The 202,862-nt window shown below is 33.6% G+C and overlaps 9 protein-coding genes across 10 annotated transcripts; 7 read left to right on the plus strand and 2 right to left on the minus strand.

Moving 5' to 3' along the window:
- Positions 1-879: 879 nt before the first annotated feature.
- LOC129940838 (putative mediator of RNA polymerase II transcription subunit 26) lies at positions 880-96,446 on the plus strand. Of its 2 annotated transcripts, none has more exons than XM_056049337.1 (3): positions 880-944; positions 92,862-93,858; positions 94,320-96,446. In XM_056049337.1, exons 2-3 carry the CDS (start codon positions 93,006-93,008, stop codon positions 95,315-95,317), a joined length of 1,851 nt encoding a protein of 616 aa, XP_055905312.1. In that variant the 5' UTR covers positions 880-944; positions 92,862-93,005; the 3' UTR covers positions 95,318-96,446. The 2 variants fall into 2 exon arrangements, with proteins under 2 accessions (XP_055905312.1, XP_055905311.1); XM_056049336.1 differs by lacking the exon at positions 880-944 and adding an exon at positions 85,100-85,389.
- Positions 96,447-96,906: 460 nt separating this feature from the next.
- On the plus strand, positions 96,907-97,616 carry LOC129940840 (MORN repeat-containing protein 5-like). The gene has a single exon (XM_056049338.1). It carries the CDS (start codon positions 96,991-96,993, stop codon positions 97,597-97,599), a length of 609 nt encoding a protein of 202 aa, XP_055905313.1. The 5' UTR covers positions 96,907-96,990; the 3' UTR covers positions 97,600-97,616.
- An 8,805-nt stretch (positions 97,617-106,421) lies between these two features.
- Positions 106,422-167,455, minus strand: LOC129940844 (putative RNA-binding protein Luc7-like 1). Its single transcript, XM_056049348.1, has 4 exons — positions 166,973-167,455; positions 158,837-158,928; positions 107,711-107,809; positions 106,422-107,641 (listed from the first exon to the last, which is right to left on the minus strand). The coding sequence occupies exons 1-4, from the start codon at positions 167,031-167,033 to the stop codon at positions 106,931-106,933; spliced, it is 963 nt and encodes a 320-aa protein (XP_055905323.1). The 5' UTR covers positions 167,034-167,455; the 3' UTR covers positions 106,422-106,930.
- LOC129940845 (protein expanded-like) lies at positions 113,827-116,172 on the plus strand. The gene is made up of 2 exons (XM_056049349.1): positions 113,827-114,584; positions 114,744-116,172. Exons 1-2 carry the CDS (start codon positions 114,482-114,484, stop codon positions 115,445-115,447), a joined length of 807 nt encoding a protein of 268 aa, XP_055905324.1. The 5' UTR covers positions 113,827-114,481; the 3' UTR covers positions 115,448-116,172.
- Positions 125,955-133,659, plus strand: LOC129940843 (basic proline-rich protein-like). Its single transcript, XM_056049347.1, has 3 exons — positions 125,955-126,114; positions 130,902-131,992; positions 132,061-133,659. Exons 2-3 carry the CDS (start codon positions 130,951-130,953, stop codon positions 132,927-132,929), a joined length of 1,911 nt encoding a protein of 636 aa, XP_055905322.1. The 5' UTR covers positions 125,955-126,114; positions 130,902-130,950; the 3' UTR covers positions 132,930-133,659.
- A 5,360-nt stretch (positions 167,456-172,815) lies between the features above and the next one.
- Positions 172,816-173,573, plus strand: LOC129939389 (anaphase-promoting complex subunit cdh1). The gene has a single exon (XM_056047385.1). It carries the CDS (start codon positions 172,888-172,890, stop codon positions 173,473-173,475), a length of 588 nt encoding a protein of 195 aa, XP_055903360.1. The 5' UTR covers positions 172,816-172,887; the 3' UTR covers positions 173,476-173,573.
- Positions 173,497-175,500, minus strand: LOC129939388 (gustatory and pheromone receptor 33a). Its single transcript, XM_056047384.1, has 5 exons — positions 175,458-175,500; positions 174,921-175,336; positions 174,504-174,860; positions 173,972-174,437; positions 173,497-173,683 (listed from the first exon to the last, which is right to left on the minus strand). The coding sequence occupies exons 1-5, from the start codon at positions 175,485-175,487 to the stop codon at positions 173,594-173,596; spliced, it is 1,359 nt and encodes a 452-aa protein (XP_055903359.1). The 5' UTR covers positions 175,488-175,500; the 3' UTR covers positions 173,497-173,593.
- A 4,507-nt stretch (positions 175,501-180,007) lies between these two features.
- LOC129941593 (serine palmitoyltransferase 2-like) lies at positions 180,008-181,369 on the plus strand. The gene is made up of 3 exons (XM_056050264.1): positions 180,008-180,384; positions 180,458-180,888; positions 181,124-181,369. Exons 2-3 carry the CDS (start codon positions 180,619-180,621, stop codon positions 181,151-181,153), a joined length of 300 nt encoding a protein of 99 aa, XP_055906239.1. The 5' UTR covers positions 180,008-180,384; positions 180,458-180,618; the 3' UTR covers positions 181,154-181,369.
- Positions 181,370-184,659: 3,290 nt separating this feature from the next.
- On the plus strand, positions 184,660-191,745 carry LOC129940850 (CTP synthase). The gene is made up of 4 exons (XM_056049353.1): positions 184,660-185,331; positions 189,265-189,435; positions 189,504-190,005; positions 190,068-191,745. The coding sequence occupies exons 1-4, from the start codon at positions 185,127-185,129 to the stop codon at positions 191,086-191,088; spliced, it is 1,899 nt and encodes a 632-aa protein (XP_055905328.1). The 5' UTR covers positions 184,660-185,126; the 3' UTR covers positions 191,089-191,745.
- Positions 191,746-202,862: the final 11,117 nt, after the last annotated feature.

The raw sequence follows: 202,862 nt of genomic DNA on the forward strand, positions 1-202,862 counted from the left end.
TGTTATTATCCATTGATGACACTTGCATCGAGGAGAGGAGACTGAACATCTCGATATTCTCGGTATGTGTATCACCAACCATCGCTTGTGGAACGATCATATACGCGATGCCGCCAAAAATGCCGCAAAATGTTTGGGTTTTCTAAGGCGATGCAAGACGTTTTTTTCCCTCTGATCTTTCTGTTATCTAAAAGACTTATATACGTCCAAATCTTAAGTATAACTCCCATATTTGGGCTGGTGCTCCATTTAGATAAATATTACCATCATAAGATCATTTACGTCGCTTGAACATCGTCGAAATATTTCTTTTTTGACCCTTTTTACCGTTATTTTAACGGTTTATGCTCTAGAGAAATAACCAGTTGCATTCGTTCCCTTAAACACTTTAACCGTTAAACTAGCGCTTCTAGGAATACTTATCAATATACCCTCGAGCCCAACTTCAGTCGTACTGTCAAGTATAGAGATTTGTTCTGTAGCCGTACTGCGTGAATGTGGAATGCCTTGCCACACTCTGTCTTTCCCAGCCATTGCAATTTCCCGAATTCAAAACCAATGTGCACCGACACCTCCTTTCGAAACCTTCTCTCCCTTTCTTAGTGCTCACACTGTGTCTACATAATAAGGGTAGTATTATCCCCTTGAGTGTACGCTTATCATACAAGCAAAAATTTGCTCCCAAATTTTTTTTATTTATTACAATTTTAAGCAAGTTTTCAAGAAGCATAAATAAGGTTATCTACCCAAGTTAACTCTTTTTTAACAGCAAGCCGATTTTTCATCTAATTTTCCTGAACAAGAACTAACTTTTTTTTTAAACTTCAAATGGGAAAAATCAAATATACTAATCGAAATTTTCTTTTATTTTTTTTTAAGATTTCAAAATGGAGATTTTCCTAAACCATATTGGCTATTGGTGGGATACTTAAGGAAATTTATTGGTAAGTTTTTTAAATTATAAAATAAAATAAAAAAAAGAAAAGAAAAACAATTTGCTAACAACTTAAAACATTAATATTTATATTTCTTTCGGCATTTTAATTTTTTTTTAAGCAACATGCATATGAAATGTTGATCTTTTATTCTGTAAAGATCTAAAGCTCCACGCTTACTTACTTACTTAAGGTGGCGCTACAGTTCCACTTGTGCGTGCCACCTGAGTCGCGGTCTTCTTCTATTGCGCTGCCCTGCGGGTGTGCATTTGAAGACTTTCCGGGCCGGATTATTGTTTTCCATGCGCTCTACGTGACCCAGCCATATTAGTCGTTGGACTTTTTACCCCTCTGGCCAAGTCTACGTCGCTGTACAGCCCGTACAGCTCGACGTTCCATCTTCTCTTCCACTCCCTTTCGATACATACGGGACCGTAGATCACACGAAGAACTTTTCTCTCGAAACGACCCAAGGTGCTTTAATCCGCTTTTGTCATAGTCCATGCTTCTGAACGTGAATAATAAGGGTCTTATATAGCTACACTTTGGTCCCTCGAGAGAGAATTTTCCTTCGCGCAAAAACACAGCTGTTATCAAGAGTTATTCTGGCCAGGTAGACGAAGTAACGTCTGTCGATACTGACATTTTGACCAAGAGGTCGTTGTTGTACATCCTTTCTTGACGACAGCATGTACTTTATTTTGCCCTCATTAACCGTTAAACTCATTTTTTCCGCCTCTGCCTCAATACTCACAAAAGTTATATTGACAACACGCTGATTGTTCCGATTATGTCAATGTCATCAGCATATGGTAGTAATTGGACTAACTCTTGATGACGTGGGAGCTCTGTACTATTTTTTCAATGACGGTGCTTAAGAAATCGCATGGCATGGCATCACCTTGTCTAAAACCTTTTTTGACGTCGAAAGTTTCTGTTAAGTTGTTTCCAACCTGTAGATGCTGTCATATGTAGATGCTGTCATATGCGGCCTTGGATATCGATGAAAAGATGGTGGGTGTCGATTTAGTGTTATTGGGTTTTTTTTTCGAGGATCTGCCGTAATGTGAATATTTGACCGACTGTGGACTTTCCTGGTCTTAAACCACTCTGATAAGGACCTATCAGGTTGTTGACGATGGGCTTTAGACGTTCACATTACGGCAGAAAAGATTGTATAGGCGATGTTAATTAGACTGATTCCTAGTTGGTGCAGTTTAGAGGGTCTCCTTTTTTCAGAATCGGTCAAACAATACTGATCCATTCATTGGGCATGCTATCTTCCGACCATATCTTACAGATAAGTTGGTACATGCTCCTAACCAACTTATCTCCAACTGCTTTAAAGAGCTCGGCATTCAAGCCATCCGCTCCAGCGGCTTTATTAGACTTCAGCTTAGATATGGTAATCTTTTCTTCGTCTAAATCGGGAGGACGGGATTGTTGGCTTTCGTCGTCTATGTTGAATAAATTATCCTGCCTGACAGCGGAATTCGGTTAATCGTCGCCGTTGTACAGTCTGCAGAAGTGGTCCTTACATATCCACAGCATTGACTGCGGTTCCACTATAATGTTTCCACTTTCGTCTTTCGGTTCTAGGTTAATGTACCTGTGAATTTTGTTTCACCTGTTTATAAAACTTTCGAACTTCATTCCTGCTTTTGAAACTCAAGTATTTGTTACATTTTTATTTCATCTTTTTGTAAACAAATATAAATCAAAATAAATTAAACAATAATTACAGTATGATAAAAATAGAATAATCTCTACTTGGTACTTGTCAAAAAGTGTTCTTAAATTCAAATTGATTAAATAACAACAACTAAAATAATAAAACACTAAACTGCGTCGAGTTCCATTTAAACGCACTAAAAATTAAAGTATTTTCCACAGAACTAAATAAATTTAATGTTTAGTTTATCGTATACGGTGTTGTTTATTATTATTATTTGAACAACAAAAAGAAATAAATAATAAATACAAACAAACAACAAAAACACTTACACAACTTATATACGTATCTCTATCCTTAACCTTAGTGGCGCTTTTATCTATTTCGTTTTATTTTGCAATAAAAAAAATTAAATCTATTTATGTTATCTATTCGTAGAAAAAACAATTATTGAATTTTTGGCTTTTGTTTATGAAAGTGTGGTGATGTAGTGGTTACCAGTAAAGACAAATAATAATTCATTCTAAATTGTTTCTAAATAGAATTTAGTTACTTTTTTTCACCAAAAGTTTGAGCAGATGAAAAGGTTTACAATTTACAGAAAAATTCATCACTCTCTTATTATTTATTAAACATTGAATTTCTGAACCAAAATATTTATGAAATAGACTTCAAGTGCAATCAATTCAGTTTATCAATTTCTCAAAGAGGTGAAAAGAAATGACGTATTAGAAAACATCGACTTTTATCACCAACAAATCAAAATTATTAGTAAACAAAATTTTGGCTACCTAGAATTACTTTATCATTTGAGTTGATTTCATTGATAATGATTTTTCTTAGGAAGGAATGCGTTTTAGATATCTCAAGGTGCGAAGTACATATAAATATATTTGATTCTAAGAATTCTTGAAAATTGACTGATATCAAAATATCAGTTGATAGACATGAAAGATGATGTCAACATTGAACCACAATTTTTTAGTAAAGCTTTTATATAGAAAAAGTAACAATACTAAAATAATATCAAATTACTTAACAAAATAGATAATACTTTGCGTCAAAATATTAGACACGTGTTAATTTCTATCTGATAATTTCCTATCAGTGCCCGTAGAACTAAAACCTGATATTTTAAACTTGTTTTCGATCGATACGATGTAGACATTAAGGCTTCAGGGTACCCTAGAGTTTTGACGAAATCGATTTTTTTAATTAAAACGGACTACAAAAACTATTTCACAAGAAATTATTGCGGGGAAGTACCTTTAAGTATACGGTTTTAGAATTTAAGTGTTATTTATGAATTTCTACTAATCAAAATTTGGAAATCATAACGTAGACCACTTTTGACCGATGAACTTACAATTTTAAATATGCCTTGTAAGATACTTTCTATTTTAAAGGGTTTCTTCAAGTTTAAAGTAATTTATTATTATCTGGGATTTTTTAGTAATATGAGCGAAAATCAATAGTTTTTTTGAGATTTCTATTTCTAATAAACGGTGATTTTTTAAGAGCTTGAAAACTTAAAAAAAAAAAAACGCATACAATTTGCAAAATCTCATCGATTCTTTATTTGAAACGTTAGATTGGTCCATGACATTTACTTTTTGAAGATAATTTCATTTAAATGTTGACCGCGGCTGCGTCTTAGGTGGTCTATTCGGAAAGTCCAATTTTGGGTAACTTTTTCGAGCATTTCGGCAGGAATAGCCCGAATTTCTTCGGAAATGTTGTCTTCCAAAGCTGGAATAGTTGCTGGCTTATTTGTGTAGACTTTAGACTTGACGTAGCCCCACAAAAAAAAGTCTAAAGGCGTCAAATCGCATGATCTTGGTGGCCAACTTACCGGTCCATTCCTTGAGATGAATTGTTCTCCGAAGTTTTCCCTCAAAATGGCCATAGAATCGCAAGCTGTGTGGCATGTAGTGCATGGGCAGTTCTTGAACGGCTTCTGGTTGCTCTTCACTCCAAATGCGGCAATTTTGCTTATTTGCGTAGCCATTTAACCAGAAATGAGCCTCATCGCTGCACAAAATTTGTCGATAAAAAAGCGGATTTTCTGCCAACTTTTCTAGGGCCCATTCACTGAAAATTCGACGTTGTGGCAGATCGTTCGGCTTCAGTTCTTGCACGAGCTGTATTTTATACGGTTTTACACCAAGATCTTTGCGTAAAATCTTCCATGTGGTCGAATAACACAAACCCAATTGCTGCGAACGGCGACGAATCGACTTTTCACGGTCTTCAGCAACACTCTCAGAAACAGACGCAATATTCTCTTCTGTACGCACTGTACGCATTCGTGTGGTTGGTCTAATGTCCAATAAAGTAAACTGATTGCGAAACTTGGTCACAATCGCATTAATTGTTTGCTCACTTGGTTGATTATGTAGACCATAAATCGGACGTAAAGCGCGAAACACATTTCGAACTGAACACTGATTTTGGTAATAAAATTCAATGATTTGCAAGCGTTGCTCGTTAGTAAGTCTATTCATGATGAAATGTCAAAGCATACTGAGCATCTTTCTCTTTGACACCATGTCTGAAATCCCGCGTGATCTGTCAAATACTAATGCATGAAAATCCTAACCTCAAAAAAATCACCCTTTAAAAATAAGGCAGTCAATTGAATTTTTATAAAAATTTTACAGAATGTCGAAAACATCATTCTTCGTAACATAAAATTATTTAAAAAATAACTTAATTTTTATCTTCAAATAGGAAGTAAGTGGAATTGTTCTGATTTGTGGAATTTAAAAATTAGCATTGTTAGACGTTTCAAGGTCCCTAGAAACTAAAAAAAAGATTTGTAATTTCTGTGCGTGATTGTGTAAGTACGTTCGTAATTCCGAACGTTCGGAAAGTTTATTCGTCGTTAAAAGCTCAAGAACCAGAAGAGATATCGACTTCAAATATTTTTGTTATACATATAATAATGCAGAAAAAACTCTTGAGAACATTGAGAAAATTCTGCAATATTATTTGCATAACAACATTTATTTGAAGTCGGTATGTCTACTGGTTCTTGAGATATAGACGACCGACGCACAGTGGGGCAAGAATGGTGATTTTGTGCGATTAATTATTTTGAAAAGTCTAAAGTGACTTTTTCTGTTTTAAAGACTTGTATAAGAGTATTAATAGGTTCAAACTTAAGTTTTATTAAGAAAACTCAAATTTTGAGAGTTTTTTTAAGGATAAACTTACGTGTTTACAACAAAAAAAAAATATTTTTTTCAAGAATAATGTATTTTTTTCATCATTCTATTCAAAATATCTGTCAAATTGCTTTTTCTAGATGTTTTTCGGCTGAATTGGTTTCGGAAAATTTTAAAATCTTTGTTTCTTAATTTTAAAGCTTCTTCGCTTAACTGACCAATCGGTTAGAGGCAAGAAGAAGCAATTAAATGGCCATGAATTAATATTTTGTGCACTGTTGTACTCATAAAGTAACAGGGATGCAGTGTAACAAAATATCGGGTGGTATCTTCACAATAGCTTTTGAACTTTTCGTAGTTTAGCTTGAAACCACTTGAAAGGCATTGCAAAATTATGTAAAATTTAAGTTCATCAATTCCAGTGTGGTGGCGAAAAAATTACTTTTTTTTCAAAAAATCTTCTCGCAATATTACCTGTGTTGGTATTTCCGTATCCCGGTTTAGGATGATCCACAATTAAGCCAAGTTTTTCTTTAAATTCTCTTTAAATTCGCTTTTTGTTTTCATTGACGGCAACTTCTGTTGTTTTGCTTGCTCTCCACTCCTGGATTGGAAGCTTATGTGCAATATGCAGAAGGCTTTCAAAAAGTCGAATCCATGAATGTAAAACAGAAAGACCGAATGATAAATATTGTTCTGATACAAGCGATTGAACCATTTTATATACGTTGTTGGATTCTTTACATGTAGCATTGCATAAATAACATCTCATGGAAAATTAAGTATCGGATAAACTGTTGCAAAGCTTTCCATCAATCATTGAAAGTATCGTTTCATGTTTCACAACAAACTTTTTATTATCGATGGTTATATTTGACCCATGAAAATTTTGGATTTGTGTATCTCTGATATCCTTTTCGATCCTCACAAGCTCGTCACTCTCTTTTTGAAAGTCTATTTTTAATGAATGGCCATAGCGTGGAGATGAAGGAAAGGTGTTATTCCATAGAAGTTTTTGGGTTAATGAAAGTTGTAGTGGGACCAGACACTTATCATCGCTCTAGTGGCTTTCCAAATATTTCTGATGATATTGGCGATGACCCAAACTGCCATCGAAACCCCACTTCGAAACTAACTTTAATTCGTTATCTGTATCTGATTGAAAAAATTCCAGAACGTTTATTTGATTGATCAGTTTTTTTTCGGTAGTGTGATCGAGGAGATTTTCCATGGGTACTTCAGCACAAGTTTCTGTTATTTTAATTTCAGGAGGGTAACAATTTTTCTTGTCTTTTTGCACCTCTTTATAAGAAGGGAACACATTTTTGGCATAGGTTCTTATAATAGTGTACTGGTGCCTTGACAATTTTGCTTCAATCATCATAGACAAAGCTTCGTGGTTCTTCAAAACTTTTTTGCCTTTGTAAGAAACTTTGAGACGTTGCCTCTTTAACCAAATCTGCTGCTTGCTTTTGACCCGAAGCCCGTAAACTCATTTGAGCAGCATAGACTAGCTCATTTGTAGGAACGGTATTTCTCAACTCCGCAGTTCGTTTGCATTTCGATGATTCACTGCATCGAAAACGATATGGACGTCCAGCAGGTGAAGACAATTTTTTAAAAGCAATGGATCCGTTAAACCATTTTATCTCTGAAGCAAGGAAAAGTTTTTTAGTTCGTTTTGATCGTTCGCATTTAATTTTTAATTGGTGTTTGAAATTTTTCAAGTCTTGCCAAAGTTTGCGTAGATGAGTTTCATCTCGAAAAAAAATCGAACAGTTATCAATCGGGTCTCTTGAAAAATCGATAACACTATATTTCAAAAATTAAAAAAAATATTTCCACCAAAAGTTTAGCACTTCTGCTTTCACTTTTATATAAAAGAAATATGTCTAAATTATGGACAGTTATTAGATGTGCTAAACTTCTGCCGGAACAGAAGATAATATGCATAAATTAAAACAAAGTCTAAAAAAAATCGCACTTTAAACCCCTTAATTAATGATAATTTTTTTCATTTTTTAAACAAAGAAACAAAATCTACACATCTTTACCTTCACCAGACATATTTTATATTTTCAATCGCACAACAAATAAAAAAGATATGAAAAAAAGAGTAGGTTCTATATTTTTAAAATTTTTCCCAATTGCAAATTTAACAACGAACTTGTCAACTTTGATCCCTTGACTAACTTAGTGCAAAACATAAAAATATTTAAAAGTGACCTTTTGCGCACTGATCTCTATTGAGCTGCCCCAGTGTGCGACGGTAAAAGCGATCTTGAAACGTCGAGAAATGTCAATATTTTCAATTCGAGGAATCGGAACGATTATAATAACTTGCTATTTGAAGTTAACCAACTTTGATTTATTAATTTTTAAAAAATCTTTAGAACGTTTTTATTTTATTCATTTTATGAATTCTGTCTTTAAAATATGTGTATTTTTCGTAAGCGTGACTAAGTGCTTATAAATATACATTTCACATTTGAATTTCGTTAAAAATTTGTGAGATATCAAAAGTGCTCGACTAACATGAATCGGCCTTAAACCTTAATTTCCAAGTTTGAACTCAATCGTCAATACTTGTGTTTTGTTGGAAAATCTATCAATAGTATAGTAGGATCTTCCACGAAGAACAAAAACAATACCCTTAGTATGAATACTACCGATAAAAGTTAAAGTAGAATCTTACTACGGATGGGTTTTTGACATTTATACGAGTCTCGAATGGATCTTATGTGATATCGTTCTCAAATGTTGGCACGATTGATATTGCATTTGTATCTCGATGGCTGTGTTCGTTGAGTAGTTGTGCATTTGGAACCATATGTTTCCCATTGGGGAAAAAAATCAATCTGTTACTGTTGATATTATTTAGTTTTGTTAGTGAAAATAGGCTAACTGGGCTTATTTTGCAAGAGAAAACAATAGAAAAGAAATGTATGTTTTGCTATGTTTCCACCCAAGGTTTATATAGATTAAATAAATCTTTTTGGTGTTTCCAGAACACAAGAAGATTTAAAAATGATTAAGTTTGACAGCACTTTCTAAAATGCAAATGGTGTTTCGATGATTCTTATCAAGTGCAAGTGGGATAGTTTGATTCGTGTTAAACAATGAAGAACTGAATGGTTCAGCACCATTTAAGAATATGCTACCTACTCAATGTGCAATTTTTTTATTTTAATTAAAACAAAACTATATATTTTGTACACAAACATGCAAATAAACGGACCATAACCCAACTCCTCCACACAGGTTTTTCTTCACAAATTTTGATTTGCCACCGATCCCCGACCGGAATCGAGGCGAGTCAAGCTCATTTCAACTCGATTCAGGAATATACAGAATTGAGGTGAACTTCAAGCTCGTTTCAGCACCACATGTTAATGTAGTAGTTTACGAACAAACCCCCTTCTAGAAGATTTTATTTTATATCAAATTATTTGGTTAAAACTCTAACATCGATTATCACCTAACACAGACGTATTTTCTTGATTTTGATAGTCAACTATGAAAAATCAGCTTACAAGATTTCACCCATGGTTTAAAGTTCGCTGTTTTTGATTGGAATTTTTGATAAATATAAACAAATATAATAACTGGACTACTGCGGATCGTTTTTTTGGTAATATCTTACTGTACTATATATGGAATTCCAAAAAAACACAGCTAATGGCAATGTTTTGGGCTGTAGGGGTAAGGACAGACAGGCAGACGGTCGGTTATCTCGGGACTCACTTTTGTTGACTTCTCTATCGTCGTATTTTTATTTTTGATTAAAATCTTGAGTTCGTAATTGTTAACATACATTAGGTGGAGCAACAGTCTATTGAAAGCTAGGGGCTAGTGATTTAAAACTCTCAACCATTCCTGTAGGAGAGTACGGTTTTCAGGACTGGAGGGACTTATCGTTTTCAAGCCGAATCCGAACGACTAATTTGAGAAAGCAAATTTCATGACAAACTTTACTCTTGAATAATTTGTCAATTCCTCGCAAGAGGCAGTACATGTGAAAAAAACTTTAGATGGCACAGGCAGGGATTGAAACCAAGACCTCTGGCATGACAGTCCAACCCATTAACCATCATGCCACGGGTTCTAATTGCTTACGACTTTAAAAATTGCCATTCATCTCCTATGTGTATCTAGTGAAAACAGCAGAGGTTAAAATAGAGATGCCCTTCTACACAAATTGATTATGAATTCTTGAACATTGCATTGAGAGAGAGAGGCTGAGTTTGGTACAAAACGTTCAACATTCTAGTAGTATGGCTAAGGAGCAAATCACTGATCTTCCCAGTATGCCTGCTCAGAGGTTAATTGAGCGCGAATATAAGCGTTAAAAAGTTAAAAGATATTATAAAGGGTTTTTTTGCAATAAGGGCGTAGTACCCGTGGCATGATAGTTAGTGTGTTGGACTGTCATGCTAGAGGTCTTGGGTTCAATCCCTGCCTGTGCCACTTAAAGTTCTTTTCACAGGTACTGCCTCTTGCGAAGAATTGACAAATCCTCCAAGAATAAATCTCGTCATAAAAAGGGCTCTTTCAAATTAGCCGTTCGGATTCGTCATATAAACTGTAGGTCCCCTCCATTCCTGCAAATTACTAGCACACATAAATGGTTGAGAGTTGTAAGTCACAAGGCCCTGGTTCTCTACGGACTGTTGCGCCACCTTATTTATTTATTTATTATTTTCAATAAGGGCGGGTAGATGGTGAAATGGAATAAGACTAGCTGTGTGCGAGGTATTGACAAAATTATTTTTTATTTGAAAGGCGCATGTTGTTTGGAATATGACATCATTCAAAGACCCGCCTCGGTTTCTCTCGGTGGCACAAATCTGAGTTGTCCAATTTTCAATAACTCTTCTGCATCGATCTGGCTAAATTTGAGCGATGGCTTGTGTTATGTTCACCTTTTTGGGAATCGGTCGATTCCTCTATTCGTCTATATGCAATTAGACTTGCGACGTCAAGAATATCGTATTACCTTGGTGGCCAATTCGCATCAACCCTGCAAAAGATGACCTTACCCTAAAATTGTTCATTCGAAATGTAAATCGTGGAGTAAATGTGGAACCACATGTCGTCTAGGTCCATATAGTTCAATTTAGGTCATACAAAATTAGTTGTCATCGTTATGTAGCTCTCGCTTTTGACGGCTACCGCCTCACTAACGTCGTTTTGAAAAAACTATGGACCAATTACGCCACCTTTCCAAAATCCACCCCAAACGGTAACTTTTTGGCCTGGGTTAGCAGTTTTGCTTGTTTACTCACACCATTCATCCAAAAATGCGCCTTGTTACTATGAATGATTTTTCGAGAGAAATGTTTGTCCTCTTCCAAACGATTCGAAGCCCAGTCAGCGAACAAACAGCCGGCGTTGCCTATGGTCATGAACTTTGAGCTCGTAGTTCACTTGGATCTTGTAAGGGTGTAGGCCCAAGTCCAGACGCAAAATTCGTCAAGTTAAAGTCTGTGAAAGGCTGAATTCTTGTGCACGGCCAGGAATAGACTGCCTCGGGTTCTGCTGTACACTTTCACGGCGATGTTCTCAGCTGATCCTACGTTCCTTGAACGTACGGGTGTTAGATGTTTACAGAACCGGTCGCCTCAAATTTGGCAACTAAACGTTGAAGATTCGACAGTGAAGAGCCAACACGTTTACCGTAAAATGGGCGAAATATGTGCAACGTTTACTTTAACGAAAAAACGACTTCGAATTAAATATCTTACCAAAACTTTGAGATTTTGGTTTTCAACTAATTTTATCTTATAAAAATATTATTTTCAATATTTTAAAAAAATTTGAGAAAAATCGAGTTGGCAGCTTTTTATAAAAAATAAAAACCAAAGTTGGTACAAATTGAATTTGGACTCAAATATCTTTTCAAAAATTTGAGATTATGGCTTGAAACAAATTTGACCCTATAAGAAATATTGTTTTCAACATTCGGACAAATCAAATCGACAAAAAATAAAAATCTAAAAAAAGAAATTACTTAAAGTTGGTAAAAATAGATTTTCTACTGAAATATCTTTTTAAAACTTTGGGATATTGTCTTTAAACTACTTTTATCTTTTAAAAAATATTGTTTTCAACATTCAGTCAAATTTTCGAATCGACAGTTTCTTTTCAAATAAAAACTTAAAACAAATTTAACAAAAGTTCGTAAAAATTGATTTTCGAAAATTTGAGATTATGGCTTCCAACTAGTTTTAAAATTTAAAAAAACATTTTACAAAAAATAAAAACCTAACCAAAAAAATAAAACTTGGTAAAAATTTACTTACGACTCAAAAGCTTTAAAAATTAAAAATATTGCCTTCAAACTCTTTTTATTTCACAGAAAATATTGTTTTCAATATTTAGTAGCTTTTAACTTCCCATAGGAAGTTATTGTAATGAGTCCGATTTGTCAAATTGAAAATTTTGACATATCTCAACGTTTTAAGGTCCCTAGAGTCGAAATAAAAGATTTTGAGAAAAATGTCTGTGCGTGCGTGTGTACGTACGCAAGAACCAGAAGAGATATCAATTTTAAATAAATTTTGTTATACAGATAATAAGGCAGAAATATCTTACGAACCAAAAACGCTAGAGACTTGAATTAAATTTTATATAATATATTGTAACGTGATATCAAAAAAGTATATTTTTTGAAAAAAATCCATTTAACGGTTTTTTTATAAATTAAAAAAACTGAAAAAAAAAATTGTCACCCCCAAAATTTTACGACTTAAATATTTTATCTCCAAAACAATTTTGTGCAACGAAAAATAATGTTTTTGACATCTAATAAAATTTTGAGAAAAATCGAATTGACAGTTTTTTTTTACAAAAAAATTAAAAACCCAAAAAAAAAATAACAAAAGTTGGTAAAAATTTATTTTTGACTCAAATATCTTTTCAAAAATTTAAAATATTGGCTTCAAACTAATTTTATCATATAAGAAATATTGTTTTCAACATTCGATAAAATTTTGAAAAAATCGAATTGACAGTTTTTCTACAAAAAATAAAACTCTAAAAAAAAACAATGCTAAAACTTGGTAAAAATTTACTTTCGACTCAAATAGCTTTTCAAAAACTAAAAATATTGGCTTCAAACTTATTTTATTTCACAGAAAATATTGTTTTCGATATTCAGTAATTTTTATATAAAAATCCAACAGTCCGTTTTTTTCAGAAAAAATAAAATCTACAAAAAAAGTACGCAAGTTTGGTAAAAATTGATACGAGTATATATAGACAAACTTTTAAGCCAGACAAATCGACAGACGGGATGGGAAGTTGTAAGTGGGGGTCGCATCCCAGCCTCTTTTTTATTCCGTTTAGTAATCGTTTTTAACCATAATACACATGTCACTCGTGTCAAATTGTCACTTAAATAGGTACGTTCGATTATAATTCTACTATCAGCACCGTGAACAGAACATGCATCATTTGGAGATTAAATCTTTGCTTCAATGGTTTATTATTTAACTCACCGCAAATCCATAAAACATGCCCATATCCTACATAAACATTTATAATCATTTATGCGACAATACATTTCTCAGCTTTAGCATTATCAGATTAGTAATAATTATTATAAATAACATAGAAAATCAGCAGCATGCCATTGAATTGTTTGTAATTTTCAGTTAATTAGTGGATAATAATTCCACATCCATAAGCCACATTAAAAACATAATAAATTATATCTTCATTCATTGTCAATGATTCAAAAACAAAAAGACACAAAGGTATTTGCAATTTTAAATATTTAAATTTTAATAATTGCACTATTATACACAATGCACATCAAAAACACATAATCAAAAATATTTATAATATAATTAAACTCATTTTTAACAATTCTTTTTGAATGAACAAAAAAAAAAAACAAACAAATAGAATTTCATTCATTATCATTTAAAAATTCAATATCGCGCATAATGACATTTTTTAACTCAAACGAAAAATGTATACAATAAAACCAAAAAAAGTTAAAATTTATTAAAAATGCTGGTACGTAGTGAATTTTAAGCATACGAAGACCGCAACAGTGGCGGGCGTTGTCATGACGATGGCATACAAAATATCGATTTAAATATTTAAACAAAAATAAAAACAAATAAAATGAATAAAACATTACAAAAGGTATTTAAACAAACACTTTCGTTGGAATTTCGGTTTTGTTTTTTATTATTTTTTGTAAATATTATTAACTCTTTATTAGAACAGGTATACATTTTATATCATTTTTACATTCTGTTTGTGTTTTTCAATAATAAACAAAATAAATCGATGGCTAATTTTGAAACATTTAAAATCAAAATATCAAACAAAAAATGAATAAAAAGAATGCCATATAATGGGGGCAATTTGCGCCACAGGGTAGCTGCCACATATTAACCTAAGTGGAGTGCGATATTCTCTTTGTTTAGCTTTTAACATGTCAGATGTTAGAGTCAGCTTTTTTTTCAGTGGATTTTTTTTATCTTTATTAAATTTTAAACTGATTTCTTTTTTTGAAAAAAGCTGGAGGCTAATTTACACAACAATTTAATCCACGAATTCCAGCGGTTAAACTGAAGTTCGAGCCGGGTTCAAAGTTCGTGAATTATGATACAAAATAACAGGGTTGTCATATTTTTTCTATAATGTTATGTATAGGGGTTTCCAATTAATTGATAAACAAAAATCAATGGATGTTTTTTTTCATAATTTTGTTTATGACACTTTTACTGATGAATGTCATCCATAACTTCACGAATTCTGTCTTTAAGGTCTTGGAACGATTGTGGAGTATTAGCATATCCCTCGTTTATTATTAAAGAATATGTTAAAAAACAATAAAATTAAGATTTAAAAATTTACCAGCGAAATAAGTCAATACTTACTTCTAGGTTATTTTAATTTACCACACATTGACTGGATTCCATCCGAAGACGAATCCTGCCTTGAAGCCTCTCCTTCTTCTTCACAAACGGAACTATTTCTTCTCGATAAAGTCCTTCGTACTGACTTACAGCAAACTAGCTGTATTAAAAACTCAAAAAATCGAATTCTGGATTTAGTCTTTTCTTCTGACGCTATTAGTACCTACTCTTGTTCTAGAATCTTGATCAGGAATTACTAATATTGACAAATATCACCCACCTTTGGACATTTTTTTTGACTTAAGTAATCACCTTACTAATCACAGTAATTCTTTTGATTGCTTATATAATTTTGATTTCAGAAGAGCCAATTTCCAGCAGTTGTCTAAAGATTTAAACATTTCTGGAATTGCTGATACACTAGCATTTTCTAACATTGACGAAGCAGTTTAAACATTTTATAGTATCCTTAATTATTGTTTTGAAAAAAATGTATCGAGAAAGAAATCAAGAAATACAAACTTTAGCCAACCTTGGTACACGAAAGAATTGCGGAAAACGTATCTCGTAACTCTGTCTCCAGCCAACTTCTCTTTTTATGTTGAACACTTTAACCAATTTAAATCTCTTTTTAATTTTTTATATGTATGCTTGTTATGTTACTGATATGGGGACCTCTTTAAAAGAGAATCCTAAAAAATTTTGGAATTTTGTATACTCAAAGAAAAAATCAGATGGCTTTCCAGTTAACTTCACTTACAAGAACCTTTCCTAAGATAAAACTTTTGATATCTGTAACGCTTTCGCAACGAATTTCCGTGAGTCATTTGTTAATAGCCCTCAAGAAGTTGATGAAGTATATTTTCATAATCTTCACACTACCTGTGCTACAGAATACGGTCCTTGATCCTTTATCTGCGTTGAATGATTACTGCTCAGCCGGTCCTGATGGTATTCCCCCGATAGTACTAAAAAAGTGTAGTAAAGCTTTAGTTGAACCCCTTACGTTTTTATTCAAACTTTCTCCAAAAAACAGGCAAATTTCCAAGTATATGGAAGAAGTCATTTCTAACACCAATTTTCAAGATAGTTAACAAGTCGGATATAAGCAACTACAGGCCCATTGCAAAGCTTTCTTGCATTCCTAAAGTATTTGAACAAGTTGTTTCTGAAAGCGTAGCATGTTTTAGTAAAAATATCATTTGCGAAAAGCAACATGGTTTTGTGAAAAAAAGATCAACCGTTACTAATCTCCTCCCATTCTCAAACATATGTTCAAACGAAGTTTGACTGTATATACACTGACTTTCCTAAAGCTTTTGACCAACTTAGCCACGTAATTATTTTATTTAAACTCAAAGCTCTTGGTTTTCCAACATTTTTCTTGGCTTGAATCAAATCATAGCTTGAAAACAGATCCTATGAGGTGAAATTTTCTTTCTGAATCTTTTGTTGCTCAATCTGGTGTTCCCTAGGGAAACCATCTTTGCCCTCTTCTGTTCACTCTGTCTATTAACGATGTATCGTCATGTCTACGCTCAAGTCAACTTCTCATTTTTGCTGACGATATGAACATTTTTAAGATTATTAAGTCCACCCATGATCGTATCCTTTTACAAACCGACATACATTTTGGTGTGGAAAAAATAGCTTTGCCCTCAACCCATTAAAATACCAGACGATAACTTTTACTAAAAAACGAATCGTTAGTGTATTTGATTTTTGTATAAATTAGCAAAAACTCTGTCGCGTCTTCACATTTAAGGATTTAGGGTTTATACTCGTATCTGTTCCAACTTACACTTACACTTACACATCACACTAATTTTATTGTTAGTAAGGCAAGTTCTATGCTTGGTTTTATAAAACGCTGGGCAAAGGAGTTCAATGATCCTATGTTACTCTTTCTTTGTACAATTGCCATGTTCGTCCTCATATATATATGCTTCGCAGGCATGGACTTCCTTTTACGAAAGTCATAGAAAACGTGTTAAATCAATTCAACATAATTCCATTCGCTTTGCCCTAAAGGGTTTTCCTTGGGATGATCCTTATGATCTGCCTCCCTATGAACATCGTATTCTACTTCTTCAAATGCAATCTCTCCATCAAAGGCGTGTTAATAATGACTTAGTATTTTTTCATCAACTCATTAATGGTGAAATTGATGCACCTTATTTTCTATCCTGTGTACATTTGACTTAATCTGAGATAATGGCGTTCAGAAATGGTTGAAGGTTATCCGCTCAAGAAAATTGGACATTAAATGGAGAAAGAATTCGAATTGTCTCCAACTATACTTCCTTAGGAGTTTTATACCAAAGATGTCGTTTTCAAAGCACGTAGAAAAGGAAAGCACTGCAGCCAAGAACAGCGTAGATTCGACGTGGAAATGCTTTCTAGCAAAACGAAATATCAACTAAAAAGCAAATGGAAACTTTTTCAGGTGGTTTGTAGGGATATTCAAACCTACGGTGCTCAGATCTGGGGCTTTGGAATGTTCGAAGAAGTGGATAAACTTCAACGCTATTTTTACAAAGAATTTTAAAATTGCCTACATTTACTCCAAACTACTCTTTGGCAATGGAAGCTGGGGTGGAGGACGGACAATCATCTCAGATATATATCAAAAACAATATTCGAATACAGTGCAACAAGACTACCGCATCAGCTAACAAAAATACTTTTGAGGGAAAAATTGTTCTGGCTAAATTAATTGAACAATCTTCGATATTGATGTGGACTGCGTTGGGATGAAATATCTATTTTTCAAATTGATTGGATCCAAAAAGGCATTGATCTTTTGCGGCTGAGGGTCAACAAGAAAACCTACGAAGAGCATCTACAAACATCTGGATCATTTAAGAGGACAGATTTGCGTTAACGATGGTGTCAAACTAAACAAGGCAACTTGGATTTTTAAGGCAAGATGTGATTCAAGGTCAATGGAAACGGATTTGGCGAGAACGAATTATCATTATGTACTTTGTGCAACTTAAGGGAGGAAGAAAACATCCAGCACTTCTTGGGCAGATGTCCGGGTTTAAAAAAATTTAGGGTGGCCTTCCTTAGGAAAGTTTGGTTAACAGAAGCGGAAATAATCCAGGTGCTAAATGGAGAAAACAGCACCAGTTTTGAAGGACTTGTGAATTTTATCATTGTAGCCTTACCATACCGAAATGAACTAGTGAGAAAATATAACCAGTCAAAAATGTTCTAAAAATGATCAACAAATTTTGATTTGAAACTAATAATTGTAATAAAATGTATGTGAATTTAACTACTATACAGACGACGTTTGTCAATGTCGTAAGTTTTGTATTTTCAACTTCAAAAAACACTTTAAATCTTATTCGAAAATGTTAACTTTTAGATATAAAGTTGGAAATAAATACTGCATTTCATTGAGTTTAATTTTTCGAAAATTGTTAGAACAGTTCGTGTTATATTCGGTCTTAAAAAATACGAGAATCATCTCAAAACCTTAATTTCCAAGTTTGAAACCAATTTGGGACTAGTAAAGGCCGACGGACGAAATCGCCGCCAAACTTTGTTCGACTTCTCTACCACCGTAAAATCATGTTTAATAAAAAAAAACTCGCGTTCGAATTGTTTACGAATGCAATACTTATCATATAGTTCATGTAGCAACTTTAAATTGGTTCATTTATCTACTTTTCTTGAAGACCAACGTAATGTCTCTTGTATGATCTTATTTTTTTCTAGTGAAACAGGCAGTTGCATTTTTATCTTTAAGCCTTTCTTACTTACTTAAAGGTGCATAACAGTCCCGGACGGAACTAGTCCTTAATTAAAATGCTACTAAAATCAGCTCCGTCTTTAACTAGCTGTCTCCAGTTTTGTCAGGTCCTCTCCTACCTGCGTGCTCCACCTGAGTAGCGGTCTTCCTCTATTACTCCGCCGGCACATTATGTATTCAAGAATACATAATGTATTTTGGTGATATATCAAAAGTAAAACAGTATAAAAAGAAATAAAGACCAAACAAATTTATATATAAACACTAAATTTCTTGAAAACTATCATCTAAGTCTGGGGAAATGTGTAATAAACTCATCATTGCTGGAGAGTATCGTTCTTTCAGATCTTTTTCTCTTCTCACATTAAGGAAGAAATAAGTGGATCTGAAGAGGCTGCAAGCATGTTAAATAGGTTCTCATTCTGCCGAATCCTTGAAACTTTACACGTATTCTGATATCGATATTTCTTGTAGTCTTTATATTTGCATTCCTGGGCTTCTTCTGACAGTCCTCCAAGTGGTAGTGTTTGACATTGAATGATATTTTGACTATGAACCAATATTTTGTGTGAGTAGTTTTTCAGGATACTTTTGTTTTAAAAGCTCTGCCGTTTTCTTAGTATACTCCCCAAATTTAACTACATTCACAACTTCTCTGCAATTCAAAACGTTCAATATTACTTTGAGCCTCATTATAACTTCTCAATTGACTCCAGTTATTCGAACGGTTGCATCTGACCGTTCAAAAAATATTCTTGCAGTGTTTCCGTCATTAGTGTTTAAAATCTCTTGTTCTCTTCTTTTTGTTTTCTTCTTTTTTCCGCCTCCTTGGTCCCAATCGATTTATCAGTACCTTCTTCTTCTTGTCGAAGAGTATACGTAAGCTTCTAGCGTGCACTGGAGAGATTCCATATTCGTAATTATGTTCGTCCTCAATTGATTAATCTTTATTGAAGTTCTTTTGTGTTCTTTTGTATTTTAGACATGACCGCGTAGGCTTTCTTTCCGTTAATACGTTTAATACTCTTCCGTCTATCATAGTTGAAAAGAACTCGTGATTCACAGTTATAGTTGTTTCTTCATTAAGTTTATGTACTATTGGTTGAATATCGGCTATTTGAATTTCAATATTATTGACTGTGGTATTTATGATGTCACTAGTCTCTTTAACATATTGGAACATAATGGGCCGACCAAAATGAACTGATGATGAGCGAGGGTTTCTCCAATGTTGCCCATTTGTACTATTGAGTCGAAGTGGGACAACTGATGCCATGAACATATGTGCGTCTGTTTCACCATCTGTTTTTTGCTTGTAGGCACTTTGTCCAGATGATCCATCGCAGCCCCATTTACTCTGTAACGTTAGACTTCTTGGAAGTGCCATTATTTGATGCTCGGTTTTGCTTTCTATTATCCGCATTGCTGTATGATCCATCATGTTTTGAAGTTTCACTCTAGCTAATATTTCCGTGACTTCGCAGTTTTCGGGAACTGCTTCTTTTTTCGCAACCGTAATCATATTGGAGGATGGCAAGATCTCTATGTTGTGATGTCTGAACGAAGTTCTCAGGACTTATTATTTTTCTTTTGAGAGTCCCAAATCCATAAGCAAAGTTAATGCGTTCTCACTGGTGTATTTTATGGAATTGTGTTGGGGAGTGCGAATGCTTTTCTTGACTCTTTTGACACGAAGTGGACTTGCAGAAGATATTGTTCTAGTTTCTATATTCAAAATTAAGAAAAAATATAAAACCAATTATCATCATAAAAAATTTTCAACTTTGGCCTGCTCTATAAGGCACACCAATAACCTAAATTGAATAATTTTCTTGATTACTGGAGCTTCAAATATTTGTCAATCCAGTGCATTATAGACCCACTCGAAAAATTAATATTGCAAGCAGTTTTGCATAAACGCGCCACTGTGCGCCGGCCGACCCTCGGGACTGGATTGGAAGATCTTCTGAGCTGAAGCTTTGATGCCCATTCGCTCTATGCCATCTAAGTCTTTGGACTTTTATTCTTTTAACCAGGTCAGTGTCACTGTAATGCCCGTACAGATTGTCGTTGTATCTTCTTCTCCACTCTCCATCTGTGCAGGCGGAACCAGAAATCAATCACCCGACAAATTTTTTCTCTCAAAGCATACTTAGACGCTTCCATCTTTTTTCGGCAGTGTCCAAGCTTCAGTGCCATACAAAAAAACATGAAGCCTCGCCTCCAATAATAATCTTATAGGCTTTTCACACCAAACCCAAAACCGGGTTTTCGGCAAAAAGTTCCCGAAAACCCGAAAATCGTTCACAAAAAGTATTTACACGTTTTCATTTGACATTTAAATTTGATTAACACCGACTGTCAAATTTTGTTTTGATGAAAAGAACATTTCAGAATGGCCGCAGAACTTTCGATATACTCTGCAATGACCTAAACGATCTGAAAATGCAAGATACAAACTTTAGGCTTATGAGGTACTTATCAAGTTGATTTTCAGGAAGCTAAGGATCTAAACGATCCTTCACACAGTGAAGATGTTCTATATGGTATGTATTCTCTCAAGATTCAATTTTTTGAAAACTCTTGGAGTGCAAACATTCTCCTAAGGATTTTTCCTTACCGCCGACACCCTTGTGCCGATAATCCTTTCCTGTGCTGTGATAGAGCAGCATATTAGCGCAGACAAGGCCCTAACACTAGCTCGTCTCCAAGAAGAGTTTCAACTGAAGTTCTGGGGACGGGTGAAACATGACGGGTGACATGAACCAACAAGAACTAGAAGCTCGCCGATCTGCAGCTATCCTCTCTGTTCACTTCAACTGGTCAGAACAATTCACCAAAGAGAAGCTAATTGTGTAGAAAATATACGATCAAATCAATAAAAAACAAAACTGTTACAACAAAAAAGTATTTTATTTAAAACATTTTCTTTTTTCACAACAAACTCAATCCAAAATACTGCTTATGACTATTGATCCTGTTGGCCAAATGTGCCTTCAGAATCTCCTATATTGTGGCCGTCCAAGCAGCTTATAGGCGGGGTTGAGAAAATTCTGAACGATTTCATGTAGGTCCTAGCCCGCTGCGTCATACCCTCCACCAGAAATTTTCATTCATACTTATTCTCCTCCACAAATAAACTTATCGACTTTCTTATATCTCCCAAATCCTTGTGGTTGAACGGAGTTATACCGAAAAGTTTTTCTTCAGCGAAAGCGTCGAACATATTTTTGGCGACGAGTTGGAAAACGCATCCCTTCGAAACGTCATTACGAACTATGAGCAAGTCTTCCTCGTCCTTGGGGTCGACACGCCAGTAGCCATGGTGAATTTCGGTTCCTCGCTTAACAAAGAGCGTTTGAAACTCTGGAGGATCATAAAAGAACCGCCAATGCCGCAAATAGTCACCGGGGCTTTTATTCTCGACCTTGGAACAAAAACAAACAACAAAAAAATATAACTTACCACGACCAAATTGATTTCAAAATGAATATTTGTTTTGACAGCAGCCATCAGCCGTTTTGTTTTGTTTACATTAATTTGAGCGCTGAATTTTTCAAAAGGTTTGTTTGTTTAGTTCAACTTTGAATTGCAACTAGTTTTCGAGAGGTTTTATATAAAACTTGTGGTTTACGAAAACTTGTCGTTTACCAAAAATGTATGGGAAAACTTGAGTTTTCGGTGTAGGTTTTCGGCGAAAACCGATAATTTCGCGAAAACCGGGTTTTGGACTCGGTGTGAAAAGCCTGTAAGACTTTCATTTTTGCGTTCATCTTTTTTTTGACAGAGTCCAAGCTTCAGCTCCACAAAAGAAAACATTAAGCAATTCATACGCCTCCAATAATACCCTTAGGTTGGTTATACTGATCTATTTTTGTGGAAGGCTTTGATAACTTTAGATAAAATGAATCAGCCAAAAACATAGAAAACTAAGCCACAACTAAATAGCCCTTAACTACAAAATAATAAAATAAAAATAATTTATCATAAAAAAGATCAATGCAGTAAAAATATAGAAAATCTTGCATCACATTATGAGAATAAAAGAACTTCATGCAACTATTTTGAGGATTGTTTTCTTATTAAGCTCAAAAACATAGAAAACATTGGACGTCAAATTTGATGCTGTCAATTGTCACTGTAAAAAGTTCACAACTAATTCACGTCTAATATTTACGACTGTAGTATTTAAAATTCAACAGATTTAAATCCATTTTTAAGTTTGCAAAAGAACAACAAAAACATAGAAAACATAACCACGACATCAAAATGTTCACCCCTAACTGTCAAACCACTTTCCTTTCGATCTATAAATGTCTAAGTTGACACTCGTGTTAATTTGTAAAAAATTAACATCACACGAAGAACTTAATACTACAGTAATTAATTTGTTTCAAAAGTCTTTGGTTATGATATCAAATAATTATTTAATAATTATGTAAACCTCCCTATACCTTAATTTAATTATGTAGGACTCTTAATAAACCATAATTTTACATAGATATGTACTTATTGTAAAATAGAACCGAAACAACAAATCAATTAGTCTAATTAGGTACTTTATATCTAGAAATCTCCTCATTAATCTTTCTCAAATTTCATTCCTAAAATTAAATTTCATACAAACTCAAATCTTTATGTAAATGATTTAGTTCTGTATGTGTATGATTATATATTTTAATGCTTATGTAAATATTTTAAATCGATAAATATTGCAGATACAAGATATTGTCTTTATGAATAGAAATTTATTATCAACAGATAAAATACTCCGAAACCCGCATAGAAATTATAAAATACGTAACACATTTGACAGTATGTACTTTATGACCAGCATTTCATGGAATGAACGAAACAAACAAACCTTAAGGGGGGTCATTAACTTGGATTTGGTTTATGTCTGTTTATTCTGACAGAAAAGGCAGATGAACTGAACTAACAGACACAAACACACTCTGTGTTGTCTGCTTTGATTTGCTTTGCAAGAAGAGTGAGGAGAAGGAAAACGAGAAGGACTGACTTTTATTTTTTCAAATTGATTTTTATTTTTTCTCCAAAGGAACATGGTTACCTACTTAAGATCTACTATAGCACAATTGGCACTCAGCTCCGCTTTTTCTCAACTCTTTATCTTTCCTGATGCAATAACGCATTTTAAACGGAGAAAAATATATAATTTATATCAAAAATAGATTTAAAGTACGAATAAAAATGATTTAAAAATAAAGTCTCGAAAAAATAAATTAAAAGAGAAGTTGTAGTACATTAAATTATCAACAAGCTATTGTGGCGCTTAGCTCAAAAAATAGAAACAAAAATAAGACGACGACGACGCCGACCACGAGTGACGGCAAATGTTTGTTTTATTATAAGAAAGGGAACGGAAAATACTACATACAACTACACCAACAACAAAAACGGAAAAAAGGAGGCGAGGAATTTGTGTAGTTTATTTTATACAAATGACAGCGCTGCGCACAACGCAAAGCAGTATGTTTCATGTAGGTTTGTTTCGTGGAATTTCATTGAGTTATTTGATTTTTTTTTTGTAGAATTTTTCGTTATTTTCTGAAAGAGACATTCTTTGCTTGGGTGTTTTTTCAGAGACGGATTAAGTTGTGCAGTAATTTAAACAAAAAGGGATTTGGGACTTTTCAGTTGTCAAATGTCAGAATGACAGTTCTTGTTATGGTAGTGAGAACGTGGGTTAATCTAAAAAACCAGAAAAGTTTGTCTTTGAGCAGAAACGAACTGTGAAAGTAATTTGGGAAAATTTCGCATCTCACAAAATTGATGCGCAATTTGCAATTGTAAACCTGATAAATTCAGAAAAGTCATTTCTGACTTAAAAGTGACGTTTAACAGGAAGCAAATCCGCTACCTACCACTGATAACTTTGCAGTAGTGGCTTATAAAATAATTTTTTTATTTACTTTAAGTTAACAATTTTGTCTATAATATTAAATTGATTAGAAGTCAGCAATTTTATTCGTTTTTCGTTACACTAGATGTCAAAAACGTTACTTTTCTCTAATAGGTATTTTTTCTTGTAAAATATTTGAGATGATAAATATTTGTGATCCCAAATGTTACATCAGCAATTATTCTTAATATTTGACAGTTTCCATTTTGTGTCAAAAAATACAATAAAATATTATCTACTGGACTCTTTTACTTTTAAGTTTCTACACATCATGATATTATTTATTATAATAAATCGTATTTAAAGTCGATTAAATTTCGGGTTTTTGAGATACGGACCGACTCATCTCTGTATCAATAATTTTGATTCTACGGACCTTGTTAGTTCGAGAAATGTCAAAATGTTCAGTTTTACAAACAGGGCAATTATTTCTTGAAGACGCATGTGCCGTTTGGTCAATAATTATACTTATTAGCAAACCGGAAATGTATTTTGTGTCATAAGTACCCTTAGATCTCCATACGGTTTTTTTCCGAATTTACATAAATCGTGTTCCATTGGTGGATCTAGATTCTTCTAGATCAATCTTGAAGCTATTTACACTCCACTGACTTGTAACGTTGGCCTGGGTTCTATTATCGAAATTCGCTTCCGTTAGACCAAGCAACATAAAAATATGGCAGCTAAAGTTATCCCGAATGTCACTTCAGCAACCATTCTCAATTTTTGACAGTTTTAACTTTGACCACTTGCGCAGTTTTGGCTGAAACACAAACACGCTTTAGCTTCGACTTCGCCTGACGTTTACGAGTTCAGCCATAGGAATTCAATGCATACGTAATGTAACGTAATGTGACTCCAAATGTCAACAAACAAAATATTTGCTCTTTGGAGGGATGAAATAATAGAAATGTCATTCAAAGCAACCTTGAAGCAGGCCTAACGTAACGCAGACTAAGGCGAAGCTGAAGCGTGTATGTGTTTCAGCCATTAATTGTTTTCCGAACAGTACACTCAGCCTCTTTTTCCGATTTCATTGATCGTCCTCTGAAGGAAAAAATGAAAAACAGCTTTGAGGCTCTAAACACACTAAAGAGGAAAAGAAACACAGCTACCTATGTGTTTGACAGTTCAGGACCTGTTCAGATCCAAAATAGATGTTTTGCATCGAATATCTGTCAAAAGAGTAAATCAAAATGAAGACTTTTCCAAAAACCTTTCAAACTCCTTATTTTAAAATTGTATATCTGTACAAAATCCGTCCCTGTTGTTTATTTTGTCCAATCTTTCTGCTTCTGCCGAACAAACGTAATAAAAGCAAACGGAGCTGAAAATAACAAGAAAAAAAATAAAACGTAACTCGTATAAGAAGAATTTTCTTCCTCCAAGAAGTGCAATTATTCATGATGATAATACGCAACGCACACACAAAATAAAAAAAAAATATTCTTATTTTATTTTTATTTTTATTTTGTTCTCAAGAAGTGTATTATTTTTGATGTTCCAAGAAATAAGATGATTGAGAAGATATTTCATCTTAATATCGTGTTTTTTTTTTCTTTTTCGTTGTGAATTTGTATTCTTCAAATTGGTGGTTTATTTTTGACAAGGAATTTCAGGGCATTTTAAATGAAAGTCTTTAAGGTCATTGAAGGAGAAGTTTCTTCAACTTAAATATTATTTTCTGAAAGATAAAAAAAAGGAAACAGATTTTGTAGGAAGTTATGTGAGCGCGACGAAATTAAATTTCAGCAAATATTTTCTCTGCATGAAAAATACATTTTATCATAAAAAGGAATTTATATTTTATTTTATTTATTTTTTTTTCGTGCTGGTAAATATCTAAGTATTAACCTTATGGCAATGAAGGTTACCTCGACCTCAAGAAGAGTCAACACGGCAATCTTTTAGTAGTCTCGTTGTCAAAATGAGATCTTTGAGATATTTCGATGACTCTTTAAAATTTCACACTCGGTTTATTTTAAAAAGAGAAGTGAAAAGTTACCTTATAGCCTTAGAAACTTTTAGCCTAGGGATGTTATAAGAAAGTTATTATACAGGGTTATCCAATTTGCGGTAATTTTTGATCACTTTTTGACACCTATTGGGCGCTATCTCAGCCATAACTTGACGAATATTGGTTTTTAGGTGCTCAAGAGTTAAAGGTTTATCTGCATAAACATGGTCTATCGCGTAGCCCCACACAAAAATTGAAGGCGGTGTCAAATCGCAGGATCTTGGTAGCCAGTTGATAACGCAACGTCTAGAAATTAATCCGTCAGGAAATTTATCTTGCAATAAAATCATGTCTGGTATGTGGCATCTTTCTTGTTGAAACCACATATTCTCCAAGTCGTATTCTTCAATTGCAGGCAAACAGAATTTTTGTTGGCGTCTCCTGCCTTCCTGTTGTTCAAGAACTCATTCGACGTATCTACGGCGGGCGGCGTTGTGAATGGTCAGCTGGCTGCAGCTGTTTTGTTAGCTGGACTTTTAATGAATATAGGTTACCGTAAGATAGTCCTTATTCTTGAGAACAATTGTTATCGACACATTCGGGTCTTTGGCAACACTTTCACTTACAACAGCTATGCTTGAGTGGTACGGGAATAAACGATGATGCACAGGCCTTCCAATTTCTGTAACCAATCCAGTGTCTTCACAATTTAACCTATTTCTTGGGTAGTTGGACGATTATTTAAACCATAATCTCCTCTTAAAGCACGCAATGTTGCTGTGGCAGGATCACCATTTTTAACTTCCCAAAGGAAGTTATTGTAATGGGTTCGATTTGTCACACATATCTCGTAGTTTCAAGGTCCCTAGAGTCGAAATAAAAGATTTTTAGAAAGATGTCGTGCGTACGTTTGTACGTCCGTATGTAAGTTCGTACGTCCGTATGTCCGTGCGTCCGTACGTTCGCGATGTTTTTTTTCGTTGTCCATAGCTCAAGAATCAAAAAAGATATCGACTTCAAATAACTTTTGTTCTACAGATAAAAAGGCAGAAAGATGCAGAAAGAGCGCTCAAGAAAATTGCGTGGCCGATTTTTGTTACCATAGCATGTTTAAAAAAAGGTGAACATTTTGGTTAACCCTAAATATCTAACGAACCAAAAACGCTAGAGACTTGAATTAATTTTTATATTTTATATTTTTGGAAAAAAATCCAATTAAGGCTTTTTTTATAAATCAAAAAAACTGAAAAAAAATTTGTCACCTCGAAAATTTTACGAAAGCTTTTAACATCTGGTAAAATTTTGACAAAAATAAAATTGTCAGTTTTTTTTTATAAAAAATAAAAACCTAAAAAAACATTACTCAAAGTTGGTAAAAATTGTGTTTCGACTCAAATATCTTTTCAAAAATTTGAGATTATAGCTTCCACCTAATTTTATCTTATATGAAATATTGTAACATTCGGACAAATTTTTAGAAAAACGGAACTGACAATTTCTTACAAAAAATAAAAACCGAAACAAAAAAATTTATAAAAGTTGATAATAAATTTATTTTCGACTCAAATGTCTTTTCAAAAACTTTCAGATATTGGCTTTAAGCTACTTTTTTTAATTAAAAAATATTATTTTTAATATTCAGTAAAATTTTGAGCTTTTAAAAATTAAAAATATTGTCTTCACACACCGCTTTATATTGTTCGGTTCTTGATGTTTCTCAACTTAATTTCGGTTATCCAATTTGTAAAAATTTAAGAAACCCAGCCTCTTTTTGTAGTAGGTTTTAACAATTTTCATACGTTATGCGATAGTTAAGCGATCCATTTTCGTAAATGTCAGGCTTTCAACTGAAAAAAATGCTTTAACAACTTAGTTTAACAGATGTCGAATACCGTGTCCTTTACTTTTGAAACAGCAAAATGGATAACCCGTAATTGCTCAAAACAAAAAACCTAACAAAAAACCTGGAAAAAAAACTGTCAAACCATAAAGTTGAGCGAGATGATTTAAAAACTTTAACGATTCGAAAAAAATATATGTATAGAGAGTTTTTGTTCGCTATTTAGCAGCTGTCACTTCAGTAGCATTCATTGTTTGACATAAGATAAGTAACTACGCCATTACCAAAAATTGAACGATACACACTTCAATGACGCATTTTTATTGCATATCGTCATTTGACTGGACCCGCTTTATATATTTCATGTTATAATTCATTCTTTGAAATTAAATGAACATCCATTGATTTCTCTTTAAAAAAATACTAGCTCCAAGTAAGATCTGTTCTTGAAAACCTTTAACGAATTATTATCTTGTTGTAGGTAAAACAAGTATGAAGAATGTTTGCATGAAGAATGTATCTATTTGACGTTTAATACATGACAGTTTGCTTGTTTTCACTCAAACTATCAGCACTGTTTCTCATTGCAGTCAAGAGTTAAAACAAACATTACCAGAAACAGTGCTGCCAACCACACAAAACTAAATTGACATTTGTCATGTCAATTTGTTTTTCCTTTTAATACAAACAATTATTTTCTGAAAGACGTTAACCTTAAAATTATTCACAAAAGATAAAATTTCATAAATTCTTACGGTTCAATATTAAAAACCTTGTTATCTTAGCTTAAAGTTTTAATTTGACAGATTTCTCAAACCTGCAATATGGTAAAAGTTTTATATTTTTCATAGTTTGGTTTTTATTGTCTTCTGAGGTATCTTTCTCTTATTTCTTAATAAAACACAAGAAAAATAATTCTTTTCTTCTTTTTTCTTTTTTGAGTAAAATAAATTATGTCACACAAATTCAAATAAAAAAGCATTATTGTCATTTCAAGAGAATTTATTTTACTGAATCTTTGAAAATATAAAATTAGCCATTTCAAGAGAAATATTATAATGAATTTCAAATGGTATGTAATATGTATATTTTTCAACCTATATATTCATATTTAAACGATAAAAGGTTTCTTGGCAGAAGTTATAAAATGTTTATTCTGAAAAATATACATAAAGGTAGATATGAAGAAAGATGGGTCATGGGTTGGAATTGGAATATTGTCAGAAAACCCGTCTTCCTTAGAAAAGCTTGATTTCTTGAAAATTCATCATCATCTTTTCTACATCATCATCATCACGATAAAATATATATTTTCAACCTAATAATATCGTATAATGTCATTATTGTTGTGAAAATCGCAATTGAGGTCCATTGCCATATCGCCCTTCGTCATTTTATAAAGACTAGAGGGAATAAATAATTTATAGGATCCTTTTTATGGTTGTTGTATATTAATTCCTAGAGTACCTATGTTAAAAAAATAAATAAATAAATAACTCTGACATACCTAGGCAAAAATAAATACATACATACATATAATTTATGCATGTTCTTGTACATGGATAGGATATGTACCACCTTCGATATAATAATGATTGGAATTCAGGGAAAAATGTCCTCAAACTTCAATAAAATAATCTGGATGATAGATAATAGCAATAATGAGGCAAATAAAAACCAGGGATGGAATATTGAACGCTCATTACTTTTAATACGGCTGTCTATATGGCACTTGCAACGGATGTAAAGTTCATTGTACATATGTTAATAAAAAAGGACGTTTTCTAAGGTCGCAAGCGGAAGTTCCATGAACTTGCTCTAAACAGTTCAATTGACCAAATAAAAAGGTTTTAAATTATTTCCTTTGAGAGTTTTAGAACGTCAAAAATACACTATGCTTCGGCAATTATTAATTCTTATAGAAAGATTTTGAAATAAGATCGATTTGTCAATTTAATATTTTGACATCTTAAATATTTTACGCAATTAGAATGATAACATTACCAACATCAAGTAAAATTAGTTCTTAACCTTAAATCTCTTGAGAAAAAACAATTATTGACATTATTCTATATGATACAAAATATTATTGTTAGTCAAGATATTATTGTTAGTCAACATATTACTGTTAGTGTTTTTTTTTTACATATATATTGAAGTGTAAATCAATTGTAAAAAGAGGCTAGGGTGCGACCCACACTGATAACTTCCCACCCCGTCTGTCGATTTGTCTTGCTTAAAAGTTTCAATTTTTAACAAATTTGCGTACTATTTTTTGTAGATTTTATCGAAATTAATATTTTCTTTGAAGCCAATATTTTTAATTTTTGAAAAGCTATTTGAGCCGAAAGTAAATTTTTACCAAGTTTTAGCATTGTTTTTTTTTTAGAGTTTTATTTTTTGTAAAAAAAACTGTCAATTCGATGTTTTCCAAAATTTTATCAAATGTTGAAAACAATATTTCTTATAAGAAAAAATAAGTTTAAAGCCAATATTTAAAATTTTTGAAAAGATATTTGAGTCGAAAATCATTTTTTACCAACTTTTGTTAATTTTTGTTCGGTTTTTAATTTTTTGTAAAAAAACTGTCCATTCGATTTTTTTCAAACTTTAACTGAATGTTGAAAACAATATTTTTTGAAAGATAAAAGTAAGTTAAAACCAATATCTCAAAGTATTGCAAAGATATTTTAGTCGAAAATCGATTTTTACCAACTTTTATACATTTTTTTTTTAGGTTTTTATTTTTTGTAAAAAACTGTCAATTCAATTTTTTCAACATTTTCAACATTTAGAATGTTGAAAACAATATTTCTTATAAGATAAAATAAGCTTGAAGCCTAAATTTCACGTTTTTGAAAATATATTTGAATCGCTATTCAATTTTAACGAACTTTGAGTTATGTTTTTTTAGATTTTTATTTTTTATAAAAAAAACTGTCAATTAGATTTTTCTCAAAATTTTATCAGATGTCAAAAACATTATTCTTCGTTGCACAAAATTGTTTAAGATATAAAATCATATTTCAGTCGTAAAATTTTGGAGGTGACAAAATTTTTTTGTCAGTTTTATTGATTTATAAAAAAAACCGTTATGTTGATTTTTTTCAAAAAATATACTTGTTTGGTATCACGTTACAATATATTATATAAAATTTAATTCAAGTCTCTAGCGTTTTTGGTTCGTAAGATATTTAGGGTTAACCAAAATTTTCACCTTTTTTTCAAACTGCTATGGTAAAAAAACCACCCACGCAATTTTCTTGAGAGCCCTTTCTGCATCTTTCTGCCTTTTTATCTGTATAACAAAATTTATTTGAAATCGATATCTCTTCTGGTTCTTGAGCTATGGACGACGAAAAAAACGTCGCGAACGTACGGACGTACAGACGTACGGACGTACGGACGTACGAACGTACGTACACACGCACGCACAGACATCTTTCTAAAAATCTTTTATTTCGACTCTAGGGACCTTGAAACGTCGAGAAATTTCAAAATTTTCAATTTGACAAATCGGACCTATTACAATAACTTCCTATGGGAAGTTAAAAATGGATGGATAAGGAAACGGAGCTTTTTAATTTCCTTCTAGAAGAAGGCATGTAAAATTTAATGCTAATTGGTGACTGTAAGGCGAGAGTTGGAATTGCATTCTGACTTCACCCCTTTACCAATTAGTTCAACCAAGTCAGCATGTGACTCAACCCTTGACACATTTGGGAGAAAACGTAAAGAAATGTGTAAATTAATTGGACTGAATATTTTGAACGGAAGACTAAGAAGTGACAAAACTGGTAACTTTACCTCTTTCAGAGGAACTGCCAACTCCACAATAGACTACTGCTCTAGACTACTGACTAGAAAGTGGCTCGAGTACACAAGAGACTTAACCTAGAACAACTGGTATATTTAGACCATCTTCTAGTGAATATTTCTTGTGAATTCACCAAAGACTAAGAACAACCCACCTAAAGTCTAAAACTCTTACCGAAATTCCAGTAGAAGAAACGTTATTTACTATCATACCAAACAAGCCTTGACACAAGTCTGAGCCTTGTAAAAGACGATCAAATTCAATTGATAAGTGGTGAAGAGTTATTGGTTGAGTGTGTCGAACAAGCCGCCCAACCCTTAGAAGCAAACCGTAGGCAAAAGAAGTGGAGGAACCCATGGTAGAAGTAGCGACTGTCCTTCACAGATGCAATAACATCAAAGCTGCAGGAGACGATAGCGTTCCCTATGAAATTTATTAATATGTGCTTCAGAAAACTTTTTGATAAAACTAACAGATGCATACAACTACATCTTCATGAGCGATGATTTTCCGGAAAACTTTCGAAAGAATATAATTTTCCCAATTTTCAAAAAAGGCGACGTAAACAAACCGAGAAAAACTATTGTGGCATAGCTTTTATGAACTCTGTCGTGAAAATCTTTACAGGTGTAATTCTTGACAGACTTACGCTATGGGTTCAAGATAACAAACTGCAAGGCAAATATCAGGCTGGTTTCAGAAAAGAATACTCAACGGTGGACAATATATTTTCGTTGACAGGCAACGGCCTAGTCACTGATAAAGCTTAATGTCTTGTGTTGTTATCACCTTACATTGTTAGTCGCTGAAGGTGCTGTGTTCTCTAATCTGTACATTTATGTGCTGAGTAGTGTAAAATGTAATGTAATGTAATATTTTCGTTGACGTGTATCACTATATCATTCCTAATGAAAGGAAAGAAACACTTTTTTTATTGACTTCAAGTCAGCTTTCGATTCAATTGATCGGAATGCATTGCTTTACAAGCTAAGCTGCTTTGGTATATCCACAAAAATGTTGAATACTCTGAAAGGACTCTACGCGAGCAACCAAACACCGGTGTGGAATGGAACAGAAAGATCTGAGTGGTTTTACGCGACATCAGGTGTTAAACAAGGCTGTCTGCTAAGCCCAGTTCTATTTTCTCTTTTCCTAGATGATCTCACTACCACAATTAAGGCACTGTTATCTGCAGATGATGTTGTCATATTTGCAGATACTCCAAATATGTTGCAAATAATGATAAACAAACTCCAATCATATTGTTACCTATAGAATCTAACTGTTAATACCAATCAATCGAAGGTAATGATTTTTCGCAACGGAACAGGACGATATGCAAGAGAGGAAAAATGGAAGTAGGAAAATGTAGATCTTGAGGTGGTGAGGGATTAAAAATATTTGGGGGTAATCATAACGCCATCACTATCTTTACAAAAACATTCGAAGGCCAAGCTTATCGCAGCAAAAAAAAGCTATCAACTGCAACTGGAAAGAAGTCTGAAGAAAGATACATGTTGCCCCAAGCACAAAGTTTGAATGCTTGCCAGGCATGGGGATTTCAGCAGTATGAGGAAGTAGAAAAACTTTTAAGACACTTTATTTAAAAAAAATGTCTGGCTTCACATTAAAGATGCATCCTTTTGCTTTCTAGGAATTATCAATTCTTTGAAGAGTGGATCCACTAAGTCTAAAACATGACATCTAGTTGCTAGAATCAGGTATAGAGGATTGAAAAACTTTATGCCAACTAAAAAATTGAGTGGCGCAACAGTCCGTTTGAGAACTAAGGGCTAGTGACTGACACCTCTCAACCATTCCTGTTTGCGAGTACTGTTGTGAGTGATGCAAGGGACAGTTTTAAGCCGAATCTTTTCATGACAAGAATTACTCTTGGAGGATCTGTCAATTCCTCGCAAGAGGCAGTACCCGTAGAAAAAACTTTAGATGGCATAAGCAGGGATTGAACCCAAGACCTCTGGCATGACAGTCAAACGTACTAACCATAAACGCCTTTTTTATATACTTTCAACTCACCGTTTACAATAAGTTTAAAGTCGAATTGTGAACTTAAATGATTGTCCCAAATTCCATTTCCAATAATTTATTGAACTGTTTTTCTGTTGAAACCATCTTTAGTTTATTCTATATTAATTTCCTTATTCTTACCCTTGTCCTTCGGATGTAAAACTTACATTTAGATCTTGGCAGAATTAACCATGTAGAATTCGATGCTTTACAAATTGAATAATGTCTCCTGTCGGTAAAACAGACAACACCCCAAAGTTTTCACTAATCTTAACAGAATGGGGATAAGAACTTATTTAAGGTTGTTGCTGCTATAAGTGATTTCAATTGTACCCAAGACAAAGTTCAAACCGTAATACTCGAACTTCCAGAAATGGCCATCATTTTTTTCCTCAAGCTAAATTTTACTTACTTTGCTAAGAACAAAGATTAAGTTTTCAGTCGCACATCAAGAATGTGAACTACTTTATCTCATTCTTTTCTTATTAATTCAAATTATTATATTTAGAAAAAAAACTTTGATATCGGTACTTGTAAAAAAAGACTGTTGATAGTTACTGTTTTTGATTAGGTACTTCAATTCTAGATTATGTCATGTCGGCCATCTTGTTATATACAAAAAGTAAAGGGCGTTGGCAACTGCGAATTTTTTGTCGGTTACTTTAAATTTAAAATTATGTTGTTTTATACAAATACAAGAATTTATATTTTTGGAAGTACAAAATGTACAACTAGAATATCTAATTTCAATTTCTAGAAATTTTTTTTGTTTGATAAATGTTGCGTGAATATTTCGTAGAAACTAAAATCCATTCCAATTAGTTCTTTTTTCTCTAAACCAAAAATAGTCAGAATATTGGATGTTTTTTTTTCTTCTTGTTGGTAATTTTAACTAGAATTTTGATGTAATCATTTAGAAAATGGGTTAATTCTTATGAAAAAGTAGGTTGATATATTGTACCTGTATACTTTTTAGCAAAAATTATATATATTCCCAATACATTGTCATGCGTCATACAAAAAAGCCTTTATTTACATCTCTTCCCTATCCTAGATACATGCACTCTGTAATCTGAAAAAAAAAAGAAATTGAAGGCGTTTTCGAGAATCAGAATTTGATTGGATACAAAATATACATATGTAGATTCTAATATTTTATTAGAGATATTCTAAGGAAAAAAATATTAATGAAAATGTCGGCATTTTTCAATAGAAGTGAATATTTCATTTAATTTTCAATTAAATTAAAAAATACTTTATCTCAAATGCACTAAAACGATGTTAGTATATACTTTGTAGTAAATTCACTAATTTTCCTTAAAAATCCAATTAACTACATTTGATAAGTAAATAGCAAGTAAATTATTTCAAAAATTATTTTGTTCACTCATTTCACGAATTTATGTCAAATTTCACTCTCAGAACTTTTCCACAAAGAAGATTTGATATCGATTTACGTACTTACTTAAGGTGACGCTACAATCCTGTGTGAACTAGGGCCTCACCCAACAAACTTCTCCACTTGTGAGGTCACCTTCCACTTGTGCGCGCCACCTGATCCGCGGTCTTCCTCTACTGCGCTGTCCTGTGGGTACGGATTCGAAGACTTTCCGGGCCGGAGCATTGGTTTCCATGCGCTCTACGTGACCCAGCCATCTTAGTCGTTGGACTTTTACTCCTCTTGCTAAGTCTACGTCGCTGTACAGCCCGTAAAGTTCGTCGTTCCATCTTCTCCTCCACTCCCCTTCGATGCATACGGGACCTTAGATCACACGAAGAACTTTTCTCTCGAAGCGACCCAAGGTGCTTTCATCCGCTTTTGTCATGGTCCATGCTTCTGCACCGTATAGCAGGACGGGGATGATAAAGGTCTTATATAGCAACACTTTGGTCCCTCGAGAGAGGACTTTTCCACTCAATTGCTTTCTTAGTCCAAAGAAACAGCGGTTAGCAAGAGTTATTCTGCGTTTGATCTCAGCGCTGGTGTTGTTTTCTGCCTCACTACCTCAAAGTTACGTCTGTCGATTGTGACGTTTTGACCAAGATGTCGGTGTTATATGTTCTTTCTAGACGACAGCATGTACTTTGTTTTGCCCTCATTAACCGTACTCACAAAAGCCCCATTGACATCACGCTGAGTTCTTCCGATTATGTCAATGTCATCAGCATACGCCAGTAATTGGACGGACTTTTGAAAGATAGTGCCTCTAGTGTTGACGTGTGAGCTCTGCACTATTTTTTCAAGCACGATGTTAAAAAAATCACATGACAGCGCATCACCTTGTCTAAAACCTTTTTTGACATTGAAAGGATATCGATTATTGTGAATTAAATTTCACTTTGCTCTTTTTCCATCATAACTACAGTTTTTTTAAAACGCTCTTAACTATGGTTTTTAGAGGTATAGAACTTTCAGTTGGCAACACTATTTTAACTGGAAGCCATTTTTATCAGCTGTCAAGTGAAATTATGTTTGATATGGCATTTCAACATGAATGGATTTTATATGCGAATTTTCGACAACTGATTAATTTAATAAATCTTTTGATAACCGCATAATTTGACGCTACGGCCCCATGAATGAGCCTCCAAGATAGTGTGATTTAACGCCGCCGTCGCACACTGTTAAATAATCAAAATCTATCGGAACTTTATTCAAAGAAAGTTGGTCTCCCATGTAAGAAAAACAAATTGTCAAAATTGAAACTTTGCACTTTGGATAGAGTTTAAAAATTTGTAGACACGCGTAGACAACCCAATTTTTTCATTTTATGTTTGTCTAATTATTGCTTAATCAGAAACCAAGGTAATTTCGTGCACCTTTTTGCTACCCTCATATAATTTTTTTCAAATACTTCTAGATGAAGAGGTTGGATGTTTTTGAGCTATGGCGACAAACTGCGAATGAAGAAAGACTCCAAAAAACTGTGCAACTTATTGCTTCTGAAAACGGTATGGTGAGCTCTATTTGAGATTTTGAGATGTTTGTGAGTGGTCTGATCGGGAGAATAAAAGTTAAATGGGAAAAAAGTAATAGAAATTACCCAAGATTCCTGGTAGGTTAGATCAGACTATTGTTTTGCCAGCTAAGTGCATATGCCCATCTATACCAAGTATATCAGTGCGGAATTAAGAGCTGGGCCCGGGAGGCCAATAAAACCATTTAGAGACTGCAGAATTAAAGTGAAAAAAAAAAAAGAAAAATTAAGGATTTAGTTGACACCAAGTCTCCTGAAGAGTTACCACTTGCCAATGAGATAAGTTTAAGGTCTTCGAAAAAAGGGATGCAGCAATTTTTTTTAAGAGTTGACTTTTTCTTCACCATCTTGTGCAACGAATCTTAAAAAGGCCAGAAATACAATGCTAAAGCCAACTTTCTCCCGAAAAAGCATTGGGTCTTATGATAGATGCGAAATTGGGTGTTCAGCTCAATGCTGGAAGCAATTTATTCCCCCACTTTACCTCGTATTGAAAGCTAAAGAACAATGCTATCCTCCAGAACAAAGCCTACAAGTCACTGACACATCTGTTGATGTAACTTTACCAGCCCTTGTAGATTTGACAGCAAGCGCAACCTGAAGTCATTGAACAAGTAAAGTTTTCAAAATTACGCCTGATCTACAAGTTGGGATGTGACGGAAGTTCTGTTCAAAGTCGATACAAACAAAACTTGACGGAGGGTTTTAGTAATGCGAATTTATTTTCAGTGAATTAAGTGCCTATAAGGCTCGTGTGTAAGAAATCCTAAAGCTCTGTTTCGAAGAATCAAGGTTTTGTAGACCTGTTCGCTTTTCCATGACAAAAGAAACTAAGCATGTAATAAAATTAGAAACAAATAGAAAGCGAGATAACATCAAGGAACTTGTTCTCACAAACATTTAAATCAAAGATTTGCATATCGAACTCAATCATTATCTAATTATGACTATGGTAGACGGTAAAGTGTGCAGTGCCTTGTCGCAATACGATGCAACGCAAAGGTGCTATATATGTGGAGCCACTCCAAAAGATATGAATGGAGACTTATTTGCTACATCCGACATATCTCAATTAAATTCCTGCCCTACTGAACCGAAGGAGCTCTGCTCCACCTTGTGCCATGACGTCCCGATTGTACAGGAGTCGCCTATCCACTGTTCGTCGTCTGACGTGGTAGATTAACGGAACTGCCAATCTATCCTGTATCAGACCGCATCTATCTAAAAAGAGGAATGCCTCTGGGGGAATGAAGCCGCTCAAGCGTGCACTCTCAAAATACTCGTCGTTCGGATAGAACGCCCCGAAAATTAAATTGTTGGTCGAAGACATAGCTCTTGCAATGTGACCTCGAACGAGTTTTATCACGAAATTGTCAATTCTGTTGATTCGAGCCCCGTTGTATAGGACCTCGTTGGAATAGTAATGCACATAAGAAGATTCGGCTGTTCGATATAAGCCGGTACAGCCAGCGTCGTAAACACTGCCGTTCGAAAACCCGAAACTTATCCATCTGGGAAGGGGCAACGTTGAACCACACGGGACAACCATAAACGATCATTGGCCGTATGAGGGCCATGTAGCAAATTACCTTTACTCTGGGGTCAAGCCGACTGCTAAAAAACAGCAGTTTCGTCAGAGCGAAGGCTCCTCTGGCCCTGGTCAGAGCAGCATTTATATGTCTGTCGAAATATAAATACTGGTCTAACCAGATACTGAGGTACTTCACTACACTTTTGCTCGCTAATGGCTGCCCGTGAAGATCAACGATGACCATCTTGCACCAATTCTTGCACGTATCCCTCGTGGCCCTAGCCAACGGAGTCCGGAACAGAATTGTCTCCGACTTCTGGACATTTGTTTTCAGTTTCCAGTCGTCGCAATATCAATATCTTGTCGAAATCACGCTGCAAGAGAATTCTAATAACCTCAACCTTTCGGGCCGTTCTGTTCACAATTAGATCGTAATTGCCTTTGTTATGCTACCTATCAGATCGCTGGTGTCTGAAGAGAATCGGCGAATTCACCGCTCCCTGTTGAAGACCATTTTTAATTGAGAATGTTGTGGTAGAAGTTACATTACCAGTTTTGACAACAAACTTTCTACCGTTAAGCACATCAAAAAGTATATACAACAATGGCTTGCTAATGCCAAGCCTGCTTAGTTTTAGGTAAAGACCCTTTAACCATACGGTGTCGAAGGCCTTTTCCAAATCAACCAGAACAGCACCTGTGCATTGTCGTTTTGATTTATTCCATTGGATATCAGAAACGAGTTTAGACGCAGCATGAATTGTGTCATGACCCGCCTTGAACCCGAATTGTTTATCCGGAATAATTTTGTTGTCCGCAGCCCACTTAGTCAGAGCCCCATTAATGATCTTTTCGAAAACTTTGCTGATGTTCGGAAGAAGACTTATCGACCGAAGATTTGACGGGTTGGAGTTGTCCTTTCCCTTTTTCGGGAAAGGATGAACCACAGCGGTCTTTCAATGCACTGGATAATATGCATTATTCAGTGCATTGTTGAAGAGTGTGGTGTCTTAGTACAACGTTGGATATTCCATCCACACCTGCTGACTTTTTGTTTTTTATTGAGTTGACGATGAGTTGAAGCTCAACCTTCGTCGCTAACAAGGGACTTGCTCCCGTTTGCTCGGCGATTATGCCATCTGCCAATGAATCGTCATTGAACCGCATGAAACCGCAGTTCTCAGACCGCCATTGTGTCATATTATTTCGAAGGTAAAAGTGATTAGTGACTTTTTCCTTCGGATCTTCAATTGTATAAAAGTTATAGTCATGGATGGTTTCTTCTGGATCTATTTGCGCTGTCCTGATTACGTCTCTGTTCTCTTCAGTTCTTTGTAGTTTAAGACACGTTTGTTTTCTGAATATCTTATTGATTTTGGGGAACATAACAGGGTCACTCGAATTAACTGACCGGATCTTGCGGTCCCAGTACTTGTTAATTGATAACCTGTAGTTCTCCTCAATTGTCTAAACTATTTAGCCTTAGTCTGTAATCCGATTTTATCGAATATCGATTCTTATGAATGTTTTATTAAGTTTTGCGAAGAATGTTCTTTTTAACCTTTAACCTTTCGAACGGAAATCAATATCAATTGTTAAAATTTACTTATTGCTGAAGTTTTGACTAATTTTGAACCAATCTTTTCTGTTTGTCAGACAGCCGCATTTCAATTTTTAGCAGACTGATAATGTTTCACTAACTTTTCTTCGTCATCAACAAAAGAGAGACTCCTGAAATCCATTTGTTTCTACGTGTTCTACACCACTTCCAAAACCTCAAATGATCTGATTTTGATAACCGCAATAAATAGAAATAATTAATGTATGTGGCAATACAAAAATTCCAAACATAATTAAAAGGTCGAACTATAATTCTTACGAAATACGTCTAGATTATAGATTTTGGTTTCTTGTGAAATAATCAGTAGATACTTATGAACGTATTTCAGGTGTGAAGATTCCAGTCATGAATCATTTATCAAATTGATAATGATTTGTCAAAAAAAGAACCACTTCATCCAAGAGCAAACAAATAAAAAGACAATTCATTTAAAAATCCCCAATTTTTGAATATCATTTAACACCTTGCTTTTATTATTTTTAAATCTAACTACTGTAATAATGATTACACATTATACAATGTTTTTTGTTAAGATAAGATACCGAAGAAAAATGTGAAATGTACAACTTCGTACGTGACTCATCATTTGTATGCCTATGATTTATAAATCAAAATCTAATAATGAGTATTTTATGTCGATAACTTTAGATTGTTAAATTTTGTAAAGGTACTAATGGTTAAAATATTTTAGATAACACAGGTTTTTTTTTGACTTGTGACAGTGAGTAATTCTTAGTCAAGAACTTTTCAAATCAGTCATTTTTACAAGGGCGTTGCTGGGATTTCTTGTTTTTTTTAATATTGGCTAAGTATTTTTTAAAAACGTTTTATCCATCAGGTTTTTAAAATATTACTTTTGAAAATTGGGAAAACAAAAAACAGATTGATATATAAAATTCGTGATAGCTTTCAAAGTCTAATAACTCTGTCTTCAATATTCAGTTTAAATTTTTGTGAAATTGCATAACATGTTGAAAATATATTTAAAGCTTATTGGATTTCAACTTTCTCACAATCTTGAAGAAATACCGAACCTTTTTTTTAACAGAAAAAACAAAGAAATTTGAAAGTTATGTTTGTTTTCGTAGCGAATCAGTCGTGAATTTCTTGTAATATATTAAAAAAATATTTAAAAAAATGTGTAAAAACGGGTATTTTAAAAATTTAAGCAAATAGTTAAAATATAGGTTCTGATTTAAAAACCAGCATTAATCTTTTAAAGTTGGGGTTTTCAAAATTTCATATAGCCTTAAATGAAGACTAACTACACTACTAATCAGTATTTCTAGAAACTAAAAAATTAATATAATCCGAATTTTGGTTGTTTTTTAGTACATGTTTTCAAAGAGGAGTATTTTAAAAAATTGATATAATGGAAACATTTTAATACCATAAAAAAGATTGGTTGGTTTATGTGACAGACATTTTATTTTCCACAACTATGCAGAATTGATATGAAATTAAAAAAGATATTCTCAAATAATAAGAGTACAGAAAATAATTCTTTCCTAATTTGCATACTACGAAAATGAGGTTCTGTCAAAATTTTCAAAAAAATTCAATTGATAATTTTTAACTAAAAATAAAAAGCAACCAAATGTTCTAAACATTGGTTAAAATTTATTTTCGATCAGAATATCTTGAAAACAAATTAAGATATTGACTTGAAATGCATTCATTGAAAAAATTGATTTTCTTAACTTAATATAGGAACTTATTGTAATGGGTCCGGTTTGTCAAATTGAAAATTTTAACATTTCTTGAAGTTTCAAGGTCCCTAGAGTCGAAATAAAAGATTTTTACAAAGATGTCTGTGCGTGCGCGTGTCCGTACTTTCGCGAGGTTTTTTCCGTCATCCATAGTCCAAGAAACAGAAGAGATATCGACTTTAAATACATTTTGTTATACAGATAATAACGCAAAAAGATGTAGAAAGGGCTCTCAAAAAAATTGCGAGGGTGTTTTTTTTACCATAGAAGCTTTATAAAAAGGTAAAAATTTTGGTTAACTCTAAATATCTTACGAACAAAAAACGCTAGAGACTTGAATTAAATTTGTATATTTATATTATATTTTTTGAAAAAAAAAAAATCCAATTAACAGTTTTCACCTCGAAAATTTTACGAATATCTCCATCTCCAAAACAATTTTTTGCAACGAAAAATAACGATTTTAACGGAATGGGAAGTTTTCAAAGTGGGTTGCATCCCAGGAAGGTACATATGCCCTTAACACAAGAAAACGCCAAGAATTTTGTCTCTAACGTCTTGAATCAAATTGGGGCATTAATTCAGTCCTTATCTTACACGTGATCTCACTTTACTTCTGTGGCACTTAACCCTGAGTTGTTAAAAAAATAATGTCTTCTAATTCCGGTCACATTAAATCTACAGTTCTCAAAAAGTGAAAACAGGCCTCATTAACCTTAATAATTTTTTGAATAAAATCACATTGCAGCTGATCGATTGGCTTGAGTTCTTGTGTTAACTTAACATTAAAAAAGCCTTAAGATTTATGTATTTATAAAGGTTCAGAGAACAGCTTGCGTGGGCACCACAGGGGCCTTGCGTACTTGCCCAACGGACGCCTTAAACGTTATTTTGGATCTTCTACCAATTGACCTTTTTATTAAATACATAGTTTCCTGCAGCGCTATTAGGTTGAAGGAGTCAAACAGCTGGTTTTCAAAATCCTATGGTCACAGCAACACAACGAAATTGACTTCCTGAGATATTATCTCGGTAGACACTGACTACTGCACTCCTTAGCCTTAGTAAGGGTTTTAAGGTTATTTTTCCATTCAGAGAAGATTGGGAGGATGACATTGTGTCGATAAGTTTCGACACAACCATCTTTACTGACGGCTCAAAGATGGAGTGCGGAGTTGGATCTGGGATCTTTTCTGCGTCCCTAAATGTAGCTAAATCCTTTAGCCTTCCTGACCTTGCTAGCGTATTTCACGCTGAACTGCTGGCAATAAGGAAGGCATGTAAGATACTTAAAAAAGGCCAAACCAAAACCGAAATGTGGCTATCTTTACAGACAGTCAGACAGATGTCAAAGCCATTAACTCGGCCATATAAATTGGTCCAGCAATGTCGCGATGAGCTTGCGAGCCTGAATATTAACCTCAGTGTTACCCTGATCTGGGTTCCGGGCCATCGTGGGAAATGAACGGACTGACGAGCTAGCCAGGCAAGGATCGGCCCTTCATAGCTCACTTCCGGAAATGGTTAACATTCCTCTTGGCGCTATGAAGGGTAAAATCTTTTCTATCAACCAAACTGAATCAAACCAAAGGTGGAGATATGGGCCACCTACAATAAAACCCGTACAAACGATCTTCTATGCAGGCCAAGGCAAGACATAGCCAGGATTGTTGCGGTTTGTACCGGACATTGGCTTATAGGAGTTCATGCAGAGAAGTTGGGTATCTCTTACAACACCTTTTGCCGTAGCTGTAGTGACCAAAGAGAAAGTGAAACGATAATCCGTTTCCTCTGCAAATGTCCTGCTTTGGCAAACACTAGAATGGAATACTTTCACGAACTTGATGAGCTATCTGAGACAAAGATTAGAGACCTAATCTTTTTTCTCAATTCGACAAATGGCTCTAACGTAATCGCTTTGAAGCTTCTCTATAAATCTGTCCCTTTCAATCACAGGTCAAACCAGTTTTTGGTATCAAAACGGCGCACTACAGCGCTAATTGGATCTCAGGCTAGGTAGCCTTGAGATTGCCATTTCTACCTACCTACCATGTATTTATGTATGCAAAGTGCGTTGAAATGTCGTTTGTGGAATGCCTAATTCCAAACATCGAAGAAAAATCCTTAGACCTAGGTTTCCGGAAATACTACGGACTAGAGCAGTAGTAGTAGTAGAAGTAGTGGTAGTAAAATGTTTCTTATTTCCAACTTAATATCTAGAAGTTAAAATTTTCAAATAAGATTTAAAGTGTCTTTTGAAGTTAAAAATACAAAACTTACGACATTGACAAACGTCGTCTGTCGGGTAGTTGAATTTACATACATATTATTACAATTATGTATTAGTTTGTTGATCATTTTAAGAACATTTTTAAATTGTTATGTTCTCTCACTAGTTCATTTCTGTATGGTAAGACTACAGTGATAAAATTCGCAAGTCCTTCAAAACTGGTTCTGTTTTCTCCATTAAGCACCTGGATTATTTCCGCCTTTGTTAACCAAACTTTCCCAAGGAAGGCCACCCTTAATTTTTTTAAACCCATACATCTGCCCAAGAAGTGCTGGATGTTTGCTTCCTCCCTTAAGTTTCACACAGTACATATTGATGATTCGTTCTGGTCAAATCGGTTTCCATTAAACTTGATTAAATTACTGTTCAGTTCGAAACAAAATGTGTCCTCCTAAATGATCCAGATGCGCGTTCTGCTCTCAGATGCCCTTCGTAGGTTTTTCTTGTTTCCCTCAAAAGTATTTTTGTTAGCTGATGCGGTTGTCTTGTTGCATTCTATTCAAATATTGTTTTTGATTCATATCTGAGGTGAAGATCAAGGGTCTAGTAATGTCCGTCGTCCACCCCAGTTTCCATTGCCAAAGAGTGGTTTTGGGGTAAATGTAGACAATTTAAAAATTGGTTTTAAAAAATAGCGTTGAAGTTTATCCACTTCTTCGAACATTCCAAAGCCCCAGATCTGAGCTCCGTAGGTTTGAATAGAGCATCAGTATTCTTAGTTCTTCATGTGCCCTTGTGGGACACACAGGGTTACAATTCTTAACATAACTATTTTGTCTGAACAGCTTACATTTTGTCTATTTGTTTCACTATTTCCGCGCAAGAAGGTTCGATAAGGATCCAAACATTTTATTTTAGCGAACTTAATATAAGGCAAATTCATAGTAACTAATTGGCTAGCTGTAAAAAAAATTGCTTGCAATTGAAGCAACTTTACACCGAAAAGCTGGCTGGAAAATAAGTTAAAGTTTACTGATCATGTATTTACCTTCAACTGAAGGTTGAATTTTTTACTAAACAATTCTACTTAAAGTTTATTGGTTTCTTATAATATCGGGTTTTCAAAAAGAGGGCTACAAAATTTTTGACGGTTTTCAAACATCAATCGGCCGATACTACTGCAATTTCCCGGTTGATATTCGCAAGAAGTTCATCAATCGTCGCTGGCTTGTTGGCATAGACTATAGACTTGACTTAAGCTCACAGGAAATAGTGTAACGGTGCGGCGTTAAATCGCACGAACGAGGCGGCCAAGCGACTGGACTATTTCGTGAGATAACACGTTTTCCAAACTTGATTTCCAATAAATTGATTGTGACATTCGCTATGTAGCTTTTAGCGCCGAGCTGCTGTCCTGTTGAAAACCCATGTCTTCCAAGTCCATATCATCCAATTGGGGTGAAAAATATTCGGTTATCATTGAACGGTAACGATTCCTATTTACAGTAACATGCTGGTCTTAATCATCACGGAAGAAGTACGGCCCAATAACGCCGCCGACCCATAAACCAAACGAAACCGTAATTTTTTTCAAGATGCATTGATGACTCATGGAGTACGAATAAATTGCTGCCTGACAAATACCGCATGTATTGTGTATTGACAAAGCCATTCAGCCAGAAATGAGCCTCATCGCTGAAGATGATTTTCAAGTTGTTGCTCAGCCCAATTCACGAGCATAGGACACTTCTGGTGGTCAAGCGGCTTCAGTTATTGCACCAATTTATGTAGGCCAAGATCTTTTATCAAAATTCGTCACAACGAACGTCACAGAGATGCCCAACGATTGAGAACGACGTGTGAGAGACAAATTTGGAATGTTGGCAACTGAATCCTCAGCGACAGCAATATTTTCAACACTACGGGCACTTCTTTGTCTCACTGAATGTCGTAGCCAATGACTCCAAATATCGGTAATAAATTTTAATAATTTTGACTCGTTGTTGGCTCGTTTATCTTTCCACCATAAAATGGCAAACTTTACCGAAGAGAAATGTCAAGAGAGCGACAAGAAATATGGCTCCATTTGCTGTCAATGTCGCTCTATTTTTGTTGGGCTCTATTGAAAACCCCGGTATAAAAATAGAGGTTTTTTCGTTACAATAAAAAACCTTGTGTAAAGAGTTTTTGTATGTTAATAATAATGCAACCAAGAGCTCAAAGAATGCAGTTGATAGCAAACGAAGTTCAATGGCTGCGTTCAATCTTGTGTTGGATAGGGTATCTTGCATAGGTGGATTTTAAGATACCTTGTTGAACGAGTTTGATAGCTGTATTGAGATAGCTGTCAAAAAATAAAAACAATTTTCAGCTGTTCACAAAAAGCATAGAAACATTTAAGCTTCGATGTCAAAATTGTTGTAAGATAAAACATTTAATGGATAATTCAATTGATTCGTCGGACTATGATGAATTGTTAGGTGAGTAACAATTTAATAAATAAGCGATAACCTTAATATGTAATCTACATACATATGTTTAATTTCGTCTTAGCTCAATTGGAATTTTATGCGATTAATAATTTACTTCTAAAATTCGGAGGCAAATAATACCCTAGAAATTCTTGAATACCTTTGGATTCCTTTTTTGACATCTCAGCTGTTTTTGATCTGCAGTTATTTTACACGTAAAACACTAACAAAATGGTATCGGATACCCTATCTGGCTGAGATTGAACGCAGCCATTATGTTGTCTGCACCTGCCCTTTTTCTTTTTAGGAATGGCGTAGTTTTTAATTGTCAAATGTCAACAAATGACATCCTAAAAAGTGACAGCTGCTCAAAATAATGTGTTACTTAAAACTTATTTCTCTTATTGAAAATCTTCACCTTCGTTATAAAAAAAAATTTCAATAAATAATAATAAAACGTTAGGTCACAACTTAAAATTCAAACACAACAACACAAAAATATTAACGAACTAACTTCTACCAATACTTCATTCTTGTACCTTCTAGAAAATGAACACTAAATAAAATGAGAATAAAAATCACCATCATCGTCATTGGAACACACCCCCTTTATTATTAAAAAGGTAATAAATAATCAATGAACAATGTGTCATATTATAATGTTTAGCATAGGTACGAATAATAAGTAGATAACTATAATGAAATCAATGACGGAATTATCAATTTAATCATGATCTCACACAACATTCCATTAAATCTCCGTGTTTAAGCTAAATTTAAATAATTACTACTCTTAAGCTTGTGCTCTATGCAAGACTTGAATCAATGGATAACTGATACTCCTTTAGTTTGTTTACATAAAGGTAATGGTTTGAGATTGATTTTAATAGTCTTTGCAGTTTTAACTTTTTTCTAAAATTTAAAAAAATCAAAACAATTCAAATTTCATGGAAGCAGTAGATGGAGAAACATTTATGGAAAGTATGTACATTTAGTTCGGACCCATCGCCAACCCAAACTAAGCTCAAATCAAGCTTCTAAGTCATTCTAAAAAAAAGGCTTTAAAAGATATTCTTTTTACAGTAAACCCAAATTAAATTTTGTTGAATAGACAATAGAAGTTCATTTTTTTTTTAAATAAGCGAGAATGCAAAATTTTTGAACTCACATACTTAAGTCATAATGAGTTCACATTAGGGGGTTATCGTTTTATTCTTTTGACGGCATCTCTAATAAACACGAATACGTAAGTTGAATGCCTTTGACCATATTAAAAATAACACATGAGCTATTAAAATGCAAATCGTGGGAATATATTTTCTAATGAAGTAATTAAATTGTTTGTAAATATAAACAGAAAAAAACTCACGTGACACTTAACCGTGGCACAAGCTCTAGAGACATCACTTTTGCGTTGAAAATTTACACAAGCAGATACTAAATCGTTGTCATATAATTTGCCTTATCATTTAATTTGATTGAGAATTATTATTCTACGAATTGATTAGGACACATTTTTAGTTCTTACTCGATATTTCAATTGAAATTAATTTTCTAAGTAGTTTTATGGTGGTTCGGAATTTTTAACAAATTAAAACACATTAAAATGATTTTCATTTCAAAAATTTCCCCCCAGTGCAAGCAATATCCGGTTAAGTGTAAAACATGCAACCGGAAAAAGAATTAAAAGTGACATATCAATTTTATGACGCATTCACAATATTGTGAATTAATTTTATGATTGTTTAGAAATATGACGTAAAAACGGAACTTAATTGAATTAGCGAACTGTGGCGGGTTTTGAAGTAGTTTAAGATCGTAACTCATGACAAATAGGAAAACAAAAAGACGGAATTTCTATATTGAAAAAAACTGAAGGAATAAAATTTAATAGTGTAAATATGGAAACAATGTTGAATGCAGATAAGTTTGTATAAATAAATTTCTTGTTTTTTGACAATTCGATACATTTTCAAATTATACTTTGACGTTCGTAGTTCATCTCTTGATTCGGTATCAATTGGTTTGATGGTTAAAAAAAAATTCCATTTGCGTTCTAATCTTACCAATAAATGAAGAAATACGCAAAGACGAACATTGAATTATCTTTGGGAATTGTTTGATTTATGCGAACTAGTTTAAAGACCTTTTGGAATACTCCACGAAACAATTGCGATTTTTTCTTCTTTAGAAGAGAAATCCATAAAACGGGCGAATCCTTCACCCCCTCTAACTATCGTCCAATTGCACTTGAAGAACGAAAGCTTCAGAGTTCATATAGCTTTTGAGGCAATAAGTCTCAATACAGCTCAAGAAATATCTCGAAGATCGAAAGCTTTTTAATGACCTTTAGTAAGAGGCTTTCGCAGCAATAGTGATGTCATGGTTTATCTCAATGAAAAGTGGAACAAATTTGTACATCGTTTTGGGAAAACTAAGATTATTGCACCCGTGGCACGATATTGCGTTGGAATGTCATGTCAAAGGTCTTTGGTTCGATCCCTGCCTATGCCGTCTAAAGTTTTTTCACGGGTACTGTCACGGGAATTGACAAATTCTCCAAGAGTAATTCTTGTCATGAAAGGTGCTTTCTCAAATTAACCGTTCGGATTCAGCTTAAAAAAGTAGGTCCCTGCCATCCCTGACAACAGTACTCGCACACAGGGATGGTTGAGAGTTGTAAGTCACTAGTCTCCGACACACTTCTTTATTTTTATAAGCGATCTTTTGTCCGAAACATCTAACCCACTAAATTGTTCCGCTGGTGACAGTATCCTTAGCTTTTCATATTCATTGGTAGATTCTCGTGTTCTTCGGATGTGGATCGCCTAAAATTCTGCTATGTGTTTAGGTTTTCTCCAACGATGCAAGAAGTTTTGTACCCCTTCTGATCTGGCTATAATTTAAAAAAACTTTTATTCGTCTTAAGCACAAGTAAAACACTCATATTTGGGCTGGAGCCCCAATAACGTACTTGAGTCTCCTGGATAGAATTGAAAAAAATGCTCTTAAAATGATAGGAGATCGTTCTCTCATCAAGACATTTGCTTCTCTTGAACACCGCCGCATGGTCTCATGTCTGTTTTGTTACTTTTAAAAACAATGCTCTATTGAAATAGCCAGTTGGATTCCCCCCTTAAGCAATTCAATCGTAATATCCGTACTGCCAGGAATATCCATCAATTTACCATTGAGCCCAATTTCGGATGTACTGTGAAGCACAAGTATTCTTTCTTTAGCCGCACTACACGAATGTGGAATGCTTTACCAGGTTTAATGTTTCCCACTCATTAAAGTTTATAAGAGTATTCAAACCCCTTTACTGCGCGCACAATATAAAAATAAAAAAAAGAGGCTGGGATGCGACCCACACTGATAACTTTCCATTCCGTCTGTAGATTCGTCTTGCTTAAAAGTTTGTAAGTTTTCGTGTTGGTTAAAAAAAGTTGTCAGTTAATTTATTCTTTAACATTTTTAAATGACCAACAATTTTTTTCATATAAAGAAATAGTTTAGTTCGAAAATCTAGTTTTGTTAAATAGATTTTTAGTCGAAACCCAATTTTTACCAATTTCTTAAATTTTTACAAATTGTATGAATGAAATTAATTTGAGAGATATCAAGAGCCGAACATCAATTTTTACCAAATTTGCGTACTATTTTTTGTAGGTTTTATTTTTTTATGATAAAACGGACTGTTGAATTTTTATAAAAAAAAAACTTCTTAATATCGAAAACAATATTTTCTGTGAAATATAAATTTTTTTAATATAATATTTCTAATTTTTGAAAAGTTATTTGAGTCGAAACTAAATTTTTACCAATTTTTAGTGTTAAGATCAATTAGATTTTTTTTTAAATTTTACTTAATATTTTAAAGAAAATTTTTTAAAAGATAAAAGAAGTTTAAGGCCTATATCTTAAAGTTTTGAAAGGATATTTGAGTCGACCAATTTTTATAAAAAAACTGTTAATTCAATTTTTCTCAAAATTTTACCGAACGTTGAAAACTATATTTCTTATAAGATAAAATTAATTGGAAGCCATAATCTCAAATTTTTGAAAAGATATTTAAGTCGAAAATCAATTTTTACCAACTTTAATGTAATGTTTTTTTAGGTTCTTATTTTGTATAAAAAAAAAACGCCCACGGAATTTTTTTGAGAGCACTTTCTGCATCTTTTTGCCTTTTTATCTGTGTAACAAAATTTGTTTTAAGTCGATATCTCTTCTGGTTCTTGAGTTATGGACGACGAAAAAAGGTCGCGAATGTACGGAGATACGGACGTACGAACGAACGTACACACACACGCTCGGACATCTTTCTTAAAATCTTTTATTTCGACTTAAGGGACCTTGAAACGTCGAGAAATGTCAAAATTTTCTATTTGACAAATTGGACCCATTAAAATAACTTCCTATGGGAAGTTTAAAAGAATTATAAAAATTAATTGGATTTGGAAGAGTGTACGCACACAGATGATAGTGTGTCTTTTATTCCCCTGCTCGAAGTTTCAAGTCCAATCAGTTTATGGCAACTTCTTGGGGGAAGCTTGTTGTTCTCAATGATTTAACCCTTAATGTTTGTCTTACAATCTTTTTATACTTTAGAATTGAATTAAGTTATAAAAAAGTTAAGACTATTCAATTTACTTTTCTAAAGCTAGAGGGGTCGTTAGAAAATGTGCCAGAGCTATTGAATTCCGTTTTAACTTCTTCTGAATGGAATTCACTTTCTTCTAGCACAGTTTCATATTTTTCTTAAAATATTTAATAAACCATTAGAAGCTTATTTTTATTCGTGAAAAAAAAAACGTTGAAAAGAAAATTAAAGAAATTCGTAACCCTCAATATGAACTGTCCTCTTTGGCCAGCTGTCACTTTTGAAGCTTTCGTCTTTTGAAATTTAACATGTAAAACCATCTTATACTTGAACGACTAAAACTAAGGTTCAAACCTACTACTAGAACTGATGGTGATGAAATATGTCCGTTTATTATTCCAATGATTTGTCAAAAAAAGAAGATTTATGAAAGAAAGTCTCTGTGAACAAGGCGTAATGTATGAATATCATGAAACCACGGAAGGGTTCGTAGACAAAAACGCAAAAATCTTTTCTGAATGGCTTCAAGTCTTGTGACGTGTACGGTGTAGTAAGGTGTACAAGCATATTCCAGGACTGAACAGGACAGCGAGTTACTTAAAGACGTGTTAAAAAGAACACATAATGGCTGTACTAAATACGCATCACATTTCCTTAAAATGGATTATGGTACAACGTTGGGACCAGCACTAAAACATTCGTCAAGTTGTAGGATACTGTTAAGGGCAGTATATTCACTTAAATCGAAATTAATAGAATTTAAGTGGGGGAAATTTATAACAGTGGTAGATGTTTTAGGAAAACTAATAGTATTATAATCTACAAAATCATCTTTGCAGTAGTTTGCAAACATGTTCGCAATTATTCTCGGTTCATTACTATTTGATGTCGAATCAGTCATTAAGATAAAGTACCCACGTGATTTCTTCTTACGATTAACGAATTTCCAAAAACTATCAGGAATATTTTTAAGGTTTAATTTAATTTTTCGAATTTAGTCATCATATAGGATGTTAGAGTTGTCAGTGAAAAGTTTGTTTACTTTATCCAAGCTTTGTTCCTTTTGTTTTTTTTTTTAAGTTTTTAACGTGAGAATTAAACCATGGTAGACCACTCAAGTTATTTCGAGTCTTTTTAAATGGAATCGTTTTATAGAAACAGTCAAAAAGAGTTAAATAAAAAATGTTACACATATTGTCAATATTTAATTTACAAATTAAATGATCCCAATTCATCGTACATAATAAGTTTAAAAGGTTTTCAAAATTACACCTACTAAAGTTGAATTCTAGTTTGTTGTTATCAGATAGCATATAAGGTGAAGCCATGTTTAAATTAAGTGCAATGTCTTATGCAGGATGATGGCGATATTCGTCCACAATTTTGACAGCAGAAGAATTCACACCTGCTGAAGAGCATATGATTTCGGAGAAAAATACCAAATCGAGTGTTTTTCCAGAACGGTTCTTCACACCGTTTAGTTGACTTAAGCCACATGAAGACATACCATCTTTTAATAAAACTCGTTTGAAGATGACGCGTTTATTGGAACTTCAAGAGGATATAAATACTTTCTATACAGTTGTTTAGTTTTTCATAAACCTCGTTATTGGAGCTTGGAGGTGTATATGCTGATACAATTAATAAATTTCCTGTTGCCATTTTAGGTAGGTAGGTAGAAATGGCGATCTTAAGGCAACCTAGCCTGAGATCCAATTACCTGTGAATGAAAGGTACAGATTTATAGAGAAGCTTCATAGCGATTACGTTAGAGCCATTTTGTCGCATTGAGAAAAAAGATTAGGTCTCTAATCTTTGTCTCAGATAGCTCATCAAGTTCGCGAAAGAATGCTTTTCCAAAGTATTTCATTCTAGTGTTTGCCAAAGCAGGACATTTGCAGAGAAAATGGATTATCGTTTCACTTTCTCTTTGGTCACTACAACTACGACAAAAGGTGTTGTAGGAGATAGCCAACTTCTCCGCATGAACCCCTATAGGCCAATGTCCGGTACAAACCGCAACAATCCTGGCTATGTCTTGCCTTGGCCTGCATAGAAGATCGTTTGTACGGATTTTATTCTAGGTGGCCCATATCTTCCTAGATATAATGCAGTTGGGTAGATTGCTCCACCTTCGGTTTTATTCAGTTTGGTAGATAGAAAAGATTTTACCCTTCATAGCGCCAAGAGTAATGTTAACCATTTCTGCAAGTGAGCTATGAAGGGCAGATCCTTGCCTGGCTAGCAGGCAACATGCCTCCCTTATTGCCAGCAGTTCAGCCTGAAAAACGCTAGCAAGGTCAGGAAGGCTAAAGGATTTAGCTACATTTAGGGACTCAGAAAAGATCCTAGAACCAACTCCCCACTCCATCTTTGAGCCGTCAGGAAAGATGGTTGTGACGGAACCTATCGACACAATGTCATCCTCCCAATCTTCTCTGGATGGGAAAATAACCTTAAAACCCTTACTAAGGCTCAAATAAGGAGTGCAGTAGTCAGTGTCTACCGAGATAATATCTGAGGGAATCAATTTCGTAGTGTTGCTGTGACCATAAGGTTTTGACAACCAGCTGCAGAAAACTATGTATTTAATAAAAAGGTCGATTGGTAGAAGATCTAAAATAACGTTTAATGCGTCCGTTGGGCAGGTACGCATGGCCCCTGTGGTGCCCACGCAAGCTGTTCTCTGAACCTTCTTTAGCTTATCAATATTATAGGCTTTGCTAAGAGCAGGCCACCACACAATCGACCCATATTTAAAGATTGGACGTACTACGGCTGTGTACGTCCATAAAATCATCTTCGACAGAAGTCTCCACTTTTTTTCTGAAAGTTTTGCTGCAGGCGTAGAAGGCAACACAGGCCTTCTTAACCCGTACTTCAATATTTAGTTTCCAGTTGAGTTTAGGGTCGAGAATAACTCCCAAATATTTTGCACTGGAAGCCAGTGATAGGATTTGACCGTTGAGTCGAGGTAGCGTGAAGTTTTGGTGGTTGTTGCCATTTTAATTTTTAAGCATAGTATATCGATGTCAGTTGATCGAAAGTCGTCAATCAGGTAACTTGTAAAAGTATTGTTGATAGCGACAAGAATTCCGCCACCAACGGCGTTTGAATCGTCTGAGTTATTATGATCACGTCTAAAGACTTGAAAAGAGGAGTCAAAAAGCTCCGAGCCCGAGATAGAGTTGTTGAGCCATGTGTCCGTCAATATTATGATATCGTGAGGAAGATTGTTAATGTTTTTGTAAACCATGTTGGTCCATTTTTGTTTTGGTAGCAGATTAATACCTTTTTAAGCTGCTTTGAAGGTGGTTTAGCGTTGTCCGATACTGACGAAAAGGGTTTTTCGACTTATTCATAAATTCATGAACTATTACTCTTTAGGCCAAAATGATTGTGAATTTAAAACATGGAAAATTGAGTCAGGTGCACGTATTTTAAAGGACGAATACTAAGCATGGTTACGATGCAAAATTTTCTCAACAATTAACGTAAATGGGGAACCTATAGCTTTTCGGACAAGTGATTTTTATGTCAAGTGCATTTGTACACGGTGCAAGTTTAGAAAGAAACAATATTTTTTGCCCTACAACAGCCTTTAGTCCGGTTACAATTGAAGATGTTTGTGAAGTAGTTTCGTTGGTGATTTTTGGCAAAAATATGTTTTTCGACAAAGTAGAAGTCGAAGAATCCACATTCAGTTGGGTCGTTGAACTAGATGGTGGAAGATTAACAGCATTAGGTGCTGATATCAGTGTTAATGTTAAAGAAGAAAACTCTTGGTTTAAACTTCACAAAAGAGGTACTAACACACCTTGAAATGATTCAAGCCAGTGAAAATAAGAAAATAGGAAAAGATTTAAGGAGGGAAAATACAAATATGTAAGATAAACAAAGTCAGACAAAACTTTCCACATTCTTGATGTACGCTAAAAAAGTATGTCCCTGTACTTGACATTTATCAATATTGTGATTACTTTTTTAATTTATCCTCTTTAAAAATCAAAATTAAGCTGTTAATGAGCTTATTTCGTAATAAGACTATAATCAACCATTATTTACAAATGTAAATGAAACATACCCACTTATTTAATTAAAAAATGTTTGATATTGATATGGATATTCAATTCGCATTGTATTAATTCTTTTAAGTACTCACACTATATTTACAATAATATTAACACTTTAAAATAGCATTAATTGAAAAAATAATTTGAATAAAAGCTTTCCAACATTTATAATTGAGTGCTTTAAAAACATAATAAGTAAAATGTTTTTATATCGATTTTTTAAATTTCTTTTCATTATTTTCTTTTGTTTATTTATGTTTATTTTTTGTGTTTGTTGTTGTCAGTAGGTGTAGGTTACGATGTTAACGTACTCAACTGTGACATAATTTAAATAACTTATTCTCAGAATTATTAATTTTAATATTACATTCTTTTTTTTTTCTGGGAAAAGTAACTGAATAATGATGAATACAAAAAGTATTTACGAGAAGAAAACTGAAAAAGAAATTCCAATTATTATTTTACAGAGAATAAGGAAATTCTTCTTTTTATAAAAACCAGCTTCAAGAAAATTTATCGTATCTATTCTTTAAATTATAATGAACTTTTTATGTAGGTATATTTGCTTTTTACTTAAGGTTTAACTAAAGTAAAGTAAAGGAACAAAAGAATATAATATGTAAGAAAAATAATGTACTTAAGGTTTTAAGAACGTTTTTTTACTCAATATTCTAGAAATGTAAGTTAAAAGAAAAGAAAGGATTGTTAAACGATTTTAAAATTTAAACAACAAATATTTTACCTTTCTAAAAAAGTAACAAAATTCATTTGGTCTAATATCGTTGTTTTTAAGCTACTGCGGTATTTTCCGGATATAAGAAACATTAATATCAAGGGTTTTCTATAAAAAAAAGTTTTATTTTGAATAGCCTTCTGTTTGGACAGCTGTGCCTTTTGAAGTTGTCAAGTAAAATCTATACTTTTACAAAACGTACATCCAAAAAAGCAGAAGCTGTTGGAAAAATTTGAGACAAGTTGTTGATACGAAAAATCAATATTATGTGCATTACTCAAGAACACTTAGAACATTGCTATTGTTTACCGTAGTTTTGATGGGCACCCAAGTTTGTTGATTTTTCGTTCATCTTTGGAATTAAAGACTCACATCACATTACACTGTATTTTGCAAGGAGACTTAAATCATCAGCTTTTTTAAATTCAGTTAAGTTACAACAAGAATTTCAGCTGGTTAATCACCAGCACTGTCGTATTTTCGAGCATCAATTTGATCCGTATTTGCATCGAAATATCAATTTTAGTTATGAAGCCTACTTAAGAGTTACTCATACGTAAATAAGAAGTATTTGCATATTTGGAGCTCAGCAATTTATCTTTTTATTTAATACTGTGAGATTTTTTTTCTTTACATCCACATTAAAGGTTATTACTCGGGCTTTTAATAATGTATACCATTCTTCATGGTTTCAACATTCTGGCCAAACAACACCAGAAGTAGTGTCTGCTGAGATCTTCGCTGAGTTGAGCCACCTATTTCAGATGGTCAGCGAGCCCACTCGAATATCCGACGTGGTAAGTCGAACAGAAAACTTGTTGCTTACCTCTGACCCTATTGTGTCATAACAGCAAATTTCATGTTTCAAAACTCTCCAGTTCAAAAACTGAGAAAGCCAACTGGGATGGTCTCAATAATTATTTTAGGATCTTTAACTGATCACTATGCTTCCTCGATAATGGCGTTGACGCCAGCGCTGATATGATCACAAGTTTGAATCTCCTGGTAATGAAAACTTTTATCCCTTACAACTTATATCAGATTTAAAAGTACCAGACCTAAGGAAAACGCATTATCAACCTATTATCGAACGCGTTAGTGATTCTATGGGGTCAATCTGTTTTCGCTCTCGTACTGTGGTGAGAGTCCTAAAAGATCTTCACATTCATAAATCCGCTGGTCCCGCTAATATCCTCGCTATTGTTCTGAAGCGGTGTTCTTCAACGCTGGCAAAACCAGTGCGTAAGCTTTTTCATCTGTCCTACTCCACAGGTCTCGTTCCGAGAGGATGGAAAATAGCGTTTGTCCAGTCTATTCCTAAAAAAGGCGAATCTTCCTCACCTTCTAATTACCAACCGATTGCACTTACGCCCCTTTTTTTCTAGGTCATGGAAACGCTGATTAATTATCAGAAATATCTCGAAGATCGTAAGCTTCTTAATGACCGTAAATACGGCTTTCGTAGCAACAGGTCCACTGGTGATCTCATGCTTCATCTCACCGAACAGTTTAAGCAAATTTGTACATCGCTTTGGAGAAAGTAAGATTATTGAACTTGATATTTCAAAAGTATTTGATAGACTTTGGCACCAAGTTCTCTTATCGACAATGCGTGCATTTATTATTGATGGATCAATTCTTCATCAAGTTGTTTTGGATGGATTCAAGTCTGAAAACCACAAAATAAATGCTGGTGTGCCCCAAGGCTCTGTTCTATCTCCAACACTCTTTCTCATTTTTATTAATGATCTCCTGTCTGCAACTTCTAATCCAATACATTGTTTCGCTGAGGATAGTACTCTAAGTTTTTCATATTTGTTTTCAAATTCACATCCCTCTTCTTCGGATGTTGAACTGCAATAACAAAATATGATAAGCTCGTTAAATTCCGACCTAAACAGTATTGTACAATAGGGAATAAAAAACCGCGTTTTATTTAATGCTTCGAAAACCCTATGCTGTCTTGTAACAGAACATCTCGATGTTCTCGGTATGTGCATCACCAACCATCTCTTGTGGAACGATCACATAAGCGATGTGGCCAAAAATGCTGCGAGATGTTTGGGTTTTCTAAGGCGATGCAAGAAGTTTTTCTCCCCCTCTGATCTGGCTGATATCTATCTACAAGACTTATATACGTCTAAAGCTTGAGTATAACTCTCATCTCTGGGTTGGTGCTCCTGCAACTTACTTAAGGCTCTTGCTTAATATTGAACGTAGAGTATTTAAACTGATTGATGATATTACCATCATAAGATTATTTAAGTCGCTTGAACATCGTCGAAATTTTTCTTGTCTCAGCCTTTCTTACCGTCATTTTAAAAAATAGTCAGTTGCTTTCCTCCCCTTAGACAGTTCAACCGTAATACACGCGCTTCTAGGAATGCTCATCAGTATACCCTCGAGCCTAACTTTGGTCGTACTGTGAAGTATAGAGATTCGTTCTTTAGCCGTACTACACGAATGTGGAATTCCTTACCACACCCTGTCTTTCCCAGCCATTGCAATTTTCAGAAATTCAAAGCCATTGTGCACCGACACTTCCGTCACTTTTCGGTTGACTTTTCCAAAACATTTTAAACTTTAAAGTTTTTGTTTAGAAATTGTATAAATTGTTTAACAACTTATACTTAAAGATAAATTTCAACTCACAATGGCAAAATCCACAAACAGTTGCGTCTTCTTTGACTTTGAAAATAAGTTTCTCTGGTTATCCAGGTGTCATAAAATGTGCCTTATAATTATAGCTACATTTTCGGTCTTCTAACTTTCCTTTCTCTTATGTATCTTAAGACCGTGTCCCTTTTGTTATTTGAAAAAAAAACTTAATTTTGACATCCAAAAGACATATTCTTACATCGAATCAGCAAGAAGTTATACTTCAGAAAGAATGAGAAGTTGCACGTGCCACAAATAATGGTTTAGACCGCTCTAACCGCAAATGAGCCTGGCGTCAAAGTAACAGAAACTGCGATCGACCACAGTCCCAGCTCTCCAATCAACCGGACGCAAATCCAACGGATTGTTCTCTATAGGCTATTTCTGACCTTTAAGAAAGCCATTGTCCGTGAATTAGCTGAAATACAGGCAAGTTTTTTGACCACCTTAAGGCAAAACAAATGTATGATTTTTTAAATAGGTTACACTTCGAGTGTTGGACCTTGTATATAAAGTCACTAGTGTCTTTGAAATACTCTTTTAAATTAAATTTATTTCTTACACAAGGTCATTAATTTTGTAGTTCCAAATTAGCGCCGCAATCCGACACCTGTCAAGCTTAAATGTCATTTAAAGTGTCATTATCCTAGCTAAATATTTTTCGTTTGCGAAAATGATATGTTTAACTGTCAAACACACAGATTTAAAGACTCGTATCGTACGATGCACAGTCTCGTAATCAACGATTTGAAGATGTTAAAGAGGCCGTTCACAGTCGAAAGTAGTGTTAATGCCTATGATCGATTTTCTCAACTTAAAACGAAAATTCAGCCGAAGAATCGCATTATGTGAATCTTCCTGTGCCAGCCATTTCAATGATATTGTTTTTCACACTTAATGGCAAAGTTCAAACTTTAGAATGATAGGAAATGTCCATCAAAAATTTACTGCTGTGTGGCTTTTATTCAGCTTTGTTTAAAATGAATGACCTTGTATAAATGTTAAGTCTATAGTTAATTTCGCATTCTTGAAACACATTTTTTCTTTTACGTCTTAACAGTATTTGAAGTTCAACAATTTAAAAATGTTATTCTTTATTGTCAAAATAAACGAATTGTTTACTTGAAAATAAAAGTCAATTAAAGTAGGTTAAAAAAACATAACAATAAACTAAGTACGTATCTAATATACCTGCTTAAATGTATTTATTTGCTTAATATTCTCGTTTGGAGGCTTGATTCTGTTTGCTCCAAAAGTAATTGAGTTAAATTAATAAATAACAAAACAATTTTCTAATCCAAAACATTTTCATATACAGTGATGTTCGAAAAATGTTGGTCAAACTTTTTATTAAACTTTTCGAGATCAGTTCTTGGAATTTAAGAACGTTATATAGAAACTGTCATTCAAACACTTTATAAAAGTTGATGTTATTGTCAATAAAAACTGCATTTGGCTTATGATAGTAATGTCCAATACCAACCGAAGTGAATTTTTGGTAAAAAAAGGGAAAATCAGTTCGGAACATAAAGCCAATATTTTGACAACACGTGAAATTTCTAAAAGACTGAATATTGTTCAACAAAACGTGGCTAGGAATTTGAAAAAATATCGGGAGACCGGGACTACTAGCAGGGTAAAAGGCTCAGGAAGGCCAAAAAAGACGACCCCAGTGAAAGATCTTTTTTTGGTGATGTACAATGTACAGTCGTCGGTATCGGTTCAGTACTTTGATGGACATTAAAAACCACCTGTGCCGAGCTATAGGCAAAGTAATTTCGTCAAGCTCAGTGAGAAAAAGGCTTGTTAAAGCTGGACTTAGTCGGTATTGAAGCCGAATTTTCCAAAATGAGTTAAAAAAACCATTGCTCGTTACAGGAGCACCTAAATTAGACTCAAGACTTGTGGACTAATGTCATCTTTTCGGACGAATCAAATTTCCATGTTACAGATGAAAGGATCCTTGGGCTAAGAGAACCACAAGAAGTACTAAGTCTTGCTTGCATTTTGCCGATGGACTAAAAATATTATTTGTGTTTTTTTTTTAATTTCTAAGGCTAAAAAGTCAATTTAATTTATTTCAAAAAAGATAAAGTTAATCCAAATAACTAAATATAATGCGATGAAAACGCATACGTCCTCGAAGCTCTTGTATGTCTAAGTGTAGAAAGTTTAATAGTCTGACAGCACAAACAAAGAATTGGCGCTCAGAGGCAGAGCAATTGAATCTTGGTTGAATAAATGCAAAAGATTAGATGAAAGTAGAGAACATAATTTTGTTATAAAGATAAGATGGCTCTTTATTTGCTACGATGCTATTCGAAATCTTAAAAGTTTTGTAACTTAGATTTGCGTTTAAGGTACAACCAAGTAATTTTTTCTTTTACGCGAAAACATGATCATAACCCTTAAGATTGTACACGTATCGAATTCTGTTGTTGAATGCAACATTTAGGTTTCTTTTCGATTCTGAGCTATGACTGTAAAAAATCGGGATAATTAAAGTTTTTGCTAAGTAAAGTCTAATATCTTGTGGTGTATGCTTCCATGTGAAGGAAAGACTGTATAGTCATCCGTAAATGGTTCGTATCTTTTTCCTTTCTGACCAACGATAAATTCTATATAAGTCTTCATTAAGTAGGTAAGCACCGTTTTCAATCATGCATAATTCACAACTTAGGCGAATCTGGACATCGTCTACATACAAATCAATGGACGAATAATGTAATGGAAGGTCATTAATACACATGCAAAATAGCAATGGTACTAGTATTGATCCCTGAAGAACTCCAGGATAAAGATCCAGCAATCCTGAAGCATGTTTATTTACAACGACATACAGCTTGTTTTCTAAGAAAACATTAAATCGAAACCTGAATCTTTGAATCGGAACAGCCTTTTAATTTTGAAAATAAGAACACTGTGATTAACCGTATCAAAGGCTTTCGAGATCATGGTCAATAGCACATCTTAGACCATCAGTTACTTTAATCATAGCAGACACGCAACTCTGATTTATTCTAAAACCGGATTGGTTAACACATAAGAGATTGTTATTTTTTAAAAAATTCGAGATCTGGCTATCTAAAATTTTTGCTAAGATTTTTGAAATAAATGGAAGAATCGAAATTGGTCTGTATTTGGGAGATGTTAAGCGCGTTAGCAGGTTTCTTGATCACAGGAATTACTTCTGTAACTTTTCAGATATGAGGAAAAGAGCTTCATGTAATGATTGTATTGAAAATATGCGTAAGGGTGGGAAGTATGTGAGATAGTATTATTTTTATAAACGAGGATTGCATTTCATCAAACTCCATAGCTTTAGATTTAATTTTTAAAATATTTTATATTTAATATGCTTCTTCAACTGCCTGAAATTCAAAACAATTTAAGCTCGGATCCGCTGGCTCCATATCATTACCTATTTCTACCTCATTAAGAACATCAGGATTAATGTTTTCAGGGTATTTTCCTTTCAATAGTCTTACTCCAAGATCTCGTATATTTTTCCAGAGTGTTTTAGATATTAGATCTTTCCTCAAATGATTTGAATATACCTGGATTTTAACTTCCCTTATTTTAATGCGTACTTTTGTTTTGAAAGTCACAAAAAGTATTATGAAACTCAGTCAATGGAAAACGTTTCCATTTTGTTTGTAAGCTAAGTCTCTTTGCTTCATCAGTTCCTTAATTTCAAGAGAACACCACGAATTGTGCTTGTGCTTGACCATTTTTTGTTTTGAGCTTCACATGCTTATCGATTAAGCTACGAATAGAATTTTTTAAGAATAAAACCTGGTCATCGGCGGAAGCCATAAAATTCATTTGTTTTCCAGTTAATCTGAAATAGATCTTGTTCCAGTTGAGCCAAGTCATAATTTTAAAATCTCGATATTCAATTGTAGAACCTACCGTTCGGGGAACAAATCAAAGGTAGCAAAAATGAAATCCGTTTCGAAAAGTCGGATGCAGAAAGCTAGTCGTAGATCAAGAAATGTTTGATATTATGGGTAAAGAATAAGTCTAAGAGTATTGCACTATCTTTAGTAAAATAAGTTGTATTACTAAAATTATCTGTATATGATCTTAGGGTGTCCATTCTTTTGATAAATGATTTTGAAGTTTCCTTCTTAAGCAAATTACAATTAAAGTAAGACGATTTCAGAATAAAAAGAGAAATTGCTCTCTCTAGACTAAGTTAGACTGTCTAGTGTCTACAGTCCAGATCTCAATCCAATTGAGAATATTTGGTCTGTAATAGGCTTTGAGGTTGCAAAGAAGCGCCCAGGGTCAGTTGATGAATTAAAAAAGCTACTTACCTGGACCTGGAACACGATACCTGCATCGAAGCACGCCAATGTTCAGCCGTAATAAAAGCATGAGAAGGCCCAACAGACTACTAATTAGATACAACAACAAGCAATAAAAAAAAAAACTAAAAGTGCACGAATAAAGTATTTTTCTTTAATCCTTAAAAATGAGGCATATTCAGTATAATTTTAGAAAAATCTCGAAAATCATATTGTATCATAACACATTTAAACAGCATTATACAAACAAAACCTCTTTAAAAATATGTTGTGATTTCAACACATTTGACAAAATTCGAAACAAAAACCGAGAAAAAAACAACATTTTTCGCACGGCACTGTGCACAGTGAATAAATCGAGTTTTTCAAAAACTTCTATGTTCATTAAAATGACGGTTTTTAAGAACATTTTTAATTACTAACAAAATTGCAGACAAAAAAAAGTTAAGTTAATTGATCCGAAGTGATGATTAAAATTCTTTGAAAAATTCTAAATCCTTGTTTAAAAACGAAAATTAAAATAATTAAAAATTCCATTTACCAAAAATGTTCCAAAAGTTTTATTTTTTTTAAATTTTATTTTGTATTTAATCTTCACTTCGACATTCGCTGTTCTTTTAAAACATATCTATGTATATTTTTGTCGTATACGATAAAAGTTGATTTTGATTACTTTCGATTCTGCTTAATTTTCACATATGTAGAGATACATTATATATGTATGTATATTGTACAAAACATATGACCTTTGTATTCAATAAAATTCACCGGAAAGCAATATAAAAATTGGAGTCTTTCGAGTGAAACAGAAATTTAATTGCGTTTGTAACGTTTTAATATATGGATGTTTCTGTGGTTTGAAGGTTTTTTTTTAAGTTGATTTCGATTCGAAAAATGTCAATGTGCAGGGGACATAAATAAAATGATTTTATCTGAAGTCCTCATATAAAATTTATACAATTTCTACATAAAAAGAAGGCATTGCGAATGAAAGCTTACTCAAAACTGGGTAAAGATAGGGGTTTTTATTCTTTTAAAATTTCAGTCGTAGGAGAATTCAATTAGGTTGAATTCGAAAAAGTTTATACAAAAAATACATTTAATAGGTAGTTATTTATTTTCTGTTTTCGAAAGTCCTAATTTATTTAAAACAATTTCTTAGAAACTACTTAAAAAATTCAAAATTGTCTCACATTGTAGGTTTGTCGAGTCTTTTGTTTTTCCTTGAAGATACATATTGTGGTTCACATGCGTAGGTTTGGATAGCTACTCATCAGTTTCACTTTATTTTCCAATAAATCCAAAAGTTTAAAAAATGTAAACATCATAAACCTTAACTAAATCTTAGACGCGCGTTATTTTGAATATTTGCCAATTTTTTATTTTAAAATTTAAAATCACATGATTTTATTTTTGTGTTGTTAAAATTAATTGCAATATTTTTAAAAACTTCAAAAAGAAAACAATATAGTTGTTTTTAATAGAAGACATTATTTTTAAAAATACAATTTCGAGGTTTTTATTATTATATTCAAAGTAATGATCAATTTGTTGTTCTTTGTTTTTGATATAACTTTTTTGTTTGGTATTTTATTTAAATGAGTTTAAAATTTTCCATTATTTATGTAGATTTCTTTGATGATAATTTGAATAAATAGATAAACTTAGTGGTGAAATAATTAGGTGCTTATGACATAATGTTTTGACATAAGAACACAAATGAAAGATTTTTTTTTGACAGGAGGAAATCTTCAAAAGACATTTTGGCAGTATTCGACACCAAGTGGTGTGGGACTTTTAACTACTAAACCCACCTCTTCATCAGGGCTAATCTTGACCGACTTTTCTTTCTTAATTTTGTACAATTACTTTGGGGGAAGTTTAAACTTTTAATACTTTCCCATGTATTTTTAGACCATAAGCTCATGATGCTTGGTTCTTCTTAATCTCCGAACATGGTTTCTTATATTCAAGACGGACTCCATTTCAGAATTAGTATGACTTTGCAGTCTCTGGTTGAGCGATACAGCGTATTTTTTACAACTTCTGTAACCATTTCTATTTGTAAGTCACGATGAAGATCGGTATTTCTTATGTACCAAGGTGCATTAACTATTCCACGAAGAACTTTGTTTTGGAATTTTTGTGGATGATTATTTTGTTTTGGATTGATAAATCAGAGTTGTTACCAAGCAACCAGTACATTTTCTTTTTGATGTGCTCTTTCCACTTAAGCTTTGCATCCAAAGTCATTCCAAGGTATTTGGCCGTATTGGCGTAAGGTACAGCTTGATTATTAATGATTATTGGAATATTGTTAACTTCCCATAGGAAGTTATTGTAATGGGTCCGATTTGTCAAATTGAAAATTTTGACATTTCTCGACGTTTCAAGGTCCCTAGAGTAGAAATAAAAGATTTTTAGAAAGATGTCTGTGCGTGCGTGTGTACGTACGTTTGTACGTCCGTACGTCCGTACGTCCGTACGTCCGTACGTCCGTACGTTCGCGACGTTTTTTTCGTCGTCCATAGCTCAAGAACCAGAAGAGATATCGACTTCAAATAAATTTTGTTATACAGATAATAAGGCAGAAAGATGCAGAAAGGGCTCTCAAGAATATTGCGTGGGTGGTTTTTTTACTATAGCAGTTTGAAAAAAAGGTGAAAATTTTGGTTAACCCTAAATATCTTACGAACCAAAAACGCTAGAGACTTGAATTAAATTTTATATAGTATATTGTAACATGATACCAAACAAGTATATTTTTTGAAAAAAATCAATATAACGGTTTTTTTTTTAAATCAATAAAACTGAAAAAAAAATTTGTCACCTCCAAAATTTTACGACTGAAATATAATTTCATCTCTAAAACAATTTTGTGCAACGAAAAATAATGTTTTTGACATCTGACAAAATTTTGAGAAAAATCTAATTGACAGTTTTTTTATAAAAAATAAAAATCTAAAAAAAAACATTACTCAAAGTTGATAAAAATTGAATATCGATTCAAATATCTTTTCAAAAACTTGAAATTTAGGCTTCAAACTTATTTTATCTTATAAGAAATATTGTTTTCAACATTTTGAAGAATATTGAGAAAAATCGAATTGACAGTTTTTTTACAAAAAATAAAAACCTAAAAAAAAATTTATAAAAGTTGGTAAAAATTGATTTTCGACTCAAATATCTTTTCAAAACTTTGAGATATTGGCTTTAATTTACTTTTATCTTTCAAAACATCTTGTTGTCAACATTCAGTTAAAGTTTGAAAAAAATCGAATTGACAGTTTTTTTACAAAAAATAAAAACCTAAAAAAAAATTTATAAAAGTGGGTAAAAATTGATTTTCGACTCAAATATCTTTTCAAATCTTTGAGATATTGGCTTTAATTTACTTTTATCTTTCAAAAAATCTTGTTTTCAACATTCAGTTAAAGTTTGAAAAAAATCGAATTGACAGTTTTTTTACAAAAAATAAGAACCTAAAAAAAAATGTATAAAAGTTGGTAAAAATTGATTTTCGACTCAAATATCTTTTCAAAACTTTGAGATATTGGCTTTAATTTACTTTTATCTTTCAAAACATCTTGTTGTCAACATTCAGTTAAAGTTTGAAAAAATCGAATTGACAGTTTTTTTACAAAAAATAAAAACCTAAAAAAAAAAATTTATAAAAGTGGGTAAAAATTGATTTTCGACTCAAATATCTTTTAAAAAATTTTAAATATTGGCTTCAAAGTAATTTTATCTCATAAGAAATATTGTTTTCAACATTTGGTAAAATTTTTAAAAAATCGAATTGACAGTTTTTTTTACAAAAAATAAAACTCTAGAAAAAAACAATACTAAAACTTCGTAAAAATTTACTTTCAACTCAAATAGCTTTTCAAAACTTAAAAATATTGGCTTGAAACTTATTTTATTTCACAGAAAATATTGTTTTCCATATTCAGTAATTTTTATATAAAAATTCAACAGTCCGTTTTTTTCATAAAAAATAAAATCTACAAAAAATAGTACGCAAATTTGGTAAAAATTGATACGAGTACATATAGACAAACTTTTAAGCAAGACAAATCGACAGACGGGATGGGAAGTTATCAGTGTGGGTCGCATCCCAGCCTCTTTTTTATTTTTTTATTTGTAAAGTTTATATGTGAAGATTTTGTTTCATTAAGTTTGATACGCCATTTTTCGGTCCAAGCTCTCACTGTGTCGACGGCATTTTGTAGTTTTACTGCTGCTTTAGAGACACATTTGTTGGGTACCAAAATTGCGGTGTCATCTGCAAAAGTAGCCATTATGGTGTGATTACCAACTGGAATATCCCTTGTGTATAGTAAATACACGGTAGGACCTAGGATACTTCCTTGTGGTACACTGGCTTCTATTTTCTTCAATTCCGAGTATTCTTGATCGTACCTTACTCTAAACAATCGGTCTGAGATGTACGATTTTAATATTTCAAAGTACTGTCTGGGAAGATCCCTTTGCAGTTTGTACTCAAGTCCCTCATGCCAAACCTTGTCAAAAGCTTGAGCAACATCTAAGAAAATAGCTGAACATACTTGTTTTTCTTCTTATGCTTTTTCTATTACATCCGATATTCTATGAACTTGGTCTATCGTGGAATGTTTATTTCTAAGGCCAAACTGATGGTTTGGGATTAACCTTCTTTCTTCTATGATTTTGCTAAGTCTCTTCAGAAGCAGTTTTTCAAAAACTTTTGCCATAATTGGTATAAGCGATATTGGTCTGTAAGCCGTCACTTCTCTAGGTGGTTTACCTTGCTTTGGTATGACAATTACTTCAGCAATTTTCTAATGGTACGGGACATAACGGTGCTTAAGGCATGCATTTTTTATATAGTGGAGTTTTATGAAGGCTTTCAATGGCATTTCTTTCATATCATGAGCAGTAATTAGATCGTAACCTGGTGATTTTTTATTTAGTAGTTGATGTAAGCACATACTTTTTATTTCTTTAAGTCTTACAATTGGTATTTCACTTTAATCTATCTTATAAACAAACTGTAAGTTATTTTCAGCTGCATTTGATGAGTATGGCTTAAAAACATTCGCAAGATGTTCAGCGAAAAGGTTAGCTTTTTCTTTCGGGTTACCGATCCAATTCCCATCTTGAGATTTCAAGGGCGAGTTTTGTAACTGCGGTCTTTTCAGGCGCTTGGCTGCTTTCCATAGCGAAAAATCGGTTGAAGCATCAGTCGTTAAATTCCTTAGGAATGTACTGAGTGAATCATTTTTGAAATTGTAAATTTGTTTTTTAAGATTGTTGCTTATAGGGTTAAACGTTGTTTTATCATCTGGAAATCTACTATTTTGCCATTTTCTTCGAGCTCTTCTTTTCTCTATTATCAACTCTCTTATCTCTAAAGGATATTTTATTTTATTTTGTCTTCTATTAGAAAATGTTGGAGTACTTTCTTCAGCGGCCTGTTGCACATCAGCAATAAATTGTTCCACTTCATGGTCAATTTGCTCGATTGTATCCATGGGAGATCTTAAATTTATAAAACTTAAAAGCCTTTCTCTAAAATCAAATGAAAGATAAAATTTGTTGAGATCATTTAATTTTAATTCATAACATTGAAAATACGTTTAAATTTTAACGCGTTCACTTTTGACAGGTTTTAGAAAATTGTGGGTATAATTGCATAAGACGCGAAAAGTGATTGTTTTGAGAGGTTTGATATTAACTTGTTCACAGAAGGTTTTTGCTAAGAGCTAGAAATTGTTACAACTCAATTTAATTTGACAGCGAATTTCGGTTTGATAGTTTACAGAAAATAGTAGTTGGCTGCTTTGAAAATATTTCACCGGTTTATATTTCTGGGATCTTAAAGATTTCTCTATTCTCTGAAATATAAACAAAATGACTCGGTTTTGTTGTCAAAACTTTGAGAATTGAATTTTTATAATTTGATTTTTCGAGTATTCCTAAAGCAAAATTCAAAAATGAAGTTAAAGTGAAAATTGAAATTCGGTTATATTTTATTCTTCTGATATGTCAATCTGACTTAGAAAATTCTTAGAAATTCTAGAATCATAACTAAGTAAATTTTCAAGTTCTGTAAGTTTGATTTTATTATAGGTATGTTTCCTTAGTTTTTTTCTGATTTTAAGAACCGAAACCAAGTTGTCATTTAAAAAAAACTACTCAAATTATGCAATCAACATTTGAGATACTCAAGATGTAAAACCAATTTTGCAGTATTTTTGATAGGATTGAATTTTTGTAGTCAAAACTGTCAGTTGAATTCTTCTAAAAATTTTACCAAATTTGAAGAAAATATTTTATTTAAAATGATAAAAGTCAGTTTACTACTACATATTATTGTTTTTTCTTAAGATATTCGAAACAAAGATAAATGTGTACCAATTTTTTTTAAATAAAACTGGCAATTGGTTTTTTATGAGCATATTTTCCAAATGTCAAAAACGTAATTCTTCGCAGTATGAAACTATTCTTATGGTAATACAGTCAAACTTCCTTACGAATTGATTTTGAGTACACATCTTTTTGGTTACTTTTTTGTAACCAACGAATTTCCATAAAGTGAATTTTTTTCTACAACGAAAAAATTTTGTTACTGGAAATCCAACTCTCATACGTTTTTGTTTCGACATAACGAACTTTTTCAAATAATTTTCTGTTAAAAAACCACAGCGTGGAGAGAAAAAAAAACGTTATAATGTGATTTTCCCAAGATTTTAAATACAAGCATTCTATGTTCAGTATAATTGAATATAATTGATATAATTGAAAATGTCTCGAAGTAGCATTTCTCTTGTTGATAATTAATATAGTTGAAGAACGATTGACTAAAAAAACAGATGCTATTGACGTGTTTCGAACCTTTTTGGAGATGAAGAGTGACGTACCGACTAATTTATTTGAGTCTCTCAATTTATTAGACGATTTTGTTGAAAAAGAAAAATAGAAGAATGTTATCCAAACTAAAATCACTGATTTCTTTAAATAAAAGTAATTTCTGGTCGGTGCAAATTCGCTATAGGGAAGTTTGACTGTATTATTGTTTGCTCGTAAAACATTCTAGCTAACAAATATTTGTTTGCAGTTTTATTTCTGAAAAAGAATTGTATGTTCGTCCTGGCCCTTACAGACTAAGCTATTGGATAATTTGAGTAAAAACTTTTAAAGAGCAACTTTGCTTTTTTTAACATACAACATAAATGTTCGTGTCACAAAATAAAAATCTGTACAAGAAAAGTGTTTTTTTCTTTTTGGTTTGGTTGGCCCCGCAATCACCAGGGGCCCCCAAATTGCTGAAACATCACTTAACCTCTATTGGTCTATTTTCAAAAAAGAAATATTTCGATACAATTTTAGATGCATAAAGAATAAACAGAATTTGTTCTTTCCTTGCTGAACAACAACCTTTTCTGAACAATTTAAATCACATTCCCTGCGAAATAATATTCGAATTAAAACTCATAAATCAAATAATTATTTTACATGAAAGCAGTTTTGCCCATAGACAATTTATGATGACCTACATACATACATAACACGAACAAAATTGACAGATAGTGAATTAAAAAAACAATCAAAATGAAGTAAGTTACTAGAGAAATGTGTTGAAGTAGATTGTAGATGTTTTAAAGTTTTAAGCTTCAAGAGAGCTTCCATTTCGTGGTGACAATGAGATCCCCGGATCTTCCAATAACGGGAATTATTTGGGATGCATTGAGTTGCTTAGCGAGTTTGACCCGTTTCTTGTAGATCATTTAAACAAGTTTGGAAATCAAGGACGTGGTCATGCGTGTTAGCAAATATTTGTAATAAATTTATTCATGTCATGGGAAGACAGGTTTTGAAAAGTATTGTAAAATAATTCAAAATGGCAAAATATTTATCAATTGGCGTTGAAAGTACACCCGATCGGTCTCATGTTGATCTACTAACATTTATTATTCGTTACATAAAAGATCACGAGCCTGTTGAAAAGTTTTTGAACTTTATTCCAATTAACGAACATAGATCTAATTATTTAGCGGAAACCATACTGAAGTTTTTGGAGGATCATGACATTTCGGTAAAAGATTGCTGAGGCCAAAGCTACGACAACGCCGCAAATATGTCAGGAAGGTTTTCTGGTCTGCAGTGAAGAATAAAAAAAATATAAATTTTCCACTTTTGTACTTGGTAGGAGTGCATGCCGCTGAGTTTGTCTTAGAAGCTACCAAATTCTTTGACATTATTCAAAAATTGTATAACTTTTTTCCGGTATCTTCGCATCGATGGAGTGTGTTGACTGCTCATTTAGATCCAAAAAAAAAGTTTTAAAAACTCGTTCCCAAACAAGATGGTCGGCGCGAGATAATGCTCTAAGCGCCTTATATAAAGGTCATCAAGAAATCGATGAAGCTTTGATGTCTATCGCGAACAATTTAGGACAGGTACGATAGGCCAGAGAGGAAGCATTTAGTCTTTGCAAACAAATTCCAAGAAACAAAATATTACCCTGGATGTTGCAATAAATTTGCTGAATTGGGCTCAGGGACAATTTTAATAACTTTGATTCATCAGTCAGACAAAAAAAAAACCGGATTCCGAATATAAGGACCTTTCTGAAAGGATGAGGTGTAGAAGTTCACGTCAGACTTTTTTTGCCGGCTATGGACCCTCAGTAATTTTGACTGGAAAAGGAAGATTTCAAATTGAAACCTTTCTTCCCATTGTCGACACACTAAGCGATCATTTGAAACAGCGACTAAGTTTGTATACGAAGATTGGGAAACTTTTGACTTTTGTGTTCGATTAAAAAATCTGAATTCAGAACACTTAAAAGAGAACTGCAAATCTTCTGCTAAATTTTGCACCGAAGATGTGAACGGAGATGAACTATGAACATGCTGAATGCTTGAATTTAAAAGATTACTTACAAATAATCGACACGAAAATGAAAAAACTGACAACATTCTAGAGCTTTATAGTAAAATTGAAGATAGATTTCGAAATGTTGAAATTGCACTAAGAATTTTCTTAAGTATGATGGTGACCAATTGCAGTGGGGAACGTTCCTTCTTTATGTTAAAAAGAATCAAAAAGGAACTCAGAACTACAATTTTTCAAGAAAGATTGACATATTTTTTCCGCTTACATCAATCGAAAGCGACATCATCAGTGGCATCGATTTTGAAGATGTGATCAATGATTTTGCTAATCTCATGGCCCCCAAATATGTAAAGACGGCCCTGCACATAGGTCACATTGTTCTCTTTCTTGAATTAAGAATTTAATATCTGAAACGTCAAGAAATGTCAAAATTTTAAATTTCAGAAATATGATCGATAACAATAATTTTTCTGAAGTAAAGTATTAAATTGACTTAAACTCGGGACTTAAAACCACAGAAAAAAAACGCCAAAGAAGCAGATCTATAAAAAAAATGGAGTTTTCCAAAACTTTTTTAAGTTAAATCAATGGATATTTCATTCATTGGCTTCTACGTCTACATTTTTAACACCGTATCCTTTTTGTGCAATTTCCCATTAGTAATTCTCACCATTTCGGGGTGTATCTCCACGGGTTTCTTCTCATCATAAGCTTTTTTTTTTAAATTAAGACATTCATTTGTCATTTCTGATAATTTTTCATTATTATATCAAACCCGATTTCAATACATTTGTAAGTCGTTAAAACCAAGACAAAAGATTTTACATACTTAATTTACCGGGAGTGACCTGGGCCTCAACCAACATCTCCAGCCAGCTATGTAGGTCTCTAGCTAGCTGTCTCCAGTTTCGCACACCAAGTTTGTTGAGGTCTTCTCCCAAGTGCGTGCGCCACTTGACACGCGGTCTTCCTCTACAACGCCGTTCCTCGGGATTGGATTCAATGGCCTTCCGATCTGGAGCGCCTACATGTTATAGCCATATAAGACGTAGTTGTTCAATGTTTCACGTTTTTATCTTCCAATTATGTCAATATCATTGGAGTATCCGAGTAATTGGATGGACCTTTGGAATAATGGAATCACTAAGCGGAACCAAAACCGCCGACAAAATTTCTTCCAAAATGCTCAAATATCTACCCTTGGAAGTAATAATAAGGTTATAAATAATATTTTAAAAGAAGGTGTTAACCCGCATGAATGGAAGAAAGCTCATTTAATTCCGATTCCTAAGCCCAATGGCATCCAGAACTCCTTAGACAGCTACCGTCAAATATCCCTTCTTTCAGTACTGTCCAAATTATTCTAGAAAATAATAAAGAACAGTCTTAAATGGACTCAAGAAAAGCATCTCAACAACGGTCAACACGGCTTTAGACAAGGAAGAGGCACCCACACTTTGCTTCACACGCTAGACCATACAGTGCACACAGAGTAAGCCTTACGTCACCATTCTGTTCTTTTATCCACGGATTAAGAGAAAGCGTTTGAAAGGGTTACTACTTATGGAGTGATCAATCAATTAAAAAACTGGGGAATTAACAAGCAACTACTTTAGGTAATTTATTTTTTTATGTCAAATAAAACAATCATCGTGAAGAAAAACGGACACCTTTTAACTGCTACTTCCACCCAAAATGGAATTCCGCAAGGTTCACCAATCTCTACCGTATTATATAATGCTTGTGTGACTAGAAACATGCCAGTTAATACAATGGAGAGTTACATGTTTGTAGAAAACACAATTGTATGAACACTGATAAAAATATAGGGCTTACTGTTACTAGCATTTCTCTTCTCAACAAAGCCTTAATCCTAGACTAAGCGCAAAATAAACTTTTTTGTAAAAGAATTGTAAATACAAAGCATGCTTTGTATGATATTTGCAAATCAGGTTGGTTTCAAGTCGAAACCTCAAAAAACAATAGTGCCATCTTCAGTTCAATTCGCTATATCAAAGCTTCGAAAATGAACATACCTGAAATTCACAATTATAATGACCAAACTCCTCCCTGGCTCTTTCCTAGATATCTTATAGACGCATCCTGTAAAGATGTTGGAACCGCATACTGCGTTTACAGGCTTGACAGTACCAAAAACAAAGTTTTACTCCAACAACTTATCACTCCTAAACACAAAATTCGTACACTGGTGAAGTATTGGCATTAGTGGAAGCGTTCAAATGAGCAATTAATTCAACTGTCAAAACAACTATCTGCAGTGACTCTCTCAGCGAAATTCTGGCTATTAAAAACAACAAAACAGGTGCCAATCATTTAAGCTCTAAGAGCTCATCTCTGCTCAGAACGTCCACGTATTCATTTAATATAGTCACCAGGACATGTAGGAAATTCCAGGGAATGAAAAAGCAGACGCTGGTGCCTTTAGAATACAAAATACCACCATTTGCAAATTCCATATGGATTCATTCTTTCAAGCTTATTCAAGAGGAATCAGAGAATCGTTTGAATCAATAAAAATCATTTCTGAGAACACATAAGCCAAATTTATCACCTGTAACTTATAACAAAGACTTAAACTGATCTCAAGCAGTACAGATTTCACGATTAAGACTAGGCCACACAATGTTTAACAAATCGCTTCTCTTTAATAAAGAAAATCCACCATTAATAAACTTTTGCAGAGAACTACTAACAGTTGAACATATTTTGCAATGCTGCAGAATAAATAAGGGAACATTTCAGGCGAAACGTTCCATAGTCCTAAGTTAAGTAAACTGGTAATTTCCATATGGTCGTTCTATAAAGTGTCGAAAACCAAAAGAAGAACGAAAAAATAAACATTCCAGAACTTCATTATTCAGATATCAATGTGATAAGTGTCTATAGTTTGGTAAACATATCCAACAACCAAATGGTATATTGGATCATATGTTTATGTTTGCTTGGGTATATATTTTTCCTATAATACAATTCAACTTCATTAAATAAAATATATACGTAGTTACAAAAAAAACCTTCTCTTTGTTAAATTTGCGCTACGATAGTTTGATATTTTGCAAAATATGTATAAGTAGGTACCAAATATTGAAAAGGATAAGTATAGGTCTAGGTACAAAAGGATAAACCAATGAACCCAACTTACCTACCACCTATAGGTACCAGGGCCAACCTATAAGAAATTCAATAACACCATCTGTCCCTTAGTTCAGCTGTCACATTTTTTCCTCTTCGTCTTCATATACTCGTATATCTGTCTAATTGCCTGTATTTATATATACATATATGAACTCAAAAAGGTCAAAAGCCACCCATGAATCGAAACGAAACTCACAGAACTCAGCTGCCAAAAAAAAAAGAAAAATTCATTTAAAATCTCCCTTAAAAAGTACTCATAATACCTCCATAGTTGTTATTCTGCCAATTCTTGAAAAATTCATACCTATCTATATCCATAGATACAAACATATACACATAGATATGTTAGTATTTCCTATCATTTGGTAAAATGCCAATAAAACAATAAATTCTAATTTCGTTTCTTCTTTACAACTCAAACAGTAGTAGGTAATCCATTCATTAAAATTCCAATAATTATATCTATAGGTAGAAAGGTAGGAGTACATATCTTTTAACTACTTGTATCTACATTTTACCTGTTTGAAATTCAAATGAAGCCCATATCTACTTTACATGAGATACTTCACACATTTTTAAATTCATTTACCTCCTTTATAACAACTCCATCTCCGGCTTTGTAGTTTTTCCGATCCGATCATCATCGTCATATGTATATGTGTATCTATGTGCTTATAGCTTATATTTTAGATAGGTACTTGTGGAAACTATGACCTACCTGTTATATTCTCGGAACCATCTCATACAACTTTGAAAGAAATAGAAAAATAAATACAATAGATATACGAGTAGATAAATTAAAATTGACATCACTCATCGATTTCCCTGCTCGGTGTGATGTGTAATCATGTTATACAAAAAAATTACTGTTTATTTAGACTTGCAGTGGTGTAGCTTGGGTGTCATGGCGCCTTGACAATTCGATTTGGCTGTCAGTGTTGTTAGTGACAGTTGACAGTTCACAAATACTTTGTTTTAATTGCCATTCGAAACTTGATTCGTGTACGATAAATATGTAGGTCGAATTGTATAATAACGTTCTTCAATTCCTTATTTTCATTTGTTAATCAGAAGATCAAATTTTAATATGGCAACCCTTTTTCTTTGACAGCTGACATTTGTTTAAATCCGGTGCAATTTCAAATCCTGTTTGCTGTATAAAAAAACTATGGAACTGCCATCAAATAGGATATAATTTCAATGCATTGACGTGTGTACTCATGGTTTTCCGCCATTCTCAAATTTATCACAAAAAGTTCTCTGACAGCTGTTTAGGTGTCGCTTGGGGCGTTCTTATCAAATTGCTTAAGATTTTACATAAAATGGTGTTATGAACGTGGTATATGGAATAAAGGGATGAGACTTTTACTGAGACTCGATTTGCGATTTAAGAAAGAATCTCTATACTTGATAATATGCCCGAAATTAAGCTCAAGGGTAAACTGATGAGCATTTCTAGAAGTGCGAGTATTACGGCTGAATGGTTTAAGGGATGGGTAGTACCCGTGGCATGATAGTTAGTGCGTTGGACTTTATCCAAGAAGCGGCTCCTTTCTGGACCTTTTGCTGTACGACACCAGACTGACAGTTACAGACAAAGTGGGTAATCACCCGCGAAACTGCTTACAGACAGTCGAGTACGACAGTGATCACTGCGGACTGGCTGCTGTAATGCAGATTCCGAACGAACGCGTGGAGTTGGAGGAATACGTTGCAACGCACTCTTACAATTACAGTAAGATGCGTTGGCCTCGTTTCACCAACGCCTTAGCGAGAGAACTTCGTTCGAGTGACATAGCCCCACCAAACAACAGAAACCTGACAAATACAGAAATTGACCAACATTTACAACAGATGGACGAAACAATAAAACGAACAATGGAAAGGACAATTCCAAAGTACAAAGAACGGGACCAAATGGACGCTTACAGAAACGCGACAATTGACGCACTACGTAGGCACAAGAGTGGCTTACTGACAAGACTCAAAAACTTGTACAGACGACTTACAGACCCACGCGACTTGGAGGTTAGGACACTGAAATCGTCAATAAAAAATGTCAATCTGTTGATTAAGGAGAACTACAGGTTATCAATTAACAAGTACTGGGACCGCAAGATCCGGTCAGTTAATTCGAGTGACCCTGGTATGTTCCCCAAAATCAATAAGATATTCAGAAAAAAAAAAGTACAATGACCTTCCGTGTCTTAAACTCCAAAGAACCGAAGAGAACAGAGACGTACTCAGGACAGCGCAAACAGATCCAGAAGAAGCCATCTTTGACGATGACTTTTATATAATTGAAGATCCGAAGGAAAAAGTGGACGCGGTGGCAGCTGCTTTTCAGCAAGTGTACAAGGTGAATGTTAGCATTCGCCCCAACCACGACCTGGAAAACAGAGCCCTACTTAATCACTTTTACCTTCGAAATGATATGACACAATGGCGATCTGAGAACCGCGGTTTCATGCGGTTCAATGACGATTCCTTGGCAAATGCCATAATCGCCGAGCAAACGGGACCAAGTCCCTTGTTAGTGACGAAGGTTGAGCTTCAGCTCATCTTTAATTCAATAAAAAACAAAAAGTCAGCAGGTGTCGATGGTATATCCAACGTTGTACTTAGACATTTTCCGATGGAAGCAATTGACATTTACACCACGCTCTTCAATAATGCACTGAATAATGCATATTATCCAGTGCATTGGAAGACCGCTGTGGTTCATCCTCTCCCGAAAAAGGGAAAGGACAACTCCAACCCGTCAAATCTTCGGTCGATAAGTCTTCTTCCGAGTATCAGCAAAGTTTTCGAAAAGATCATTAATAGGGCTCTGACTAAGTGGGCTGCGGACAACAAAATAATTCCGGATAAACAGTTCGGGTTCAAGGCGGGTCATGACACAATTCATGCTGCGTCTAAACTCGTTTCTGATATCCAATGGAATAAATCAAAACAACAATGCACAGGTGCTGTTCTTGTTGATTTGGAAAAGGCCTTTGACACCGTATGGTTAGAGGGCCTTTACCTAAAACTGAGCAGGCTTGGCATAAGCAAGCCATTGTTGTATATACTTTATGATATGCTTAACGGTAGAAAGTTTGTTGTCAAAAGTGGCAATGTAACTTCTACCACAACATTCTCAATTAAAAATGGTCTTCAACAGGGAGCGGTGAATTCGCCGATTCTCTTCAGCATTTACACCAGCGATCTGATAGGTAGTCTTACAAAGGCAATTGCGTACGCCGACGATCTAATTGCGTACAGAACGGCCCAAAAGGTTGAGGTTATTAGAATTCTCTTGCAGCGTGATTTCGACAAGATTCAGCGATATTGCGACGACTGGAAACTGAAAATAAATGTCCAGAAGTCAGAGACAATTCTGTTCCGGACTCCGTTGGCTAGGGCCACGAGGGATACGTGTAAGAATTGGCGCAAGATGGTCATCGTTGATCTTCACGGGCAGCCATTGGCGAGCAAAAGTGTAGTGAAGTACCTTGGTATCTGGTTAGATCAGTATTTATATTTCGACAGACATATAAATGCTGCTCTGACCAGGGCCAGAGGAGCCTTCGCTCTGACGAAACGACTGTTTTTTAGCAGTCGGCTTGACCCCAGAGTGAAGGTAATTTGCTACATGGCCCTCATACGGCCAATGATCGTTTATGGTTGTCCTGTGTGGTTCAGCGTTGCCCCTTCCCAGATGGAGAAGTTTCGGGTGTTCGAGCGGCAGTGTTTACGACGCTGTACAGGCTTATATCGAACAGCCGAATCTTCTTATGTGCATTACTATTCCAACGAGGTCCTATACAACGGGGCTCGAATCAACAGAATTGACAATTTCGTGATAAAACTCGTTCGAGGTCACATTGCAAGAGCTATGTCTTCGACCAACAATTTAATTTTCGGGGCGTTCTATCCGAACGACGAGTATTTTGAGAGTGCACGCTTGAGCGGCTTCATTCCACCAGAGGCATTCCTCTTTTTAGACAAATGCGGTCTGATACAGGATAGATTGGCAGTTCCGTTAATCTACCACGTCAGACGAAGAACCGTGGACAGGCGACTCCTGTACAATCGGGACGTCATGGCACAAGGCGGAGCAGAGCTCCTTCGGTTCAGTAGGGCTGTGTCCGAACGGGACCGAACTGATAGGGTGAAGCAGGAGAACCAGTTTTGGTGGCTTCAATCGGCACTTGATATTGGGTAGTCGGGATGGGGTTTTAAGCCTTGGCCGGCTTACATACTTGTTTTATAGTTTTAGGGCTTAGTTTTAAGTAGAATAGGCATGGTGGCACAAAAAGAAATAGAAAAAAAAAAAAAAAAAAAACAATAAACAAAAATTACAAAAAATACAAAAAAAAAAAACAAAAAAAAAAAAAACATTAAAATAAAAAAAAGAAAACATGGAATAAAAAAAAAAATAAAAATAAAAAAAGACAACAAAATATTAAAAAAAAAAATGTTTGATAGTTAGATTTGCTGCTGTGGTTGTTCTAGTTTTAAGTAGTTTATAGGTAGAATAGGTAGTTTTAGTTAGTTTTAAGTTTTATTTAAGGACCTTATTTTAAGTAGTTTGTAAGTAAAAATAAATAAAAAAAAGGATATTGATATTAGTTTTTTGTTCAAATTTTCTAATAAATACAAAAATAAATGAAATAAAATTTAAATGAAGTAAAATAGATCTTAAGGCCGAAAGGCATTAGTAATTAGTGTTATAGTTTAGCTTAGAGTGTCCGTATGGGACCATTAAGTTAGTTGTAAGTTATGGATAATTAGGCTAGTTTTATGAATTTTTGTCTAGCTTTAAGATAGGTTTAAGAATGAATTAATAAAAATGAATTTAAAAAAAAAAAAAAAAAGTGCGTTGGACTTTCATGCAAGAGGTCTGGGTTCAATCCCTACCTGTGCCACCTTAATTTAAAAAAAATAGTTTTCGCGGGTACTGCCTCTTGCAAGGAATTGACAATTCCTTCAAGAATAATTCTTGTCATGAAAAAGTGCTTTCTCAAATTAGCCGTTCGGATTCGGCCTAAAATTGAAGGTCCCTTCCATTCCTGACAACAGTATTCACACACAGGAATGGTTGCGAGTTGTAAGTCACTAGGCCCTGGTTCACAACGGACTGTTGCGCCACCCAATTTATTTATTTTTTATTTAGTTTAAGGGATGGAATGCAACTGGCTAATTCGACAGAACATTGTTTGTAAAAATATCGATAAAACAACGAAAGGCATGAAAGATTGCGGCGGTGTTCTAGCGATGTAAATTTTTCGATTATAGTTCTGGGCCTATCAGCCCTTTTTTGAATTCTATCCAAGAATTCATGTAGCGCAGTCTTCTAGAAAAAAAGTCCAATAACGATTATTTCGGCAAAAATTTCAGCTTTAACTATCAAACGGTGATCGTGATATCGATATCGTGAGAAAAAAAAACATTTTCAAGAGGTGCCGTGAAATAAGGCCAAGTGAAATTTAACCAACTTTAAAAAATTGGACTAATTGCACTTTAAAAAAGAGGCTGGGATGCGACCCACACTGATAACTTCCCATCCCGTCTGTCGATTTGTCTTGCTCAAAAGTTTGTAGTTTTTCATGTTAGTTTAAAAAGTTGTTAGTAGAATTATTCTCAAAAATTTTAAAATTACCAACAATATTTTTTATATAAAGAAGTAGTTTAGTTTGAAAAGTATTGTTAGATTTTTAGTCGAAAAATTGTGTTACCAATTTTAGTAGCATTTCTCAATTTTTTACAAATCGGATGAATTATATCAATTTGAGAGATGTCAAGAACCGAACATCAATTTTTACCAAATTTGCGTTCTATTTCTTTTAGATTTTATGGTTTACGGAAAAAACAATTTTTATAAAAAAAAATAATTATCAAAAACAATATTTTCTGTGAAATAAAAATTGTTTGAAGACTATCGTTTTACTTTTTGAAAAGCTGTTTGAGTCGGAAGTAAATTTTTACCAAGATTTAATATTGTTTTATTGTTAATTTTTTTTTTTTTTTAAAAACTGTCAATTAGAATTTTCTTATAAGCAAAAATTAGTTGGAAGCCTTACTATCAAATTTTTAAAGAAATATTTGAGTCGAAAATCAATTTTTACAAACTTTTGTTAAATTTCGTTTAAGTTTTTTTGTTAAAAAGCTGTCACTTTTTAAAGCCAATATCTCAAAGATTTGAAAATCTATTTGAGCCGAAAATTTATTTTTTCCCACCTTTATTAATTTTTTTCTAGGTTTTTTTGTAAAAAAATTGTCAATTCTCAAAATTTGTCAGAATGTTGAAGACAATATTTCTCATAAGTTAAAATTACTTGAAAGCCATAATCTATAATTTTTGAAAAGATATTTTAGTCGAAAATCAATTTCTACCAACTTTTGTTAAATTTTCTTTTAAGTTTTTATTTTTTGTAAAATAACTGTCAATTCGATTTTTCTCGAAATTTCACTGAATGTTGACAACAATATTTTTTAAATGATAAAAGTAGTTTAAACCAATATGTTAGAGCTTTGAAAAGATATTTGAGTCGAGATTCAATTTTTATCAACTTTGAATAATGTTTTTTTAAGGTTTTTATTTTTTATAAAAATAAACTTTCAATTCGATTTTTCTCAAAATTTTACAAGTTGTTAAAAACGTTATTTTTTGTTTCACAAAATTGTTTTGGAGTTAAAATCATTTTGTATTCGTTAAAATTTTACCGTGTCTTTTTTTTCATTTTTGTTTTATTTATAAAAAAACCGCTAATTGAATTTTTTTCAAGAATATAGTTTCACATTACGGTATATTATATAAAATTTAATTCAGGTCTCTAGCTTTTTGGTTGGTAAGATATTTAGGGTTAACCACAGACCACTTTTTAAGTATCTTTTATTTCGACTCTAGGGACCTTGAAACGTCGAGAAATGTCAAAATTTTGAATTTGACAAATCTGACACATTACAATAACTTCCTATGGGAAGTTAAAAAAGTGAAATAGAGCCAATTTTCAGCAGTTGGTCATATTGTTCTTTGAAAAAGTGAAATATGGCCAAACTATTTTGAGAAATAACACTGACTTATTTTTACGGTCAGGTATGTAAAGTTGCTTTCCTGCAACCCTCATGCTTGGGCACACTATAGGATTTGGTAGGATAGGTGCGAGTTTGAGTGCATGCTAAGTTTTTTTAAAAAGCTTTATCTAACTTTGTTTAAATGCTATAAGACCGACATTTGGAAATTGGCTGTATTAAATTTTATTCATTTTACTCATCTTTATTTCACGACAGCAAATTTTTCCTACAAAATTGCTATAGTTTCGTTGCTTATCTTGAAATTCCGACGATAAATCGTATTTCGAAATCACAATTCATTCAAAGTAATAGTTACACCAGCCTTATTTTCGAATAAGTAGGGTCCAATAACAGATACAGCCCGTAAATCCGTAATTCGTTGAGGATACAGATGTTTCTCAATAATCTATTTAATATTTTTCGAGCCCCAAATGTAAAATCCCGTTTATTAACAAACCCTCCAAGTTGAAAATGGTCTGAAGATGATGTTTCAATGAAAATGCTAATCATTTTGATGCATTTCAACGACTCAATCAGCAAAAATACTGGCGTATTGATTTACCGGCATGAGTTCTTGTGTTAATTCAACTTTAAAAGCCTCAAAACCTTATAGTCTTAAGGCAGAGTACGTTATTTTATGTGGTTTTTGGAAAGCCTTATTCCAAAGATCAACATGGAATGGAAGAACCTGTATTTTCGTCAAAACTAGTCAATAAATTCTTAGTTGAGCAATAAACATGGTTTCTTAACACTAACTTGTCCCAACATCTCGAATTTTTCCATAATTTTTCTTTAATTTCCGATTTTTTTTATATTGAGAGCGCACTAAAGGGGTTATTAATACCCTTATAATGATTAGACACAGTGCGAGCAATTAGGAAAAAAAGATAGGATTAGAAAGGAGAAACCGATGCACATTGGTTTTGAATGTCTGCAGATTGTAAGGAGAGGAAAATATTGAGTCAGGTATAGCATTCCACATTCTTGTAGTGCAGCTAAAGAAATAATCTCTGTACTGAACACTACGTCTTAAAGTGGGCTCGGGGGTAAATTGATGGGCATTCCTAGCAATACGGATATTACGGTTGAATTGTTTAAGGGAAAGAATGCAACTAGCTATTTCGCTAGAGAATTGTTTATAAAAATAAAGATAAAACAACGCCAGGCATAAGACCTTGCGGCGGTGTTCAAGAGAAGCAAATCTCTCGGTGAGAGAACGATGTCCGATCATTGTAGGAGAATTCTTTAATTCCTTTAATGAATTTAAACATTTTTAATAATGGCGTAAGTTTTTACTTGTCAAATGTCAAAAGATACAGCTGCCCAAATAGCGGTAAAATTTTAAACGAAACCTCTTATTGGAAAACCCTTTAGTAATGTGTACCATGGTTCAATGATAAAAGTCACTAAAACTTCCACTTTTTCGTACATCTCTTCTTAAACAAAATATTAACTTAACTTTTGCTGCCCCACATTTTTGGCGCCCTCATAAAGTGGGACAGGAAAAGACCCTTCCATACATTACAAAAAATCTAGGCTGAGTTATTTTTCTATTTAAATTTCTAAATTTAGCACATTTAATGTATAAGTTTATTTATAATTTACCTTAATAATTACAAATTCACGGCAATAACCTCAAAAGCAAGGTGAATCATATTCATTTATATATGAATCTTGCATGTGACTACTGATCTGACTGTCTGACTCTGTATAGCCTGACCAAAAGTCAACCTGTCTAGTCTAGACGTGAATAAGCAAGTCCGAATAGGGATTCTTCCATTATTTCTTTTTTTTTCCACTTCACTCCAATCCATTTGCACATGCCCCCTTTTTTATTTAGAACAACAACAAAAATAACAAAATAAAGAACGATAAAACGATGACTGTCACATCGACATGTGGTGTGCCAGAACTTGTGTATATAACTCCATCTGTCGGTTACAACAAAAGCAAGTAATTCTATGAATCACAATGTACCTACATCATTTATGTACATAAACTCAACTCGGTACTTTTTTTTGTGTTGTATTGTTGGAATAAGTATGAGCTGTTGGATCTTTTGGATTATTATTATAGGAGGTACATAATTTACGGAATTATTTTTCTACAGTTTTATGTGAATTGCAATATTGTGAGCTTGTGACATCACTTGAAATTTTTATTTATGGAGCACATTGATGGCGCGCGGCAATGGCAGATGTATCTCAATATCACCATTAACAAGAGAAAGCAACACTCAAACATAAATTGTAGAAGTGATCAGGGTTGCCATGTCCTCAACACTCTCAATCTCCATTTAAAAATGTTTCTAGTTCAAAATTGCAGCCGCCGAAATTTAGCCCACATTTAATATAAACAATCCAGTAGCTTCAGTTAAATTTAAATTATAAAACAAAAGAGACTAAAACAAACTTTTTTTGTTTAAAAGAAGAAAACGATTTCTTTTAATAGCTGCGCCACCCAGAAAGATATAAATTTAAATGGCGCCCAACAAACTAATTAAGGTGAACTCGATTGAAATGTTGTTGTCGTGTAATTCTCATAGTAAATCTGTTTTCTAGTAGTTTGCAAAAACATATACTCATGAATATGTAAAATAAATGAGATAAAAAGCAATTATACTTTTAGCTGGCGCCCAACGTGAGATTTAAGATAGTATATTTTTATACTTGCAAACAATTTTCATGCTAATTTAAGCTTCATATTACACAATTTACCATTTTTCATCAATTTGGTCGTCTTGATATGTGAAATGAGGGTGAAAAAAGAAATAACACAGTCTGGCAAGCCTAGAAAAAAAAACGATCCAAACGATCCAATTCAAAGATTCCATTTATTATTTTCATTTACTTCTATCTACACTATCCGCTATCCGCTATACCAGGGCCAGACCTTGGTCAACAATTTGTATCTGACAGCCAGCCAAGAGCCAAGCCAAACCAAACCAGAAACCAGCCCAATTCAAAAACTCACATATTTTTATTCAAAAGAAAATCCCCTCCACTTTGTATTGTGTCACTGTCAGATACTCAGATACATTTTTCAGTTCGTTCGTTTTCATGCCTTTTCGTTTTCGTCGAACGTCCGTGCGTCGCTCAACTGGAAGAGCCCCAGCTACAGCCACAGCTACAGCCAAGAGTCGAATACTCAAGTCGAGTCAGTCTATTGCAAACGGTTGAGTCGAAAAGACGTCCTCTATATTCGAGCTCTAGAAACAATACAAATACAAAACAATAATCAAAAGAGAAGAGACACAGTCACAGTAAAGTTGTTGTTGTTGTCTTGTCGGTTCGGTTCATATTAACGAATAACGATTGTATACCTATTCCTGGAAAAATATTTTTAACGAAATTCATTTTAAACGGAACTGATCGTGAGCGGTGGAAATTTCTCAGAATTAAGGTGTGTGTGTGTGTATTTTGTGTGTTTGGGATCATTTTTTGGATTCTATTCCAAGAAATAGATGTCAAAATGTTATGATAAAATGAAATTATCAAGAAATGAAATTAAATGAAAACCTAGATTTTTATTTTAACAAAAACAAAACTACAAAACAAAAATTTATTAGTAAATGAAAAAGAAAAAAAAAATAATATATAAAACCTATTATCTGTGTATCTATGTGTAAATTGGCCCCATTTTTAAAATGTAGCTTGCATCATCTTTTTTCTGCGTTCTTGACAAAAAAAAATATATAAAATTTCAACAACAAAACAAAATAATCTAATAGCTACATAAATGAAATTATTGTGCGTGTTGGAAGTAAAATGAATTAAAAGTGAACAAAGCATCGGTGTTGATATAAAGCGCAGTGTTTTCACTATCTGTACCTATCTTCATTTTTTCCCACCTGTCATTAATTGGATTGGATTATAACTTATACTTACATATATCTGCTTATGTACATCTAGCTACTGCGGGAAACTCGGGAATCTTGGATTACTCTTATTATCTCTACGCAAATATGGATATATAAAACGTTCGGCAAATATCTACCGACTTGAAACTTATTTCATCTTATTAATCGCACGAAGATACAAAGTTTTTTAGCAAGATAATAATTTATACGTTGATGAGGTTTTGCTGTAGAAAAGTGTGTTGAAATTGAGATTTTACTAGTTTAACGCGAGCGACTAACAAGTTTTGTCTTATGTTATGTTTTTTTTGCGGCTTGCAAATACACCTTTTGGTATAAAGTTATAAGATTCAACCAGTGACGTAGTTTATGGTTAAAAATAAGAAAAAACAAAAACTTAATCTAAATAATTTTGTCTAACTTTCATAAATTATGATGAAGAACTTGCTTTACTGTTACTTAAAAATTCCTAGTGGCGTAAATTCATGGGAATTAAAACATGGGTTATGGGTATCATATCATTGAAAGAAAGTAGGTAGATAAGGCACGAGCGGTTTTAAGTACCTATACCTACTTAACTTCAGGGAAACATTTGGTCAGCAGATTTATTATGGTTTTGCCTACTTATAGACCAACTAAAAACCTAAATTCGTTGAATTTACTAATTTCTCTCCTAAAACTGTATAATTCTTACAGTTTTTTTTTCCAAAGAATCCATTAGACAATGTGTTTGCATAACAAAGAAAGGAATTAAAAAAAAAAACACACACCAAAAATGTTGTTAAGTGGCGCCCAAGTGAAAATGCGGGTTATTTGTTTTTATGCATATTTTTTGTGAGGTCTTCAAAGAAACAAAGTGATCTTAGTGATCTTGTGTTCTAGAATTTTATTTGTGTAAATGATAATGGAATAGGTAGACACTCATATGTTTGTATCATGTTTGTTTCGAGCTTAAATATGACTTTTGTATGGTTCTTTAAAGGTGCTAAAAATAAGTTATTTCAGCGATTATTTCTTTTTCTTGGTACAAACTGTTTCTTTTACAAAAGTATGAAGCTTTACAATGTTGGTGTTAAGTGGCGCCCAACAGAAAATGAGGGTTATTTAATTTTATAAATTTTATTTGTCAGATTTCTTGAGAAACATTAAATGCCTTGAATAATTCTCTATATGATCATACGTCACGTACATTTTGAATTTTCTAACTTTTTAGTCTCGAGCTTGATGTGAATTTGTACAATTTTTCGTACCTTAACAGTTTCGAACATAAATTTAAGTCTTTTAACATTCATTTAAATGTGCTAAAAAATAAGTTATTCCCGCGATTATTTCTTTGCCGTGACAGGAACTGCTACTATTACAAAAGAATGAAGCTTTAAAATGGTGGTGTTAAGTGGCGCCCAACAGAAAATGCGGGTTATTTGATTTTATGTGTTTTCATTGTCAGGTTTCTAAAGAAACATAAAATGTCCTGAATATTGCTAAATTTAAATATTTTATTTGAGAACATATGTACATAATCTAAATGTAAAAATTTCTAACTTTTTATTATCGAGCTTCATGTGACTTTTTTACATTTTTTCGTACCTTGACAGTTTCGAACATAAATGTTAGACTTTACATTTATTTAAAAGTGCCCAAAAATAATTTATTCAGCGATTATTGTTTTTTTTTGGCACACTTCGTGCTTCTTTTACAATTTTACAAAAGAATGAAGCTTGTAAATGTTGGTGTTAATTGGCGCCCAACAGAAAATTAGGGTTATATGATTTAATATATTTTTTATTAAGAAACATAAAATGCCCTGAATAATTCTATATATGAACATACGGCACGTACATGTTTAATTTTTTAACTTTTTAGTTTCGAGCTTGATGTGAATTTTTACATTTTTTTTCGTACCGTGACAGTTCCGAACATAAATGTAAGTCTTTTAACATTCATTTAAAAGTGCTTAAAAATAAGTTATTTCCGCGATAATTCCTTAGTCAGCTGTTATTCTTTTTCTTATTACAAACTGTTTCTTTTGCAAAAGAATGAAGCATTAAAATGTTGGTGTTAAGTGGCGCCCAACAGAAAATGCGAGTTATCTAATTTTATAAATTATATCTGTCAAATTTCAAAAAAAAATAAATAAAATGCCCTGAATATTTCTAAATTAAAATATTTTATTTGAGAACATAAGTTATGCACATTTTTAGTATCGAGCTTCATGTGACTTTTTAAATTTTTTTCATACCTTGACAGTTTCGAACATAAATGTAAGACTTTTTACATTTATTTAAAAGTGCTAAAAAATAGGTTACTTCTGCGATTATTGTTTCTTTTCTTGATACGAATTATTACTGTTACAAAATAACGATTTTTTTTGTAAATGTTGGTGTTAAGTGGCGCCCAACAGAAAATGCGAGTTATCAAATTTTATGTATTTTATTTGTGTGATTTTTAAAGAAACATAAATTGACCTGAATAATTCTATATTTAAATACTTTATTTGAGAAAATACATCATGTACATGTACAATTTTCTAACTTTTTAGCATCGAGCTTAATATGACTTTTTACATTTTTTTTGCACCTTGTTAGTTTCGATCTTATTATGGCTTTCTGCTTTCATATAAAAGTGCTCAAAAATAAGTCATTTAAGTAATTTATTTCTTGGCATGAACTGTTCGTGTTACAAAACAATGATTGTCTTAAATGGCGCCCAACAGTAAGTGCGAAATCTTGTGTTCTAACATTTTTAAGCAAATAAAGTGAATTTTGTATCTTGTTATTTTCGATAGCTTTTTTAACATTTATTAGTGATAAATTTATAATAATTGTATTCAATTATTACTTTGCACGTACTGTCACTGTGTTAGAAGTGTTTATTGCTGCTAAGCAATTGCACTTAAAAGTGTCTTAATTTTATAAGTGGTTTACCTACTTAAGTGGAGAAATTATTATCTTAACTTATAGACAAACGTGGAAAATTGCACAACGGAGATGTTTTCTTAGGAATTCTGTTTTAATTTTTATAGAAACTGCTTTTTAGGGATGTTTTTTTTTAAATATAACAAAATAAATCGAGATAACAAATACGGGATTTTATTAAACTGATTACAATAATTTTTGTAAGTGATTTATTTCAAAATTGTAGGTGTGCAGTGTTTTTGCCATGAGACGTCTTCCTTCTCTAAAAGTCCACGACTGTATTGTAAGCTTTTGTAATTTTTTTAATAATGGCGCACAACTGCTATAGAAGAACGTTGGATATTGATGTTTAGCGAAATGGCGCACTTCTTATTGTTTATAAAAATCAAACTATTCAATATTAAAAAATCATACGTTTTTGCTAAAAATTTTAAGTCAATAAGTTAAAAATTGTCTGAGCTATGAGTCCGGCCAACTTAAAAAAACTCAATTTTTAAATAAAAAAAAGTCTTTTGCGACAGTATTTTTAAAGCACAAAATTATTCTATTTTTGAAAGTTCTTAAAAATGTTTAAATCGAATTTTAATCAATTTTTTTACAAAAGATTTTCCTTACTTTTTTCATATCCATTTTTATCTTACTTTCAATTGTAGTGTCTTTTATTATTTTTAAAATAATGTGACTTCGCTCATCTAATGTCTTCATTAAAATTGAAAAGATTATTTTCTGAAAAAAAAAATATTATTTAATTTGATGTGAGAGCTATAGTCAACACATAAGATGACAGTTAAAAAAATTAAATATTCAGTTTTAGAGTTAACTTATTGCCAGTCTAAATTACAACTCTGAAACCTTCCATCTCATCTATTTATTATATAAAATGAATATCTTACAAAATGAAGTCAAAATTATGTGTAGGTTTTTTGCAAAAGAGAACCAGAGGATTTACACAGAATCTGTCAACTTGAAAAGTGACAACCATTAGGTACTTTATTGAAACTGACAGCTATAAAATGTATTCTATTTGTATGGTTGGAAACAGACCTACAAACCATCAAATTGAGTTCGGGTCGTGTTCATATTATTAGACATGTTTTGTTTTCAATGAATTGGAATGTAATGTTGGAAAATTATTTAAATGTTTTGAATTCTATGGAAATGCGTAGGTATTAGGTGTTGTTATCTTTTTCTAAAGCATAATAGAACAATTTGATGATGGAAATAAAAACATCCCCAAAGTGTGGTTTTGACATTTAAAACAAAAAAAACAACAAACAACTCTATTAAAATCCCAGGAGGATTTACGATTCTGTCAGCTTCTGTCTTCACAAAACGAAAATACTCTGTGTTAATACTTTTCACATGTGTGATTGTTCTCTTTGATCTTTGACATGTGTTTAAAATAAATTTGCACATCAACAAATTTATATACCGTTATAGATTTGACGTTTTGTCATTAAATAATATTACGCACTTAAAAAGCTGATGCCATCAGTTTTCTTTGTAATTGAATATGTTTTTTTTAATTTTTGTACTTGTATGTCATTGCCGCCACATGTCACTCTAACAAGAAAAATTAATCATTTCCTAATTGTCACACTTGTCAAAATATTAGTTGTTTTTATTTTTGTTGGCCTGCCTACAGTCTTTAATAATTTTTCTGCAGCTGTCTCACTTTCGAGTATATTATATTTTCTTCTTTTCTGACAGCGTAATTTCATTTCCATCATCTCCTACTTGAACAAATTCCTTTTACTTTCTTATAATTTTCTACTAATCTATACTTTACTTTAAAGCTTCTACATTTATATATGTATATTGTTATTTCCCGTCTTAGTCAATTTCTATGGCAACCTACATTTTCCCGCTTCGCTCACACAAAAATACAAAATGTCTTTAAGTATAAAGTAGGTGTCAGAGAGATGTCATCGATTGTAACCACAACTGCCAAAAATAGATATACACGTCTCGCTCGTTGGTACTTTCAATTTTTAAAACGAAATGACAAAAATAAACTTATAATATTATTTCCGATAAAAGTACACACACAAAAAAAATAAGCTTCTTCTTTTTAAGCGGAAGTGGTGTCATTGAATTTCATCACAACTTGCGTCGGTTGGTCATCTTTATATATGTCAAAAAATAAAAATTGGTTTCCAAACGGAAAAAGATACTTAAAAGTATGTTTTTTCCTCTCCACACGAGCCAATTTTGGAATTTTCGATGACTTTGCCACTTTGAAGAGTTTAAAGATAAAATCCAAATAAGTCACCGCCTTCAACCCTCACGTCAAACATTTCAGTACTTTAAATCATAAATACTCCATGAAGATAGAAGTGGTAGTGGCCCCCACGACATAACACATAATGTGAACCGGAGCAGTATGTTGGCTTGGGGTTTAGTCTTTAAGTGTTTTTATTTTGCTACCACTTGTTTGAAAGGTTTTAAAGCTGTCACGCTGGTGTTAAGTATGAAAGGAAATCCATAATCTGATTTTAAAAAATCAAAGCAAATGACGTACACGCAGCAGCTTCTCAAGAATATACACTTTTTTTAGAACCAGTGGAAAGCAAAAACCTTACTAACACTTGTTGTTTATCAATTTGGAATTGTATTTTATTTCGATAAGACATGTAGGAGTTCTTTTTTTTTAATTGAGTACATGTGCTAAATAAACGTTCTTTTTATAATCACCATGACGTCTAATTCTGACGTATACAAAATTACAATTTTCATATTCCATGCGCTGGCGCTGTATGGCGATGGCATGGGGGCGGCGATTGTGTTTACTATTTTATGACATTTAAACATGCCGTATCTGTTGTCAAATAGAATCAAATTATAAAACAGAATCCGTTTTCATCTTTAAAAGAGATAAGACAGTTTTGTTTGTTTTATTTCATTGCGTTCTTTGGAAGTATAGAAGGTGTGTTTGTTTATAGAATTATTTAAACTTTTTTTTGATGTGTGTTCAATGACGTAGAGACAGTGTAAACAAGTTGACGTCTTTCAATTTTTTTATTGTTTATAAAATGATTTTTACTCATGAATTGCAGATTGAAATTGAATTTCATAAAATTATTTTAGCGTAAAAGCTGTATGCGTTTGTTTTCTGGAAAATCATGGTCTGACGTAGATGAAATAATTTCGCTTGTTTTCACATGTCAAAGTAGTCTTTTAGTTAAATCTGACATGTGACATTCATTTAAAGAGGACAACATTTTTATTAAATTAATGTTTTGAACATTTAATTAAAAATTTATTTAAAACACAAGAAAAAAGCATTATTTTTAAATTATTTAATTTATTTTAACTTAACAACTGTCAGTTCAAAGAAATTGCTTGCGGCTTCATTTATGAGTTTGACTTATTCGTTTGAATTGTTCTGAAACTGATTTAAGTAGGAACATTTAATCCCAAAAGAAGGTCATTGTAATTGCTTCAGGGAACAAGGAAAATCAAACAGATCCATACTTCTTTTAGTCTTCTTTCACACGTATGAACTAATTGATTGGTCTCTTTTGAGGTAACTCATTTAACGAGTTAAAAAGAAATAAAGGGCTATAAGTTCGAATGACTTTTTTTAAATAAAGTTTCTTTTAAAAATGCAGTTTTTGTAATTTTTTGACAGATGAATTAATCCCATTGACTTGACTTTAAAATCAATCGCGTCACACCAACGAGATAGCCAGTTCTGAAATCAAAGTTGACAGTGAACAGATTTATTTTTTCCAAAGTAAATTTCCACAATTTGAAAGCATTTTTCTAGAGTTAGACGTTTCAAGATTAATTAACCAACCTCAATCAATGAACTTTCAATCCTGTTTGACGTTTTCAACTATTAAACTGTAGAAAGTAACAGAGTTTGACATTCCCAACTGTCATACTATAGGCAGCAATACACTTTTTAACTGTCGAACTTTAAGAAATGCAAGTTACTGTCATGTACAAATTTGGTTTTAGGCTTCTAGAAGCCTTATAAGTTTCATCACCCGATACACAGGTTTTATATTTAAAAAAAAACACGTTTACATGAATTTAAGTTTACTTTTTTTTCGATTTTGCATAAAAAACTAATATAATTTTTATTTATTTCATTACAGACTTTCAAAAGAAATGACTCAAAGCTCCCATCAACATTGGACACAAACAAAAACCAATTATTCTTCCACATTTAGTATCAATAATAATTGCCCAATCAAATAGCAGTCATAAAAAGTCTAAATTGACTTTGCCTAGTAAATCTAATGGGGCACCGTCTTAGTAAAACAATTATAGCCGATGGTTCAAACATTGCGGCAAATGATAAGAAAACCAAACGTTCTTCAACTAAAAATAACCACTCTACATCATCATCATCATCTAAAAGAGAATCATCCAATAATAATACCTCATCATCATTGAATCTCGACACATCTTCTACGGGAGGTCCTAGAATAAAAGTCATAACAGACTCTCAAGCTGCAGTTCGATTAGAAACTAGCAGTGAATCAAGTTCCTCTGCAAACGGTTCCACACAAATAATCATTAAAATTCTACTAGCCACAATGGAACCGGGTGATGAAAATGATCCAACATCATCATCATCATCAAAAACAACAACAGCAACACAAAGACTAGATGCCCATGCCACATTAGAAAGTAATAATAATTTGAATGTTGAACGTTCAAATTTGACAGTTAATGCAATTAATTTTCAACGGAATATCGCTTGCGATCAAGGAAGTGAGGTTAAATTGAATAATTTAAATGGCGGCGGTGGCGGCAGCGGATCATCGATGATGTTAAAAAATAATATTAATAATAACAATAATAGTAATAATAATTTCGTGAGTAATTTTACGGTCGAGCAGAATAGTGATGAATTTAGGAACGGACAAAATGTACAGAATTTAAATATAGTGGTGCAACAAATGGGAAATAGCCAGATTCTAAATAAAAATAATGCCACAGACACCCGGCAAAGTAATAATAATAATGACAGTTCGAGCAATCGGAGTAGCATGAGTTGCAGTGAATTCAGTGATGCCAACGTTGAGTCCTTTGACGAGGAGTGTTCGACGAAAGCGAGTGCAATTACTGCATCGACGTGTGCTGAAGGTGAGTTATCAATTATTTTATTTACATATTAGACTTACACCTCAACATGACAGTTCCTAAAACAAACTGACAGTCACTTCATCACTCACTAATAGTATTACTAAATGTCAAAATGACAGCATATCTTGATATCTTACTTCTTTTTGCATATACATATGACGTTTAATGATCGAAGATTAGGAAACTTATTTGGCGCTATTTTTTTGTATTACCGTTTTTCCTTGCGAGTCAAAAATGCTTTAAACGTCATAGACTTGACAGCTAAGACAAAATGTACGATAACAATTACGCGCCATTTTTTAGCTACGTTTTTTATATTTGTGTTTTAATACAAATGTCAAAAATAATTTAAACGTCAGTGACTTGACAGTTAGGACAAAATGTACAAGAACCCCTACATACCGACATTTTTTCCGCCCTGCTTAACTTTTTACTAATACAATTTTTCTTTTCTTTTTCAGATTGCAAGAGTTACTGCTGTCACCAAAAAAAATCCACATCATCCTCAACCTCCGCCTATCATTCCAAATGGACCTACTGCAAAGGCACCTGTGCCGATGTTATAAACAAATTTCGACCAAGTTGTAGTAAAAAACAAAACCAACTTCCATCAAGCACATCAAGCCAGAGTTCCGAGGTGCAGCCGCGGGCGGTTGCCTTAGCCAACTCATGTGATTTGTCTCGAACGTCAAGCAATCATTTGCAACTATGGTCACCCCAAATTGTGCTCGTTCAATACCCAACTGCTTCCCAAGTAGTCGCTCTAGCACCCATTGCTAATCTAGACGAACATGCATTTAGACTGATGACTGGCGATCTAGCCATCCCCCGAACACCTGAATCCTCGATTTCGATGTCGGTCTCACCGTGTTCGACGACGTCTTCGGTGGCGGCGACGACGCCAGCGCCAAATGGACCCGTTGTGCATTCACAGGTTGATTTCATGCATTCGCTGGTGCCGGACTTGGACAAGATCACAAAATCCACCTACTATTGGGGAAAAATGGATCGGTACGAGGCTGAAAGACTATTGGAAGGAAAGCCCGAGGGAACATTTCTACTGAGAGACTCAGCTCAAGAGGAATATCTGTTTTCGGTGACGTTCCGGAAGTATGGGCGATCGTTGCACGCGCGAATCGAACAGTTCAATCATGAATTCAGCTTTGATTGTCATGATCCTGGCGTTTTCACAGCCCCCACAGTCACCGGCCTGCTGGAACACTACAAAGACCCAAGTATTGTTATGTTCTTTGAACCAATGCTAACCTCTCCTCTGCATCGGACGAAGACATTTTCCCTCCAACAACTGTGCCGCGCAACAATCGTCAGCAGAACTACCTACGATGGCATCTCCGAACTCGAAATTCCCATCCGACTCAAGTCCTACCTAAAAGAGTACCACTATAAGCAACGTGTGCGCGTTAAGCCTTTCGATGAATCCTTCTATAATTGTGCCTAGTTAAAATGGCCCTATCACTTGTGTTGGACTCAAGGGAACCTGCAAGCATAACAAAAGCAACATTTACCGTTAACAGCATATCAAAAACCAAAAAACTGCCCCTCGTTTAAAAAAAATGCACTGCGCTCAAAATGGCCGCTCAACTATTATAATGATTTTAAGGGCGCCATCACAGTTCGCAGACTTTTAACTTTTAAGAAAAACAACAAAAAATAAAAAGAAATCCCCAGTGATGAAAGTATTTATTAAATTCCATAAAATTCTCTCTAATTTGATTTAAAACAAAACAAAACAAAAAACTATCAATTTTGTTAATTATTTATTTCCAGAAACAAACAAAAATTGTATTGAACCAAACAAAATAACCGCCATTTTCCTTTTTCCTTTGTGACAAAATAAATTATGTTAATTTTTAATATGGCGGTTAAGTTCAAATTATAGCAAAACAAAAAGAAAAAGAAAACCCTGTATTATATTTTTTAAATATAGGTCCATAAATAATAATTAATTATTAAACAAACAAACAAACAAAAAAACAAGTAAGATACAAAATAATAAAATGCATAATGAGTAAAATATAATTATTCAAAATTTTATGTACATCAAGTGTAAATATTTTCATTTTAATTATTCTCCCATTTTTCGTTACACTATTTAAAAAAAAAATTGTTATTGTTTTATTTTTTATTTTTAAATTAATTTTGAGTGGAAACCACGCATTATGAATAGACTTTTTATTTTTTAATATTTTGTTTGTATAAAATAAGAATAAAATTAACATAAATATGTTTATATTTAAAAAATATAAAATAAAACAAATTTATTTTGGCAGTGCCAAAGTTTTTATTATTATTTATAAGTTTACTGTATTTATTTGGTAGTTGAATATTATTATTATTATTAATATAATTATTATGGTAGTAATGGAATATTTATAAAATTAAGTAATATAATCAAAACAAATTAAATTATTTATATCTATTAAAAAGAAAAATTAAAAAATACTATAAAAAAGAAAATAATAGAAAAACAAACAAATCTAGAAGTGGAAAAAATATAAACAAACCTTTAGAGAAGCAAAAATAGTTAAAACAAAAATAAATTAAAGCTTATCTACTGAAAAGAAAAACTTGAATTTTATTTTTATTTCCCCAAGCTTACCAATAAATTGGAAAAGGAAGAAATTTGATAAAATCCAATTTGGTTATTGTTTGGTATTTATTTTTAGGCTCCAAAAGAAAACGTAACCGATTTGCCAGGATCATGGATATTCCCTTTATAGCTTTGGGTTGTATACTCGAGTAAATATATTTTTGGTACGTGCTCCTTTATCTGAATGAATTAGGAACTTTTTTTAAACCCCGGCCGGTTTTCACTTTTGTGTGTAGTAGAAAAAATTCCACAGGTGTAAAATCAATTATGCACAACATTTCATGGTCCCTTTGTTAGTCTTTGATGTTTCGTCAGAAGGAACCTATAAACGGGATAAACTACATTTGAAGATGCTTATCGAGTTTTGAAAAAGCAGAATCCTTAAGACATTTAAGAAAAATTGAATAAATTAATAAAATCATAAAAAAGTACGTATACGCCCGAGTGGACGTATCAAGTTTTCTTTGGGATTTTCATTTATTGTATGACTATTTCGAAATTTTTACTACTCTACGAAAACTATGCTCAAAAAACCAAAAACTCATACTCTCAGTTTCCCTACAGGATCTTCATACACTGGGCCGTTAGATTCTGAAGGCAAGATGACAGGTTTCGGTGTATACAAGTTCCCAAATGGCAACGAGTATAGAGGATATTTCAAGAATGGATTTTTTCACGGACGTGGAATGATGATAGACGAGAAAAAATTCAAAATGTGTGGATATTTCATAAATGGAAAATGTAATGAATATGATATCTTTTTTGGAGATGGATTAGAATTCCGTGAAAACAATTGGACATATTGTTCTGAGGTGGATAGACGTTTTTGGGTTGAGGTAAATCAAGGAATTCCACCAGTTGGTGAGGGATTTTTGACGAAAGAAAAACCATCAAGAATTATTCCAAGAGGTCATTATGACACCGAAGAGGGTTTCTTTGATGCGAAGACTGGTTATTTAATGGATGTGTCTGGATTGAGAATACGTCATGTTTGTCCTGATGAAAGGAAGAACATTTTAAAACATTGCAGAATGAATCAAATTGATTGTGATATTAACCATGAAATTATGAAACAAAAGGAAAAAATTGTCGCCTCAACTGATTCGTGGATATCTACAGATACAGAATAAAAATTATTTGAAAGTTATTATTAAGGATTTTTTATTTTTGAATCGAAAGAACAAACTAGAAATCTTCAAGGACTTTTTATTTGAAAAGTTTATATTTCTAAGATTCCTCATAATTTGTTTTAGTCAATTTGACAGAGGAGGAGAATTCAGTCTTCATCCTCACATAGCTGTCAAATTAGGTTTGCAATTTCTTTCTTTCTTTATGAATTGATTTCTGTAATCAGAGTTTTGAATAAAGAAATCTCTGTGACTTAGAAACATAAACTGAATATTTGTTGTTTTTTTTTTTTGCAAAAACGCTATAGAGTTGGAAAGAAAATTGTTTACAAAAAAGAAACTTCACAAATTATTACCGGAAATTGATTTTTAAGCTACAGGGTTTCTGTACTGGGTTTCGATTAGTTTTCGTTAAGAAAATAATTATAACTCTGACTGAAAGATGTCGCTGTGTTGAGTTATTCGCAGATAGATGTCAATTCTATGCAACAGTTTATATTTAAAATCTTCTCTTCCAATGACTCAAATACAAATTTCAGTTTGTGCAATATTATGCTTGAGTTTAACCTGTGTATATATATTTGAAAATATATATACAAAGGTTTAATTATTGCAAAAATTACAAATAACAGAGGATACAGGGTCAATAAAAACTAAAATACTTTGGGTAGTTATAAATATTTAAAACAAACACTAAAGTTAAGTGTGTAACAGCCAATTAAAGTTATAATATTCATTGAAAATTAACTTGGCTTATCCCCGTCCTGGGGGTTGTGCCTTGTCGGGGTCACTTCTTGACCACGTAAAAATATCCTAGTTGCGAAGCACCAACAAGCTTCGAATACAGACGGATGTAGTGCTGACAACCCACGCAAATAATTAAGGAAACGAACTTCAGATATGCACATGGAATGTTAGGTCCCTTAACAGACCACGTGAAGCCAAAGAATTAGCGGAGGACTTCACCCGCTGTAAAGCAGACATCACAGCAATCCAGGAAATACGATGGGATGGGCCGGGCAAAAGAGAATTAAAGACTATGGTGACTGCTACCTAGAAAACCACTAGCGCTTATTTGGATGCGGCTTTGTCATTTGAGCCAGACTTGAGCAACAAGTCTTGAGCTATAGGTGCATCAACGAGCGCCTCATGATCATCCGCATCAAGGCTGAATTCGGCATAAGATATGTTAGCTAATACGATATTAAAGTTGTCCTAGGCGATTATAATGCCAAGCTAGAAAGGAAAGACATCCTTGGTGGAATAAAATGGAAATTCAGGCCCCTAGATTTTGCTTCTTACGTCATGGTAACCAGTACGCGTTTTCCACACCTCAACATCCACAAAGGAACTTGGACTTCTCCAGATCAATCTACCGTCAACCAGATTGACCATATTGCGATCGACGCCAGACATGGATGTCTGAACTTTCCGAACTTTCTGGGAGATCGTCAAATCCCTCTCCGACCGACTTACAAGTAACCTCTCACATTGCCAAGTTGCAATCAGAGAAGCCGCCTCTGATGTGCTGAGTTGGCAACCACCAACAAGGAACCCCTGCAGCCAAACAAAAGGCACGCAAAGCAGCGCTGCATAAAGAATGAGAGCTGCTCATGAGCTCTATGAGCAAAAGAGGTGAGAGGAACACCACCTTCTCAGAAGGAAAAAGAGAGGGTTTTAGAAACGTGCGGTCGAAGATGTTGAGAGGTTTAAAAGCAGGAATGAAGTTCGAAGGTTTAATGAACAGGTGAAACGAAATGCACAAGTTCATAAACCTAGATACCAAGGGTGCAAAAACGAACCGCAGTCAATTCTGAGGATATGGAAGGACCACTTCTGTGTAACGGCTACAACGAACCAAATTCCGCTGTATTGTTTGCCCGATCCTGAAAAAAGGACACCCTCTAAACTGCACCAACTAAAGAGGAATCAGTCTACTTAACATCGCCTATAAAATCTTCTCTGCGTAATATGTCAACGTCTAAAGCCCATCGTCAACAACCTAATAGATCCTTATCAGTGTGATTTTATACCAGGAAAGTCCACAGTTGATCAAATATTCACATTACGGCAGATCCTGGAAAAAACTCAAGAACAACAAATCGACACCCACTATCGTTTCATCGATTTCAAAGCCGCATATGAGAGCATCCACAATGAGGATTTATATAGAGCCATGTCTAGTTTTGGCATACAAACTCGTCCGTTTGTGAAGGATGACCATGGAGAATTCACGCTGCTCCATGAAGGTTGTGAACAACTTACCAGAACCTTTCGATGTCAAAAAGGTTTTAGACAAGGTGATGTGCTGTCATTCGAGTTTTTTAACATCGTGCTTGAAAGATTAGTGCAGAGGTCACACTGCAACACTAGAGGCACTATCTTTTAAAAGTCTGTCCAATTACTAGCATATGCTGATGACATTAATTAATCGGAAGAACACAACGTAATGCCAATGAAGCTTTTGTGAGTATTGAAGCAGAAGCAGCAAAAATGGGTTTAACGGTTAATGAGGGCAAAACAAAGTACATGCTGTCGGCAAGAAAGGACATGCAAAAAAAACGTCACCATCGATAGACATAACTTCGAGGTAGTAAAGGACTTCGTCTACCTAGGCTTCGCTGTAAACGCAGAAAATAACACCAGCGCTGAGATCAAACGAAGAATAACTCTTGCTAACCGATGTTTCTTCGGCCTAAGATAGCAATTGAGTTGCAAGCCCTCCCTCCAAGGGCCAAAGTGTCGCTATATAAGAACCTCATCATTCCCGCCCTGCTGTACGGTGTAGAAGCATGGTATATGTTAAAAGCAGATGAAAGCACCTTGAGTCGGTTCGAGAGAAAAGTTCTTCGTGTGAGCTACGGTCCCGTATGCATCGAAGGGGAGTGGAGGAGAAGATGCAACGACGAGCTGTATGCGCTGTACGGCGACGTAGACTTAGCCAGAAGGGTAAAAGTTCAGCGACTGAGATGGATGGGTCACTTAGAGCGCATGGGAACCAATGCTCCGGCCCGGCCACAGGACAGCGCAGTAGACATAGGCCGCGGATCAGGTGGCTCGCACAAGTGGAAAGTGACCTCAACCAACTTGGAGCGCGAAACTAGAGACATCTAGCTACGGAAAAGATTGGTGGGTGAGGCCCTGGTTCACACAGGACTGTAGCGCCACCTTAAGTAAGCAAGTAAGGAAATCTCATAAGAAATACTACGAGAATCGGCAAATCTTTTAAATAAATAGATAAAGTACTAGAAGATTTTTTTTTGATTCCAACATTGTACAGAGTACGAATTCATAAACAGATCGAATTCCAGTCGGAATTCGGAATTCGAATCGGATTGGCTTTCGAAACACATTACAGAGAAGGGCCCCTGGTCTGAAGCCACACTGATAAGGATATATCGGGTTGATGACGAACGGCTTCAGATGTTGAAATAATACAGCAGAAAGGATCCTCAATGTGATGTTGAGGAAACTGATGTATTTGTAGGCGTAATTTAGAGGGTTTCCTTTCTTGTGTGTTGGGCAAACTATGCTGAGATTCCACTCTTCATGAATTCGGTTCGTCATCGCCATTATAATAGTTTGATGGAGTTGTCTTTCCATATTCTCAACATAGACTGCGGTTGTACTACAATGATTTCCTGATCGTTCCTACAGGCTTCAGTTCGTGGTTGGTACAGTACGGAGGTTTTTTTTAACTTTTGGTAAAATTTACGAATCAATTCCTATCTCCTTGATCGTAAACTTCTCATGGCCCCTTTCACCCATCCTGAAGCCTTGTGTTACTTTTTCCTCTTCTGCTTGTAGAGCTCGCGTGTAGCTTTGGCTCTGTTGTGTAGCATCATTGGTTTTCAATGCTTAATGCAAGCAGCATAGAACCTCTTCAGAGGTTGTTTGAGACTCGATTGGAAAAGAACATGGCAGTCCCTTGCGATTGTAGCCGTCTAACGTCGAATCTTCTCACAGTATTTCATTGTTTTGGCTTGGATCGGGATATCCGTAGCCGTACCTTGGCTACAACGAGGTAGTATTCCGAGTCAGTGTTGGCCCCTCGGAATGTTCGGACATCCTGTACACTGGAGAAGTGTCGTGCGTCGAAGCAAATATTGAAGTCACGATTGATCCGGCCAGATTTATTGGGCAAACTTGTGAAAAAAATAGACTGATCTTATGTAACTCAAAGTCGTTGCCGTTAGGGAAATATGACGGAAATCATTTTTTAAGATTAAATGGCTCCAACATTTATATCTTGTATCACTAGTGGCTGTGTCCCTGTAAATAAAATTGCATTTTTTCCATCTTAAAAAAACGCTTAGCCATTTATCCTACAACGGTTTAAACAAAGCAACACAATTTGAAAAGATTTTTTTTAACGAATTTGTATTCATAGCAAGGATATCACATCAAGTTTTTGAAATATGTATATTGACAAAGATATGAAAATAATGTTGAAAACCAGTATTTTTAAATGTTGAGCAGATACGTATTTAGAATCGATGTTCGAATTCAATATTAGAACCTAAAATAAACTCCAAAACCTATTTTTCAAAACCACGAAAGCATTAAATAAATAGCTCCTTAAAACTTCATGTTAAGTAAAATGAAGACTCATAACTAATCACCCTTTTTGTAGAAGGCGTTCTATTTGAATGAAAATTGTCACACAAACAAATTGGTATTGCAAAGGGCGTTATAGTAGCGTTTTACTTAGCGTTACGCTACTTGACATTTAGCGGTTAGTGAAATCCAAAATTTGTATAGACAAAATGTCGCTCTCATCGCGATTGTAGCTGTCGATTTAGTTTCCTTTTATGACTAGTTAGACGCCACTTCCTGTCGACGGAAAATTTTCAAACGCCTTGAGAAAAATTAAATAAAAATGCAAGTTTTTCTAATGTTTTACTGTTTGTTTTAGTGTTATTAATTTTTACTAAAGTGTGAAAGTTACGAATCCAGGTGAAATAAAAAGGCTCACAGTATTAAATCCTTCATTGGCAACACACTTTAGGAGAGGCGCCCCCAACAGAACAAAAAAAAAACAATTGGGAATCCAAATACCCTAAACTGCTTGGGGCTACTGGTTTGATGCCAAGTTTAAAGCATAGAGGAAATATATTATATGATATCTATTTATATAATATATTTCCTCTATGGTTTAAAGTAAAACTTCATTCACTGTTTCCTTCTTGGGCGGATCTGAATGGTGTTATTAAAAAGGGTTCCATTTGATAGCCCTTATTCAAGCTATTCCTGTTGTAGTAACGATGTTGTTCTTGTTTTATTGGTGCTTGAATTCTTATGTGGCTGTCATCTACGCATCCAATTACTCCCGGAATCCTAGCATTTGCTTCCCTTTTTTCTTGGTCCGAAAAGTGAGCATTTATTCAACGAGGGCAAAAGTGCAATTCCATAATTTCAAGCTTCTCTTTAAAGATGAGGCTCATCGTTGGTTCTGCAATGCTTAAATTGAAGTCATTACCTACATCCTTTTTGTAACTGCCTTCAGCAAAAAATCTCAATACAGCTGCAAGGTTTAAAATTAGTAGCACCGATAACATGCTTTGTCTTTTCGGTAAACAAAGGAGTCTTATTCAACCTAAGGTACATTGCGAATCTGGAAATCAACTTAATAGAATAATTTGCCCAAGAAATTATACTTTGATGTGAGTACATCAAGTTTAGGTTCTTACTTCCAATCTGCTAAATCCAAAGGATCTGATCGTCGATCGATAATTCGATGCTATTTTTCGCCTATCTCTTATTAAATTTAGTTTCTTACATTCCTCCACCCTCTCCTGCATATTACTCACGTCAAGGCCAGCAGTGTTATTCAACAAAATAAACAGTCCAATGCTATTCATTTGTGTCCTTTTATTTTAATTTTGCTTCAAACAAAATTATATTTGAGTTCAAAAATTTAAACTTTTTCTTGTGTTTATCAATTTGTCATAGACAATGATTTTAAACAAGAAAAAAATCATTTACTTTACTAAAGCTTCTGATATAACTTTCATGTCTTTAAGACTATGTATGCGTCTGCGAACAAAGAGTACAAACACATCTGCCTTGCCAAGCGTAAGCAAAACGATGAACAATCCATACAACGCTTAAACTCAGCGATGTCTTCGGCAGAATTCTGGAAAGCAGCTAAAGCAATTAACGGACGGCCTAGTAGGATTGAATCTTCACTGCACGCAACCGAGCTTCAGGATTACTTTAAAAGTTTACTCAACACTGCGCAGTTTTCACCCCTGCCTCAATATGCTGCTCCGGTTTTCTTAGACGATATCCTTGATTTAGCGTTTACAGTGCTGGAACTTCGGACTGCTTTAGAAAAAACCAGATCTGGTAAAGCCCCAGGAGATGACAGGATTCCTTCAGAATTCTATATAAACTGTACGTCCGAGTACCTGTTTTCACTCACCAAAGAATTCAATGGAATTTTTGAAACCGCACAGGTGCCAGCCTGCTTTAAAAAAGCAGTTATCTATCCGCTGCATAAGAAAGGTGCGTACGATAATCCCGAGATTACAGGGGCATTTCTTTTTTGAGTTCTTCAGTGAAGTTATTCAGTGCACTTATTTTTAAAAGGCTAACAGAGTGGGTTAACGACAGAAACATACTCAACATGTTCCAAGCTGGTTTTAGGAAAAACCACTCGACTGTAGATGAGATTTTCACCTTATTTCACATTGCCGATTACTTTAAAATCAAAAAGAAGAAACTATATGCTTTCTTCGTAGATTTCAGAGCTGCTTTTGACTCCATTGCCCGTGCAGCGTTATTCCATAAGCTCTATACCTTGGGTATCTCAAGCAAAGTTGTGAATCTGCTGAAAGCAATGTATGAAAACAATGTGTCTTATGTTTGGGACGGACAATTTACATAAGAGGACTTTGAAGCGGAAATGGGAGTAAGGCAAGGATGTGTGTTGAGTACTTAGCTGTTTATTTTGTTTATAAATGACATTGTCGAGGAAGTGGGAGGGGGTATTGAGTTCGGAAGTTTACGAATACCGTGCCTCATTTCCGCTGACGACATAGTTTTTCTGGCGAAATCAGTTGACGGAATGCAGCTCATGATCAACCGTCTGGAGCGCAACTGTGATCTTTGGAACCTGACTGTTAACCTTGGAAAGTCTAAAATGATGATCTCCAGGGATGGAGGTGGAAGATACTCGAGAAACGAAAGGTGGACCTACAAGGGTCAGAATTTGGAAATTGTTCGAGAGTATAAGATCGGTGTATTGATCTGTGCTAACCTTAACTTTAAAAAACATTTCGAAACTAAATTAGCTGAGGCAAAGAGAGCTATTTCTTCAATCTGGGGACGTTGTATAGAGAGTAGGTTTGTGGACCATAGCGCAAAGATCCAGATATTTTGTGCCACTGCTTCTTCCATCATGTTGTATGGTGCTCAAGTGTGGGGTTGCTGGCAGTTTGATGTTGTTGAAAAGTTTCAAAGATATTTTCTTAAACGCATTTTTCGGTTGCCGGCATGTACTCCAAATTACATGGTGCACCTTGAAACTACAATGCCACCGTTATTCTTAAATACGCTAAAATTACACTTCGATTATATAATGAAGCAGCTGGAGATGGATGAAACAAGACTACCCAAATTGATCCTCAAGTCGATAATTACTTTAAGAGGTGACCTCGTCAAAAAATGGGAAGGAATAGGCGTTGAGTGTGGAGAAAGGTTACAGATTCAACCAGGTATCGGACTCACTATTCTGAGAAACATGTTTCAAAATTTACTGGGTGGTGTAGCGCGCTCAGCTTACAGTGGTTATACCTTGGAAGCTTAATCTTCTCAGTATAGGACGATATATAGACAGCTCGACTACAACTTACAAGGTAGCTCCTACTTCTTAAACAGATTACCGCTTTCAATGATAAGTACGATATTTAAAGTAAGAGGGGAAATGATCAACCTTAACTACATTCCACATCGTCCGGACCTACCTATTTTGTGCGATATTTGCAACCTCAAGGAAAGAGAAGATATTTATCATTTTATTGCCAGTTGCCCGATTCTAAGTGAATTTCGAGTCAGATTCTTCGGTAAATCCATAATGACTATGAGCGAAGTTTTATGTTTTTTGAATGGAAGTCTTGGTTGGGAGAAATTGTATAAATACACAACGATGGCACTGAATTATAGAACCCGAATAGTCAAAGGCGACTTTTAAATTTTATTTTATTTTTCTATTTTAGTAAGAAATGTATAATATTTTTATAATGTCATTCTGGTAGACGGCTTTAAGCCAAACCATATTAAACTATGAAATTTATTGTAGATATAATTGAAATATTATAAATAAAGTTTCTATAACTAACTAACTCATAGACAGCTGTTTATTTGAAATGTGTGTGGATTGAAATAAAAGCGTTTAAGTAACGCAATGCCGAGTCTAAAACGCCAAGAAAGTCACTCGCCATAAAAAGTGACAAATGTCGTTTAAGTAAAATTAAATTCTATCTAAAAAACAAAGATTTGAACTTTGCAAAATTATGATTTAATTCATTGAAGATGTTGTGTTCTATCTCAGCCCTAAAAACACCGTTTTTGGCGGTCTGTAACATCTTTAGAGTCATATTTTATAAGCCTGATGTGATAGAAAAATTATATAGCAAGATTCGAACTCAGGACAACTTAATCCTTTAAAAATTATTGTTTTATTCGTCCGACTGAAAAAAAAACAGAATTTTTCCGACTTCAAGCTTCAAAGTTAACACAGATAGTTTTTTTTTTGTACTTGCAAACCTGTTTTAGTTTTTCAAAACATATTCCTTTGTTAAAATAAAAAATAAAAATAAAAATATTTTCTCTATGGTTTTATTCTTTATTCATATTTTGTAATTGATTAAAATAATTATATTGGAGTAACTTACATGAAAACATAAACATAACGTTGCCGATTGTGTGTACGTTCTATTTTATTACTAATTCTTTTTTTGTTTACCTTTTGTAACTTTAAACACGTTTCCTTTTTTTTGTAAAAACAGAACCGCGAATACAAAAGATTAAAATTTTTGATTAAGAGATGCAAAAAAATAAGTAATTCTTATACTGACCACCGATATGAGAGCAGAAGAATTATGCACGTCCTTTCGTCTTCGTTCGATCAAAAACAAAATTATCATTATTATTATTATTTATGAGAAAAGAGTTTTTTTTTTTGTTAAGTTAACTTTTTAAAGATTAATTATAATTATCCTAGTTTACAAAGAAAACTAAAAACAGATGACACCATTCTACATACGTGTGTGCATGATGAGTGTGCTTCTCGAAACAATTATTATGCATGGTTACAACCTTCAGACTACTCCTAACGACGATACCGGTCTCGGGACGGTGACCTCCTGCGATTGCTGGTACTGCTGCTGTGGTGGTTGCTGCTGCGTCCGCGACTGCGACTACGACTGCGGGATTTGGGAGAGCGTCTGCCAGATTTGTGCTTGCGTTCACGGCTGCGTGAACGATGGACACGGGAACGTCTGTCCAATTCCCGACCTCCAACGAAATATCTGGACTTGTGTTTGTCATCGTCACGTTCGTGGTACTTGCCTGCTCGACGCAGATCGGCCTTTCGTGGCCCGGCGGATTTCTCAAGTTCGGATAGTTTTTCTCGGATTGCCATGAATCCCAAATGCAGCTTTCCTCCGAAATGGTCCGCTAAACGAATATCGTTATCGTGAATTCCCAAATAGGCCGAGCAGACCTCGCAGACGCGCAACTTTTGCTGTTGGTACGTCGACGCTGGCATCGATGTGCGGTACTCGTGTTCGGCTTTTACTTTCTTCGCACGAAGTTCATCGATTTCCTTCATCAGGGCGATACTCTCCTCGACCTCTCCGGCTTCACCTAAAGCTTCGGCTTTTGCAAGTTTCTTACCAATTTCCTCGGCAAGCGCGTGCACAGCATTGGCCTTTTCAGCAACTTCTGCAGTCAATTCCTCTTGGGTTTCGGCAAGACGTTTCTTTGCTGCTTCAGTGCGACGATCACAATCAGCGATGAAGGCTTGTAAATGTTCCATTGCCTGGAATTTTTAAAATGTTAAGTTAGTTCTGATTTCGAGTGGAGTCAAACATAGAATCAAAAAACTTACCTCTATGTCATAGAAATAGTCACGATTTTTTGAAGCACTTTCATAGTCAGCACGGAAAGCTAAGTCATGGACTTTTGGACATTCGCCAAGGTCCATGCGCTAAAGAAGGAAAGTAGAAAAGAAATGTACACAATTAGAAATAAAGCATTGTAAGGATTTTTGTTTCATTTAAGTTTTTTTTTTTTTTTGTAAAATTCTACATTTTCAGGATTATGAGTTTTGAAATTATTTGTTTGCAAGCAAATTTGTGTAAAAATGTAGACTGAGAAGGATAAATATAGGAGACAATAATGTCTGGACTTTCAAGGTTGAGAAATATTCAACAAGACACAAATTGTTCTCCTATTCCACCTTTCGCCCATCTCTTTTTAAAAGGTTTTCCCTCGAACATCAATTATATTCAAAAATGTCCTTTTTTAATATGCAAAAATAGATAATGATGTATGGAAATAGGTAGGTAGGAAGGTAGGTAGAAAATAAAAAGGGACTGTGTGGCAATGTATAAAATTGCTATTGCGTGCCTAAGCTATATCTAGGAGAAGGAAAATAGGTCAGCCAGGATTATGAAATTTCCTTTAAAAGTGGGGTTGCTTTGCGAGTGTAGGCAAATGGCTAATATTTAACATGGAATTATTTTCATGGATTTAATGAACACTTTTAGGACGACGACGACGCGACGACAGCAATTAATGAACTTAAAAAATCGATATTATATTTTTAAACGAAGTTAAATTTGAAGATATTAGGATTTTCCGATTGCTATAAATAGTAATTTAAAACCATCCAATTACCCATCATCAGTTTTAAAGGTTAATAAAAATTACAGAGAATCACATTTCTTTCATCGAAAGTTGTGTGGTTCTTTCAGGGGAAATGTGATATGATATTTCTACATTTCTGTATCTTTTGTTAGAACAACATTTTCAACCATATACTTGTTTCTTTATTGATCGATTCGAAACTTTGAGAGAACTTGAGGCAAAAACAGAAAAACATTTATCAACAGAAAGGTCAGTTTTTTATTGAGGTAAAGTTAAGATAGAGGAAGGTCGGGTCGGAATACAAAACTAATAAAGGAACTCCAGAGATGTGAACTTTTGAATTATCAAGATGATTTAAAAAGTCTTAATTGTCGACAGGTGAGGATATTGATTAATGCATCCTTTTACTAAAGGTCGCATCGAAACATTTAACTAGAGTAAAAAGAAACTTAGGAATCAGTTTTGAACAAATTAAGTTTTTTTTTAAATAGAATACTTGGCTTGGGTTTGAAGCTTTACAAACAAATTAAGCTATTTTTTTCTACACCCATGATGCAGGTTTTATTAAAAAATTGATTCACAATTTATAAGGAAATAAAAACATTACGTTACGCTTCAAAACAACTTTTATTGAATATTTTTTTCCTAATAAACGTATGTCAATGAATCTTTTGAATCATCTTTTTGCATTCCTGTAAGCTATAAAATAACAATAAGCTTAAGTTACTTAGCTTCCACGACAAAGATGCAGCTAGATCATCTCAAACGTGTCTTCAGATTATGGCAAATGTTTAGTATCTGGTTACTTAGGTTCGTACGTGAACCATAAATAAATTTTTCAATGCGCTTTTACCTTCAAGTTTATTTATTTTATAATTATTTATGTACCTTAGATGAGGCCAAAAGCAAAAAAGTAATGAAATTGATATTGGTTAAAGATCTCATTAAAGGCAGATACATTAAATTATCATCATTGTATTTCGAAATGTTTAAGTGAAAGGCACTTTTATTTCTGTAGAGGCAGCAATAGTGGTGTTTATATATAATTCTTGATTGTATGACTCAAGTTTATTAGAAGGTGAAGATTCCTGCATTTTTAACCAGATTTCTGAAAGTCAGGAAGAGGGGAGATAAAGTAGAAACATGGGTGGTTATAGGCTTGTATGTACGTAAAGAATAGCAGTCATAACCAAACTTTAGTACAGAACCCAATTATCAGTAGAAATATGACTAAGAAGTGATATGAAGATGATTTTATAGATAGGTTGGTAAAAAGACCTCCTAGACGATCATTGATTGAGACATTTCTTTGTGTTCAGAAAGGAAATCAGGTCTTTTTTAGGATCTTTAAGGATTGCCTTTCCAAGCAATATTAAATTGGCCAATGAAGGACACTTGCAACAGTCAGTGAAGCATAGTCTTCTTTTCCTGTTGGCCTTCACAACTATGGCAAATAGCCATGTGAGAAATTCATAACGTTGTTGCATGTGTATTTACAGGGAAATGTGTGGTACAGTAACAAAGATATTTGCTAATCGTACCTGAGTCTACAAATAAAAATCCATAGAGCACGATTTTTTTAAAAGAGTTTTTCAATAAGAGGTTTGAGTATTTAGAATGATGACATTTGCAGCAACGTGGAAAATTTTTCGGAAAAATTTAGGTGTAATGCTTTTCAAAATTCAGGTGGTGCAAGAATTGAAGCTGAACGACCTAATGCAAGGTAAAATTGTTGATGATGTGATCTTAGAAAGTTGTGTTAAGCGACGAACCTCATTTTTGGTTCAATGAGTACGTGACTAAGCATAATTGTCGACTTTGGAGTGAATATCAGCCAAAAGCATTGCAAGAGCTACCAATGCATCCAGAAAAAGTCACAGTTTGGTGGGGTTTATTGGCTGGTGGCATCATTGGAACGTACTTCTTCAAAGATGATGCGAATCGTAGCGTAACTGTGAATGGTGAGCGCTACCGTGAGATGATATCCAACTTTTTTTTTGCTCAAAATGCAAGAGCTTGACTTGCATGTCATGTGGTTTCAACAAGACAAGGCAATTGACTTATTAAGAGGCGAGTTCTGTGAACAGTTTATTTCACGTTCGGGACTGGACAATTGGCCGCCAAGATCGTTCGATTTAAGGCCTTTAAACTATTTTTTGTGGGGCTATGTCAAAGGTCATGTCTATACAGACAAGCCCGCTTTAATTGACACATTGGAAATCAACATTGAAGCATTCATTCGTGATATACCGGGCGATATGTTAGAAAGAGTATGCCAAATTTGAACTAAGAAGATGGACCAATTAAGGCGCAGTCAAGTTCATGCAAATGCATGAAATAACCTTCAAACATTAAATTATATGGACCGTACTATAGATTCAAATAAAGATTTCATGCATTTTTCTGAATTTTATGTGTTTTTTTTATTTGAAAAACTTTGCTATAGCTTTTACAAAATCACCCTTTATAATATAATTGAAAATGCTATAAAAACATCGAGTGTAGCTTCAGCTGTGCGGCACGTAGCGCCGCCGCCGCCCGTTTTGTTAAAACCAAATTTTGCCAATATCTTCCTCTTTAATTTTTGTGAACAAAATTTCGTTCAACATAGCCCCATAACTCCTTGCTCATTTTCGAAAAATGGCCTAATTATGCCTCTGGACCAAAATCAGCACCTAAAAGTGACTCGTTTTGGGTGTTTTGTTGGAAAATCTATCCATAGTATAGTAGGGTGTTACACGAATAACAAAAACAATGTCCATAGTATAAATACTAGCGATAAAAGTTAGAGTAGAATCTTACTAGTGATGGGTTTTTGACATTTATACGAGTGTCGAATGGATCTTATGTGATTTTGTTCTTAAATGTTGGCACGATTGGTATTGCTTTTGTATCTTGATGGCTGTGTTCGTTGAGTAGTTGTGCATTTGGAATTTGTGTGTTTTACATTGGGAGAACAATCAATTTATTACTGTTGATATTATTTAATTTTGTTGTGAAAATAGGCTAACTGGGCTTATTTTGCAAGAGAAAACAATAGAAAAGAAATGTATGTTTTGCTATGTTTCCACCAAAAGTTTAAATAAATAAATAAATTGGGTGGAGCAACAGTCTGTTTGAGAACTAGGGCCTAGTGACTGACAACTCGCAACCATTCCTGTGACTCCGATCGCCGACCAGAATCGAAGTGATTCAAGCTCATTTCAACTCGATTCTGGGCCTTATTATGAAATACGAAACGAACGGCAGAAAACACAAAACCCAGAAAAACAAAACTCAAATGTTGCCAGCCAAAAATGAAAAATGGAATTTTTTTTAAACGCAACTAACTTCACACCTATTTACAAATGCCAAAATGTGAATGTTGGAAAAGTTTTAAATTTAAATTTGATTTGCATTTGATTTGGTTCGGTAAAATGTTTTTTCATTGCGATTACTTTCTTGAAAGCGAAGATGAATCTGATTCCGAAGGAGAAATGCGTGTAATAAGGGCACTCTTAGGAGATTCATCTGACCCAATGAGCCTTTCAAGTTCCACGTCCATAAGTAAATGAAAATCCTTTTGTTTATGCTGTATTTAAGTAAATTCCTAAAATATTTTCAAGGTACAAGCAACTTTTTCGTTTGAACAAGGAAGCGTTTAAATATAGGTATGTATTACCAAGACCCCTTACCTACTAAGTTTTGATTCTACATATATACCAAATGTATCGAAATTAGATGCAACACTTAGGTTTCTGGCAGAGCGTGGATATCAAGGAATAACCGGACAGGATTTCCTTCTTCTTTTCCAATAATGGAAAATATTCTGTGCCCAAAATGTTTTTAAGTTGTGGTTGAGGGGCTTCGATTAAAGTAATCCAGCATATTTCATCAATACATTAACACTGGTGCTGCTATTGGCCGTCACTTCAATGTTTGGGCTAATTCCATTCCGATCACTAAATTGTTTGCCTAGTTGGTTTCCTGAAACGGCCTCATTTAGGTCAAGGATTGGAATTACAGTTTTTTCGTTATGTTAACATATTGTGATCTTAAAAAAAAGGACCTAGAATGCGACACACACTGATAACTTCCCATCCCGCCTGACTATTTGTCTTGCTTAAATGATTTGCAGGCTTTCGTGTTTTGTTAACATGTTATCAGTTGAATTATTCTCACAAATTTAAAAATTACTAACAATATTTTAAATATGATAAAATAGTTTGATTTCAAAATCAATTTCTGTCAACGAATTTTTTTAGTCGAAAACCAATTTTAGTAGCATTTTTTTGTATTTTACGGAATTACGGAATGTCGGAAACAATATTTTAAAAAGAAATTAGTTTGAAGCCAATATTTTTTTTTTTTTAATTTTTGAAAAGATATTTGAGTCGAAAGTAAATTTTGACAAAAGTTTTTAGTAAAGTTTTTTTTTTTAGGTTTTAATATTTTATAAAACTATTAATTCGATTTTGCGTAAAATTTTACCAGATGTTAAAAACGTTATTCTTCGTTCCATACAATTATTTCGGAAATATAACCATTTATTGTTCGTCAAATATTCGAAGTGACAATCATTTTTTTTTCAGTTTTTTTGATTAAAAAAAAAAACGTAAATTGGATTTTTCCCAAAAAAAAATACTTGTTTTTAATCGCATTACAATATATTTTATAAATTTAAAATTAAATTTGAGTCGCTAGCATTATTGGTTCCTGAGCTGTTTTGGGCTAACCAATTCTTTTTTAAATTGCTGCGGTCAAGAAAACACCCATTCAATTTTTTTGAGAGTCCTTTCTGTATTATTATCTGTATAACAAAATTTATTTGAAGTCGATAGTCTTTTGGTAGAGACGTACGAATGTACGCACACACGCACGCACAGATATTTCATTAAAAATCGTTTATTTAGACTCTAGAAACCTTGAAACATGTCAAAATTTTTAATTCTACAAATCGGATCGATCACAACAACTTCCTATGAGAAGTTAAAAACCGTTGCGGACAAAAATTATTTTGGTGCTTTTTTGGTTCGATTGGTCATTTTTAGTTTTAGCTTTGGTCATGCAAATTTTTTTCAAGTGGCAACTGTGCTCGTAAGTAAAAATACGAGTATCGTTTTTTACGATTCTCGTTTCTCGTAATCGCAATTTTACAAATACGCGCTTCTGCAATCGTTTTTCGTAAACGCAATTTCAAAAATAGTCCGTATTGAAAACGATTATCGTTTTTCATAATAACCCCCCAGGTATATAAAGAATTGACGAATAGTAGTAGTCTACGAACAAACCCAATCCTTGAAGCAATTGTTAAATGCATTTTTTTATACAATCTCAATTTCCAGATGCCTTTCTTAACATTTCTTCTTGAAAATTGTCCATTTTATTAGTTTTAGTTAGTTTTTTTTGCTAAGTTAATTTTAACTTTTGATTTTCACAAAACTTTCTTCTATTTGTGTGCTCGCAAACAGCACGAGCTGTACGAACAACAGCTCTTCAGCGATGTAAACTAAGTAATATATCCCATTCAACATCCCAAGCAGAGTTCGTTCTTAGCTGCAATGGCCCAAAGTCCACCGCCTCAACCGCATCTGGCTTATGCTCATAGTACTATGCATAGTGCTCATCATATCAGCCCTTGGGATACGTGCAAAGGTCATGCCATCTACCAAAGCACTCCTTATCTTCCGATGGCATTGTCAACGCACTCTCGCTACGCATCGACACAAAATCTTTCCGACACCTACGTCCAGTTGCCTGGTGCCTATTCGCCTCTATACAGTCCCTCAGTAGCGAGTTTGTGCTCGTCCTATGAACCACCGCCACCACCTCCTCTGCATCCAGCTACTCTGGCAAACAGCTCAAGCTTATTTGCACGTTCTCGCCTCTATACAGTCCCCCAGTAGCGAGTTTGTGCTCGTCCTACGAACCACCGCCACCACCTCCTCTGCATCCAGCTACTCTGGCAAACAGCTCAAGCTTATTTGCCCGTTCTCGATCTGATGACAATATTTTGAACTCAATTGATGCTATGCCCAAAATGAAGAGATTACCACCTCCACCTCCCCCTCCAAATGTGGATCGGCGGTTGAAGAAACCCCCAATGCCAGCGCCTCACGAAAAACCTCCTCCAAGTAAGTATCTTATTCTTTTGTATTCCAATGTACAAAAACTGTCATTCTGACAGGAATCATTTTAAAACTATTTACAAGTCCTCTCATTGCTCAGCTATCAATTATTTTATCTTTTTGACACCTGTCAAGTTGATTCTAATATTTTAATTTTTTTTTTAGTTCCTTGCAAGCCCTCTTCGATGGGTCTAAGTTCACAAACGGCACTACATTCAACAACTCGAAACATAAAAACGCACAAGCAACCTACTCACTCACATAGCCTTCAACAACAACAACAGTTGCACCAGCAACATCAACAACGCATGCATTTACTACGCAGTGAAGTTTCCACATCTTCTGCATACTCAGCCACAACAAACAATAACGGTGCTAATTCTTTGATAACGAAAAATGGCAATCCCATTGATATCCAACTACTACGCGAAAAAAGTCGCCATCTTGATTTACCGCTTATGTCGGCTCTATGCAATGAGCTTCTCAAGCAAACAAAGGCTTTTGGAACGCCAAAGAATGCAAGAAGCTCGGTAGGCACACCAGCAATAGCAGCGGGCACTGGTCAACAAATGATGTGGCCACAATTCCATGCAAGCCTCACCCATCAAACAGCTACAAAACCAGCGCCACAACGTTACCCCGCAACTCAAAAATCTTTAGGTGTATATATGTCAGCTGTCAGCGCCATCAATGGAAGTCATCAACAACAGCAACAGCAGTTGTCAAAACCTCGAAAAGCATCTATCCATCATCGACATCCGAATAATAAACTTCCGCCATTGCCAATGCAAATGGCCGAAGCTAATAATTACGTTATGGATCCAACACCGGCCATTTTGAAGCACAAGAGTTATAACTCACAAACGTAGGGCACAAGGAGTTTCAATGGGAAAAAAGCCTAGTTGATTGCTAGGTTTGTTTGATTTACAATTCTCGAAACATTGCCAACAACAAGTATTTTACCTGTCGGTTATTTTTTGACGTTCCGTATGGTATTCGTTGGCAACATAAATTCGAAATCTTTTGATTCATTTTGAATTCGTGGCTTATAACGAGTCAAATCAAACTGACAGAGCGAAAAGGTTTTGTGCAATTTGACAGATGCGTTGACTTCATATGAGTTATAGTATTGACTTTAGGAAATATTTTGACAGCTAGGTAAAGTTTACAAATTACTTTGTGAAAAGAGAACAGAAGATAAGAAAGCTTTCCTAAGGAAACTGTGTAGTGAGTAATAACTGACGATTTTAAAGTTGACAGTTTATTATAAAATTGCCACTTTGACAGGTCAAGAAAATTTCTGCATATTCAAAGTCATTAGTTTTGTAGGAATTTTTTTCTACAATGATAGTTCTATTTTAATTCAAAAATATATGACATTTTGATCTACAAAATTGTAATGATCATTCCACCAATTTCTATGAAAATCAGGCAATATTTATAGTTTTGAAACAAAACCAAAAATTACAAATCATACTATCTCAATACATTCCATGACACATTCAAAATCTGGCAGATCTTCTTTCAGTTGTACCAATCTTTAAACAAAAAAATCTGGATACTGCGGATCGTTTTGTTGGCAATTTCTCACTGTACTTCATATGGAATACCAAAAAAAACACCTAATGTATGCGAGCGGGTTTTCCTATGTTCCAAATGCAACAATTTTGCTTAATTGCATACCCACCGAGATCAAAATAGGCTTCATCTGAAAAGATGATTTTTTTGGCAAAATCGGCATCTCCTCTAAGCGTTGTTCAAGCGTATACACAACCATATTTGTTCAGCGGAAGGATAAAACTGATTATCTGTCAAAAATTTGACATGAGCTAAGTGTTACCATTTACGAAATAAGCACTAGTTGAAAAAAAACGTTAGATGGCGGACATTATTTTATCCCTTGGAGGAGTACCTAACAAACTTCATCAAAAATCTTGAATTTTTTTTTATTTTTTGAACTTTGAAGACGTATTTATTAAAATTTCCAAAATACCCTTGGACATTAGTTGTCCAACTTAACTTACTTACTTACTTACTTAAGGTGGCGCTACAGTCCGGGGCGGACCTGGGCCTCAACCAACAAGCGTCTCCAGCCAGCTCGGTCCCTAGCTGTCTCCAGTTTCGCACGCCAAGTTGGTTGAGGTCCACTCCCACCTGGGTGCGCCAACTGAGTCGCGGTCTTCCTCTACTGCCCCGTCCCTCGGGAATGGATTCGAAGACCTTCCGGGCTGGAGCGTTGATGTCCATCCGCTCTACATGACCTAGCCATCTAAGCCGTTGGACTTTGATTCTGCTAACTAGGTCAGTGTCGCTGTACAGCCCGTACAGCTCGTCGTTATATCTTCTCCTCCATTCTCCATCTATGCGTACGGGACCAAAAATCGCCCGAAGAATTTTTCTCTCGAAGCATCCTAAGACGCTCTCATCTTTCTTTGACAGGGTCCAGGCCTCAGCGCCATAAATGAGAACCGGGATGATGAGTGTCTTATAGATGGTGATTTTACATGCTCCAGAGAGGACTTTACTTCTCAATTGCCTTCTAAGTCCAAAGAAGCAGCGATTTGCAAGAGTTATTTTTCGTTTGATTTCAGCGCTGGTGTCGTTGTCTGCATTAATAGCGGTGCCTAGGTAGACAAAGTCCTTAACTACCTCAAAGTTATAGCTGTCCATGGTGACGTTTTGTCCTATACGTCGTCGTTCAGTGTCCTTTTTTGATGGCAGCATATACTTGGTCTTGCCCTCATTGACCACTAAACCCATTTTCTTCGTTTCCGTCGCAATGCTCAAAAACGCTCCACTGACATCACGCTTTGATCTTCCAATTATGTCAATATCATCTGCGTATCCGAGTAATTGGATGGATCTTTGGAAGATTGTGCCTCTAGTGTTGACGGTTGAGTTTTGCACAATTCTTTCCAGAACGATGTTGAAGAAGTCGCATGACAGTGCATCGCCTTGTCTAAAACCTTTTTTGACATCAAATGCATCGGTAAGATCTTTTCCGACCTTGATAGAGCAGCGTGCATTCTCCATCGTCGTTCTGCACAAACGGATAAGTTTGACAAGGATGCCAAAACTAGACATTGCTCGGTAGAGCTCTTCCCTATAGATGCTGTCATACGCGGCTTTGAAATCGATAAAGAGATTGTGCCGTAGTGTGAATATTTGGTCGATAGTGGACTTTCCTGGTCTGAAGCCACACTGATAAGGACCATTCAGGTTGTTGACGAATGGCTTCAGACGTTCACATAATACGGCAGAGAGGATCTTATACGCAATGTTAAGGAGACTGATGCCTCTGTAGTTGGCGCAGTTAAGAGGGTCTCCTTTCTTATGTATCGGGCACACTATGCTGAGATTCCACTCATCGGGCATACTTTCTTCCGACCAAATTATGCAGATGAGTTGCATGCTCCCTACCAAGTCATCGCCTGCTGCTTTGAATAGTTCGGCGGAGATGCCGTCAGCTCCAGCAGCTTTGTTTGACTTAAGTTTAGATATAGCTATCTTCACTTCGTCAAGGTCGGGTAGGCGGAATTGTTGATCTGCGTCGCCGAGGTTGAGTGGTTCTATCTCCCTTACAGCGGAATTCGGTTCGTCATCGCCGTTATATAATTTGGAGAAGTGATCTTTCCATATTCTCAGCGTCGACTGTGGTTCTACTACGATGTTCCCTTGATCGTCTTTACAGGCTTCGGTTCGTGGCTGGTACCCTTGAGAGGTTTTTTTTACCTTTTGGTAAAATTTACGAACCTCATTCCTGTTGTGACATCCCTCTATCTCCTCGATCGCGCGCTTCTCATGCTCTCTTTTTTTCCATCTAAGAAGCCGGTGTTCGTCTCTCCTCTTCTGCTCGTAGATCTCGCGAGCAGCTCTCGTCCTTTTGTGCAGCGCCGTTTTGTATGCCTCTTGTTTCGCTGTGGTGGCCGTGTGAAACCTAGCACTTCAGAGGCGGCATCTCTGATGGCTGCAAGGCAATGTTGCCACTGGTTTTCAATGCTTAATGCAGGAAGCATAGGACTCCTTAAGAGATTACTAGGGAATCGATCGGAAAAGGACATGGCAGTCTCTTGCGATTGTAGTCTAAAGTCGAAACTTTTCACAATACTCCCTTCTTTTGGCTTGGACCGAGATATCCGTAGCCGTACCTTGGTACCGTCCGAGTCAACGGTGGCCTCTCGGAATGTTCGGACATCCCGTATACTGGAGAAGTGTCGTGCGTCGATCGCAATGTGGTCAATCTGGTTGACGGTTGATCAGGAGATTTCCATGTCCTCTTGTGGATATTGAGATGTGTAAACTGCGCACTAGCTACCAGAATGTCTCGCCCCGCAGCGAAATCGAACAGCCTGAAACCGTTGTCGGAGGTTCTGTCGTGCAGGCCGTATCTCCCGATTATGCCACCAAAGATGTCTTCTCTTCCTAGTTTGGCATTTAAATATCCTAAGACAATTTAAATGTCATAGCCAGGGCACTGCTCATATGTCTTGTCCAAGAGCTCGAAGAATATGTCTTTGGTGTCTTCATATTTCTCCTCTGTTGAGGTGCATATTAGGCTTACGTTGGCGAAATTTACCTTGATGCGGATTGTGGTGATGCGCTCGCTCAAACTGTTGAAACTCAAGACTTTTTGCCTGAGTCTAGTTCCAACAACAAAATCACACCCAAATAGACGCTATCTTTGTTCTCGGTAGCAGTCGCCGTAGTATATATCGCAGTCTTTTAGTTTGCGTTTGCCCGGTCCATCCCATCGCACTACTTCGATGGCGGTAATATCTGCCTTGCAGCAGTTTAGGGCTTCCGCTTATTCTTTGGCCGCACATGGTCAAGAACATATCTTTGGTGTCTTCATCTTTCTCCTCTGTTGGGGCATGCGCGCATATTAGGCTTATGTTGCCGAATTTAGCCTTAAGCATTACCAAAAAAGTCGTCTACCTAAGAAATAATGAACATACTGAAGGACAATCAATATACTTTAGGTGTAATGGGCATGGCTTCTAAAATGTCTCACATTGTTTCCTTATAGAACATCTGTCCCTTTTAAAACTAAGTTAAACATCTACCTACCTTCAATGTATGGTATATTTAGGTAGGTAGGAGAGGTATGTACATTGTACATAACAAAGGTACCTTTTAAGACTTGAAAAAAACCAAACCAAACCAAAAACCGAAATCAATTATTTAAAATAATTATTATAAGAGAAACACCGACATTTTTAAAATGAACACCCCAACAACAACAATGGGAATGGTAAGAGTAACTATAACTATAACTACAATAGTACTCTCTTTTTCTATGACTCTCTTTTCTTTTTTGTTGCTCTTACTTTATCTCTTATGAAAACAGAATGAATTCAAATTCATTGCCAATACTTTATTTTTCAAAATGAACCAAACACTATTCTAATGAAACGTGTGTTGGATTAAGAAAGCAAACAAACAAACCAACAAATCTCATATAAATGAACCAATTTTTATATAAAACATTTAAAATATTAAGAGGTTAGCTTCAGTAACATCTATAAAATAAAAATAAGTAGTGGAAATATGTTTTAAAAAATGGGATATTTCAGATGAAGAAAAGATGATGTCAGTCTTAATAAAAAAAATCATTTTTCATTGACGTCATTAAACCAGTTTTTAGTATTTCTTTGACTTTATTGAATCTTTGAATGAGTCATGAGAAGAAAAAGTGAACCAAGTGAATAATAGTGACTGTCATTATAATATATTTCATACCCATTACCATGGTTTTTCGAAATTGAACAACATAGTGACTTTGACTAAGCTAGTCTCAATCTCAATGCTTTGTACAGTGTACAGACACGGGTATTGGTTAGGGTATGTTATTAGGTCTTGTTACGAGTACAATAAGGAAATCGTCATACCAAATACCAAAAGCAAAACTACAACTACCTCTACTTCCATCTTCGTTTAGGTGATAGGTCTATCTGTATACCTACTGTTGTTGTAGGGGGAGAATAACACTTGTTTAAGTACGTTAATAGTATTTTCAGCTTCAAGAGAGATTCAACTGAAATCAGTGATGTCGTTTTAAAAAATCAAAAGAGAGATAATTTTTATGGTTTGTGAAGAATAATCTTAAAACCTTTAAAACAGACGAGTGTCAAATCTGAAAGTCAAAAAGAGGCTGGGATGCGACCCACACTGATAACTTCCCACCCCATCTGTCGATTTGTCTTGCTTAAAAGTTTGTCTATATGTACTCGTATCAATTTTTACCAAATTTGCGTACTATTTTTTGTAGATTTTATTTTTTATAAGAAACGGATTGTTGGATTTTTATGTACAAATTACTGAATATCGAAAACAATATTTTCTGTGAAATAAAATAAGTTTGAAGCCAATATTTTTAATTTTTGAAAAGCTATTTGAGTCGAAAGTAAATTTCTACCTTGTTTTATTTAGAGTTTTATTTTTTGTAAAAAAAACTGTCAATTCGATGTTTTTCAAAATTGTATCGAATGTTGAAAACAATATTTCTTATAAGATAAAATTAGTTTGAAGAAAATATTTCAAATTTTTGAAAAGATATTTGAGTCGAAAATCATTTTTTACCAACTTTTGTTAAATTTTTTTTAGGTTTTTAATTTTTTGTACAACTGTTAGTTCGATTTTTTTCAAAATTTTACTGAATGTTAACAACAATATTTTTTGAAAGATAAAAGTTGTTTTAAGCCAATATCCACAATTTTTAAAAGTTATTTGAGTCGAAAATCAATTTTTACCAACTTTTACACATTTCTTTTAGGTTTTTATTTTTTGAGAAAAAACTTTCAATTCTATTTTTCTCAACATTTTATCAGATGTCAAAAACATTATTTTTCGTTGCACAAAAATTGTTTGGGAGATAAAAGCGTATTTTAGTCGTAAAATTTTGCAGGTGACAAATTTTTTTTTCAGTTTTTTTGATTTATAAAAAAAAAAACGTTAAATGGATTTTTTTTCAAAAAATACACTCATTTGATATCACGTTACAATATATTATATAAAATTCAGTTCAAGTCTCTAGAGTTTCTGGTTCGTAAGATATTTAGGCTTAACCAAATTGTCACCTTTTTTCAAACTGCATCTTTCTGCCTTATTATCTGTATAACAAAATTTATTTGAAGTCAATATCTCTTCTGGTTCTTGAGCTTTGGACGACGAAAAAAACGTCGCGAACGTACGTAAACACCCACGCACAGAAATTTTTACAAAAATCTTTTATTTCGACTCTAGAGACTTTAAACGTCGAGAAATGTCAAATTTTTTAATTTGACAAATCGGACCCATTACAATAACTTTCTATGGGAGGTTAAAAATAGTCTGAAATCGAGTGAACTTAAAATTTTTTGTGACAATTATTGACAGAAACGTCAATATCAGACGAAGTTTAAAATGTTAGATGACGTTCTTTTTGACGATTGATTTGTTTATTATTTTAAGCATTCGAAATCGAAATGTTAGAATCATCATCAACAACACTTGAACTCGTAGGAGCAATATTTTCGAATGATCGTGCTTTTCGATGATGCACATCCCTTACGTCATAATATCTTCATAATTTAACTGATTCTTTGCGTAGGCGGTCGATTATGGTAATGATAGTTAACGCGTAATGCATAAAAATTTGAAAAATTTAATCATCACTTTTGTTTTAAATTTTAATAATTATAATGAATTTTTGAAATGATCCATTATTATAAATAAATCGCAGACATTTATTTACACTTCACGACATTTTAAATGACAGCTGAGTTTCAAAGGTTCCAAGTGCCAGCGTTAACAACTGAAAATCAAGAAGAAGAAATTAATGTTCATATATGTATATTACAAATCTTTTGAGCTGATGCAAAATCGAATCAGCACACCATCTCACATTGCCATTTGAAAACCTTGGAACAAAACCTATTTGTGTTTGGCTATTCGGTCAGCTCATCGGCAGCTACTGTCAAAACAATGACTGATTTGACAATGGGCAGGTTCAGAGAACATAAGGGACTTTAAAGTATCTAATATTGACTTCTAACTAACTCTATTGGAAAGTTAGTCAAGAAAAATCTCCCTTATCTCAAGTCACGTCAATTTATGTCAAAATGACAATTGATCAGGTTTTTTTTAATGCAACTGAAAGCTAAACTTTATTCCTCTATGATTTGTTTTATTTTCTGCACAACTTCATTTAATGGTTTCTGTAAAAAGGTTCCTTGCAAATTTGAAAAATAAACAAGTAATATTTCTTACAATACAAAATACAAATCGTGATGGACTTGATTTTGGCAGTTTTTGTACTATGAACTTAAAGTAGAGGTTTGTGAAGTAAAGTTCTGAATTTATAATTCATGATTTATTGAAAAACTAACTATTTGCCGTGGTCAAAATGTACGTTCAAAGAATGAAGTTGACTGCAAATAAAGTCCCTTATGTTGTCTGAACCTGACCAATATCTACGAATGCCCTTTACATTAAAATCTATTTGGCAAATAACTTCGCAATTACACTAAATATTCATCATTGAAAATACGTGTGCCTGACCTTAATTTAACAATATCATCACAATCGGTTCTTTTGCGACTTTAGTTTAAGTCGATCGAACATACGACTCCAAAGACCACTAAATACAGTATTTAGCAAATCAAACTAAGGTGCTCATATCATCTTAATCAATTAATTGAAAAATTCAATGCATTTTATTTTCTTGTAATGGCTGAATCACAAGCACCCTTCAGCTTCGACTTCGTCTGCGTTACGGTGGGCCTGCTTCGAGGTTGCTTTGAATGACATTTCTATTTTATCCCTCCAAAGAGCAAATATTTTGTTTGTTGACATTTTTTACAGCTGTTGAGCTGTCAGACAAAGCAAATGTTCAGATAATTGAAACAGATCTTCCGTTTGGAGTCATATTACGTTCTTTTCCTTACGATTGTCAAACGAAACGTGAGGTCGAAGCTCCATTGTGATAGCATGCATTGAATTCCTATGGCTGAACTCGTAAATGTCAGGTGAAGCCGAAGCTGAATCGTTTTAGTTTACCAAATGACAATTTTAAGAATTTAAAAATTCAAAACAACGTTTTTTAACAGTTTAGATTAACATTTGATGTTTTTAAGCATTGTTCATGTTATTATTTAACGAACTAAAATGAGTGAAAGTATTTTTTTTTTAAATATTGTAAGATCTAGAGATTGTCTGCACTTAACTTTAAATCTTGAAAACTAATTTAGCCATCGAGGTCTTTTCTCTGAATGGCTACAAATCTCGTAGTAGAAATTGTGTGAAATTCGAACGATTGGTTTCACTTTTGAACATAAAAGTATCAGCTGTTCAGGAAAATGAATTTCCGAATAGAAAAATACATTTTTAGAGAAAAATAAATGCGCAATTACGCTTTTTTTATTTAATTCCTTGTGTGTTCGATCTCCGATCGACCAATATATAATTTGCATTTCTAATCAAATGGAAACACCGTCAAAAATCGATTCAAACATTTATCCGATAGCTATAACTGGACCCTTGATCAAACTTCGATTAAGTGGATAATAATGTCACATAAGCGGATCCAATTAATTGAACCAAGACTTTACCTGAACGACCTTAAGGGGGCCATCAAGAAAACGATTTTGTTTTCATAAATTGCTAGTCTAGAATAAGGTAGTAAAGGGATTTTTCAAAATTCGAAGTCAATTTTAAAAATACAGCAGGTTAATGGAAAAATATGGGGCAAAGTATCTTACATACATCGGCTTACAGATAGTTAAAATTACTAGCTACTTATCAGTTATCATCTTTAATGAAGGTTTTGAAGGCAATTTGAAAGTAATGTCGGTTATGGGAAGCCCTATACGCCACGAAGCCCATACTTATGTTGAGAAACGTAATGAAAAGCAAATCTCACGTTCTGAGCGACGCCTAAGTGATGCCGTTAAACAAGCCAGAATTGATTCAAGAGCTGAACAATTTGCTTTGAAAGAGTTTCAAGAAGAAGAGCGCCAGGCACTGAAAACAATTGAGTAGATTGCACATTAGCTACGTTATAGGTGTCCTATCTGGACACTGCTTATGCTTAATAGGAAGGCATGCTATTCGACTTGGAGCCCCTGCAAATGATTTTTATAAGAGTTGCATGGACGAGAAGGAGGAGAAGATAATCTCTCATCTTCTGTGCACATACCCTGCCTTATCACAAAGACGTAGAATCCACCTTGGAGACTACTTCTTCAACGATACCAGTGATCTAAAAAATTCTGACATAATTTGTCTTCTACGCTTCATTCGGAGCTCCAATTGGTTCGGCGAGTTAAGCTGATCAACTGATCCAGTGGTATCACAACGGACCATACTTTGGTCTAAGTGTGTTGGACTTCCCAACCAACAGCCACTTTAACCTAACCTAACCTAGAGGAAGGAATACTCTATGGACCAGGCATCACCGATTGAAAGGTAAGTTGATATTTTCATAGTGCAGACGACTTGAAACTTTAAACAAGTTTTTCTCAAAAGTGTTTTTTTCAAACTTTCCTTCATCGTATCTCGAAAACGGCTTGACCACATTTAAACGCATGGAATGACCTATCGACAAGCAAAAATTCCAAACAATTTTTTTTTTTCAAATGTCTCTTAAAAGTCCAATTTTTGGAAGATTTATTTGATGATAGTTCATTATATGTATGCATTTGGGCTCACAGATTAAAACTCCGTTTACTTTTTTATTTAAGATAAGCCAATCAGCCGGAATCGTTGAGGAAATGCGAGCTCATTTTTTCAAGGTGGAGTTGTTCACACCGGTGTAACTCGTGTTCTTTACAATATTTGTAATTCAAATATTATATTAATACAGTCGAACTATGATAATAAATGATAATAAACTTAAAAAACTTGTATCTATTTACAGTTCGTAAAAAAAAATCCTAAAAATTCCTTAAAATACAGGCCGTCACATGGTATGACCCCCTTAAACAAAGAAAATTATTAGATTTGCCTTTGAAATGTCAATTTGGTATCGAAATTTTGGCAAAGTTTAAAAGTATAGAAGAAATGAAACCGTCCAGCAAATTATAACATCTATTCGATTCTTTTTTTCCACTTAACTCGCTTATGAAAAAATATAGAATTTAATTAAAAACATGTTTAAGGTATTTGGGGTTTTCACTAAGTGAGTGTAGGATAAAATGAATGTTTTAAATGTTATTGGTAGAAAAAAGTATTCCAAGGATAAAACATTCTTCAGAGACATGACCACTGAGCAGACCATAAACACATTAGAAAAAAACCAAACACTACTAAAGTACCCATATCGACATCACTGCCTCAAACAGTTGTCTGTGAAGGTAATTTCAAATTGGCATAGTATCAACTGGTGAATGGCATCACGATTTCAGTTCATTTTAAAACATTGTCGTGCTAAGTTGAAATCGCAAGTTGAAAGAAATCTACAAAAAATAAAATATATTATTTTTCCTCTCTATACTCTCGACACCCAAGAAAACAGGAATACTACAAAAATTAAAGCGAATCAACAGAGAAAAATAAAAATGTAATTAAGTGTTTTTTTTGTGTTATTTCTTCTTCTTTTGTTGTTAATTTTATGTTTTATAAATTAGCGACGACGACGCGACCAACCAAATAACCACTTTTTTTTAATTTGGAGTTTTGGATTTGTATAGAAAATAAAATTCCAATAGACCAACCAACTTAACTTCTCGTGTTTTCTTCGAAATAAAATTTAAAATATGTATTTTTAAGTGAATCAATAAAAGGTCATGTGAATTGGATGGACGTGGTGGATAGCGATGGACAATAAAATAGTTAGCACATTGCGGATTACCAACGGCAACGAAAACGACCGACGAACGACGTGCTTAACTATAACGTCCTTGAAAAAAGACATTTTCCAATAGATTTCCTTTTTACGTTTCGTTTCGGCGTTTTTGTTTTTGTGTTTTAACTTTAGGCAACCGTAAAATTCGCAAATCTAATAATAATGACACCATGAAAGCGGTTTGTGTCTTATTTTTCCGATTCGATGTCTATCTACCTACCTACCTACTTATATACCTCTAACGTCGACCTACTCAACCGCGATGCAAAAATAATATATATATATAGATCCTATATAAATAACTGTACATCTGTGCGTTTGTTCGTGTATATAATTTATTTTGAAAGTAAATAAGAAGATGAGAAAAATAACAAGACCAAAAGAAATTAAAGAAACATAAAAATAATTTAAAATATAATAACACGACTTTCGAAAATTTCATAACTGTCTGTAGGTCGTGAAAACAAAAATTTGTGTATAGTTTAATTTTCAACGCAACGTGGTCCCATAAAATTTGCCATTCATTATTTTCAGCCATTAGGGTTGCTGCGAATTGAAATAACGGTTTGAGAGATAATAACTACTAGCCCCCATCATAAAATATGACATTGATGACTTTTTGTTTTGTAATCTTTCTTGAAATTGGCACAACTTGAAAATTATGAGATTCCGCGCCAATTCGATTTGAGTTTGATCCGAAAATATATAAAATAGCGGACATAAAAATTTTTAAATTATAATTATATTTTTTTATTTTTATTGAACTTTCTATCTCATGGAATTAAGTTCACGGAACCGACCGACGCCGCCGACGACGAAATATTCAGGAATTATCTCATTTGAATTTAAGAAGACAACAACAAAAAAAAAACTTGTTTCTCTGTTCTTCTTTTTAGAGGCTGTTTTTTTTTTTTTATTTATAAAGTACCTATCAATAATTGAGACTTGAAAAACAAGATGTTTTATGAGTATATGATTTTTTATTTGTTCAATTTAATCATTTTCGATTAAATTTGAAATTACTTCTATTTTTAGAAACAAATTAGCTGAATATTGTTTTGTTTAAAATGTATAAACAATGTAGGTTCATAAAAAGAAAAATATTACTATCGATAAAAAAAATAATTAAAGCCATCAAAATACATCTTTTTATTTTTGACTTTTGTCAACATCGATAAAAATCTTATCTGTCAGGTTGACTGATTTGGTTAGTTAAAATTATTGATACAAATGTTGACATAATTTTCAGTCAAAAATATGATTCTGAAGTGGATCAAACTTAAACAACTTTTGACAGTTACAATGAGTTCAACTGGCAACCATTAAGAGAACAAATCTATAATTTTTTAAATCCAAAATGATGAATAAAAAAATGAATGCAGTTTCTGTAAATTCAAAAGAATTGTATAAAATCTGACAACCTTAGAAGACAACTGTCACATTGACATTTTGCGAAGCTCACTTTTCACCCCAAAAGTACGAATAATTTTCATAAAAATTCAGTTTCTTATTTAAAATTTAATCAAACTTACTCTTAAATAAACTTTGACAGATAAAATGACACTGACTGACAACAATTAAGACAAAAATCATTCTTCATTCGTATAGCATTAATGAAAAACACAGACGGTTTATGTACGCTCAAAATAATTCGATTAGATTTGACACATTTGACAAACTGTCACATTGAAACCTGAGAAACAGGGAACCCACTTTCCACTCCATAATTTCAAAACAAAGCGTATTTTTTTAAGAACTCTTTCATATTAAAAAGTTAAGTAAGAAACAGAATTTGACAGAACTTAAGTAAAATGTTCAAGTTTTTATGCAACGTGCATACATCAACCGGCATCGGAATGCTTTCTTTTAAATATTTGAACAGGAAACTTGTTTTAAATCTTCGAAAATAAATAAATATTCAAGTGCAATTCGTCACTGATTTTACATCTTTCAAAATGAATTTATACATTTGTCGAAGATAAATATATATTTCGAACATACACAAAATTTTCGAAGATAAATACATTTTTCTAAGGTAAAACATTTTTCGATGATAAACATTCGCATAATTGAGTTGTGAGTTTTTATTCCAAGTTCTGTCAATTTGATATGAACTTCAAAGTTTTGGACTTCCGTAAAGGAACTGACTTTTTATTTGAAGAAAACAAAACTGAATTGTTTAATTCGATTACGAATATTCCCATAATTGAGATTAAATGACATTATGAACATATTAGTCGATTCGATGTGAAGTTTAAAGTATTTTGGACTTTCGTAAATGAATTGACTTTTTATTTGAAAAAAAAAAAAAAAAAAAAAAAACTGACAGTTGTTTGGATATTGTATGACAGCACTAAACTTTTTTCGATATCGAATAAGTCGGAAGTCACAATGACAGTTCATACACTTTTATATGAAATTAAATGTTGATATGATTTGAAGCTGGAAAGTTAGTAATACGTTTATATTTATGAAGTCTTCTGAATTGTGTTCATGAATACGACCTCTAGGGAGTGCATAGATGAAGATATATTCGAAGTTCAAAAATGTTCGAATTTTCGAAGTCAAAAATAACACATTTTGTAGTTGATGACTTATTTTCATTTACAAGTGGTTGTAGTTCATCAAATCTAAACTAATAACAAGCTATTTATTAGAAACAATGCAATCTGTACAAAACCCTCTTCATAATTTATTTAGAGATTTTCTTTTTAAACAAATTACTAGGTTGCGTGTGTTGATTGAAGTTCACTTGTTATTTTCTATAGAACTTTTTTTATTGTTTCAAAATTAAATAAAAAGCACGCTAACATACAACTTCACTTTCTGGCGGTAATTTAATTCAACCCTCTTAATTAAATTATGCGTGAAAAAATATATACATTTCTATATAAAAAAACACTATACGAAAGCTACTAAGTAAATTATTTCACAACTTTGAATGATCACGTTTTTTTTTTCTACCACCCACAAAAATACAAACTTAGGTATGAAATGGGAAGAAAAAAAGAACACAAACAATACTTGTACAAAGAATAAATTAATTAATTTAATAGGATTTCACCTTTCGACCAAAGAACCTATAATCATCAACGTTTGTTCTTTGAGCACTTTTTCCCCATTTGACATTTTGGTATTCTATGGTTTGTTTACAGACTTAAAGAAAAATCAACCATAACGTTGGGAATAATCCAATTTGGAAAATTGAACTTATTTTTTCTTGTTGGTTATATTTTTACTTTTATTTTTATATTTAAGATTACATTACATGTCGTGTGCATTAGCTAATGGAATAGGATTTTATATTACAGTAGAGTAAGATGTGATTCATTTAAGTCATCTGAATGTGCAACGACCCAAATGAGTGTAATTTTCTCCAACATTTTGCTACGTTGTGATACGTCGTGGTGACAGGAAAATAATAATTTAGATTTTGCTATATGATTCGTTCTAAATTTAAAATGTCACACTAGTTACAGAGACATTGATACTTATGGGGAGAACAATGTACAAAGCTTATGTGTATAGTTCTTTTTTAAATGGAACAATTTGTTAGCATGGACTAAGCTTATTTTGTACTAATAGCATTACTCATATATAAATTCATGCCATGCACCTAACAAATATCGTGCTCCACAACAAAGTTCACATAAGGCATACAAAGATAAGACTCATCATTGAGTCAACACGGCGAAGCATAATCACCAATTGATATGAGCAAAAAGTAAATATTTTATTTTTAAACATTTTTGTTTGGCCTCAAATAAAGATTAACCTTCAAGTTTGTTTATTACATCTCCCTCTCTCTCATTTTATCATAAACGTCAAAACCTTACTTATCTGAAACTGACATTTATTTAGCTAATTTAGAAATTAAACAATGGCTTCTTATAAAGTCCGTCGGTATTACAGTTTAACATATGTCAGATTCAACAAATTTAAGTCAAATAAAGTTTTACTTTGTGAAAAATACCTTCGAACAATATTTCATTGATATTTACAGAAGTAAAATCAACAGGTTTTCCCCCCACACACAAAAAGAAATCTCATTTAAACAGACATTTTATTATAGATGATGACTTATCTTCCCCGCTTATAAAAATTAACACGACTTGTTGCCTCGTAACACTTGTGTTTACTTTGAAACATCAGTAGCAGCAAAAACATAATAAAAAAGAAAACTCAAAAGTGTATTTTACAAAAACACCTTTTGTCAATTGAAATGAGTTAAATAATTCTCTTATTTACTCGCCATGTACAATTTTTAGTGTAAACGTTGTTTTTTATTCTTTCGAACTTCGAAAACGTGACAGTTTAAGTCAAACACAATAAATAACGTCATGTCTGAGCATTTGTGAGTAGAAAAAGTAGTGACAATTCGAGTTCGAAATTCGAATTATTTTTGACGTCTACAAGAAATCCTTCACAAATTTATTTCATATTTCAACAATCTATTTTTTTTTTTAAATGACATAAATATCAACTTTTTTGTATATTTACAGAATATTTCTCATTCTTGGAAATATAAATACCCTATTTTTACCCTTTACCATGAGGGGACAAAAACTCCAATACATAGCATCGTTGCTGGTTATATTACTGGCTACTGGTCAACTTGCAGAATGTAAGCGTACCTACAGTAGTCGCAGTCGCGGTAGTAGCGGCAGTAGTAGCAGCAGCAGCCGTCGAACATCACATTCCTCTTCGTCGGTTACAAAGCCGTCATTTTCAACATCAAATTCACACGCTGAATTATCAAAGCTTAGCTATTCCGGTTATAATTCACAGCCAAATAAACCGAAACCAAGTGCTCCGGTAGCACAGCCAGCTCCAGCAATTGGATGGAATCCACCCAAGGCGCAGGGACCGCCACCAGCATATTCGGCAACAAATCCAATTGGCGGAGCTAAGCCAAATATTCATGAAGCAGCGCCAGCATATAAACCAAATTATGCAGCGCCACCATCCTATTCGGCGGCAACAAATACCAATAACCAGAATCGACCATTCGGAAGTGGCACAAATACTGGTAGTTCATATGGCACCGGAGGAACTGGCAACTACGGCAGTGCAGGAGCTCATTCGGCTGGCACAGTTTATAGACCAAGAAATAATTCGACTGGCTTTGGATCGGGAGGAGTTCATACACCAATTCACGCTACCAATACTCAAGGAGTTCAATCGAGCTATCCTAGGCAGCAAATGCCCGCTGGAGCAACCTATTACCCGTCTAGTGGAAGTCTTCCAGCTGGCGCAGTATATCATCCCCAGGGACTTCCAGCCGGAGCCTCATATCACCCACAAGGACTTCCAGCCGGAGCTTCATACCACCCACAGGGATTACCTGCCGGAGCATCATACCATCCACAGGGACTACCAGCAGGTGCAACCTATCATCCACAAGGAGTTCCTGCAGGAGCAACATACTATCCATCAGCTGGAGGAATTCCACCCGGAGCAACTTACTACCCATCGGCTGGTGGAGTTCCACCAGGTGCAAGCTACTATCCAATGGGACAAATGCCACCAGGCGCAACTTACTATCCACAGGCTTCTCCAACAATTGTTCAAAAATCATCTGGACCTGGTTTGGGTAAGTTTTATTGAAATTGAATGTTTTCGAAATATTTTCTAACTTAAAATTGTTTTCTTAATTTATAGGAACCGGTTTGATTGCGGGAGCTGTAGGAGGAGCTATTCTTGGCCATGTCTTGACCCCCTCTGGATCTAACAGCGGAACTTCCCATTACAATCATCCTGCTCCAGCTGTCAGCTCCTCAGACGGTGATAGAGACCGCATCATTATCATCAACAATGGACCACCAGGCTCAGTGACAACAACCAATGCTGACGGAACGACTGTTATTAATAGTGGAGGTTCTGCTGCTCCAGCTGCACCAGCCGCTGCTGCACCAGCCGCACCAGCTGCCCCTGCTGCACCAGTCGCTCCAGGTGCACCAGCTGCACCTGCAGCACCTGCTGCAGCCTCGCCATCGGTCGAGCCACCAGTTCCTTTAGCTCCATTTGCTCCGGGAACTTTCGACAATAACAATGCTCCACCCGCAGCCGACGCAGCAGTGACACCAGCTCCAGCTGCTCCTGGTGCAGTAACACCAGCTCCTGATGCTGCAGCAGCAGCACCTCCACCACCACCACCAGGTGGCCTCATTTGCGTTCCAATCATGGTTAATGTCACTGATCCTGCTGATCCAACAAAACAAACCCAAGTCGAACAAATCGCATGCTATCCTGCTCCACCAGCTCCCCCAGCCGGTGAAGCCACACCAGCACCCGGTGCCTCCGCTGCACCAAATGGAGAAGCCCAACCAGCTACAGTAGCTGAACAACCAATGCAACAGCAACAACAAGCCGCTATTAATGCCGCTGTTCCAACTCAGAGAACATCAACCGCTGAGCTGCCCGACAGTTCACCCATCCAAAAGGCTTCCAGTGGAGCCAATTCTATCTACGCAATGTTCTCATCGTCAATGTTTGCATTTTTATTAGCTTATTGCATTCGTTATGTTTAAGAAATGAACATCACAGACAAAAACCAACAACATTAACAACCCATAGCTTAATCATTATCGGCAAAACTAGTCTTGGTACCTCAAATGAAACATTAGGAGACAAAATTACACAGCTTTGTAATATTGGACACAGCTTTTTGTATAATTTTTTTTCTTTTTATTGATAATGATATTGATATTATTAGAATTGGCGCGCATTGTTTTTTCATTCTTTTTTTGTGATATTGAAAAGAAAAGAAGAAGAAAAAAGAACAACAAATAAATTAACAAAAAGCTTATTAAGTAGAATAGTAGCTTTTTACAGACAAAATAAAAAGAATTAGATAAATCTCTCTCTTTACAAAAATAAAAAAAAACTAAATATTTATACAAAATTATGTACAATAAATGTTTCTCACATCATTTGCATGTAATCAGAACACAGACCAAAAGTAACTTTATATGGCTTATAAATAATAATTCAAACATTCGTGAATAATTGTTAACAAGAACCAACTTCTAACTGTGCCTTGTTTTATATTTCAAGTTTTTTTTTGTTTATTTTTCTTTCTTATTGTTTTTTTTTAGTGTTATTAATTATTTGTAATAAATGTTTATATTAAATATATACTCAATACATGTATTTGTATTTGAGGATGAGAGATATATTTTCCAAAACAAAAAAAATTGATATTAATAAATGTTTAAAAAAATTAAAACTTCAAAAAACAAAATATTAGATTTAAAACAATTGGTTTGTCTTTTTTTTAAATGAATATTGAATGTTTTTGCTTTTTCTTAATAAAAGACTAAATGAAACAGCTGATTAAACGTCAACATGACAGAAAGTGACATATACAAATCTATACACTGAGTCAATGGCTACGTTTAATCTCGTGTTGGATAGGGTATCTTGGATAGGTGGATTTTTAGATACCTTGTTGAACGAGTTGGATAGCTGTATTGAGATAGCTGTCAAACATTAAAAACAACTTTCAGCTGTTAACAAAAAGCAACAAATGCAAAAAGCTGAATAAATTTTCAAGTTTTTTGAAATTCAAACATGTGTCGAATCAGCTGTTCTGTCAGATAACTACGTAGTCGTGCCATAAATACTGTTACAACTATTTGAACCAGTATAATCTGACATTCCGCTGCATACAACAAGTCACATTAATTGTTTTTAATAACTACTGATATATAGGTTTAAAATAAAGTATAGTGTTTCGTTAGTACGAAACTTTATAAAATGAATTTTAAATCTTAAATATTGAATTTAACTTAAAAGTAAAATACATTTATATCAGTTAAAAAAAATGCACTATTGTGAACTGAATTGTAAACTGTATTGGTATAAATTTCAAACTTCCGGCCCATCCGGCCATATTTTATTTAAAATTTAAAATTAAGAAGAAAAAGGAAAAGAAAATGAAATAAAATAAAACCATTCCACACGATAGTTCCGCACATTCAACACGCGTTTTCTTTAATCCGTATTTTTTCGCTTGATTTTAAATTCTTTTAATGTGCGAAGTTATTTAACAGCTCAAGTAAGAGCTAATTTACAAAAAAGGTTGTTAAATTTTCATATAGTCTTAGTTCTACGTGATAAGTGCTAAGATGGAGTCCTCAAAAGAAAAAAAGAGAATTGCAGTTGTTACGCTGCATAAAGCTGGAAAATCCTATTCTTTTATTTGCAAGTTGTTAAAAAACCTCGGTATTAATCGAATGTTTGTGTGGCGTACAATTAAACGTTATATGGATACCTTAAGCGTATAAAATAAGCCTCGGCCCTGTCGTCCACGTGAGAATAAAAAATGCCGTTCGCGCAGTGGCAGCTCGAATTTGCCGAAATCCCCTTCGTAAGCAGAAAATCATGTCACGAGAGGTGGATATTTCAAGAAGAACTATGTCGCGGCTAATTAAAAATGACCTTGGGATAGGTGCCTACCGCCAATTGAATAGGCTGAGATTAAACAATGCCTTGAAAAAAATTAGGCTGGATGGAAGGTATGTTTTCAGATGAGAAAATTTTCACCATTGAAGAAAAATACAATAGCCAAAATGACAAGGTCTATGCTCGGAGTTCACAGGAGGCAAAAGATAAAATTGGTAGATTCGAAAGGAGCCATCATCCAAGTTCGGCCATGGTTTGGTAGGGAGTGAGCTACGATGGCACAACAAAGTTGCATTTTTGTGAACAAGGTGTAAAAACAAAAGCAAAAAACTACCAAGAAGACGTTTTAGAGGAAGTCGTGAAACCACTCAACAATACTCTATTCAATAAAAAGCATTGGGTGTTCTAGCAGGACTCAGCTCCAGCCCACAAAGCCAAATCGGGCCAGTTGTGGCTTGAAAAGAATGTTCCTGAGTTCATCAAGGCATCAGATTGGCCCTCAGGCAGTCCCGATCTCAATCCTCTGGATTATTCTTTTTGGACAGAGCTAGAGCTGATGGCTTGCTACAGAGGAAATCCGAATTTGAAAAGTCTGAAATCAATTCTTTTCCAAGTAGTGGGTAATTTTCCTGAGGAAATGGTGTGTGCTGCCATAGACGATTGGCCGAAGCGACTCAAGGCCTGTGTTAAGTCAAAAATATTGTTTTTAATTCTATTTTATATCATATTTAATTAAATTTATAACATATTTGACATTTGTCTTCAATATTTATGGCACGACTACGTACATACCCCAGAAATTCTTAGATATCTTTGGATTCCTTTTTTTACATCTCAGCTGTTTTTAATCAGCACGTAAAACGCTAACAAAAAGGTATCTGGACACCCTATCTGTCTGAGATTGAACGCAGCCAATAGAGAACCTTCATGGAACTAGACCTTGATGAAATTCAAATTGCTTAAATGTCTAATTGCACAACATACGAGTATTAGTACATGACGATTTCGATATAGTAAATAATGAATTAAAAGTCAAGGCTAAGGTGGAATATTCATACGACAATGATTTAATTATTCTTATTAATCATTAGACAAGATCTTTAAGGTTCTGGTCATAGAAATCAAATTGTACATTTTTGCTGGGTTTCTGACTCCAACATTAATTTATTATTCCAGGTTTTTTAAAGAGTTTATAGTGTTTTATAAAATTTTCAAAAAATCTTTATAAGTTCTTAGATTTCAGCTGTCTTATAAAAATCTTAAGGAAACTAAACTATTTTTATGTTATATCGATTTTTACCAGAAAAAGGCAAAAACGGTTTTGTTTTTGGAGGGATTCTCTTTGGTTATTATAGGCTGTTTAATTTTAATTTAATTTTTTCGATTTCAAAACTCATATTTTTTTTTATTTTGAGAATAAATAACAGCTGCTAATGACAGATATGCCATTTTAGAAATGTCATATTGGAAGTGTCATTCAAAACAACCTCGAAGCAGGCCCAACGTAACGCAGACAAAGCCGAAGCTGAAGGGTGTTTGTGTTTCAGCCATAAGAACTTTGGAAAAACAAAGTAAAATTTAAAATGATTTTGAAAAAGATCAATACATTCGCCCATGTTCCGAATTTCGATCGAAGGCGAACACTTTACAATTTCACGTGAAATGAAATTGCATGTTCTTCAATTCGATTGATTTCGAACTGTCAGAACTGAAGGATAATCCATTTTTATTTTGTTTCTGAAGTACATTTTTTGCTGTTTTGAAGATATAATATTATTGGCAATTTTAAGTGAAAAAAGGAAGCAGAATTTAGGAGAAAAAATAAGAAGACGAATTTCGGGAGACAAAACAAATATATTATTCCATTTACCTGACACAATGTAAGTGTGTGAAAATTATGAAGAATTGTTCTGATGAATAAACTAAATTCTTGATTTCCTCTTTTAAGCTTTGATTGTAATGTTAAAGCCATTTTTAGCTAATTATGGCTCCTTTAACTAAGCAAATTTTCTAAATTCATATGACATCTGTACAAATATCTTCTAAGATCGAATGGTCCAGTCATCAGAATTTAAATTAATAGGTCTGTTACATTGTATTTGCTTTGTTTGTTTTCACGAACCGTCACTTTTTAGACATGTTTGATTGCTCGTTTTTTAATAAAACGCAATCAGCAATTTAGTAGTTAGCAAATGTTTAAAATTTAGGACTCTCTAAGTTAAAAAATTGCTAACTAGTAAATTGTTAATCCTTAACAATAGGTTATTTAAAATTTTGCGCCACTATGTTTAAGCCAGGACTTGAAGTGGATCAAAATCCAATATAAAGATGCTAGATCCACGCATTTTATTAGCTAATTAGTAAAACTAAATAAAACATTGAGATAGCTTATGGATCAGGGTCAAGGAAGTACAGAAAACAAATATAAATGAAAAAAAAAAAACAGGTATGAACACAGAAAAAGGAACCTTGTGTGAAAATGAATGCATATCTATTTCTTCGAGTTGATTATAAAAGTTAAAGAAAATTAATTTTAGATTTTTTCAACTTTTATTCCGCGTACAATTAAGTAATTATGACTTATTTGGTAATTTGGTTTCAAGTTATTCGCCCATGTTCCGAATTTCGATCGAAAGTGAATTGAAATCACTTTTCAATTTCACGTGAAATGAAATTGCATGTTCTTCAATTAGATCGATTTTGAAAACTTCGAAATTACTTCGAACTGTCAGAACTGATGTATCATCCATTTTTATTTTGTTTCTGAAGTGAAATTTTTGCTGTTTTAAAGATGGATGCAAGATTATCCTCAATTTTAAGTGAAAAAAGGAATCAGAATTCAAAAGACAAAATAAGAAGACTAATTTTGGGAGACAAATCAAATATAATGGATTTACCTGACACAATGTAAGTTTATACAAATTATGTAGAATTGTTCTCATAAATAAAGTAAGTTCTTGGTTTCCTCTTTTAAGCTTTCATTGTTGTTTTAGATCAAGCAAAGACGCTTTTTTATATGTTCTAAGGGAAATTAAACCTTTTATAATACTTTCATCGATTCCTTCAGTTCAAAAACTTGCTGCAACCCTCCGATTCCTAGCAGAAGAAAGCTAACAAAGATCAATTCACAGAAATAAAAAATGTGATTTGAATGCGTTCAAAAATGTAATATTTGCATGTTCGAAAATCCAATTCACAATAACGAATTGTGGAACACCCAAATTCAATTTTGCAAAGTGTATTCGCAATAAGTGAAATGCAGAAAATGGGCAATTAGCTCTGAAATTTCACAACTGTCAACCTCAGATGTCAATTTAAGTGTCAAAATATAAGTTGAATGTTTGCCATTTACTATAACAATTCGCTCAGCATTTTAACAACGGATTATAATTATTAAAACTTACTACAGAAGTGATCATTACAAGTAGCTATTATTTATGCATTATGGGCTATGATCGACCGACTACACAAGCAATCGGTAAAATTGTAAAGAAATCAGAAAACAGTGTGTGATGTGTGGTAGTTGATGTACATTATTGTCTGCAATTGAATTTATGACGTATGCATGTGGTTTCAACAAAATGGGACAACATACATACCTCCAAATACAAAAGCTTTATTGTTTTTAAAGTTTCCTGGTCACGTAATGATTTCTGATTTGAGTAATATTGAAAAACTATAACTGGAAGTAAGAATCTATTGATACATTTTGTGATGCTATTCCAACTGAGTTTTTAAACTCATTGGATTTACCAGGCATGCGACATAATAAATTACAACTGGACGTTGGATCTCCGGTAATTTTGCTTCGTAGTTTGAACGCACCAGGGTTGTGCAAAGGTACGCGATTATTAATTATAAAATTAATGAAAAATGTTATCGAAGCCATAATTCTAAATTGAAAAATCCGAGGTGAAAATATATTATTACCCTATTCCCTATTATACCCACAGATGTGCCAATTTAATTCAAACGTCTTCAATTTCCAATTAGGTTGATATTTGCAGTTTAAATAAATTTAAACAAATTGTTTGGTGATTTCTTATTTTATATACCACATCCTTAAACACTTACAATAAGTTAGTTATTTATTAAATATTGTTTAGAAATTATTTATATGACAAAACAACGTGTGTCGGGTTAGCTAGTATATATATAATACAAACATTTTTTCGGGTTAAACTTCTCCATTGTCACTTGTGTAGCGTGTTTTTCACGTGAATTAAGTACGAACAAATATTTAAGTTCCGAATTCCATAAATTTAAGAGAAAAATGTCGTTTAACTAATGCTAATTTTAAATGTTCTTTAAAAACTAATTGAATTGATATTTTTTCATTTAAACATTTTAAATACCCATTGCATACGGGTATACGTGGTTAATTAAAATAAATCATTATAAATATTTTTCACTGCGCAAAACTATATATCATCTTGAATCGGCATCATTAAAAATAAAAACAATATTTATTTCATTGTGATTTTTTCTTATGTTAAACAACTGAATTCCATTCAGAATTCATTATTTACGCTTATAGTTTATGGCAGAAACTATTTACTTTCGAGTGAGTACTTATTTAGGTACATATAAACATTTATATAGGTATAGAAAGCCAGTATCAAATCGATCTTTGACTTTTTTTTCAATGGAAAAATAATTAAAATATTGAAATGCATATTGAATTAAACTTCTAAAGAGAATAATCACACAATAATCGTTTTTGTGTGCTTTTTGTTATCTTAGTTCAAATGCCAGTTTTATTTTTATTTTGATATTTTGGAGAAGAAACAAAATATTTGCATTAATTTTTCATGAAATTCTAATTAAAATACAAATTTTGTCTCATTTTATTTTATATTCAAACCCAAAAAAAAAAGAAAACATTAGGGTCATCAAAAATATTGACAAAAACAAAAGTAAGAACGATAGCTATGAAATCAATATTTATATTATAATTGTCATAACTAATAAGTCATTATGACCATTTGCAAATATAATAATGGAATTGGATGGAAGCCATTTTCAAAGAAAATAATTAATAATAAATTAGCATATTTTATGTTCCATATTGTCCGAAAATAAGATGAAAAATGTGTTAAATACATTTTGGAAATTCCATCACTTATTTTTTGAATTTGTTCTGCTGATTGTTATTCATCTTAAGCTTCTACTTTTTTTGGTTTAAATTTGAACAAAAGATGATTTGTATATAAATTTAATAAGTAGAGTTTAAAATAGAATTATTCAGACTCCTAGATTTGTTATCAATCGAACATTCTACGTCAAAAGTTTGCAATTATGAAAATATAATTTTATACCAAAACTTATTTTGCAGGTAATAGTAATCAACTTATTGTGAATATCAACTACCAATCAATTGACGGTTAACATAATTTATCAATTTAAATAAAAATTAGTATTGTGAAAGTCAATTGATCATTGTGAATACCTCAAATTTGTGAATATGGTGAATGTGTCTATTACAGATTTTTTTTATTTTCTTTGAAAAAAAAAATATGGTGCAACAAAATCATTAAAATTAAAATAAAATGAGTTAAAATGAAATCAAAGTTAAGGAATTGATCCTGTTACTGTAGAAATGACTAGATTGCAAAATTCGTTAAAATATTGAAGCCTTTTGGGGCCACTTCAAATGAAGTTATTTATTTTTTTTTATATTATAAGAACACACTCAAAGGGATAATATTACTACCCTTATTATGCACAGGCAAGAAAGAGGAGAGAGGGTTTAAAAGAAGATGTCGGTGCACATTGGTTTTGAATTCCTGAATATTGTAATGACTAGGAAAGACAGAGTGTGGTAAGGAATTCCACATTCGCGTAGTACGGCTAAATAACGAATCTCTGTATTTGACAGTACTGCCGAAGTTGGACTCGAGGGTATACTGATGAGCATTCCTAGAAGCGCGAGTATTAAGGTTGAACTGTTTAAGGGGAGGAATGCAACTGGCTATTTCACTAGAGCATTAGCCGTTAAAATAACGGTAAAAACGGGTCAGACAAGAGACCTTACGACGATGTTCAAGCGAAGTAAATAAACTTATGATGATATTATCATCTATCAATTTAAATGCTCTACGTTCAATACTATCCAAGAGGCTTAAGTAAGTTGCAGGAGCACCAGCCCAGAGCTTTGGACGTATGTAAATCTTGTAGATAACAGCCAGATCAGAAGGGGTAAAACATTTCTTGCATAGACTAAGGAAACCCAAACACCTTGCGGCGTTTTTGGCGACATTGCGTATTTGATCATTCCACAAGAGGAGGTTGGTGATGCAAGTGCCATCCATGGATAATGGCAATGGGGGTATATCTCGCTTTAACGATACAAGACATCATTGGGTTTTCGAAGCATTAAATTCCACGCGGTTTTTTAATCCACATTGAACAATGCTGTTTAGGTCGGAATTTAATAAGCTTATCATATTTTGTCGTTGCAGTTCCACATCCGAAGAATAGGGATGTTAGTCTGAAAACGAATATGAAAAGCGAAAAAATGTATTGGATTAGATGTTGCAGAAAGGAGTACTCTCTCACACAAATGAGAGAGTGTTGGAGATAAAACAGAGCCCTGGGGCACACCAGTATTTATTTTGTGGTTTTCAGACTTGAATCCATCCAATACTACTTGTATTGAACGATCCGAAATGTAATTACTAATCCAATGAAGCAGCGATTCATGAAAACGGAAAGCACCCATTTTCGATAAGAAAGGTTTTGCCAGCGTTGAAGAACACCTCTGCAGAACAATAATGGGGATAACATCCGGATCTCTAAGGTCTCTTGCCACTGTACGAGTGCAAAAAAAAATTGGTCCCAAGTACTGGCAGCATAGAATTGGCGGCGAACTTTTAGAGATTAGCTTTCTCTAAAGAGCTAACAAAAGGAGTGTCATTGACAACGAGAGCAGGAACCGAAGAAGAGGAAGAATTTCTCATGTTTTTTAACAAATTACCAAAAATTTGGACTGTCTTTGGGACATTGCAGTATTTTTTGCCGTAACTTTTGGTCATGTGAAAATATAGTCCGTCGAATATGGGCGTTTTCATTTTTCTCATTTTAACATTTAAAATTTGCATTTTAGATTGATTTAACCTCTTTGTCACTTTTCTAAAGTTCGCTCTGAAGGAATTAAGCCATTGAACTCTGCAGAACAATTTTCCAACTTTGTATTAATTACAACTTTGAAACAAAACCCTTCAACATTTATCAACAGAATCTATTTTATAAATGGTTTTATCGGTTTTACCGATTTCCTAGCTATAGTGAACGATTTTCTTAAATTATTTCGATGTTAACATAGACTGGTTTAAAAATAATTCATTCAAAAAGCAAATAAGTAGTTTATTTAAAGACAATGCGCTTCATCAGATGGTTTTTGAACCCACCAGAATCACAAAGAATTCAAGATCGTTAATCGATTATGTAATTATAAACGACAAGACAAAAATAAAAGCAAATACGGTGAGTGAATTGAAAATCAATGATCATGAAAGCATTTTAGTAAAAATCAAAGTTTTTTCCGATATCACTTTAAAACCTAAATCAAAAACATTTTTGAAATATGACAGTGAACAATTTTTGACTAAAAACTTTTATTTTGAACAAGATAATGTTGAAGTAAATTCACTTGCTGGCAAATTTAGTGAAAATTTCATAAGTGTTTTGCAAATATTTATGAAAACTATAACCATTGAGCAAAATCAGAACGAATGGTTTACTGAAAACTTAGGAACAATAAAAAGCGATAAATTATTAGGATATCATATCGCGAGATTGTCTGCTGATGAAAATGATTGGAATTCGTATAAGATGAAAAGAAACGGTTTTAAAACTGCCTTGGAGACCGCAAAAAATAACTTCGTTAGGAAAAAAATTGAAAGTTCGAGCGATCAACAAACTATGTTGAGAAATATTAAACAGTTAACACTTAGGGAAACACCTAAAGAATAAAAGAAATTTATCATAATAATACAGAAATTTATCATAATAATTGCGCGAGGAATTGACAAATTCTCCAAGAGTAATTCTTGTCATGAAAAGTGCTTTCTGAAATCTGCCGTTCGGATTCGGATTAAAACTGTAGGTCCCTTTCATCCCTGACAACAGTACTCGCACACAGGAATGGTTGAGAGTTGTCAGTCACTAGGCCCTAGTTCTCAAACGGACTGTTGCGCGACCCGATTTATTTATTTTACTTTATTTAGATACTTTTAAAATCTGTCGGAATTTATTGACAAAGATAATAAATAATTCAATTCTTGAAAATTTTTTTCAGATTGTTGGAAAGAATCAACTTAGACTTTAGACTTATTAAAATGTTGCGCCTCATTAATAAGATTATTGAAAAAGTAGTTTACATACAATTGCAAAAATACTTAGAATCATTCAATCTTATATCACATTATCAATCAGGATTCCGGAAAAGCCATAATTGTGAATCTCTTCTCCATTTAATAATAACTAAATGGACAATTGAAATACATGACAAAAAGATAGTTGTTGCAGTTTTTTTTTGGATCTGAAAAGAGCCTTTGAAACAGTAGATAAAGATATGGCATTAGGGCAAACGAACAAAATTGGTTTCCATCATATTTATACCAAAAATGATTTCTATCGTTTCTTATATCTTATTACCCAAAGACATATAACTTCAATCATAAATAGAAATGTCATAACACTCACATTTTTGTACTTAGCAAACATTTTGTATAGTTGCGGGCGTTATGATATTTAAAAATTTATTTGGGCAGAATCACATTGATTTTAGGCTTTGTGGCATTTTGTTCTGAAGGAGTTATTGGGCAATAGAGACAGATGGCACTACTGATGCATATCGAGGTTATTTACAGTTAGTAGCATGCCTTGAAAGAATACACACCAAGTTTTAGCCAGGTCGATCTATTGGTTTGTGTTTGACATTCGTTTGAATTGAGGAAGTCAACAAAATTAGCGAAACAGAATTTCGTGTGTTGATTAAACATTTCTTTATGAAAGACGTTTCCTCAGGAGACCAAACAGAAGCTTGATTAACATTATGGTGATATGCGCACTTTCTAGTAGAATAGTTTACAACTGGTTTCTATGTGGTTTGCTAGGGGGGAATCTGCACCAAAAAAGGCGAAGACCGTTACCTCGGCTGGGAAAGTTATGGCCACTGTATTTTGAGATTCGCAAGGAATAATTTTCATTGACTATATGGAAAAGGGTAAAACCATTACAGGTGAATATTATTCATTGCTATTGGACCGTTTGAAAACCAAGCTGAAAGAGAAACGTCCACACCTGACCCACAAAAAAGTTCTTATCCATCACGACAACCCACCAGCTCATACCTCAGCAGTTACGACCGCAAAACTATTGGAATTAAGATTCCAAATCGTTCCACATCCAGACTTAGCTCCGTCGGACTATTATTTGTTCTCCGATATGAAGAAATGGCTGGCGGGAAAAAAATTCCATTCAAACGAGGTGATTGCAGAAACCTTAGAGCAGCGTTAGGCGAAGTGTATAAGCCTGAAAGGAGACTAAGTAGAAAAATAAAAAAAGTTTATCCAAAAAAATTAAGCAGTTTTTATTTTCGCACGGACTTTTCAAACGACCTTCGAATTTTTTGGCGATATGACATTTTTAATATGTAAGCGTTTTTTTTTGGGCAATCAGACCAAAACGCTTCTTTTTCTTTAAAGTGTCAAAATTGATTGAGCCTTGTTTATATCGATTAAGGTATTTGGCCGATAAAGTATCCTTTAAAAAAAATAAAAGAATTTAACTATTTTAAGAAACTTTCTACCGGCACGACAAAACTGTAGGATGTTTAGCTTCGATTGTTGTTGCCTAAGGTTTGACAGTTGAGAATGTTAAACTGTTTTCACATTTCCGCTCAATAAAGTCTGACAATTTATAATTTTTCGGTTATTTATGTATTAAGCTTTAATGCAACCTATTTTTTTAGTTGTATTTAATTAGAAGGCTAGGGCCCCAAGGCTTCATGACACAAAACACTCTTGAACTGTGAGCGACTTGTACCGATTTTTTCTTAGGGAGAAAAGACTTAATGTATATGGTCCAAGGTTTTATGTAAATTGTAGCTTTTTTTCAAAAAGTTTTAACGAGGCCACAACTTGGGCCGTAATGAGGAAGAGGGAAGGAGGGCCATATCTGACGTTTCGTTAATTAGTTATCATTGAGATCTTTTCTAAAAGGGGTTATTCTTCTATAATCACTGCTATGGACATAATCATTCTTTTACATTTTTAAGGGTCTCAAACTGGTTTCATTGAGCTCAGAAGAAATCCTCAAGATTCATGTGCTATCACAATGGCCCATTAAACTGACATAAGTGTGTCCTACTCCATCACGGACAACCACCTTAACCAAACCTTACCTAACCTATGATCACTGCTAAAAGCTGAAGTGCACATCGAAGAAATATGACGTATAACTTCGATTCTTGGAGAGTAAGATTTCTGATAGAGGGACCAGACTTTGCTAGCGTTTTCAAGGTGGTGTAAAGATATTAACGGAACTGTGGGATTCGGACTTGTTAACTTTCAATTTTGTACAGGTAAATGTAATGAATTGGAATTAAGCAAACTTTTATTTCTGAGAAGTTTCTGTCGCACCGGGCCTAAACCGATTCAAGATATTTGTAGAGTAAAATAAAAGCACCGGGAGTAGAAATGACTTTTATTCTTGTAATGTTATCAGCGTAAAAAACTGCAGTTGATCCATTAATAACGTCGTTCATTGTTAAAACAAAATCAAAACAAACAAAGTGGTTCCCTTGAAGAATTCCTGAGTTCAGTAAGATAAGATCGGAGAGATTTTAAGAACCTGACAAAAACTCTATATTTGCGGTTCTAGAGCTTGTTACCTTAAAGATTAACTACACAAAAATGCTTGCAACTTGTGGAAATTTCCACTTCAATTTTATGCTATTTAGTGATGAAGTTAATTTCTGGTTTAAAACTTTTGTCAATAAACCAAATTGAGTTATATGGAGCGAAGACAATCCGCAAGCCATTAACAATTCAGCATTAAGTACATTAAAATGGACTATTTGAAAATGAGGAAGAAGCTGTCGTTACGGCGAATGAAGAGCTATATCGAGCCATGCTCAACGGTATTCAGAAAATTAGTTCTCAAACTCTTAAAAAAAAACCCGATACTCAAATTTGTTAAAAATTCTCAACTGCAAAATCCATATTAATTAATATTTAAATTCATGCCAAAGTATTGAATCGGAAAAGAATCCAATTCAACTGTTGGTAAATCTAGACAAGATTCTAAACAATCGACTGGAAATCCCACAAAAGGTTTTTCAATCCTATAAATAGACTTTCAATTTTAATCAATTCATCTAACTAACAACGTGCTGAATGCACGTTCATGCAATTATAAAATACTAACCATCAGCATCACACATACGAGTATAACAATTCTTATTAATATTATAATCAAATTCAATCAACTATAAGAACGTTGCACGGTGAGGGCACAACGTAATCCATAGTTCCAACTAATTCCAAATGATAAGCACAGTGGAGGGATAGAATTGCATGAAAGTAAAATGCTTATGACTCAAGGACGTTTAGTTTCAATATGACAACAAAAATCCCAGAGAGTAGTTAATGTTGTTAAACCTGCCTAATGGCACCCCCCTCGTCCCTCATCTTAAATCAAATCTGAATTTTTAATGCGCACTTAAAAGCTCTTCAAAATTGTTGTCTCATATTATTACACCCCAGCTTCAACAACAACAACACTAACAACAACAAAAAACAGCTCCTCTTTGATGATACTGAAGTGGAAATAAATCCATTTCTCTATTGAGATTTCCGGCTTTGTGTTTTAAAAAATCACATGTAAGTTTCGCTCCTACACGTCATAAGAGAGTTAAATCTGTTTTTGTTTTCCAGTGAATCTTTTATCAATTTAATCATTAAAAAAACAAAAACAAAAACAAACAAAAAAACCTTTAGCATTCCAAATCAAATGATTTAAATAAATATTGGACAAACGATGGTCAGACGACAACAAAACAGAGCTTCACTCAACACAAAGTTGGTTGAATGTACTTTTTGAATGGGGGTCGTTCCTTTTGAGTACCGCTCTGGAATACTAAATAGATTCCCATCCAATTTGGTATGGATCACATCAACACTTATGTTATGAGAACAACTTAAATTACTTAATTCGTTCTTATGATGAACATATGTCATGAATTTAAGCTTTTTGTTTTGATTAAAGTTGAGTAGGGAAGAAAAACATTAATAAGCTTTTGCTATTTGTTGCTAGATTAAAACAAAAATGCATTTTTGCAATTCTCGTTATTTATTGTATTTTTTAAATAAATATGATAACATTTGTTTAACGCATATTAAGAAAATCTTAACAGGTAATTAGTCAGTTTACTTTTTAAGGTTACAATAATTATTTTTAAATGAGTTGTACATTTTTTTAAAAGAAATATAAAACAATGTCAAATTAATGAAAAAGCTATTTAAACTTAACTTGCCTTGAATTTTTCGTCACATTGAAAAATAAAATATATTTCAGCCACCCACATAAATTCAACTGACAACAAAATGCAATTAAATACTGGTGCCCATATGTAACTTTCTAAAAAATATTTTTATTTTTTGTACTGGATGTTATGACACCCAAAGTTTGCTCATCATAATGCGACCTTTTTAAAGCGGTAGCGAAGATTCTTACGAGGAATTTCAAAAGGTTGAGAAAATACTGCAGTTGAACAAACCAATAAAATTAAAAAAGGATTATTAAGAAAAATGATAATTAAAGGAAATATTTATTTGTGTCAAATAAACAAAAAATAAAAATAACCTATGAGTTAGGTATAATCCATCTTAAACATTTGTATCAAATGAACAAAAAGTTATTCTTAATGCTAGGGTTACGCTTGTTTTTCAGAAATCAATTTCGCCTAACGTGGATTTGTTTTTGCTACGTTTTCCAAATTTAAGCGATTTCTTTCCTTACTTTTAATTTTGGCTATTGATGCAAATTTCAACTCGCTCAGGTATGAGATGGCAAATGGAATCAAACACTTCAAAGACTCTAATGTTAATCCAGGATATTCTAATTTCCTTTTTAACCAAAAGCTATCCATATTGAAAGACTTAAATTAAAATTGCAACATTCCATCGGCAGACAGATCCAGCAGACTTTCCTTGAGCTTGATTGCCAATTTTGCCTCATTTACAGCTGCATTTGAAAACGCATTAAAGATCCACCTTGAAACATTTCTTCTTTCAACTTTTCTAACACCATCTTCATATCAGGTATAAATTCCTTGATATTTATCTCACATCCGACTTCTTCAAAAAGATAGTGTCGAGGAAAATGAATCTAAGTTGTTTTGATTAAGAGATTCAGTTTTGTTTATAAAGTGATGGATTTTGTCTTTAGTAGTGATGACATTTTCATCCCGCCCTTGAAGACTTTTATTCAAGATATACAAGCAAAAAAGTTCGAGATGTCAATGGTAAAATGTATGAAAAAAAGCCCCTAAGACTGTTGCCTCATTATTTTAATCAAACAATATTCGAGTTATCTAAGTTCGACGGTACGGAAAAAAAAGCAATGGATTGGGGGGGTCGCCAAATATTTCTTCGTGCTAAAGGGTTCGTTTTATGTAAAAGGTTGAAAAACACTGTTCTAAAGAATAAGGTATCCCATTAACAATGGAAAACGATACAGCACTATATGAACAATGCCAGCATGATAACATCACGAATAGCACCTTCAAAACCTTAGTGGCTCGTAGCGGCGTCCACATCAATATTATTCAATTTCCGTTATAGTTAATTTGGTTACAACAAATTGAAAGTTTAGCTTCACAAAAAAATAGAATTAAGCTGAAGTTCGTCCAGTCTCAAGTATCGTATTGGTGATGGTTTAATAGCTGCAAAAATATACCAGTAGTGAATAATGGATCTAATCCATTGGTCCTGAAAGAAAGCAGCATTCTCTCAAAGAAGAGCGTTTTAAAACACTATTGGTGCTCCAAAAATGCTCATCAGCTATCCAGCTCAATTTCGATAGTACTATGAAGTAAGTACAAAGATTAGATCTTTTGCCGTACTACGCGAATGTGGAATAGTTTACCACAGTCTATTTTTCATGTCATTGTAATATTCAGGAATTACAAATCGACACGACCCTTCAACCCTTGCGGTGGCCAAAATTGTTGTATGGCAGCCGTGGGTGGTGATGAGCCTGCCACTTCTGATGACATCAATTTGGTAGGTGTAGCACGATGGTTGTAGATGGATTGGATTTTCTTTGATTTGGACTTGATGAACATGTCTTTTCTAAATGCAGTAAGGTATTGTGTTTACCTGAGCACTTACTGCAGCATCGTGATGAGCATGATTTCGCATTATGATCAACTTTGAAACAATTTACACATAGATGTCGTCTTTGGGTCCACTTAAGTCTTTCAGCAGCTGACATTTTTAAGAACTTCTCACAATAGTAAATAGGGTAGCCTTTTATCCCACATACCTTGCAATATTCCGTGTCGGATGTGGATTTGTTGTCACCGCCTTGGACTTTTCTTTTCCGCCAACAACTTCTAACGACTCAAATCGGTTTTTTAAAAATTTGATAAATTCGACCATTGTCTGAAGCTCTCGAGGGTTTTAAAGTGATTGCTCATATAATAGGTGGCTTTGTCGATCCAACTTCTTTAATAAGAGATGAGTGAGTAATTGGGCCCAGGATGCTGTCTCAATGCCAAGAGTTTTGAGTGCTGCAAGACATTCATGGATTGCGTCATGAAATTCTCTGATGGCCTTTATTTCTAGATAAATGTTCGGCAGACTGAGAATCCTCTGGATAAGTGCTGAGGTTTGCGCCCTTTTATTGCTGAAACTATCCTGGAGAATGTTCCAAGCAATACTGTAGTTGTCTTCGGTCAGTTCAAGATGGCGCATCAGTCTCTCTGCATCACCAGACACATTTGTTTTCAAATACCACATTTTTTGGATGGGTGGTAATGGTTGTTCATGTATCATCTTAGTGAAGATGTCGGAAAATGGTTGCCATTTTAAATAATCGCCGTCGAATTTGGGTATCCACATTTTAGGCAACTGAATTGCCTGGCGATCAGCTAGCTGTTTTGATGGTTCGCTTCTTTGAAGGCTTGATGAAGTTTTGCTCAAAGAAGCATGATTTTTGAGAACTGATGTCTCTAATTCGGTGTACAACTCTATGTTGTAACCTTTAGATCCCGAATCATTAACAGCTGGAGTGATGAATCTCCTCAACCTGAGTCCAAAGTCTATTCATAGCCTCCAGACATTGGATGGGTGCTTCTTCTTTCACTTTTACGTAGATGAGTGGGGCTAGTGATTTCATGAGTGCCTTTTGTCTTCTCATCAGGGTGTCAATGTTTGAGTTGTTATCTTATTTTTTACGACAAGATTATTTGTTGATGTCAATGCATCATTAGGTTGAGATTGGTTGTCTTCTGTTCCCTTTGGCACGACATCCAGTTTGGTGCTGTTACTGGCCTCTATCTGCGCCAGTGCATCACACAAGATTTGCTTATACTTTTCGTATAATGTCTTGATTTGTTCGAAATATTTAGAGGTAAAGTACTCGTGGTCTAAAGATATGTCTGGTGTGTCGCGAATTCTGCCATCTGTAGCTTCGAATTCTTCCCATACGGTGTTTAGACGATTGAGTCTTGACGTGAAGTATTCTCTAGTTGTTTTGCGGGTGGAGGAATCTTTCGAGAAGTTGCGGAGGATTGATTGTATCTCCTGTCCAGATATGCGTTGGCTCCTGGCTAAACTATCCATAGTAAAGCTGATGTTCTTTGAATGTAGGGGTCACCAAAAATGTTTGAATTCTTCTGAATTATGCAGAACGCCACCGCGTTCGTTCGTTGTTTATGTTGTTTAACACTCTCTTCTTTTCGCACTTACTCGCACTTTATCTTTGGCACCCATTCAGCAACAGTTGACAAAAGCGTTTAGGAAAATGCAGAAAACCAATTAAAACTTCATTTAAAAAACTTACAATTTTAGAAGCCTCGAAACAGAAAATGTTAAGACTATAGATAGACTTCATTTTATATATAACGACATTGTTTTGTTTCAAAACTTCAAAAACTAATTTCATACACCACGATGTTCTAGACAGGTAAGATCTAAAATTTTCTTTTGGAGATTATCTCTTGTAGAGTTATGGATATATTCCATATATCTAAAAGCTTCTATATTTGAGCAACTTTTCGACAAAATAATGTTTTATTACTGGAACTGAATAAGTGTTAAATTTGGATTAGAACAAAGAATTACTCTCATATGAGACAAAAGAAAACTGAGATTAGAGGAGGCTTAAAATTCTATATTGGGGTTTGATATTGAAACCGAGCACTTCAAAACTACTTAGGGACAGTGCCGTGCACTCAATTAGAAACGCTTTTCAGGTCAAACTTCAACATCCGAATAATATTTAAATAAATGCGGCCATCTTTTTTTCCTTTACATTGAAATCTAACCAACTTCACTATAAAATCATAATAGTAACATAGGACACCGTTATTTTTTTTTTCATTAAAGAAAGCAAAAATCACAAAATCGATCGTGCACATATGTAATTAGAAACGAACCTTATTTTAAGACTTTCAAGATTAAAAAGTTATTTTTGGGCATTGTAAGTTACACTTTTGTATCTAGTCTTTTCGACAATTGAATTTTATTTGTTTGGTTAGGTCATCAAAATAAATCATGTGACGTAAAGACTCGACGTGAATTTTTGGGCCATCATAAAGAATGAAAATCTTATAGGGAGATTTCTATCATTTTAAAATTCAATATTTCAAGAAAAATAACACAATAAAAAAAATACCACGAAATCCGAGACCAAAACCAACCTCTCTTAGAAAAGATGCACTAATTGTTCGGGAAAGCAAAAAAACTCTTTTGCAACTGCGAGTGATATTAGGAGGGCAGTGTTCGATGAAGCAGATAGTGGACAGTCTGTAGACACTGTCAAGAAGGTTGCGTGACGCTGGTCTTTTTGGGCGCATAACAAGGACAAATTCAATACTGACTGAACGTCACAGAAAAAGCTGGTGTTTGCCGTTCGAGATCCCAGGAATATAATCCAAAGTACACTCGCCCCATTGTCAAGCGTGGTGGTGGTAGTATTATGATATGGGGAGCAATGGCTTGGTGTGGCGTTGGCCCAATCAAAAGAATTAAGGGTCATATGGACAGGATTCAATATTGCAGAATCCTTGAGATGTTGTGCTGCCGTACGCGGAAGAAAACTGAAGGCAACTCCATCACTCTTTTGGACTGGCCGTCGTGCAGCCCGGATCTTAACCCAATAGAAAACTTACGGCATCACCTACAAATAAAAATGAGCTACAAGAAATATGCCTAATTTATTTTAAGAAATTCACGATGTTTGGAAATCGATTTTAAAAAAAGTTTGTGAAAATTTTGTTAGCTCTATGCCCAGCAGATTAAAGTGTGTAATTGATTACCGTGGTTATTCGACAAACTATTGAATAATATTTAGTAAAGTATTAAAAAATAATATCATAAAGCTAAAATGGTAATAAATTAAACAAATATTAAAGAACATAAACGTGTGTTTCTAATTATGTGCCCTACCAGTTTTTGTTATTTTTTCAGGTTTTAATTATTTTTTTTTTCATCTCTTTTATAAATTCAAAAATAAAATGATAAATGCAATGAAATAAAATAGATACGAAAACAAATTTCTAGCAAAAAGAAAATTAAAAAAATATTAAAGAAGAAAGCAAGACAGGTAAAACAAAATGGCTATAAAAAATCGTTTCTAATTATTTGCACGCCATCCACCGTAACAGCTGCTAGAAAACATCTAGAATTAGGAAACACTCCTTTTTTAAATAATCAGCACAGTTTTTTAAATACCAATCGAAATCACAACTCAAGAGATGGCATGATTAAAACTTATAACTTCGAGAGAAACTTAACAGCCAAGTTAGGTTGCAAAAAAAAATTGTGTAAACGAAGCTACAAAACCAAAACAAATGCCAACTAGAGATCAGTGGATTGGTACAGGAATCTTTGATCTTGGAACATAGCAAAATGCGCTGAAGTAGGTGGCCCAACTTTACTGATAGGACCTTTCATCCTGTGGAGGAGGAAGAAACGTGATTAATTACAATATCAAGAATTAAAAGTAGATGAAAAGGATTAAAATCTGTTAATAACTTTGTAACATTAAGACAGGTCAAAACATTACAATATTTCAAAGACTGCAAAGGCTTAAATATAGACTTACTTAAGAAAAGTAAAAAGCCTACTCACTGTAAACTGAATAGTTACCTGTCATCCGTAGCCCAACAGAAACTACCAGTTGTAGATTTTCTAACATCCCTGGGAAAACGTGAAGTACTAATTAACCAAATGAGGAAACACTTGGGACACTACCAAGTCGAAGCAAATAATATTCCCTCTCTAGTACTCAAGTTTCTAAAATTATTAACTTAATGAATTAATTGTAAATCGAAAGCCTAAGCCAATTCTGGAAGAACAAGCAACAGACCTCATGTAATGCAGTAAACCAAAGTAATTTACTATTCTTAGGACTATATAGAAAGTTCAAATGTAAGTCTGGGTTCGATAAATAACAATCAAAATGATCGAATTTGATCTACTTAAGGTGATAGTCAAATTGATACCCAAAAAGCTGTCACAACAACACTGTGATAGTCATTTTCAAACAAATATGGTTATTCCTAATAGAACTATTAAACGCTTTCACAAACGACTCGAAAATTTGCTTAGTTCGCTTTTTTTCGTAAAAAAAACACATTCCTGTGATCGACAAAGCTTACGACATTCGAAAAAAGTAAGAATTTTATTCAAACACAGCCAATTTGGTACTTTTAGTTAAATATTTTATAAGAATCAACTTAAGATTTCACCAAGGCAACAATGAATTTTGATAATTTTAATCTTAAATTGTTCAATCAAATTGAATTGAGTTGAATCATCTTACACAGACGGAATGGAAATGATAAGACAATTTGACTATCAAATAAATTTTAGTCAACTATCACCTTAGCCGATTCCACCCCTGTTTAAATTTGGATACCTTAAAAGAAGAATACCACGTCGTAACAATTACAAAAGTATAGAACACAAATTCGCTTGCAAACTATAGTACCTGTTTTTTAAATTAATTTATTTTACTTTTTAACCAATGTTTTTTTTTTTAAATCAAAACTAAAAACTATATGTAATAAATTTAAATATAAATAAAATAATGCATATTTTTAGACTTACATAAACTTTTAAAATTGAGATAGTAAACCCCATGATGTGGTAAACTTTCAATGGTATTTCAAGCAACCAAGTTTGTGACAGAGAAAGAGAGTTATGAGATACGCTGGGTCTATTATTTCTCTTTCTTCAAAAATAAATAAAATTACCTAAGGATCTCTTATTATTTACAGTAGTGTAAAAAAAAAAAACCTCGCACAGACAAAGAAGATTTGTTTTGTAGTTCGTATTTCTGTTGTTTTTATTAATTAAAAATTATATAAAATTTTACTCACCAAATTAAAGACTAACATACATGACGGGGCGAATGGATTTCCCAAATTTTTGTTTAATTATTTTTTTTTTGTAATTTTCTATTTAATCAATCACGAAATTTGTGTATGTACTTCTCAGAAAATGTGTTTTTTTTTTTAATACGTACCAAAAAACACGTGTTTTTAGTGTTGTCCTTAAAATTATTTAAAATTTTGTTAGAAGATTATAAACATCGTGTAAGATGATGAATAGTAGTTTGAAATAAAATGCAATAAATACATACGTACATTGTACTTGCGACTTGGCGGCGACGACGACGACGTCTCTATGATAAAAATACGTACCAGAAAAAGCAAAAGGTCTGAATGCGCAAGATGAGAACGCCAACAAAATTTGTTTGTTATTTTCATTTCTCTGCAGAAAATCGTAATATCGATGGATTTCTTGTTTCATGTAAAATGTTGTTTTAACTTACTTTTTTTATAATACAAAAATTGTTAAATTAAAAATTAAACACTAAATATTCATTGGATGTTTTAAGGTAAACGACTCTAGAATCTCTAGAATATAACAAAATTTTGATTTATATATGCGGCCCTGGAAAATAGATTTAGTTGTTGGGAAATTGAATTTAATAACACCATATCGGTATCTATGGAATTAGACAAAATCATAAAGGCCCAACTTTTGCCACTTACCCCGACAAGCAGGTTTCATCTAGTTTCAAAACCCAATGAGCTGCCCTACTACATCTACTAGTGCGGGGCTATTCGACGTTGTCTTTTTCCACATATAATCTCCTATAAAGGACTCCGCACAAAGGCGAGGAGCTAGGTGACATGGCTACAGGAATAATCTCTTCTTTTTAAATAAGGCTACAAAATTTGAGTGCATTACACTAAGCACACAATATAATTGAAACCGATTGAAAGACTTTTAAATCATAACTACACAAACTTAAGGCGGCAAAATTCTTCTTTGGAATCGCGGGTAGATGGCTGTTTTCTGTTGAAAATGACAAGATTGTGTGTATTGTTGTTCGACTTTACATGGACAAAATGTGAGTGGTAACGAAATGTTTCTTTTAAGAGGGAAGTACACGATTCCAAAAACCGTTTTTAAGCATAAATTGGTAGAATATGTAGAAGTATTTGTTTAAATTTTGATATTTTTCCACAAAATTGTGCTTCTTGGATTTGAATGTACGGTTAACTCAGCTGATATCCGCGTTAGCCGTGGAAACGCTCGTAGCGGCTTTCCGGAACATTCAAAGCTGGTTACTACTTATGCGAGTTTAAATGTTTACCATGATACTCGTACTTCTAGGAATGCACATCAGGTTAACTTTGAGCTAACTGATTTTTTAGGTTCACCCACAAATTATGGGTATCAAAAAGATAATAATACAGCTGGTCCATGTCCAACTTTCCAGGGACCTTCTACTTTTGTTTCAATATCTCCTTTTAAGGTGGTTTAAATCGATAAAAAAAATGTATGTACGCTCTGAAATATGTACCAATTATGCACCCAAATTTTCGTCAACAAGTGGTTTATAGTTTTGTGAATAAGAATTCATGAAAATCGGTAAATTTTTCACCATACATACATAGTACTCCCACTCAAGCGCTCTAGAAGTAAAAGAAAGCTTAATGTCTACGAAAATTTCAAAAACAACAGATTTTAAAGCTCTTCGCAAAAATCCAAACATTAAAAATAAATAAATTAGGAGGCGCAACAGTCCGTAAATAACCATAGCCACAAGGTAGTTAGACGGAAATTTGCCAAAAAAAAAAATTGACACCGATCTGTAGGTTTTAATAAGAATTTCCCTTGACATATTATATTTAAGATGAGTGCCTTCAAGTTTAATAAAAGATAATTTTTATACCAGAAAATAATATAATTTAGATGTTCCCGAAGGAATGCATGGATACTGTTGGGACTAGGGGCATCTTCCTTACGGCGCAGTGTCTAAGTAATTATTTGGTGATCTTTTTCTTTAACACGATATCTCAAATTGCAGTTTCTCTTTCGGAAATGAACAGTAGAGTCTGCGGGCAATTGCTTCCAAGCAGTTTTATTCCATTCTCGGCAAATCAACAGAATTCATCGGTAATTCAATGCTAGAATTCACCTAAGTCAGGAAACAACATATTGGCTTAGACTCATACTGTAAACTTAATGTATTGTCTTGCTTGCTCTTCCGAAGTAAGTTGCACTTAAAATCTTTTGGGGTATTCAAGACAAAGGAATGTATGTCGATCTGAGTTTGTTCGAGATCTTAAACAAGCTCTTCTAAGAATTGACGGGTACCCTTAGACAACATGGTAGAATCCATGAAGAAATTGATATTCAATTTCATATTTATCAAAGGATCATAAAGTGATTATTGATCTTGCAGTTTGATTTTACTTTTAAGCAGCTGTTTGAACCAAGCTTTATAAATATAAATACAATTTGTTAAGGAGATTAACAGTATTTAATATGACGTCTTTTCGTTCAAATTTTAAGCCCATTAATTAATAAATATGGATCGCACTTTACTTGTGAATGATATCAGGACTATAGTCCGATGTAAAGTAATGATTCTGGATTTACGAAACCGTGAAAGCTATTATGAGGTGTTTATTAAACTCTTTCAGACGTCTTTTTGTTGACTTTTAGACAACCAGGGTCTTGCAGCTTATATTTTTTAATTATAACAAATGCTTATCGACATTTTTTCAATTCACTTTCACATTTGGAATTTGATTTCAATTCACTCAATTTTAACATAGTTAGAGATGTGCAATTGAGAAACTCAATTTTTTCGTTGATGGAGTTCAGCCTCCTGCTCGAAATTTAACTGAATAACAGAGTGCATCATTTGTTTAAATATTTTTGGAGAGTGCTCGATATCTTATTTCTAATTCAAAGTGAAATTTTCTTTAGGGGAACTTATGATACGAGTAGCTTTTAAAATTGATGGTAATAGGGCCGAATAAGTGATGCGTTGCTAATTGAGTGTCAATAAAGGTCTTTATTGCGAAACAGAAAGTATTACTTGATACTAGTCAGTTTCCGTTTTAAGTAATCTTACAGGAAAAAAAGTTGATGAATATATTTGTTTGTGGGTCAGAAAAAGTATTTAAAGTTTATATCCTTATTTTCTTGGTATGCTTTACTTTCCTCTGGAAATTCATAGATTGATATTAATCATAAGGTAAGACCTATACATCCGATGAATATATTACAAACTACATTTATATAATTTTAAAACAAATATATAAAGAAACAACATTTTACATTTATGTGACTTACCAAATGAAGCCAACTTTGAACAACTATTACGAGTACAGTGGATGCGCAGATAATAGCGTAACACACCATAATCCATCACCATCATTGAACATTGAAGATGATATCATCACTTCTTAAGAATAATGTGCAAGAAAGAAGTTTCTTTTTGTTTTTAAATTGGAATTTAAATCTCTTTTTATTAAAACAAATATCTAGTTTTTTTTTTATAAAATACTCTCAAGTTTTATACGTACGTAAATATCTGGGTAGATTTTTGGTTTGTTTTGTTACTTTTAAGCTATGAAATCCTGCTATTTCTTTCTCACAGTGGTGCCTGCTATTTTGGGTTTAATTTAACACAAAAAGTTAAAAATTTTAAAGTTAAATTTTCCAAACATATTTTTTTTTTTTGGTTTTTTGTTTTTTTTTTTATTTTTTACTTACAATTTTCCCGGTTCAATAAACCCACAAATATTTAGGGAGGAGGAAGTGAGAAAAATGTGCAACCATTTTAGTTTGTTTTTCGATTTGTGATTTGACTTTTATTTTGTCCCTCAAAAACTCAGGAATCTACTTCGCAACTAAATTATAAGGAATTTTAAGATTTCAGAATAAAAAAAATTGTTATGAGAAAAGAAAAAGAACAAGTAAAGAAAATAAAATCCTAATCAAACAAACACAACTCACGGATAACGGAATGCCGCAGTCATTGTTTTTTCCAGTTGGTTTTATTCCTACAGCTTTAGTTTTTTTTTAATTGGAAATCTCAAGGAACCCACGTGCTCCTGCAGCAACAGTTTTCTTTTTTTTATGAATTTTTGTTGTGCTAATTAAGATCTTTTTGACTTGAAGATGGGATAATTTTTGATTGTTTAAAAATATTAATTTTAAATCAATTGAAAGTTATACATACAATGCGCGAGAGAGAGACCTTAACTATTTGCATTGATAATTTTATCATATTTTATTTCTTTCTGAAAAGTACATTGAACAAAAAAAATCAACAAAAAAAATATAAATTAATTAAAAGTTTCGTGATGGTTGCTTAGCGAAGTTTTGATTCTAATATTTATAATTATAATTTTTTAAATTAACCTATAACCTGTAAATTGTTTGTTTGGACATATAAATAAATAAAATAAGTATTAACTTACCGTTGATGCTAAAATATCATGAGGACAACATCCCAGAAGAAAACTTTTACATACTTTTGGATCAGAAAATTTTAAATTACGTCCACCTTCACCTGGAAATAATTTAAAAAAAAATGATATTAAATTATGTTCTGGTCTGTAGAAAATAAGAATCAAAAAGGACTAAAATTTAATGGCAATTGAAATTATTTAGGAGGAACCCAAATTATAATGATTTTTAAAATTCTTTTGAAAACTCTGTAAACAACTAACAACTATCAACTAACAACTAACAACTAACAACTAACGACTAACAAGTAACAAGTAACAACTAACGACTAACAAGTAACAAGTAACAAGTAACAAGTAACAAGTAACAAGTAACAAGTAACAAGTAACAAGTAACAAGTAACAAGTAACAAGTAACAAGTAACAAGTAACAAGTAACAAGTAACAAGTAACAACTACCAACTACCAACCAACAACTAACAACTAACAACTACCAACTACCAACTACCAACTACCAACTACCAACTACCAACTACCAACTAACAACTAACAACTATCAACTAACAACTAACAACTAACAACTAACAACTAACAACTAACAACTAACAACTAACAACTAACAACTAACAACTAACAACTAACAACTAACAACTAACAACTAACAACTAACAACTAACAACTAACAACTAACAACTAACAACTAACAACTAACAACTAACAACTAACAACTAACAACTAACAACTAACAACTAACAACTAACAACTAACAACTAACAACTAACACCTAACAACTAACAACTAACAACTAACAACTAACAACTAACAACTAACAACTAACAACTAACAACTAACAACTAACAACTAACAACTAACAACTAACAACTAACAACTAACAACTAACAACTAACAACTAACAACTAACAACTAACAACTAACAACTAACAACTAACAACTAACAACTAACAACTAACAACTAAGAACTAACAACTAACAATCTCTGTTTGATGTTTAGGATTTTAATAATTGGAAAAGAATAAAAGTTGCGTTCGTTGGAAAAGTGTTTAGTTTGTTTTTCTTTCTAGGTAGGCTTGAGCATTCAGACGTGAAGTGAGAATGTCCTCCTTAGCCTCTTCTTCTTCACATGGGTTATCGTGTTCGCTTCATCAAATGAAGTATGAAGAATAACCAAAGTAGTTGTGAAGAAATTTGAAGACACTGCATTGGTTACAGATATTGTAAGGCATGTGCATCATCGTTTCGCTCGTAACACTGAAAATATCGCTGCTGTAAGTAAAAGTGTCGCCCAACACCCGAATGTGTCGGTTCCTCGTCGTTCTCAGGAATTAGAACTGCCGTACAGCAAATTATGGAGTATTTTACATTTAAATCTACACCTACAACCATATAAAGTCCAGCTCACACAACAACTAAAGCCAGCTGACAGTCTATACGTCGAATGGGAATGGGAAGCATATTTTTCACTCGGTGGGTATGTTAATAAACAAAATTGTCGTTCTTCGATTCGATGATGGAACGACTGTCACCGTCAATTCGGAGCGGGATGGTCGTATGATAACCAACATTTTTGCCTATTATTGTAGAATATTGTTTTTGTGGGTCTACGCTTAAGACCGTGTTTATGCAGATAAACCTTTAACTCTTGAGCACGTTTAACCAACATTCGTTAAATTATGGCTGAGATACCGCCCAATATCTGTCGAAAGGTGGTGGAAAATTACCTCAAAAGAATCAATGCTTGCAACCACTTTTGACACCTAAGCAGAAGAAAATGCGACTTGAGTGGGCTAAACAACACATAAACTTGCCTTTAAAACAATGGCTGTACGTGATCATTTAAGATTCGAAGTTTGTTTTGATGACAAACGCAAACATGTAAAAAGTAATGCAATGGAAGCTTTTCATAAACACTGCTTGCTCCAAGTACCAAAACATTTTTGGAGAACAGCTTCTACCCTCGATAACATTACTTCAATCAAGTGATAGAAGTTATATTTTTTAACAGGATGGTGCTTCTTGCCATACGGCTAGATCGATCGTGGTTATCTACTGCAGCAATTCCTTAAACGGAATGGCCTCCCAGCAGCACAGACCTTTCCTTAATCGTAACCGTTTGACATAAAATGAAGCAAAAATTGCGGCAGGAATCAACTCGGACAACTTGGAAATCTTTTAATGGTGAAGAATGCCAAAAGTTAATTGACACTATGGCTCGACGCTGGGAACCAGTTACCAAAGCCAAAGGTGGCGCAACACAGTGATGAATTTGAAAAAAAATATAATAGACCAAGATGAGCATTTGAAATATTATTTGGATTTGTGCGATCGCTACACACAAATTTTTCATTCAAACTACTCTTTTTTCCCCTTTCAAATTCAAAATATATAAACCTCCACATACAAATGTTTGGGTTTTAGCTCTGATCATCCCCGTCCTGCGGATGTAAACTCTTTAGATTGCTTCGAGAGGAAAGTTCTTCGTGTGATCTACAGTCCCGTATGCATAGAAGGTGAATGGAAGAAAAGATGCAACGAAGAGCTAAACTTAACCCAGAAGGATAAAAGTCCAACAACTGAAATAGCTGGGTCGCGTAAAACGTAGTAGAAAAAGGCCGCGGACCAGAAAGTGACCTTACTAAACTTGGAGTAGGAAGAAAGATCTTTAGGAACTTTGAAAAGCGCAAGTAGCTCTGCTCGAAATATACTACAATAGTTAAGAAGATTTATTAACCTTCTACTCGATACAATAAAAAGCAGAATTAAACTTCTTTTCCTTCTTTTTTTGGCTATGCCTAAAAATACATAAATTGAAGATCGAAACTTTGAATTGGATGTTTAAACAAAAATTTTATTGAAAATGAATAAGTTTGCACCAAATATGGTACTTTCAAAAATTTCTATTTAGGTCAATTTGGTTAAAGTGGCTATTCGTTATGAAGCAGGAAACAATCTAGGTTTATTGGCCCATTGTAATACCACATAAATCTTAAAGCTTTCTTCTCAATTAAACCAATTTGAGTCCCTTACGAAACGTGAGAGGCTGATTATTAATTTGATTGAGATTGTTTAGATCGTTATAGTTATTCTTGCGTTACGTAATTCTTACGTTCTTAGATAGAGCAGGACATTCACAAAGGAAGTGAGGAACTGTTTCCTCCTCTTCCTAATCCATACAGCTTCTGAATTTATTCCACCTGATGTTTGTTTTCTTCATAGCGTGTGGCTTTAGCAATAGTTTACATGTAAGGATTAATATTTCAGCATTAGCCAAACGTAGTAGAATAGCGGCGCCCAGGAAAAACGACAATTAGGTACTGTAATAGAGTTTTAAAAGATAGAGTCCAGAGATTTGATAGTGGCATCACTATCTGAGAAAATTAGGATATCAGATGTTGATATCGCTAAATGTACACGCTACAATGATTGGGAAGGGGGAATGAGAGACTTAATTTTGGTCTTTCGGAGTATACAACTCCACCAACCCCTTCATTTGTTTTTAATCCACCTATGTAAAAGTGGATTGACTCGTCTTCTAGGAATGCCCTATCCTCCCAGAAAGATCTGGAACGTATCGAAATCTTGAAGTTTCTGTCAAATTGCAGTTGGATGATGATGTAGTCTATGTGCTTTGGAATTGATTTCAAATACTTAAGAATTACGGAGTGGCCCACTGCGCTGGAGCTTTGTGGCTTAAAGCAGAGCTTGCAGCTATTTATTTGTAAATATATCAAGAGGTATTAGAAAGGGTGCGGTGTCGAGTGCAGCAGATAGAGTAGAGCGAAGCGATCCACTTATACATGGGAAAGCTGAAAGTTGACCTTTATTTAGTTTGTCGCGGTTTATAGCTTTTTCAAAAGCAACCCACCATACTGTTACACTTTACATTAAAATCGGTCAGATTACCGCTGTTTTTTTTTTATAATAAGCGCACACTCAAAGGGATATATTACCCTTATTATGTAGACACATAGAGCACTAATAAAGAAAGAGAGAGGGGTTGAAAGGAGATGTCGGTGCACATTGGTTTTGAATTCCTGAATATTGCAATGACTAGGACAGAGTGTGGTAAAACATTCCACATTCGCGTAGTACGGCTAAAGAATGAATCTCTGTATTTGACAGTACTGCCGAAAATGGGCTCGAGGGTATATTGATGAGCATTCCTAGAAGCGCGAGTGTTACGGTTGAACTGTTTAAGGGGAGGAATGCAGCTGGCTATTTCTCTAGAGCATAAACCATTAAAAAAACGGTAAAACAGGGTGAGACAAGAAACATTTCGACGATGTTCAAGTGACGTAAATGATCTTATGATGGTAATATCATCAATCAATCTAAATGCTCTATGTTCAATACTATCCAAGAGGCTTAAGTAAGTTGCAGGAGCACCAGCCCAGATATGGGAGTTATACTCAAGCTTTGGACGTATATAAGTTTTGTAAATAACAGCCAGATCAGAGGAGGAGAAAAACTTCTTGCATCGCCTTAGAAAACCCAAACATCTTGTGGCATTTTTGGCGACATCGCGTATGTGATCGTTCCACAAAAGGTGGTTGGTGATACACATACCAAAAATATCGAGATGTTCAGTTTCCTCGATGCAAGTGCCATTTATGGATAATGGCAGCGGGGGTATATTTCGCTTTAACGATACAAGACAGCATTGCGTTTTCGAAGCATTAAATTCCCCGCGGTTTCTTTTTCCCCATTGTACAATGCTGTTTAGGTCGGAATTTAATGAGCTTATCATATTTTGTCGTTGCAGTTCCACATCCGAAGAAGAGGGGTGTGAATCTGAAAACGAATATGAAAAGCTAAGAGTACTATCGTCAGCGAAACAATGTATTGGATTAGATGTTGCAGACAGGAGATCATTAATAAAAATGAGAAAGAGTGTTGGAGATAGAACAGAGCCCTGGGGCACACCAGCATTTATTTTGTGGTTTTCAGAATTGAATCCATCCAATACAACTTGTATTGAACGATTCGAAAGGTAATTACTAATCTAATGAAGGAGGGATTCATGCAAACTGAAAGCACGCATTTTCGATAAGAGAGCCTGATGCCAAACCCTATCAAATGCTTTTGAAATATCTAGTGCAATAATCATACTTTCTCCAAAACTATGTAAAGATTTGTTCCACTGTTCGGTGAGATGAACCATGAGATCACCAGTGGACCTATTGCTACGAAATCCATACTGCTGGTCATTAAGAAGCTTCCGTTCTTCAAGATATTTCCTGAGCTGATAATTATTAAAAACGGTGTAGTACCCGTAGCATGTTGGTTAGTGCGTTGGACTGTCATGCAAGGGGTCTTGGGTTCAATCCCTGCCTGTGCCACCTTAATTTAAAAAAAAAAATATTTTTCGCGGGTACTGCCTCTTGCGAGGAATTGACAAATTCTTCAAGAGTAATTCTTGTCATGAAAAAGGGCTTTCTCAAACTAGCCGTTCGGATTCGGCCTAAAATTGTAGGTCCCTTCCATTCCTGACAACAGTACTCGCACACAGGAATGGTTGAGAGTCGTAAGTCACTAGGCCCTGGTTCACAACGGACTGTTGCGCCACCCCATTTGATTTTTTGACAATTAATCAGCGTTTCCATGACCTTGGAAAGAAGGGACGTAAGTGCAATCGGTCGATAATTAGACGGTGAGGAAGATTCGCCTTTTTTGGGAATAGGCTGGACAAATGTGGTTTTCCATCCGCTCGGAACGAGACCTGAGGAGTAGGACAGATGAACCATATATAACCAACCCATTTATTACCAATAGCTTTTCTGCAGTAGAAGAGAGGTACAATAGCTCTGTTGACTGTTTCTTGTATATTACGTTTCCAATTTGGTGTTTTGTTTATAATAAGAGCCTTAAATAAGACAACCTCGTCTGAGAACTTTAATTGGATTCCTTTAATATATGGAGGGATATTTCTTAGTAAATAGGACTGATACGGTTTTGTGTGGGTTAGCAACACGTCCACGCCGATCAGCTCAAAGTATTATTATTATTATTGATATTTATTAACAAGCAATTAATCTAAAGCTAATATTAAAGCCTAGCATCAGAGACTTTTGGCTTATTTGCTTGAAAATTCAAGTTACAATTTTTGCTTTTTTGAGAAACTCAGTAATATTATTTATATTTGTTAAGCTGGGATTTTTTATGATTTCATTTACGGGAATATTTTTGAAATTTTTTTTATTTATTGGCTGCGTCAACAGACAATGTACCAAAATTTGTCAAGGCGGGTGTTGTAAGTGGAACAGGTTGGAGGGTCGTTTTTGTTGAGGAGGTGTTGGTGGGAAGCAGTAGTGTTTCCAAGTCGAAGTCTAGAGAAGTTGGTTATTTTCTGTTTCGAACAGTTAGTAGGGTACATCGGCTTAGATTTTAAGGGATGTATAGTATATCCTTGTAGTGATGCTGATATAGGCTCTAGTCGTGACTATTTTTTGCAGAAGATATCATTCCGGTATGCTTGAGGAGATCAAAAAATTAAATGGGGTGGCTCAACAGTCCGTTGTGAACCAGGGCCTAGTGACTTACAACTCTCAACCATTCCTGTGTGCGAGTACTGTTGTCAGGAATGGAAGGGAACTACAGTTTAATGCCGAATCCGAACGGCTAGTTTGAGAAGGCACTTTTTCATGACAAGGATTACTCTTGAAGGATTTGTCAATTCCTCGCAAGAGGCAGTACCCGATAAAATTATTTTTTTTTTTAATTAAGGTGGCACAGGCAGGGATTGAACCCAATACCGCTTGCATGACAGTCCAACGCACTAACCATCATGCCACGGGTACTTGAGGAGATCGGATTTGGTGAAAATGTTGAAGGTGAGTACAGGTGCGTTTTTAGGTAAGTTCGCTGCACTATCGGCATGTTCGTTTCCGAGTATTCCAACATGGCCTGGAGTCCACATTAGTTTAATGTTATTCAATTTTATGAATTAATATCTAATTACTGATATGATTTCGGTGTTGTTGTTTGCGTTGTGAATTGAATACTGAGATGCTGTCGGAGCATATAATGCATTTTTCAGAAAGATTGGCTGCAGCTTTAGTAGCATGGAGTATAACAAATGCTTCTGTTGTAAAGACCGAGGTAAAATCTGGGAGAATACCAATGCTTATGGTTGATATGTTTTCATCAGTCACCGCATAAGATGTAGTGTCCGGAGTTTTAGAGCCATCGGTGAAGATAAATCTCCATCCGTCAGATCTTAAGTCAGAGGTGATACATAAATAATATTTATTATTCTTATAAAAATAGGTATAGTTCTTAGCGATTAAAAAGTTAGTGTCGAATAAATTACAACCCCTTCTTCTTCTCGGCGTTTCAATTATAAATATGAGTCTGTTTTCCCTCCCTTCCCACCTTTCAGGAATTTCAGCTAAGGCTGCTAGTTTATTATTAATGCACGGCCTATATTTTAATGTTTTCAAGACCGAATAAAGTACTATTTGCGTTGTTACTAAATTTATTTTTTATTAAATTAATATGTATAAGCATTAGGTCTTAGCTGCTTTAGTAATTCTTTAAGAAAATAAACAATCGAAAAATTAACTATTCTTTGAAACGATTGATTCCAAAATTAATAAATAAAATGAAAAACCAATACAGTTTATTTCTCTGATTTATCTTTCGAAAAGTGATTGCTGTTGCTTTTTCACCTAAAGAACTCATGATTAAAGTATTAAACATTTACCTAAAACGGAAAAACCTCAAGGGCAGAGTTTGAGGTACACCTATCAAAATCGACCATCATAGCCTTGAGAAATCAACAAATTACACCCGTTTATTTATAACTCAATTTACGTGGAAATATTTTATTCATATAATAAAAGTGGTAGAGTTATAGATAGACACATAAATAGACAGATAGAGGGACAATGTATGGGTACACAAAATTTATTACAATACTTGAAGTACAGACAATTATTGGGAATGTAATTATAGCGCACACCTTTTGGCCTACTTATACGAATTCTATAATTTCGATTAAATCCATGTTTGATATTTTTATGTGAAAATATTTCTACGGAAAATTTGAAAAAGCTATAAACTGAGATAACATTGTTTTGTCACAAAAAGAAAAATGTGATAAAAAAAAACAAATTTTCTTTTTCTTCTTACCATTTCGTGCAGTTCCCATCAATTGGTCCAGCATTTGTCGCATTTGATCTGTTGCAGTCATTTTTGTCTGGATTTGTTCTTCTTCTTCGACTTATCGGTTGAATTTCTCTTCGATTTTTGGGTAATTTTGTATTTTCTTTACAAAAATAGAGTTGCTGTTTTTGTGTGTGGTATCAGCGGAGCACGTAGCTTAGCTATAGATAGTGGTGCACCTCAAGAAATTGTTTTCGGTTGAGATGAGGTTTGTTCTTTTTTTTAGCTTTTTCAGCCTTCTTCAATTGGATCAAGTTTAAAGTTTTTAATGAATGTTTTTTAGTCAACTTCAACTTTGACAGTCAAAGTTTATTTTAAGTACGACTTTTTAATTAAATATGCACTTTTAAATGGATATTTTTTAAAAATAAAATCAACTCGACGGAAAAAAGAAAAATGCCCTTCCTATGAAAATTAAAGTTTATGGAACGACAAGACAACGAGACGACAGACGAGCAGCGATAACGAGGAAGGAAATATGAGATAATTTTAACGAGTGAGTGAGAAAGGTAGTGTTTGATTATTAAAGAATTCAAATGTCAGTCAATATGGGAATTGAAACATGGAATGACAGAAAAGTGATGCCAAGAGTTATTTATCTTCGGAACAAATTATTTTGCTTCGCTAACTTATATGTAGAAAATTTGAGTATTTTTTAGAGACAATTACAAAATGAATTGAAATTATAGAAATGGGCTTTTGTTATAAATATTAGTGTAAGCTTACAATGATTTTGTAAGCGGTTGATCTTAATTTATAAAATGAGTCAAAGAATCGACAGATTTCCTGGAATTTGTGTAACCATAAACTGATAAAATGGTTTTTATTGATTATTTGTGATAACTGATTTACAAGTACGTAGGATTTTTGTGAAGTTGCATATAGCGCTCATAGTGATTTTTGATATTTAATTATTATTGACATACTAAATATGGACGGCTAATAACCAACTTCGCGTTGTTGTCATCTATTCCTAAATGCTACCAGCCCTTCTAAAGTTTCGATGGATATGTGAAGAAAGTTTTGGATCTTGATTGTACTGTGTTTATTTTGTTAAACTTTACAATAATAATACATTTTTCTTTTAAAAAAAATGCTAGTTGATAGCGTTGAAAAATTAATTATTATTTTTGCAAGAGATTTGCTGCGGAGATTTGTTCAAATTCATTCTTTGGTTCCTGAAACCGTTTCCGAACCAAAGAAATCAACTCTGAGATCCGTCGTTTTTTGTTTTATCTTTTTTCGGTTTTTGTTCATCTGTTTTCTGTAAAGAGACATATAAAAGAATCAATATAAACGAATAAAACAAATACTTATAATTTTTAACTATATTTGTGTACATGGATATGGATCTAGACCTTTATTCAGATCCAGATACGAAAACTGAAAAAAACTCATATTACATTTTCAAATTTATAACTGCCACAAGCAGAAGATGAATGGATAGAAGTTGCTAATGGATATAGTGGCCGAAGGAATTTCTCAAATTGTTTGCGGTTGATCGACGGGAAACACGTGGCAATCAAAAAGCCACCCAATTCAGGCTCCTACTTTTACAATTACAAAAAATACCATAGTATTGTTCTGATGGCTGTTGTAAATTCAGACTATGAATTTATGATGGTAGATGCTGGCATAAACGGACAAACATCGGATGGAGGATTTTTAAGTCACACGGAATTTGGAAAAGCGTTTACAAATAAATCACTTCATATTCCTGAACCTCGTAAAATACCAAACTGTGATAAGAAATTACCATTTGTTTTAATTGGTGATGATGCCTTTGCACTGACCAACAACTTCATGAAACCGTATGGACAAATTGGATTAAATAAGGAGAAACGAATCTTTAATTATCGTCTCAGCCGAGCGAGCCGAATTGTTGAAAATGCTCAAACAATCGTCTTAATGTGTTGCTATCTGCATAATTATTTAAGACGAAATCAGCCAACCAAATATATTTCAAGAAACATCATAGATGTTGAAAATCTACACTCAGGACAAATTATCGATGGCGATTGGCCAACGAGTAGTCAATAGACTACATTACAAAATTCTCACAGTAGAAACTCAGTTGCCAGCGTCAAATCTATCAAAGATAGCTTTTGTCATTATTTTAATAATGAAGGTCAAGTTTCATGGCAATATAAATTTATATAATTTGCATTTCATAAATACAAAATAAAAAAAATGTTACCTGGGACATTTCCGGATTTGTATCATTTGCTTTGTTGTTCATGCTGCTCTTTGAAGAGCATGGTTGCTCTAATGTCCTTAAAAATGCATGGCATAAAAATACCACAAACTTGGTTCAACAATTTCGTCGGCTCCAGCACAGAGTTCAGTTTTTGGATCACTTGAGCCTTATCAGCGTCAGGATATACTTCGCGATATTTTGCAAGCATTTCTTTGTATTGATAACTTTTAACATTTCTGTTGGAATATTCTTTACACTTCACATTCCACAAAGCAGGCAAAGTTTCATACACTTCGATTAATTTCACTATGAATTTGCGTTTCTCTTCTTTATTGTTATTTTTTGACATTTAATTCAGGGAGATGTTATCACAAAATATTGTACAAACACATCCACAGACTATACAATAAATTTGGTTGCACAATAAATATCAAAAGGATTTTGATTTCGTACAATATATTGCACAACCATTCAATATGAGCCCTACACTTTTAATAATATTGTGCAATATCAAATATTGCTCAATAATATTGATAGTCTAGCGACCGTTTAAGCATGGGACTCAGCTCAAGCTAAATTTAGGTTCCATACAAAATTTTTTCCAGAACTTAATGAAGATTAAATTTAGCAAAGCATTTTATTTCGAAAATACGGCTCCGTATTTCAATTTTGTATGGCTTTGTTCAATTCAGTTAGAGGGCAACTATATTTCAATTTCTGAAATAGTTCTGTCATGAAATTTAAATGGATATTAAGAAGTTAATTGCTCTTGAAGCAACGAAAATTTTTAAATTGTAGGTTAATTCCCAAAACATCAATTGCATTTTTTACACAACGTTCTTATGTGCACTTCTTGTAAGAAGATATGCTTGCTGCCATGAAAATTTACCATGACTTCGAATGTGTTTGCGCTTAAGTATGTTGCAATAGCTTAATGTAATTTCTAATATCTAAGCAAATGCTGTCTAACCAACTCAAGACCGTTAAAGTGGTAAAATTGTTTAGGACATACATTCTCAAAATTTTCAAATTGGCCATGGAAAATTTTATGAAAAGGATATGGTGCTCCAACCGTGGCACTGTAGGCCAGTTTCTTAATATCGTTTTCTGTTGTCTTTAGTTTAACTTTAAAAAAAAATACATTAAAGAAAATGCTCGTTTTCATAATACTAAAATGAAACCATTTTATTGAAAAAGCAGATATTTTTGCTAAATAAAATGCCTGAAATTTGGATATTACTTTATAATTGTATCAACTCTAAAATATAAAACCGAGCTGCTGTGGATGACCTGTTTTTGGCAATATCTCACTATTTTTATATTTAATAAAAAAAAAAACACGGATAATAACAGTTTCTCTTCTTGGTAAGCCAACATTTCTAGTACTATAATTGCAAAATGTTGGTTCAATTTGACTCGTTATCATGATCCAACAATTTAATAGAATTTTAATTGAACTAGAGATAAAATATGTATTTAACTAAGACTGTTTAAGTGGTACTTGAACTTCACTGATTCTATAGAAATCACCCTAAAACTGTTGTAAAAGAAATGAGACATTTATGAAAATGCTTAAAAGTCTTTATTTAACAACTGAATTTGAGAACTTTTTAGCTGGATATTTAACTATGGATTCACGATAACCAACTGCAAAGGTACTGGCAATTTTTTCGGGAAAACCTTGAATAAATCTGGTTAATGCGATAAATTAATCTCTTCAAAATGAATTTTTAAATCTGCTTCTCTACGTTCTGATACATTAAAGTTTTCAGAGTTTCCTCTATTCTTTGCCTTTGTAATTGACTTAAATAGGTGGCACTACAGTTCGTTGAGAACTAGGCCCTAGTGACTTGCAAGCCTCAACCATTCCTGTGTGCGTGTTCTGTTGTCAGGGATAGAGGGGCCCTACAGTTTAAAGCCGAATCAGCACTGCTTTTGAGAAAGCACTTTTGCCAATTCCACTAGAGGCAGTATCCGTGAATAAAACTTTTCAACGCACTAACTATCATGGCCCTGGTGCCACTTTCATAATGGAGTTTTTATTTGAAAAAATTAAGTTTTTGTGAAGAATGAGCTGTTACCATTTGAAACTCAAAATAGACATCTACCCGTCACAACTAAAACTTTTTGTATGTATCTGAAACTGGCTGTTAAGCTAAGACTAGACGACGTGTAAAATCTACATAATTATGTATACGTCACGTCACAGACAACTTCAACATATAACCTACATATATTGCAAGTTGTACATTTTTTTAAACACATATTGTGCGTATTAAACGAAGTGTTTATTGTGTAAAAAGAATAACATACAAATATGTTTCGTGACGATTGCATATAAATAATGCTACATATTATTACACACAATTTGTTCCAGATATTTATGTTGATTACATTTTATGTAAAACTTATGTAGCTTTATTATGTGTATCTACAATTCAAATTTAAAAATGTCACTTTTTGATGTGTGTTTAAAAAAATGTCTAGGAAAAAGTGGGCTGCTGTTGTGGTTTTGGCCACATGCATTGAAACGTAAAAAAGTGAGTGTCGAAATGCGGAAGAATCGAACGATTGGTCACTGAGGTCGGCTGTAGTAAATAATTTTACACAAACATAATGTGTTATGAACAAAAGATCTACTTACAAATTCCATAGATGCCACAGATTCAGTTGATTGGTGCACTTTATTGACCTCCAAAAACAGCAATTGCTTGAAGTACTTCCAATTCACCGTCTGTGAATCGGTTGCACCTTTTTTTTCTCGCAATTTTGCGAAGTTAGTTTTTACACGTCGTCTAGTCTTAGCTTTAGCTTTATAGAAACCATGATCACAAATCGTTGTTGTATTACGTGTGAAAAGATGACTGATATGGCTCATTTTCTGTAATAAAACGAAACTATTTAAACCCTCAGAGAAGTGGAAATAGATATAAGATATAGTTAAATGAATAAAGCAGTGTGAGTTTATATACGTTTGAAGACATATTTCCACACAAATTCTTAACAAAATGATAGCAATATAGTTTCTATTTGATTTATGATGCAAAATTTCACATTTTAATATCATATATTAATAAATTTAAGAAAACAAATGTATTTTTCGCGAAAAATTAGAAGTTGATACGAACTGTCAAACTTTATTCGCGTTCCACATTATCCACACTCGTAACCTGTAAAATAATCGCGCGTACTTAAAAATCATTCTTGTTTTGGTTTCGGTGGTGAATGGTATTTGGCTGCGGCTCCTAGTAAAAATATGGATAAAAAGGAAACATATTCTCCTTCAATTTTTGGATTTGCGTTAAATGGATGTACATAAAAACTTTTTCTTGTTTTGTTTATTAACAAGGACACCAATAACTTTTTTTTTAAACAAATATAGCTTCGACTGTATTTTCTCAATCACTTGTTTTCAATACAAAATACAATATTGATAAACAAAAAAAACTATTGTCAAAGTAAAACTTCATTCGTGACGAATTAAAAACTCTCATGTGAAAGAAATATCAAAATCGACGAACATTCGTTAGTCGTGCTCATGTGAATAGTGCTTAACTTTTTTTTTTTAATGTACGAAAATAGAGAACTACTGGCATCACTGAAATATTCTAAACAATTTGACAGTTCAAGTAAAATGTTATAATTTTCAGTCGAAATTCTATCTTCCTCCCAAAGAAAAACAAAAATGAGCCAGACAGCAGAAAATCCACCAGTTAAAACTCCAAAAACCACTCCCGAACGATCTAGTGAAAAGTCCATAAATAATAACATTAAAGAAAAACTAAATTTACACGTCAAAAGGAGACTACAAGAATCCGGAGCAGACCTTTCGTTGCTAAACAACAACAACATAAATACCACCAAAAATAACAACAACAACAACGAGGTAAAGGTTCGTAAACAATATACGAAACGAATTGAGAAAGCAAATAACCCAACCATCGTGCGTCGAGCGAAACGAACAAAATTGAAACTAGCAACTGGAAGTGGAACGGGAACCGGAACAGCCACAACAACAAGTACAGTGAGTCAAAGAGATTCGGAGAGTTTAGGTTCAGTGGCGTCAACTTCAACAACCACAGCCAGTGCTGGTGACGATGAAGGCAGCCGTGATGGTAATTCACAAAATCCCGATATTCCACATTCGCCAAGGGAAAAAGAAAAATGTCCAGATTTGTTGAATGTCGTCCTGAATGTCAAAAAGAGAGCACTCTTTCAGAATCCGGAGGTTATTAAGTTCTTACACAATATGATGGATGTCTTGAGACAGTAATTTTATGTGTATTATAAATTTATTTATTATAATTTTGAGCGGACAAAACACAATTAAATGTAAATTTTTCAAATAAAAAGATTTTATCTTAAAAGTCACTGGTTTTTGTTGTTGTCGTTTAGTAAATAATAAATCCATCATTCCTTAGAATTGTGGTCATGTCAAATTGCAGCAGAACTATCAAATATGATGTAGCGGCACTGACAGTCTGAAATTAGAGAAGTCATTTATCATACGTCACATGACAAAAAAAGTTAAACAACTTTCACAGCATCTTTATCTGTCACTTCTCAGTATTAGAGAACTTACTTCAAAAGTTGATCCTTGGTCCATGAAATTCGTTTCACCAATTTGGTGAAGTCAACAGAGGTTTAAGATTATAAATTGAATAACTCCAAACCACGAAATTGGTGAGTTCAATTTTTGAACCATGGATCAAATATTGAACTTTTCATGACTGTCCAACTGTCACTTAGAGATATTATAGATTGCTTACCGAAAATATGAAAGTATAATCCAGCGTATACATTCCAATGCCGTTATATTGGAAAAATCCCTCCCAATGAAGAAATTGTAAAGTAAAAGACTTCATCTTGTTGTAATAAACGTCATTGCCCATCATAAACTGTGGTTTCTTCTGCATTATCTCATGAACAATCATAGCCGATTTCTTTGAGTATCCATTAGCATTGCAGCATAATCTCAAAACTATATATGCCACAATCAAAGTTATAGCACCCCACATCATATAAAGTTGAGCAACAAAATTTAAGGTTAAACTTTGGCCCGTAACTTCAACCATGACCTTGGTATGCAGAAATATAGCGAAAATCGTTGTTACAAAACACATAACCATATAAGGAACTGTCTGGGCTCCATACTCGTGATTGGTTAATCGGCTCAGATTGAGAATTTTGCTATGCAACCAAAACAAATCCACAAGATGTTCTTCTGAGGTTTTGCTGTCAAAAGAAGAAAACTGTCAAATAATTTTAAAAAAATTAAAAGAATATTTGACAGAAGTATACTCCATATCCGGATATTCTTTGGCATAATGTTCCAAATCATCGTATTCATCTTTCTCACTCTCGGTAGTGTTGTCCTCATATTCACTGTCACTAACCTTCTTACTGTCAGGTTTGCCAGCTTGAAAATTCATAGGTAGTTTCTTTTTCGTCGGTTTGTCACATTCGATATCAAAAATTTTGATTGGTAAATTTTTCTTCGAACATTCTTTGTTTAAGATTTCCAATATTGTATTCAGCTTTATGAAACGTTCGGATATAATCGCCACTAAATAAGAAAATTGTGACAGAACAATGCTACTTGCAAGAAATGGAAAAGTCACAGTCATTACAGGCAAAACGAACATGTTGCCAAAATATCTGTCAAAATAAACGATCAATTGAAAATGTACAAATAGGTATCTGTCAAAATAAAGCTACTTCCGCTGAAAAGAACAATCAAGGAATACAGCCACAATGATAAAGGATAAGAACAGGACTAATAAAATTGTCTTCACCAAATGCATCGAATTTCGTTGTACTTTGACATGTTGTTGACATTTCTTCAAAACCTCATCAATCTCATTTAATCGCTTATAGAATTCCGGAAAGAAATACTTTCCACGTAATAAACTCAGCACATAATTGGTCAAATAAACGAAAATACCCATGTGAACGAGAATTGTTGTGGCAAGTGTGCATATATTGCCACATTCCGGCAAATTCTTCACCGAATACGTTTGAAGATTGGCCATAAGATAGCAGAATATGTAAAAACATGGTACAATAAACATCAGGACGAAATCGTAAAAATGACGTTTACGGTTCATGTAATTGAATGGTATAAGTCCAAAGATCTGAAAGGAGATTGATGTTTATTTGCTTCAAAATAATACTCGTTTATTTAATTGATATGTAAATTAATTTTATACTATGAAAAACAAAGTGATACATATTATTAACACCCCCCACCATCACCTGTGATACTATCAGCAGTCCGAAATGCATTTTAATTTATGTCACTTTTCAACAAATATAAGACTTCAATAATCCAACACGTTTCGAGTAAGACTGAAATTATATATTGGTTTTTAAACGCAAGGAACCTAGAAACATTAACATATTCAAATACAATTCCAGAATCATTAGCTAATTAAATTATATTGACAATTTAGATAATTAAAAATATTACTAACCCATAACACCCCTACTTCCTTTTTAGATAGATATAGGACAAGGAAGAAGACGAGTTAACTGTATACTATCGGTGAATGGTTTGTTTTCCATCAATGGCATGCAACAGGAAATAGGAATTTAACACGAGTACTGTTATGGTATACTCGAAAGCTAGCAACAAGTTGTTGAATTTTGTCATCTGGGTAAGTTTGGTGTTATTCTGTAGACAAAAGTTGAGGGGAGATATTATTGTTTTGAGACGCACACAAAATCGGACATGCGCAGTCATACAAATTTGAACTGTTCTTTTTTAATTTCACAAAACTTCAAATTGACAGAGAATATGGACTGAGAAATTGACAGTTTTATGGGAATGACAAGTAACAGCCATAATTTAGAAATTAGAAATCACAAAACTTCAAATTGACAGAGAATGTGGACTGAGAATTTGACAGTTTTATGGGAATGAAAAGTAACAGCCATAATTTAGAAAAAATCAAAATCACATACAATTTCAGTAAATGTTACAGGCCAAATATTAATGAAAAGGTTTCCAAAAGATAAATAACTTTAGAATAAAAATAATAATAAATGTATAAAATTTGTACTGTTAAGGAAGTTCTTATCCACTCTTAAGTTGAACGTTGAGAATTCTTTGCAATTTTTTAAGCTTAAGTTCACAGGCGAATAAGTTGCAGTTGGTGTGTAGTACTTCAAGTTTACCTTTGAAATCAATTGATTTTACTTACGCCTCGCCGTTTACAAAATTCCCGTGAAAAAGTCAGAGGTTATTTATAATGTTAGACCTATTTCCTTACTTTGTATCTCTGTAATTTTGTGTTACAGGTTGAGGGCTGTGCTGTCGGGGTGACTTCCTGGCCACCTAAAAACATCGTTGTTGCGAAGCACCAACAAGCCTCGGATACCGACGGATTTACTGTTGACAACCTACGCAAACGAATTAAGGACAACGAATATGCACGTGGAATGTAAGGTCCCTTAACAGACCACGTGTGGAGGCCCTAGACTGCTATAAAGCCGATATCACCGCCATCCAGGAAATACGATCGGATGGGCCGCTCAAAATGAGGATGAAAACTGCGATATTTAAGCATCAAGGCTAAATTCGGCAACATTAGCCTGATATGCGCGCACGCCCCCACAGAATAGGATGACAACACCAAAGATATGTTCTTCGAGCTGTTAGACAAAACATACGAGCAGTGTCCTAGCTACGATATTAAGATTGCCCTGGGCAATTTTAATGCCAAGGTAGGAATTGAAGATATCTTTGGAGGAATAATTGGGAAAAACAGCCTGCAAGACAACAACATCCGACAGCGCATTCAGGCTCATATATTTTGCTGCGGCGTGCAACGTCATGGTAGCCAATGCGCGTTTTCCACACCTCAACATCCAAAATAGAACTTGGAGTTTTCTAGAACAATCTACCGTCAACCAGATTGACCATATTGCGATCGACCCCAGACACGCTTCCAGCATCATTGATGTCCGAACTTGCGGAGGATCTAACATCGACTCGAACCACTTCCTCGTTATAGCCAAGGTATCACTTCGGGTTTCCAGACCCAAGGCAAAACAGGGAGATTCTGAGAGAAGGTACAACATCGAACGGCTACAATCGCAAGAGATCGCCAAATCCTTTTTCGACCGCGTTACAAGTAACCTCTCTCGAAGTTCTCTGCCGACAACACAATGTATCGAAAACCAGTGGCAGCAACCATGGAGAATTCACGCTGCTCCATAAAGGTTGGAAAAAACATAACAGAACTTTTCGATGTCAAAAAAAGTTTAAGACAAGGTGATGCGCTGTTATGCGATTTTTTGACATCTTACTTGAAAGAATAGTGCAGAGCTCACACGTCAACACTAGAGGCACTATCTTTCAAAAATCGGAAGAACTCAGCGTGATGTCAATGGGGCTTATGTGAATATTGAGGCAGAGGCGACAAAAATGGGTCTTACGGTTAATGAGGGCAAAACAAAGTACATGTTGTCGTCAAGAAAGGACCTACAACACCGACGTCTTGGTCAAAACGTCAACATCGACAGACGTTGCTTTTAGGTAATCAAGGACTTTGTCTACCTAGGCTCCGCTGTAAACGCTGAAAAAAACACCAGCGCTGAGATCAAATGTAGAATAAATCTTGATGACCGCTGTTTCTTTGGACTAAGAAACCAATTGAGTGGTAAAGTCCTCTCTCGAGGGACCAAAGTGTCGCTATATAAGACCCTTATCATCCCCGTTATGATATACGGTGCAGAAGCATGGACCATGACAAAAGTGGATGATAGCACCTTGGGTCGGTTCAAGAGAAAAGTTCTTCGTATGATCTACGGTCCAGTATGCATCGAAGGGGAGTGGAGAAGAAGATGGAACGACGAGATGTACGGGCTGTACATCGACGTAGACTTAGCCAGAAGAGTAAAAGTCCAACGACTAAGATGGCTCGGTCACGTAGAGCGCATGGAAACCAATGCTCCGGCCCGGAAAGTCTTCGAATCCGCAACAAATGACAACAAGTGTGGAGAGAAAAGCAGAAGTTGTGGGGGGAAAATTAATTCCGGCAAAACAAAAAAGATCAGCTTTGAAACCCAACCATCCTCTCAAATAAATATTTTCTCGCAACCGGTGGAAAAAGTGGTGAGCTTTCAATACCTTAGAAACATCGTTTTCATCGAAGGTGGAACCGAACAAGTTGTCATCTGCTGCATCGGCAAAGCAAAAATGGCTTCCGGTATGCTGTCAAAAATTTGGAGGAATAACTATCAGCTTAAGAACAAAGCTACAAAGCTATAGGTTCAGCACATGGAAGGTTACTTCTGCTATAACAAGAAAGCTCCAAACCTTCGTGAATAGATGTCTTCGTAACATACTAAAGATTTTCTGGCCAAACCGTATTTCAAATGAAGTCCTTAATACAAGGACGGATCAGCAACCTATGGAATCTATAATACGAAGACGTAAGTGGGAATCGATTGGACATACGCTTCAAAAAGATAACGACTGCATTGCACGCCAAGCAATGCAATGGTATCCACTCACACAAAAAGGAAGAAGACGACTGAGAAGCACATGACGCAGGACAGTCGAGGTGGAATTAGCTTCACTAGGCAAAAGTTAAAGGGAGCTGAAACACATCTCCGGAAACCGTACACGATGTCACGTAGGCGTAGTAGAGGCCCTATTCCCCTTAAAGGGTTGCCAAAGGACTTAACAGGTCTGAGGACCTTAGTGAGAACTGGTACTTCCATGACAAATATGGTTTCATAAATATTTAAAGGATTTAAGTAATTTGTGATCATATTCATCAAAAATATAGTGAAATATTACTTTCCTTTTGAATTTGCATTTTCAAAGTCTGCAGAAAAAAAAAGTAGTTTAAAAAATGCTTACATTTTTACGACACGCACTGCTTGACATCTTCCTTTGAAATACAAAAATACAAACTGTTTGATGAAACTTCCATATTTTTAAATTCGAGTAAATCACGTCAGAGGTCTTGGGTTCGATCTCTACCAATGCCACCTAAAGTTTTTTCACGGGTACTGCTATAGGTCCCCTACATTCCTGGCAACATTACTCGCACACAGGAATGGTTGAGAGTTGTAAGTTACTAGGCCCTAGTTCCCAACGGACTGTTAGGCTAGGCGCGCACATGCAACTTTTAGTTTCGAAACTGTTTGGTTTCTAATCTGAGCACTATAGACTTATACGAGAGTCCGCGCACATGCAGAAACCATTCGGTCGCCCATTCGAGCAACTTTTTAGTTTGTGTTTTGACACAAACTAAACGGTCACCCCAAACCAATTAATTAGTTTGTGTCACAAGGAATTTTAGGTAACTGCGCGCACATTCAACTAAATCGTTGAACAATTTTCTTTAAGTGCAAGAGAGAAAAAAAATTAGGCAATGTTTTCCTTTCACAAAAAATTCTGAGGGAAGAGTACCACCTTACATCTCAATTTCACTAGTTTTCTCTTTCATACATTGATTGCGAAAATTTATTAGTTGCTTAAACCCATAAAAAATGTCTGTATCCTACTATGATACACGTAACTGCACGCACATGCAACTAAATAGTTTCTTTTGTATGCATGTATTAGTGCATTTCAGTCGAAAGTGTAAAGTGTGGCAATGTTAGTAGGATACTTCCAAGGGCGCAGAATAATATATCCTTCTCGTAGGTTTGTTTTCATGATTCAATTTGCTACTTTTTAAACGTCAAATGTATTTGTGTACTGAAAGGCAGTGGTTATTATTATTTGTATCTCAAAACAAAACATATTTTTTAATTTGTTTTTATTTTCAGATTATTATGTACTTCAATCGTATCAAAGTGCGTCATCGTTTAAAAAATGGAATAAAGCACAATTATTTCAAATGATGTTCCGCCTCTCACAAATGGGAATGGCAAGAGTAAAACAACGCTGTCGCCGTCGAATTCTATCAACCAGACTGCAAATGGAATTGTATACAATAAAGAGTAACATAAACAACATTGAAACGGAAAAGCACCCACGGGAGCAGCAGTATCAGGAAGAGGAGAATTCTATGATGATCCTAATCGGAGCAAATCTTCATTCGTAAAGGTTCCTCTACACACAGCCTTCCTAGTATATCTTGGCTTTTACCTGCTCATGATATTGGGCTACATCAATCAATTTATGTGTGCCCGAAAAGTAGCTAAAGAAAATAATCGAGGGGTAAGATGACGATTTGAATCGATCTGAAATTCACGAACTGACAGACTGAGTCTGAAATTCCATTTGTTTCCAGGGCTATGTTACGCTATACGATACCTTCGAGAATTCTATTCACGGTATGTCTATTGCTGGAATTTCCCAATTTGCAGTGTCCCCTGGTAGGGAGGTAACTCTCAAAGATCGCATAACGAAGGATTACGGTTGGACATTTGAGTTCACTGGAAAAGAAACAAGATGCTTGAACAGCGTTGCAGAACAGACGGCTTGGCTTTAGACAGTCCCCGTTGTAAAGTGTGTTGGAGTGTTCGATTGTCCGAAGTTATTGCATTGAAGAAGAAATACAAACCTTATTTGCATTTGTATGAGACGCATAGTGTGGTAGCAATGGGAACAAATGGTCGCGGTACTGTCGACTATTATGGCGCCGATCCGAAAGATGTTGATATTCTAATGGGAAAATTTAAGAGCTTTGGCAGTGCTGGTGGTTATATTGCTGGAACAAAGGTAAAGATTTATTAAAAGGTGTCAATCGTATCCAAAACAAATTCATTGTTTTTAAATATTTTGTTTTTTTTTTTCTTGGTGGTCTGTTAAACATTTGGTTTTATAATAAACAAATATAATTCTTTTCTCTTTTAAAATATATTAGTTATCCCAAGCGTTCACTTTGAGTCGAATATTATTTGATTATTTATTTGTAAAATGTGAATTATATAAATTTTATTATTTTATTTTACAGAGCTGTAGGTCGTACACAAACTTTCCGTAAGGTAGCGGTTGTTGGAGTTGGGTTTCCTGCCACTCCAATTGTGGAATGACGTACATATACGCTTAAGAGCAGTTTGATTATGCCTTACAAGTGAATAGTGATTGATGAAATAAGTGATTCAGTAATCAGTTGGCCTAAAGAATTCATGTAAAGTAAGAGATTTTAATCCGATTATTTATTAAGTTAAAAGGAATAAATAAATAATAATAAATAAATGAATAAGGTCATTTTATAATTCGTTTAATAAGAATTTTATTTGATGTATCTTCCCATATACATATATATAAGCATAAAGTTAGTTACTAAAGATCTATTATATTTCTATCACTAAAAATAAATAAGTAAAGCAAAATTGAAAGATGTTTTATTTTCATCGCAGTAGGAAAAAGCGGAGTTCTAGATACATTTTTTGAAATTGCCCTTTTACAAGGCGTTGTGAGTTCAACGGGTGAACCCAATATTGCCTTTTGATTGCAGGTTTATTCCTTCTTTCTAATTCAAACGCACATATCAGTGCCATTATGTAAAAATGGATGCCTGAAAATTTTGACCTTCAAAAAACAAAAAATATATTTTATATAATTTTGTATTCCAACAATATATCTACTCTTTTCTTTCATAAGCAAAAAATAGGACAAATATATGAGATAGAAATAGTGAATAAATGTTTTCCGTGTATTGGGGTATTTCGTTGATTACTTTTGGAGTTGCTTATGTGCGCGATGTTTGGGCAACTGACGATCAAACTATTTGGTTTCGAAAAAGTTGCATGTGCGCGCCTAGCCTTACGCCACACAATTTATTTATTTATGATAATATAGAAGCATTTTCAGAAATTTCATCTGACAATGGTTTATTCTTCCAAATCTGTTAATCTGCTGATGAATTTACATTCTGAATATGAAAATGTGAAATTGTATTTTGAATTCCTGACCAAAATAACAATTCATAAAAGTTTTTCAAATGCTCATACTTTTGTAATAAAACAAATGGAATTCATAAGAGAAAAGCAAATTAACACGTTTAAGGATCTCACAGAACAGCCTTAAGAGACGTTTCTGACATCTGATTTTACAATAGTCTGATCTTATCTCATGTCAACAAACAGATTGTGTGTCCAACTTAAAGGTCTGATCAAACAGAACACCTTTTGGCGGGACGGCCAAAATGCACCGCTGACCTATGCGTTTTGATAAGTCAAACATAATGCTGTTAACTTTCAAGGTTCTATTTACACGGTTTCAAAAGTCAAGGAAAGTTTTTTTTATCTTTGCTAATGTAATTTACTGCGACAAAAAATAACTCAGCATTCGAATTTAAAAAAAAAATTCTTTTTTATCTTTTTAAATTACAGCTTATACATTTGTCGTGAATAGTGAGCAGCGTTCTAGTAACATAAACTTTGTTTTTTGTCTGTTTTGACGTTTGACAATTGCCATCGTTCAGCATCTTCAATTTGACAGTCGCGTTCACCCGATACAGTTTATGAATATTTCAGTGTATTAATATGTCTCGTTGTCATTCTAGGGGAGGAACTGATCCAACCCCTCATGAACTTGCAATCCTGACTCGTAAACGCTTACACGGGCCTCTGTCTCTCCCCAGAATTAGTATGTTGTCTGTCCCTTATAATAGGAAATCTACAAATCTACAAGAAGGACCACATAGTGTCTAAATATCAAAACATTTCTTACCTCTGGCCTGATCCATTTCTGTTTGAACAACAACGTATAATAACATAGAAAACGAGAAAAGCGGCGGAAATATTGTTTCACGGCCTGTCGGACCGCGTTCTATTTGACCAGGTCTGTAATGTGTCTACATCTGCAATTGTGCAAAAATGATGCTATAATAAAGATGAACATGTTCGACTTTGCTATGATCTTTTATGTGCTTCTCATATTTCCTATAATCTAGATATGGATTTCTTCTGCATTTTATCTATTTAACGGATATTAATATTTTATTTGGCATCCCTTTTTATCAAATGGATGTCAATTTAACTGTCTTGCAAGGGGTCTTGGGTTCAATCCCTGCCTGTGTCATCTAGCTTTTTGCGAGGAATTGACAAATCCTCCAAGAGTGATTCTTGTCATGAAAAGTGCTTTTTCAAATTAGCCGTTCGGATTCGGAATATAAACTGTAGATCCCTTCCATCTCTGACAACATTACTCACACACAGAAATGGTTGAGAGTAGTAAGTAATTAGGCCCTGGTTCTTCATGGACTATTGCGCCACCTAATTTATTTTATTTTATGTAAATATAAATCCATAATTATGGCAAATTTACATTTACATGCATTTTTAATATTAAATAAAAGCAGAGTAGGGTAGATGTATGACGAAAAACTAAATATCCAAAGAGTCACTTCCTATAATCTGCTTTTATGAAGATCTCTGCATTTCAAGTTCACAGTTGACAGAACGCTTGTGACAAGAATTTAAAGTCGTATTTATAAATGCTTTACAAAGGCTGATTAAGGTAACAAGAAGTCCAAATACCAAAAATGTATTTGTTTGAATAGAGAGATTTTAAACCACAGAGAGTTTTAGAGGTTTGTTACGGGTATAAATAAAAAGTAAATTAAATGATACAAACCTATTGTTCCTATAATCGATCGGGAAATATTTGTAAATTAAGAGTTATTTCATCCAAATAACTTTCGGAGCAAAAGAACATAAGTCTGAAAGTATTGTATTGTTTTTTTATTTTTATTGTTTTGCTAAAACCATTTTATTAAAAAAAAAAAAAACATGAACACATCTAAATAATGACAGATTGTGGAGTAAACAAAACAAACATATTTTAATATTTTTGCAAATGTCAAAGTTACAACATTGAATTTATATTTTCTTTTTTCATTAATTTTGTTTTCATAACTCGCCGTGGTTTATTTGCGTTAAAGTTCAAGTTCGTTGCAACTATTTTGGATATTAACACCGAATAATATTAAAAATTTATTCTACCAGATACAAAAATTATTGTTTGACTGAATTCTTAAACATTTCAAAATCTTCTTCCTCCGAAAACATTATAAATTAATTTACTTTTTATGATATCTATAAATACATTTCATTTCACAGTTTATCAATTTTAAAACACTTTGTCACATTTGTGAAAAATGACATATGTCATACAGATTAAGTACGATACTAAAAAGATAAAGTAGCCATTTGGTGATTTTAACTTTAGTAAAATATTTTTTTTAAAATTATCAAAATCTTTTTTTTAACCTAGTATCATACTTAAAATGATTTAACATCGTACTAAATCGTCTAAAATTTTGCGCCATTAATTTAAAATTTGCTCCGTTTGAAAATAGACAGTGAAAGAACTTCCTTATAAATTCACTTCAGATCAGTTCCGAGAACCGAAATTCATTCATTTGAACTCATAAGAACAATTCACAATGATAACTGAGACAACAACAAACAAAACACCCACCAAAACCAAATTGACATTTCATTTTCCATTTTGGTTTGCTTTAGAATTTTTGACATTTCGTTTTCGTTGCTTCAAGTCCGCTCGTCGCGCCGTGAACATGTTTTTTCTCTTGTGCAAATTTTCCAATTAAACAATTTATTAAAAAATATTTCCATTGACAAATTAAACAATCATTTAAATGAAAAAACGTGCAGAACTTCCAACAAATTGATTTAGTTTTGTTTTTTATTTTATTCCTTATCAAAAACTGTGACTGCAAAGTAAAACGCATTTACATTTCTTCTTCATAAAAAAAAAGAAAAATTGCCAAGACGAAGACGATAGACGAGAAAACTCTTCTTCTGAAACTAATTCCCTCTCCACGTGGTTGTTTTGCATAAAAAAAGAAAAAAAGGCCAAATCCGTGTTTAAAAATAGACTTAAAAAGAGAAATAAGAAGAAAAAAACGCAAAATTGTTTTATTTCCGTTTAAAATAAATAAAATTGAACTTGAAAAGAAATAAATTAAAAGAAGAAACTTAACAAAAATGCAGTCAACAAGCAATAATCCCAATAAAACATCAGACATGAAGTATATTTTGGTTACTGGTGGGGTGATCAGTGGAGTTGGCAAAGGTGTGATAGCCAGTTCGTTTGGAACGTTGTTAAAATCATGCGGTCTCGATGTGACATCGATTAAAATTGATCCATATATCAATATCGATGCTGGAACATTTTCTCCCTATGAACATGGTAAGAAGGCATGATATACCACGAGATTCCCGGCTAAAGTGTCATTGTCGTAGTCGTCGTTGTTATCGATGAAGAAAGATGACAAAAGCTAGAATCTCTTATTTTGTATATTTTGTTTTTATTTTTATTTATGTTTTGTTTTTGTTGATTAATAATAAACCCAAATCGTTAAATTTTGTAGCCAGTTATTATTTCATGTATAGAAAAGAATGTATCAAAATTTAAGACGCAATTTGATGCAAACTTTAGCCAAGAGTAGGTATGTGGGTAACATTTCTTGTGACAGGAAGAGAGTGGGAGGGCTTTGCACTTTAGATGGCGACGAGATGGCCGGCTCGACGCACAGTGGTCGAAAACTCTTATCTAGGTGGAAAAAAACTATTTTGTAGAATCTATTTAACTCACACTTTTCCTCTACCAATTTCTTGACATACTCGTAATAAGCTAGTGAATTAAATGCATACATATGTTTATCAGTTTTGAAAGAAAATGATTTAGTCGCTTTTTAATTCCAATTTCGTATTAACTGAAAATAAAATGCAGAACCTAGCTTAATTTAAAGCCAACTTAGAGCCCGAAAATTAAGCATTTGGAATATTTTTTTTAAGAGATATTACGAAATGAACTGAGATTTCAGGAAGTTTTTATACATATGAGTGACTTATGCCAGAGTTCTTGTGTACGATCCTTGTCTTCTGAGTCATCTAAAGTTTTTATTTAACGAGTATTGACTCTTGCGGGGAATTGACAAATCATTTAAGAGTATTTTTTTTCATGAAAAGGTTCTTTCTCAAATTAGCAGTTCGGACTGTAAGTCCCATTCATCCCTAACAACATTGCTGGACAATGAAATGGTTGAGAGTTTTAAGTCACTAGGCCCTAGCTCTCATTGGACTTGTGCGCCACCTAATTTATTTGTATTTGTATTGCTCCAGAAAAGCCCTTATAGTCATAGTTTTTTTTCTTGTTTTAAGTTTCATAAGGAACTAATTTATCGGTTTGAATAAGTTTTGTTTCTAAACAATCTTAAATATTGTCTAAATAATATTTAATTATAAAAATTTCGTAATTTTATTTTTGTATTGTTGAAAAATATTAATTTTTAAGTTATTGTAATCGGTCCGATTTGTCGAATTTAAAATTTTTACATTTCTCGACGTTTGAACGTCCCTAAAGTCGAAATAAAAGATTTTAAAAGAGATGTCGTTCGTACGTTTGCGAAGTTTTTTCGTATTCCATAGCTCAGGAACCAGTAAAGATATCGACTTCAACCTAATGTTCTTATATAGATAATAATGCAAAAAGATGCAGAAAGGGCTCTTAACAAAATTGAGTTGCTATTTTTTTTTTTTTTACTATAGCAATGGCATGGTTCAATAAAAGACTTTGTAATTTAAGTAACAAAAAAAACAAAGCTTATAAGCTTCTCCAAATGTTACCTAATAACTCTTTGACTAAAGACAAGTATATTCGTCTTGAAAGGGAATTCAATATTCTTAAAAAAAAAAACAGTGGAATTCCAAAAAATATGCAGTATAAAGGTTCTTCCTATTCTTTGAATCAAACTATGCAAGTACCATTGATCACCAACTATCTGTTTATGACAATAACAATCCGGTTACCGCGATCAATGTTTTAAGATTAGTTATTAGCAAGTCTGAAGTTGAAGAAGCACTTTTAAATGTGAATAATGACAATCGTCCGGGTCCAGATGGAGTGGCTCCAATAGTCTTAAAAATGTGTGCTGCAGTACTCTCTGAACCTCTTTCTTATGTTTTTAATCTCTCTCTTTCTAAAGGTGAATATCTTTCTGAATGGAAAAAATCTTTCATAATTCCTATTCATAAAGCAGGACCCAAACAGGAAATATCTAACTACCGTCCAATCTGCAAACTGTCCACCATTCCAAAACTTTTTGAAAAACTTGTGTGTGATAAGTTTTCATTTTTTCTTAAGGAAGTAATATCGCCTTTCCAGCATGGCTTTGTATCGGGCAGGTGGACAACTACTAACCTTTCTATTTTCTCAAACTATTTTCTCAATAAAATTGAGGCAGGGTATCAGGTTGACGTCATCTATACTAACTTTGCAAAGGCCTGTGATAGAGTCAGCCATACTATTCTACTGAACAAACTATCAAACATTGGTTTTCATTCAAATATTTTGCATTGGTTGAAATCTTATCTTATAGGACGCATTGAATTTGTTTCCATTGGTAATGTTCTCTCTAATCCTGTACATGTGTCATCAGGAGTCCCTCAAGGTAGTCACCTGGGACCCTTACTCTTTCTTATTTTTATTAATGACATGCCAGATATTTTTCATAATTCTCTTAGACTTTTATTTGCTGACGATCTTAAGTTTTATAGATGCATACAACAAACTAATGATTGCCTCCGCTTGCAAGAAGACCTTAACAAGCTTATTGAATGGTGCAAGAAAATTCAATTATCTTTAAACGTTTCAAAATGTCAATGTTTTTCATTCTATCGTTCTTACTGTCCTACTTTCTTTGAATATAAAATTGGCAGTAGTGTTCTTGAAAGAGTCAATGAAGATCTTGGTGTTGTTTTTGACCTCAAACTCAATTTTATCAAACATGTTGAATATATTGCTGCCAAAGCTAACTCCATGCTTGGTTTTATTAAAATAAATTCAACAGACTTTTCAGACCCTTATACTATTAAATCTCTTTTTGTGCATACGTAAGATCTATTTTAGAATATTGTTGTGTTGTTTGGAGCCCATCCTATAGAATTCATTCATTAAGAATTGAAAGAGTGCAAAAGAATTTCAATAAGTTTGTTGTATGGAAACTTGGATGGAATATTGAAACTCCTTCATATGCTACGAGATGCAAACTTATCGGTTTAGAGTCACTTGAAACTCGAAGTAAAATCTCCTCTGTTTTATTTATTCGTAATATTCTGTCGCATCATATCAACTGCCCATACCTTCTATCTTTAATTGAGTTAAATATTCCTTCTTGTCAACTCAGAGATTATGATCTATTCCACGTAAGTTACCATAGGGTTAATTACGCAGTTAATGAACCTATAACTCGCTGTGTTAGGGAAACCAATTCTGTCTCTAATGTAATAGACTTTGATTTCCATTTTAATAGAGTCACCTTAAAAAATAAACTTGTGTTCCATTTCCTAAATATTTATTCAAATGTATTTATTTATTTATTATTTATTTATTTTTTGCTTTGTTTAAATATTAATTTAATTTTAATTTTAAGTAGTCTGTAAGATGATTAGTGTAATCTCTGTTTGATGAATAAATTAAACTAAACTAAAAAAAAAGTTAAAAATTTTGCCTAACCCAGAATATCTCACGAACCAATAACCCTTTTGACTTGAATTAAATTTTTAATTATATACTGTAACGTGATACCAAAGCAGTATATTTTTGGGAAAAATCCAATTAAAGTTTTTTATATAAATCAAAAAAAAAATTACCAAAAAATAATTGTCACCTCAACTTTTTAACGAACAAAAAATGATTTTGTCTCCAAAATAATTTCGTGCGACGAAGAACAACGTTTTTGACATCTGGTTGGTTTTAATATTATTAAAGATGCATATTTTACTAACCCGATTTTATAGAAAAACTTTAAGTCAAAAATGTTTGTTGTGAACAAAAAGAACTTAATTTTACGCGACCAGTGTTATTCCCATGACTTCCACTTCATACCAAGCATGCGGCCGGCATTTCGATTACTTTTAGATAAAAGTCTTATATCCGTTAAAGTAAACTTTTTTCAAATGATAAGAAAGCACATGATGCTTAAAAAGTAGCAGCTTAGCGATAAGAAGCCTATGTGCAAATATATTTTATTCTTTTGATAAACTTGAAAATTTTCGGGAGCTATTTGCTTTCACATTATTTACTTAATCCTATTTTATTTATTTTTCTCTCAATTTCTAGGTGAAGTGTATGTTCTTGATGATGGCGGCGAGGTGGACTTGGATTTGGGAAATTACGAGCGTTTCCTCGATATAACTTTACACAGAGACAATAATATAACCACAGGAAAAATCTATAAACTTGTTATAGAAAAAGAACGAAGTGGTGAATATTTAGGGAAAACAGTTCAAGGTAAATTGTCCCTCTTTCATTAAACGTCTTCTTTTTAAAGGTCTTATTCTTTCCTTTTTTCATTACAGTTGTTCCCCACATAACTGACGCCATTCAAGAATGGGTCGAACGTGTTGCTCACACTCCAGTACGTGGTTCAAGTCAACCACAAGTCTGCATTGTCGAGTTGGGTGGCACAATTGGTGACATTGAGGGAATGCCCTTCGTCGAGGCATTTAGACAATTTCAATTCCGTGTGAAACGTGAGAATTTCTGTTGTGCCCATGTGTCTTTAGTTCCTTCGCCAAGGGCTACTGGTGAGCCTAAAACAAAGCCGACACAAAGTTCGGTTAGGGAATTGCGAGGACTTGGATTGAGTCCAGATTTTATTGTCTGCCGGTCAGAGAAACCAATTGGATCTGAGGTCAAGGAGAAGATAAGTAATTTCTGTCATGTAGCTCCAGGACAGGTTATATGCATTCATGATTTGAATTCGATTTATCATGTGCCATTACTGATGGAGCAGAATGGAGTTGTTGAGTTCTTAAAGGAGAGATTGAAGTTGAACATCAATCCTAGTAAACGAGAAAAGTAAGTTTGTTCTTATGATTTTTGGAAGAAGAAATGTCTTAAGTTTTTTTTTCTTTTTGAAGATGTCTCCAACAATGGAAAGATTTGGCACGTCGTAGTGAAAATCTCCACAAAGATGTCACTATCGCTGTGGTTGGTAAATACACCCGATTGGAGGATTCCTATGCTTCCGTATCGAAATCCCTTCAACATGCTTCGTTGGCAGCTGGTTTTCGTTTAAACCTTCGTTTTATCGAAGCGTGCCATTTGGAGGAACAAACCCGAGAACAGACACCGGCTCTGTACCATGAGGCATGGCAGACACTATGCAGCAGCCAGGGAGTGGTGGTTCCAGGAGGCTTTGGTAGCCGTGGTATGGAGGGCAAGATGACAGCCTGCAAATGGTGTAGAGAGAACAAAATTCCGTTCCTGGGCATTTGTCTGGGTCTTCAGGCAGCAGTCATTGAATTTTCGCGCAACATGTTGGGCCTGAAAGATGCAAATACCACAGAAATCAATCCAGACACTTCGAATCCAGTTGTCATCGATATGCCAGAGCATAACACAGGTCAGATGGGAGGAACCATGCGGCTGGGAAAACGCATGACCGTATTTAAACAAGGAGATAGCATTATCAAGCGACTGTATGGCAACCCACAGACCATCGAGGAACGTCATCGTCACCGGTACGAAGTGAATCCAAAATTCGTACCCGAGTTGGAGAAGGCCGGTATGAGCTTCGTGGGTATGGATACGGAAAAGGAGCGAATGGAAATCATGGAACTGAAAGGACACCCCTACTATATTGCCACACAATACCATCCGGAATATCTCTCAAGACCTCTGAAGCCAAGTCCACCATTCTTGGGTCTGATACTAGCGTCTGTAGGAAAATTGAAGAACTACATCGATCGAGGTTGTCGACTATCGCCGAGACAAATGTCCGACGCAAGTTCGGATGAAGACGAAGTCAGTATGCTCAAGGCAATGGGAATAAATGGCGAAGTGAAAGAGACAAATAGGCTAACAGTAAAGCCATTCAAAATGACAAATGGCTACGAAAATGGTACAACAGAAAACTTGAACAAAAGTTCTTCCGATTAGAAAACAAAACTAAATCATAATCTTGATCGTTAGGAAATCAATATAACAATCCAAATGGTTGCATGTCATTTACATAACAGAAAAAAAGTGCCAATTTTATTTCTTTTTCATCTAATTCTAATTTTGTTTACAGTTTTTTTTAGTTGTTATGTAAAAATATTCTATAGTTAGTTACGTATTATAAAAATGATAGCAATATTTTGAATTTATTTCTACACAACATGCAACCATTTTAACCTGAATGAAAAATTCGGATAAAAATTGTAAAAGTGTCTCTTAAAAAAAAAGTATGTTTTAATTTAGTAATTTTAGTTTAGTTTTAAGACAAAAAAGAAAACAACAAAGATCGCAAATTATAAAATCATTGAATTATATATTTTTTTCTTCAATTCTATTTAATTTTGTTTAAATGTGTTCAAAATAGTTAAAAGATAAAATAATGTAATTTCTGTAAATGAAACTACTATTTAGGCTCGAATGAGAAAATTTGTTATTACAATTTAAAATATTTAAAAACAAAATAATGTAAAGATTTATTAAGGAAATGTGTGTGCGAAAACACATTTATATTCAGTGAGGAGATTTGTATTTTGTAATCCGAATTTTAAGTTAAGAAATAAAAATTATAATAAAGCTAAAAATATTTCAGCATATAAAGCTTTTATTTTTCATTTCAGTCACTTTTTGTTAAAGTTACTGTTTTTCTTTCAAAAACTTTTTAAAGTGGCTATGCTTTATTAAAACAGTTTTCTCAAGGCCGATACAAGTTGTATAATTCATTGGAAACATGAAAGATATTTTTGTCTGCTTCCTTCGAAATATTTTTTTTCTCAATTCCAGCTTATTTTTGTGAAAATTGAAAGCAGCCAATTCTCAACTAAGATCTTCAGAGGATTTGCCTTAGGCAACAACTTATTTCCTTGTGACCAACCTCCCAACTAATAACGCTTTAATTTTGGTCCAAGCCAACGTTAAATATGTAACTCAAGTAGTCGCAGCATAATTATGAATGCTACTGAAAAGGTATCAAAGTCAAATCAACTGAATTCAGGACAGAAATCACCTGGATGATAATATTACGAGACTCAAAGCACAAAACCGGTACCAAAAAAAATAATTGCTATGATATATTCTGATTCTGCATTATGAGAATGGGTTTTAAGCAGCAAATGAAGGAGATAGCTGACATAGTGGAAATCTTCAAAAGACTAAAGCCATACTGAAAATAGGCGAAGTTCATAGTTTCCCATCGATTTTAGACCATCATCCCATGAGGTACTTCTTAATCTTATTCGTCTTACGTATTGTTTTATTACAACTATGTAAAAGTGGACGTTCAAATGGAGTAAATCCTTCGGAGTTTTCTTCGTTCTTCACTATTTTAGTAAAAACCGTTTGACTTAAAAATCAACTATAGCCTTCATAGCCTTGTGGTTTGTTAGTCGTTTGGATTGAACGGCAATCAATCAGAGTGATTGTATCGTACATTTGAGAAGATTTCTATTTCGAAGTTGGTATGACTTTAGAATCGCTTTGCATCCAAAGTCACTCCAAGATATTTGGCAGTAATCGATTAAGGAAAAGTAATGTTTATAGAAGTTAGAACTTGTGGGCCTATTCTGCTATGAATTTTCTTTTATAAGCATTAAAAGATTTTCACCATAAAAGATCTTTTAATAATTGGTATTCAGATTTTCGACCTTCTATAAAATTCTGTTATGAAACATTGAAAACAAAATTTGTTAGCAAACAAAACTAAAATCTTGTTGTTTCCGTCGAGCCAAAACCGAAATGGCAACGAACGACCACTAGCCATACAAAATGCGGTAACTATAAAATTACTTACTTTATTGGGATGGTTAAAATGGTTCGGAATTCTTTTTAACTTCCCATAGGAAGTTATTGTAATAGGTCCGATTTGTCAAATTGAAAATTTTGACATTTCTCGACGTTTCAAGGTCCCTAAAGTCGAAATAAAAGATTTTTAGAAAGATGTCTGTGCGTGCGTGTGTACGTACGTCCGTACGTCCTTACGTCCGTACGTTCGCGACGTTTTTTTCGTCGTCCATAGCTCAAGAACCAGAAGAGATATCGACTTCAAATAAATTTTGTTATACAGATAATAAGGCAGAAAAATGCAGAAAGGGCTCTCAAGAAAATTGTGTGGGTGGTTTTTTTACCATAGCAGTTTGAAAAAAATTTGAAAATTTTGGTTAACCCTAAATATCTTACGAACCAAAAACGCTAGAGACTTGAATTAAATTTTATATAATATATTGTGACGTGATACCAAACAGGTATATTTTTTGAAAAAATCAATATAACGGTTTTTTTTTTAAATCAATAAAACGGAAAAAAAAAATTTGTCACCTCCAAAATTTTACGACTGAAATATGATTTCATCACTAAAACAATTTTGTGCAACGAAGAATAATGTTTTTGACATCTGATACAGTTTTGAGAAAAATCTAATTGACAGTTTTTTTTATAAAAAATAAAAATCTAAAAAAAAACATTACTCAAAGTTCGTAAAAATTGAATATCGATTCAAATATCTTTTCAAACACTTGAAATTTAGGCTTCAAGCTTATTTTATCTTATAAGAAATGTTGTTTTCAACATTTTGAAAAATGTTGAGAAAAATCGAATTGACAGTTTTTTTACAAAAAATAAAAACCTAAAAAAAAATGTATAAAAGTTGGTAAAAATTGATTTTCGACTCGAATATCTTTTCAAAACTTTGAGATATTGGCTTTAATTTACTTTTATCTTTCAAAAAATCTTGTTGTCAACATACAATTAAAGTTTGAAAAAAATGGAATTGACAGTTTTTTTTACAAAAAATAAAAACCTAAAAAAAAATTTATAAAAGTTGGTAAAAATTGATTTTCGACTCAAATATCATTTCAAAACTTTAAGATATTGGCTTTAATTTACTTTTATCTTTCAAAAAATCTTGTTGTCAACATTCAGTTAAAGTTTGAAAAAAATCGAATTGACAATTTAAAAAAAAAAATAAAACTCTAAAAAAAAACAATACTAAAACTTCGTAAAAATTTACTTTCGGCTCAAATAGCTTTTCAAAACTTAAAAATATTGGCTTGAAACTTATTTTATTTCCCAGAAAATATTGTTTTCGATATTCAGTAATTTTTTATATAAAAATCCAACAGTCCGTTTTTTCATAAAAAATAAAATCTACAAAAAATAGTACGAACATTTGGTAAAAATTGATACGAGTACATATGGACAAACTTTTAAGCAAGACAAATCGACAGACGGTATGGGAAGTTATCAGTGTGGGTCGCATCCCAGCCTCTTTTTATTTATTTATTATCGTTTTTCAAGTTACAATACTTAATGGAGACTACATTAAAATCAAACATTAAAATTTTGTAAATATCTTCTGACCATTTTCAATCCTTAAAATAATTGATAGCGTAAAGGGATTTCATATTATACAACAATATCCAAGTAAAGGTCTTACAAGGGATGCAAAAAGAGTTTTTTAAAGTATATAAGGATCTTCGAATGACTTAGAAGTTCTTGAAATAAATCCCAACATGGTGTTAGCTTTTGAATTAACATAATCAATTTGGAGAGAAAAAAATCATATTCGAGTCAAAAACCACACCAAGATCCTTTGGATTTATTAACCTCATTAAGAAGTGGTTCTCAATTTTGTAATCAAAACATATCGGATCCTTTATTTTTAAAAATTTAAAAATTTAAAATTTAAACCATTTATGAAACACCACTTGGTAATATTATCAATATCCAATCGAATTTAACTAGCATCTGATGAAGCACTTACAGAACTAAAAATCTTGAGATCATCAGCATATCGGTAAATCATTTATAAATAAAATTAAAAGGAGTGGACCAAGATGACTACCTTGTGGTACACCCAAAAAAAAATGTATTTCATTGGAAAGAACATCACCAATTTTAACATATTATCTTCGTCCAATAGCTTCTGATCCATTTTAGGAGATTCAAGTGGAAGTCAAGCAATTCAAGTTTTTTCAAGAGAACATTATGTTGTACCCGATCAAACGCCTTGTAAAAATCGGTGTGGATTACTTCCACTTAAGTACGATGTTCTAAACCACCAAGACAGTAATTTGTAAAAATTGCTAAATTTGTTGCAGTAGACCTATCACTCATAAAGCCATGCTGATGCAGGGAAATATGGTTTTCAACTAAACTATTGCTTTAAATAATTTGGGGATTAGCTGAAGCTAAGCAATGGGTCTATAATTTTCCACAGATGCTTTAGATCCAGATTTATGCAAAGGACTTATCAGAGAATGTTTCCATGTATCTAAAAATACTCCTTGTTTCAAGAACAAATTCAAAATAAAGTAAAGTGGGGTTTTAAGGTTATATTTAGGCGACGATAAAGCATTTAATACATCAACTGTCGATAAAGTAAGATCACCAACATTTATGTAAGAATTGAAACTAAGTGTTTCATTATAATCTAAACGCAGAACAAAAAATTTCGATTGGAAAAATAGAGCAAATTTATTACGAATATCTTCTAAATTTTCAGAAAAATACCATTTTGAGAAATACTGGAAGGAATTCCAATTGAGTTGCTTCTAGTATTTAATAATGACCAAAAACACTTCGAATTAGTTTTTATTTTCGATTCAAGAAACCAAATATATTGTTTATTGTTTAGATCTAATAAATTGATATAATAAATTGTTCACAAAATTGCAAGGAACAAAATTAGCAATAGCATCATCTAATATGTTCCGAAACATAGCAAAAGCCATCTCTAAATTACTGCAATTATAAATAATTTGTCAATTTACGCTTTCAAAATATAGATTCATAGCAACAAAATCAGTATTTTTAAAATCACATTCATTAGCTATAACATTGTAAAGAGGGAGTTAATAAAGCCATTTTAAATACTATCAAAAATTTAATAGAAATCCATCTTAAGGTAATTTGGTGGTTGAATTTTCAAAAACATGAGTTTTTTTTTAATTTTTGATGGATTCGTCTCCTTTTTATAGCATTTTGTTGACGAAATATTAGATAATGCATTTTTTATTGAATCTTCTTGAAAATATTTCATTACAAAAGTCAACAAATTTTTTCTTTTATTCTTTTACAATTTATAACAGATTTTGGCGAGCTGAATACCAATTTACTTGCAATTTTTTCAAGCCTTCGTAACGAACTTATCTGGCACCAAATTTGCAGTATCATCAGCAATATTGGCTATGATAGTGTTGATTTCCAATGGAATATCCCTTGTGTATAAAAGATATTATGCTGGCCATAGGACACTTTCTTGTGGTATATCGGCTTCAAATTTTAAAGCTGCGTTCAAATTGGATTGTATCGAATTCAGTATCTCGTAGTACTTCGGTGAAAAGTCTTTATGCGGTTTATACATATGGATGTACATAAGTACAAAGTGTTCCTTCACATTCGTAATTCGATGCATTTGGTCTATCGTGGAATGTTCATGTCTGAATTAAACTGATATTTTGGAATTAGTTTTCTTTCCTGTATTAACTTATTAAGCATTTGCAGTATCAGTTTTTCGAAAACTTTTTTCGTCTGTACGATGTTATTTCTATTGGAGGTTTTTCTTGTGCCAAGCACCTGTGTCGCCTAAGCTTAAAGAAATCATCCAAGCCTACTAGTAAGTACCATTTCAAGGGCAGAACGAGTCTTGAAATTTAAAGGCACTCATAGTCAAACAAATAATTTCCATTATATGCAAAACCAAATTATTAGTTTATATCAGCCATACTCATTTTTTTACTTGCGACATATAGGAACTACATACCAGTGGCGAGGCGTGACTTATTTCTAAAGGTAAGTCGGAGAAAAATGAGGGACTAGAAAAAATATCAGAAATGTACTTGCTGAAAAAGATGTTATTGTATTGGGGCCAATTTGTCAAATTGAAAATGTTGACATTTCTCGACTTTTCAAGGTCCTTAGAGTCGAAATAAAAGATTTTTAGAAAGATGCCTGTGTGTTCGTGTGATCGTACGGTCGTACGTCCGTACGTCCGCGACGTTTTTTCGTCGTCAATAGGTCATGAACCAGAAGAGATATCAACTTCAACTGAATTTTGTAATGCAGATAATAATGCAGAAAGATGCAGAAAGGACTCTCAAGAAAATTGCGTGGGTGGTTTTTTTACCATAGCAGTTTAAAAAAAATGGTGACCATTTTGGTCACTTTACAAAATTACTTTACAGACTTGAATTAAATTTTATATTATATATTGTAACGTGTAACAATAGAAAGATATTTTTGAAAAAAAAATCCAATTAACGTTTTTTTTATAATTAAAAAAACTGAAAAAAAAATATTTTTCACCTCGAAAATATAACAAACAAAAACTTTTTTTATTTCTAAAACAATATGTGTTCAACGAAGAATAACGTTTTTAACATCTGATAAAATTTTGACAAAAATCGAACAAATTTTTCCTCCCTCGACCATTCCAGTCACACACACATTCGTTTTCGTGATTGTCGGTCACGGCATCACTGCATCCTGGAAGCTTTACGCTCATCAGCCACCGTTGTTGACTCTCAGCGAGACTTTACTTTCACACACACAATCACGGTTTCGACAAGTTGTTGGGTGAGCTTCTAAAACTTGCCGAAATGTAATATGACGAGTTCAGACCCCTTCCCAACTATTCTTAGTTTTCGAGAAAACGCGCGAGGTTCGAGGTGTGAATTTCGTACCAACCATTACGTTAAATTAAGCGACTTTAAAAACGCGGTATTAAAAACCTGAAAACTGAAATAGCTTTTCAAAAATTAAAAATATTGTCTTTAAACTTTTTTTATTTCACAAAAAATATTGTTTTCGATATTCAGTAGTTTTTTTTTTATAAAAATCCAACAGTCGGTTTTTTTGTAAAAAATAAAATCTACAAAAAATAGTACGCAAATTTGGTAAAAATTGATGTTCGGTTCTTTATATCTCTCAAATCCAATTTGTAAAAATTTAAGAAATGCTACTAAAATTGGTAAAACATTTGTTTTCGCCAAAAATCAATTTAACAAAACTAGACTTTTAAACTAAACTTCATATGAAAAATTATTGTTGGTAATTTTTAAATTTTTAAGAATAATTCAACTGACAACTTATTTAACACATACCGAAAACCTATTTCTATTTCTATCACTATTTTTCTTTAATAAATTGTGTTTATCAATGTTATTACTTTCATCTAATAGAAAATCTGTCAAACAGCAATCTATTACTATAAGAGCCATTGTGACTTTTGAGTAACTGAAATTTATACAAAATGCAACCACTTTTCAAAAATCAATTCAATTCAAACTTAAACTAACTTTTTATCTTTAATTAATAATTTGTTTGTTCACACTTTTATTTATACACCTTGCACTGCAATCTGCTTGTAAACTCTATTTTAGAAGAAAATCTCATTTGCCTGGTTAATTTTGTGCGTACTAAAATACAGTAGCTCTTGCCAAAAATTATTCCACTATACAATTTTCTTTAATCGGCAACCCCAACTTCTTAAACTTCATTCGCCGAGAATGAAGCAAAATATCCAATAAGTCCCTAAGAGACGGGTTACGTTTGCCTTCTTTCCTATACAGAATGATTCAATTTTTGTTTACTCTATGAAAATGAATAACAAGTCTAGTGCGTCAACGTACTGCTCTGCTCTGCTTTGCTTAGACTCAACCTGCCATGAGCAATGCGTATTTCTCCCTTAAAACTCAGATACATACAAATTCATCGCATGAAAGTCGGTGACCATCGGGTTATTTCTATGCTTAAGAAAGCTTTGGTTGAACAAAGGAGCACGCGCCTAGCGAGTAGTAGAAGAGGAAACAGGAGAGAAAACAAATTTTGTGCTATTCAGTGAGAAAATAATAACCCGGCATACCTTACCTTTAAAGAAGAAAATACATTTTGATTGAATATTTGTAAAGTAATGTCGATGTCACACGCGTTGCTGTTGTATGATTTGTTTCTATACATGTTGCGTGAAGTTTTTTTTGTTGATATTGAGATTTACAAAAGGTAAGTCGATGGGAATCGACGGTGCCTTCGCCACTGCTACATACATATATGGCAAGTTTTGAATTCGTGCAAAATTTCGAACTCGAGATTTTAATCAAACATGATATTACGATGGTAGAGAAATAGAAAAAAGTGGGTCCCGCTTCGTCCGGTCGCTTTTGTCTGTCTGTCCAAACTCCTACAGCCTAAACCATTGGGTCGATTGAGTTAAAACTTGGAAGTTAAGGTTTTGAGCAGATTCGTGTTAGGCATTTTTTTCATTTTTTTTAAGATCAAAACTAACAGTGGCCCCCATACATTTTTTTTGTTCAAAAAACGAAAATTTGAATTTTCTCAAAAACAAACCGATAGATTTTTTTTAAATTTTCTTTAAAATTTTATTTTTTAACTTTGGTTCTTTTAGTAAGAAAAAAAATATTTTAGTATTGCTCAGGAAAGGTACCGCTCATTGAACCGTTATTTAGTTTTTTAATTTTCTCAGTAACTTATAAACTGATTTAAATCATTTTTTTTCTGAATAAGCTCTTATATTGCTTTAATAATATTTTATTATTAAAAGTGCAATTTTTTATTGCTTGGATTTTTAAAAAAATATTGAATTTTTTTTTCAATATTCAATATCTCAAAAACTTGTCAATATTTTATTTACAAAATTCAAACTTATTTTCTAAACAACTGCATACCAAAACTATATTAAGAACAAAATTGAAAGATTGTATATATAAAAAAATTAATTTAAAAAAAACCGCTCTAACGATTTCCAAAAAAGTAATTTGGAAAATCAACGGTTTTTTGATTTATCAAATGGCATTTAAATTTTTGAAGACAAACTTATCTGTCAGGTAAAATTTTGAATATCAAAATATTTTTTTAAAATTATTTTTACTGTATTTAAAGTAAATTATTTTGAAAAAAAATTAATGCATTTGGTACATATTTAGGTATTTTTATAACTATAACTATTGTAAATAGCAACTATGGCCGTGTAGAGCTACTGCATCATATTAACGAATATGATATGTTTAATCAACAATCTATTTTAAAGTGCCTATCAAGAATTAATATCTTGGTACTTTTGTATATATGATTTTAAAATATTATTCTTTAAGAATAAGGTTGTTTAACACATATTTTACTTGCCTTTATAAAAGCATAAATACTTAGTACTAGTTAAAGAAACGTACAACCTCTACAACTACTGCTTACCAGTCACTTCATAACTAAAATCCGAAACTCACAAGAGCCTGACTGTAACCAACACATAAATAGCAATTTCTTGTACTTTAACGAAAAAAATAAACTGAACCTAATAACTCCATGTTTGATCTGAAAACTTGTAGGAAATAAGGAATGTGATTGGATTGTAGTAAGTATCTGCAACCTACATTCTTTCACTATCATCATAAACATATCATTGTTTATCTATCTGCATAAAGCTGAACACTCCAAGTGAACTATTCTATGTTCGTTTTAGACACCTACCTAACTACATAGCCAATAGGCGATCGCTTTACAATTTAAACATACATATTCTTCCTCTTTCTTATCTTCAGATAATTTACTTTCCATCCTGGTTCTTCTAATATGAAATTAAAAAAAGAGGCTGGCATGCGACCCACACTGATAACTTCCCATCCCGTCTGTCGATTTGTCTTGCTTAAAAGTTTGTCTATATGTACTAGTATCAATTTTACCAAATTTGCGTACTATTTTTTATAGATTTTATTTTTTATGAAAAACGGACTGTTGGATTTTTATATAAAAATCACTGAATATCGAAAACAATATTTTCTGTAAAATAAAATAAGTTTGAAGCCAATATTTTTAATTTTTGAAAAGCTATTTGAGTCCAAAGTAAATTTTTACCAAGTTTTAGTATTGTTTTTTTTTTAGAGTTTTATTTTTTGTAAAAAAAACCTTCAATTCGATTTTCTTCAAAATTCTATCGAATGTTGAAAACAATATTTCTTATAAGATAAAATTAGTTTGAAGCCAATATTTTATAGTTTTGCAAAGATATTTGAGTCGAAAATCAATTTTTACCAACTTCTGTTAAATTTTTTTTAGGTATTTAATTTTTTGTGCAAAAACTATCAATTCGATTTTTTCAAAATTTTACTTAATATTAACAACAATATTTTTTGAAAGATAAAAGTAGTTAAAAGCCAATATCTACAATTTTTGAAAAGATATTTGAGTCAAAAATCAATTTTTACGAACTTTTATAAATTTTTTTTTAAGGTTTTTATTTTTTGTAAAAAAAACTGTCAATTCGATTTTTCTCAACATCTTTCAGAATGCTTAAAACAATATTTCTTATAAGATAAAATAAGTTTGAAGTCTAACTTTCAAGTTTTTGAAAAGATATTTGAATCCATATTCAATTTTTAAAAAACTTTTGTTAATTTTTGTTCGGTTTTTAATTTTTTATAAAAAAAACTGTCAATTCGATTTTGTTCAAAATTTTACTGAATGTTGACAACAATATTTTTTAAAAGATAAAAGTAAATTTAAGCCAATATCTCAAAGTTTTGAAAAGATATTTGAGTCGAAAATCAATTTTTACCAACTTTTATTAATTTTTTTTTTTAGGTTTTTATTATTTGTAAAAAAAACTGTCAATTCGATTTTCTTCAAAATTTTACTGAATGTTGAAAACAATATTTCTTATAAGATAAAAAAAGTTTGAAGCCTAAATTTTAAGTTTTTGAAAAGATATTTAAATCGATATTTAATTTTTACGAACTTTGAGTAATGTTTTTTTTAGATTTTTATTTTTATAAAAAAAACTGTCAATTCGATCTTTCTCAAAATTTTATCAGATTTCAAAAACATTATTTTCCGTTGCTCAAAATTGTTTTGGAGATGAAATCATATGTTAGTCGTTAAATTTAGGAGGTGACAAATTTTTTTTTTCAGTTTTTTTGATTTAGTAAAAAAACCGTTAGATAGATTTTTTTCAAAAAATATATTTCTTTGAGATCACGTTACAGTCTATTATATAAAATTAAATTAAAGTCTCTAGCATTTTTGGTTCGTAAGATATTTAGGGTTAACCAACATTTTCACCTTTTTTTCAAACTGCTATGGTAAAAAAACCACCCACGCAATTTTCTTGAGAGCCCTTTCTGCATCTTTCTGTCTTATTATCTGTATAACAAAATTTATTTGAAGTCGATATCTCTTCTGGTTCTTGAGCTATGGACGACGAAAAAAACGTCGCGAACGTACGGACGTACGGACGTACGAACGTACGTACACACGCACGCACAGACATCTTTCTAAAAATCTCTTATTTCGACTCTAGGGACCTTGAAACGTCGAGAAATGTCAAAATTTTCAATTTGACAAATCGGACCCATTACAATAACTTCCTATGGGAAGTTAATAAGGCTATCCCAAGGAAAAAGCTTTGAACGAAATAGTTGAATACATAAACAATTGTTTTCGTTAAGTATGCTTACAAGTATATTTCACTTGCGGGATGAAATGTCCTAGGATGAGTTGTGTCTTGGGACGAATTGCTGTTCTTTTTTGACAAATCAAATGGCATTTATGTCTTTGAAAACAAACTTATTTTACAGGTTTATTTTAATACAAGTACTTTTTTAAACAGACTTTTTGCATACAAGTTCGTGCAACCTAGTCGTGCATTTTATTTAAAAATGAAAAGATACCGTTCAATAGTATTTAGAGTTGTGACTTATACCATTTTCAAAATA

This window comes from Eupeodes corollae, chromosome 1, assembly GCF_945859685.1.
Source record: "Eupeodes corollae chromosome 1, idEupCoro1.1, whole genome shotgun sequence".
NCBI lineage: Eukaryota > Metazoa > Arthropoda > Insecta > Diptera > Syrphidae > Eupeodes > Eupeodes corollae.

Excerpts from the sequence above, each read along its gene's own strand:
- LOC129940838 (XM_056049337.1), top strand. The coding sequence starts at position 93,006 with ATGGGGCACCGTCTTAGTAAAACAATTATAGCCGATGGTTCAAACATT. Across the intron at positions 93,859-94,319 it reads TGCATCGACGTGTGCTGAAG|ATTGCAAGAGTTACTGCTGT; the intron begins GTGAGTTATCAA and ends TTTCTTTTTCAG.
- LOC129940850 (XM_056049353.1), top strand. The coding sequence starts at position 185,127 with ATGCAGTCAACAAGCAATAATCCCAATAAAACATCAGACATGAAGTAT. Across the intron at positions 185,332-189,264 it reads ATTTTCTCCCTATGAACATG|GTGAAGTGTATGTTCTTGAT; the intron begins GTAAGAAGGCAT and ends CTCAATTTCTAG. Across the intron at positions 189,436-189,503 it reads TTTAGGGAAAACAGTTCAAG|TTGTTCCCCACATAACTGAC; the intron begins GTAAATTGTCCC and ends TTTTCATTACAG.
- LOC129940843 (XM_056049347.1), top strand. The coding sequence starts at position 130,951 with ATGAGGGGACAAAAACTCCAATACATAGCATCGTTGCTGGTTATATTA. Across the intron at positions 131,993-132,060 it reads ATCATCTGGACCTGGTTTGG|GAACCGGTTTGATTGCGGGA; the intron begins GTAAGTTTTATT and ends CTTAATTTATAG.
- LOC129940844 (XM_056049348.1), bottom strand. The coding sequence starts at position 167,033 with ATGACTGCAACAGATCAAATGCGACAAATGCTGGACCAATTGATGGGA. Across the intron at positions 158,929-166,972 it reads GATGGGAACTGCACGAAATG|GTGAAGGTGGACGTAATTTA; the intron begins GTAAGAAGAAAA and ends AATTATTTCCAG. Across the intron at positions 107,810-158,836 it reads ATGATATTTTAGCATCAACG|CGCATGGACCTTGGCGAATG; the intron begins GTAAGTTAATAC and ends TTCCTTCTTTAG.
- LOC129939388 (XM_056047384.1), bottom strand. The coding sequence starts at position 175,487 with ATGCATTTCGGACTGCTGATAGTATCACAG. Across the intron at positions 175,337-175,457 it reads GACTGCTGATAGTATCACAG|ATCTTTGGACTTATACCATT; the intron begins GTGATGGTGGGG and ends ATCTCCTTTCAG. Across the intron at positions 174,861-174,920 it reads GATTGTTCTTTTCAGCGGAA|ATATTTTGGCAACATGTTCG; the intron begins GTAGCTTTATTT and ends TTATTTTGACAG.
- LOC129939389 (XM_056047385.1), top strand. The coding sequence starts at position 172,888 with ATGAGCCAGACAGCAGAAAATCCACCAGTTAAAACTCCAAAAACCACT.
- LOC129941593 (XM_056050264.1), top strand. The coding sequence starts at position 180,619 with ATGCTTGAACAGCGTTGCAGAACAGACGGCTTGGCTTTAGACAGTCCC. Across the intron at positions 180,889-181,123 it reads GTTATATTGCTGGAACAAAG|AGCTGTAGGTCGTACACAAA; the intron begins GTAAAGATTTAT and ends TTTATTTTACAG.
- LOC129940840 (XM_056049338.1), top strand. The coding sequence starts at position 96,991 with ATGCTCAAAAAACCAAAAACTCATACTCTCAGTTTCCCTACAGGATCT.
- LOC129940845 (XM_056049349.1), top strand. The coding sequence starts at position 114,482 with ATGCCCAAAATGAAGAGATTACCACCTCCACCTCCCCCTCCAAATGTG. Across the intron at positions 114,585-114,743 it reads TCACGAAAAACCTCCTCCAA|TTCCTTGCAAGCCCTCTTCG; the intron begins GTAAGTATCTTA and ends TTTTTTTTTTAG.